Here is a 279,149-nt window from a genome sequence, read left to right as displayed (position 1 = left end):
GATGATCAGGTTTGCTCATACACTGCTTTCGGACTGGTTGGAATATGACTGACATTTTCACGAGAACTAAATTTAACATCAAGTAGACGGGAATTCGGTCGACCTTGAGGATGCAGTATAGTCAGATTCAGATTTGTGTAGTAAGGACAGAAGGCCTACGGCCTATGTTATTCCTTTTCTAGTATGCTTCTGTGAGTGTCCAGTCTTCTCTTGAAAGAGTTAATTGAAGGTGCGAACACCACTGCTCCAGGCAGCAGGTTCCAAGTATTGATGGCTCGGTGTGAAAACCTGTATGCCACGGGTATTTTGTTCGTTCTTGGCTTTTCTACTCGCCTGCTATGTCCTCTGAGGTGTCCCGATCTAGTGGGAAGAAAGAGAGAGAATAAGTTAGGTCCGAAATCATTTCTCAGTATTCTGTACATCAATATTAGATCTCCCCTTAGTCTGCGATAGGACAGAGTAAAGAGGTTCAGTTTTTCAAGCCGCTCTTTATATGATAAACCCCGGAGTTCCGGAATTACACGCGTAGCTGCCCTCTGTACCTTTTCTAGTATGTCTGAGTCACCTTTTAAACAGGGGCTTGCAGCCTGAACACAGTTCTCTAACTTAGTTCTCACTAAGGATGTGTATAATGTGGTGAACATGGTAGTATCAAGCTTAGTGAATGTCCTTTTTAAAGCTCAAAAGGTTCGAAACCCCTTAAGTGCGACCTCCCGGCAATGGGCCGTCGTCTTAAGATCATTGCTCACTGTCACCCCTAGGTCCTTATGAGACCGGACTACGGGTAATGACACATCCCCTATGTTGTACGTATTAACCTTTGAATCCCCCAAGTGCATGTAGACACACTTTTCCGAGTTGATAGGCATTAGCCACTCTTTAGACCAGTTTATCATATTACTTAAGTCCGCCTGAAGAGTAAATGCGTCTTTGTCTCCAGTTATTACTCGCCAAATTTTTACATCGTCAGCGTATAATAACATTGGAGACTGTACTATACTTGTAAGATCATTAACGTACATTATAAAAAGTAAAGGACCTAAGACGGAACCTTGGGGTACTCCACTAAGTACTGGTCTCCAGATGGAGCACTTGGAATTTATTCTTACCTTTTGCCTACGACCTACTAGGAAATCCTTAATCCATTTTGAAAGAGGTCCGGCAATACCAAGGTTTGCCAACTTCAATAGCAGTCTATTAGTTGGCACTTTGTCAAAAGCCTTACTGAAGTCTATGTAGACAACATCCACTGAGTTTCCGTTGTCTAGTGCATTAATCCAGAGCTCCCTAGCTATAAGGAGGTTCGTTGTACAGGATAGACCTTTTCTAAAACCATGTTGTGCCATGTTCAGCAAGTTATTGGTTTCCATAAATGCTGTTATGGTCCGTTTGATTATTCTTTCCAGTATTTTAATTACAACACTGGTGAGGCTTACGGGTCTGTAATTTGATGGAACTTGTCGTAGACCTGTTTTATGTATGGGAGTGACGATTGCGTCCTTCCAGTCCATAGGTAACACACCTTGGTCAAGTGACATTTTGAATATCACAGTCAGTGGAGCTACGATATATTCGGCAATATGTCTCAAGATTTTAGGGTGTAGTTCATCTGGTCCTGTTGACTTCTCCATGTTTAGGGTGCTAAGAGCCTTAAGCACATCGTTTTGGTCGAAGTCCACGGTGAGCAGCTGGTTTGTTGACTCTGTAATTGGGTCTGGTTCTTTCTCCAGAGGAGGTTCCTGAGTGAAAACTGCCCCAAAGTAGTCAGCCATAACCTCAGCTTTTTCCTGATCTTCCTCTATCATTTCAGATTCACTTCCTACTTTAATTAGGTTGGGAATCCAATGATGAATCCTTGTTCTGTAGTTTATGTACGAGAATATCCTCTTGGGCTGCTTGAGTGCAGATTGTGCCAGCTGCATTTCATATTTTAATTGAGCTTCCCGAATTTTCGTTATACACTCGTTTCTTATCGATCTGTAGCGTTCCATCGTACCTGCTGTGCCAAGGCGGATGGCAACATCCCAGCATTTCTTCTTTTGTCTTAGTAAGCGCCGAATATCCCGCCCTATCCAGGGATGTCCGTGCTTCTTTCTCTTTGGGACAGTCCAGGGTATGTATGGTTGAGTTACCTGATTGTATAACTGCCTGAATAGAGTCCATGCCTCTTGTACTGATGCCTTTGAGTCAATTTCCCAGTTCTCAGCCGATGCTGCGGAGTTAATTGCCTGCATATCTGCCTTCCATATGTTAGGACGGGCCGGCGCAATTGTTTGACAAGCAATCTCATCCATGAATTTGAATAAGATGACTGCATGGTCACTTCTCCCAAGTGGTGGGAGAAAAGCTGTTTGGCCAACGTCATCACCGTGTGTGAAGACTAAATCTAAAAGAGAAGAGTTTCCTAAGTCGTATCCTGTGATATCTCTAATGTGTTGGAATAATGCTAGTCCAATCGAGGTTTCTAACAGTTTGGAGTCGAACGACGATATGGATGACCCTACTTCTAAGTTAACCGAGTTTATATATGGTCATTAAAGTCGCCTACTACAAGGCTTTTACCGTTGTTACACCAGGACTTAAGTTTACTAAGGAGAAAATCGTCTGCTACACATTCTGGACTGCGATAAACTACAACTACTTCAATATCTTGCCTTCGGCATTTCAACTTACATCTCACCAGTTCACATGTCCCTGAAACATGTGCTACTGTCTCAGCTAATCTTATGGTTAGGGTACTTTTCGTGTACACAATAACCCGGCTTCCCCTTCGGTTTAATCTATCAGCCCTACTGGTTATGAAACCAGTCAACTGGATTTCACTATCTAATACTTCTGACGTTAACCAAGTTTCCGAGACAGCGATAACGTCCGGTTTTTCTTTATCCACCACTGACTTCAGCTCCGCCATTTTATTTAGTAGGCTGCGAGCATTTGTGTAGCACACTTTTAAGTCTGTGGAGAGCTTTCCCTTGCCACCCAGAGTGGCTTGGGGATCGTTTTGCTCCGAACTTTTACAATTTGAAAACCCTTAAGAACGAGGTTTCTTTCACCGTTTCGGCGACGCTCGTTTATTTCCCCTTCTGCAGCTCTTCTCTTAATACGATCAGCTAGGCTGAGGTCCTCACGGACATATATTCCGGACCCAATCAGTTTACGTGAATTACTTAGAACCAGGTTCCTTTCTTCCACCGTGTTGAATGTAACCTTTAGGAGGCGGTTTTTCTGAGGACTTTCGGAATCCGCCTTTTTTCCAATTCTATAAAGCTTACAAATACTGACTCCTGAAACTGTATCTGGGAGTAGTTTACTTAATGATGTCTTAATATGATTGAGATCATGTTCAAATCTTGCCTTTGGTTCAGTATCTGAAGATTCTCTTATCTTATGAAAAATGAATGATCTCTCAGAGAGATCCGTCTTTTCACGCGGTGAGGATTTTTCTTCTGATAACATTCCTTCCAATGTTTTGCTGACAAGCTACGTTTTGCCTAGAGCCTTTTTCCTCTTATTTTTTTCCTTCTTACCGAAGTCCATTTGTCACCACTCAGAACAGCCACACCTGGACTATGTGGAACGGTGACAGTTTTATCTGGATCTTCTATTTCGACTAGAGGTGTATGACTGCCGATGTCAATATCAAGCGACATTCCATTTCTCGTTAAAGTCAATGGAGATTTCACATTCCCGTCAACCGCAGTCAGGTGTTTAATGGGTCCTGTAGCAGCACTTACTACACTGACACATTCTTCATCGTCAGTGCTCCTGTTATCAGTGCTTCCGCCATCGTTTTTCTTGCAGGCCAAAGCCAATAGGCCCATAGCCTCCTGTATTACTACCTTTTTATCCGTACAGCAGAACATACAAAGCCAATGCGAGTTAGGCTTCGAGCATCTTTTGTAAGCCGTCGGACTTAGTCGTGTACACATTTTGTGATACCACTTTTTACAGTCGTCACACTGCATTCCCTCCTCAACGGAGAACAAACAATTTGGTTGCCCACATTTGTGAGTCTTACCAACCATTGTAATTCGGTTTAAAAGGTTTAAAAACAAAAAAATGATAACAATGTGAACACAAGTGTTAGTCAAGGACTAAAAACAGATACTCAGGACAAAATGTAGCAAAAAATTTCAAATTTTAACCAAAGAACTCTTAGTTAAAGTAGACCAAGAATGCTTTTTAGTGCAATAAGTACCAAAAGCAAGTATAATCACAACAACTACAAAATTCATTTCCGTCCGTAATAAAAATAATAGTAGGCCAGATGACCTGTGTTAATCCTGGGTGTATGCTTACCAGTGAAGATTCAGTTTTCCTGGTAGACTCCTTCATATCCGTGTATGTTTTCTAATTTTGGTCCGAGTGTAGATTGTTATTATTGTTGCTGTTGCTGTTGTTGTTGTTGTCACTTTGACCAAGGCACCTCTGGATGTGTCCGATGCTGTGAGAGTATTTTCGTGGGGTGTTTCTCAACTCATTGGCATCGGCCACACTGTTTTGGCAGTTTCTGTCGAGGTGAGAAAGTCCATCTATCAGTACAGTTATCCGCGCGATTTTGAACAAGTGAGTGAGGCTATCGACCATCTACGGGAATTATAATTCAGAGTATGAGCAATCGGATGATAGTGGTTGTTGATTGAACTGACCATTCAGTTGATAGCGGACACGTGTAACAAGTGGAAGCTAATGAAGTAAGTGATTTTAATTTTAGTTCTGTTTTGTGTTTAACTAAATTTTTTAATGGTGTAGATAATTGTGAACTTGAGACAGGTAGTTGCAATTTGGACACCGATGATTCCCTGAATAATGATGACTCTGTAGATAAATGCTGATTTCAGATAAGAGAAGAAAGCGAGAATGAGAATTTTGGACAATTGAGAGGATCTGACAATTACAATTACAATGAACTAAGAGCACGTTATAGACACGTGGACAGACAAACAGTCTGTGTCAGTTGTGGTAATCGGACAATATAATTACTGTACAGTTAAATGTTTTGTGTTGTCTTTTAATCTGTCATAATTATCCAATACAGTTTTGTTGTGACTACTTGGAATTGGACTTCTTGATTGGGTGTTGTGGAAGTTCTAGACTATTTGAGATTGTTGGTAATTCGTTAGACCATTTCGAATCCACAGACAATCATGTTGGTAATGAAAGTGAATGAAGGCGAAATATTTATTGAATTCCAGTCGAAATAACTAAAGTTTGATGAATATTTATCCGTGTCACGTTCGAATTTGTTGGTTTAGCAGAGGGCATGAATTAGTTTTTATGTGGATGTAGGATTTCACCTGTTCTTACTTGACTAATTGACATCCAGTGTCGGATACTGGATCAACTGAGTACGCTAACCCCTACGTCTTTAAATAATCAAAGCTGAGACAAAGCTAAACTGTTGGATATAGCTCACCAATTCCTTAATCGTGGACCAAAGCAGAGAAGCATATTAACTATTCAGTATTTTAAATCACTAAAATAAGTACGAACAAACCCTGATATTGTCTTGTTAAAGCCTGATAAAAGATCAGGCGTGGTTGTCAAGAACAAATGTGAATGTAAAAGTAAGACATTATCCATTCTCAGTGATGAAAGTAAATTTATGCCTGATGGTGAATTTGCAGGTATTAGCAAAGTAGAGGGAAGAATAAATTCAAACCTAGTGAAACTGTTACACATGAATATTATTGGTAGGGAGGAATTTAATTTCCTAAAGCCTATTGGTTCTGAGTATCGTCATTTACATGGATTACCTGAAATTCACAAACCAAACATTTGTTTACGCCCAATTTTATCAGTGCGTCGATCACCTACACATAACCGAGCTAAATTACTGGATCCTGTTGGAACACGTTTATATAAGTATTCTGTGAAGGATTCTTTTGAGTTGGTCAATCATTTAAGTGATATTAATATCAAGAGAAACACAATATGTTCATTTGACGTGAATTCCCTGCTCACAAATATACCACTGAAAACGACTATTGATATATTATGTGACCACATATCTTTGAACAGCCTTAAAAAATTACCTGTTCCTTTAAAAATCCTCAAAGATTTAGCACTACTATGTATTGACAACGTCCAGTTCATGTTTGAAGGTGAATAGTTTTGCCAGGTCGACTGGTTGCTATGGTTGGTCCATTAGACCATTATTAGCAGACGTGTTCATAACACACGTTGCAAATCTAGCTGAAGACCTAGTCGTAAACATGTCTGTTTGTAAGAGATATGAAGATGACATCTTAGTTATCTGGGAAAGAAATAACGATATGAATTGTTTATTGAGTAGACTTAGCACTCTGCAAAATCACATCAGCCTTTCATGTGAAGAGAAGAAGAATGATCGGCTTCTCTTCTTAGATATGCTAATAAGTAGACGAGAAGATGGTTCAAGCAAACGATCCATCTTTCGAAAACCAACATTGACGGGCCAATACCTTGGTCACAATAGTTACTACCCGGTGCAATACAAATGAGGTTCGATGAGCGGTCTGTTTAATAGAATTAATCGTGTTCGCACAAACGACGCTATTGATGGGGACGTTAGGTTGTTAAACAGAACACTAGTGGAAACTGGCTATCCCTTAAAATTCATAAATAGATGGAAAGGTCACGGTATACTGAGGCCTACTATAACCTTGGCAGAAAGAAACCTGTCTACATCATTTTTCGATTTAGAGGTGATTCAAATAGCTTTTTACTGAAACAGAGGCTTAAATAAGTTGTTAACAGGACGTATTATGCAGCAAAGGTCTTTATGAAAGAGAAAACAATGTCCATGTCTCAGCAAAAACGCAAAAGACATGGAAACGATTGCGTCACATGCCACTGTGTTTGTCGATTTGAATGTGTGTTTGGCCACATATACATGTGGAGGAGTAATCGTGATCTCCAAATTAGGGTGTGCGAACATGTACCTAAGTGGTTGCAGAAACAAATAAAATCAAGTGATCCAATAAGAGTAGATGATGAACATCCATTCATGGAGGAAATTCACTGACTAACGTTAATATTCGTAATAATAACAATAATAGTAATAATAATACCACTACTACTACCACTACTGCTGCTATTCGAACTACTGCTATTTCAAAAACTACTAATACTACTACTACTACTACTACTATTTCTACTATTACTGCTCCTGTCTATCCAAAATTAAATACTGTCGTGAACGCTCAGTACTCGAGATTCCTTAGAATCTGTGCTCTGACATGGTCGAATTCCTGGAATTTATTATTCATGAGAATTATATGCGATTTACATTCATCCCACAGTAACACGTACGATACCCCATACACTATTGACCAGTGAAACAATCAAAAACACAAATGTGAATAGTTAGAAAATTTATTTTCATTTTTTATATTACAAAATGGACATGACGTCCAGGCTTTTTGATTGCTTGGCCTGGACGTTTTAAACATGTCCGGGTTTTGCATAGCTTTAAATCGTTGTTTGGCATTTTTCTGCCTGATGGTGTGCATCTTCCATGTAAAGCCGTGTTTTTTTCTTTTATTTGTTCGTCATAATCACTAGGTTCTTTTGTAGAATAGTGATAATAATAATTACAACAGTTGCAGTAACAGTAATAGTGATAATTGTAGTAATAGTAGTAGTAATCACATTTGTAGTATTGGTAGCAGTAGTAGTAGTAGTTGCAGTAGAAATAATGGTAATAACAATCATTAAGACAGTTTTGTCCACAATCCATATGACTGTCCATAGATATAATCACTTATTTGCGAGCGTTATATGATTAGACCGCTCAGCAAATGAGTTTTTACAAACTGATTATCATCGCTCTAGACTGATATTATATAGACTTGACATATGTTTAGAGTATTTCCATTCAAATTTGAATAGAAAAAGTCAATCGAGTCACGTGACTGTAAATCAATCAAGAATGCTTGTTCGAAATCAATGTCATTTATGAGAACGATGATGAGAGTAAGGAGTAAAATGACGGAAAACCTTAGTCAGTCAGCCACTTACGTTAGTCATGAAGGCTGATTTGGTGAGCATAATCTCATTCTGGAATAAGAATGAAAAACGTGAGTTTAGATTAAGCAAATGGTCAGAGTAGAGGTGGACATTGTACAAGCATCTTAGGATAAGAAGGATGATCAGGTTTGTTCATACACTGCTTTCGGACTGGTTGGAATATGACTGACATTTTCACGAGAACTAAATTTAACATCAAGTAGACGGGAATTCGGTCGACCTTGAGGATGCAGTATAGTCAGTTTCGGTTTCAGTTTCAGTTTGGGTAGGACAGGAGGCTCGTTGGCCTATGTTAGTCCTGGCAATGGTGGTCTCTCATCTGGTCCAACTTTCTTTTGAAAGAGTCGACGGATGGAGCCTCAACCACGTGCTGAGGTAGTGAATTCCACTCGTTGATAATTCGATGGGAAAGTCGATAGTCAGCTGACAAGTAATTTGTTCTCGGCTTGTGAACTTGTTTGGAGTGTCCTCGTAAATTCTCTGTTTTGGAAGACAAGAAAAATGAGGGCATGTTAGGTGCAAATTTATCACTAAGCAATTTGTAGACTGTAATCAAGTCGCCTCTAGTTCTGCGATATGACAACGGGGAAAGGTTCAGCTTGGCTAGTCGAGATTCATACGAAAGCTTCGCTATTCCGGGAACCAGCTTAATCGCCGTTCTCTGAACCTTTTCCAGAAGCTCACTGTCTTTTTTAAAGCAGGGGCTAGCCGCTTGTATGCAGTACTCAAGTTTAGGACGAACGAACACTGTATACAAAGTCAAAAACGTCTTAGCGTCGACATGACTAAAAGCCCTACGTATTGACCATAACGCTCTAAAACTTTTGGCGGCTATTGCACAGCAGTGTGCAGTAGTCTTTAAGTCTTGACTAACGATAACTCCTAAGTCATTATATGTCTGGACGACAGGTAGCTCAGTGTTATTCATCGTGTATGTATCTGTGCCTTGATGACCGATATGCATCACAACACACTTGGAAGTATTTATCGGCAACTGCCATGTTTGAGACCATTCAGATAACTTCTTCAGGTCATTTTGAAGTTCTAAGCTATCACCCTCACATCGTATCGTTCTCCATATCTTGACATCGTCAGCATATAGCAAGACCGATGATGATAGGAGACAAGGAAGGTCATTTACATACAAGAGGAATAGCACTGGCCCCAAAACTGTACCCTGGGGCACTCCACTAAGCACAGTTTCCCAGCTAGATAACTTTGAGTTCACCCGAACTCTTTGTTGACGCCCAACTAAGAAGTCTTTTATCCTTTACTTACCTTACTTACACCTGTTACTCCTCGTGAAGGAGCATAGGTCGCTCACCAGCATTCTCCATCCAACCCTGTCCTGGGCAATCCTTTCCAGCTCCTTCCAGTTGTAATTCATCCTTTTCATATCTGCTTCTATTATCCGACGTAATGTGTTCTTTGGCCTTCCTCTTTTCCGCTTCCCTTCGGGATTCCAAGTTAGAGCTTGCCTCGTGATGCAGTTTGACGATTTGCGTAATGTATGTCCTATCCATTTCCATCGTCTTTTCCTAATTTCCTCTTCAGCTGGAAGTTGGTTTGTTCTCTCCCACAGAAGGCTATTGCTGATGGTATCCGGCCAATGGATGTTGAGTATCTTGCGTAGACAGCTATTTATAAATACTTGTACCTACTTGATGGTGGTTGTTGTAGTTCTCCAAGTTTCAGCTCCATACAGTAGAATTGCCTTGACGTTCGTATTGAAGATTCTCACTTTGATATTGGTTGAAAGTTGTTTTGAGTTCCATATGTTCTTCAATTGTAGGAATGCGGCCCTTGCTTTGCCAATCCTCGCCTTTACGTCTGCATCTGAACCTCCATGTCTATCGACGATGCTTCCCAGATATGTGAAGGATTCTACATCTTCCAGAGTTTCGCCATCAAGGGTGATTGGATTGCTGTTCTCCGCTTTGAATTTGAGGACCTTGGTTTTCCCTTTGTGTATGCTGAGGCCTACTGATGCAGAGACTGCTGCTACATTGGCTGTCTTTATCTGAATCTGTTCACGTGTACGTGATAGGAGGGCTAGGTCATCTGCGAAGTCCAAATCGTCTAATTGGTTCTGAGCTGTCCATTGTATTCCGTGTTTTCCTTCAGATGTCGAGGTCTTCATAATCCAGTCGACCACCAGAAGAAAGAGGAAGGGAGAGAGTAAACAGCCTTGTCTGACTCCGGTCCTTACTTGAAATGCATCTGTCAGCTGTCCTCCATGCACTACTTTGCACTGTAGTCCGTCGTATGAGTTCCAGATAATGTTGACAATCTTCTCAGGAACTCCGTAGTGTCGAAGAAGTTTCCATAATGTCCTCCTATCTACACTGTCGAATGCCTTTTCATAATCAATGAAGTTGATGTATAGTGACGAGTTCCACTCAACTGATTGTTCGACGATGATCCGTAGTGTTGCAATTTGGTCTGTGCACGACCGATCCTTTCGGAATCCAGCTTGTTGATCTCGAAGTTGGGCATCTACTGCATCCTTCATCCGGTTCAGCAACACTCTGTTGAAGACTTTCCCTGGTATTGACAGTAGTGTAATGCCTCTGTAGTTTTCACATTTGCTCAGATCTCCTTTCTTTGGAATCTTGATGAGGTGTCCTTCTTTCCAGTCCATTGGCACTTGTTCCTCCTCCCAAATCTTTTTGAATAGAGGGTAAAGCATGCTTGTGGTTACTTCGACGTCTGATTTCAGTGCTTCAGCTGGTATGTTGTCGGGTCCTGCTGCTTTCCCGTTCTTGATTTGTCTGACGGCCATTCTAATTTCTTCCGTCGTTGGTGGGTTGACATCTATAGGAAGATCTGTGTGTGCTGCTTCGATGTTCGGTGGATTCATTGGAGCCGGCCTATTCAGGAGTTCCTCGAAGTATTCTACCCATCTGTTTCGCTGTTGTTGAATTTCAGTGATTGGCTTGCCTTCTTTGTCTTTGACCGGCCTCTCTGGTTTACTGTATTTCCCTGATAGTTTCTTCGTTGTATCGTAGAGCTGTTTCATATTTCCTTCTCTAGCAGCTTTTTCTGCCGTCGTTGCTAATTCTTCCACGTATTTCTTCCTGTCGGCTCTAATGCTCCTCTTCACTTGCTTGTTTGCTTCTATGTATTCAGCTTGTGCTTGGACTTTCTCTGCTCGTGTTCGGCTGTTGTTAATTGCTGTCTTCTTGTTCTTCCTTTCTTTGATCTTGTCCAGTGTTTCTATAGAGATCCATTCCTTATGATGGTGTTTCTTTAGGCCCAGAACCTCTTGACACGTTGAAGTCAATGTTTCTTTGATGCCTTTCCGTTTGTCCTCCATGGTAGTTTCTTCTTCCTTCAGTAGATCTTGAAAGGCTTGGAATCTGTTGTTGAGAGCTATCTTGAATTCATTGAGTTTGTCAGTATCTCGAAGGAAGGCTGTATTGAACCTTTGTATTGCTGTTTGTCCACTTGTCCAGTTCTTTTTTAGCTTCAGTTTTAAATTGGCTACAACTAGGTGATGATCTGAAGCTACGTCAGCTCCTCTCCTGGTTCTCACATCTTCCATTGTCCTTCGGAATTTTTTTATGCAAATATGGTCTATCTGGTTCTCTGTAGTGTGGTCCGGTGAGATCCATGTAGCCTTGTGTATACGTTTGTGTGGAAATATTGTGCCTCCTATGACTAATTTGTTGAATGCACACAAATTTGCAAATCTTTCTCCATTTTCGTTCCTCTCTCCCAGTCCATGTCGTCCCATAATATCTTCATATCCAGTGTTGTCTATTCCGACCTTGGCATTTAGATCTCCCATCAGAATGGTGAGGTCCTTTTCTTGAGCATTTCTCTATGATTGACTGCAGCCGCTCGTAGAATTGATCTTTAATGTCGTCGTTGCTATCATTGGTGGGTGCATAACATTGGATAATATTCATTAAGATCCCCTCCTTCTTTGTTTTGAATGATGCTTTGATGATTCTGGATCCGTGGGATTCCCATCCTACAAGTGCATTTCGTGCTACTTTGGACAGCATTAGAGCAACTCCCTGTGTGTGTGGAGCATTTTCCTCTTCGTGACCGGAGTATAGCAGCATCTCTCCCGTAGCTAGCCTTTTCTGTCCAGCTTGGGTCCAGTGGGTTTCGCTGATTCCCAGTACTGCCAAGTTGTATCTCCTCATTTCCGTTGCTATTTGGCTGGTCTTCCCGGTTTCCCACATTGTTCTAACGTTCCATGTACCTATAAAAATTTTTGCTCTGGTTGTTAGAAGGGGCATCGGCCTCGTGGCTTCCGAAGGAATTCGGCTTTCACCATGAAGCGTCATAATTCTTCTAAATGAAGACCTTCTAACTCTCAGGGCAGAGTTAAAATGGTTTGAATTATTTTTTCTGGTAAGCGTTTTTTAGCGAGTTAGTTTTCTACGGGATGGGGACGCTAACCCCATGCCCAACCCTCCTCCTTTACCCGGGCTTGGGACCGGCAGTAACTCTAGAAGAGCTACAGGCGGAGTTAAGTCTTTTATCCACATCAATAGATTGCCTCCAATCCCGACTTTTCTTAGCTTATATAACAGCCGGTTGTGCGGAACTTTATCAAAAGCTTTACTGAAATCAATGAAGGCGACGTCTACAGGTAGCTATTGGTCCTTAAGAGCACACCAGCTTTCACGAGCCACTAATAAGTTAGTGAGACAAGAGTAACCTATTCTGAAGCCGTGCTGCTTCTCCGAGAGGATCCGGTTTTTATCGAGATACTTAAACAGCTCCCTCCGAATAATCTTTTCTAATATTTTAACAACCACACTAGTTAGGCTAACGGGGCGGTAGTTCTCAGGTTTGTGTTTCGTACCTGTTTCGAAGACACGACTTACTATGGCATTTTTCCAGTCTTTTGGTAAACGACCCTGCGTAACGGATAGGTTAAAGCATGTACTTAAAGGGCTTGCAACGAAGTTAGATAATTCCTTCGGTAGCCTAGGATGTAATTCATCGGGCCCCGTGGATTTGCCTATGTCAAGCTTATTTAGCAGACCAAAGACATCGAGTTCTCTGATGGTCACGCTATCCAGTGTATGTATGGGGGATCTGTATACACTGACGGGAAGGGCGCTTCTATGGTATACACGTTGCTAAAGTAGTTCGAGAACACTTGAGCCTTACCAAAGTCGTCTTCCACTAACGATGAAGAAGTACTGTCTCCCCATAGAGCAAGAATATTTCCTTTTCTCCTTGTCCTTTGGTTTATATAAGAATACAAGCGTTTAGGACATTCTATGGATTCCTTAACAAGTTTTTCTTCGTACAATTTTCTAGACTTACGGAGGGTCGAGGCACAAGTGTTCCGAGCCTTTCGATACTGAGATTTTGACTCATCAGTCCCCAGTAACCTAAATCTATCCCACATTTTCCTTTTCTTACGGAGAAGGATACGGACCTCCCTACTGAACCATGGTGGTGAGTTTTTCGGCCCCTTTGGTATAGTCCAAGGGATGTGAGGTGTGGTAACTTTTAAGTATGAATTTCGAAATGCGTCCCAGGCCGTTTCAATGGAGGACTCTGGGTCTATTGTCCAATCTATTAACGATGCTGAGTGCATGATGTCTGGTGTGTTTGCTTTCCAGACGCTGGGTCTGGACTGGACTGACGCGTCCTCATGACTGGCAGTTATATGGAAGTCGAAAGTTAAAACTGCGTGGTCACTTTTACTTAAGGGTGGCATATGATGGAGGTTCGCAACATCATCCTCATAGTGAGTCAGTATAAGATCTAATAAGGATGATTCAGTGTCCGGATCGTACCTTGTCGCTTCTTTCACATGTTGCACTAGAGCACATGTGATAACCCCATCAACTAGTTCCTGCTCGAAAGAATTCTCCGACGATTTAGTTCGCAGATTTTCCCAGTCTACCATAGGTGCATTAAAGTCCCCTAGGATTAGACATCGACCACTTTGGGACCAAGTATTGAGACTGCTTAACAGGATCTCATTTGCCTCACAGCTTGGACTACGATAGACCAAACCAACCAGCAGCTCTTGTCCCTTGCATTTTAGGCGGAGACTAACTAATTCACACGTCCCACCCTCATGGGATACACTATCGGTAATGTCAAATGGGATAGCATTCCTAATGAATAGAGCTACTCTCCCCTTTGCGCTTTTGTGTTCTGTCGGCCCTTACTAACGTAAAGCCCTCGAAATCAAGTTCTATACTATCTATAGCCTGTGTCAGCCAGGTTTCTGTTACTGCGATTATATCTGGCTTTGTAGAGTCAATCTGTACACCTAGTTCCGATCGCTTATTAAGTAAGCTTCGTGCATTGGTGTAACAGATCCGAAGCCTGTTTAAGTGCCTTCGTGCTTCACCCAGAGTGGCTTCGGCATCATTCTCTGTCGAAGTCTTACAACCCGAAAATTTACAATTTTCAGGTCCTTTTCGCCAGCGTCTAACCTATGTTGTAGTTCTTTCTCGGCTTCCCGTCTTTTAACACGGTCTGCCAACGGTAGGTCATTTCGGATAAAGACTCCTGAACCCTTTAATTTGTGTCCATTTTGTAAAATTAGGTCACGTTCGTTCGAAGAGCCGAATACTACTTTAAGCAGTCTGGAATGATTTGGTTTCGAGTCCGCTAGACTCCCTAGTCTGTACACCTTTAGCAAGGTGACCCCAGTCATATTTTGAGGCATGAGTTGATTAAGCAGCTGCCTAATCAGTACAATGTCATGCTCAAAACGAGCTTTAGGTTCAGAGCTCTCGCTCTCCTTGATTCTATGAAAAATAGCTGATCTGTCGCTATGATCAGCTTTCGATTTTTCAACCACTTTTACGGGGGCAGGTTTCCCTTTTATATCAATACTTTTCTTCCTTACAACCTTTACCCATTCGTCAACGGTGCTGGTAGAAGCAATAACAGTTGCGTCAAACCTAGTGTTGGGTTTTGGGGGGTTGTCGACGACCTGAGAGGTCAGGTTATGTTTACCATTTGAAACCGATCGAGCCTTGCGATTGCGGCTCCTAGGTGTTTCCTGTTGAATCCCATCTGGGAGACGGGGAACAGAAGACCCTACTTTTCTTGAGCTTTTTTTAAGGCAGGCCTCTTTGGAGACTGCTTTTCCTTCTTTGACGGACGTGAGTCATCTATCACCGGACTAACCTTAGTTTCCTTCACGTTGATTTGCGTGTCGACAGATCGAGTGCTGTTTGACGCGTTCCGACTATGCTTGCTAAAACACTTCTTTGCAGCATCAACCAGTGAGATGGCCTCGGTTAGCAAACTGTTTGCATCCGAGCAGCACTGTTGACAAAGCCACACACAACCCTTCTTACTGAACCGTTTGAAAGCAGCAGGCGTTAAGTTCGTGCAAACTTCGTGGTACCAGCCTTTGCACTCGTCGCACTGCATGCCGCTTTCAACAGGATAACGACAACTCGGACGTTGACACCTGCTTTTTTTACACTGTCCGGTCATTTAGGAGGGGTTCTTTTTTAAACTGTGACGATACTCAGAACAAAAAAAATTTATCAATGACCAAAAGTGAAGGGCTGTAGATTGCTAGGACCAAAAGTACTAACAGATACAGTTGAAAAAGAGGTACTCAAGAGTACCAACGACAAAACAGCAAAAACGATACTTTAGTCGAATACTTTAACTGAAATAAATTCAATTAAAGTGAAAAACAGTAGTCTTGATACGTAATAAACGATCAAAACAAAGAAATTTACTCAGCGAGGAAAAATACCACTGTCCTTAATAAGAATAATAGTAGGTCAGATGACCTGTGTTAATCCTGGGTGTATGCTTACCAGTGAAGATTCAGTTTTCCTGGTAGACTCCTACATATCCGTGTATGTTTTCTAATTTTGGTCCGAGTGTAGATTGTTATTATTGTTGCTGTTGCTGTTGTTGTTGTTGTCACTTTGACCAAGGCACCTCTGGATGTGTCCGATGCTGTGAGAGTATTTTCGTGGGGTGTTTCTCAACTCATTGGCATCGGCCACACTGTTTTGGCAGTTTCTGTCGAGGTGAGAAAGTCCATCTATCAGTACAGTTATCCGCGCGATTTTGAACAAGTGAGTGAGGCTATCGACCATCTACGGGAATTATAATTCAGAGTATGAGCAATCGGATGATAGTGGTTGTTGATTGAACTGACCATTCAGTTGATAGCGGACACGTGTAACAAGTGGAAGCTAATGAAGTAAGTGATTTTAATTTTAGTTCTGTTTTGTGTTTAACTAAATTTTTTAATGGTGTAGATAATTGTGAACTTGAGACAGGTAGTTGCAATTTGGACACCGATGATTCCCTGAATAATGATGACTCTGTAGATAAATGCTGATTTCAGATAAGAGAAGAAAGCGAGAATGAGAATTTTGGACAATTGAGAGGATCTGACAATTACAATTACAATGAACTAAGAGCACGTTATAGACACGTGGACAGACAAACAGTCTGTGTCAGTTGTGGTAATCGGACAATATAATTACTGTACAGTTAAATGTTTTGTGTTGTCTTTTAATCTGTCATAATTATCCAATACAGTTTTGTTGTGACTACTTGGAATTGGACTTCTTGATTGGGTGTTGTGGAAGTTCTAGACTATTTGAGATTGTTGGTAATTCGTTAGACCATTTCGAATCCACAGACAATCATGTTGGTAATGAAAGTGAATGAAGGCGAAATATTTATTGAATTCCAGTCGAAATAACTAAAGTTTGATGAATATTTATCCGTGTCACGTTCGAATTTGTTGGTTTAGCAGAGGGCATGAACTAGTTTTTATGTGGATGTAGGATTTCACCTGTTCTTACTTGACTAATTGACATCCAGTGTCGGATACTGGATCAACTGAGTACGCTAACCCCTACGTCTTTAAATAATCAAAGCTGAGACAAAGCTAAACTGTTGGATATAGCTCACCAATTCCTTAATCGTGGACCAAAGCAGAGAAGCATATTAACTATTCAGTATTTTAAATCACTAAAATAAGTACGAACAAACCCTGATATTGTCTTGTTAAAGCCTGATAAAAGATCAGGCGTGGTTGTCAAGAACAAATGTGAATGTAAAAGTAAGACATTATCCATTCTCAGTGATGAAAGTAAATTTATGCCTGATGGTGAATTTGCAGGTATTAGCAAAGTAGAGGGAAGAATAAATTCAAACCTAGTGAAACTGTTACACATGAATATTATTGGTAGGGAGGAATTTAATTTCCTAAAGCCTATTGGTTCTGAGTATCGTCATTTACATGGATTACCTGAAATTCACAAACCAAACATTTGTTTACGCCCAATTTTATCAGTGCGTCGATCACCTACACATAACCGAGCTAAATTACTGGATCCTGTTGGAACACGTTTATATAAGTATTCTGTGAAGGATTCTTTTGAGTTGGTCAATCATTTAAGTGATATTAATATCAAGAGAAACACAATATGTTCATTTGACGTGAATTCCCTGCTCACAAATATACCACTGAAAACGACTATTGATATATTATGTGACCACATATCTTTGAACAGCCTTAAAAAATTACCTGTTCCTTTAAAAATCCTCAAAGATTTAGCACTACTATGTATTGACAACGTCCAGTTCATGTTTGAAGGTGAATAGTTTTGCCAGGTCGACTGGTTGCTATGGTTGGTCCATTAGACCATTATTAGCAGACGTGTTCATAACACACGTTGCAAATCTAGCTGAAGACCTAGTCGTAAACATGTCTGTTTGTAAGAGATATGAAGATGACATCTTAGTTATCTGGGAAAGAAATAACGATATGAATTGTTTATTGAGTAGACTTAGCACTCTGCAAAATCACATCAGCCTTTCATGTGAAGAGAAGAAGAATGATCGGCTTCTCTTCTTAGATATGCTAATAAGTAGACGAGAAGATGGTTCAAGCAAACGATCCATCTTTCGAAAACCAACATTGACGGGCCAATACCTTGGTCACAATAGTTACTACCCGGTGCAATACAAATGAGGTTCGATGAGCGGTCTGTTTAATAGAATTAATCGTGTTCGCACAAACGACGCTATTGATGGGGACGTTAGGTTGTTAAACAGAACACTAGTGGAAACTGGCTATCCCTTAAAATTCATAAATAGATGGAAAGGTCACGGTATACTGAGGCCTACTATAACCTTAGCAGAAAGAAACCTGTCTACATCATTTTTCGATTTAGAGGTGATTCAAATAGCTTTTTACTGAAACAGAGGCTTAAATAAGTTGTTAACAGGACGTATTATGCAGCAAAGGTCTTTATGAAAGAGAAAACAATGTCCATGTCTCAGCAAAAACGCAAAAGACATGGAAACGATTGCGTCACATGCCACTGTGTTTGTCGATTTGAATGTGTGTTTGGCCACATATACATGTGGAGGAGTAATCGTGATCTCCAAATTAGGGTGTGCGAACATGTACCTAAGTGGTTGCAGAAACAAATAAAATCAAGTGATCCAATAAGAGTAGATGATGAACATCCATTCATGGAGGAAATTCACTGACTAACGTTAATATTCGTAATAATAACAATAATAGTAATAATAATACCACTACTACTACCACTACTGCTGCTATTCGAACTACTGCTATTTCAAAAACTACTAATACTACTACTACTACTACTACTATTTCTACTATTACTGCTCCTGTCTATCCAAAATTAAATACTGTCGTGAACGCTCAGTACTCGAGATTCCTTAGAATCTGTGCTCTGACATGGTCGAATTCCTGGAATTTATTATTCATGAGAATTATATGCGATTTACATTCATCCCACAGTAACACGTACGATACCCCATACACTATTGACCAGTGAAACAATCAAAAACACAAATGTGAATAGTTAGAAAATTTATTTTCATTTTTTATATTACAAAATGGACATGACGTCCAGGCTTTTTGATTGCTTGGCCTGGACGTTTTAAACATGTCCGGGTTTTGCATAGCTTTAAATCGTTGTTTGGCATTTTTCTGCCTGATGGTGTGCATCTTCCATGTAAAGCCGTGTTTTTTTCTTTTATTTGTTCGTCATAATCACTAGGTTCTTTTGTAGAATAGTGATAATAATAATTACAACAGTTGCAGTAACAGTAATAGTGATAATTGTAGTAATAGTAGTAGTAATCACATTTGTAGTATTGGTAGCAGTAGTAGTAGTGTGGCGATAGGTCTGGCAACCTTATTTTTTAAATACTTTTAAATATTATTGGTGTTTTTCTTGTCAATTTCTCACTACATATACATTTATGATTAATTGATTGTACCTGTTGTTTTAGTAAGTGGTCGTGACAACTTTTTCCGTTGTGATACTTACGTAGTGTGACACATTTTTGTTGTTCGCAAATACACTATTACACACACACGCTCCTTTTTCTATTCTCACGCGTTATCGAGCTGATCGCATTCTAAATCAAATATTATCCACATTTTAGACTGCTGTGCCATTTCTATTACACCCTACGTCAAAGAAACTTACTGGAGTCATATTTACCTCATTGGAATTATTACTCATTTATAATTGTGGATTTTTGGGACCAAAACTCAACAGAATACGCAACAACTAGCTGATTTAAGTAACGTCCCTGAACTTTTAATTTGTCTTACTAATTTATAAATTGTTATTGTCGCATTAACTTTTGGACGTAATAACTTTATCGCTAATTTTTGGTTATTATACTTTTTGGTCCACCACAATTATTTGGTGAGCCTCGATTATTTTTTATAGACATTTACTATATATATCTACGTTTTTTAAATAATTATTATCACTTGACACGACACCATATTTTTTATTTTTGCCATCATGAACTCTTCTGGTATACTCATAGATATAGATAGTCCACTGACCAATCCCTTTAACGCTTCACAAGCAGAAGATAATTCTTTAAACTCGATCAACGCAATTTCAGAGTTAAGATTACCAACATAAGGTGTAAATAATCCCAGAATCTGGTTTGCACAAGTCGACGCATTATTTATGGCACGAGGCATACGATCACAGGCAACAAAGTATGCATATGTAGTTGGCGCACTCCCCATAGAGATTGCTGCTGAAGTAGGAGACTTGATCGACCATGTACCAGAATCAGAACCTTATGATAAAATAAAGACAGCCGTAATCCAACGCACCTCGGTTTCAGACGAGAGGAGACTGCATCAGTTGCTAACGTCTTGTGAATTGGGGGACAAGAGACCCTCGCAATTACTCCGGCATATGAAACATTTAGCAGGGTCATATAAGGTAGACGACGCATTACTTAAACAGATGTGGTTTCAACGTTTACCACAGAACGTCACCCAAATTCTCAGCGTATCAGGAACCTCCGTCAATCTCGACGATCTAGCTGATATGGCAGACAAGATGATGGAGATTTATTCCGACAGTCGGTGTTTGAATGCACTACAAACCTCTAGTAGAGACACGATGAACCCCCTCTGGACATTCAGCAGCAAATAGCACACTTAACTCAGCAATTAGCATCGTTGCAGGCGAGCATTGCCACGATCCACTCTCGTCCCAGCAGATCGATCTCGAGAAACCGATCAAGCACTAGGTCATCCAAACGGGCAGCTGACATTTGTTGGTATCACTCGAATTATGGAGAGAAAGCACGTCGTTGCACTAAACCGTGCAACTTCACGACAAACAAGCCAGATTATCAGGGAAACGAGCCGGCCAGACAGTAATGGCGGCGTCTGTTACTGGCCAACAAGTTAGCCGTCTCTTTTACATCAGGGATTGCATTTCTGGCTCGGATTTTTTAGTCGATACAGGAGCAGAAATTAGCATTATCCCACTTCACCTCTCCCGAAGACAACAAACACTAAGCTGTCTCTCATTGCGGCTAACGAATCAATTATCAAAACTTACGGAGAGCGACCTCTTATATTAGACCTCGGACTCCGAAGACGATTCACATGGGTTTTTATAGTTGCCCAAGTCAAACGACCCATCCTCGAAGCTGATTTCCTCAGTGCCTACAATTTGTTAGTAGATATGACCAAGAAGAGATTAATCGACGCAAATACACGTTTACAAGTAGATGGTACACCTTCCAACGACTATGAAATCCATGGAGTACGGATAATGAAACCTGCGAACAACGTTTTCAACGACATTCTGTCAGAATACGAATGCATCACGAGATCAGATTATCAAAGGGAATGTAATCCACATCAGGTGCAACACCACATCATTACCACCGGTCCACCTATTAGCGCCAGGGTGAGGAGACTACCGCCAAGCAAGTTGCAAGTAGCTAAAAGAGAATTCGAACATATGATGCAACTTGGTATTATCAGACCATCCAACAGCCCTTGGGCCTCGCCGTTACACATGGTACCAAAGAAAGACCAAGATTGGCGTCCGTGTGGTGACTATCGCCGTATGAATAATCAAACCATCCCTGATAGGTCCCCTATCCCTCATATACATGACTTCTCGTTAAATTTACATGGTAAATGCATCTTCTCGAAACTTGACCTCGTGTGCGCATACCATCAAATTCCGATGGCACCAGAAGACATCGAGAAAACAGCCATAATCACACCTTTTGGTTTGTTTGAGTTTCTAAGGATGCCATTCGGACTGAAAAACGCTGCGCAGACATTCCAACGCTTCATGGATGACGTAACAAGAGGCCTTGATTTCGTGTTTGCCTACATCGACGATGTTCTGATTGCAAGCTCATCTTTAGAAGAGCACATCCAACATGTCCAGATCCTTTTTGATCGTTTTAAAAACATGGTGTTGTCATCAATCCTTCGAAATGCATATCCGCAGTCCCAGCCTTAGAGTTTTTGGGACATTACATCGACTCACAAGGGATCAAACCACTTCGGACGAAAGTTGAAGATATTACTAACTACCCCGAACCAACCTCGGTGAAGTCATCACGACGCTTCCTCGGTATGTGTAATTTTTATCGCCGCTTCTTACCACGTTGTGCTGAAGTATTACGGCCATTAACCGATCTGCTGAAAGCCGACAAAAAAGGTACGAAGAGAGAGAAGAGTCAGACATTCAACCTACCCCCTGACGCCAAAACAGCATTCGAGAAAGCAAAGTTGATGATATCCAATGCTACCATGCTACAGCACCTAAACACCGATCCCACAACAAACCTCATCCTCTGCACTGACGCCTCCCAAAAAGCAGTAGGAGCAGTATTACAGTAACGCGTTAACGGCAAGATTACTCCTATAACGTTCTTCTCCAAACGATTATCATCAACTCAAGAGCGTTATAGCACCTTCGGACGCGAACTTCTGGCTATGTACTTAGCTGTAAAACACTTCAACTTCCTCCCTCAGGGACGCGATTTCACCATTATGACTGATCATAAACCACTTTGCTTTTCCTTCAACACGACCTACGACAAACATTCTCCACGGGAAGCCAGACAACTGGATTACATTTCTCAATTCACTACGGACATCCAGTTCATCAAAGGCTCCTCCAACATTGTCGCTGACGCTCTATCTAGAAAGGATATCAACATGATGGTACACAACCACAACATCAGTCTTGAAGCTTTAGCTAAACTACAAGTGGACGATGTAGATTTGAAGATCTCAGCTAGATAGTTCTGATTTATTGTTTTGAGGATAGTATAGGGTATTGAAGTTATCGATATTATTAAATAATTTATAGTATACAAACAGTTTACTACAATATACAGTATAATCAGATTGGTTGAAAAACATGACTTCTTATATTGTCAGTTTAACCAAACCAATGAACTGTATGATCTTTACATCGTAGCTTGTCTCTGGGTTATCCACACGAAATTCTTGATTGTCAAGCTGAAGCGTAATTTTTTTCATTTTGAAATGTTTAAGCTAAGATTATTGAGCTACTTATAAATTTTGAGTAGGATAAACTGAATCTCAAAAAAGAAGGGTTGGAGTTCATTGAACCTAGGAACTAGTGATGTAAATTAAAAATCAGACAGTGTCCACTTACCTCTTATACTAAAAATAATCGTGTGACTTAAAGATGAAATATTAGGATTTCAGTTGAGAAGCTGTAATAGATGGATCACAAGGATCAATAGGGGATGAGAAAGGAATCCACAAAGGCCACACAATATCGCGAATTCACTGGTGTTAAAAATGCAAACCACTAACCGCTTATTCAGTGATTTTAAATTCAGGGATTCACTACCGAACGTGATGACCATGATTGTGAAAGCTTATTTATTATTGGATTCGTAAAAATTGAGAACCATACATTAAATAAATTATTTGCACATCTTCCTTTAGTTGCTCCTTACAAGTTTCATGGTTCTTCCAATTCTGTTATTACAACTGCTTTCTATTACCCTTCTTGTTCTCTTGAATTCAATCTTCTGATGGTAGGAATTCTACTTCCGATTGGTGCTACTTACTGCTGATATCTATCAGCAAAAGTAGCACACATCACAGAATCAGTTCACAATGTAACACTTCTAATTCAGTCATCTCCTATGCTAACTCGGCAGAATTATTCAAATAATTACAGTTGGTTTGAAAGTTTCACAATCTCAATATTTTTATGGTTTGTTATTCTTAACAAGTAGTATAACCATTTTACGGCTTACCTATTGCTACATGTGATATTTAGTTATTTCAACGAACTAATTATTTTATCTGTTTATGCGTTCATTTCAATATCTCGGCTAATTCTTCTATTTAGAATTGTCCTTTTTTCAGTACACACTACTATTTAGAATCATATTTAACTCAGACTATTTCACTACCTCAGAGATGCAGAGCTAAAATTAATCTCGTTGTTTGATATTTGTGTTAATTATAAACGTGTGTTGTCTTTGATTTATAATATTTTTCAATCTATCTATATTTATGATGTGCTTTAAGTGTTTTTGAAAGTAAAGTAGACATTTAGACACAGAACCTTTTGATTGACTTGTTAGTTCTCAGTGTTTATTTAATTTTCTACTACGGCGTTGTACTGCTGAGCAAATCAAGTATATAGGCTAAACACTAGCAGTCTACTTACTGCAGAAAGAAGACAAGAATGAATACTAACGAAAGTAATGATACATCTAGAACCAAACTCTCACTTTTTTCATTATTTCTAACTTTTGATATAACGTGGCACCAGCACATCAAGTCGTTGATCAATAATTTATTCATCCTGGTAGATACAGACTATTTAGCTGACTTCGCTATAACAGAAGTTAGTGTTGGGTGATTTGGCTTGCAATCGGTCACAATGGGGCAGATGTATTTACTCTTCATCTTACCCTACACTTTAGGTTTCGGTATTCTCTGGATACATATCTCATTCTGTTCTCATAAATCATATACTTCTCGATTATTACTGCTATCAAAATGATTTGAACCTCTTGCTATTTATTTTATTATTTTCATTTTGTTGTAATAGTATGAAAAATTGAAAAAATCCATGTTTATGCAAAGTTCTACGTTGATTATGACTAATTGATAACTTGTTGCATATTTTCACTCTTCTACTACTAATTATTTACAACTGATTGACCACTGAGTAGTGACCAATGAGATGTATGTCAAGTTCTTCTTGATCTGAGTCTAATTCTATCGATCAAGTTACAATATGATCATTAGTCTAAGTGATTCGACATCATGTGCACTGCGTTGAGATGTAAGGTGGTGTCTAGAGGTAGTCGACAGGAAATCCTGGGCCTAGGTTTTGTATTATTTCGCACTCATCAGTAAGGTGTACCTGTAATCTTGAGGGAAATGATACTACCTGTCGGATTGATCACTGAGTTGTGAACAATGTCATGTATATCAGGTGCTTACTTCTGACTGTGAAGCTGGGTGACAAGTGGTCGAATCCGACAGGGAGTATCATTTCCTTCAAGATCACAGGTACACCTTGCTGACGAGTGAGAAATAACACAAAAGTTCAGGGTTTCCTGTCGATTACCTCCTACCACCAACTTAATATTTAACATCATTCACAATCAACTCTACATGAAGTTATAAATGGATCATTTGACAGCCATGTAGTTCTTACAAAATATTTTACTTTTGTTCCTTTCACTATGGCAACGGCTAGACGTTTCATCAGCTTTTAATTGACTGTCAATTGACAAATAAATGATCAGTCATTAAGTAGTGACCAAGATCATATTTATCTAGCCGTTTAGCAGTAAGTGAATTCTATCAAACAAGTGGTAATGAGGACATTAGTCTATGTGAATCGACATTACGTATATTGTAACAAGACATCAGCTAGTTGGTAACATCATAAACTGTGGAGCTAAGTGGCACAAGTTCGAATCCCATGAGGAGCATCAATTCCCTGAAGATCGCACGTACGCCTTGTTGACGAGTGTCAACTAGTGAAAAACCCACACACACAGTTTCTTGCAAATTACCGTCAATCAACTAACACTAGAAATGTTTAATTGTGTTAGCATCAACGGGATTCTATCGAGCAAGCTTGAATGTAACTGCGCAAAGAAACTAACTGGTATTTAATACTGGATGATCGATGGATGGACATGAAAAATTCAGATTAGAATTTGGGAGAACACAAAGAGTGGATGCACCCCCACTATTGCAAATGATTTTCAGCCATGTCATTCAACGTCTCTAACCATCGGTTGCTACCATATCGCGGATCCCAACCACGCAATCTACACCTACCAACATGACTCACTCCACTTATCAGTGATTTCATGGATTTGTGCCACGTTTTGGTTTGACCACCCCTAGTTTTCCCCGACCTACTCCAAGTCCTACACCACAAAACATAGCACGTCGGGACAGTCGGTGGTTCGGCATATGTAACACGTGTCCAAGCCATCTCAACTGACGAAGTTGCACTACTTCATCAATCGGTTTGCCGTCCTTACCCAGTACCCGTATTCTAACAACTGCATTACATACTCCGTGGTCCCAGGATATACGAGCAATTTTTCCAAGACACCTATGATCGAATACTAGTAGCCTACGAATATCCTCTACTCTTACCGGCCATGTTTCACTGCCATAAAGAAGGACGGAACGAACTGATGCGCAGTACACTCGTCCTTTGGTCGGTAGACGGATATCTAGCCTACGCTATAAATGACACAAGTTGGAAGTGAAAGCGATTATTCTTTAATACAACTTTCAAACCTAGTTTAGTTACCATTATCAGGACGTATTGGAAAAAAATCTGAGGAACTACAGATTTGTTTTAAAACTAAAACTAGAATTGTTGAATATGGCTGGAGATGCTGATGTTATATCTCTATATAAGTTAACAAATACATAACTCAATAAAAAAGCAATTGTTCTATCCAAAAATCAAATTTATCAAAATATTGAAGAAAACCTCTCTTTTGGTTACATTTTTGTTTTGTTTACAAATCATAAAAAATATTATGTGAAATTATTTATTATTAAGATTAACCTTATTATTTTCATCAGCGTGAACTTTTCCATCGGGTATGCCTAACACATGTAGACAAACTAATACAGCTGCTTGTTCAGCATACCTTTTTGATTTACATCTGTTAAAAGAAAGAAAGTATTTTTTTAAGATAGAATAAATAAACAATTACAATAAACTGAACATAGAAGCTTCGGTTTATACAATATACGGTTAACAGTGGAATCTAGAAAATGTGTTCTGGACTAAGTGAAACTCATTAGTTGAATGTACGCCTGCTTTAATGTTGATGTTTACACACTGGGAATAAAATCAACACCTTTCTCTTTACTATGATCATCATCATTAAGATGTTGGTACATAAACTGACGAGTCCCTATTAGTTCGATATGTGTGTTCTGAATTTTGCTGCTTTGAGTTATATTACAAAAAGGTATTTAATTACCGAGTGCAATCGAAAAATGGAACAATCCACATTCGATTTTGACCAGAAGTTAGTAAATTTTGAGAATGACACCTTGCATGAATGATATATTATCGTCATCGCTTATACTATGAATTTATTTACAGAAGTTATACAACATAGTGACTTTTGCAATTGCGGAATTGAAAGGAAAGAGATCAATAAATGAAATTTAAAACTTTTAAAGACATTGTTATAGGTTGCTAGCTAATTTAAACAACTAATCAGTTGATTATCATATAGAGCATATAACATGGTATGAATATGCATTAGACTAAGTTGCCATAACTTATAGAAGTACAGAAAGATGGGAAGTAAACGAGACAAATCATTTTCAACTGTGTAAAGGAAATCTAGACATCTAAAGATTCCAAGTTCTAAAAGAACAAATGAGATCAAAGAATGAAGGGTTATAAATGACATTTAAATAAAGATAAAAAATGAATGAATACAACTGGGACACAGTGACACAATTTAGACTATACAACAGAAAGCTTTAAAATATACGTTACGATCATTAAGAAAAATACAAACAAAAGACTTTACAACACCTATCGAAGTGGATTAGATCAACATTCAAAGGACTTATGTTTCAAATAATCAAGTAGACTATCACAACATATTACAACAACCAGTTGAATATTTTTAACAAAAACCGCGAAACCCCATAAACTGTAAGATCAAAAATGTAGTAGTTTACCATTTTACAGATAAACTGTCATATGATTATGCAACTTTATTCGGTCATTTAAAAAAAAGAGATCTACACAAAAAAATATGGATAGATAACAACATTATACATACTAATTACTACATATTACTTACGCACTGGTATTTCGATAACGTTTACCATTCACTAAAACAGTGCTGAAAAATGATCTTTTGTTACGATCTTCAATCTACAAATTTTACAGAGACACAAACACACATTTGGAATGACAATAACAGATAAGTTTAGCGATTATTATAACATACAATAATTTTATAAAAACGGTATGACTTCTCGTATCTTTCAAATGACTAATAATCGTGGTAATGTAATTCGATGTAAATCTAATGTAGAGTTAATTTCATTGGGTATAAAGTGGTTTATGTGTAAAAATGTGTTTCATTTTATTGTTAATACTCCCAGTCAATCAGATACAACGTAGGACTAGGCACATATATGCATCGGTCCAAGTTGCCACACCTTATATTAGCACAACAAGATGAACATCAAATTCATAGTAGTTACTTCAATGGTAGTAATATATATAAAAGATTGCATATAAGGATATGATACAGGGAGAATAAATTAGTTCGTAGAAAGAAAGGTATAGAGTAGTTTTAATCTCACAGTTTAAGGGAAGACGGAGAGTGTATACACCGACGCCATTGTGATCGATTCTGAAACATGTCACACAGAGTTTCCAACCATTGGTTACGATAGTCATGCAGACCCCAACCAAGTAGTCTGCATCTACCAACATGGCTCAGATAGGAAGTTAGTGACTTTACGGACTGATGCTACGTTTTGGCTTGGCCACCTCTAACTTTCTTCCAACCGTCTCCAACACTAGTCAGCATTGCTCAGTATACTACGGGATGAGTTTGAATGGGTGAAAATAAGGTTCTATTACTAAGAGAGTAACTAAAAACATTTCTAGCTACTAATGGTAAGGTAAGAGTCTATAGCACAAACTAACCACCAACACTATTAAAGTGTACAGACGTGAATTTGTTTGAAGGTAATTTGCATGATAGTGACATGAAGGGAAGAAGTTCGTGGTCATCCGTTGATTTTTAGACCGTTATTCTAATCTGTGCTAATAATTCCTTGCTGTTCAACAAGTCAGTAATAAATATATTTCTTGCTATATCTCAATGAGTACAAAAATGGCATTTTTAACGTTTCGTGACTTAATGTAAACTAATTCTTTAAAGGAAATAAATCTTATTATTAACTTTCTACTCAATACTCATTTTATTTGAAACCATCAAATCCAGTGATACCTACAAACTCATTGTTTAAGTCGTTATGAATTCAGACTTCTTTATTGCACGCTTAACCGGCTCACTTGATAATAGAACCTGCTAATTGTAAGTTCGCTCACGTTAATCAGAACAACGACCTTCTCTTTAACCAATAACACAAATGACCATGAATCCTAACTCTTCATATTTTGCAAAGCTCCTTCTTTCTATTCTTTAGTGTCCAATCAAAAGGCGAATACAGGAAGATTTGTCTTCTTTTAGTGCATCATTATCCTGATTTGAATTAGCTTGATTTAATATTTTGCGTGTAAATGAAAGCTTTAGTAATCAGTAAGGTGTCTGATATGAAAAATATAACAGAGACTAAAGTAAACAAGAGAAAAATCACTATTATACTTAGTATACAATCTCATTTTAAGAGTATTAAAATAAGATATAATTAAAACTATAAATAATATCAAAATGTCTCAGTGTTACCATTGACAAGCTCTACTCAAAAAGTATACAGAGTAATTAAAGTTTCTGGTGAAACTCGGTGAAAAACTGTCAAGACTGCAAGGATGATCCAAGATCAAAATGAATGTTGACCACTAGTGTTGATGAAAACGTTGAACGTGTACCATCTTGAGTGCTTTTCGGCTACAGACTAACTGTTTACATAATTACTGATAAACTGAATTTGTTCAAAAAATTGCTTGAGTATAAGACTTCAGAAAAACATGAAATTTCTGAAAAAAATTCGGATTGTAGAGATAAATAAATTTTAAAATGTATATCCTAGACAATAAGACTTACAGTTTCGTATTTAGGTGAATCCCATTTTAATAATTTACAGTGTTCACGAAGTATTTGTTTTGGACTAGTTCCATGATCAGGCCAAAATCTACGTTCATATGGAATAGAGAGTACAATTTCCTCGAAATTATTTATTTTTACCCCAGGCACATTATTATCATTCACTAATACTGTTGTAGTATTTGATAAATGTTCTTCTACACGAGGTCGTTTCTCTGGAACTGAGAGAGAGTCAGAAGAAACTGATAGTGAAGGAGATGAAATTATTTCTTGATTACAATTAACTGTTGAATTGTTTAATGTAAGTTGATGATTCTTTAAACGTTCTAGTCGATTAGACATTTCATGATCGTAAACATCTAACATATTCCATATGGCACTAGATGAACACAATAGTAATAATAAGTATTTGATTTATTAAGAAAGGGAATAAACGGAATAAAGTATGTACAACAATTTTCGAAATAAATAAATAAGGAAGTAAGCAAATTCAGTTAGTCTGTTGCAACGTAGAACGTGATTTGTATGTATATCGGTTCAAGTTGCCATATTCTATCAGTACAGGGAAATAAAATTGTCAAGTTAAATCCAAGAATGGTGGAGGTATTCACAGTATTAGTGGTAATAGAAAAGATTAGGCATCAAAGATACTAGTCGAAAATAAAATATAATTTAACGAAATAAAAATACGAAAAACGTTATAAGGAATCCAAAATCTCAGAATTTTAGAGGAGACAAAGAATAGATGAGCCTGCGCTACTGCAAACGATTTTCAGGCAAATCATTTAAAGTCTCTAACCATTAGTTACAATAAGTAAATTAATTTGAGCTTGATACTGAAACCTAGTAGATTAATAATGTTAGGAATAGAAATGTGCTAGATGAACGATTGATGAATAAGTTGCTAGGAATACTTCGAATTATCTAGTTTTTTTAAAACTTCTGTTCATATAAATGATTGTTCTGACGTGTCAGGAAAGCCGTGGCTTTTTTCTTCCTATTTAAACACCTCCGCTAATCTTTGTCGTGGTCTGATAAGTTGTTCTAGCTCTTATTTAGATAATTCTACATTTCAAAGTCATGTCTGTTGCTATGATTGTATGGAAGACTACTAAGGGTGAAGTATTGTAGTGCACCATTCATACTTAGTTTCAATAGATCTAATTTCGTACTAGAAGAATCCCCCAATCGTTTGTTATTCAAAATCGCTCTACGCCACAATCAACATAACATTAATTATTTGTAAATTTGCAAGATTTGTAGTAGAACTTTCTTTGAGTAAACCTTTTTAACTACTACACAGATTTTTAATAGGATAAAAATTATAGTTTATCCCTAAAATAAAGAAATTGTTAGGGGTAAATGAAAAAAGGAGAACTATAAAACTTCAACGAATTAATTCATGCTTTGTATTGGTTGTTTGAATCACACGTCAACTCTGGGATGCAGGTATACCCAGCTGACGAGTCCCAAATAGAACGAAACGCATGTCATGGGTTCCATTGCTAGCCACCATCCATTTCTGATTAAATAAATTAGTTCGTCCATTTTTCAATAAGTATTCTTTGATCAAACCGTTGATTTTACGGTGATATTTCTATATGAAAATATTTATTTACAGTAAGCTATCTTAGAAATCATTATGATTATTATTACATCATTCGCTAAGTAGAAATAACAATCAGTTAGCTATAAATACATAAACAAAATTATCCAATTTTGGTGGTAAAAATAGTTTAGTTATTCACTTAAGTATAAGTAGATAGATTAAGCATCACTAAGCTTCGCACATGCACATAAACACAAAAATGTGCCTTAATAGTTACATAGAGATCTGTATATATTTAGTTACTGAGTGGTAAATGCATCCCACAACTTGGAAGTTAACATTTTACACGTAGATAACGAAAAAATCGAGTTAATGAGTTTATAGATAAGTGTTAATATTTGACTTGATTGATTACTATGGGATTTTTTTCACTCTGTTAACTAGTTTGATTACAATCATAGATTGAAAGAGGCGTTAATTAGACATATCCAAAAACAATAATTTAAAATTCTACAGATGATTTCCAAATATGTGGCTGACAAGTTTATAAAGATTGGTTTAATTAATATGTCGTGCTTTACTGAAAAGTGATTGATGCTAGAAATGTAAACCATTGAATTACGATTTCTTGACTTGAAAACGTGACGCACCCTGCAAGAGACTTGAAGGTTTTGGATTTGAGCCCTGATGAAGCCATCAGTACGTACTACTGTGTATATTAAGTACAACTTTAAGAAATCTATCCAATTATGAGTTGCAATAAACAGATATGTAGATAGACAAACAAAATCTTATGTTAATTAATAAATCTGAACTGAAATCAAATTATAAATACCATAGATCACGTAGTTCATTCGAGGCTAATACATCTTCATATATCGGCGTACCACCGAAATCGTGTAACATCCGTAAAACACAATACTTTGCACCAGCTATATGATGATCATAACGAACAGACTAGAAATACAATAATATACAAACAGCATAGAAGATGAATTTAATGTTGGTTAACTTTGTAAAGAGATATTATACATATATGTATATTCAGACAATACAAAAAGAGGTGACGTTAGAGTCTCAAAGAGCTTTAATTAAAAATGTAAAGCACTAAGCTACAAGCAACCACGAAACAATTAATTTAAAAGGAATGCAGCATGATATATGAAAGTATTTATGGCTTGAACGGTTGGTAGAAGAAAAAACCAATCTGTAACACATTTTCACTTCTATTTAAAACATGATGGCCTACAAATATATAAGTTTTATTTCATAATGTCTGGCTTACAGTAAAGTATTCTTAAAACTAACTATGTAGAATAACAACAAAATTACCGTTTCTGCAAACATTCAACTCGTGAATATTTAAAAACTATGCATAGAAAGGTTTGCTTTTTTTTTAAAAAACTGTGATTTGTTCTCTGAAGAAGTGTCTTACACTGAGTCACAAAATGTCAGAAAATTTAATCTTCTATTCAATAGGTTATTACAAGTACATCATTATTTTTATTATTAAAAATTTTCACAGTTGAATTCGTGAAGCAATCTAAGCTAGACCACCAGTGAAAACCTAGAAGCACTGGACGGCCGTTTCGTCCTAGTATAGGACTCTCCAGTAGTGCGCACCAACGATCTCATATGCGGGGTTCGAACCCAGGATTATCGGTCTCGTAAGCGGATGCTTAATTATTAGACCACTGAGCCAGCATCTACTCGTGAGTTCAGCTGTGAAAATGCAACAATCTCGACAAATCCCCATGCTGATATTAACAGTTTGCCCAATTCATTTGAAAAACTAATTAACTGTCATTTATATTTATCCATGATTGTTTACAATTAGTCTTGTGCCTATGGAATTGTTTTTCTTTTTCATTGTATAAAATACTTAATCGATGAATTCTAAAGTAATTGTATCTGATTTCTCGATCGAAAACATAAAGAGAAAATCATAAGAATAACTGTGGTAATTGTTGGTGAATTTCGCAGTATCTCAATTTGCTACAGATTGTAAGCATCTTATGAATCCACGTGAGTACATGCGGTTTACAAATGAAATTGATCAACTAAAACAATTCTACGACGGGAATATTGAAGCTAGTAAGTTTACATTTAGAAATATTTTGCCGTCAGTAGTTTAAGCAAATCATCAATTATGATGGATGCCCATTAGGAATGAAAGCTGATGGGTTATTGGTTATAGTGTGGTGTGTGCTACTTATATTGACATAAGTAGTAAATGATGTTAGTCGTAAACAGAATGTCTGGAAGCAGAGAGACAAGAGGATCGAACAGTAAAGAATGGAAACAAAATGAAATTTGTATGAAAATGAAAGAACAATGAAGTCTGAGTCATTTTGAGACAATCGATGGACATTTTGCAAATTAACTATTTACTTTATGATTGTTAGATTTTATTAATAACTCCTGTAATTTTGTGTTAAATACATTTGATTGTCCCCACTGGTGTTCTCGTTCACTACAATAGTATTCGACAACCAATCATTTAATAGTAAGTTAAAATAGTGCTCGGGCAGAAAGATATTTGTTACAAATCTTCCCATAAAAACCTTTTCTCTAAATCTGAAAATACAAATTTGTACTAAAAGATGGATAAATTGAATTTATTCCAAAATGCTCAGTAGATGGACAAAACCAAAAGTAAACAATTCAGTTGATGATAACAGAGCTGAACACTTGAGAAAAGATGAAAATGGACATCTGAAGCAACCATTAGGAAACGGACGTAATATAAATCAAAGTACTGAGAGAGGTGATGGGATTTTACGAGAGAACATTGTAACAAACACTTTTGAACAAATGCTGGTTCAATGGTCTTTCGGTAATGGCTGTTAGCCAACTTTAATTAATAGTGGGAGTGTGGTGCGTGCTACTTATATTGATATAAGTAGTATATAACGTGAGTCAAAAGAACGTTACGTCTGGCAGCAGAAGATGGAGAAGATCAAGAAAAGAAGAGCGAGAAAACAATGGAATTCGTAAGAAATCGCATGAACAATGAAATGCGAGACAATGGATTGATGTTTGCAAAAGCAACAGTCCGGTTTGATATGATAGAATAATATTTTGCAAATTAACGAATTACTATATGGTTTTTCTATTTTACCAAGTAATTCTGTAATTTGTCCTAAATACAATTTGGTTGTCCTCACCCGTGTTCTCCTTCACTACAGGAGGTGTCGCTGCCTCTACTAAGGATGAAGATTCCATGGCCGAAGGAGTTTGAGGCCGTGGCGGAGCTGGTGGGAGTGAAGGAGCCGAAGGCGGAGCTGGTGGTGCTGGGGACGCTTCTGAGAGGCAGGGCGAAGGCTGTGTATGACAGCTTGGACGGTGCTGGCGGGAAGACGACATGGGAGACAGTCACGGAGCGGTTGGCGGCGGAGTTTGACAGCCCGGTGGACAGGGAGGACGCGCTGCAGAAGTTCCGGCTGGCGAGGTTGCCGGTCGATGGTGACCCACTGGTGCTGGCTGTGGAGCTTACCAGATTGTTACGCCGTGCGCTGCCGAGTCTGGATGAGGAGTCGGAGGCACAGTTGTTGGCGTCACAGTTTATCGAGAGTGTGCCTGCCACCGTCTCCCAACAGCTGAAACTGGTGAATGCAGCGCAACCGATGGATATCAGTGAACTGGCGAAGGTGACTCGTCAGCTGATGACGCGAACAGTAGCTCCGGTCGGGTGCGAAAAACAGGAGATGAGTAATGTCGAGAAGAAGATTGAGGAGCTGGAGCGTGAGATTGCAGCAATACGAGTGAACAATAAAAGGAACGATAAATGTTACGCTTGTGGAGGGACAGGACATTGGAAGATAAACTGTCCAACAAGACGAAGACGCAGATATGTTAGACGTTACAACGAGTGTTCTTTCTATCCTAGGAATCTGGGGATTGTTGCGTTAGTAGACAGAGGGGCAGTATATACGAGAGTGAACATAAATGAGCGAGATTTAGTTTGTCTGATCGATACAGGTGCAGCAGTATCGTTAATAGGCAAAGAGCAATGTAAGAGAATCAAGCCGTGTACATTAGCTGTCCACACGATAGGGGGCCATATGTTAGAGGTGTTTGGCGTATCTAACAGTATCGTAAAATTGGGGGATGCTGAGATAAATTTTCCGTTCGTCGTAACCACAAGCTTATCGAGACCGATGTTAGGAGCAGATCTCCTAAGAGAAGTAAAAGCGATAGTTGACTTAAGAAGCGGTAAGGTGGTCACGAAATATGGTTCATTGACAATACACGAAAGTAGCTAAGTGGCTGATTTAAGAGTTGCAGCGGATGTCTCGTCAAAGAAACCAAACATTCACGAGTTATGCAAAAAGTATGCGAAACTATTCACTGGAGATGGGGAGCCGTATGGATTTTGTGACAGAGTAAAGCACGAAATACCGATAAAGAACAGTCGAGTAAATATATTTGCAACACGTCGTGTCCCGGTGCATTTAGAGGCCGAGGTAAATCGTCAGGTCCAGGAAATGCTAAAAGAAGGTATAATTGAGGAAGCGGACAGCCCATATAGCTCGCCGGTACTCTTGGTAAAGAAACCAAATGGAAAGTATAGATTTTGTGTCGACTTCAGAGAATTGAATAATATAACAGACCTGAAGCCTTGTGCAATGCCAACAGTGGTGGGAACATTAGATCGGCTACAGAATGCCACGGTGTTTACAGTGCTGGATTTACGGTCAGGTTATTGGCAACTGCCTATAAAACAGAGTGATCGAAGCAAGACAGCGTTTACTGTACGTGATAAACAGTATCAATTTAAACGAATGCCGTTCGGGTTGGCGGGTGCACCGTTCACGTTCAGAAGATTAATGACACTACTGCTCAAGAATCTAGATAATGTCGAGGTATATGGCGACGATGTAGTTGTGTACAGTCAAACAGAAACAGATCACATCAAGCATGTGGAAGCGGTCTTAAAGCGAATTGACGAATTTGGACTTCGGATTAATAAGGACAAGTCGCAGATAGCGAAAAGTAGCGTCACATTGTTGGGACATAAAGTGGGAAATGGAGAAATAAAACCATTGCCGGAGAAAATTCTTACCATAAAGAATATTGCAGTACCTAATTCGAAAAGGAAGTTGAGACAGTTCCTGGGAAGAGCGGCGTTCTACAGTCGGTTTGTCAAGAATTTCAACGAAATAGCAGCACCCTTATATAAGTTATTGAGCAGCACCAAGTTTACGTGGACTGAGACTGCCGAACAAACGTTCAACCGAATCAAAAACATGCTAGACGATCGCCAGATGACGCTCAGACTGCCTGAACCGGGAAGACTGTTTACAGTGGCCACAGATGCGAGTGATCATGGTATAGGTGCTGTGTTGAGTCAGGCTGATAGAGTGGTGGAATATGCGAGTCGCGTCCTCACACCCGCTGAACAGAAGTATTCAACCATCGAAAAGGAGTGTTTAGCGATCGTGTGGGCAGTGGAAAAATGGAGACCATACCTCTTAGGTAGACGATTTCACATTGAGACCGACCATAAACCCCTGCAGTGGTTGAAAACAGCAAGAGACCCCCGAGGGAAGTTGGCGCGATGGATGATACGCCTGCAAGAATACGATTTCAGTATCGGCCATGTTCCAGGAAAAGAAAACGTAATGGCGGATTACTTGTCAAGACCAGACATGGAAGCCGACCTGCCATTAACAGCATACGCGGTGAATAGTTTAGAGGGAGACCCATTAGAACTCGTCCGGCAGCAGAAAGCTGACCCTAACCTTCGAGAGGTAATCAGAGTGATAAAAGAGGGAGCAGACGTAGATAAACGAACAATGGACAAGGAGGTAATAACGCTGCTTCGGCAAAAGGAACGACTGAGAGTGAACTCATATGGAGTCCTGACCTGGCAGGACGATGATGAGAATTGGGTGGCGGTGATCCCGAAAGACTGGCGGCGTAAAGTGATACACGAGTGTCACCAGGTAGCACATACAGGCATCGCAAGAACGACGGACTTACTACGACAAAGTGCATACTGGCCGAGCATGAGAGACGATGTGGCTGAATACGTGTTAACCTGCCAGCAGTGTCAGCTAATGAAAAGCGATCGATACAGACAACCGCCATTACAGTCAATCCCAGTAACCGCAGTCGGTGATCTATGGTCGGTGTATGTGATGGGACCGTTTCCACAGACAGCGAGCGGTAACCAGTACCTGTTAGTGATGACGGAACATGCTACACGTTGGGTAGATGCCGTACCCATTGCAGACCAGCGGGCAAGGACAGTGACCGAGGTGGTAATCCGGCATATTGTAGCGTGTCACGGAATACCGAAGATGATATTAACTGACCAGGGTCCCTGTTTTGAAAGTGACGAGTTTAAAGCCCGTTTAAAGCAGTTTGGCATCAAGAGAATACGAACTACACCGTATCATCCTCAGACAAACGGGCTTACAGAGAGAAACAATCGAACGTTAAAGGAATGGTTAGCATCAAAAGGAGGAAATTGGGAGAGAGAGTTACCATTGATTTTGCTGGCACATCGTTCCTCCACACAAGGAACAACCAAGAAGTCACCTTTCTTGCTCATGTATGGCAGACAACCACGACTTCCAATGCATAATAAGACCTGGCCACAACAACAGAAGTGGACGACAACAAGATTAAGAAAAGAGAGGAGAGAGGCAATAAGGAACGTGGAAAAGAAACAAATATCAGACACAAAGAAGGCAGAACAACAGAGGAGAACGTGGAAACCCTTTGCAGTGGGGGACCTAGTAAAGTGTAGAGAACGAAAAAGTGACATAGCAGGGGGAGCAGGGTCGGGGAAGCTGGCCCCAAAATGGGGAGGACCGTATGTTATCACGGAAAGACGCGGCTCGGTCTACACGATCCGGAGAGAAGACAAGCAGAAGCGCGTAAATGCTAGTCAACTACAGAGATGGTTTCAAGATCATCATGGGTGTGAATCACGAAAAGCACCAAAGAACACAGCGGTACGGAGATCAGAAAGACTACGACAGCAACTTGTTAAAAGGGGGGACGAGTGTGGTGCGTGCTACTTATATTGATATAAGTAGTATATAACGTGAGTCAAAAGAACGTTACGTCTGGCAGCAGAAGATGGAGAAGATCAAGAAAAGAAGAGCGAGAAAACAATGGAATTCGTAAGAAATCGCATGAACAATGAAATGCGAGACAATGGATTGATGTTTGCAAAAGCAACAGTCCGGTTTGATATGATAGAATAATATTTTGCAAATTAACGAATTACTATATGGTTTTTCTATTTTACCAAGTAATTCTGTAATTTGTCCTAAATACAATTTGGTTGTCCTCACCCGTGTTCTCCTTCACTACAGGAGGTGTATTAATAAGTAGGATTCATATATTGGCCAATATCGTGCGCTCAACATCTGATGAATGGTTGGCTGGACAACTGCATCGGTATACTAGTGATGAGAAGGATAGTCTCAACATATTGCACCAAACAAAAAAACATCATGAAAGATATATGTATATGCCAGGTTAACACAACATGAAAATAAGCTTGTTCAGTACTGTTAAGTAATACACAACAAAAAACCATATACAAAAAAGAAACATTGTTTACCAGAGTTAAATATCTACAAATAATTTCCTCAAGTTTAGGTAACGGTTCATCAACTTGAAGTGATTTGAATATGGCAGGATTCCACATAGCAGCTCTGGCTATAACAACACCGGTTGCACTAGTTAATTGTCGAAAATATTCAATATCTTCATGATTTCTAATTATATCACGAGAACCACCACTTAAATAGAAATAAAAGAAAAATACACAACAGAGGATAATTTTATTCAAGCAAGCAGAAAAAGCAATTTTAACACATAATAACTATGTAAATAGCTAATTATTCCCAAAGAGTAGCATAACAGATTATTAGTCAGTTAATCATTACGACAAAGGTTTATACTTATTCTACTAAATTAGCACTGTATTGCTACAAAGATACATAATGCATGGAGGTAGAATACATGTGCAGGCTATACGTTCTTCATTATAGGTATCCTTGAATCATTACTCGTGTTTCATGGAAAAATCAAATGAGTAATGTTGAGTTTAGTTATACAGTAATACAAAAAGATTGCAAATCGGTTGATGAGGTAGTATGTTCCAAATGATAGAGATAGTCAGGGCGTTTATTACGTATGCCATAATACTGTCTCAATAGGGAAATCCTTAGTCCTGACTACAATATATACCAATCATTTTTACTAAAATTTGATCAATCGGATCGGTAATATGTGTACAAATATAATCGTTTAAAAGTCTCCATTATATTTAAACTAATAAGAGAATAGTGTCTTTGACAGAGGTGTAAATAATGGCCATATGATGTGCAGGGTTTTAATGGGAAAATACTGCGAGTTCCACACAATCAAACTACTTACAACTGATTATTGATATGTTAGATGGTTGGAGGTAGTCAGTAGGAAACCCTGTATAAGAACCTAGATTTCGTGTTATTTAGCACTCGTCAACAAGAGGTGGTTGAATTCATGGGGGAATTGATGTCCTCTATGGTATTCAGACCTAAATCACTCAACTTCGCAGCCTGAAGCATTACCGCTGAGCTATTTGGATCGCAACAGACCGCCTGAAGGACTGAAATATTTTCAATTGGTTAATTATTGAGTAATAACCAGTATTATATTTGCCTAGTCCTCACCATCAGTTACCATAGGATTACAATTGTGTTATTTCTAACACTCCACTCTCCAAACTAACTTGACAATTCTGAACTGTGTTTCTCAAATTTAGATTCCCACTTCCTTTTCACTCCATCAATTACTAATTTTCTGTCTCGCAGTCCAGATGTGAAGTGTGGCCATTGGAACTGACACATCACCATGCCGAATTCTACTTTGTTGATTACGCCTGATTCATTGACCAACGCAAAGATACTGAATGGTGAACTGATAACATTTCATTAGTAGAAATTCTACTACGTACCCCAATTTTCCTGAAGAAAAGGCCGTTCGACAACTTTTTAAAACTGTATTTGACCTCATACTCCAAGAATTGAATACTAACAAGCTATAATTATGATACAAACACAAATATATATAACTCAAAATTTATTCACAGTGTCATCTATCTGCTTACTTTGCTAAAACAGGTATACCTACTGAATGAGCTATTGCTTGAATAACTTCATTACGATTCCGATGCATTGAACGTTCATTGATCGTTCTACCGTGTACTGTGATCGCTGCAACACCTGTCGATTCAATTAGCTTAGCCAAAGCAATTGTTTTTTCTAACTATAATAAATTTAAAGAAAAAATGTAATTTATACTATTTCATATTCACTGGATGTTTGAATTTTCCATTTGTTTTAATAAATAACTTAATTATTTTAATTCAGTAATCGAAGACGGATACACCCAGCTAAATATACCGCCAATTTCAGTCAAATGGTTAAGTTGAAATACTAATGGATAGATTTAAGCGAAAGAACGATAATTAAAAGTCTCGATAATTTCCTGTTATTCTACCGGACAACACTAAATCGATTACCACTGAACCAATTGTCTACATCAGAAATCATGATTAACCAGAAGCTTGAAATGGCTCTCAACGCAATAAAACCTAAGCTATCAAGAAACGGAAGAAACAAGAAAATTGAAATTCAATTCAATCGTCACCATAAGCGTAGTCTCGAATATGTGGAATCAACTAGGTGTATGTTTGTAACTTCTGACACTCACTTTTACAGTGTACCATTGGGGGAGTACTTAAGAGACAAGGAGACGTAATGTAAACGGCAGAAGTAGAAAATCAAAAGTGGATATGACGTACTGATGATATATATATATATATATATATATATAGCTGACATGCATCCTTGCAACAAATGAATTCATATCGACCTAATTGCCTACCATATTTACCATTTGTAATTTAATTCAAACTATTTTAATTACTCAATTAAAGCATAGCATGATAACATATCATCATCACATACTTCAGGTAAAATCCTCATTTTACAAGTAACTGGAATTCGGAGATTTGTAGTCAAAGTAGTAAGAATCTACAAACAAAAAATAATGAGTGTTTAGCTCAAGGGACTCTAAAGAGATTACTTTGACTTGCATATAGTATTCGTCACGGATTTCTTAAGTTTGGGATACGAATGAAGAGCAGGAAGAATTGGGCAACTGTTTTATCCTTAAAAATGAGCACTCACAATCCTTCCAGGGATCGAATCAGGAATCTCTAAACCGTCGTCCAATCGCACAATTCCAACTTTAGTTCCTGGTAGGTTCGTTGGTACGCACTGCTAAAACGTCATAACACTAGAATAAAACAACCCTTCAATCCTCCCTGATTTTCAGTGGTATGCAACATAAGATCAATCTGTGACGAATATAATTACCTACAAATACTGTGAATGATAAATATTCAGGTACATGAAATACTACTTATATTAGATATAAAATTCTATTTGTAAAATATCTCACCGATGGAAATTAAATAAATTTTAACATATTTCATTCAAAAGTCTCATCTGGACTTCTTCAGGAAAATAAGCAGAATCATCAAGTGTATTGAAGATTTACTTGAATATGCCCACCATCAAGTCACAAAATAATTCAGTGAAGACGTTTTTCAATGAGTTCATTTAAAATATATGTCAAATTACGTTTTCTGTCTTCTGCTTACATGGTACTTATTTTACGTAAAACTAAACTCATTTCAAACTTGATGAAAATCCATATAAATACTACTTATATATAAACTATAATGGGGATATTGGCAGTTTGAAATATAAACATCGATTTACGAACAGTAGTCATCATGTACCAATAGAATTGGGTGTTGTAATTCTTCAATTTTGTAACCATATCTAACAGTGAAATCCAGGAGGCGCATTTCATTTAATTTGGGACTTATCAGCTGAATATATCTGTATCCCAACATCAGTCAGTAACAACGTAGGACTTCGTACGGGCGGACATCAGTTCGAGTTGCCATACCACATTAGCACAGGGATGCAGTTGTCGATTCAAATCCCATAGTGCTAGAGGTAGTAAGAGTCTAAGCAGTAATCAGAAACATTAGGGTTTGAAGATATTATTCAAGGAGTATAATCCAGTGAAATAAATTTCGAAAGAGGAAAAAGAGACAAGGAGGAATCAGGAGATTAAAATTTGGGCGAACACAAAGAGTGGATGCACCTCCACTATTGCAAACGATTTTCAGCCATGTCACTCAACGTCTCTAACCATCCGTTGCTATCATCTCACCGATCCCAACCAGATAGTCTACACCTATCAACATGACTCAGTCCACTTATCAGTGACTTCATGGACTTGTGCCATGTTTTGGTCTGGCCACTCCTAGCTTTCTTCCAACCTACTCCTACTCCTACACCACAAAACACCTCACGTCAGAGCAGTCGGTGGTAGGGCATACGTAACACGTGTCCAAGACATCTCAACTGATGAATTTGCAGTACTTCATTATTTGGTGTACCATCCTTACCCAGTACCCGATTTCTAACAACTGAATTACTTACTCCGTAGTCGCAGGATGTACGAGCAATGTTTCTAAGACACGTATGGTCGAATTCTAGTAACCTACGAATATCCTCTACTCTTACGGCCATGTTTCACTGTCGTAAAATAGGACGGAACGAACTGATGCGCAGTAAACACGTCCTTTGGTTGGTAGACGGATATCTCGCCTACTCCATAAATGATGCAAGTTGGCAAAAGCTAGTCGAGCCTTCTATATCCGTGCTGAGATTTCGTCACACACTAGACCACAAGGGTTGATGAAACTCCTAAGATAAGTTAAGCGGTTGACACGCTCAACTACTACACTCCCTATCATTAGTTCAGGTGTCGATGCAACCCAATCATGAAGCAAGATTTTACATTTCGAGGGGGAGAATCGCATCCCAAACATGACCGCATTGTTGCTTAGAGTGGTCAGGAGACTCTGCATTTTGTCAGCGTCTTCACCAAATACAAATATGTCATCGGTATATCCGAAGTCAACAAGTGAATCTCCTGGTAGAAGTTCAACCCTTGAAAATTTGGATCAGGAAAATGTTATCTCTAAAAGCATGTCTACGATAAACTTAAACAAGAATGGAGAGAGTGGGCAGCCCTGACGAACACCACTTGATGTAATCAATTCTGATGACAGTTCGCCATAAGCTCTCACTCGACCAGTTGTGTTCGAGTAGAGAGCCTTTATAAGGTTAATGTACTTCTTTGGTACTCCTTTCAGTGACAAACACTGCCACAGTACCTCACGATCAACCGAGTCAAATGCCGCCTTAAGATCGAGAAATACTACGATTGTGGGGCGTCCGAACGTGTGTCTATGTTCTAGGACCTGACGTAGTGTGAATATCTGGTTTATACAACCTCGTCCATGTCGTAAACCAGCCTGGTTTTCTCTAGTCTGCTCTTCACGAGCTTTGCTTAAGCGTCGAAGTATTATTGAAGTTAATATTTTAGACACTATATTAGTTAAACTGACTGACACAATCAGTGATTTAGACCAGTCAAATGGGATTACGTCCAGTTCCCAAATTCTACCTAAGACCTCGGTTAATCTCATTGCTAATACTGGACCACCATCCTTAAAAATCTCAGGAGTAAACCTGTCAGGGCCTGCTGCTCTCCCTCGCTTCAGATTTCCTATAGCTTTTTCAACTTCATAAAGAGTCGGAGCACCTAAATTAACTTGCCATTCAGGTCGACTGGAGATCGTGAGAAACCAAAGTGCGGCTGAAGGCCAGTTGAACTGATCCATAAGGTGTTCTGTCCATCGATCAAATCCCTTGGATTGAAAATGAATAATATGTACATCTTTTTCTGAGATACTTTCCCAACAGTTGGGGTTCCTAATGCCGGTTTCCTTAACGAGTCTGAACAGTTGTCTGCTGTTACCTACTGCCGCTATCTTTTCCATCTCTCTTGCTTTCGCTACCCACCACTGTTTGCGATCTTTGCATAGGCTTCTTATCAGCCTGTGCTTAAGCTGACTCCGCTCTTCGTTATGTTCAGAGCCAGATGGAAGGAGTTTCCAGCCATCCATCAGTGCGGTTGATGCTGGTGAGATTCAGTGTTTCTCCCTAACCTTATGGTTTGATGTACTAGCATATATCACCACAATATTTCGGATGTCATTCCACGCTGTCTTGTGGTGGGCATCACTTACATGACTGCCTAACTGTTTTTCTAGTTGTTCCTGAAATAAATTCTTAGCTTGGTGATCATTAAGTAGGACCCTAAGAGGTTTCCTTGCAGCGTCTTTCTTACGTCCATCAAAACGCAGACAAATACGCGCTTGCACTAGAGCATAGATGTTTATGGTAAGACTTGAAATCATGAATAATTGATTCAAATATTAGAGTTATATTCAATGTGTTAGCGTAGTAGAATTCGATGTTGTTGTTAAAGCAACAGTAAAAATGAAAGACCAATAGAAAAACAACACTTCAGCCTTGTATAAAATTATGGCAATTAATCAGTATACATTCTAAACGTAATTTAAGTACGTTAAAAAGTGAAACATCTTAACTATACTGAAATTGATTTTCAGCTGACAAGATAAATTACTGCGAAAATTATTAGAAGCAACTAATATTAGTTAAAATCAAGTCAGAAAAAATATTGGTGCAGAATAATATGAATTCATTGGAAGAACTGAGAGAAGAGTACATGTTCGCATTTCTGAGCACGTTCCAAAGAAATTGAGGTTGCGAGGGACTAGGGCTCTCAACAGTGCAAAAGCTCGGCATTTACATGACATCGGGCATACCATTGACATTCCTCATGTTTTTAAAATTATTAGCAGACAAAGAAGTACGGCTGCTCTCCGTTTTGCTGAAGAGATCGCGATAACAAAACTTAAACCGGATTTATGTATTCAAAAAGAGACAGTGATAAACTTATTACTACCTTGGTAATCCAATTTTTTTAGTTGTTTTTTTGTTTTTGGTTATTAGTGTTATTTTATTTACTTATTTTTTTTAGAATATTTAGTTTGTGTTATATTTCTCTTCCATTACTGAATTCTTAAACCACCCTTTCATTCACACATTTCCGCTCACTTGATCTTCTTAAATTATGTGAACTCTTCAAATTCTATTCAATTATTACGTAACCCATCTTATCAGTTTTTTAAATCCATGGATCCTTCATTACCCATCCTTAATGTTTCCTTGATTCTAACAGTAAATAACTTCTGACCTGTTCTTGCATTCCTATTATATATATGGTTATTATTGTTAACCTTGGTCATTCCAATTCTTTACATTCAGTTATGTCAATTGTTTTCTAGTATTTCTTACCTCAATGTTAAACTCTAATACATATTTGGTTGTAAGCAGCTGACGAGAAACCTCGAAATATAATGAATTCATATTATTCTGCACCAATATTTGTTCTGGCTTTATTTAAATTCATAAAGGGAACTAACTGCATAATACTAGTCCACTTTTTACCAAAATTTATGATAATCTAAAATATCACTATATTGATGTGTTCCGATGTAGCTAGCAGTGGTATTAAGTTGATTTTCGTCCTATTTTAGACTCATCAGCTGGACGTCCCTGCACCCCAATGTTGATATTAACACCGAGACCTGGCCCCAGTGGCTTTCTGTTTAAACCCCAACGCGTTATTTACTTTAATTCCACTTCCTTACAAGTGAAATTGAATTTTATTCCCTTTTCACATGCCAGGGTCTAAGTGAATAATGCTTCGAAAGTTTCGAGTGGCAGTAACTACGTTCAAGTCTCAGAGCGAACATCAACATTATTGAGCAAGTACGCCCAGCTGATGAGTCCCGAATAGGGCTAGACTACGTTGAAACACTTTGGATGAAAATATTTTTGAGTTAATGGTACTATCTGAGTAATCTGCTCAAAATACCTATATGCCGGAAGATGTCGATCAGTTGCAGCACATAACATCAACAACCGGATAATCCCAACACTTGTAAGTGATATGTTTATAAATTGGTTCGTTTTCATTGTTGTTTTCGTAAATTAATATATGACATACTATACAATCGTTATAAGATATAGACTTTTTGAGTACAGATAAACTTCTGACATCATTATCGTCATAAAGATAAACAACTTACGTCTTTGACAATTTCTGGTTTTGTCAGTAAGGCTGCTCCCATCCCACCCTTGAAGCAAACAAGAAAAGTTAAAAGACAAACTGGGTTGTACAAATTATAAGGCTAATATCAAGCGTAACTGTGTTAATTAACATGTTGACAAAATTTCATGGATATTTACTACATATAGAAGTGGTTTGTATCAAAATCTAAGATAACTTAATGTAGGAAGTCTGCTAAAACGTTTGAGAAAACTATTTTCCATCTGTGTACGTAATGTAATAATCCTTCGTTTTTTAATTTCTTTGAACTGAATAATTAACGTTGTTGGCCGTGGGTACTTACGCGTTATCTCAAAAGGCTTACATATCATTACAATACAAAATACTAGGAAACAAACAGAAACACTACAGTTCTTGATACATTCTATATGAATATTAAACTATTTCACTCTAAAGTGTTTTGTTGACTAATGTAGAGGATTAAGGATATCCCGACCACAATATGGTAGCAGTCCAAAATACTGCTGAGTTTTAGGCAGTTGTCGACTGTGAATTTCTTGGACGAATTTTGTGATGAAACAGGTCAAATAGCACTTCTTAATATCAACTTCAATAGTGGAAATAAAATGTATCCCACTTTGCTCTGAATTTTAGATATCTAGTTACTTTTGTGTGTACTTATTGTTTTGTCCATGAAATTTTCTTTTACAGCTCATTTTAATTTACCTCATTTTTCCTATTTCTATGTTACATATAGAGTGATGGCTTGATGGTCAAAACACTCGGCTATTAAGACTGTCCCATCTAGATGGTATAACTAGCCCACACAACAGTAACTCGATTCACTGTTTCATGTCTCCTTTCTGGTGTCCTTTTAACTGATGAACAAAAACAATCTGCTAAGTAATAGTCTCATAATAATGTATGAACAAGTGATATCACAATAAAATCAATGATAGTCATATATATACTAACCTTTATAGAATATGCTTTAGGACAGCCCATATTCACATCAATACCCATAACATCATTTTCCCTGTTTGGCTCAGATTAAGTGGAACAGAGAAAACTTACAGCATTTTGGCGGCTTGTAATGCTGTCCCAGGCTCTGGAGTTCCCTGAAAATGATTATAAACGATATTATATAACAAACATGATGAACGACATACTAATTGGACAATAACGCGGTTTTTCTCTTCCGCCGATGTACGAAATGTCACTGAACCACCGGGTAGAACGAAATCAATGGTATTCAATTCAGCTAATGAAAACATAGAGAACAAATCAAAGAAATCATCAGATTAATGCTTACCATTTACTATCCTTGAAGAGCGGATAATTCTTTGGTCGATCAATTCCTGAAAACATTAAGTGTTGGAGTTATACATAAACATTTATCAATAAACTCTATACATCTCAATAGAATTAATGGGTCACCTGTCGAGAGAATATACTACAATTTGATAAACACTATCGAGCTTGAAAATGAGAAAGGTGGTTCATATTTCAAACTGGTAAACTAAGCCTTGTGGGTTACACCTTTAGGTCAAAGGCTCGGGGTGTGGCCCCCTAAGATAACCACCTGCTTCGGTCTGGGCACCCGGGCAGTATCACAGCCCACACGCAAATGATGAACTCCCTATATCTATGGAAACTACTTTTCTCGCTTCGAATAACAATCAAATGATTCAAATGATTGTTATTACTATTATTATTATTTACCACATTATTCACCCTCTTTTATACTTATACAGCGGCTCGTCTTTGGTGGAAATTCGACTCTATCTAAACGTTCTCGAGTCACTGTCCGGTTGAAAATTGTATGTTACCACTGAATATAAGTACTGAAGCAGTTTTTCTGAAACCACGAGCACCATTCAAACTGGCTGCCTTCAACGTTCGCACACTTATGCAGGTTGGACAACAGATAGGGTTGGCTATATCTTTGGAAAGTCTTAATATTGATGTTTGTTGTCTATCCGAGACCCGTATTCAAGACTCTGGTGAAGTACTACAAATTCGCTCTCCATCTCTCACTTCAAAAAGCTTGTTTTACATGCGCTTAACCAGGGACCCTGTGGCATCTTCATCTGGTCTTGATGGCGTTGGTGTCGCACTAAGCGCTAGAGCTGAGGCAGCACTAATCGATTGGATCCCCATTAACAGTCGGTTATGTGCTGTTAGATTAGAAATTTCCATCAAAGTGAGGAGAAATCGGCGTGAGAAACGATGTCTTTTCGTCATCTTCGTCTATGCCCCGACAGATTGCAGCCCGGATGCAATCAAGGATGAGTTTTACCACCAGTTATCTGTTCTTCTCCAGAAAGTGCGTTCGACAGATATTGTACTACTAGCCGGAGACTTGAATGCTTGGATCGGGCGTCTAGGCACAGGAGAGAGTCGTTTAGGTGGCCGATGGGGACTCGTTGGTCGCAGAACAGATAACGGGGACCGTCTACTGCAACTTTGCACAGACCACAACCTGTTTCTGGCTAGCACCAACTTTCAGCACAGTCATCGCCGATGTGCCACCTGGCGTCCTCCCTCTGCATCCCAAGCCTGGACTCAGATTGATCACATTGCGATCAGCTACCGCTGGCATGGTTGTGTACAAGACTGCCGCTCCTTTTGGAGTACCTATCTGGACTCTGACCATGCCTTGGTCTGCGCCAATCTTACCTTACTTTTCAGTGGACAACGAAGTGACCGCCACCAACGGATTGATGTTAGCAAGCTGGTTGCAACTTCTGTTGCTAGTAAGTATCGAACCGAGCTAGTTTCTAGGTTAGCTACCATTCCACCGAAAATTATAGATGAGCATTGGTTGCAATTACGTGACGCCATGGAAATGGCGAGTAAAGCCGCTTGCGACTTCGCGAAACGTCCCGCTTATAAGCAGAATTCTTCGAAGGGCAGTTCAACTGGCCTGCTGCTCCGGCAACATCGGCCAGACTGTCCTGTCCTCCATGGCCGGTGACGACTGATCCACCAAATGAGGCGGAAGTCCCCAAGGAACTCCAACTCTTGAAGCGCTACAAATCACCTGGCCCAGATGACTTACCTCCGGCTCTTTTTAAAGATGGTGGTGACTTTCTGACTAAGGATTTGACGACGTTGTTTACAAAGGTTTGGGAACTAAAGAGTGTACCAACGTCATGAAATGAGTCGATAGTTGTCCCTATCTTCAAAAGCGGTTCACGTCGTTCCTGTACCAACTATCGGGGGATAAGTCTACTTCCGATTGCGTCCAAGCTATTGGCTTCCGTCATACTTCGTAGGTTGTTCAAAACCCGAGAAAGATTGACTCGCGAGGAGCAGGCTGGGTTTCGTTCTGGTCGAGGATCTATTGATCATATCTTCACCCTCCGAAAAATGTTAGAACACCGCCATACTTATCAAAGGCCAACAATCGTAGTGTTTCTTGACATCAGGGCTGCCTTCGATTCGTTGGACATGACTGTTCTCTGGGATTCTCTACTGAAGAAGAGCGTGCCTAAGAAGTTCATTAACATCCTAAAAGCCCTACATACAAACACCTCAGGCAGAGTGAGGGCATACAACCACCTCTCTCCATTGTTCCATTCGAGCAGTGGGGTTAGGCAGGGTTGCCCAATCTCACCATTCCTCTTCAACTTTGCCATCGATGACATTCTGGAAACAGCTCTGATGGATGTAAGTAATGGTGGTGTGGATCTGTTGCCTGGAGGAAGACTTCTCGACCTTGAGTATGCGGACGATATTGTCTTACTGTGCGATAATGCCCAGGCCATGCAATCAGCACCTAATCAGTTGGCAATCAGTGTCCGTAGGTATGGTATGTGCTTTGCACCTTCGAAGTGCAAAGTACTTCTACAAGACTGGCAAGATTCCAATCCTGTACTATCCCCGGATGGTGAGCAGATAGAAGTAGTCGAGGAGTTCGTGTATCTGGGTAGCTGCATAAGTGCTGGTGAGGGTGTGAGTGATGAGATCAATGCACGTATAGTGAAAGCCAGAGCAGCTTATGCCAATCTGAGCCATCTTTGGCGCCTTCGTGATGTTAGTCTGGCTGTAAAAGGTCGGATTTACAACTCGTCGGTGAGAGCAGTTTTGCTATATGCTTGTGAAACCTGGCCTCTCCGAGTTGGGGACGTTAGACAACTCTCTGTGTTCGATTATCGCCGTCTCCGAAGGATTGCTGACATCCAGTGGCAACACCGTGCTAGTAATGCGGAGGTTCGGCACCGTGTGTTCGAGCACAGAGATGATAATGCAATCGATGTCACCATCTTGAAACACCGACTTCGGTGGCTTGGACATGTTCTACGAATGTCGTCTCAGAGAATTCCACGTCGTGCATTGTTTGCCGACTCTGGGACTGGTTGGAAGAAGCGGAGAGGTGGTCAGTGCATGACATGGTGTCGTGGCATGAAAGAAAGCTGCAAAGGACTGGCTTCTGTTGGTCCTTCACGACTCCCTGGTTGTGGTGCGAGAGATGGTGCTACACAGTGGCTAGAGATGTTATCAGATATGGCTCAGAATAGAAGCCAGTGGCGATCCCGCTGTAACCTTCTTTTACTTTCTTCATAAAAAGTGGTTGTATCTCCCTTACCTGAAAGATTTCTTCCGATTGTACCTTTCCGTTCCCTCATTTCTACCATACTACCTTACACCAATCTCCTCGTTATTGTTCTCTTTTTTTTGCGCTCCTTAGCTTTTTTTTCTATTTCTCTTCGAATTCTCATTGTTTTGTGTGGCGCATATATATTGGCGCTCTCTTGTACCAATATTTATGTGTTCAAATAAATAAATAAATAAAGGCTCTAACCACAGAGAAATTAACTAAGTTAGAACTGTAGACTACTATTTACTCTGTTGGTTACCACATTTTTGGGAGCATCAAATAGGACAATCTGCTTTCATACATAACTTATGTTGTTTCAGCACCATAATATAATTTGGATTCGATCGCTCAAGGCAACCAGCGCAAATCCACTATCATAAAACGTTTAAATCCAACCAATAAACTCCCATGTACCAAACATCTTGACTAAAAACTCAATATGCATCGGAAGCCACAGTACTGGTTTGATTACCTTTTGGAAAACAATTCGAATAAGCTATCGTTTGAGAAAATATATACTTGTGGTAAAGAAACGCAGTCTATAATGTTGAAGTTATAGAAAACAAACCCGAATAGTATGTGAGATTAGGATTACAACAATGAAAGGTAGAATAAACAGCCTCATCATTTAAAACAAAAGTATTTCTTAGAATTCTTAATTAAAACCACGTACTCAACTGTGTAGATGGATTTGCACTCAAATCTAATAACTAAAAAAGCTCTGAAACAACGAAATACAACGATGCCTCAATAACAAATACAGTCCTTAGTAATATTAATCAGTGAATTTATACGAAACAACCCAACATACTTCAGAAATCACATAATCTGCACCATATTCCAGACACAGAAGACGCATGGGATGTGTTGAAACACGTACCATAGGTGCCAGAAAAGTCTTGCGTGTTGCATCCAAAGTAGGGTGGCTCTGAAATTATTCGTAAATAATAGGCTCATTACACATAGTGATGGAGATTTCAAAGACAAGACGCAAACAATTTATATATAAATTGTTTTCCTTATTGAAATACGGCAAGACCGTTGTATTCTATTGTCATCGCCCGTTAACATATATATGACATACACTAAGAAGGGTTAGAAAAAGGTTTTACTAATGTTTCTCAGTAAGTATTAGTACCTGTTACGAGAGAAACTATGATAACCTTCACTCAGCATGAAACAGACATCTAGACAATTACAAATCATGGACTCTCTCGATTAGTATATACTTGACTAGCACCATAGTTATAATATTTATAAATTCAATGACAAAAAAATCAGTGGTGTTTAGTGGTTCCGAAAAGCCAACTATGCTCGAAAAGACATTGCTGATATATATGATAAAGGGCTACTAACTTGTAGATGTATATGGGCTACAAAGATCATTTTCATATGTACAATATGTACAATCCGAATATCTGAACATTCAATAGTGTACTGAAAACAAACGTAAGCTCAACACCTAGGTGTTGAGTAAATTCAATATTATTATGTTTAGGATGCACTGGAGATAAAGTGATGACTCTGTCTTGCCCGCAACTGGTGTGTTAACTAAATAGGCATGATCATTTTTTTATCCAGGCCGAAATTTCGCAGGTTTTCAGCGGGATAATTAAAATTACCGATAGTAAGTCAGTGAAGCAATCGAAACAGTAGTTGGAAGATTTTTTCAATAAAGGATAGACACTTAGGACATTATGAGAAATAAAATGATTACAACCTGATCGACGGTCATCTTTCCAAGGTTGGGCGTCAAGGCCACGATGTAACCTTTGAAGCGAATTATCCGCCTTTGTTTTTGCATCTTTCCAGATCTGAACGCAATGAGTGCCAAGTCATAACTGTCAACGGTTTAACACCTTGGGGCTTCTAAGTTGAAGCCCAGGAATCTGTGTTTGTAACTTCGCTAAATTTATCGAACTGCTTTGAGGTACAAAACGAATAGAAATAACACATTTATTACTCAATAGTTTTCTGCTGTTCTTCAACCGATTTGAAGTGGTGTGGATGACTGTCCAACAAACTACAAACGTGCTGTTACTACTAACCACACAAATGTTAATTATAGTAGTAACACAGACCTAGCTTTACTTACTTACTTATTTACGCCTGTTACTCCTCGTGAAGGAGCATAGGCCGCTCACCAGCATTCGCCATCCAACCCTTTCCTGGGCAATCCTTTCCAGCTCCAGTTGTTATTCATCCTTTTCATATCTGCTTCTATTTCCCGACGTTATGTGTTCTTTGGTCTTCCTCTTTTCCGCTTCCTTTCGAATTCCAAGTTAGAGCTTGCCTCGTGATGCAGTTTGACGATTTGCGTAATGTATGTCCTATCCATTTCCATCGTCTTTTCCTAATTTCTTCTTCATCTGGAAGCTGGTTTGTTCTCTCCCACAAAAGGCTGTTGCTGATGGTATCCGGCCAATGAATGTTGAGTATCTTGCGTCGATAGCTATTTATAAATACTTGTACTTTCTTGATTGTGGTTGTAGTAGTTCTCCACGTTTCAGATCCGTACAGTAGAACTCACTGCGTTGACGTTCGTATTGAAGATTGTGACGTTGATCTTGATTGACAGGTGTTTTGAGTTCCATATGTTCTTCAATTGTGGGAATGCAGCCCTTGCTTTGCCAATCCTCGCCTTTAAGTCTGCATCTGAACCTCCTTGTTAATCGATGATGCTTCCCAGGTATGTGAAGGATTCTACATCTTCCAGAGTTTCGCCATCAAGAATGATTGGATTGCTGTTCTCCGCTCTGAGTTTGAGGACCTTGGTTTTCTCCTTGCGTATGCTGAGGCCTACTGATGCAGAGGTTGCTGCTACACTGGCCGTCTTTATCTGCATTTGTTCATGTGTATGCGATAGTAGGGCCAGGTCATCTGCGAAGTCCAAATCGTCTAATTGATTCTGAGCTGTCCATTGTATTCCGCGTTTTCTCTCAGATGTCGTGGTCTTCATAATCCAGTTGACCACCAGAAGAAAGAGGAAGGGAGAGAGTAAACAGCCTTGTCTGACTCCGGTCCTTACTTGAAATGCATCTGTCAGCTGTCCTCCATGCACTACTTTGCACTGTAGTCCGTCGTATGAGTTCCAGATAATGTTGACAATCTTCTCAGGAACTCCGTAGTGTCGAAGAAGTTTCCATAATGTCCTCCTATCTACACTGTCGAATGCCTTTTCATAATCAATGAAGTTGATGTATAGTGACGAGTTCCACTCAACTGATTGTTTGACGATGATCCGACAGACCTGGATTTGGTTATTCGTTATTCTTACTATATGAACATTATGAGTCGTGTGGGAAGTTTGCAATTCATCTGCTGGACATGTAGACTTGTGTCGACGATAGTGATTTAGTCAGATGAACGGAATGACGTGACTTCCTAACTCACTTTGAAGTCATACCTCATGGTAAGTAACTAACGTGAGCATTACATTTATTATTATCCAGGTCCTGTGATTACTTTGATAATCGTATATAAAAAACATGATGGTATTGATGAAGTGCATTTTAAGAATACTTTGAATTAACAGGGTGCCATCAATGTTGCACGGGCCAGTACATGGTGTGCAAGTGATCGATCCACAATGGGTCATCCTTGACGTTAACAATCTTTGACAATCTATATAACCTTTAGTGATCAGTCGTCTATTGCAAAATCTTTTCAACCTGACGTATGATTTGTCTAGGACCCAGTGTTATTACGATGGTCCCACAAGTAAATAAAAAATCATAAATGTTCTTCAGATAGGTCAGTTTTTTATCCAACGTTTCGGACTGACATTTATTTGACTTCTAGCCTGGTCATATATCATAGGGTTAATGATAAGCTATAGACATATATAATAGTTTTGAGGTAATCCTAATCATTTTGTGGCAGTTTATGACATTATGGGACTATGAATCCGTCTAGGTAATTCACCTGAGCAGGATTCATGTCAACATAGGTCTACCACCAATATTTCATTTAATGCTATTTTGTATTGATACATAGATCAGTACCGGATAAAGGGATGAATTAAGGCCTGTAAACAGTAAGATGCGTTACTTTTTCATTCTGTACTGGTCCTGACATCAGATGTTGCTGTTTTCGCAATCCTTATGACAGACCAGCTGAAAGCGAAGAAATGATTTTCGACGGTGTCCTCATGTAACGCGTTAGAAAAGATATTTTGGGTGAAAATCTTTAAGAAAATGACTAATATTTCTGAGGAGCTTTATTTACTTTGCATCTAATGCTTACCAACGTGTGATTTACAGAACTTGTGAGATTTGGGTAAGACTGTTTAAATGAATTTGTTTATGGCCATAGAATAATAGACCCTATCCAATGTAGTGGACTTGCCATGATGTGATTATCCAACCTAAAAGCTCTTACGTTGAATTCACACGATCTTCTATATTGGCACATCGTGTTGTGACAGCCAGTGATATTTGTAGTAAATTTTTAGGGGCACATTTGGACCAAACATAATATAGTTTATTTTATATAAGTGCCAAGAAGCTACATAGAGTGACCACGGTTGTATAGCCGAGCAACTGAGTCACTATTGATCGTTTCAGCGTTCGTCTTTCTTGACCTTTTCCATTTGTCCAAAGTCTAAAGTAAGTCTTCTCAGCCATTGTATGTCCAGCTTCAGAGATCGTGTGTTTAAAAACGATTGCCATTAGGAACCTTTCATCAGTGTGTAGAGAGGAATTACATTAACAAGATAGTAGTTATAAAGCAACCGTAGATATCAGCTCTTTATTAAGTTAGATAATTAAGCATCATTCAAAAATACGCAGGTTGAGGATGTCTGAAAATCACTTGTCTTAGTGCACAACGTATTTCATGGATATTCAGCAGATTCAACAAATTAATATCTCATTGGGCCGATAAAAATAGTTCATGATAATATATGTCTTTCATCTCATCTTCACGAACCTTATCTCCAGTGTTCTTTTCCACTATCATTGCTAATACAGTTATTTGTGGTTGTGTTAGTGTAGTGTGAATGTTCCTCACTTGTGCAAGTCATATGGTAAGCAAAACTGACTGGTTGCATAGTTGGTAATGTATGTCCGTGAGTAGTGTAACAAGTAGAGTATACCTACACTGAATTATACATATTTACTAATGATCGTTCTTGTATAGATACACCTTCTGTACATTAGGACGCTTTGTGTAGATTTGACAGTGGACTTCTATGATCGATGGTGTCACAAAAACCTATGGTACCTACATCAGTAAAGATTATACTATGCCGTACGTGACCAATTAAAGGAGTTCAATTAGTGTGGACGTAATTCTAGACCTACATGATTTAGTTTGCGATCGTTAATATTCATTGTTTATTAGCAGTAAGAGTAAAAAGCGACCTGTCACCGGAGACTATCGGTTTACTTAACATGAATCTATGTTAATAGATAAGTAGGGATCACTACTACGGTGAATAAATCACGTCCTCCGTGAGTGTGGACAACTGAGGATCACCATGAAGTAGTTCATTACGCAACATCGACAGCTTGCAGCGTCAATAATTAGAACTCACAGTTAAAAATACTAACAGAGAATGAATACGTGACAAAATGCCACCTTTGTAGAACATTTGATATCAAAAGTTTCACACTAGTTGAAATTACCTCAACAAAAACTTCAGAAAACTAGATTATCCATTTGTTAGAACGAAGATTTAGAAATTCATAAAAGAGATTGATTGGATTTATATGCACTCTGAAGATGAACCTCAGCCGAGTTGATAAACAGAACGTAATTATAGAGGGCGTCACAAATGCATCACAATGATTGCATACTTAAATAATCATAACTACAGCACTATGAAAAATAAGCGATGATAACAGAGAACGAGGGGTGTCATACATACTGGGTCACGAAAATGGCTGAAATAACAAACCCCATCATCGATAGTCGACACGGATTGGTCGTTAATTTCGACGGTAAAAACTTTCAAGATTATGAGAAAGTAACTCTAGACTACAGACCCTACAGGAATTTTAAATCTTTTTTGCTGCCACTAATTAATGCAGCTACATCAAAAAAGAAATAAGTAGGATATTTTGGAAAACCCCGATGACTATTGGGTTATGTATATTTATATACTTTAAGGATTGTGGTTTATAAGTGACGATAGTTATTACAATTACTGTGAACAATAATCTTCTAAACAATTTATTACTTCCTGGAATTTGTCCGGCTAAATATGTAGCAATGTTGTAATGAGTCGTCATCAGAAAGTGTGGAAAAGCGTGCAGACAACTGGTTGAGACCACTTCGAAGATAATAATATAATACAGGGGAAAGAAATGTGTGTGAATATGTATATACTACATGTGGGTTTTCGCCATTTGAAACGCGAAAAATCCAAATCCTGCTAAGACAGTCGCTGCTAATGTCCATTTCCACGCATGATCCGTTTGCGCTAATTCAAATCCACGGTAATGCCTAAAAGTAGACATTTTCCAACAAAAAATAAGCATCAATATAGTAAAGCATATACATTTATTGTATTAAATTTGAGAACTACACTTGTATAGACAATACTACGTCTTACAGTACTGGTAACTGTTAAAGTTAACCAATGAATAAGCAAATTCATGTGATAATTCTTTGTTTTCACTTAGGTTGCTCGCAAACTTTTGACCTTATTTTGTTAGCTATCATTAAACGTCGGAGTAGACGGAGTTTAGATATGCGTAATATATTCCAAAGAAATTCTTAGGTTCAGTATCATGTACTAGATAAATATGACAAAACGGTTGACGTGAATGTTTATTGACTGAAGTAGCTGCAACGAATTATATGCATAATTGATTGATCACTGGGTGGTGATCAATGTCGTGTTTCAAGTCCTTCTTAGTGCAGATCGAGTGTTATCGACCAAGTTGCAATATGGACATTAGTCTAGGTGACTCGACACTGCGTGCACTATGTTGAAATAAGATGTTTGTAGGTAGTCAACAAGAAAACCTGGACCCGGGTTTCGTGCTACTTGGCACTCGTCAGCATGGTGTACCTGTAATCTTGAGGGAACTGGTGCTCCCTGACTTGGTCGGTAGCATTCGATCTGCACTAATAAGGACTTGACACACATGACATTGGTCACCACCCAGTGATCACTCAATTGTGATTACATATCAGTCCTACAGGAGGTAGGACGCTGCCCGGATAGACCAGTAGTAACATCCCTGACTTTGAAGTTGGGTGACACGGGATCGAATCCGTCAGGGAGCACCAGTTCTCTTAAGATCACAGGTACACACGTAGCACGAAACCCGGGTCCAGGGTTCCCTTCTGACTACTTCCAACCACCATCTTACGAATTATATGCGCCTGACCATCATTTAGCTTTGCGAGTAATCATGATTAACATAAGAGATTGGAACAAACCTAAAAGCAAACAGACCAAGACATGCCATCAGTTAATGAATTCATTGGTTGTTGATCTGGGTCATGTCAGGAGATATGAACTTATTAGTCAATATTTTATGAACACAGGGAATTGTGAATAGCATTAAACATCTATTTTGTATCATGTAACATTGGTGCGATAATATCAAGAAACATATAATACGCATTTGTATCTACTAAACTAATCAACTTACGGATAATTTGCCATTGTACACAACAATATGTATACAGAACAAAAATCTGGTTCAGTCTGACTGTTTAAATTACGATTAGTACTATTATATAAATCAGAACGTGAATGATGTCTGCTACGTGATCCATTCGTAACCAAATGTGAACTATCACAAACACCATTCAATGAATTTTCTAACGACGTTGAGTCATGTGAATTAAGCAGTGATCGATTGAAATTATTTGTTAATGTATTACCAGTGATTGAAGATCTAGAAATAGGATCGGCTGAACCAGCACGTCTTCGTGTCGACAGTGTAGCAGTATTAGTACCATCAGGTTCATTACCACTACTAGTATTAGTAGTTGCAGCAGTAGTAGCATCAGGTAGATGATTGAATGAATTATTTAGTGGTGAGTAATTTTTACGTTTTGGTAATAAATAAACACTAGAAAATGATTCAATTGGTGGTAAGTGATATTTAGTTATCATTTCACTAGGATCAATTTGATAATTTTGAATGACATGTGATTGGTCAGATTTGGCAGCAACAAAAAGACATGGTACTCGGGTCCCACGATAAAAATTCTAAAGAAAAAAAGAAATAGAAAGTTTGTTGAATAACACTGTCAAAAATTATGACAATAAACTATTGTGTTGTATGGTGTCTAATTTTGATACTAATACACGATCTTCCTATACACAACCGGAACCAGTTATTTGGATCAGAACGAAATTACTTGGATAAATCGATTCAGGAATATATGTACAATTATATATATACCTTGGGAAGTGAAGTTATCAGTGGTGTATGTCTCATCCCATTGAAGTGCAAGCCGTTTATTGACCAGTCGCATGCATTTATTCATTTGGTGGGCATATAATTGTCTCAATATACCGCAAACTTCATTAACAATTAGTCTGTAAAATAACAATTGACGGCTGCAGTACACGTAATATGAAATTGATAGACCCCGGTTACTTCTTACTCGAACGAGATTATTTACGGTATGACATTTATTGTTAGCAACTCACTGAAGGATGTTGTATGTTATAGTTTTTACATATATTTGATTTTACGTATATTTCGCATTACATTGACAACTAACTAAGACTTGCAATACATCATTCTGGGTGTAACAACATTAGCTCAGCTTACTTGATGGTTAAACAAGATGTAGATGGTATTTCAAGGATAAAAGTAGTCATAAACCTGAATATTGGGAGAGAATGCTACTGAGCACGAAGCTGAACTTTAGAAAGAACAACATCTTTTAGACCAAAAATGATCGTGAAATGTGGTGAGAAAAAAGATCAAATTTATTCTGTTCAGATTGATAATCGTAACAATTCAAATACCGGACACAATGATTTTAATCGTATTCATACATTTCTGACTCATTTTTATAACGTGACAACTAAAAATTTGATAGACGCCAATCTCATTCAGAACCAATAACTTGAAAGTCATTCAAAACGTAGTCTGTAAAACCTATAGTTGTAAAGTCTGTTGTTAAGAATTGTTTATTAGTCATCTATACACTTGTTTATTAAATGACAATTAAGTCAAAAACAAAGTAATAAACTTACGATCAGAAAAATTACATCTAAACTGTACTATGTTATCAAGTAATTTTTAGTGGATGGGTTCGAGTCCCGGTGTAAATACTCTGGGATATGGGTACATCCACAGCTGGAGAGTTTTAAATGCGAAGGAACGCGCGTATTGGATTTCACTGCTAGCCGCATTCCACCTGCTGTATATTAACTTGTGTCATAATACCTATATTGAGTGAATTCGCACAGAATTCACAAATATTTCAACCAGCAATAATCAAATCTAAGTCAAAATATCAATAACCAGATAATTTGAACCATTATAAATTAAACTTAACTGATAAGTCTTCTAACTGAACGCTCGGTTCGATTACCTAGCCACTTGTAATAACCCCAGGCTAAATCAATACAGGAGCTTGGACGCAAGAGAAAAGGAAACGCGGTACCTGAAGGTTTGTTTCTGTACGGAAAAACAAGAGTATTTAAAATATTCCAAACGGCTTCAGGCTTCTAGGAGTTTCTGGAACTATACTAAATATAGTAGCGGCATAGGTAATTATTAAATCAAAAACGTGACTCTTCACTTTCCAGATATTCCAGAGAAGCTTCTATTCAACGCTGATTGTATAAAATGTTTCCCAGCGTTTTCTAGGTGCCTATGGACTTTACCGAGGAATATCTTGGATCTCCCCAAACATTAATGAATTATGTTTTTTTGTTAACACATGAAAAAATATTTATAAACAGAAAACTTACAAGGAATATATTTGCTACATAACGAAATGACTCTGCATCTGAAACATCATACACCAAACAGGCAACATCTACTGCTAATGCTTCATTGGCTGACATTTGTTCACCCGCACTAGCACTGATCTCATGCATTAATAAAGTTCTTGACTGACCATAGACAGGAACACCTGATGCAGCTACCCAATTTGATGTACGGCCAGTTATACCACCGATACCGGTACCACCAGAACCGCATAAACTACGGCCAAGTAGGCCTTGCATTAAACATGTCTGCAATGGAAAAAATGCACAACTGAACTAATACATATAGTCATTATTACTGAGAATGAAACATGATTATACAATATCGTGAATTGATTGGAATTAGAAATGAAAACAATTGGATACAGATTCCGTGATCTACAGATCAAGTGCTCTTGTCGCGAAACTTGAAAGAATCTAGGTTTGATCACCAGTGGGGTCGTGGATACGCCCTGCTAACGAGTCTCATACTACGATAAAACAGCTGTTCGGTGTCTCCTAGTTGTCTAACGAAGACCAACCTGTGGCGTGAACTGCAGAAAACGATCCAGTTATTGTCAAGTGTTAAATAATTTGTATTACTCGTGGCAATATCATGAATTTATTGTCGACCGATAATTTAGCCTATAGGTTGAATAATTTAACCGTGACAATTCTAAATATAATGTCAAGGAACAACTTTAATGCTACTAAGACTAATTACATATTCATTTTACAGTCCACCATAGTCTTACATTTGATACAGACAGAAGAATATATTGGATTAGTGATTCACCCCTTTCTGAAATGAATTATATCTGTCATTACCTTCTTTTTCTTCTAAATACAAACATCTAACTAATTACAACTGATAATCAGTTGTTTATAGTGAAAGAACAGTAAAAACACTTTATCTTATTAATCAATACATTTATTGGAAATTTCTAAAATTTCAGCGTTGAACAGTTTTTATGTCAGCATCACTTATAAATCTTCATTACACACACACAAACACCAAACAGTTTCTAAACATTTATGATATGTATCTATGTAATAAGTTCAGATTATATTACAAGAGAAAATTATCCTAAGCAGAACTCATTTAATTCTCTATGTGAAAATTATTAATTAAATATCAGTTTATGAAATAATTCAATTACAGATTATGTTGAAATTTCTCATGAACAATAAAGATCATCTCTATGATCATTCAGATCAAAACGTTCTATAGGTTTTAGATTTAATATTAAGTTATCAGTTAGTCAATCGTAATAAACGAGATACAATTTGCCAAAAATATATGCATAGGTGGCCCAAGTTGCAACAGTTCACATTATCATCATTATTATTAACGTAGTAAGAGAGGAATATAATCAAGATGAACAGAAAAAGGGGTTCAAATAATAACAATAACTATGGGAACAGAATACAGAAAAATATATACTGATAAGTTAATATTTGAAAAAAGATCAAGCATGAAAATATCTGCATTATTATAGGTTACACCCAATGATTGAATTCGAATATGAAGCTAAATTCACTATTTAATTTTCCATAGATCTTGAATTCCAGTACACATTTAGAAATACCTTTCCAATCGTTCTTTTTAAACTGTATTGCTTAATATATGATCTTTCTCGCTATCACCGCTACTATTTTTTCACTCAATTTTGCCAATTTTATCGCGTTGTACTAATTCAGTAACAGAACTTGAGCTAAAGCACATTTGCACTAGGTTCTAAAGTGATTGACTAACTGACTGACAGAATATGTGGTTGACTGGTTCCAAGTTGAATGTTTAGACGAGCGATAGACATTTTTAAGAAGAAATCAGTTCAGGAAAGCAGTGACAGCTTACAGATACATGCACTATATGATCAGTTAGTAACAATCAATGTTATGTTGTATGGTTATATGTGTTAATCGAGTTCGATCAACTACGGTGAAATGCATGAAATAAACTAGGTGGCGTGATACCGTGACGCCTTTATTCGACGATAGATAATTGGAAGCAATCAACAGGAAGCTCCATACTTAGGTTTTCCCGCTACCTAAAACTTATTAACGAGGTTCATTAACAATGGTGAGGGAAATGATACTATTTGTTGGATTGCGAACACATGATAACTAATATTAAAACAAGATATATCGCCAATAAGATGTTCGATTACTTTCAAGAGGGGAGAAAATCAGACTGAAATTTCTCAATGTCTTACAAAACGTTTTCTTCTAAAAATAACTCGTTAGTGAGATTACAGTACAAATTAATCTCAAGAAGGAAAAAAGTTATTCTAAAAGTTTAGTGTAAAACATAAATACACTAACAATGATACTTACTTTTCCCACTTTACGAGCTCCATAAACCCGACAATAGAATACAGTACGCTGTGTTGAACGACGTATAGCATCTATACGTCTATCATTAGTAATTATAATTGCTCTTAATAATGCTTCATTTGCAACAGTCATACTACCTGATGTTTTACTTAAGTCAGAACGATGTGAAGCAAGTAGTTGTGATCCAGTTAAACCAGACGTCTTGTGTATTACTGATGACGATGTTAATGATGACATATTTGTATTTGTTTGTTTATTTCCAGTTGGCATAACGCTATCATAATGATTATAATCACCATTTACAACGGATGGCCATAATGATCCAGACTCATAATACGTGAAGCCTAAATAAGCGAAATATTCAAGCAGTCGATTTGGTTCGAGATAAGCTGTCAGCCTATTACATAATGGATAGAAAAACAAACAAAAAACTATATGCAACATGTTGAAACGAGAATTCAGAACCATTTCCAGTGGAAAAATATTGGTACACCACTTTTGTAGGAAGACAAATATAACTTTATAGTTTGCATCACAGATTGATATGATTTAAAAAACCATTGAAAACTAGGAAGCGCTGGGTAGATCTTTCACCCAAGTACGAGACTCATCAACAAGGTGCATCAATGACTTCATACAGAATCAAACCCAAGACATTCAAATCCTACAAAGAACGTTTAATCTCTAGACAGCTGGGGCAATATCCCATTTTTTACAGGTTTAGCTTTCCTAAACTCACGAATTACCTAACCATTTTCTAATATCACTAGTGAGTAACGGCCCCGTACCCGATATGACTGAACTCCACTGGTCATGGTTTCTTACCAGAACTCCAGGAATCATCATTCAAAACCAGTCACCCGTGAGCATATGATTATTGTTAGTGTAGGAATTATGCGCTTCCTAGTTTTTAATGTTTGTCTAACAAAGACCAATCAATGTTGTACACTATAAAATCCAACTATCTCCACAAATCCTCTGCAATAAAACAAAAAGAAATAATCAATAGTGAGCGTCAAAAAATCCACAGACCAGGATTTTTTATTCTGTTATCTAATATTAATGATGTAGAGAGATTATGTGAAAGAATTTCTCACCGAAAAAAAAATCAATAGATAACCACTGTGATACCTTTCCTCAACGTTCCTAGGACCATTAGCTGACAACCAATACGTTTATTATGAATACAATCATAGTGACTGGATATGAACTTTATTCTATATGATCAGGGTGTGTACTCTCGTTCAATGTGACAATTATATTCCCTGTATTAATTCAGGTGAACTAAATTTAATTTTGTTTTTTTACAGTATTTCCCCTAATGTGATATCATTAAGTGTATATGAAAATTAGTCTATAAATGATTAGATTTCCGTCTAATGACAATATGATTTTGGGACTTATTTGGAGACGTCTTGTTTGTTGAGTCTGTAAATCTTCATTGTACCAGTTTTTCGTGTGGAGTTTTGAGATGAAAAACTAATTGAAAAGAAATATTTCTTTATTCAGCTTGTGTTTTTAACTTTTTAATACACTGAAATAGCAATGTGTTTAGTCGGTTAACTGTGCAGTGAAGAGGGATTTAGACAAGTAATAAAACAGTAAAAGAGATAATCATACTGAAAACCTATGATTAGTCGCAGTTATTGATTTAATAAATTTACCAAAGCATGGTCATGATCTTATAAAACTGAAGAAGTAATGATAAGGCAGTGAAGGAAACAAATGATTTTTATCTTTATTATGTAGTTTACATAATCAGATTTAAGACAGCCTTTATGTTGGAAGGTCAATAGTGTCTATCACTCGACTGTACAGAACAAAGTGAGATGGAACTATTGAAAATGACAATCAATTTGATTGGGATTTGTGTTTTGAGCACTAAGCGCCGTCGTACTATCTTCGTTGAAGTAAAGTTCCATTAGTTTACAATGTTTGCTCGTTGCCAAATAAAGCCAAAAGACAAAACAAAATTACCGGAGGACTGTATTGTGGGTTCATAATCGAGTAATGAAAAAACACGATACCGTGTTGTCATGTTTTTTAAACAAAACAGAACAATATAATATTTGAAATCTGGTAGCTGAAACTTCAGACGTCACTAATCTATTGTTTAATAATGGGTCTTTTGATTGACGATTCAATTAATCTAATGAAATAACACCTCGGATTTCCACGGAAAGAAGTACACACCGAACATGCTTGCATTGTTGCTGAAAAAGATCAGAAGACACTGGATTTTTTTCATCAAAGACGACTACGTTGTCCGCGTATTTAAGTAAATAAATGGACCTCTTTTAAGAGTTCAATCGCTGAAGAGTTAGATGAACACAAGGCGGTCTTTAGGACGATATCTGCGACATTAAATAGGAAACCCTGATAGACAAAACTTCACGTTGGCAATTCTGGTGATAGTTCGGGGTAAGCTCTAACTAAAACCAATAGTTATTTGGTAGACAGAGCTCACAAAGTTTGTGTACTTATTTGATATACCCTTTAGTGACAAAATCACTGTCAAAGAACCTCTCGATCAACAAACCGAGGTGATGAATTTGTTCATGAAACTAAACAGATATTCCACAACCGAACCCCACAAAATGAGTATGCCAATGCATCTATTTAGAATTCAAAAATGTGATTTAAGTGAAAAGTATTCAGTTAAAATAACATTACTATATGTTACCTATCAGTTAACAGATCAATAATCAAGGATGGGAACGAAGGTCATTTAATTATTCTCATTCCAACCGATCACAAAAAGTGCCATAAAAATAAAACCCAGGACAATATAAATTAATTATTTAGTAAATAACACCCACAGCCATTTATTATAAATTGTACTTTAGTTAAACAAGTGAATTATTTTATTAGTTTCTCTAGTTTATATAGAGGTACAAAAATGGTTTTTTTTGGAAAATGCTCATTATTCTTGAACAAAAGACTTTGTCCCGAAGTATTCATGCATACCTAAGGATATATGAAACAAATATGAATAGAATACTTAAAAATAAAGTACACGGACAATTCCTAATAACCAAACTTTTAGTTTATGACATTAGTATGTATGTACAGAAACCAACAAAGTAGGCTTCCTCAAACGAATCTTAATGTCATCAGTGCCTACTTCAAGTAGAAGTGAATTTAAAAAATATAGTTCATCAGCGAATGAATTAGTTCTAGTTTATTTGATATGCAATTAAAAGAGCAGTCCAGGAAGTGCGTTTCGTCTTATTTAGGACTCGTCAGCTGTGAACGTATGTACCTACTCGCATCCCTATGTTCATGTTAATGTTCACACTGGGACTCGAGCCTAGAACCCTTCAATTCAAACGCTTGATGCGTTCTTTACTGGTCCTGAGTCGAAATAACAACTTTTTGAACGAATATGAAAGCATTAGCAAAGGCGTGTATGATGTGAACAGAGAAACAAGAAGCCTTGACAAACTACGGAAGCTATTTTTCGGGACGTTATCTCAGTTAATTTAAAGCTAGTAAAACATTAACATTTATTTTTGTTCCTGGTTTATTCTACAGAACATAAGCTTTCGTTTGATGTATGATTCAGTGCCATAGCCCTTTTTGTTCCAAAGCTATTGTAATTTAAACGTATTATTCTGTACTCTATTTTCTACGTTAATCCCCAGTTTTGGACATAGTTGTATTTTCCTAATTATTGTACGTTGTGGTCAGGTTAGCAATCTATTTATTAATGTGCCTTTTTACACGAATCTGAAATCGGGAAATTGGGAACCAGATCGGAATTGAAAATAAATCGAGTAGTGTTCCAGTTATCTTGTCTTCTCTCACTCGCGTGCTTGCCAGCCAATCAGGTGTTAGAATAGCTTTCTTCTCTCTACCCCACTTCGAACTCACGCGTACTAGCCTCAAGGTTAAGCCAGTCTCGATATAACGTTATATTAAAAAGAGTTCATCCTTATGATATTGTCCAGAATGACAATAAACTCTTTTCAATTAAACTAAAAAACAGAAAGAACTCAATATGATACCCACAATATCCATCTAAACTACAATTATTCTCTATGGTTATAAACATTGATTCAAATCAAATTTTAATTTGTTTACACATTCTTTTAAAAAAAATATGAAGTTTAATATTGTTTCATTACAACTTATTAACAGGTTTGGGAATATCTATAACCTAAAGGAAAGACTTGTACTTAGTCCCAGTTTCACGCTTGCTGTAGATCACGAATGAATTATAATTATCTATTCACATATAACTTGGAACAAATAAATACTTCAATATATTTGCATTCAACATTGAATTATGAAATTTATAGAAGTTATTTATTGATTAACCCATTTCTTTGATGCACAATTGACTAATTATTCGCAACTAAACTTAATGTAAATGAATTATACATGAAATATAAATCAGAAGGAAAACTATAACTCATTTGTATTAATCACATTTAATAACTTAAATACAACTTACTCACTTGAATCCCCATGTAATAACGGCGGTTAAATGTAATTGCATATTAAACACACACACAACATTTAAGAAAGATGATCCCGATGGTTTTAACGAGAAAAAAAGTAAATCAAGGGTACTCAATATCTCTCTATTCAGTGTACAACTTACATCCAAAATGCCATAAATCCTTGACGTGTAGCCCAACCCATAGAATTTGTTGCTACATATAAACTCATATCAGTTACATGGTTTAATTGATCTTCTGGACAAGTAGCAAGTAATTCACTTAATTCTGCTGTAGACAAGCATCCATCTCTATCCTATATGAGAAATAAAAAAATATGTATATATGGAGATGAAATCAATCATACAACAAATAAACGAGGTTATTTTTTATATTACTGTTAATCAAGATGAGGTTAGTGGAGTCAACTAAGAACTATACTGTTTTGTGTATGTATATATGTATAGAAGTCATGGGTTAGGATTACTATCTGGTTACTAGTTATGTCGAAATCGGTTTAAAGTTGAATGACTTAACCATCAATTAATTCATAGGCTACTTCAAAAATACAACAAATAGTTTTCTAAGCGAATTAGAACCTTGGCATAAAAATAAACAAATCATTTTCCTTTAAGATATTTTATTTTCTGTAAACTGGATGATAATGGTTTATTCATTAGGTGTTCACTATCTTTCTCGATGAATAAAAAACATAATTGCTTTACTATGTATGTATCGGTGATGTTGTTTATAAAGAACGCTTCACGATTAAACCATTCAGTCCACAGAATATAACATCTTTAAAGTAAAATATTTTGTCTGAAATCTCAAGGAATAAATGTATCACAGTAAGTATTAAATATTTGACTTTCTTTTAAGTGAGGGTCTGACAGATATATCACAAAATCGACTTTCTTAAAGCCAGACCATATGCTTTTCATTTATGCAAGAGACGACAAGTTGATAATATTTGATTCCAATGCTCAATGACACAAAGTATTAGGTAGATATGGTTTTATATAAACTTACCATAAACTCTATAAGTGAATTATTTTACTAGACTAATAACCATTCATTAAAATGAAAATATCAATCGTTTATATATTTTTATAATGAATCAACTTTAAAATAATATTGTACTTCCGAGAGCTATAAATTTCTTTGAAGTTGTAGTGTCAGTTATTATGCCAAGCCCATATACCTTATTCGAGCTTTCGGACATCCCATTTTATTCATTCTACTCGAGCCATACTTTGACCTTGTTATTTATTCGCTTATCAATCTAGACTGTTTTTATATGAGCGTATATGTGTGTGCCCTTCTTATCCTATTAATCACATGTCTGTAGCTTTATTTTGTCTGACTATAAATATTGAGTAACGCTTGACTAAAATGGAGTTGGCTTCCCAGCCATCTTCCATACGTGTCATTTTCGCTTTGCTATGTTTCATTCGCTTCATGTACGAAATATATGTATTCTCAAGTCAATTCTCGTTATTCGACTTATTTAATTCCGTTATTGGATAACGCGATTTAAGTCGACGATGATATACGAGAAAAGGCGATAACAAACATCCATACAATCTAAACAGGAGTCAGATCCGCGGGCCACTAAAAAGTTAAATATTATGAACTATCTTATTACAATCAGAATTCTTAATATAGTCAACATAAGTATAAAATCCCATAAAGGAATATTACAGCCAATCATTCAAATGATACATACAATAATACATTTATAGATATCTAGCTTGTGAGATTATTATTAGCCAACTTTTTTTCTCTGGACGCTACCATTATGATGTGTACTACTTATATGAGCTGATATAAGCAGTATATATCAAGAATTGAAGGTAAGATTCTTACTGACAGAAGAACATGAGAAGAGAATGAAATATGGAAGCAGTCTAAGTAGCAAGAGAAATGGAAGAATGACGGAGTTTGTGAAAGGCGATTCAAGGAAGATGTGTGAATGTTCTGTTCAATATATTATTTCCATATTTTACAAATGCAGTGTGTGATTTCGATTAACACTATAAAATGATTTACTCTTTCAAAGACTTCGCTGATTACAGCATAATCATTGTCAGCTCATCTACTATCAATACTACTAGAAATCTAGTTTTCGATTTGTTATCTTCTATATATGTGCACTATCGAAGTATTGAGATTTAGGTGGTGTTTGGAGGTAGTCAACAGAAAACCCTGGGCCCGGGTTTCGTGCTACTTGGCACTCGTCAGCAAGGTGTACCTGTAATCTTGAGGGAACTGGTGCTCCCTGGTGGATTCGATGATCGATAGCATTCGATCTGCACTAATAAGGACTAGACAAGCATGACGTTGATCACCACCCAGTGATCAATCAATTGTGACTATCGAAGTATGATTGAATAAACTAATGTATAAAGTTGTGTTTGGTGCAGTTTCGTTCTCTCAGATGCATGGTTTGGTCGTGGAGCTTCCATCATTCTTCTGAACAACATCATCAGTACAAACTTCGGGCAGAAGTCTCGAGCATTCGAATTTCTTCACATATGACTCATATTCTCACCTGTCGACCTCCATCTTGATTGGTTATTGTTGACCACTAACCTGGTACTTTATTTCAATTGTATCTCCTTTGATTTGATGCTTGGTTCCAAATTTGCTTGTGAGCTTTCTGAGCGGTCTATAGGTTGGATCGATTTCGATCACTGGTTCATGATATCAACAAAAATTCATCAATCTCTAAAACCCTATGCTGATAATTATCATATGACTAGCTTCGACAGGCGAGTCACGGAGTTCTAGTGAGAAACTGTGACAAAAGGAGTTCAACCATGGCGAGTGTAAAGGAGTTACCTACCGAAGACAATGGAAGATGGTCGCGCAACATCATGGATTAGTTTAAGTTAGACATTAAAATCGGATGCTGACTCAACGGTCTACAGGTTAAGTGTTCGGATGCAAGACCGAAATTCCTGTGTTTGGGCCTTGCTTACAGGATCGTGGATATACACTATTGGGTAGTCCCATACTAATACAAAACAACCGTCCAGTGCTTCCAGGCTTTCAACGGTGATCCAAAATTGATCGGTTCATGATCTTAGTGAAACCTAACTATCTCTACAACCCTATACCGATAACAGACAATGATTTTGTGGACTGATAATATGTCTTGGCTTATACGCCCTATAGCCTTTTTCCAATTTCATCCATTGCCAGCAAACATCTAGAGTTATGCGTTTTCTGAGTTACCTAATTACGTACTGATGTCTTTCCCGACTGTAGCTGCTACCTTAATGTGGTAGTCGAACCTGCCTGTTGTGATGACTTAACCAAGATATATTGAATGGAATACATGTTTCTTTAAGTCTTAACATGTCAGGTAGGACGGTAAGACTAGAAACAGAAACTTAAGGCCCGCGGGCGAAGGCTTACTGCCGACTATAAAAGGGCGTGATACAAGTAAGATGCTTTCCTCGGACAACTAGAATCTGGAGCGATATGTCTTTTTAAAAACTGAAGTAAGGGGTTAGAAAAGGTCGGGCCTAAGAATGCTGCACATCAACTTACTCCACGGATTTCTGTCTCCGGCGGTAAGGCCCTCCAAAAAACAGAGCTAACACACCAAAATCTTCCCACAAAAATACCGTGCGTGACCATCATCAAACAGTTGTCCCTCAGGCCTCACGGTCACGTTTCCAGGTCGTGACGATCACTATTTATCCAGTTTTCTTTTCAGGTTCTTCAGAAACACATATCCTTTCGAGTTATGGGCAGCCGTGAAGCGACAACCGCCCTTATACCTACAACGGCAACCGAGATCATCTGACTGATGTATTTCGTGTTGAATACATATTTTCTTAGCGTAGAATTTTATTCCCTTTTACTGCTAACCAATAAAATGTTATGATTATTATTGGTTTTTAAGAAAAATGAATGCCCGGATTACATAAAACATATTTAGAGACTTTTTTGAGTAAAAAGAAAAATAATTTGTTAGCTAATTTTCGGCTCTGAAAAACCAATTGATAAACATGTTTTTAGTTAATCAGTTAGGTTATACAGTTTCGAATCAGTTTCAATGTAATTTGGCCTAGATAGTTGGATAGGTGTACATAGACACTACAGCTGTATTTCATACAATCGACTGATTAGAATGCTGTAACGCATTAATAAGCAAAAATTATTTGTTTTTAAAAATTTATTATTAAGAATGAAGTATTTCAAACACGAACTACTCCAAGAAGTCTTGCACTGAAATGATTACTATTGAATAATTCTTTAGATAGATTAAAATATAAACTAAATTAATTCTATGTAATAAGTAGTATAAGAACATTTTAAGTGTTTTATCGACACACATAAATCCCTTTAGCATTTTAATATGCAGTGTTTTCTTGTTAGCCAGAGTAATTACGAGATTATATAACTCTGGTACCAAATAAAACGGGTTTGGATCTTACAAAATGTCTTACTTCACCTAACCACCAAGTCACAGATCCGAACTTTGCCCCATCTACTTCTGTTTGGGCAGCCGAGTAGTATTACTAGCATTCACAACGAAATTTGTGCGTGCATGTGTACGTAACACGAATTAAATTAATTATACAAAAGATTGATTAGCCATTTTAAATATGACTATGAAAAGTGGTTAAATGAAGAAAACATTAAAAATCTTGAAAATATATACGTACAACAAATAGCGCTTATGAAATAGTAACTGTGCTTAGTAAAATTAACAGATAAACGATGCCGACGTCAAACATTATGTAATAATACTACACCACGTTAATAAGGTTACATCAGTAGTTACACGAATATGGGAATATACCGTAATAAATTGGATACTGTGTTATTTATATTGTAATGTTCCTATCTATCATCATATGGATGGATGAATTAAAAGCTAGGAAATTGGCCGGATATTACGATAGACAAAAATGAATAAAGCAATAATTGTTGATTAATAAATTCACTGTAATGATTAGATATAATCGTGTAACAAAATATACAGCTAATTTTCAGTATTTGTTTGATAAATGAAACAACATAAGACGATATTAAACGGTATAAAATGAACTAAATACCTATTGTAATAGTATGAATACTGAGGATTCTGTAAATCGTGGGAGCAATCATGCGAAAAATTATAACAATAAATTTTTAACAAATGTTTGGATTATTGTATTTTAATATTCTCTTAATTGTGATCTTTCATTTGAAGTAGAAACTACTGTTGTATATTTTACGTTACTTAATAACAATCCTATCTCCTAACGTTGTCCCACTACCTTATGGATTAGATCTCTAGATCAAAGGCTCAGGGAATAAACCCTTAAGAAAACCACCCGCTTCGGTTTGGGCGTATGGGTAGTATTCCAGACCTCACACAAATTGAATGGCGAAGTGTCGAGCAGATATTTTTGGTGTCTCCTTGTACCAACGTTTATGTGTTTAAATCAGTAAATAAATGGTGTAGTGATTATGATATTGTGGATGTTTGATTAGGAAATTGACCTGTATTGTTGTATGAATTGAGTTTTATAATGAACTGCACAATAGAGAACATATCAGTTTGCTAACTTAGTCTTCTGACTGGATACTAGGTTGAAAGAAACTCAAAGCACTGAGGTTTCTGTCTTTATTTATTGGTCGCTGTGTTCATTAGTAAATTAGAAAATTGTACAATCAATATAGATGAGATATTCTATAAGACGACACCGTAGTTATCTACTTCAAAATAAAAAGTAACCCGATCAAGCAGGGATAAAGCAAACAATATTTCTAGTTGAAGATATAACAATAACATTTGGTTCTATATAATAATATTATTAATAATCGAAAATAATTTATTTAACTAAATATCAGCATTTAAAATTATAGGCTGATGAAACAAAAGTTTTTTCATTGCATGATTCAACGTAATCGGGTTATTCTCATTGGATAGTTCATACACTTATATTCTTGAACTAATTATTTAACCAGATACTCCTTTGTAATTTTAGTGTGGTTAGAAAGGTGTAGAAGTAGGTGTACCTTGATTGAATAATCATAAGACAACCTTGTTATCTTTTATTTATCTAGGAATTAATTGTAACAAAAAATAATAAAGCAAGGTACTAACTGTATTTGTCATTTAATTATATCGTTCAATATAACCATTTTATTTATTCTCGTATTGGTTCACTTGATTATTTGTATTCTTTTTCAATTGTTTGTATTTGTTAGAATCACTTTGAATATCAAGCTTACTAGTATTACATTATCTATATTGAATATGAGGATGACCGTCTATTCAGTAAAACTGCTGCATCTCAGTCAGTCAGTCAGTAACAACATACAACTTCGTACGTACGTACATCAGTTCAAGTTGCCACACCACATTAGCACAGAGATGCAGTGGTCGATTCAAATCCCGTAGTGCTAGATGTAGTAAAATTATAAGCTGTAATCAGAAACATTAGGGTTTGAAAATATTATTCAAGGATTATAATACTGTGAAATAAATTTGTAAAGAGAAAAACGAAAGGGACATGAAAAATTCAGAAGATTAGAATTTGGGAGAACACAAAGATGATTATGAACCATGTCATTCAACGTCTTCAACCATCCGTTGCTATCATCTCGCCGAACCCAACCAGGCAGTCTACACCTATCAACATGACTCAGTCCACTTGGCAGTGATTTCATGGATTTGTGCAATGTTTTGGTCTGGCCACCCCTAGCTTTCCCTCAACCTACTCCTAGTCCTACACCACAAAACATTGCACGTCGGGGCAGTCGGTGGTTGGGCATACGTAACACGTGTCCAAGCCATCTCAACTGATGAAGTTGCACTACTTCATCAATCGGTTTGCCATCCTTACCCAGTACCCGATTTCTAACAACTGAATTACTTACTCCGTGGTCGCAGGATGTACGAGCAATGTTTCGAAGACACGTATGGTCGAATACTAGTAACCTATGAATATCCTCTACTCTTACCGGCCATGTTTCACTGCCATAAAGAAGGACGGAACGAACTGATGCGCAGTAAACACGTCCTTTGGTTGGTAGACGGATATCTCGCCTACTCCATAAATGATGCAAGTTGGCAAAAGCTAGTCGAGCCTTCTATATCCGTGCTGAGATCTCGTCACACACCAGACCATAAGGGCTGATGAGACTTCCAAGATAAGTGATGCGGTCGACACGCTCAACTACTACACTCCCTATCATTAGTTTGGGTGTCAATGCAACCCAATCCTGAAGCAACACTTTGCATTTCGAGGGGGAGAATCGCATACTGCTGCATCTAGCCTTTTTGAGAAGTTCGACGTCCACTTTGTGGATCAATGTCGCATATAAAAGTGTAATTATCTGTGGAAATTTCATTTAAAGTATCTTAATCTATCTACATGTGTTTTCTTTGAATGGAAAACTGTAGTACATCCCAAATTAACAAATGAAAGAAGCAAGCAAAGTGAAAGTTACAGCTAGGAATGAAATCCTCAGTCTAAATCATACTGTTACATGCAGCATTCACTAATTAAATAACCGGGAAAAGTTTAGATATTGAACAAACATTAAACATAAATTACAAACATGTATCCTATCTCCATATCGAGGTTCATACTGGTTCATTTTCATACCAAATTATATCATAATTAATAGGGTAATAGCACAATTTGTTTGGGTAATTCCCTCCTGCTTGTAGCTTAAAATAAGTTATCTCTTCTAATACACTATTGTAATTCGTATTTTAGGGTCATGGGAACAATGAAGAATTAATGTTGTCTAAATGATATCCATTTTTCCATTTATTTCTCACACATTACGAAATATTCCTAAAGAATAAATCTCGGCAGATTCGATCGCATGTTCTAGCATGGACACCCAGGTTGTATAATCCTCACCCATAAGTTTTAACACAATTTCGACTAATAGTTTTATAATATACACTGTGTGTACTTTATCATGTTGCTGTTTCCAATTTCGCTGTCTCAGCTGGGTGGTTTGGCTATGAAGCTTTTATTGCCTGTCTGGACAATATCATCAAAACATACGTCTCTTTAAACTATATGCTGATAAAGTTGTCTAGAAAGATGATGAAAGCTTCACAGTTAAACCATCCAGCTCGAAGAACACAACACCGCCAAAATCTACATTCTGAATTACAAATATTCTGTATCATCTCATTTCGAATTTATAAAAAAAACTGGTGAAATGTTTCACAACCATTACTTATGTGTAGATTTCGATAAGTTTTGTATAAATAATAATTGAAGTTTGTTAAGAATTAGACACCAAAAGGCGTAACAATAACAAGGAGTGAATTATATAACAGCAGAACTTACCAAGTCATATTTATTAAATAATGTGTTTAAAAACTGTATCCCTACAGGTGATATTTCTGTACTGCATCCGGAAGCAATGGAAAATCTAGTAGAAATAATAAATAATTAATTGAAATTAGAGAGATACAAACATACTAATTAATTTATTCGTTAAAAAATAGAAAAGATTTCCTTGAATTTATTGAGTGATTATCTCTCGGTAAACAGAAATCTATTTATATGAATGACATGATAGTTTTGTAGATAGTAAATGGACAGTAAGTGATTATCAGTGGAGTAAAAAAAGGATTGTTTTGTGTTGTGTGGGACTTGTCATCGGTCATAGGTTATATGTTGAAGATATAACAGTAAATAACTTTCTTACAAGAAACGTGAAAACGTTATTGTTATATCTAGAGCTTGTATTCTTGCTGTACCGTGTACAATCTGAGCACTTAAACGCCAGAACCCTCCAAGTAACATGCTAGAAGACAGAAGAACAGTAGGAAGGAATATTATTCCAAACAGTGTCAAATATGGTACAAAACACTCAGGTATTTATAGTTTTTAGTAAAAATAAAATCATCATTACAGTCATCCAATCCACATGCAGTGATTTTTAGCAACTGTCCAAACGGGAAGCTACACATCGAGATTCTGGAATGTTCTTCCAAAAGATGACTGGATGGAATGTCTTTGGCTCTTTCAGAGATTCTTAGAGCTTCCTTGAGTTCGCTGTGGGCCGTCCCTACAATTTTATAAACCGCTTTATTTTTTTGTTATTCACATTTGAAGTAATGTAACCGACGAATCGATATGATGATAAAGACGGAATCACATTGATAACATAAGAATTGACAGCAAGTACAGTTATTTGTCCCTGCAGCACACTACCCCAAACCGAAAAGTTTATATTTCTACTTTGGTCGTAGAAATATCAGAAGTCAATACATGGCCTACGAAAAAACAAACTAATGTCTGTCAAAAATAAAACTCTTCAACCACTTCTCTATTGATCTAAAATTACATCAGAATACTAAGTAAACTATATTTTACATCCAATGGAGTGATTCAATATCTATAAACTCTTAGTTACAGCATCCCCGACTCTTTTTCATTAGTGAAACAATCTCATATCAAATCTCTCCATATGAATTACTTTACCAGCAAATTTTTCGAAACTCTGGAATAATTTACCACGATCTGTCTGAAATACAATCACTGGCATCATTTATTCGCTGCATCGATGCTTACTTCTCCTCTGAAAATGCCTTAGATGTGCTTACACCTGTATGTATATCTCATTCCACAGATGAGATTATAAGAACTTTAAACGTTTAATCGTTCTTATTACTGACTTCACTAAGTAAACCTACCTACTGATACTTTAAACAAACATCATCCTTGATTATCTTAGCTGATTTGGATAACATCTAGCTCGATCGTATAATAAACCTGGTACATATATTATGGTAGATCTGACTGACCTATCGTAGTGAATATTGCTTTTGTTGTTCCATGCTCTCTATTTTCACTAGTTGTAGAAGAGTATGATCTTTTATTTTATTTATTATTTATTTGAACACATAAATATTGATACAAGGGGGCACCAAATATATATGCGCCACACAAAACAATGAGAATGGGGAGAAAAAAAGGTAAGGAGTGTAAAAAAAAGAAGGGGAACAATAACGACAAGATTAATGTAAGGAAGTGTAATAATAATAATAATAATAATAATAATAATAATAATAATAATGGGGGAAACGGAAAGGTATAACCAGAAGAAATCTTTCAGTTAAGGAAGACATAACCACTTTTTATGAAGAAAGTAAAAGAAGGTTACAGCGGGATCGCCACTGGCTTCTATTCTGAGCCATATCTGATAACGTCTCTAGCCATTGTGTCGCACCATCTCTCGGATCCTGAAGAGTATTATCAATCCGTTATGGCACTGTAACTGACCTTAAATACATCGTTCATATATCAATAGGATAGCCATTTAAAAAGAACTAATAGTTCCAGGCAAACGCCTTGCATTGTTGTAATACATGTGAAAAATGTACTACCTAAACAATATTTGAACTAGACTACTTCACACAATTTAATATCACATATGTCCCCCGCGTTTATTATTGCTATTTCTATCAAGCTGATTATGCCTGTATTTGGCATGAACTCTGTTATTATTCTTTTCAGAATATACATATTAGTATATAAAAAATATTTGAATGATACATGATGATTGGTCTAACAATAGTGTAAATTAGGATAAAATTATTCAGGCCATGTAACAACAGGATAAATCAAAAAGAAGCTTCAACCTTATTGCTTAACACATGTAAATGTTCTTTAACCCCTTCTTATAAAAAAAACCACGAGTTATTGCATAAGTGAATACATTCAGTTTGTTTTCAATTACGAATAACAATTCGACGAAAGCAAACATAAACATTAGTTCAATGTATCTTACTAGTCGAGTACAGATTCATACACTTAACTTTTAGAATGAGACATTTTTTATAAACATTAATAATAATACTATCCATTTACTGGAATTAAAGTAGATTGACGAAATATTGGAATTTTTGTAGTCAACCATGGTAAACAATCAACACCCGTTTGAAGTCACTGCCAAATGTATTTACGAATTTACATGTACTTGTGAAAGGAAGGATTGAAAGAAGGCTATTCTACAAGATTTTCGGGACATATTCCTAATAAATTGTACTTAACAGCAATTAGTGTTTTCACAAGCGCGATCACTAAATATTCAATGAGTAATGGAAATGAAGCGGGCATTTTGAAAGTATTCAAAATAATTAGCAAGCAACGCACACCACCTTTACTCCACTTTACAAGGACTATTATCATCGATGACTTCCAACTTGACCTTTGTATACAGAAAGAAAGTGTGGTAAACCTATCATTGTCATGGTAAGAGAGTTATATTATTTTAACACTATTCAGTTACATTATGACTGATGAAAAAAATCCCACTAAACTTCATTATTCAAGACGTTAATTTTAATTTTATGTTAAATAGATTCCTTGCTTATCACTAATTTAACAATTTGTTTTTATTTATCGTCTCTTTTTTTATCATTTATAACTTCATTCCCTTCTTTACATCACTTCATCTTCAATATCTAAAATACCAATCAATCTTAACTATCACATCACATATGTTGTTTTCTCTTCATGTTTCGTATATCGTTTCGAAATAAATTTGATTGATTACGGTGCATATAAATATTAATTAAGTAACTTTAGGTCGTAATGACAGATATTCGGCTGTTCTGAAACATAGTGAATTCATGTAATTCCGTAGATCCTACTCACTTCGCTTTATTTAAACATACATTTATGATCAGTATAGCGTGAAACAGATTGTCCTGAATTCGAGTCTCGTGTATGGAATCGTGAATACGCACTGCTGCGAAGTCCCATACTAGAACGAGACGGCCGTTCAGTACTTCCAGGTTTTCAATGATGATTTACCATTGATCGACTTATGAATTCAACTACAAACATACATTTAAGTTTTCAGTTTTAGATTTTAAACACAGATGATATTTATTGGATTTTAATGTATATTTTTCGTTGAATCATATAATTTGGGATTAATTAATTAAATAAAAAAACATGCACATTTTCACTGATTGAAATTATCCACACGTTTTTTTGCATTAGAATTTGTGTTTAGTCATATATCAGTAGTGAATGTTTTTAGAGAGAAAAAAATGCGAAAAACTTTAATCATGATTAAAAAAATAAGAAAAGATCAAGAACTTTTCAAAAAAAATTTTGTAATTTATTAATGTTATATCCCGATGAGAATTAGGAATGGTAACTAATGGGAACTATTTATAGACCAATATGATACATATATTTTTATTATATAATTGTTAGATAGGTAAGCTACACATATTCATGTTCCTATTATTAAAAGCTTTATTTTGATCCATAGATTATTATTATGCGAATTACCGTTCTTGAGTTCTGCCTAGTCTATTAATTACAGTCTCTTACATTTACAGCCACTTTTGGTTAGACCTTATGCAAATGTTATATTTTATTTTGTAGTGCGATGTGGTCTGTTTGGTTTATATATATAAACCTAGTATGTTTGAAATACATGATTCATATAGCAGAGGCTGAGATAAGTGTTTTGGACTTAACAAGCAGGGCTAGACAGGAAAAAAGACCGATAAAGACTATAGACTGATCGTACGGGTTTATGCGTCATTGGTTCGGTCGACAGATCACTGTTTTCTAATTGGCGGTATCATTACGCTATATATTAATGGGGCACAAGTTATTAGGTTGAAACATATGGTTTTCAATGAGTGAGTTTCAAGTTCAAATCTGACAGTTTTTTTAAGGTGTCATTTACTGTAAGCTGGACAACTTAGTTGTGATGTTTTTACTGTCATTTATCATTATCTCAAACTTATATTTTAAAAAAATTGGACTAAACAATTAATTTAACTCTTTATACGGTACAGAATCGTGTATTCAACTTTGAGCTATACTCATGACGTGAACGGTAACATGTTGCCCACATCAAAATGGAACACGGCCCGAACACACAGCTTAGTGGACAAAAGGTAAATGTCTTAATTATTGACGCATCCTTCTACAATTAACCAACAAGTAGGTAATAGAACATGTTAAAAGTCGAGTACATAAACCTCTACATGATTATTAGCTGCTACTACTAGTAGTAGTAGGTCACAGCACGGTGTCGAAAAGTAGCCGGTGAATGCTTAATTTCTTTTTTAAGAAAAATAGAAAACAACATACTTTGGATAGATAAATTGTTCAGATAATCTCATGTGATTACTATAGCCAAATCTACGTAGTACAGTCCATGTAGTCTCATGACGTCCTTTTTGTATAAACATTAAATGCAGGAAAAGAAATCCTAAAACATATATTTAATAAATAAGAAAAAAAAAGAAAAACACTTATAGTAGTAACAAGTACAATGAATAGCAAATGACCACTACTTGTATGCATTAGATAAAGAACAGAGCTGAAATCATCTGCTATACACCTCTTGTAAATAGTTAAACAGTAATTCAAAGAATTAAAGTCGGTTAGCAACTAGCAGTGGACTTTAAGATATTCATTTCATCCTGTTTGAGGCTCGCCTGCTTGATTTGCCTGTACCCCAGTACTGATGGTTACATTAAAACCCGGACATAATAATCTTTTGCCTCCACTGTCAGTGCATTATCTCCTGAGCTAATAATTTAAGATAGCTACTAGTTTGTGCATTGATTATAAGTTTCATTTATAAGGGTTTGTATATAATAGTAACTCAGATCAACAAATCAACGTGTGAACTTTAACTAATAAATGATTTTCGTGAAGCTCGTCAGCTTATTAACCGATAGACGAACAAAAACATCAATTACAGTTATTGAATGAAATGGATACTTAAGATAATGGGAACAAACAAAGCGTTGTCAATTCAGCAAATGTTTAAGACACAACCAAGAGAGTCTTTTGAACGAATGCTTTACGCATGCTTCAAAGAGACAAACAGAAGTCGATTAGGATTTTTTGAATTTTGCACCATTACTATTTTCACGGCCAAATTAATCAACCACCGCTGTCGACATTTAAGTTCTTTGAGTAGATACCTTGATATTATTACCTATGGTTTTTTCTAGATTGAACTCAATCAAACTGATGAGAATTCCAGAGAGGATGAAACCGTTATCTTAAAATTCTTCTGGTAATTTTTAATCCAAGAGGCTCAATTCTTACAAGTGATTGATCACTTGATAGTGACCAAAAACATATTTGTCTAGTCGTCTTAATGCTGATCAAATTTATCGATGTAGTTGCAATCTGGCTACTATTCCAAATAACTCAAGATCGCCCGTACTATGTTGAGACGTTAGGTAGTTGGAGGAAGTCAGGAAAAAACCCTGGACCGAAGTTTCATGCCAATTAGAATGTATCAGTAAGGAGTACCTGGAATCGTTATGGAACTGATGCTCTCAGCAAGAATCGAATGGGTCATCTATTTTCACAGTTTGGGACGTTGCTACTAAACGGGCTTGAGTCCAACAGAAGCTTTAATCCCGTTAATGTTGCAGGTACAAAATGCTGGTAAGTGGCGACCTGTACAAAACTATGTCTAGGACGTCCCAGAGATTACTTCCAATCAACTAACAAGGTATATTTTAGTATGATTTCCAAATAATTACTCGGAGAATCTTTAGTGCTTCGAACCATACAAATTGTACATACGACTACATAAAAGACTGATATCCTAAAAAAACAAGAACATTCTTTTCTATACATTTAAATAAAAGTAATTAAATACACAAGTAGTGGTGACAAGTGTACTTTTAAATAAAAAGATGCATTTATTAACTAACCTTTTTGAGTTAATCCATTCACAGTAACACCACCGGGACATGATTGTTTAACCAATTGTTTTACATCATGTAATGATTGTGCTGTTAATGGAATAGAGAAGCAACGTGTCTGAAACGCTTCCAATTCACGGTCGGATAAATAACCATCATTGTCCGTATCACATATTCGAAATATTCTTGTTAAAGCACGTATACACTCTGGTGTAAGCTAACAATAATAATAATAAATGAGAATATTTATATTTGAATAAATACAGCGGCACATCAACCATTCGAAAAAGTAATCATGAGACAATAAAACATGTGATACACTCTTAACAATTATTATTATTGTACATAAAAAAAGCGTTTAAGGTCAGTGAGATAATTACAAGGTCTTTTACGTTTTATAAGATAAAGAAAAAAACTGAAAATACCACTAACGACGATAGTTCATTGATTTATTTAAACACGTAAACATTGGTACAAGGACACACCAAAAATATCTGCTCCACACTTCTCCATTCAATTTGTGTGAGGGCTGGAATACTGCCAATACGTCCAAACCGAAGCAGGTGGTTTTCTTAAGGGTTTATTCCCTGAGCCTTTGACTTAGAGCTCTAATCCAAAAGGCAGTAATACAACGGTAGATGAAGTCCCATGGTAGCCGGTGACTAATAATAGGTTCAAACGCCATTTGTTCCTCTGGATCCTGGAGCCCATGTGCACCGTTGGTTTGAAATCAGAGTTTCCCAACTCCCTCAGTGAACTCTCCGTGTCCACCAACCCGGTTGCAGCGCCGGATATTCGCTTTTCATTTTCTCAGTTTGATAAAAAACACCCCCTTCGCGAGGATCCATTGAGTAGGACTTCCGTGGCAGTGGCTGTATATGTGTGGCCATGTGAGAGCAGACTTTCTCAATATTTGGCCGTACCAGGGAATCCGGAGGCAACGACGTTAGAATCATGTACAAAAGTACAATGTTTCAATGTGTTAAAATTTACATTTACACATTATAAACACTGAGGTAATCGAAATAAAAACCTATTGGTATAACCAAGTACGACACGGATAGAGAGAGAAATATATAAATGAATAATATTCTACTTCCTCCAAACAGCTCAAATAAAAAATTTGGCGATTTCAGAAAGCAATATCACCATATCATTTGGTTTAAAAACCTTCCAAACTTTTATAACATATACATACATCAAACAATACTGTATTTCGAAATAAATTAGTGATTGAGTGAGTGTTGTACAAAGTCCTATCCTAATACTGATAACATAAGCTTCCTATACGCACATTCAAACCAGCTACTGAATCGAAAGACCAAAAATAGATAAAAGAAGCATTTAATTGGTTCACCAAATCGATAAATGGCTGTAGACTCGTCCTTCAGAAATTTAAGGCACAATTTACCACAAACGAAAGGGGCTGGGGATAGACTCCATGTTGTCAGCTGTGAGTGCATCGTAGTCGTTAATTACGGTTGTTTTTGCTTATTTGGTCACTCAGTTGTAGATATTCTGGAATAATTTTCGTGATAGGATTAATTGGAAGTATGACTTTTGCTATATTGTACTTTTTCATCTATCTTGACTGACTGCGCTACACTTCACACGTCCGTAGAATGGTGGAGTGGCATTATCGTCGTAGAAAACTTTACACTTTTCATGCGTGCCAGCTAAAACGATAAAGAACTGAACAAGCCCTCCATGATGAATTGCGATAGCGTAAATAATAATTCCCACCCATTTTGGTTGGTTGCAAGGTGCAAGGTCAAAATTGCGAACGAGAGTAGAGTTTATTCCCAGTCATGGAAAATATCTCAATAGTTTGAAAATGAAGTCATATTTCCGTCAATCGCGTAGGCTTGATAATTGGACAATGTCTGATTGACCTATTGTGTCACTTTTCTATGTAGGCCTATATTACCTCAACAAATAACAACACAGAAATTTACAATGTGACGATGGATCAGTGATTGAACAGTTCGACTTTCAACCACCCAAAGCAGGTTTAAATCCCACACTTCACCTACTTTCAATTCGAACAGCTGGATAGTAGTATAATTAACGTTCACACATAGTGTGGCTTAAAACCGACTTTTCAGGTTTATATATAGTGAGTTAAACAATTCGATTTCCTTATTGAATAAGAAGGAATGGGAAATTGTCTTCTGCAAAGCATTTCTCAACACTAACGAGAATCGACATTAATAGAATCGTTGCTTAGCATTGATACAATGAAATTATCCTAAATCATTCACAAAAAGAAGAACGATCGTCGCTTGAAAAAACATTTCCAGTATTTATCAATTGATAACGGTAATTTTTTTTTCAAAAATGTAGTTTTAATTTAGTCTCACTAAATAGAGAAATAAGTTCAATATCTATAAACCACTGGTTAGTTATCAAGTGTATAAATCACTGAGAATACAACATTCTTTTTTAATAACTGACTTACACTATTAATTTATATACAAGAAACAATTTATATCAGAATCTCAATATAGAAGTGTTTAGATACGTGAAAGAATAAACTTCCCGATAATAATTCATCGCTTGTTGAGGAGAGTGGAAAAAAACCAACTTTTTTTATGCATTGGTTCAAATAGTCATTATTCAAATAATGTATAATGAATGATAGACCTAAAAAATTCGACCTAAGGCCTCCTTGCGGCGCTGCTGGATAGTAGGAACAACCTTGCTAACCAACTGAAGTAGCGACGGAGGTCGAACTGACCACCCACTCTGTTGTATCCTTGGTCAACTCGGGTTCCAACTCGAGGCTCACTTCACCGCATCGGGTCACCCGATATGTATGCTTATGTATAAGAATTGCAGAAGTCCTCGGGCCTATGTGGTTCGTGTATGTAATTGTATGCACAGGGTGTGCAGCGTTAGCTGAAATACTGTCTACTCTGTGTATAATAAAATCGGCAGTCTAATCTCTCAGGTCGAAGACATAAAAAAACATGACAGCAAATACTAGGAAGAGGCAACCAACAACATCCCCTGAGAAAATGCTTATGCTTATGTGTGTTAGGAAGCACTAAGGCATTAGCCATGAGCTGAATGATATGCATGTAATGTGGAAGAGACAGTCTGTTACAGAAAATACGTTTCAATGGGAGCGGTGAATATCCACCTATATGTATGTTATGGGATGAATGGAATAAAACCTGTGTGTTACCTGTGTGCATGTAACGTATATCTGTTCACAGAATAGGTATATCTGTATGTATACCAAGGAATACGTGGATGAAAGTCCGTGTGTTACCTAATATGCATGTAGACTATATCTATCCAGGGTTAGTAAAAACTTCAAAAATCCTTTACTTGCTCTTCTTACGACACCGAGAAACACAAACAGACCAGCGGGGCCACGGTCCCCCACAAAACCACATCCACGCGGTGGGGTTGTGAGCCTTGAAAACATAGTGTTTTTCCGGAAGGGCCTACATAAGCGTCCCCAGAAAAAGATTCACCAACTAATGTAGCTGGAACACAACCACCGCCTCAAAGCCCATTTTCATCCATTAAGATCATTTGACATTCTCACTGGTGTTCTGATTAGAAATTTGAGTTAAGAACTTGTGTGGTCTGTCGACTGGAGTTAATGTGGACAACATAAGAAAGTTACACTAAACGCTGAGGTAATCAGTTCACATATCATTAGTTTAGGTTTCACAAAGAAAAGCGGAACAATGTATGAAGATAGCCAAGACGTTAAAAAAGAACATGATGGAGAAGATTTGAAGTTCAGTCGACTCCTTTTGGTACCGTTGGGTTCTCAACACGAGATAATCTAATTGCAAAGCTTTTATTGTCGCTTTGGACACCATAAAAGTTTACCCCAAGTATAAATGAGTTTTTAGCTATTCTATAAGTGTTCAATCAGCTCGACCTGATGGTCTTGTTTGTGATTGGTTGTTTTCGTTGGTTTCATTGTCTTCAATTGCTTTTGTTCAGTTAACCATTGTGTTATGAACGGGGAATTAAGAAGCCCAGACAATTACGAAAGCTATTTTCTTGGGACATTATTGCATTTCATTCAAAACCTGTAAAACACTTATATTTATTTTTGTCCCTATCTTATTCTACATAACACGAGCTTTCGTTCTATGTATCATTCACTAGCATACCCTTTTTGTTCCAAAATATTGTAATTTAAACATTATATTTTGCACTATAATTTCTACCCTAATTCCCTGTTCGGGCATAACTGTATTTTTCCAAATTATCCTACGTCGTGGTCAAGATATGCACTTATTTATTCATGTACATTTTTGTAGTAATCCGAATTCAGAGAATCCAGAGTTTAGTGTTCCAACTGTCTTGTCTTCTTTCACGTGTGTGCTTGCCAACCAATCAGGATTTAGAATAGTTCTCTCTACCCCAATCGAACTCACGCGTATTAGACTCAAGGTTAAGCCACTCAGCCTAACGCGTCAAGGTCATAATTTAGACTACACAGACCAAGGTCAAGTCATAACAAGTATCACGGGGTAAAAGCGATCCAAGGTCATAACAACTGGCGACGGAGAATTTTTTTCTTTCCTATATTGATTGATCCAGTACAAAATGCCTGTTTCATTGGATGACCTTAAAACTATTCTTCAAATGCAGCAAGCACAAAATGAGGCAAATCAGACGAAGCTTTTGGATGCATTCGCACGAATGTTCTCATTACAGTCGTCCTCAGCTTGTCAATCAGATAAGCATGAAAGCATCATAAATTCTATTTCTGAATTCCAGTATGATCCTGAAGCTAATGTCATTTTCAGTTCGTGGTTTCACCGCTGTGAAGATATTTTCCGCGTTGAATGCTCGCATCTTGATGACGCAGCAAAAGTCCGCTTACTCTTAAGAAGACTGGGAACACAGGAATATAATAAATATGTGAATTTTATCTTGCCGCAAAATCCACGAGATGTATCATTCAAAGATACAGTCCAGATTTTATCTGATATTTTCGATGAACAGTCCTCATTATTTAATACTCGCTATAAATGCTTCCAAATAACGAAATCTCCAGAGGACGATTATCTCACGTATGCCGGGAAGGTAAATCGACAGTGCGAACGCTTCAAAATAAACGAAATCACAGCGGACCAATTTAAATGCTTGATTTTCATATGTGGTCTAAAGAATGAAGAAGATGCAGATGTCCGTACCAGAATGTTGGTACGCATTGAACAAGAACCAAATATGACATTACAAATGGTCACAACCGAATGTCAGCGGTTACTTAATCTCAAGCATGACACTGCGATGGTGCAACAGAAGGGTAAACCTTCCGGTTCTGATTCAATTAATGCGCTCCGATCCATAAAATCATCGAAACAAAACTGTACAAGCATGAAAAAACCTGCCAACCCCCCATCACCATGCTGGTTCTGCGGAGCATGGCATTTTGCAAAATTCTGTCCGTTTAAGAATCATAAATGCCGCAAATGTCATCGCATTGGCCACAAAGAAGGTCATTGTTCGTTAAATAAACGCAAGACTAAACATCGTAGTGAAAATTCAAAGCAACAATCAAATAGTCAGATTAAAACCACGTTTGCAACCTTTAAAGTTGGATTTAAAAATAGGCGGAAATTTGTAAATTTATTAGTAAATGAAAAACTTATACGACTTCAGTTGGACACTGCTTCTGATGTCACGTTGATTTCAAAGAACACATGGCACAAGTTAGGATGCCCATCCATCCGACCGACAGAACATGTCGCCCGAAATGCGTCAGGAGACATAGTAAAGTTGACAGGAGAGGTCCTATGCAATGTTCAACTTATGGGAAGTAAATTTACAGATGTTTGTTATCTAACAAATCGACACGATTTAGATCTATTGGGATTAGATTGGATTGCACATGTTGATACTTTGAACAAATTATTAGATGAGGTATGTTCTCAAAATGTTTCCTATGATTCTATCCAAATCCCTAATGATATTTCTAAATCAAATGCCTCCGACGAATCATCCTCTCTGGATATTAACGAATTAAATGCTTCTGATGAAACATGTTCTTATGATCTTTCTGAATCAAACAATTCAAATGTTATGTGTTCTCACCATGTCAAATCAAATACCGCCGATTCATTGCCTTCTCATAAAATTTCCAAATCGAATACTTCAGACAAAGTATGCGCTGGTGAAACTTCGGAATCTCATGTACTTCTTTCTAATGTTATGTCTACATCAAAGTCTTCTGCTTCCTCTCAATTGTCGTCCGTATCTTACATAAACCATCTTCGACAAATTCTTCCAGTGACAGCTGCTCGAATCGCTGAACACACTCGCCGCGATCCTATCTTAAGACGATTATCTACATTTATCCAGCGTGGTTGGCCCCCACGTATAACATCTCATGAACTGAAACAGTATTATCAACGACGCCAATCTTTATCCATCGTCAATGACTGTATAATGGTTGCTGATCGCGTAGTGGTTCCGTATAACTTACGCTCACTCGTCCTGAAACAACTGCATACAGCCCATCCAGGTACTGGAAGAATGAAAGCTATTGCTCGAAGTTATGTATATTGGCCTAATATCGATGAACACATCGAAGATTTCGTGCGTGCGTGCAGAAAATGTGCTGAGGTTTCTAAGTGTCCACGAAAAGCTGAACTACATTCCTGGCCATCTCCAGAAGAACCTTGGTCGCGTATACATGTTGATTTTGCTGGCCCATTCCAGGGTACGTACTTCCTCGTTTGTGTTGATGCTTATTCAAAATGGCCGGAGATTTTTCCTATAAATCAAATCACTTCGCAACAGACTATCATGAAGCTACGGCAGTTATTCTCCCGTTTTGGAGTTCCAGATGTTCTCGTGACAGATAACGGCACTCAGTTTATTTCTTCCATCTTCTCAGATTTCTGCAAGAGGTTTGGAGTCAAACATGTCCGTTCACCTCCGTACCATCCACAATCGAATGGTCAGGCCGAAAGGTTTGTAGATACCTTCAAAAGAGCGCTACTGAAGGCAAAAGGGGAGGGAAAGATAGAGGAGATTCTTGATGACTTTCTCTTGGTCTGTAGAACAACTCCAAACCCATCAACACCAAATCAAATGTCCCCAGCAGAAATTATGTTTGGTAGAAAAGTAAGAACTGCCCTCGATGCCATGAAACCACAGCAAATAGACATCGGAAAAAGAAACAGAAAGATGGAAAACCAATTTGATCGCCATCATGGGGCGAAACGCAGAATTTTCCAGAAAAATCAAAAAGTATACGTCCGCGATTTCCGATATTCACCTCCACAATGGACCAGTGGACGCATACTTAAGAGACAAGGGAACGTAATGTATGTGGTGGAAGTTGAAGGACAGAAGTGGACACGCCATGTCAACCACATACTGGAAAATGCTGGCACTTCACAGAAAACCGAGAAATTAGACTCAATGTGGAGAATCATTCTGGACAGTTTTGACATAAAATGCTCAGCGACTCAGAAGACCACGCAACCTGAACAAAGTCCTATTAGGAAAGCATCACGGAAACGCAGAAGACCAGATATTCTACAGGTAGACCCAAAGAGGAGAACATACGTTTCCGAAGGAAGATATCAATGATGATATCTCAGCACTTACCTGTATATAGTAACTAACCATTTTTTTTTTTTTTTTAAAGGGGAAGGTGTTATGAACGGGGAATTAAGAAGCCCAGACAATTACGAAAGCTATTTTCTTGGGACATTATTGCATTTCATTCAAAACCTGTAAAACACTTATATTTATTTTTGTCCCTATCTTATTCTACATAACACGAGCTTTCGTTCTATGTATCATTCACTAGCATACCCTTTTTTGTTCCAAAAATATTGTAATTTAAACATTATATTTTGCACTATAATTTCTACCCTAATTCCCTGTTCGGGCATAACTGTATTTTTCCAAATTATCCTACGTCGTGGTCAAGATATGCACTTATTTATTCATGTACATTTTTGTAGTAATCCGAATTCAGAGAATCCAGAGTTTAGTGTTCCAACTGTCTTGTCTTCTTTCACGTGTGTGCTTGCCAACCAATCAGGATTTAGAATAGTTCTCTCTACCCCAATCGAACTCACGCGTATTAGACTCAAGGTTAAGCCACTCAGCCTAACGCGTCAAGGTCATAATTTAGACTACACAGACCAAGGTCAAGTCATAACAAGTATCACGGGGTAAAAGCGATCCAAGGTCATAACACATTGATTATGTGGTTGATTGATTTTTTCCGTATAGGTTGATAGATCAACTTCGGCTATTGGGATGAAGTGATTCAACACTTGTGGTATAACTATAAAGCATGCTCGTACATGAAATAAGCCCTGATGATGTTGGACAAGACGGCAATGAAAGCTCCACATTTAGGCCATCTAGCTTACAAAGTTCAAACAAATATCAATGAAAAACATTTACTTACTTCTTTCTTTTCAGCATTATACAAAGGAGCAGTCGGATAAAGAACAGCTTTTTGAGCAAACCAAAATGTTTCACTTAAATTTAACATAGTTTTAGCTGAACACTAAAAAACGAGTATTTTTTTGTAGAAAGAAAAAAAATTATAAATAAGAGACTGGAAAGTGAATGAAAAATTGACAAGAGAATTATAAAATATATGGGAAATTCAAATTGAATATCAAATATCTTGAATATTTTGATACTAGTTTAAGTAACATGACTTATATGTGCCTGGTCCTGTGTATTGTAGATGACTGACCGACTGACATGACTTAGAACTGATCGCAATGCTACAAATCCATTGACTTTAAGTTTCCGATTAGATTTCGAATTCAAAATTATCCTGTATATACGTTTTTTATTCTGCGAATTCATTTTTAAATTACAGCTTGCATTTTATGTAAATTGTGATTTAATTTGCTTGACAAATGTTCTAATCTCAACAAGAATTAAAATAAAAAGGAATTCTAAAAAATTAAGGGAGTATGTACATACAAGTGCATTATTATTATTATTATTATTATTATTATTATTATTATTATTATTATTATTATTATTATTATTATTATTATTATTATTATTATTATTATTATTATTATTATTATTATTATACTGTACTACCTCGACTGGTGATGTTGTCTGGTATAGAAGTAGGTTGGGAGAAAACTAGAGGTGGCCAAATCAAGACGTGGTACTAGTCCACGAAGTTATTAACAATTGGATAGAGTCATGTAAATAGATATAGAACGCCCGGTTAGGGTCCGCGGGATTATCTTAACCAAATTGGTTAGGGACTTTGGGTGACATGGCTCAGAATCCTTTGCAATGACATAGGTGCATTCACCTCTTGTCGTCTTTTAGAAGCTGAGTTCTGTATTCTATTTAAACCTTCTTATTTTATTTTCGTGTACCTAATTTTTTCCACTACTACTGTGGTGTGTGCTATTGATGTTGACAGATACCAGTAGTATGTATCACCAACCGAAAATGGAATGCCTGGTGGCGGAAGACTGAAGGGAAGAGAACACAGAGTGATTAGTATGGAAATGAAGAAACAATAAAGTCTGAGACAATTGATGGACATTTTGAAAATGAAGTATATAGTGTATGGTTCTTAGATTTTACTAAGAGACTCTGTAATTTTGTATTTAAATATATTTGGTTGTCCCCACTTGTGTTCTCGTTGACCTCACTACTACTGTTTTTACTCCGAAAACTCTGGGATTTTTCTTGATATGGTTTTTTCATATTCACACGAATAAATCCATCGGTGTCTCATATAGAATCACCTTGACCAAAAAATTCACGTAACGTTAACATTATCAAATCTATATGTATTTCCATTGAACTAAATATTTTCCCTTGTTCTTGTATACTACTTAAACTTGTGTTAGTTTGATTATTTAATTATTTATTTACCCTGAAGAAACAGCTTACATTAAATTACGAAATGTTAAAAATCCAAATGTCTACTTATTGAAATATCACAAATATATCATTATTTCATAATAAACTGTCAATGGTTCTCTCCAACTGACACTACCCCATAACAAAAACTGTGATTATTTAATTCTTATAGTTTTAAAGGCTATCAACAATGTACAAAGAAATAAAACGACAACCCGTTTCCCCATCATTACCTCCTCAAACTGTACACATACCTCAATGCATGTTTCCACTTCACAGTATTCAGACATTAACGGGAGCATTTTCTGTATTTAAAACAAGTTTAAATGATAATAACAACAAAATAAGTTCTGAAGTAAAACTGTATCACTAAAGAGAATGTTTAATGATAACTTCCTAGTTAATGTCAATTATTAATTGAATCTCAATCACAAGTGATGATAGGGTTTCAGCTATGATACGTGTCTTAGAAATAAGAGCTACAAAGCTGAAAATCAGAATCTAGTTTGACTGGACTTCAAATTCTTAAACTGATATTTAAAAGTTAAGTTGCTTACATTAAAATTTCAATTATTCCCTATGTTCCAGATAAAAGAGAGCTACTTATTAGTGAACTTGATTTTTTTTAAATAGCTATTATCTGAAAAATTCAATGCTTTCTTCAGAACTGGAGAACAATGAATAATCTGAACAAGCAAGATAGAATTGCACCTAACTTCCATGCTGTAACCAATTTTCCAGTCGATCCATTTATTATTACTATTATCCTTATTATTACTACTACTCGGATCCAAATTCTAACAGACCCAACGAGATCTACTACTGATTTCCGCTGCTTCATATTACTTACGGCTTTATCAATTTCGCTGATACCTGAAAATTTTTGATGTCAGTCTTTCATTTAAATTGATTATAGACACAGCGTGCAACCATTAAGTCGAGTTAAAACACCAGCCAAGCTATTCCTCTAGGTGCTATTCCTGTACTTCCAGTCACTAGTTTATACGCTTAATAGACCGCTGAAACAATTTTCTTTGCGATAAATGCACTAAATATCGTATTCGCAAATAATTAATATTGTCTATTGCCGTATCTTTGGTTCATTTTGATTCCATTATTCACAACTAATCATAGTTATGGCTAGATATTTTGGGAATAACGGTTTAAAGCTATCTTAGATCTTGATCACGCTCATAGACTACGATCAAGAAGAGCTAGCGAGCGATGTGAACCGAATATCAACGTTTTTGGCTGCTGATTGATAAGATGAAAGTTTAAATTCATATTGCAATATATTCTGAATAATCTTACCGAATAATTTATTCTTTTGTTGAAACAACGTAGATTTCCCAAACAGTTTGGCATGGTTATTTTATCCCGGTTAAGAAACTAAGTAAATTTTGATTTTCAGAAATATGATAGCAATCATTCGCTGTCGCAGATAGTTTAAGGTAGTGGTTCCGGCACTCGACTTTCAACCACTACGTATTTATTGAATTCAACACGTGAACAATGGCACAAAGAGGCACCAAATATATATGAGCCACACAAATGATTAAATTTGTGTGTGGGCTGGGATACTGGCCGGGTGCCTATACTAAAACAAGTAGTTTTCTTAAGGGGTTTATCCCTGAACCTTTGATCCAGAGGTCTAACCCACAAGACGGTGGAGAAATATCAGGAGATGTAGTTTCATGGTAGCCGGCGACCAACAATCGGTTGATACTCCATTTGTTTCCTTAGGATCCTGTAGCTCATGTGTATCACTGGTTTAAAATCAAGGTTTTCCAACTCCCTTATTCAAATCCTCCGTACGCATCAACCCAGTTTAAGCGCTGGACATTCGCTCTTCGTCCTCTCAATTTCGTAAACAACACCACTGATAGAAGGTAGTGGACAGGACTTATCTGACAGTGGCTATATACCTGCGGCCATACAAGCATTTGGATAGGTTGAGCGAACTCTATGAACCGTCAGCCGTACCAGGTTCGAACCCTGCACTACTTACTTCGGTTTGAGTAGCTGGAGACTTGAATAGGAACCACACTATAATAGTGAGTGCTAATAATGCTACTTCATTGTGGAGAGCAGCTCGAGCCATTGGTTTTTTTTTTGTTTTGCTAACTTATTTCACTAACATTAAACGACGATCGGCTATTTTTCTATCGAAACACAAATCGAACATACGCCTATCTTCTTTACCCACTTTTTCCACTGGCTCAGTAGATAATATAAGCATCCAGCAAGTACCCTTTTCTATTTACTAAAAATACTTTAAAAAGAATAATGTATAAATATAAAATAAAATAATTCTGCTTACATTTAATTTACTTTCATGATTTATGTCTAATTTATTACCAACAATTACAATGGGAATATGTGTATCAGCATCAGTGCTGACATGTCGAATTAAAGGTAACCAATAGGATGATATCTAAGAAGAATAAATAAATAAACACTTCTTAAAAGCATAGTATGAGTTAAATGTATTGACAGGTAGATTCCTAGTGAGATTGTGAGTGTGTGAAATAGTTAAGGTCATTTACTATTAATCTTAATTATTTTAAAAGCATACAGATGACAGTAATCAGTGGCTGGAAGTGTTGGATGACAAAGCTCAGAATTGGTCACAGTGGCATAGGCGCATTTAATCTATATCATTTTATACTAGATACTGAGTATTCTAGTAATCCATCAAACACACCATTACATTATACATTTTTGTATCATATTTTCAACATTCAATATTTTTATTATTGTTGCTACTCAGTCAGTTCAGTTAGCCAAACGCAACGTAGAACCTGTCCAAATTGACATACCTCATTAGCACAGCAAGATGAAATTGTCAGGACAAAACCCACAGTAGTAGAGGTAGTAACAGTATTAATGATAATTAAAAATATTAGGCATTCAAGATACAAATCCAATATATGTACCAACCATCTCAGTTAACTACTTCATTGCCTATCATCAATGCCAGCGTATTATTTCTGTCACTTTTGTTATTCACCTTGTCGTCGTTCCAATGACGTATGATGACTTGGGCCAAAGTAAATATGCGAGTCTTGACGTTGATTATTAACTAACATCGTTAAGGTGTTTCACATTGGAAAGAGACACTTGTTTCAGTGAGCTCCTTGATTTTCAGTGGTATGCGAAACTGATTTTAATATGTAACAAGTAAGACCACCTTTAAAATGAACTAGTCTCTACAAAAATTACCTCTAACACAAAATTGATCTAAGAATGCACAACTTTTAGCTCAACAGATCACTAATGAAATAGTAACTGTTAAGAGATAAATAAGACCGAATAATGAGACTAACTGTTATGTCTCGACAAGAATAATGAATGTTAACTTTTGAGGTCCATTTATGGACCAATACTAAACGTATATTTCTATTGTAACTAAAATAAGCATATTCATATTTCTCTTATTATAAGCTTTATTTTGACCCACAAACTATTATTATACGTTTTACCACTCTTGAGTTATACCCAGTATATTAATTACTACCTCCCTCATTCACAGCCACATCTGGCTAATTCTTGTACAAATGTTGTTTCACATTTTATTGGTACGATGTGGTCTCTTTGATTGGTATATAAACTCAGTATGTTTGAAATATAATGATTCATATCTCAAAGGCTCGAATTGGTGTTCTGGACTTAACTGGCTGAGCTAGGCGGGAAGCAGAGGCGATCAAGACTCTAGACTGCTCGCACGTGTTTTACGCGTCGTTGGTCCGATCGACAAGTCACTGCCCTCTAATCGGTGGTCACAAGTTATAACACTAATTTCATTGATAGTTGGTTGAGTGATTTGTTTCTTACAATTGCTTTATTGCCTTACATAACCTTAATCATATTTATAATTATTTATTTGTTGAATGATTATTAATTGGGTTTGTCAGAAAATTAATCTATTTAGCTAACCAATTTAACTATAGTATTACGTTTGATATCAGTTCATTGGAAAGTTTTACAGTTGATCACTTCCACATTTAATATGGAATATTATCTTTTATAGAATTTACGAGGTAAGTACTCAGTAAATAGAGAGATGAAAGCGTAAGCCAACAATGTAATGGATATCTCATTCGTTGATATTATTTCTGTTATGTATTAAGATTTCATAATGTTATGAATGAATTTCCAATCGTCATATTAAACGATTAAAATGTTGGTCGGCAAATTATCTCTACTGACATAATGAAGTTGAGTGATGACCGCACGAGACCGAATCATTCAAAGAAGTCCTAAAATGAACCGATTTCAGAAGGCAGGACAGCTGACCAATAGAATAGGTTTTTGCGTAATAAAATAACATGCTTATCAGCAAAATTGTTCGTATAAAAATAACACGATTAGATTATATATACGAGTGGAGGGAATCAACTTTGTGGGTCACTCGTACTTCGATCAATTAAAACTTTGCATATTACATCGATTCCAATGCTCAAATAATTAGAGGAATAACATTCTTAAAATAAACTATTTTGTTCACTATAGTTTAAACAAGTTTTCAACCCAACAGTTTTATATAAATTATCACACGTGATCCCTTTTATCGTTAATAATCGATCAAGAATCATTATGCTTAAATTCAGTATGTTATGTGCGAGGATAATCATCTTGTTTTACTGATTTATGAAAGTGCTATATCTAGCATTTTGACGTTCATTTAGTGGGCCAGTACCACATATAAGAGTGTAATTTTTAATGGAGATTTCTTTTCAATCATCTTAGGCTATCTGTATATGTCTTCTTTGAATAGACTACTGTAACATATCCCAACTTGCCGGATAGAAAAAATAAAATGAAATTTACAGCTTGAAGTGAAATGTTCAGTCAAAATTATGCTCTAATATGCAGCACCCACTTATTGGATGAACGGAAAAATGCTAGATATTGCAGAAATATTGACCTTTGGAGGACAGATATGCTACAATATCACGGACACGTATCTGATCTCATTCATATCGCAATATTGCACACTATCTCCCTCTCCTTTTCTCTGAAACATAACTCGTATATGCATCATTCACATTTGCATCGGAAATAAAATAGGCTTGCGAAACCAGAAAATATATACTTTTTGTTGTCATAACGGAGAAATCATTCATCCAATCAGGGACAGCTATCTCATTCAATTTTACAGACAGACAATCTATGGGTAGTAAACTTTGAGATAAAGGATATTTCAAAACAAATAATAATAAATTGCCAGCAACTGAATTATCGAAATCAGTTTCGATTTAGATAAATTAATTTGCCTTTCGCCCCCAAATGCCCTGGTACGGCCGAGAGTGGGGAGAGTCCACTCTCCCTATCAAAATGCTCTCATATGGCCACGCGTATATAGCCTCTGCCAGGGAATTCCTACTCATTGCCTTCTCGTGGCGGGGGTATTGTTTACGAAGTTGAGAGGACGAAAAGCGAATGTCTGGCGCTTTAACAGGGTTGATGGACACAGAGAGTCCACCTAGGAAAGTTGGAAAACCCTGACCCCAAACCAATGGTGCACATGGGCTCAAGTATCCTGAAGGAACAAATGGCATATGAACCAATCGTTGGTCACTGGTACCAGGGGACTGCATCTCCTTACAATGCTCCACTGTCTTGTGGATCAGACCTTCAGGTTGAAGGCTCCGGGTGTGGCCCCCTAAGAAAACCACCTGCTTCGGTTTGGGCACCCGGGCAGTATCACAGCATTCATACATATCAAGTGAGGTTTGTGTGGTGCATATGTATTTGGTGCCTCCTTGTACCAATATCTATGTGTTAAAATAAATAAATAAATAATTTGCCTTTCAGATATCGGTTCCCGATACCAATAGTGTCTCTGAAAAACTAAGAAGTTGATAGTTCTCTGTGGGACTGATAATAGTAATAATAGTGGACAGACTATAATTTACGGACGACCTTAAGGCGATACCAAAACGACCTAGAGAAACTTGAACCGCTTACTAGATTTAATATAGGGTTGCACACTAGTGAGAGGAACTAGGGACAATAGTTACAGTTAGAAGTTAGGGTCAGAGGATTAGAGTTAGGGTTTTATCACTAACTGACATCAGCTGCGATGCCGAAAATGTTGTTGGTTCACATGAATGAATAAATTTCGCGCCAAAATCCAAATATCTCTATCTTAAATCTGATCGGTTCATCCATAAATTATAGTCCCACCGATTGTGTAGTGTGTATAAACAATTATATTCCTTATTATTATTATTATTATTATTATTATTATTATTGTCTTGTCTGTAAATCTGTATATATTTAAAGTAAAAATACAGTCTTGAAGTGATATTTTAACTCAGTCAACTCTACCTTTTTCTCAATTGTTTGCTGGACAGAAATCGAGTGTAAAGCGTTCGAGACGAAATCTAACGTCTTTACTAAGCTGACTTGACATAGCGGGATAATGTAAAAAATGTCGAACAATTGAAAGTGTGAGGAAACTGCTCTTCACAGGTTTTGGGATCAATGAATATCTACAACTCAGTCTTTATCATCCAACTTTTAATAACTAACCCAGCATGACACTTAGTCAGCAAAGATTTTTTTCGGCGTTTTAGACATCCGTTACTGTTATGAGGCAAACACGCATGTAAATCAAGGCTTTAGCTGCTAAACAACTTCCGCTGATAATTCAATATTAAAGTGATAAATAATTAAAATGTTTATTAAACAAGAAATTTATGGATCCATTATTCACATAAAATTAATACTAACCTGTTTAAAAGAATTTTCATCATCTAATGCATGTACTAAACAGATTACATTCGCCCGTTTAATCTCTGCACATAAATGTTCATGGGATTGAGTTTGTGCAGAATAATCTACAATCTGTGTAGGGATATGTTCAGGCGTTACATCCTCAGGAATGGTAATCTCTTCTGCATGTGCAGGTACCTGGATCAAATATAGACAAAAAGAAACAGATCAATCGGCATAGATTTTAATAACAATATAATCCAGCTATTTATTTCATACAAAAATAATTTTGGTTTAAAGAATGCAACCTGGTGTGCTAGGAATCAAGCTACAGTGATCAAAATTACGGTAGAATCCAAGTTCACTTTTCTCATCGAATATTTTACTAGCCTGGAAGATGCATAGCCAACTACTATAGTTATATGTAGTGGTTATTTAGTCAGGTTTACTCATTCCAAATTCAGGTTGATTTAAACTATGAAAAGTGAGCGCTCCACTAAACTAAGGGATTCAAGTACTTTTAATTTAGTCATTTATAAATATAATATTTAGTTTAAGAACTAGGGCGATTTTACTCACGGTTAGTCAGTTGTCTAGTGAGTGATTTATCAGCTCATCATAAACATAGATTGATACCGCTTCAAGATCTAAACTGAGAACCAGAGTGGACTGAATTTTAGTTATATTTTAGTCAAGATTTTTGAAATACATCCTGATGTACACTGACCATTCACAATTAACATTAGTCTGATTTAAAATATCATCCAGTGAATAATTACTTACTTGTCGAGCACTTTTAAAAATTATAATCTAACGATTTAAGCAATCGAATTTTATTATTGGAATTACTAAGTAACGTCCCAAATTTCCCTGAATCCCGTCTAAGTGGTTAGATAGATAACGTTAACATAGTCATACAAAAGTCTTCGTTCATACCATACAACTCATAAATCTATATACATGATTACCGACGAGTAAAAAATAACATATTGAAATAAGTCGAATATTGAAAACACTCACAGAAGTACTTATCGTGAATTCGTCTCAGTTTACAAAATAATGAAAATTTTCTCGTACAATCTGGCAGTTTAGTAAATACGACAAACGTAAAGAACGATTTTTCAAGATGAAGTTATTACAATTAGACGATTATTAATAAAACTAATAAACATAGTTTGTTCTGATTTAAAACCCGACAATAAAAATGTGTATATAATAGTAACCAAACCTGTTGAAGTCTAGAATCATCCATAAAACAACGTTAATTAAAATAACCCATAGTGTCATTGAATAAGAAAAAAAGAATTCAGCGAAGAAAAAAGTTTCTTTTCAACGAAATCATTTACTTAAGCTGTACATTCGTATATATAGCTATCTGTAAAATATGTCTATAGGAGGATAGAAAAGATTGCATCACAAAATCGATTCGAGACTAAATAACAAATGAGGTTACGTACTAATCAAGGGGCAAGGAAGAAAATAGTTTATGGGTCAGTTAATAGTCCAATTGTTTGTCGTTTTTCTTCTGGATACATAAACTAAAGTTATAGGTTCGGGTCCCTATAGCTTCTGCTATATGTAGGAGACAGGATTAAACCCCAGTGGAAGATGACGAAGGTATAAGATGGATCAACCGGAATGACTTGGTCTTATATACCATATGACTACTGTCAACCAGGTGTGCCAAGATAAAGATATGTATTGTCTTAGTTTGGCCCTTTTCCAAACCATGCAAGTAGATACTTACTCATTCTTTCCATAAGTTCCCTGGTAGTAGGCCTAATATAGCTACTGAATTTGTGAACGCATAAAAAAAAGTGAACTCGAGTAACTTATCCTTTGTTTGAGTAGATATCGCTAGTCGACTGTAAAACGCTAATGCAAGATTAACTGTACAGAATGTTCTTTTAACTACCTTCACTAAGTGATCATCCAGGAAATCGCTAGTTACAACCCAATGAGCTGTGGTTTTAGGAAAAGGACTTCATTATGAGCCGTCTATACCTCCACCTTCCTTTTTTCTGTATACATGTAATCCTTCAAAAAGCTTTGCAAGTAACTTTCCTGGACTCGATTCCTAGATACGGAGTTGCGGATACGAACTGTTGAGGAGTCCCACGCTGGGACAGAATGGCCATCCAGTGGTTTTATTTTTTCAATGGTGGCCTAACTAGGATCAGTTTGCGGGTCAAACTGAAAATGCCACGATTCCCACAAAACCCTAGAATATCTATTTATTCAAGCTCAACCTACTTCCTATGTTGAACTATCTTTATCACTACTACTAATGCACCTGTCTTCTTACTTTTAATTTGTATATTTTAGCTATAATGTGTAGCTATGTAATCTATTTCATTATGATCACTGACTAATAAGTTGCCTTAATTGGTTTAATATTTCCGTAAACCCATTTAAATATTCGTGTTTATTAGAGCAAAGCCTGATGATGTTCGCTTATATGTGTTGTTTTACTTTTCACAATAGGTATCTTTATTGATTGGAAAGCTACAAACGAATACGAAATAACACTTCATCAACCACCTCATTTGTCAATATGAAGTTTCAACAAATAAATACCTAAACCTTTAGTTCATTATTTAATGCAACTCATTAAATGCCGGTGTTTATGTAATCGGCTCCAAAGCTACATTGTATGTGAAAGGGTTTGAAACTATAATACACACTAGTTGAGAGCTAAGTGCTTTAAACTATCAGTACCATTAGCGTCACTGAGTAGTGATCAATGTTGTGTTTATACAGTCCTTTATTGTTCATTGAACTCTACTGACCAAGTTGAAATATAATCACTAGTTTACGTGAATCGACATAATATACATTAATTTGAAGAGCTAGGTATTAGAGGAAGTTGATAGGAAACCCTGTTTGAGAGAACTGATGTTCCCAGAAGTATTTGAAACTGTATCACCCAGTCTCACAGTCTGACAAATTACCACTGAACTATTCGAGGTTTCTTGTAGACTATCATCTTCAACTACATACATCATCCAGAATGTACATTTAAAAAGTTGTTTTCTCTAACTGTTCGGCTTCAAGAAAAAAAACTCAAGCATTTAGTTATAAAAATGCAATTTGCAATTGATAGCTTTACTGGTAAATAGCAGAGTTCAAATAATCTAGACAAGCAAACGAGAAAAAAAAGGCTGAATAAACAATATCATCATATCTATACGAACATATTACAGTAATAAACAGGATCTATGAAATACTTTTAATATGTAGTAAGTGAAGGAAAACATACATTATAATTACTCCGTACGGGCAGTGAATAATCTATCATTTAGATTAGGAATATAACCACTGTACTTGTAGCGAAATTACGATTATCTATTAATCTTTAAAATATTTGTTAATTTAACAAGACAAATATGCTAGTACACAAGTGAATTTCGATATGTTGTATAAAATTTATTCAATTTAGCCAGTTATATGCAACGTGGAACCTGGCACATATTTGTATCGGTTCAGGTTGTCACATTATAACAGCACAGCCAGATCAAATTATTAAGACGTGTCAGAGTAGTAAAAGTAGTAATAAAGTCAGTGGTATTAAAAGACTAGGCTTATGAAATACGATTTGAGAAGAATAACTCCGTGGAATATAGTATATATAGAGAGAATAATTTTAAAAATCAACGTCTAGAGAAAGATAAAGAGTGGATGCACCTGGGCCATTGAGACTGACTTTGAGCCAAATCACCCGTCATCTCCAAACATTAGTTAAAATAATTGCGCAGACCTCAACCTGGTAGTCTGCACATAACAACAGGCTTATAGCTTTATTTCAAAAGACAGAAATCCAAAACAAAACTTTCCCTTCAAGTACATTGTAAAACATCTTAGACAAACGAATTCATCCAACACAAGGAACTTTTTCTAAATATGGATAGTCAATGTATTATATCCTAAAACCTTATAAATTGTGGCCAAACATTCCCGATTTTAGTCTTTTTTTATTAATCTCAGTCCAAGATTGACAAGGAAAATTAATGAGAAATGCTTTGCTTCAATTAGGTGGTAATTTTAATATAACTCAGTAACCAAGTACCGATTTGAGTACTATGCACATTAAGCAAAATAAAGTTTTTAATACAAAACAGTAGTTTAGTGGTGAATGAAGGCTTGGCTTCCAACCTTTGGATTGCAAGTTTGGAACCTTCCGACAAGATATAGCTCTGACCTCTGTTGTTTGGGTTATTTGAATATGGATGTTATTCACTTTCTATCCGTGTTCTGATTTTACGAAATATCAAAAGTCCAAAAAATATAAAACAGAACAAGAACACAGCAGAATTCCATTCTACCCATTTCTACTTAAGCAGCCTAGTAATCTTAGTAACCATCACACAAATAATATGGCTAAGTGACGATTTTATGAACCTACGAACTTGGCAAATAACTAACAATGATATTTCGCAACTGAATTTCAAATAGATTGAACCGATCAAAGAAAAGACTAAGGGAATAAATTCTGAGATTCATAACGCAACTTAGCAAACGACATGAATAAAGTCAGTTCACATGAGAATATGAATCCCATTTCGTGTGTAAATCAGGAACCTATCCAACGCACTTACATGTGACGAAATGATCCACACCAACAACCATGAATTAAAACCTAGCATACACAGAATTCTACCTGGCAACTAAATCGTAATCCGAAGCACGGATCTTTGATATAAACTCATTATTGGATCTTGGCCATTTAATTTGAATCAATTTATTACCTCAGTTATCATAATGTAATTGATTCTATATCTATCTGCGTGTTAAACTGAGAGATTATAAACTTGTAATCGCCAACAAGTACCTTGCCTGCCATTTATAATACTCACGTGGCAGCCGATTTACTCCAATTTTAAAAATTCTCCACGGTTTAATGACAAAATCTGAACAAAAATAGCACTATTGACAATTTGGAAATCCACTAGTACTATTATTATATCGTTTGGAAACAAAATTAATGTAATTGATTTTATAAATATAGTTTTTATGCGCTTAACTTTAAGCTGGTAACTCCACTGAGACGGAATTAGACAGAAGGCTTGGGATTATTTTATATTTGCTCATATTAAGTGAGTCAACTATATATGTTGATTGGTTCAATAACAAAAGTTAAGCAACAATTGTTTGACTTTTGACTAACCTTAGGCGAAAATTCCTCGCTTACTAATGAAAGAATGAGGGTTGTTTTGCCAACACGAGCTGAAAATTATAAAAAATTACGTACATATGAAATAACAGAGAAACGATACAGAACTGAGAATAAAATAAATTATTTGCCTAATCACTAGTACAAAAGAAAAATGGAAAAGTCAGAATATATTAAGAGTATTCATGTAAAACGATAAAGAGGGTAGATGAAATGTTTTTTGGCTGTTATGTAAATTGATCAGTAATCTACAACTTAAAAGAAATAAATAAGCTATGTGAGAGTATTACATATTTGTAAGCCATGTTGCTAACATCAAAAAACTATTAGTGAATGACGTCACATAGACAAAATTTTGGAAGATCATACAAAGACGAGGTTATTGCTAATTTCTTTGGTGAATGTTAACAAAGTGTAGGTTTACTAAAAGAACTACTATTGAGTGACCAAGAGGAATAAAATTCACACAAAAATAATCGGTGATTGTTAAAGTGATGTGAATAGAGAAATGAAGAAGCCATAACGATCAACGGAAGCTGTTTTTTGGAGCATTATTCTACTTAATTCAAAGTTTGTAAAATACTAACATTTAGTTTTGTCTCTGGTTTACTCTATAAACCATAGGTTCTCATTCGATGCAGGATTCACTGACATACCCTTTTTCTATACCGAAATTATTGTAATTTAAACGCAGCAGTTAGTACTTCATTTTTCTACCCCTATGCTTAGTTTGTACATGGTCGCATTTTTTTAATTGTTTGTGTGTTGTGGGTGTTATTGATCTATCCATTCATATAACTTCTTACATTGATTTGAACTAGGAATAAATCGAGTAGTGTTCCGAATGACTTCTCTTTATCGCCTATCAACCACAATCCGAACTCACGCATTACCAGCCTCAAGGTTGAACAAGTTGACCTGTCACGTCAGAATCTTAGACTACATAGAGATAAGTTTCCTCCTGTATATTATTAGGCAGGCGGATCAAGGATGTATCATAGTTTACCAGGAAGTTGAGTACTAGACAGATATATGAATGAATCGGAAATGCATTTTCCAAGGTGAACAACTCTGATAATCAGTAAGGAGCCAAAAAGTAGTTGTTTAAAAATAATTAAACCTGAAAAACTGGTAATCGAGTTTACACATTTAGACATCTCACTAGTTTAAGTTATCCATTTGAATATTAGGGAATGTTTTAATCTTATTACGTGAGGTTGTGCGCCGAATTTAACAAAACCATTTGCCAATGACTAACTAATCTTGCCTAAAAACGACTAGACGATCTTGGAGATACTTGATGAGAACGTTGGAAATCATTATGGATGTGTTTGACGTCAATTGGAACATCGATTTTCAACTAGGTCAAACACCACATTATAATACACAGCTAAACTTCCATATTTCCTTCTTCCCTATCTATTTTGCAGGCTAAAATATCTGACATCAACAGTCAAAAACTTAATCTTACACCTATTATTTAAGTTCATCCTAAGCTGAACAAGCAGCGCGAAATGTGAAGCTTCAAGTTACTTACTGAATTAAATAATGTCCACAAACATTACTGATAGACTAAAACATGACGAACTGAATTAGACAGAATGAAGTCTCTTGAACCGCATTCATTGATCTATCAAATAGGGAAGTCAAATAAACCACAATTAAAATGTAGACTGAAAAGATTTCTTCCGAAACATTAATACCTTTAACTTCTTACTTGTAGCACATGTGGAAAGTGATAATACTACCTGACTGCACAAATAACAAACGTACAGCTGATTTTTAATCCAATATCTAGTTATTGAAGTTGGAGTCCACGAAAACAGAGCTCAATAAGTGGTGTGCAATCTCTTTTCTCTTCCCTAGAGTAATGAGGTCTATGTCCTACTTTGCCCACACAATTTTGCTTATCTAATGTCGATAGGTAAGGTCTTTCAGACTAGTAATGTAGTCATTAATTTCTCATCTACCTAGACGCACAATGTTGGAATAAGAGGTTAACAGATAGAAACAGCCAAAGCAAGACGTGACATCGGTTGATGAAATCAATGGCTATTAGATTGAAGCTTGTCGAGATGCATGCTACCTGAATCAGGTACATGTAGCAACCACAACTGGTGGTTGGAGATGGTTCAAAACTGGTCACAGAGGTGAAGATTCACCCACTCTTGATTTTCCTTTCCATCGTGAGCTTTAGTACTAATTCATACATCTGTTTTTTCGAATTATGTTTTCAACCTATAGCCTTCGCCAGTATCATTGTTGATACTATCATTTCGACTTCCCTGCAACTCATCTTTTTAGTTTCATACAGGTGCTAATCCGGTATGATTTAATCAAAACATTTGTACGTACAACTTAACCATCAGTTGTAGACAAAATCACAATATACATAAAAACTACGAACTTAGGCAGGTAATTACCGATGCAAACGAAACAACAAACAACACAATGAATTTATAAGTTTCAAGCGTAAAGTATAGTCAACGTTTAAATTTTATAGATTATGGAGTTTATCTGCGTAAACGATCCCTGCTACTCTCAAACTGAATACAAACTATATGAAGCGCTATTCAGGTTCTAATGAGAATTATGATAAAAAAAAAGTAGTGAATAACAACGTTGGAATTAAGGGGACAACTTTTATGATACAAATAAATGATGAAGGGGAATTGAAAGTATGCTTTTGACCGACGCTATCTCTAGCGATAAGCATAAAGATTGGTAAAATAACAGATTCACATCGAAACAACCGTTCATGAAATTGTGAAATGGACTTTATCATTGCTCCCTACGTCCTAAAATCAATATTCATGTCTCATATCATTTCAGTATTTAGACAGAATTCTAAGTATGTCATGTACAACAGACAAGGCTTCAAGATCACATACTAATAATCTGTTCGAGATACTTACGTTCCCCAAGCAACAAAATTCTTACTGCTGAAACACCTTGTGACATTAACAAACTAAGCCCCCAGAAGAGTAACGTTAGTCCAAGTAGCGTTAAGTACGAAAACACGCTTTTGTCATGCGAAGTCCAATAGCTTTCAGATTACAGATTCAGACATGTGTTGTGAGGACAAGAAGCCTACGGCCTATGTCAGCCCTTTGCTATTCAACTTCCATGACCGTTTAGTTTTCTCTTGAATGAGTTAGTGTAATATGTGGACACCACTGCTTCGAATAACAGGATCCGAGAATTCATTACTCGGTATGAAAAGCCGTATGCTATGGGTACTTTCCTCGTTCTTGACGTTTCTACTCACCTGCCATGTCCTCCAGGATGTCTCAATCTATTAAGTAGAGAAGGAGAGGATTTATTAGATCGAAAATCACTTCTTACTATTCTATACATCAAAATCAGATTCCCTCTTAATCTGCTATAGGAGAGAGCAAAGAGGTTTAGCTTTTCGAGCCGATCTTTGCACAGTGAACCCCGGGGTTCTGAAATCGCACGCGCGGCTGCCTTCTGTAATTTTTCGGAGATATTCGAGTCATCTTCAAAACAGGGGCTTGCAGACTAAACGCAGTTACCAAGCTTAGTTCTCATTAAAGTTGTGTATGCCATGGTTCACATAATAATATCTAAATTGGTGAATGTCCATCGTTAAGTTCATACGGTTCTGAACCTCTTGAATGAAACCTCACAACAGTGAGTCGTGTCCTCAAGATCATGACTCACTGTCAACCTAAGATCCTTATGAGACCATACCGCGGATACAGGCATTTCCTCTTTGCCGTACCTACTCACCTTTGTCTCCCCAAAGTGCATGTAGACAAACTTGGTCTAGTTGATAGGTATCAGCCATTTTCATACCAGATAGTCAGAATATTTAAGTTTGCCTGAAGTACGCATTCATCTGTGTCTCCTATTATTTTTCACAAAACTATAACATCAGAGTATAGTAGCATTGGGGACCCAACAATACGACGTACTCACTCGTGATCTAGTGCGAACGCATGACCAAACGCTTCCTGACATATCAATAGCTTTCCAAATATATCTTCGGACCCCTCCATTTCTGACTTTTGATTTGACTGGGTTGGTATACTTCGATTATAAGGGTGTTATGGGTAATAAGAGGCTCTAAAACCTGCAGCATCTTTAGTGATGATCATAACACGATCTGGTACATTAAACAATAGACCGTGTGTTTGCTCACCGTTGCAACGTTATATATTATTTTTTAGTCACTATTTTTACATATAGTGACACTATTTTTGTGTTTTTTTGGATTTTTTACTCATTTGTATATTTTATCTTTATTACGACGGAACAGAGATCTAAACTTTTAAGGATCAAGACTATTGAACTTCCCATCTTTAAATCCATTCCATTCTGGCCCAACAATATAAAAGCCTGGTCTTGATACACAGAAGTTGACTTCCGCGAGCACAGCGAGACAGACCCACGTGCACAATTATTCGCAACAGTGTGGCACTACCGTGCGATTTTAACAGGCACTTCTCATATAGTATGTTTACTAGTGATGATTCTGAATCTTATGAAAATTTAAAAATGGTTATATCTGAACATGGGAACCAAACCGAACGACAAAGGTTAGACCAGCTTTTCCATAACATCGAGTTGCAACATGGCATTGCTGGTTGCACACAATAATATTTCCCGTTTTTGAAAAGTTCGGGGTTTTTGTCGAGAATTATTTGGAAGCGGGGACCGATTTTATGTTCAATCGTGACTGGGCATAATCTAAAACCGGAAAATGAGGTTTCACAAACACATAATCTATTATTCCCGTCTACTGATATCTGTTTGCAATTGTCAGATTACGGTGTTATTGCAGGCCTGTACCAATGACTGGCATAGGGACGTCTTCAACAACGGAAATACAATGGATAGGTTTGCGTAAACCCACGACATGATAAACTGACCGCTTACCGTGTATAGAGATAGGTTTTCCACTTGCCGCTTATAAGATGAAGACCGGTTCATGCAGATGATCTTTAGTATTTGCGTGAAGAAGGCTTGCTTCTGCGCCAGTGATGACGAAACCACAAAATTTCACTGTCCCAGTGATTCGTCAAGCAGCGATCCAGAATCTCTCAAACTTAGTTTATTCGTGTATAAAAATTTTGTATTGGGTTTTTAGCTCATCACACAGATACTGGACATTGGGTTTGATGCCCATGTTCCTTTGGAACTAGAGATTTATGTTATTCATAAACATTTGGCGAATGCCTCTCTTATTATGTTTGGACTGAATTTCTGTCGTTTCTTTGTGGCCTTTTCAACACTGTAATCTTAATTTGTCCTTAAGAGCAGTCAAATTCTAGTATCCGCTACCGGCTGAGCTAGTCCAAGTGACTTTCCAGGAGTATTTTGAGGGAAGACTTGACATTGTTTCCTAGGCTACTGAAGGAATTATCTAACTTCGTTGCGAAACCTTTAAGTATATGCCTTAATCTATCCGTAACGCAGGGTCGTTTACCAAAAGACTGGAAGGACGCCATAGTATGTCCTGTCTTCAAAACAGGCACGAAACACAAACCTGAGAATTACCGCCCCGTTAGCCCAACTAGTGTGGTTGTTAAAATCTTAGAAAAGATTATTCGGAAGGAGCTGTTTAAGTATCTCGATGAAAACTGAGTCCTTTCAGAGAAACAGTAAGGTTTCAGAATTGGTTGTTCTTGTCTCACTAACTTATTAGTGGCTCGTGAAAGCTGGTGAGCTCTTAAGGACCAAAAGTTACCTGTAGACGTAGCCTTCATTGATTTCAGCAAAGCTTTCGACAAAGTTCCGCACAACCGGCTGTTACATAAGCTAAGAAATGTCAGAATTGGAGGCAATCTATTTATGTGGATAAAAGACTTCCTAGTTGGGCACCAACAAAGAGTACAGGTGAACTCAAAGTTATCCATCTAGGAAACTGTGCTTAGTGAAGTACGTCACGGCACAGTTTTGGGGCCAGTGCTATTCCTCTTGTATGTAAATAGCCCTCCTCGTCTCCTATCATCTTCGGTCTTGCTATGTGCTGACGATGTCAAGATATAGAGAACGATACGATGTAAGGATGATAGCTTAGAACTCCAAAATGACCTGAAGAAATTATCTGAATAGTCTCAAGCCTCGCAGTTGCCAATAAATACTTCCAAGTATGTTGTGATGCATATCGATCATCAAGGTACAGATACATACACGATGAATAACACTGAGCTACCTGTCGTCCAGACATATAATGACTTAGAAGTTATCGTTAGTCAAGACTTAAAGACTACTGCACACTGCCGTGCAATAGCCGCCAAAAGTTTTAGAACGTTATGGTCAATACGTAGGGCTTTTAGTCATGTCGACGCTAAGACGTTTTTGACTTTGTATACAGTGTTCGTTCGTCCTAAACTTGAGTACTGCATACAAGCGGCTAGCCCCTGCTTTAAAAAAGACAGTGAGCTTCTGGAAAAGGTTCAGAGAACAGCAAATGAGCTGATTACCGGAATAGCGAAGCTTCCGTGTGATGCTCGACTAGCCAAGGTAAACCTTTTCCCGTTGTCATGTCTAAGAACTAGGGGCGACTTGATTATAGATTTCTAATTGCTTAGTGGTAAATTTGCACCTGATATGCCCTCCTTTTTCTAGTCTTTCGAAACAAAGAACTTACAAGGACACTCCAAAAAAGTTCACAAGCCCAGAACAAATTACTTGTCAGCTGACTATCAACTTTCCCATCGAATCATCAACGAGTGGAATTCATTACCTCAGCACGTGGTTGAGGCTCCATCCGTCGACTCTTTCAAAAGAAAGTTGGATCACCTGAGAGACCACCATTGCCAGGACTAACACAGGCCATCAAGCCTCTTGTCCTTTCCAAACTGAAACTGACATTCTGAAGGACTAAGGATAGTATCTTACTATGAGTTACCAATTTCTTTTTCCCTTATTATCGACAATATACTTGGGTTCCTGTCTGGACGTGTTGGTGATCCGCTGCTACTAGATACGGAAGCCCATTAAGCAAAAGCTTTTTCTATTCCATCTAAAAACCACTTGAACTATTTGAGGATAGTCTTTCAGCGGATATTCAACTACAGAGTTACTGTTCACATAAATCACATCCTCAAGATTTGGGTGAGTGTACGGGATTTTTGGGGAGACAAGGTTTTTCCCACAAAAGACTGGAAATATTACACACGAATATCAGCTACAGCCATTACATTATCAGTTTTTATGTCGTCAGTAATCTGGACACAATATTAATATTGAAATTTCAATCTTTGGATGTCAGGGGAGATTTTTTATCAGTTTTGGGAAAATTTCGTGAAAGGCACTACATAATATTTTAAGTAAATGCGACAAAAACCCAGGATATTTTCCTAGTTTTGGGATTTTCTAAAATTTCGAGTTATTTTGCGAAATCCTCAAAAGCTTTGGGGAAAATCTGAGTTTTCCCCAATATCGAATTTCATACACTTGTATAAAATTCCTCCCAATCAGAAATCGTATGTGATTGGATTCCTGTCATTTCGAAAGTCCCAATGAAAAACTTCTAGTCACGTGTTTTTTTTGCAAATAAATCCAATCTCCCAATTGCATGAAAATTATTAGGAATTGCGGGTTTTCCCTCAAACTCATGAAAATTCGTATTTTCGAGTTTGTTGCATTTCCTAAAAATTTTCTATTGTGGCTTCCCCAAAACTGACGAAATTTTCCCAATAATTGGGAGATTGTAAATAAATGTGTTCTGACTTCACAAAATACACTAACTGACGCCAAAGCACTTTACTTACTTCACATCTGTTAACAGTGCACTTAAAGGAAACAGGTTCAGAACTGATGTCAAGCTGTTGATCCATGTTCGTCAAAAAAGATGGCATTACTGCGACTTTTTCAAGGAATGTTTCTGCTTCATATCATTGTGTTCATCTTCATGTGAGTCTTGTTTTTGGACCAAAGTACATTACTTATTTGTTCACTCACTAGTTCAAACCAAAAAAGTTGGTTGCATCATATACTGTTGAGCCCCAACTATGATTACAGATAAGCGGTCGAACCAACATTATCTTAAAGATCGCTGCTCTAGTTGTCCACCTATATGCATTCGTGATTATTAGTCACTTAAATTTTGAATGAAGTGTATTTAACATCCTTTTAGACAAGCGGTATGTATAGTTTTGGACAGTGAGGATAGTCTTCATATTTTCCACAAATATAGTTCAGAGTTTGACAATGGAAACTATGTGACTTTCACTATCCTGTGACTTGATATTTATTCCTGTTTATATGAACCAACTTATTTATTGTCCTTTATGTTATCCTAATATTCTTATACACATCCGTTTACTTTTAGGAAAGGCTGATGCGCTTGAATTTGTGTTCATGTTATTTTCGTTTGTTTCGCAGTTCATGTGTACAACCCCATAGACTACTTAGTGTAAGCTATATTGACTGTAGTAATGTTAAAAGTACTTATTATTTTGTACATATATTCTTTTCGAACCATATTCATATATTTCGAATCTCTCGTCGTTAATGAGTGTTTCCGTAAACTAAGTTTCCATTACAAGACATTACTAATAGATTGACCACCAGACATCACAGAAGTTTATTCATTTTTTTTGTAGCTGTCATTTTGCACAGATTTTTGTCTATCACGCCAATATAGTGAAGCTACATTATTGGAAATTCGGTCGCTTAAAGTGTGATATGCACTAGGTTGAATATTATTTACTAATTTATTTGAACACATAAATAGTGGTACGAAAGGGCACCAGATACATATGCACCACATACTAGGTTGAATGCAGAAGCACCTTAGTGTGCCGGGAACTTCATGTATGGTGTTGCCTAAGATAACATGTCAACGAATGGAAGTGACGTCTCCCATATTTTCGGGTACTATCTATTTGTTATGATGTCTAAATAATCGAGCCATATCCCAACTAAAGCCACATTCTTTAAAATGGGATCATTCAGAGTAAGATTTTGTTTATCACCACAAGGAAAACTCGGTACAATAGTGGACTAAGAAATGTGTCACAAAAAATCGATATTGTGTGAATATTTAGCGGAAAAAATATCATATAGTTAGTTCGTAAATCCAGAAAAAAAGCGATATAAAGCTTAGTGGAGAGTTTATAAACGACCAATGCAACCTTATAGTCTCCACGCCAAGTTGAATGTCCTTTACAGTTCAGACTCTCAGGGGTATGTCGGGAGTGAATATTTTATTAGTATTATTAATGGCTTTGAATATAAGCTTATACTCCAGTAATTATGATGTGTTTTACGTAGTTCACTTTTGTGTACAATAATCCTCACTAAAGCGATGAAGCATCTCTTAGATTACAAGTCCTTTCAATCAGTCCGTTCACTTTTCTAACCAGAAATTAAGGGGGTCTTGTGGGTTGGCTGACATGTTTTAAAAGTAGTCACCAGCCAAAATGTATAAGATGATTTGGTTGAAGTTACCGTGACAATGTAACAGTTGAGTAGTCTTTCAAAGTACTCTGTGACTTTAGTCGAAATCATTGCCTTGAAATCTGTTGGTATGGTGAAGGGAGAGGGAAATCCTCTCTCTGCTTCGAAAATCCCCTACACATCCAAAGTAGGTGAGCCAGAACTCAAACTTTTGCCCTACTTGGTAAAGCTGAATGCTTTAATCACTAAACTACCCCCCACGTTGTTATTGTTAAGTAAGTATAGATTATCAATGTAATGCCTCGAATTTAAGTCTTCTTAAACTTTGGTACTGGTCACTAAAGCTCGTTAAGATCAATCTTAACTTTAGCTACGTGATATCGTCCTCACAAAATAGCGAATTCAAGCTCTTTTCACTTTTCATTCAATCAAGCAATCAAAACACGACAGTACTAACGTTGATTGTCTTTGGCTAGACTAACAATGTTCACCCATCACTTTCTAAAATCATATATTTCTACAACAATTGTGTAAGTGTAAAGTTTTACTTCCTACTTTAATCATTACTGTACTTTTCCTAATAGACTAAACAAAGTTTACAACCAACTGCTGAAAATCCAACCTCTAGTTGGGTTTCTATTGGTGGACATTCTACTGTCAAAGATTCTTGGTATAACTTAACTCCCCATATGATTGAACTTACAAAAAGGTCACTGCATAACCAACAACATCATCCTTTAAATTTGATTAAACAACGTATCGTGGACTTCATGTTTAAGGTAAGTATAATGTTCTATGTTGAAAATTGCTACATATGTTGTCTCCAGTAATATATATATATATATATATATATATATATATATATATATATAAAGCGCCAGACACTCGCTTTTCGTCCTCTCAATTTCGTAAACAATACCCTCGCCGCGAGAAGACAGTGAGTAGGACGTCCCTGGCAGTGGTTGTATGCACGTGGCCACGTAAGAGCATTTCAAGAGAGAAAGAGAGCTGACTCTCCCCACTCTCGGCTTTACTAGGGCATTTGTGGGGCAGTATACATTTTAGAGTAAGTTTATCAAAATAAATCTTTTACTACTACTGTATATCTTCGAGAAATAGCATACCGGATTCATACCTACAGCCATTATCGGTTGATTTGCATCATTATACGTTGTTTTTCAGAAACCTGTGTAGTTTTTACTCGTATTTTAGTTCAATATACCTTCCCCCAATTGTTCGCTACAATTTTCTATTGGGCACTCCAAGTTTATATGTCAATCTACTTGTAGGATACACCGTTTATCGTAGCTACTGCCACAAAACCTGCTGATCACTTGCGTCAAATACGGTTCTAAAGTCAAGAGGTACAACCTTAGTTGAGTGTCAGTAATTATCATTGTATTTAAAAACCCGACAAACAATGAACATTTAATCTACAGATCACATCCAGGTCTGAAACTAGCATGGTTTTACCTGCGTTTGTTACTTACGAGCTCCAACCAAGCGTCGATTGACTGTGAATGGTAATATTTTAGACAATATTACTCCGACACATTTCTCCATGGTTTTCACAAAAGAATTTCCAACCCTTCTAATTAACTAGCCAGTTTTTGCAGCCAATCTTATGGAATTACATTTAGCTCCCATATTCTTGCTTTTTGTCTCTCTTCAAATTAACTAGATAATTTTTGGTTTTAAATCATGCTTACTGTCAAACCGTTTGAACTATAGTTCTCAATCGTTGTACATAGCCTATTATAATGTGGTGTACATTTTAAAAACCTTTCAACAACTACACCTATCATTTTACTTAAAATACTTAGGTTCATCAAGTAGAATAGGGACAGTAGTAGGTCATAAGTAAGGTTGGTGAGCCAAAATTACATCACTTCATCAAGTCGTCAATTGTTACCCTTAGATATATATGTGTAGACTTCCTGCCAAAGGTAGGTCCATATGACTATCGTATTTGGCATCTGAAAAACGGGTTACATGGTTCAAAAACGACCACAGTGCCACGAATGTGTTTTCTTCCAAATCGATAGGTCTAATCTTATCCCACACTTTTTATTCCTTCTTTTCTAACTACACGCTTTATATCTGATTACCCTCAATAATATCACCATCGGTCCAGTTTCTTTGTTAGAATTTATACTAGTTTAGTATGGTAAGCTAGGTTAGTGCTTATTTGTTCATAGGTCCTACGCTCTCGATAACCAACTACTTCAACGGGTAATACGTGCTAGTGCAAAAGTAGGTTGTAAGAAAGTTGGGGCAACCAAACAAAGAGGTATCACCAGTCCACTAAGTCCTTGACTATTGGACTGCGCCATGTAGGTAGATGCAGACTACCTTGTTGAGGTCCACGTAACATATGTTGTCATTGCTCATATAAGTAGAATAATATAGAATGTACTTATACGAAGACAATGAAAAATTTATTTTGTTTAAGTTTTCCCTTCTTACAACAGTACCGAAGCAGAGATTTAACAAGATTTCGAAAAAAAGTAAACTGAACAAGTAAAGTAATTTGAATAAAATAAACTATAAACAGGCGTAGAAATGTGATGTTTTAATTGGCTTCAATTGATTCTATCTATCTCTTTCCAGCTTTTTAGACTCTATTGTTAACAGTCAATGGCTTCACAATTTTTTTGGTCATACCCTAGTCTGATCAATCTTAGTTTTTTCCTGACTATCTATTTACACTAAATAAATGATTCAGTTGTGCAGTCAGTTTTTTGTTAAGTTTGCCTAACATATACACTTGTCTTCTTTTTCTCCTTCGTCATTTTTGATCAACTAGCGTCATGTTCGTCATGTGTGCAATAATAATCAAGGTGGTACACCACTATTCAGCCTATATGATCATCTATCACCAGTGGTAACAGTACGAAAAAACTTCGACAGTTTATTTATTCCACCAGATCATCCAAGTCGATTGCGTACAGATACATATTATTTAAATGAAACAACTGTATTACGTAGTCATACATCAGCGCATCAATTAGATTTAATCAATTCCGGTTTAAATGCTTTTCTTGTTGCTGGTGATGTTTATCGACGTGACGATATTGATTCACTGCATTATCCTGTCTTTCATCAGTTAGAAGGTGTTCGACTGTTTACATCGGATGAAGTAAGGGTTTTTCCTCAATGCCTTCATTTTGTGACATCTCATGAAAATAGTTAATTGTTAGTGTAACTAGCTTCCAGTCACACTTTTGATATGAAGGTTAGTGATACTAGTTGGCCACGATAAATAGCTGTGGTGAGGTTTTAATCTGGAACTTATGGTTGAAAGTCGTTTGTTTCAACAATTAAACTACCCCACTACTCGGTATTTGTCACTGATTAATGTTTCAATTAGCCAAAGCCTCTTAATTAAGTCTAACTCATCCTCTAGTGATAAAATGACAATAAAAGCTTCTCAACTATAAACTGTCCAGCTCAGGAAATATAACATTACCAAAATCTTCTCCTTGGTAAAACTTAATGATATGTTAATGCACTAACTTGCTGTTTCTTAAGTCTAACTTCAACACGGTGAACGAGATTATTCCTATTCTCTTTTCACGTAACCCACTAACCAGAGTGAGAATTCCAGTTGCCGTACAAAGTTTTGTCAGCCAAGACCCAGTAAGATTCAAAGTTTATTTAAGATAATCAGTTATCCATCGATTAAAATGAACAGTATTTACACTGAGTAAATTAATGTAACGGAAATTTGTCTTAAAGTGATATTGGTTTTCTTACCCTGAGTTACACATGAGGATCCAGCATCCTCAAAACTTAAGTGATTTAAGAGATTCTAAACAACACGTTAGGACTGTGCACTTGTTTATATAATGGGCTCAGCCTACATCTCACCTGTGTGTAGTATTTGCTGGCAGTTGTCGGAGGTCATTATAACAGGTTATTATCCTAATAGATTACATTTTTTTCTAAAACCTATGGATAACTGAATCCTATTTCATTTAGAACACCAGTGCACACACAAGATCTGTCAAAAGCAAACATCCCCCATGATTCGGCTAGTTCAATGGTGAAATCGATCTAATAAACAGTAGCATATTTTGAACTTTGAGAAACTATAGGCCTTTACTTTATTGAAACTTTAAGGAAGTAAGAATTTGTAAATTCTAAAAACCGAAAAACAATTTTCCCTTTCACACAGTGTATTTCTTACAAACTATTTCACCACTATAGAACAGAAGAATTTTTGTTAGTAGTGAAATTCAGGAGGAGTATTCCGTTAGCTGGGATAATTCAAATCCTTGTTAATAATGATGTAAATATCATACTTATTGAACAAATAGGTGGTTTTCTGTACTCAATAGGTCAGTGCGTATGAAATGAAAAGTACCGAATTCGAGTCCGAGTATAAACATCAATACCGGGGACACAGGTAAATCCAGATAATAAGTCCCAAGTAAAATGAAATGTACGTTATCGATCCAGTCCAGTTATTCTATAAAACATTCTAATAAAATAACTATATTTCACGAAAGACCGATCAAAATTTAGACTTGAATATTAACAATGAGACAATTCACATTCTTACAAATAATAATGTATTACATTATAGTTGAGTAGATAGTTGCATTCATTCATTCTATAGTAAACGAAGACTTAGTAGGGAAAACCAATTTATTGTTTAGTGTAGAATTACAGTGCTTTCGTAAAATATGGAAACCATACGTTAAATACATTATTTGCGCATCTTCCTTCAGCTGTCTTGTACGTGATTCATGATTCTTATTACAATTGCTCTCCAGTTCCCTTCCTGTTCTCTTCAATTTAATCTTCTGCTGGTAGGCATTTTATTTCCAATTGGTGCTACATACTACTTATATATGTCGGCATAAGTAGCATACACCACAATACCATCTTCACTGTCTTTATGTATTTGCATCATTTTGCCATGTTTACTCAAATCATATGTTATTAGTTAAATTAAATGATCGATGTCATGAATCAATCAATTTTAGACCACCGTTGAAAACCTGGAAGCACTAGACGGCTATTTCGTCCTAGCATGGGACTCTTCAGCAGTGAAATAGTTCAGTAGCTGTTCGACTGTTATGCTATACTGTTTGGACAGGCAGTTTTTACCACTAAAGATTTTAAATAATTAACTGTCGTTATCCTGGTTTGGAACTCTGTTTAATTAGCCAACCCACAAAATGAAGAGACCAACTCGATTTCAGCATATTTTCAGTTGTCAAGTTGTGTTTACTTTTCACCGTATTATTCAGACAAGCGTTCCAATCTCAATCAATATTGACTAAGATTAGGAGTAACCAATTGATGTTAAGGAACTTCCTGTGTTTGATCATCGTTGTCTCCTGGGGGTTATTAACATTCAATAGAAAACCCATGTTAGTAATACGAAGTTTCGGTAACGCGTGTCCAGTCACATTGACGATTATTAAATTGGTGTCATTATGTCAAAACACTGACTTCGGCGGCTTGAACATGTGCCAAGAATGTTGTCTGAGTGAACCTCATATCGTACATTATTTGTTGAGGATGGAACTAGTTGGAAAAAGTGAAGTGGTGACGGAATGTGAAAGAACGACATACTAGATTGTCAAGTCTATCATTGACCACTCTCTGGCTAGGATCAAAGTCGTTTGTTTCTCATATAATTCACAACTAGGGGCATCAATTATTGATTGAGATCGATTCAGTATTTAGTTTTTACATCTTAACTGTAAGAATTTTTTAATTAGTAATTCGAAATCATGTGTATTATGTAGTTATATTATTCCTTTTTGTAGTTATTTAGAAATGCTACTGATCCTTTTCAATGTTTTCGGCTGTTTGAAGACATCCCATCGTCTTCACCATATAGTGAACCAGATGTTCATCCATTCAAGGTTTTTCCATCATATATGCTTCCGCCTGACAGACAAATTAGTCATACGACAGAGACTAAAATGCTACTAGAATTTGAATTGAAAACCCTCCTACAGGAAATGGCTAAATTTTTGTTTGGCCCAGGTATTATTATAATTCTATCTATTTACTATTTGTATTTTGGTGCATAATGCTAACAATTGTTACTGTTTATGAGTTTATTTCCCACTTTATATTTCTTCTCGTCCATTATTAAAGGATACATATGAAGGGGGCAGGTCAAGAGGACCACCCAGTTTTTTATCAATAGCTACTGGGAATATTGTTCTGACTCAAAACCTCACCGTCTCCGATGAATTACTAGCCGATACAGAAATTCCATTTGACTCTCACCAAACTAAAGCACTTTTGAGGCAAGTTCCCATCAGAGAGGAAAAGTATACTGGGCAGCAGTCATTTCTGTACTGACGTTTGACCGTAAAATCTGGTCATACTTGTCTTTGAAGCATTACTTACATATGATGGGACCACATAGTTATTAGGTTTGAGGTACTAGACAAAACTGATGGTAAATTATTGCATACAACTGTAAGTCTTTATTTACTGAAATTGTTTAAATATATGTTTTTCATGCCTAACCATCCTTTACTGTAACTCAATACTGTCTAGCATAGAACTAATCCGTGATAAAGATAATCTCAACCAAATTAAAATATGACATCAGTTTATGAAATTATTGGCCAGTGGTGTCAGCTGTATGGTAGAGACTCAGACTCCCTAGTTAAGGCACACGCCATAGTTGCAATGCATTGCTCGAGCTATTGAAAGAAATGGATCAAAATTTGCTACATTTGCATTCATTCTTTGTCCTTCTTTGATTCTTGAGATTGTTACCATCCCATTCTTTCCGTTATACCTTTTAAACTATATTTATCGTGTTTAGCTTTACATTACACTTGGTATTATTTCTCCTCTGATGTTCATTTTGTTAATTTGCTCTCTCGCCAATATAAGATATATTGACTTTAAAACGCTACAGTTTCTCTCTAGGTCCTTCGTCGTCCACAACCTTTTTCTGAAAAGTTTTCATGGTTTATCACTGGTATTAAAAATAGTTGAGGAAAATGGAAGTGCTTTATTTTCAAGCCAGATGTTCTTCCAATCCGAATTCATTGATAAGAAGGGAGCACCTCTGTATATTCTGGTTATCCATGAGGGCGACATTTTACTCTTATCTCACTCCAGTAAAGTTAACAAATAAATTTCTCTATCCAACCTTAAATTTGTTGCTTTTGGTTTTTATTGCTATCCAACCCACCTGCTTGACGTGTTAGGTCTTCAAGAAATAAATTTCTTTACCATTATAGCCTTATTGGGTTTTCTCAATATACAAGCTCCATCCAGAGCGTCAACAAATTGTGACTCTTCGATTTAGTAATATATAGTGGCGGTGATTATAATCTCTTGATCGTCATATCATATTCTATGAAGCCATTGTTAATTTGTTCGTATGTTAATCTTTATGCTTCTTCGTTCAGTGAAATGCTCCATTTAGTAATGTTCATTAGTTATGAGTTTTCATAATAATACAGATTTATGAGCAATTCTCTTCCCCAGTTTCAGTATTTTCTTATTGGTGTTGCCTGATTATTAATCACAGACATACAACTACGTTGGGTTAGTGCTTACTTCCCATTTACCCATCCATCATGGGAATTAGAAATCAAAACAAATTCTGGCTACTCTAACTATGATGACGATTCTGATAGTGAAAAGCCTGAAGAATGGACTGAAATGTTGGGATGTGGTATAATGCGACAAGAATTACTAGAACGTTGTAAGTGTTTGTTCATTAAATTACTGGATCATAGTATTTTTTTAAATCAGGTATTATATTCTTTGAGCTAGTTGGTTTAATTATGAAGCTTTCATTATTGTGTAAACTCAACTAAAAATATCCTTTTTAAAAAATGCTGATTTTTATTATATCAATAATCCATCCTAGTTTAATACTTCATTATGTTCTTCTGTGTTACTCATTTAAAAATGTAAAGATCGGAAAATAAACTACAAATTATGCTGACCTAATTGGATAGCAATTTAATCATTATTAAAACATTCAATTAATCAGAAATGAAAGATTAGTTTTGCTTTATAACCAAACTGGATAAGTAGTTTTTAAATTGATCATCTAAGATTTAGGACAAAATGATATTAAAATCTAAGTGAATCAACGAAACAAAAGTAAATGTCATTATAGAGAGTGGCGAGATTTTAGCTCTCGCAGCTAAGAAATCAGTTCAAACTTCATCTCATTGCACAAGCAAGTGACTATCAGGACTCAATAGCTAAGTGGATAACGCGATGGTGTTTGAAGCGAATGGCACTAAGTTCAAATCCCAGAGTGAACATCAACTTTGAGATGCAGGCACATCCAGCTGACGAGTCCCCATTAGGACGAAATGCGCGTCCTGGATTTCACTGCTGGCCACTATCCGTCTTTGCTTAGAATGTTTGTGAATTAAGGCAATATCAAGGCAATATATACAGTATGCATATATGCCGATAAGAGACTGATCAATTGCAATCCTAAACATCAATGGGACGATTCAAGTAAACAATACCAATTGGATTTAAACTCAGCAAGATTTAAAGGGTTTTTTTACAACCGACTCATTTCCATGTATTTTGTGCATGCTTTGTCTGTAAAAAAGAGACAAATGACACCAATGGATCACAAACGACTGATTATTGTGAAAAAAAGTAACCCACTTAATCCAATTTGTAATGGTTTTTGAATTATCCCGTTGTTGATATTTTGACTGAATTTTAACTGGTCTTTATTGGAGTATGTTCATTCTGTGCTGATTGCCTCGATATAGCCAGTATGACAAGTTTATACTAAAATAGATGGGGCATGGCTAACAATGGAATCCAGGATGCCCATTTTCTCCTTTTTGGGTCTTTCAGCCGAACTTATATGCATCTCAGAGTTGATATCCACTCCGGGATTCGAACCCAGTATCTTTTGGTTCAAATGGCAGTGGGTTATTTACTTGGCTACTCATTTATGCAATGAATATGAATTTTAGTTTAATTTACGATTGGATAAAATACACTTTCTAGATTCCACTACTAGCCACATTGCATCTGTTCTAAATATAAGATAACGCATATATAACACGAAATGCTGGTGTCGAATACTACATTTTTATTGTTTCCTGTTCGACAGTTTGTTGATCTTTATTTGTCTTTTTTTCTTATTCGAAAGCTGGAATACCTAATAAAGTTGGTTATGCTTTTGGTCTTGGTTTAGAACGTTGGGCTATGCAGTTATACGAAATACCAGATATTCGATTATTTTGGTCAAAAGATGAAGGATTTTTGAATCAGTTTATAACTGATGATATTCATGCACCAATCAAATATAAGGTAGATAGTCGCTTTTCTAAAGTTTTTAATGTAGTTGTTTGGCTTATTAAGTTTAATTATTGAGCAGTTTTGTGGAGATTAATTTAATTGGTAAATAAAATTTGTCATGGATTATTAACCTAGATTCGTGAGAGACTAAAAATAATTGGGTTATCATATCCGTTTCTTCTGGACACATCTGATGACATGTGTTTAAATATAATTCTTATGCGAGTAGCTTTAAAACCTTGAACATACGTTTCATACTATTCGGGACTCATCTACTGGATGTACCTACATCTCTTTATTGGTGTTTACAATGAGACTTGAACCCAAAACCTTTCGTTTCAAACGTGTTGTCTAAATGGGATGAAATTCGCTTCCTGTATTCAACTTCTAGATACATATCAAATATAATGAAATTTGTGACAGAACACTATATGAAACCAATCCACTTAGGATACATTTTATAGCAACAGAAACTGATCAATTATAATCCTAAATAACAATGACATGAAGTTATAAATCTTTACTAATGACATGTGTGTTTTGATTGCGTTTTTTTTCTCTTCATAGTCTTCAAGTCACTGAGTAGAAGTGGGAATTAAAGACTTAATCTTAAGAACTATTTATTATGTGTATAGTTTTGTTTATCTCATAATACTACAAAATGGTTTTTATTGTAGTAGAGTATTAAGGAAGTTAAAACTATTTTACAGACTATTATTATTCATACTTTTATCATATTGAGATAACTGGATTATTGTGTTTCTGTATTTCCTGTATTGTGAGCTTCCATCGGATCAATTAACTATTGTTGTATAGTTTATTGTTCTCTTATTATTACGAATTAATTATTCATTTTTTCTAACCCTGTTCTCTACCGCTGATGACATGATTATTTGTATAAAGTATAATTCCTTATTTGAGGGTGCGTTGTGTGCTTTCATAATTCATGTATACAAACTAATGAGTGTTTAAAATAAAAATAACATGTGCCTGAAATACAATAATATAAGTTTATTTGTTGTATTCTCTTATCTCAACTCGAAACTGAAGATTGAAGAAGGCGTGTGCATCTCCAGGCCATTAGATGTTAAGATTATTTAGACCTCAAGTCTAGGTTAATCCTACTGCTCGACAAGTATCATTGATCAAACTTTAGAATACTAGGCTAGCTTCATTACAATTGGTTCTTTAGGCTATTTATTGTTAGATGATGAGTATCGTTGTAATGATACTTCAAAAATTCATTCAGTTATTTTTTTCGGTCAGATTATGTAAAGTTTAACCTGTTAATAATAGTAAGTGAAGTATGACAAGCACCAGTATTGTTTACTTTAAAAGTTGTAATAGTCTATAGTCGAAAGTTATACTGAAGAGAAATCGACCTAAAATAGCAACATGAATAAAATATTGTAAGCTTTTTCTATCAAAATCAAAAAAGCCAAAAATCAATCGTATAAGAGAAACTCAATCGTTTTCGTTCCCAAATCTGTAATATCATTGGACGTACTGAACCCCAGTAACAAGACACAACCTATACTATTATTCGAATATTAAGCGAATGTTTACATCAATTGTCGGAAACATGTTATACAATCGACATGCATCACGATTCATTGTGTTTATCATTTAAAAATGTTTTGTATATTTGTTATAACGCTCGGTTTTAATTTGTCTAATGTTATAACGGTTGGGTCTCCACGTTTACACGTATGGGACGTTAATTTACCTTAGACAAATATATACACTAGATTCCCTCCCAGTATCTATTCTACAGGACTTCAACACAACTCAGATCAAGAACACGTGATTAGCCTGACTAGAACGTAAATATATTTCCACACCAAAAACCCGACACAATCCAACTATAATGAACAATCAATAATAAGTGAGTAATAATAATAAGGATGGGGGATATATATAACTCATCTGATACCTATCAGACCATCTACATGTCTGACTAAGCAGACAACCAATCATTATCATTCTTGCTCTTACATCAATATTAGTAATATTTTTCATCAGACTAATTATCTGGCTAAAAATTTACGGGACAAAGTATCTTTGAAAATAACAAAATAGTCTTGTGATCGGTAGTTTATTTCTTAAGGTCTATTTGCATTTTAACCACTGAATCTTAGATTCCAATCCAGTTCATATTCTTCGGTTCAGGTAGTAAGTATTTGAGTGGTAATATTAATATTATTAACTATCATTCAGAAACTGTATCCTAATTCTGACCTACGCAAACTTATATTTGACTTCAGCGTTGATTTTTAACTCCTGTAAAATATGAATATGATAGAATATGATTTTGACCTCTTGGTATGAACAAATTTTCATATTTATGACGAAAAAATAAAGTTTTTCAGTACTTATTATCAATGTGTCATTTTTGTTTGTTCTTGTATATTATATCAGCCAGTCAGTATATTTCCTCCATGTGTATTGGATCTTTCATTTTGGTTAAACAACTCTCAATCAATATCATCATCTTTGTCTTCCAATTCTGATGGATTAGATAGAATAAAGATAGTTGAACGGGATATTTTCGATATTGTACGTTCCGAAGCTGGTGATCTCATAGAACAGGTAAAGATGAATCACTTTTCCTACAAATCACTTAAACAGTTTTACAAATAAAAATTATAGCTCTGGCTGTACAGATTAAACCCATAATGACAACATTCCTAGCCTACTAGTTAAATTTGTCGTAGAATTTATACTACTGACATTGTAAGTGAGTAGCTAGATTCCTAATTATTAATATTTCATCAGAATTATTTTCATTTTCCACTTACATGTAGATTCGTTTGGTCGATTCATACAATGATCTTAAAACCGGACAACAAAGTCTTTGCTATCGTTTTATCTATCGAGATCAACATAAAACTTTGACAGTGGATGACGTTCGGCCATTACATGAGAATATTGCTCAAGTTTTAGCTGAAAAATTAAATCTTTCTATTCGATAATATTTTTCTTGCTAAATATCAAACCGTTATTAACATGAATACACTATTTCCAAACATCATTTCCTACTTGATATCTTTGTGTACATATTCTTCATCTTGTTACATGCATATTTATATCGTTTGTTCTTCCATAAAATCAACTTTTCAAATGATAGATTTTGTTTTTTGTTCAATATTTTTTCTTTGTCGAAGAAAAAAAATAATTAAATGCATTGATCACCGACTGACCAATGTTGTGTTCACTCTTATTGGTGATGAATCTCTGTTGACCGCGTTGCAATACGGCTACTAGTGTAAGTAACTCGACATCAGAAGCAATATGTTTTCATCAGTATCGATATTTCAGTCTCACGGAAGATCGGTCGCGCCTTGAAAAGCTCAGTGATAATGTCTCATCATGAGACAAAGTGATACGAGTTCGAATGGTACAGACATATGATCCCCATTCATTTCTTACGCGTTCCAACTCACCTTACCTACAGGTAACAAATTTGTTATGAGGCTTGAAAGCCTTAAGCTTAAGTGTTGGACTTGAAATACATGAAACCAAAGCATTTCATTATTGACGTTTGGATAGAACCGTACAGCCTTCACATCCCAGTATGAACATCCGCATGGTACTTTCCCAGAATGTGTTTGATGTTCATATAAAATTGAATCATTAACCTGTTAATATGAAACTGTAGTTTAATGGTTAAGAAATATCGATTTTCAGCCAGTATGTCGTCTGCTCAAAGCCCATTACACCGACTTCAGTCTAGATAATCATGCTATATCATTAACTTTTACACTAAATTTGTAACTCAAAGTTGAGTACACAAAGTATATTTGGTAGATAACGTGTAATTTTTTATTTATTATCGTAATAAATACCTTGAAACATTGGATCTCATCGGGAAATAAATGAGATACTTATTTGTGAGACATTGAAGTTGTTAGTTATTTTGTCAATTTGTCCTTGTTTATTATTAAAATACAATAATTAATTTATAAATATACATTTTTATTTGAAGCTCATTTCCTACTGTATTATTTTCAGTTAAGCAAAGCAAATAAATTATAAACAGGTACATCGTGTTGACGAGTTTTAAATAAGACGAAACGCGCGTCTTGGATTCCCCCACTAGCTATCATTCAATTTTGTTTAAATGCCTGTAAATTAGTGGCAATATCGATGTAGTCTTCACAGAGTGTACTGATCAATTATTGTTCGTAACATTAACGAGGAGAATCTAATAACCAATATAAAAGAATGGAATAAATTATATCTTCAAGAGATTTGTTTTACCTTGTTTACGACTTGCCAATTAAGTGTATCTTATGTGTTTATTTAAAGACATAAACATTGGTACAAGGAGGCACTAAATATATATGCGCCCCAAAAATCATTTGATTTGTGTGAGGGCTGGGATACTGCCTGGATGCCCTAACCGAAGCAGGTGGTTTTTTTAGGGACCCATACCAATAGGTAGATCTACATACATGTATTGATACTCATAGTCAGATTAAAAATCAGTGCCGATTGTTTCAAAAACATAAACTCATTATTTAATAGGCTACTAAGTTCTATTAAACACTAATATATAACATTATATCATACTCTTTTAGCAATAACTAATCCTTAGTAATAACTACGTCATTTATAGTTATTTACTGATTATCAGTACTTATTAACGTACGGTGTTCTAGTTTTCGAATGATCAGGAAAGTAACCATTTTTGATTATTTCAGATCATAAAATGAGTATCATAATACTCATGATTATTTTACAAAATAGATTATATCAACTTAACATTTCTTTAACTAACAATTGGTTTCGTAATTCAATGTTACAAAGGCTATTGTTCTTGTGTTAACTATAAATTAAGCGCATAAACATAGATTGAGATAGTTAATTGTGAAGTTTTAAAAATATTCTCAACATAAAGCTAACCTTAATAAATTTATTTCAACGAAGGAATCATCGTGTAGCGAAGGCGAACACGGGTGGGGACAATCGAATTGTATGTAGTACACAAATTACAGAGCTACTCGGTAAAATAGAAAAACCAAATAGTAAATCGTTAGTTTGCAAAATATTCCATCATATCAAACCGGACTGTTGCTGTTACAATCATCAATCCATTGTCTCACATTTCATGGCTCACGCGTTTCCTTACAAATTACATTGCGTTCCCGCTCTTCCTTTGTTGATCTTTCCTCATATTTTGCTGCCAGACATTACGTTCTTTAACTCGCGTACTAAACTACTTATATCAATATAAGTAGCACACACCACGACTGTAATTTATGAAATATTAAATAATTGCTTTGTTATACTCTAAAACTTGGTATTTTACATTCACTATTCTACCTTTGATAGACTGAACTCAGAGATTACACGTCTAGTAACAATCACAATACTTTGAGATGATTAAATTAAACATTCACTAGAATCCTAAGTAGTTTCATATTAAGTTGTTTGGAAATTACATTTTAAACTTTTCCTACAGGCCACTGCACTGATCATGATACAACAGATCACATAGTAATATATATTTCAAACTAGTAAATACTTGTAATACATTGAACCCAAGAAAAAAAAATGATTTTCTCTATTGGCGAAACAATCATAGATTGATTGAAGTTAAATATTAACATCGTTGGATGCCAATTCAGTGGTCTAGAGGTTAAGCAACTTCAAGGAAGATCGAACGTGCTGAGTACGTTTCCAACGCTCGGGACGGTGGTTACACATTGCTGAGAAGTCTCATACTAGAACGAAGTGGGCGTCCAGTGCTCCCAGATTTTAATGGTGATCTAACATTGATTGGTTCGTGATTTCAATGCAAAGTAGTAATTAGTTGATTCACAGTTGGAGATCAAATACACAGTGAAAAAGACAACAACATACATAATAACTTATGGGTTTATTTGTTTCCAATGCAATTTTTTTAATTTCTAAGGAGATTCATTATGTCTAGGTGTTCTTTAGAGAGAGAGAGAGAGAAAGGACAACAACAGATTTATTGACTGTCGTTTATTATTTTGTCAGTTTTCGCGTTGTTGATGTTGTTGTTATCGTTACATTATTATTTTTAAAAAATTAGTTTTCATCCTGTTTTTTCCAATCAGATAATCACATAAATAGTTTCCACATGGAAATCATAAATTTCATTGCATAATCAGTGTTTGAGTGTCCACATTATACACTACGATCTTGATTTATTCTGGTTTTTCAATGTATATGAATAAAATATTTATTTTCATAGTTTAAATCACACACTGATTTTAACTAGACCACTACTGAAAACATAGATGTAGTGAACGGCTATTTTGTTCAAGTATGGAACTAGACTCTCTACAAATCCTCCTTCTACTTCTAAATATTTTATTTATTTCCATTTTTTACACTAAACATTTCTTGCAATTATCAAATCATAATTAATTTAGTTACTGAGAGATTTATTAATGCATATATTGTTAATTATTATTTCACTTATATATTTTTTGTATTGACGAGTTGAAGTAAATAATTTTGTTTGCGGGTGGAGGGTCGGTAACAAGCTAAGCCTTACCGAAAACACCATATTGGGTGGTTAAACTTGAAAAAATGTTTGCATAAAATTTGTATTGATCACTTGAATCAAGCCAATAATGTTTGTGACTACAATTGACCAGTTGTTGTTTTTTTGGCTTATGTGAATCTTGTGAGAATTACCTCGATATTACCATTAGGTTATAAGCATTATAGAAAGGGATAAATGGTGTCTAGCAGTAAAATCCAGGACTCACTTTTTGTCCTATTTAAGACTCGTCAACTGGTGAACATCAACTTTGAAATTCAGTTACCTACGATTAACGAGTCCAAAATGGGAGGAAACATGCATCCTGGATTCCACTGCTAACCACAATCCATCTCTGTTTAGTATATATATAAATGTTAAGAAACGTTCAAATTAAAAATTAAATGGTCAATTTTGAAGTGATTTCTTTTATTAAGCTTGCAACAATTTTGATTTAATTTTTTTAATGAGCTATGTGAAACATGAAGATCATTGAACTAATGTTCAGTCAAATTTTTCACCTTTACAAAAGTATGTATGTACTTGTGATCTGTAACGGGATAAAATGTCAATAGTGAGTTAGTTTAGCATTGATTATGACCGATTAGAATCAGCTATAATTTTATGAATGCAGATAATTGAATTTCAGTTCAATAGTGCCGCGGTATAATAATAACAGGGAATTCTGAAGATTCAGTATATCGATACCGTGTCTGGTTATGGATGTCGGTCGACGAGGTTAGATTAACAAAAAGACGAACGGAATGAAGGAATATTCCTTTCAATTAGTTTTTCATCATGGATCTCTATCTCTCTTTATATATATATAAAAAAATTTACAACAATAAAGCGATAATAGCTAAGTAGTAGTATTGAGTGATTATGAAAATAATGTAAAGTGATTAATTGAGTAATTGAAAGAGGAAGAATAAAATGATTATACTGACTGGAAAAATTATTTGTAAAATTTGGAAACACACAGAACAAGAACTGCCAGATTTCATAATATACAATCAATGAATTGGATTGATGGCTTGGTGCGATCTAACTTAACCTCTCTCTCTCCCTTTCTCACACTCAGTTCCTGTTTCTCAGAGTCTTCGTCTCTAATTCAGGCCTAGATTTAACTCCATTTAGTGTATCCTAACTGATCATCATTCTCTTCCAGAACCAATCTAAAAGAAAGATAAAGAGTGAATATTCATCTGTGCAGTTGGAATTGAATCTAAATCACTGACCATATTCTAAATTAGATAAATTACTTTACAACAATCGAACAATGAACAGCTGACTTATGATGATCTTTAAAAAGTATATATATATTTTCTAATATTTAATTTCTAGCAAACATTTATTCATACGATTGAATTACGACGTAATGTAAAAAGTAAATATAGGGAAGATTATGAAAATTATCGAAGTTTGTTATGTAGTGAACAAAACACCAGCGAGGGCAATCGAATGTATTTGACACTAAATTACAGAGCATCTGACTAAAATCTGAGAACCACATAGTAAATCGTTAATTTGCAGAATATCAATCCATCATATCAAACTTGACTGTTCCGGTTGCAAACATTCATCCATTGTCTCAGATTTGGTTGTTCATGCGTTTTCATACCGATTGCGTTTCCTTCCCTTTCTTTCCTCATTGACCTTATACTGAAATACATTCTATACTTGACCACTGTTATATACTACCTATGTGGAAATAAGTAACCCACACCACAGCCATCCCCCACTTGAAGCATTCATTCTTGCGGTGGTTCTGCTCGCCGTGCCACTTTCTTCTTCTTTGCAGTCTTTGCAACGCTCTCAATCAAAATATTGAGTCTGTGGCGCGCTGACCTCCACAGCTCTGTCGACCTTCCGGGGCATCAAAATCCGACATCCTCCCGGCACCTGGGACGTTCAACGCCTGCGCTCCAGCGGCCTGCTGAGGCATCTACATTCGATGTCCGCCCAGCATAGTTTGATTCTCGCCAAAGAATCATTGCATAAATAACTGTTCACTGTACTTAATAATGTACCTATTAGTGTTTATCTAACTAAAGTCAATATGTGGTGTAAAATTATAAGATGTAGTAAAATATTTCATAGCTAAAAAATGTTTATATCTAACAGTATAGAGTGTTTATTGAACTTATATTTTAATTATGATACTCAGCCAAGCTCAAAGTGATTTTGGAATAGTAAAATTAACTTTTAGCTAGGCAGAACCCTATATTTTCTAGCGATATAGATGAACAATTAATTAGTTAATTTCCTTCACATTGAAAACTTTCAAGTTACCTTTCGAAATTCATAAATTATGGTCCAAACTGTTTAGTCTTTCAATGTTTATCAATTTCAGGCATTTTTATAACCGAACATTAATAGGATTTATTTAGCTTTTAATAAAAACAAGCTAAGTGAATAGAGTGATGGTGTTTGAAGCGAATGGTACTGGGTTCGAGTCTCAGAGTGAACATCAACTCAGATGCAGGTACATCTAACTGATAGGTCCCAAATAGAACGGAACGCGCGTCCTATATTCCAATGTTAGTTACCATCGATCATTACCTATCTGCCATTCCGTGCAAAAAGTTCAATGAACCTTATTTTAAATCTGATAATTTCGTCAGACTCTTTTACCATTATGTACGTTAAGTTCAATTCAATTATATAAACTGTATTCACATAATTATTATTTCAATCAATAGTGTATTATGATTTAAAAACGATTCACATTATACATTAATTTCCAAAGGGTACATTATTGAAAATTATGTTAGGCAGCTATTTCTTTTCATAATGTTGTATTTTTCAACAGTTTACATAGGTTTATATCAGTAAATCGATTATAGTTGAAATAATTACCAAATTAGTTCATTTTTGTAATGGTGATTTGAATCTTCCCATCGATGTTTAGGACTGTAATTTGTAAGTTTCTTATCGGTATATGTACATGCTGTTCGAATTGCATCTATATTCCCTTCAATCACAAACATTATAAGCAGAGATGGATGGTGGCTAGCAGTGGAATACAGTTCCAGATTGAAATGCTAACCACCATCATTTCTGCTTGTAACCAATTTATTTCAGTTTTTTCATGAAATTATGGTCACCAGAAAGATTGAAAATCTTTTCGATTTATTGTAAGGTTGACTGGTATTGAAAAACTTCAAACCAACATGAAGCAGGTATTTAATGAAAACTGTATGTTTAGTTATAGTCAAGCAGGTTCAATACAAAATAAACGTTAATAAAATCAATTCCATAACAGTTAGATTTGGATTCACATTTAAAAATTCGTAGTTATATTTAGCAGTGCAACCAATATATTTCCTGTTGAAATAAAAAGTACTTTTAAGACAGACTAAGAGGCCAGCAGAATCTTCAATAGGGTAAACTCATCCTAGTGTTTAAATGTCCCATTCATTCTAATGATCCACTTATGTCAATTAAAAGTCGAAAACATTGTGAGATGAATGTTTTAAATCAATCGATTCCTGATAAGATTTTTAGTGTTATTTTCTCCATCAGATGTTGATTTTCCTAACGACTCGTTTTTTTTTTCTAATAACATTTCACGGGACATCCATCTGACGAATCCCAAATAGGATGAAACACGAGTCCTAGATTTCACTACTAGCCATCATCCACTTTTTGCTTATAGTGGTAATCCAAAAATTCGAGAAAATCTCCATTCCTCCCCCCCCACATTTTCAGTGTTACATAATCTTGAATGTTTCTTCAATGAATATTGATTTTATCATGAAATGGAATATCAAATTTTAACTGTTCATTTGATTATTGTAGATGTATATAATTTTCATTAATCAATCGACTTAGTAAAACAATATAGGCGGAAACATATATGTGGAAATCACTAAACTATTTCCAAAAAGAAACCATGACTGACTAAAAAAAAGTTTTTCTTTTCAGTTTACATTTTATTTACTAATGGGATTAAATATGATTGATGGTATAATGATTTGTTTTTTTTCTTGTTTTTTTGTTCTTTTCAAATGTGTACATATCAATATTGAATAACAACAATATTGATGACTAGATAGAAATCATTTTGTGATTAATGATACCATGTTAAAAGACTAGTGATTTACTTTCGTTGGAATTTGCCTCATCAGATATGTATGTATGTATGTGTGTGTATGGGAGAGTGTATGTCTATCTATCCATCCCTCCCCTTTTCCAATATTAACTTATCTGGTTATTGTTGATGTTGTTGTTGTTTTAATTTAAATGCAAGAGGATAGAATTTATTATGCCTAGGAAATTAATTTACTCCATTATTCCTTTAATAAATTTTAAAAATAATTTCTATAAAAGAATGATTATTATTTCCGGCAACCAGAAATTTTATTTCATACATTTGTTCTTACTGATTTTTCTGTTTAAGTTATGAAAAAAATTAATAATTTTATTTAATAGTAGTAATAGTAATGGTAGTAGTAGTAGTAGTAATAGTAGTAGTGGTGGCAGAACTTGTGTTTTTTTTTTATTTCAACGGTTTGGAACTATTGAATATTTTTGTATTTTGTGTTTGTTTGTTCGTTTGTTTTTTTCTCATTTCCTGTTTAAGTAGTCTGTTGATGAATTGAATTATTTCTAAATATTTTCATATAAGATTTAATTCAAAAGTACTTGTGAATAAAATACGAGTATGTAGAGTATTATCAACTTATCCGTATACATAGATGTGTCCACGTACAAGTATTCTGATACTCAAATATCAATATAATAACTAGAATATATAACAAAAATACAAACATCTACTCTATACATATTTGAATATATATATACATAGAGAATTGGAAAATTTCCTGATTTATTGTCTAAAATCGTTCAGTTAGCGTTTTGAGAAGAGAATTCTTATTAAACTGGCTTAGTCTTATTTTACTACAGGTATAATATTACTACTACTCCTACAGAATTGCACTATAAGCAGTTAAACAGTTATCAAGTGTACTACTACTACTACTACTACTACTAATAATAATAATAATAATAATAATAATAATAATGCGTTTTCACCTTATTTTATTAGCTATTTGTGCTTGTGCGATAGATATGGACAATTGAAGACAAACCATCGTACTGTTGGGAACATACATCAATTCTTCTATGAATAAATGTGCTTTAGAGTGTAGTTTCACAGGAATTATTTTAAAAACAGGAAATCTCTTATATTATATATATATATATATATATATATATATATATATATATATAATCCGTTCATTCATAGTTCTACATTCATTCCTATAAATTTAATAGTTAAATAAATTCAACTTTTCTCCTCTTTGAAGTTATTCCCCACTACCAACTTGAATGATCGACCATCTTATTTCCGGTTGTTTAAAAGTGTCTCTATTTAAATTTTGTACTCATTTACACAAAAAATTTCAATATATATATATGCCAAAATCATTCCAGTGTTCTGTTGATTGTTTAATTTTTTTTCCAAAGAAAACAGACAGAAATGAATTAACATACGTGTTTTGTGAAAATAGGATGGTCGATAGTAGTAGTCTAAGTATATCATTTCCGAATAAATACTTTTATATGAATTTCATTCGAGTATTCACGGGGTAATGGATAACAATCCAATGGTTTTAATGATGATTCGTTTGTCTATCTTTCCTACTTCCAATGATATATTAACTGAGATCAATGCTTGGGGAAAATCACATACATATATAATACATGGTGGAATGTAGTTGATAAGAAACTCTAAGCATGAGTTTCATATTAATTGGTACACATTGCTGCTAACTAGAATCAAACCGGCGTCAGCCAGCGTCATAGTCCGAGACGTTACCATTGAGCTACATGAATCGTGACTGACGTCCTCTAAGAACGACATGTTTACAACTCATTAATCACTGAGTAGTAGTCAGTATCCTTTTTTTCTGGTCTTTAGTACCGATATATTCATGTGTATTGTGATTTAACGTGAATTCATTTGAGATCTAACTGATGTTCTGTAAAACCAAATAAGCTGTTACTAGCAAGATTAGTAAATACTAGTCATTTTTTGGTTGAATACATTTTTATTTACACAGATGATTGAAATTCTCATCCTACTATCATTTACATGACTATCAACAACTGTAAGAGACAATAGAAAATAAGTTTCTTTTTCGTTCGTTTGTTGATAACTATTAAACTAGTAAAAAGTGAATAGATTGTTTATATCGTTAAATATATGTATAGAACTTAAAGTCTTTCATCGTAATCTATTTGTAAATCTCAATATCAATCGTGCTCTTTATCATTTCAAGCGTGTAACTAACTTAATGCTCTAAATATAAAACTTGGACTTGCTCAGTTACAATAATCTCAACCAGCGTTTGTAACGAAACAAAGATTCCGAGGTAACTGAAACTCTAGTTTTAAGTAACCAAAACTATTGGATAAATTACATCTTAGAATATGTCAAAGATTAAAGCCCTGACTTTAACACTAGAGCTCTTATTTCTGAATTTCACAGAGTGTATCAGATTCCTTAGAAGTACAGATACATCTTGTTTACAAGTGTAAACTATCATTAAACTTCAACCAAATGAAGTTGCCCTTCAACTGTCTCAAAATGTTAAAAATTCATACACATTCACTACTGGAGTTATAATGTTACAATTACCAAATAGATTAACACTATTATTACATTTTCTTCTTAAGGTTTAAAAGTAATTTCGTTATTCGTCTTGTATTTCTTTTGTTGTCATCCTCTCCTGATTACATCTCCCTCTTTCGTTCTCAAATATGCATTCTCTTTCTGATCGTTTTTTCAGTTCTTCTATACAAGGAAAAAAACAAATGAAGGGAAGACATATATTCATTATGGACAGATAAATTTTTCTGTGACCATTCACAATCTCGTCGTATCATTGCTCTTGGCCAGACTTCATTTAGTATAGAACGATAAATCGGTGAGTGAGTGAGTGAATAAGTGTATGGATACCTTAGTAGGTGAGATAAGCATAAATAGAGAAAACTAACAAATCATAATAAAATTTCGAAAAAAATTATGTTTATTCTTCAGATTTAACAAAAGAAATAAAATGAATGTACTCTACTCTGTTGTACCCTACCCTAACCCCGGACTATTCCTTTTTATTATCATTAGTATCAGTAAAGATAGTAGTAAATAAATTTTGTGTAAATCATTGAGATGTTACTAGCACTTATACTGTCATTGTTTTCATCATCCTTATTATTATCTATATGTTTGTTTGAAATAGACTTCACTTGTCCAAAATAGAAGAGAATACATCTTTCGTTCACCTTGTTTATGACTCAGGTAAGTTCCGGTTGTCGTTAAGGTAGGTATATATATACATACATACTTAGTTATTCCTTCTATTCATATGTTGTGCATGTGTGTGTTACTGTGTTTTTATCTATGCATTTATAGATTTGTTTAAAGGTATTTCAAAATCTATAGAATTTCAATGTACTAATTCCTGATTTTGTTACTGAAACATTTTTGAGTATCTTATCAACTAATCATTTTTATATAATTTAGAACATATGAAATCCATGTATATATATACACATGTGTACAGAGATTACTATGTATACACACTAACATTATCCATTTCCGGATACATATAGTTTACATTTCTACTTCCCTTTATTTAATAAATTTCTTTAACATTATATATATAAACAGTCATGCTACTCAATCTCTCTTTCTGCCTTTTATTATATACACACATACTTACATAGTTATGCATGTACATAACATCTACGGACGTATGTATATACAGATAGATATACACATTCCTATTGTTCTCCTCATTGTTTCAATCTCTTATACATTGATCTATTACCAATTGAAAAGTCATATTGTTTTAAACTATCACCATGATCTTTTACATCATTTTCTGTTTAGTGATTAACTTTTTTTCTTTTTTTTTGAAAGAAAAAAAATTATATTTACTATAAGCGAGAGGTTTACTAGGGTCATTTAAATTGAAGAAAACTTATTGTTGCGTGTACATATATTTTCCTCTGGATTTTCTTTTCTTCTAAAAAGCGTTATTCCGTTTTTATTAAATATCTATGTTAAACAAGAAGGAGAAAAAATATGATAAAGAAAATGGAAAAGAAACATGCCAATTGAGTGTATTAAAATAAAGGGTTTTATTGATTATTTCGTTATTATTATTATTATTATTATTATTATTATTATTTAATATGTTTCTAGTTGATAAAAGATTCATTCATCTGTAAACCAAGAGGTCGAGGTGATAATGCAGTGTAGATGAATGAGGTCAGTAGTTGTTGATGTACATAGAAATTAAAATGATATTTTCTGAAATGTCGATTCAGATAGAAATAGATTAGAATTAATTACAAGATTTTAATTTCATTCGAATTATTGATTACGTCTTTATTTTGTGAATGAGAGATTGTGAAATGTGATTATGCTAGAAACAAACGAGATCGACTATGACTACAATAGATATTTCTATTTATACTTAAATGAAAGGTCATTCTGTATCCTATGAATCTCTTGAGTGTATATATATATATATGGTGTGTGCTACTTATGTCGGTATAAGTAGTACATGACACTAGTCAGAAGTGGAATGGCTGGTAGTAGAAGGTTGGAAAAATCAAATCGAAGAGAACGGAAACAGTGAGTAATTCTTATGGCAATGAAGGAACGATAAAATTTCAAACAATTGATGAGGGATTTGCAAATAATGTATTGAATGTTTGGTTTTCAGATTTGTTGAAGTAACTCTGTAATTTTGTATTAAAACAGATTGATTGTTTTTGATTGAGATCATGAACCGATTGATGTTAAATCACCATCGAAAACCTGGAAGCACTGGACGGCCGTTTCCTCCTATTTTGGGGCTCCTCAGTAGTGCACATCCACGATCCCGCCTGCGGTATTCGAACCCAAGACCATCAGTCTCGTGCGTGAACGCTTAACCTACTGTACCACTGAGCCGGCATCCAATGGTGTTAATGTCTAACCTCAATCAATCCATGAAATTGCAGGACCATCTTCCATTGTACCGAGGTAGATACCTGTCTCTACCCGACACGGACTGATTGTTCCCTATTGTGTTCTTATTCACATGTTGTTCATCGTGTTTTCTTCCATATCAAGGCATTCACTAATGAAGGAATTTTAAAAAATACCCTGATAACAGCTCCGATAGAAATAAAATATACTTACTATCAATGTATTCATGACTTGGTCACTAAATAAATTTCTTTTCTTTTGTTTTCTCATAAATTTTTTTTATGAATTTACATTTCTGAATTAAATCTATTTTATGTATTATATAAGACATTTTGCTATTGAAGAGTATTTTCTTAATTGAACGAATTATACTAAATGATCTAATTATTAAAATTTATATTATTTTACTAAATAATACTGTTAATATGTGAAGTGTATAGAGAAGGGAGTCGTTAGATTTATCTTTATAAATAAATTATAGTATACATAGTGTCAATAATGAATTTAATTGATTCTTACCATGACTAGACACTTAACGTTTATATTGTACAGGTTACATTTATGTATGTATTTATTTTAAATTAACCTTCTATTTGAAATTCACTTAAATTGAATGCTTATAAATGGTAAATGTATTCATGTACTTCCACATAAAGTTTTCAGGCGAGACTCTGATTGATGGACGGCCTTTGAACGAATCTTTAGCGAACTTAGGAAATATTAGCCAATCAGCAAGCGGTAACTATAGAGTAAAAAGATGTTATACAAAATCAAGGAAATATAGTGGATATACTTCTTATACCTGGTTCAAAATCTTGTCAAGGTTAGAAAGAGGTTCACAGGTTCTAAAATCGTAATGCATGCAATAGAGGAAATCGTCCATACGGCTACAGAATAGTCGACCTCTGGAGCCATGACAAAGTCTCAAAAGCTCTTTCAGCCTCGACCACATAGCTTCAACATTGTTTATGTGCACTCTGGTTGTTGAGTGCACAAAATGCTGCTTGTGGATAACGACACGATGCACACAACCAAGCCTATGTAGGAGTCTGTAGGCTCTTCAAACATCCGTATATATTGTAGTACCTGGCTGCAGCCAGTGTTACTGGTGCTTTTATTATACAGTTCGCAATAATTGTCATAATTTGCTTTAGTTAGAAATTATATATGGGGTTTTCATCACGAACTGACATCAGCTATAATGCCAGAAATTTATTTAGCCAAATGGATGAAAGGCTTTCGCGTTAAAATCCGGGATCTATTATCTTATACCTGATTGATTCGTCTATAAATTATAGTCTCGCCGTTTTATTTGTTATAGCCGCTCAATTATCACGTTTTGTACAAAATTCCCTGCGCACCGATCGTACGTTAGTATTAAGCACTGAAGTTGGTGCCGCAACCTTGAAATCTCTAAAACGCCTCTGATTGGCTCGTCCGTAAATTAGAGTCTCGCCAGTTTTCACTCTATTCATTTTACCGTTAAATAATGAAGGATTCAGTCAGAAAAGCGAATTATTGGGTTATGTATTCTATGCTTTGAAGAAATAAGAACGGAGTACATTGGAATTCATTTATTCATCGTTATATGATAGACGGAAAAAAATAGTTGTAGCAGTAAATCTCATAGAAAGACTTCGTAATTGAGAATAGGTAGCAGATACTGACTATTGGAAAAATCTTCACATGGTTTAAATCTTGAATTAATGTTAGTTAGACCACTATTATAAATATGGTAGCACTGAACGGGCGTTTCGTTCCAATATGAAACCTCAGTAATGCATACTAAACCCAAACTATTCGTTCCCTCGAGCAAACGCTCAAACTCCAGACCACTGATTTGGCACCGAATGTTATGCACGCTTAACCGCAAACAATTTACAACATTACGTGACCGTTTTCCGTTGTCTCAGATGTAAAACTGCCTAACACTGGACATGTACACCGTTGGTGTTAGCTCAGTGGTTTAGAGATTAGGCACTTTTGCGAGAGACCGACCGTTTTGAGTTCGATAGTTGGATACAGGGTGGTGAATATGCAATGTTGAGGAGTCAAGGACGAAACGGCTTTCCAGTGAAATATCCGTTTCCAGATAATTACAATTTAAATGTGTCTAAATTGAATTTCATCATATTATTGCACAATCGATGACGAGATTTTCTTACTGCAACAGTGTTTACAATACTGAATAAGAAAATTGCCGTTATTATAAAAAGGTTGTCTTCTTTTTGTCTACTTTATAATGAAACCACCCCTTATTCAAGGAATTCAACTTCGTTAGAACTATTTTTATAAATAGTCAACATCATCTTAAAATCATATCTTGTTTGTTTTAAGGTAGTTTGCTGATAGGACATTTTATATTGTTCAGAAGTAAACCTATGTGGTTCGTCTGATCATCTCAATCGAAAATTTAAGACGATAGGTTACGTCACTTAGAATCAATCATATCTGTATAGATGTATTCAATATCTGCCTTATTTATATATCCTTAGTTTCGAAACCACTTTATTCTTTTTTTCTGGCAGATTTATTCGTTCTTCTAGAATCATATCAATTATCCCTAGCTCTATTTTACTAGCAATGATACTGTTACTACTTCCATTATTACTGTAGGAAATTTGTCTCGATAATTTCATTTCGCTGTAATAATGTGGTGTGCCACTTTGAACTGATAGACATATTTGTCGAATTCCACGTTGGTGATTACCAACTAACTGACTGATCGACAAAGTATAATTAACTCAGTTGGGAAAATATGAAAATCTAAAATGTTTTTGTTTTTTTTATAATCACATAAACAATAATCAAATTAAAGTGATTAGTTTGTTGAAATATGTCCAGTTTTCGACATTTTTATCGAGACATATAAAGAGCTTTGAAAAAAATTATTTTATGTAAACACACTAAGTAACCTCAAGAGTTAAGTGTACCACTGAAATTCTTTTAAAACCGTATGCTTTTTATCAAGTTGATAGTTACACGTACTGATAGTCAGTCAGTCAGTAACAATGTAGAACTTCGAACGTACGTACATCAGTTCGAGTTGCCATACCACGTACACGTACTGATAAGACCTAGTAAATATGAATTATAAACGAGTTTTATCTATAGTGATTACATTGTATCTTTTTTACAGTGAGCAGACTTCAGTTACCGCCTAGAAGTTCTTAAGTACACTAGTCTTAATCTTAAAAATCATCATATCAACAAGCGAAATTAGACATATCCCTTTAAACATTCATACATGTGACTATCTAATGAAATTTTAAATATTTGATTTATGCTTTATAACACCAGGGACTTTAATCAATTAATAACAAATCATATTTTAATTATTGAAATTTTAATGAAACAATGACAAAGAATTACCATAAACCGTCTACATATTGTAATCAGTTAATTTATTCGATTATAATTGTCAAACAGTAATGTAATATCAGGAAGGGGTTTTTATAGATATTATAGTAATTTTATAGTTGAGATCATGAGTCACTTCTAGCATGACCTCCATGCAAAATCTGGAAGCACTGGACGGCTGTTTCGTCTTATCTTGAAGTTCTAGTGAGAAGCGGTCACCAGTGGAGTTCAACCGGGTCTGTTGTGAGATAGTAAGTCGCTGAAGACAATTGTGGACGTGTGACTCAATTTCGTGGACTGGTTGAAGTCATACATTAATACCGTTGGATGCCGGTCGACTCAGTCGTCTAGGGTTTAAGCGTTTGTGCAAGAGACCGATAAGTCCAGCTTTCGATTGCCGCGTGGCGGGATCATGGATGAACACTGCCGAGGAGATACATAATAGCACGAAACGGCCATTCAATGCTTACAGGTTTTCCATGGTGGTTTAGCTTCAATTAACTCATGATTTCAACCATTAAAGCAATATAATATTTAAACAATTTAATACTGAAATTAATTATTTTAATCTTATAGTAAGCAATACCAATATTTATAATTCGTAACTTTACATTTGAATCTTACAATGAAATTAAAAACATATATCACAGCAGGTATGAAGGTATTCGGCGCTAAAGCCACTAAATCTATCATGAGTTAAAAAATTTTCAATGACAATTCATTTCTTTACATGGTGACATGTTATTTACTGTTCAAGGTTGTGATGTTTTTTGGCTTAAACGTTACCTTAAATTATATGTTATCTTTTAATTCTAACGAAAGTTTCATCCCATTTTAGATGTACTTGCTAACTGTAAACTAATTTTAATAAGAACTTGTGACTAAATAGGCTGTTCATTTAGGATGGATGTATCTCAATAGAGATTAATCGGTTGTAACATCCATAATACTAACAATGAGAAAATACAAATATAACCAAACTTTTAATTCATTTTTGTATTGTTTGTTTGAATCTTCTCATTGATGTTTAGGACTGAAATTGATCAGTCTTTTGTTAGTATTAGGTTCGAGTTCCTGAGTGAAAATCATCTTTGGAGTGCAGGTACATCCAGCTGATTAGTTCAAAATAGGACGAATTGCGCATCCTGCATTTCACTGCTAGCCACCATCCATCTTTGCTTATAATCAAACTTCTTTTTATGTTAAATTAATAGAAATAAACATGATGTAAACAATTAACAATGTTTATATTTTAAAATATTTATATCAATATAACATTTATTGGTTGATATAGTTAGATTTTGGTTCGCTATTTGAATACATCACTGTTGGAAGATAAACGGAAGGTTCTATGTGAGTAACAAAATATGCGCATAAACTCTGAAATAGAGAAGAACGTAGAAACAGAGAAAAAATAGTGAACAACTTTCAAAGTAGGCAGAATGCATCGAAAATCAATATCCATAATAATAAGTAATTAGTATGCATAAATATGAATTCTAGACAACTCAATGATTAAGACGGAGAAAGTAGATTTTTCTGGAATGATGTCATGATATCCTGCATTTTTAATGGCTTATTACAATTTAATCAATGAAATTTGATTGGTACAAAAGATCAAACAAGTATAGCACTGGTTACTTCTAACAAGTCATCAGTTTATGTTTAAACGTCGTGATTCTGTTTGAGGTCATACATGGTCTAAACAACGTTATTGTTATATTTCTGATCCTTAAAGTTGATGGAACGGGTTTGACTTCAATGTTAGTTATTAGTTCCAAACAAAGTTGAATCTACACTTTGCTGATGAACGTTTATTATGATGATATCTAGGTCAACCAGGGCTTCCTGTCGATTGTCTTCAACTGCTGAATAAAAACTCACATTGAAATGGATATAGTATATCTATTTTATTACAATTTAAATGAATAATAAGTTCGAGTGACCTTTTATTATCACTACAAAACTGATGTATTTGTGTACATAGAAATATACAAAACATTGAAGATATATTGGACAAGACAGGATTGAACAATACTAGGTTACAAGTGTCTTCCAACTCTTTCCCTCGATGACAAACAAGGGAGAAGTCGATGATAGTTATCATGAAAAAATATATTTAATTCTAGGCAGATTTAGTGGAATATCAAACATTTAAACTGCTTATCTAAAGAAAAAGACGAGTTTCATGTTTGATTTTGCTATGGTTTGGTGGTGATAATTAACCGAATGCCTCTGGCTTTTAGTTTTTATTAAAACTACCAAGGTTAGTATCAATATCGAGCATTTACACAACCATCTATTTTAGAGTTATCTACCACTACAATTGTATTAATCATCCGTATGATTATTATTTAGTACTTCTCTAAGATTAAAAGTTTTAATCAATAGAAATATGCCATTCTACCAATCAAATGAGAATGAGGAGTAACTAGTTATCTAATGTACTTGACATCATGTGCACTGTATTCAAATACAAGTTATTTGTAGGTAGTCAACTGTGAAGTTGCATAGCTTGAGATCTAACCATAAGGTATACCGATTCTGTTAAGATTACAAATGTACTTTACTGACGAACAACAAAGAATTACAAAACGAAACACTGATCGATCAAGATTTCCTATCGACTATTCTCAACTATTTAATATCTATCTTTTTTTTCTTTCCATATTTTCTTAAAATTAAAATCATATTCTTGATGTATCAGACATTACTGAATACTTTTCATAAAGTATGTTTTTAAAAATTACTTGTGATTATTAATTTATGTCATAATATCACGAAATCTTATATCTTACTTCCGTAACTAAACAAAAAAATTTTTTTCTGCAAAGATATTTCATTCTTTAGTTACTATACCTAAATATGTTGCCATGGCAACAAATTTATTTAATAAATATTTAATGAAACAATTTCTAATTATGAATACATTAAATTAATTAAAATATGATTTTTTTTCTGTCTCAAGTAGTTGATAAGAGTTATATTACTGTTGAGTAATAGAATGATTTTAAATCATTATGAAGAAAACCCTATTACTGTAAAAAAAGAAAAACAAATCACCTAGAATTATTTTTTATGTTTCATATTGTATAGTTTGGTTCGAGTTTATCCTTCTTCAAAGAAATTATTAGAAATCATTTTCAATAGATGAGTTTTGTGGAAATTAGCTTATTCTGTAGATGTTATTCATTAAAGATTGATCTCATTTATGTTAAACTTGAAAACCAAATATATTAAACGAATATCTTGTTTTAGTATGGGATTCTTCAACAATGGAGATCTAATAAACTACTAGAGATCTAAACCAAAACTTCCATTTCTCGTAGCTAGTGCTTTATCATCAAACTACCGAATTGTTATCTAAAGGTACATATTTTTAACTTGAATCAAATCGCAATATAGTGCATTGAAAATTCAATGGTTTTAGTGTCTATTGTTTTGCATCTGATTTGTCTGGACTTTACTAAAATTCTAATGAATAAGCACTCGCTGAGAGAATTAAAGGTTCTAGGTTTGATTAGAAATGGGTTTGTAGATATGCACTTCTCAGAAATCACAGATCAAAATGAAAGATTTGTCCAATTTTATTTGATTTCATATGAGCACACTAAATCGGGCATAATTTCATTACTAAGTACCGATATCAATCAAGAGAAAAAAAGAATTACTTGATTGTATAATAGATAACGTACCCATATCGATGGTTGATACTATTCTAAATAGAACATTACAGAGTAGCAAACACTGGACAACTCCAAGCCACTAAATGGACATACAGTGCTTTATATTTCTAACATCATTCATTTCACCGGATAACTACATAAGTTCTGCTAAGAAGACGTAGTTAGTGGAGTTCAACAACCTTCAGGGTTAGAAAAGTCAGTCCTCCGAAGGTCAGGCATTTGCCATGAAGTGTTCCACTTTTAATCCCTAGAAAGGCTGTCCTATCGGACAAAATAGCTGTTCAGTCAATGCTGCTCATCATTGCTTGTATAACCGAATTCAGTACTTGATGTTAGAGCTTGGTATCAGCTATTTTCATAACATCCAAAAGTTACACATCATATTTTATCGTATCAAGATATTTTGGAGCGCAATCCATAAGTGACCCAAAACACTTTTCAGCATAAGGTTGCAGAGGTTGTTGGGTTTTGTTGAGAACACGAACCCATCAAATTTAGGCAACCAGTGACAAACCTAGAAGTATTAGATGACTGCTTCATCCTAGTACGCGACTCCTCAGCAGTGCACATACATGATCCTTCAGGCAGGAATCATACCTAAAATTTTAGGACTCATATGTCGTGATAAGTGGAGTTCATTCATGTCGGATAGGAGGAGAGTATCCTCTGAAAACAATGGAAGATCGTCACGCAACATCGCAAATCGACTGAAGTTATACATGCACACGATTGGATACCGATCCAGTGATCTAGAGGTTAGGTATTTGTGCATGACACCGAAGGTCCTGGGTTTAATTCCTGTATGCGCGGTCGCGGACACGCTGCTGAGAAGTCCCTATCAGGATGAAGCGGTCAACCAGGACTTCCACGCTCTCACTAATCATCTAACTTAAGTAGTTCATGATTTCAATGAAAAATACTTTTGTTATACGTTTTACACTGAAACCATAACATAACTTGACAAATTCAATTAGATTTATCGGATTTTACAATAAATATTAATCTATTGACTTTTTTGTAAAAAGACAAATAATAATGTTTCTATTCAACATCTTATCATCAATGAGAACTTCCACCATCTATTAATTCAATGCTGTCAAATCTCTAATGGTTCCCTTTAATGAAATTAGTTTTGCGTTGATAATTACTACTGTGTCTGACATCTTCACAACTTTTTCATTCGTGAATAATTTCACGATTGATTTTACGATACTCTTTACGCGGGAGATACAATCTGTGTTATCAGTTAATAGATTTGAGTATGAAATAATAACAACTCAACAGTGGATCTGATTACCGGTGTTTTATGAAAAACTGACTTGATTAAGCAGTCAAATGGTAAATAATTAAACGAAAGCTTTGAATATTATGAAACAGTTCAAACTATGGTGAAACAGTTGTCCAATGTTATATAATTTTCGATACTCCTGAAGTTCATGTCACGTCATAATGAATTTTACTTTCAATTAATGCTGACAGGAAAAAACAATTGACTTGAAAATATTTTCACTTTACATGGTTATACAGCCATCAAATAGTGCAGGTCATTTAGCTTCATTGTAATATATGATTCTCCGGCAGTGTAATTCTCCGAAGTCGAGAAAATGGTAGTGTTGAGTAATTATATATATAAATATATATATATATATATATATATATATATATATATATATATAGAGAGAGAGAGAGAGGGAGAGAGAAAGACCGTGTTGAGTATCAGAAGCTACCCACGGATGACAATGGTATATATTTGCTCAATATCGTGGGTCGATTGAAGTTAGACTTGTACACCACTGGATACCAGCTCAACATATTATTACTGGTACGAAGATAAAAACGTTTTGAAACTTAAGATTTCAGTTATCTCAACAAACTCGCTTATACTTATATATCTAATTACCTAACATTATCAACTATGTGAGATAATATTACTTCAGTCTATCCAGAAAGTGGAGATTATATGAGATTTTAAACTTTTGCTTTACAACATCTCAGAAACATTTTTAAAAATTATAATTTAGTGCCTGTTTTATTGACAACTGTCGATAGGTCTTTAAAAAAGTCTTTAGAAACTAGAAATAATAGATCAGTGTGTAGTTTTCAACGTGATATTGTTTAATACTTACTACTGATAGAATTCTATCAATTAGATTTATAGTGTGATCACTAGGCTTTAGTAACCCAATACAATACAGTGCATATTATTTGGTAGAAGTATCCAACAGAAAACTGTAAATTAAAGTGTGTTTTTTTCGTAGGAATTGAAATTTCCAATGGGAAATACCAGTTGTCTCAGTGTTACGAACACGTTTTTGCCCATAAAACAAGTCTTTTTCAGGTGTGCTCTTTTAATGTATAAACATATAACCGTTTGATCATTGTCAGAAATCAATTTAAAATTATTAGATTTTACAAGAAATACCCGAGGTTGTAAACTATTTTAAGAAATACCATTTAGTTGCTGAGTAAGACTTATGATAAAGCTACCAGTAACGGGTTAGGGAGTTCGTTGAATTTTATTGAAATCATGAACTGATCAATGGTAGATCCCTTTATGGATTTGAAAAAAGCTTTATTCCAATGTTAGGTCACCACTGGAAACCTGGAAGCGCTGGACGATCGCTTCAGCCTGGTATAGAATTCCTTGGCAGTGCACTTCTACGACTATACACACCAGAATCGAACAAAGGACCCTTAGTCTCGCGCAAAAACATCCAACCTCTAAACCACAGAGTCGGTATCCGATATGATTGCATTTTACTGGTCAAAGTATCTCTAATTTCCTTCCGAAACTAATGACTAGTGAGCACATTATAAGATGGTGGTTGCAGATAGTCAACAGGAAACCATGAACCCGAGTTTCGTGCTACTTGGCATTCGTCAGCAAGGTGTACCTGTAATCTTGAGGGAGTTGATGCTCCTTGACGGATTTGATATCATGTCACCCAGCCTCACAGTCAGAGACATAACCACTGGGCTATCCGGGCCGCGACCGGCCTCCTGTAGGACTGACACACAAGACATTGATCAACACCTAGTGATCAATCAATCGTGATTATATCTCATGTTCTATGACAGTCTATTTACTTCGATATTACTGATCACCAAATATAAATAATGCATTTATTCATCAACTTAAACTATCATTATTTACATGAAAGAATAAAATAACTCAAAACTCAATTATTTAATCGATATTATAATCCATTTACTTCTAAAATAAACTGGATATTTTGTCTCAGCACTTAAGCAAATAACACTTTCCATTGTAGTCATTGTACACTGAATAATAATGTGACCAGGAAAGTGTGAATTAACTGTGTATTAAGAGTATCGTAAAGTTTACAACATCTCCAGATCTTCATTTTCTATTGATTATAGACTGTTGTGAAGATTTTTTAATTATAAATTTCAAAATACGAATAGAATGTAGTTATGGAACTACTGAGGAATAGTAAACACTAGACAACTATTTCCTACTAGTATAGAGCTCATCAACTATATGCACTCACGACTAGAACTGTCCGCCTTTTTGATGAGCACATAAACTCCGGAATATTCAGTTGATACCCAAATGTTTGTATTTCCGATTTCATTTGATTCGTTACTAGCTTTGTGACTACCTTACAGAGATAATTTCCTAAGTCATGGTGAAAAACCATGCTAGGTGTTGCTCAAATAAGCCATGCATCGAACAGATGTTATCGGTAAAAATCAACAGTGGTCACATAATATAACTAATTAACGGAAATTAGGAATGCGAACTATTGGATAGTAACTCATTGTCCTGAAGGTTAATCGTTTTCACGAGGCCTGGAAGTCTTGGTTTCGATTTCTGATTAATTTATTGATGAATACCTCTGGATAGTATCATTCTATGACGAAAAAGCTATCCATTTCTTCTTTGTCTTCAGTGATTGTCTAACGATATTCAGTCTGTATTGTGTGACTTCTTGATCCTACTTGAAGAGATTTTTTCTACCACAAAATGATGTCAGCTGGAAAATTACCTTAAGAATTGAAGAACACCGATTGGTTGCCTGATCCTAGCTTTACACTATACAAAAATGTTCCCATACATGAGTCATTGGGAGATCAGAACCACAAATTGAAATTCTTACTATGAATACAATTTGAATTTAATTTTGTTTAAGGCTTCAATAATTCATAAACATAACTTCAGAATTTTAACTACGAATCGTGACTATTAATGGTTTTTTGTAGAAGCTTATCAACACTAAAAGATCGGACGAACACGACAGTGATCTCAACTCAATAAACACTCACTAATTACTATATCAGCTCTGCACGAAGTCAACCGAATCCTGAATATCTTAGTGATGATGTGTTAGCCTGTGAAAACGATTAATGTAGGTTCGAATCCAATAGTCAATATAAAATTTATAGCTGTGCATTACTAAAGTGTGTCTACTAAGCAAATTTTCCAGTTAACTGTCCTATTGACTGTCTAAATATCGACATGGAATATACACTAATACTGATCCTTTACAATTTACAATTCAAAAGCTTATCCCTACCTAGACTTGTATAAATCAATATCAGATCCATAATAGTCTTACCCGTTCTAAACTGTAGTCACCTGATATCATGTTTTTACTTGATAGTGATTGATTATAAAGAAGAATTTCGGGTAACTACAATGTACAATTAAACAATGGTTGTGGAGAATCGACTACACATTAGTAATAACGATAACAATGGTAATAATATTAATAATAGTACTCGCTGTATTCACTATCGTTTGACTTAATACATTAAAGTAAGTTCAGTAAAAGAATATGTGAAGATATTACACAATCGACGTGATAGGCATGTATTTTCCTTCTCGTTTGTTCTTTAGAGAAACGAGATATAACTATTATAGTATAATTATTTACTCAAATACACCATACGATAAAAAGGGTATCATAGTAACAGGATTGATCGTAAACAGTTGCTACTGAATATCAATTTCAACAAATCACTTTAAAAAGCATTTTAAATATATTTTGTTTATAATACTCACAAGTTCAATGTTTCTAGTAAGAGAATATTGTTGTATATCATATGCTGAGAATACCTTACTGCATTCAAATGCACAGCATTAGATTAATCGAGTATTACTATTATTAGTATTATAATTAGTAGTAGTATACAACTCAGTTCATAAAATATAAATTGCTTACTTGTTATTAAACATAGATATAATGCAATTGACATATACACATGTTCTCCTTCTTAGGAAATCTTCATTTGTTTCCACTTCATAGCTTTTCATTATGAAAATATTTCATTTGATTACGTTATTTTCGTCATACGATCTAGAGGAAAGAATCAAGATCAATTAATCTCATGTTTATAAGTTTACAAATGATTGCATAAATTTTTTTCCAGGCGATTTTTATTATAAGTTGAAATCATTTGGAGTATTGTTCGAAACTGGGGACCATTAGTAACTATTTCATTCTCATATGAAACTCTTCATTAATGCTCACTTACAACTCTTTGAGGTATCATATTCAAAGGTTACATGTATCGCAGTGAGCACTTTAACTTTAAACCACTTAGTTGGAATTCAATGGTATATATATCTAAATTCAATTAATTTCTCAGTAATTCTTTGTTTTATTTAAACAAACATAAGATATTAATCATAGTTTTAAAAAACTATCAAAACGATAGATCATTAATAATAATAATAATAAACTATTAATTTCTTAGGGAGCTTTTTGTTAATCTACCTCTTAAGTAGCCAGAATCACGAGAAAAGCATTTCTTCTCTATTGTCTATTGAACTACATATTGTGAATGAATGAATGAGTTATTGAATGAATAGATAGATGGATAAATCAAAGACAGGCTATAGACTGATTATACCACCACCTACCATTTATATACAGTTAATACTATATGGAAGGATTTTTCCCGACAACAACAACAACAATAAAAAAAGAATCAATAATAATATCATTGATTAAATTCATTATATTTATTTCAACTTATAAACAGATAACAAGTACAAATGTATATGAATGTATTAATAAAGAGAGTAAAACTGTCAAATGAATACTAACTAAATATATAGAAATATATAAGAAAACAAGCATTCACTCTCCTTTTTAAATAATTTGTATTGGTCATAATCAGACATACTTTTTTCCTGTATAAAACTCATTCTTCTCAGGTTTATTACATTGAAGAGGTAATAAAACATAATTTTAATCAATTTTTATATTAAGGGATATAAGGTAACTAACTATCATAAGAAGGTGGTAAGAGATAATAGGAATCACATTGAAAAATCACTTTTATTTGATTGGTTAAATAAACTAGGCATTAATATTCACTAAAAACAAAATAAAAACGGAAGTGATATGAATTTTAAGTCTATTAGTTAGTTGATTAACCAATAGATGAATAAATTGAATTTCTTCTACTGTAACCTATGGGAAAGGGGAGTTACCATAGTTTCTATTAAATTACGAAGAAAAAAAACGAAAATCAGAATCAAGGCGAATTTTAGCCATTTTTTCCCTAAAGAGATTATTTTATCTAGAGGGAAAAATAGTCTTTGATATATGCGTGTGTGTGTGTGTTTTGAGATGCATGGAACAGTGATGTGTACGTGTGTATAATTAAGACAGATGGAATATTTTTACTAGGGATATATTTGTTCACATTATTTCTGGTAGACTAAAGTTTATGAGTATTCATGCATTTTATCCAATCGCACTTAGATGATTAGGGCGGAAACAGAAAGTTCCACTTCTGTAATCACAAAAGCTTATAATATTATATGTTAGAAATTAACTGTCTTTGTTGGACGGAAGGAAGTTGATAGATTGTGCATACAGAACAGATTCTTGATCTTTCTGAGGGTAATAATAATAATAATATAGTGCTTATTATTATTACTATTACTATGATTATTATTAGTATGTGTGTGTATTGAACGAAAAATGTTATCAAATTAATGTTAACTAACGGAAGGAAATTTGTGTTAAACTTCTCTTCAATATATTCAATGAAGCACCGTCTAGACTTGGATTCCTGTTCCGTTCTACTTCTTAACAGGAAAAAAGTGTATCTATCTATCTAAGAGAATATATAAAAATATCTATTGGATAATTACAATCTTCCTTTCTACTCATTCATACCTCAAAGATCCGGATTTATATTTATGTTTTTTAAATATGTATTGTACTACTACACGAATAAAACTAGGATTCGTTCCGCCCGATTTGATTAGTGTATTGTAACGATCTACATCCGGTCACCGAATGAAATAAACAAGATTACATCTGACTATTACTATTACTTATAATAATAATAATAATGCAATGTGTGTAAATGCAATATTAAAACCACATATACATAGTAGTAATAAAATTTGCATATATTATTTATTTATTATTGTGTGCGTATGTAATTATGTTCACTTACAATTTCTTTTTTCTTGATTTTTTTTTCGGATATTGTATTACAATAACGACAACAACTGATATCTTTGACGATTTCCGCTTCAACGCTTACTTTCTTTACCATCGATGTGATATAATTAGCCGTAAATAATATTGAAAATCACGTGAAGGAATAGGAAATAAACGAATAACGTAAGTTACTATATTTATATGGGTACATATTATATATTTGTTTATTTATGAGTGTTATTGACGATTGATAGATAGTTAACACTGATACATTTATATATATATATATATATATATATATATATATTGTGCATATTGGTGTGTATGTAAGTATGTATGTAGATGACAGTTTTTCATTTATATACGCGGAAGTGGATAAATAATCCGGTAGAAATTTTTCTCGTAAAAACTTAAAAATGTATTTCATTGACTCCAGAGAAATGATGATCATTATCTGATTGCTAGAATTACCTTTGATTTCCTCGGATGTATGAGCAATACGTAGTATTAGTGGTACGTTGATGCTTAGAACCACTGAACAGGTCATTAAATAATTTTTCCTTTAAACAGACAAGTATATGATAACTGTAAATTTTCAAGTTTTTAATATTTGTCAGTTTCAACTAAACTGGCCTTTACTTTTCTTTTTAATTGATGATCAAACACAATTATTGAACATTAAATAAATAAGTCGTTTACCATTTAGGTGTCTTTTTAAGCAACATTAAGTTAAATGATATAAACGACCATCTTTTCTCACATGGGGTGAAGTAAAACAACACGACCACCAACAACAACACAGGATTGAATGATAACCGATACTTATTCAGGTTATTCAGATGGAGTGGGTATACACTGTTTTAATACTTGAACAAATGGATTCCTTTTCGTTATCATAGTAACTACTTAAGTTTAATAGGGCGAAAGGGTTTTTGGTTTTAGATCTATAATTTATTTAACATTTTTAATCATCAATTACTCTTATCAATTATTTAACATTCGATAGCTTAAAACTTCATGAAACATGATAAATTTGACAAAATGATTATCATTTCGAAAACAAACAAACATATTGATTTTTCTCTTGGAAAGTAATTTACTACTTACTTTTACTTACTTACGCTTGTTACTCCTAATGGAGCATAGGCCACCGATCAGCATTCTCCAACACACTCTGTCCTGGGCCTTCTTTTCTAATTCCATCCAATTCTTGTTCATTTTTCTCATGTCTATTTCCATTTCCCGGCGTAATGTGTTCTTTGGTCTTCCTTTTTTGCTTTGGCTTTGAGGATTCCATGTGAGGGCTTGTCATGTGACGCAGTTGGGTGCTTTCCTCAATATGTGTCTTATCCACTTCCAGCGCTTCTTCCTAATTTCTTCCTCAGCTGGGATCTGGTTTGTTATCTCCCACAGTAGGTTGTTGCTAATAGTGTCCGGCCAACGGATCCGAAGTATTTTGCGTAGACAATTGTTAATAAACACCTGTATTTTCTGGATGATGGCTTTCGTAGTTCTCCAATTTACTACTTACTTGTTAATAATCTTTTGAGCTATGAATTAATAAATTACATAATCACTACAAAGAATTTAAGAGTTAATATCTTTGGACAGATGAATTTGTTTTAATAACTCATTAATGAATATACAATAATATAATGTAAGAAATTTGTAGCTCAATTATAACTTGTGAATGAAAACGTTTATCATAGATTTAGCTGAATTAAAATAGCATAGAATATCTATGAATGGAAGCATTATCGTAACTGACCTTCATTACATTTAGATATTTTCGAAACAATTATTCTAAAAGTTACTGAAGTGCTTTTTTTCTCAGTTCAATCACTGTTCTAATTTCATATCCTCATTTCTAAGATTGATATATTTTTCAGCATAAACTCATTAAATGTTTCTATTGTGATATTAAAAATACAAATGAAGCAAAGAATAATCTCATATACATAGTTTCATTTATCATCTTGATGAAAGCAAGAATAAACATTCTAGCAGAATAGCATGAATTCATCCTCGTCAGCTAATTATAACATGAAGGAAATTAGTCGGAATTTATTTTGAAGACACATCAATATAGTATAGTAGGGTATTTATTTACACCCTTGCTAAACTATACTGATGTATCATTAAAATAACTTCCAACTAAAACGAGATGAAACGAAGATTAATCAATACATTTCTCTTTAAACATACACGTGTCCCGATAATCGCTAACTTGTGTGATTGGTATAAATTTTTTTATTCGTAAAGCTTTATATTTTTCTGTTGTCGGCTATTACAAATTGATATTTTGTTTTTTCGTCTTCTGAACTCTGAACGTTGTCTACTTCTGCTTTTATGCCCTAATCTCTACACATATCACATAAATGATTAGTTATTGGTTGGTGGTATATTGCAGAGTTCATCTGTCATATTGATTGATCAATGCTAATTGTCGATATCACTCACAATTAGGAAATTTATAAGATGATTGATTGTATTTCCATACATTACACCATTACATTATGAGTTACTCAAGGTCATGGATCAATTGAGTTTAGACATTAATACCGTTTGATGCTAGCTTAGTAGTCTGGAGATTAAGCGTTCTCACGCCAGACCGAAGACCTTGGGTTCGAGTTCCATGTGCTGCGTCGTGGATGTGCTCTGCTGAGAAATCTCACACCAGGACGAAACTTCTGTCCAGTACTTCCAAGTTTAGATTACAAGAGTGGTTCGATTTATATAACTCTCCATTATATACTAATGGATTAAATATTTTGAGTTTTTTATGACCGTTGTAGATCTGGCCAATAGAGTTTTAAGGTTAACTTTCACACCTAACGGTGTGTTGCTCAAAATTAAAGATACACTCATTTAAACAATATTATTTCGAACAAGTTCACTTGAAAACTTTGTTCGTACAACACTACTACTATCATTTATAAGTAGTTTGATTATTTAGAAACTGTAGGTTGGCGAAACTAATATCGTGAAATATTTGTGACAATTCAATATTAATGTTTAATACTTAAATTAAGATATTGGTTAGAAGATGTCTTATCATGAATATATTTATAACTTTGTTTTCTAGTATCGAAATCCTGTTATTATGTTTATCAGTGTATATCTGTGGGATATTTAATTGATCTGTTCTTAGTACTGCAACCCAGAATCAGACGACGTGTAATGTGAAACATAAAAATTATTGATTTGGATTTACCTGGCATTGGAAATAAATCGAAACTGTATTTGAATACATTGCTTATCATATAATTCACTTACAGTCAGATTAGTATAAATAATTTACGATATAAGCACATATTTACCAGATCATACAGTTAAATATTTATAACCAATAGATATAACTAATTGACTAGGTCATGTAATTATTCCTCCTAAAAATGTCACAGAGAATCAGTTACATAATTCCATCGCAATCGAATCGATTAAGTAAATGTTCAACATAACACCTGTCACAAAATATAAACAGTTGTCTTAGTGAACATACATTTCATCACGAATTGATGTTATGTGTTGAACCACTGAAAATCAGATAACATTTAGAAACATTTTCATTATGAATTGTATATTCAATCAAGTTGAAATTGCATTATTACATGATGATCGTTGACTAAAGTAGTAGATATAAACTGTTTAAAATCGACCAGTGTAATGGATCTAGTCCTGTATAGAGGTATTATAGATACACGCTACACAGAAATAAAAAAATTAGGACAAAGCAGCTGCTATTTTATACATATAATGCGCATAACTGTTATTAGATCACTTGTTAAAAGTGGATCAATCAATTTACCTTCCTGTAAGTGTATTACTCCCATATAACATTTTAATCGAATAATTTCCAATCATCAAAATTATATTTGAATACTAAAATCAGTTTTACTTTATTTCTTTTTGTCAAGGCAAACAATTTATGAGCACAGGTATCATAGAATAGACGTTTTTATGTTTTCCTTCGCTGACTTCTAAAATTTTCATATTTTCAGTTCATTTTTAATATCGATATATGGATTCAAAATGGGGATTCTGAGAACTGAGCAATATTTCTGATACATAATAGGACATAACGTGTTTAGATAGATCAAACTGTTAAAACACAACGATACTTCAACGATGATAACCGCACTCAAGTAAAAACAGATAAGATGGGACTTTTTTAGAGCGTTTTTAAGTTTGCAGAAAACTTACTAAATTAAGTAAATATCATAGAATATCATGAAGCTAGTGGGAATTTGGGTCAACTATGTGACATTGACATATCATAATTTTGAAGCTGAAAGTGATTAAAATAATCGATGTTGTAATTTCAACCCTGATATGTAATAATAATGAATTTGATTGGGGTCAATCTCAACACTTGTCTCATAGATCTCATCACAATAACGGTTCTAATCTCATCCGATTTATTGATTTATAGGTATTCCGTGTTTAATCTTAAAGGATAACTCTATCTATAATCACAGAATGTTTTTGTTATTCAGTATAATCTAGGATGAAGCTAAGAGATTATTGTCTCTCTATCACACACACACATACACTCGTTATTTTGTAACGATTAACATTTTTAAATATTTTGTTAGAAACAGTTTAATCACTAACCAAAAATATCTAGTCGACTGTTGTAATGCAGTTAATGGAGTGACTCGAAAAGAATATATATTTATAAACTTTAGTTTTGACAATATTATTAGTATGTATTACTGATTTATTGATATCTCTAAATAAATGTTGTCAGCTGTTTTAAAAGTAACACAGATACTTATTCAAAGCATTGGAATAATGATCCTTCAAAATAATAGTTCAATATATTATTGTAGAACAGAATTTTAGATTACTCACAACTAACAGAAAACTGAATAATGGTAGTGTGGTGTGTGCTACTAATGTTGACAAATGTAAGTAGTAAGTACCAGCAATCGAAACTGGGATGCATGGAGGTAGAATGTTGAGAAAATAGAAGAGAAAAGAACGAGAACGGAGAGTGATTGGTATGGAAACGATGGAACAACAAAGTCTGAGACAATTGATGGATATTTTGCAAACGAAGTATTTACTATATGGTTCTCAGATTTTATCAAGATATTCTGTAATGTTGGATTGAAGTGCATTTGGTTGTATTGCTTGTGTTCTAGTTCACTACAGTAGTAGTAGTATTTATCTAGTCAATAAACTTGACTATTGATCGGCTAGTTGATTAACAAGTTGAAATAGAATTCAAGTATGGTGAAAGGCAATTGAATAAAAATTAGTAGATATCCTACAGTGTCTATCTGTAGTCCCCAATTGTTAAATCATACAATATTACTAATTCTTCTCTGATATTGTTAACCGTAATATTCTTTATTGTGCAATGTTCTGATTTATGCCAACTAAGTCTCAAATCTATGATTCCCTCTGTTTGAAAGTCTCTAAATAGAACAAAACGAATTTTAATGACTCTTCGATTGAAATTACTCATTCTATATATATATATATATATATATATATATATATATATATATATATATATATCATCCAGAGACCTTGGGATACCCGCAATGGAACCCATCAGAAGCAACAAAATTGCTCTAAATACTTTAACGAAATAGCAATCCTTAGAAACGTTCAAGTGAATTCTAGAAAGCAATGAATCATGTTTTCATTATCCTGATTGGACAATTACCGATTTCATGATTTATTTTACAGAAAATATAATGACCACACAATCCTTTGAATCCTGTTACGTCATATATATAACTGAATCTTTAAAGTAAACTGTTTTGCACGTTTTTCGTTTGAAATTGAAAGAATAAAAGATATATCTCATTACTAGGAAGTCACTATTTAAAATGTTTAACCGCAAATAACGCTATTTCATATTGATTTTATCCATCATTTCAATGAATTTCTAGAAACATTTTTTTGAAAATTATGCTGTAAAATGAATTATTTTCACCATTTTTTCTCTTCATATAAACACTAGTTTAAAAAAAGATGAATATATCTGATACACAACTATTCCATTCACGTCAACCAACAAATTGGTCAATGATGTTTCCATTCAATAATAATAATACTGTGGATGCATATGAGAAATCACGTATCAATAATAATAATAGTAACGCTAATAATGGTTTGACCAATCATCAACTACAAACGTCCCCATCTTTTTCTCCTCCACCACCAGCGCTATTACCATCATCTGCAACGTTACCACATCCGCCTTTCCCTCCTCCTCTACATCACAATCCACTTTCACGTCAAAACGATCTACAATCACAACAACAACGGGAGGATCAACAACACCAACAATTGTTGCCGCCAGATGTGAGTACATTGCAGGAATTTATGAATTATGGATTATTACCAATTTCATCGAATCAAACTAGTCAATATAATGCAACTGTCAACAATAATAGTAATAATAATAGTGCCAGTCAACTGGATTCATTTTACATATCTTCAAGTGTTACTGTGGTACAGAATGATGTGAATACAATTCCTACATCTGATTCCCAATTAAAATTGACCACAGAGCCTACAAACAACATGTTTAGCAACATTCTACCATATACACATAATGAAGGATTATCAGACATTAGTTCTTCCTATAGAGATATGGTTTTTCCACAAACTTCCAGCAATACTACATTTAATGGAAACAGTAGTATGATGAGTGGATCTGATGTCTCAAGGTCGTTTCAACAATTGGATCCATGGACATGGATGAATATAAATCATCCAACCAATTATCCAGTGACATCACTTAAAACTAATACTTTTCCAGCCATTACTACATCACTATCACCTTTGTCCACTTCGTTAACATCTACACGATCATTATCATCTACGTCAGCCACGTTATCATCGATTCCCGAAAGTCAAGATGTAACTATGGCTTTAGAATTAGCTAATAAAGCTCATCGTCTTAATAACAGTACTTCTATCTCAAGAGAGAATGACTTTATTTCATTGCCGAAATTTATGGGAATGACGTCGTCATCGCCTAAAAAATACACTAAAGGTCTTCTTTCTCTTCAAAGACCTCATCATCATGAACATCATCCCCAACAACAACGACAACAATCGTTACAAACACAACAACAGTACAAATTTGAAGATTTTCTACCGAGTGCATTTAATGTTGAACAGAATGGTTATAAAACAAGTATATCTGATTTTAATAGTAAACATAATAATATTAACAATACAGATGGAATTCATAAAGAATTTCCAGATAAAAGTATTTCACCTACTTCTACATCAGGATTATTTCGTCTACCATCTATTAGTCTGTGTGATACGAATATCTATTCACGAACAATGAATGCTGTGATTACTATGAAACCGGAGGTTTTATCAACAGATGTATATAATCGGATAGATGGGAATTATCGTGGAGAAAGTAAGCATACCATTACTGCTGGGACGGCCACCGCTGCTGTTATTAGTAACAACAATAATAATAACAACAACAAATTACATCGTTCCAACAGATCTTATATATCATCCACAGCAGCTGATGAATATGATTTAAAGTATAAGCCTCGTTTATCAGTTCATCATAATAAACAGTCCAATAATAACAGTAATAATAGTAATTTAAAAGAATTAATTTCATCACAAAGGCGAAAACGCTCCACATTCAATACTACTACTGCTATAACTACTACTGCTAATAATAATAATACTACTACTACAAAGAATGATAATAACAATAATATCAACACTACTGTTCATCATTCTATAAATAACAATATAACTGGATCTAACTTGATACCAAATGTTACAATGGATGTCAACACTTCCGTTTCAATAACAAGTTTAAACAAAACTAATTTTTTCCCAAATAACAATAACTCAGAACTAAGTAATATCTTTACTTCAAGTGGTAGTTTATCAAATAATATTGATATAACTCATCGTTTAGGCAAATCACATTTTAATGATACATTAAATCAGTATAGTAATGAACATGAAGAGAATAAAAATCATCTGAAATCCATGAATAATACTAATCAGAATACAATGAATAATCATAGTTTAGATGAGCCATTTGTAAAATATGGTACAAAATTAATGAAAATTGCTTCAGATAATGAAACTGGCTTATCTACACATATAAATGATTATGATTATACAAATTTGTCATTGTATACAAAACAAACTAATTCCTCACTTGGTACAAATCAATGGAGACCACAATGTAAGTATTTTAATTTTTTTATTATTATGGAATAATCATTGATGATATTTTGTTGTTGTTTTTATTGATGATTTTCCTCTGCTACTTTTGTTCATCACAACTTTCATTATTGAAATGAATGAATATAAGTTTATGGATGATTTTAGTTGTTATATCTTTGAAAATTATGAAGCAAAGGACAGTTCTTTCATCCTAGTATCGAATTGCAGAGTAGCACTGAACCAGAACTCCGCTAGTGACCAAAACCAGTATCATGAACTGTTACTGGAACTGTTTAGTGATTAGAACAACTGGTTGGCACCTATCGGTACGCATCTCCAAATCTAAGCAACTCATGATATGATGTGGGTAATACTCAGTGTGATTATTGATGACTGTTTCACTCTAAATCATTTTGAACTCCACATGTCAAGATTTTCAGTTATATTACAATTTGGTTAGATTTTAGGAAACATTCTAGTGATCGAATGGTTCGACACTCGCAACGATACTTAAAGGTCATGGTTTTAATCTGCTGTTGAGTCGCGCGTAAGCACTATTATAAAGTCTCTAATTAGAGTGAAATGGCAATTTTTTACTGAGTGCTTCTTATTTGTACAGTAACTGACATTAATAAACTTCCACAAGCTAAGAAATGAATTATATGAAGATAATTAACATGCCATTTGAATTTATAGAGATTATTTAGTTGTTGTTTTTCAGATCAACAACTTTAGACATGGAAACCAGTTCAGTATTTTAAGTCCTCACAATGACCATAAAATACGCCTTTAGGCCATCAAGTTAAACTTCACGTATCATCATCATCATCATCATCATCATCATCATCATCATCATCATCATCATCATCATCATCATCATCATCATCATCATCATCATCATCATCATCATCATCATCATCATCATCGACAGTTTCATTGAATTTTTGTATATGACTGATTGATTTTTCCAATCAATGTAATCAATAAATTGATTATTTTGTCTATCAATATTTTCATTATTTTTTTCTTTGTATCCATTTAATTAATTTGTTTCTTTCTCCTTTTGTTTTGAGTTACAACAAGTGAAAACATCAAGAATAGTATGAATAAATTTTTTTTAGGAATTCTAAAATTTTCATTTCTTTTTTTTCTTTTTTTAACTCTATTTAGGCAGATAAAAATGCGGGTAATACTTATTCATACTATCTATCAGTAGAAAGCCAAATTTGTGTAGATATTTTTTTTGAGAATTTTCTTTTTTTAGAGGGTTAGGGTCACAAACCCGGATGTTTTTCATGTACACATACATTTACATAGGTGTAGTCGGAGAATTTCTATCATGCCTAACATTCTCGATTCAAGTAAATTTCCTCTCTCTACTCCTTCACTTCACTTTATTTACTCCTATATTTGTTTACGCTGAAGGTAGTTTTGCCTTAGTTTCTCTAAACTGAAGCAGTTAGAGTTTATTTTTATTACTAAGAAATCCACACCCGTATTTTGAAAATAAAATAAAAATTACAATCACAGAAATTCTTATATATGGAATATATATATATTCTAGTTTAAGTTGTAGATACCTGCTTATCTATTTATCTATCAACCCTCCTATACATATGTGCACACGAGTACATTTGTTCTCAATGTTATATATAGGACAACTATTGTTAGTTCCTGTTTAAGTATTGTTTAATCAAACATAAATTAATGTAGCAAATTAAAGAATTATTATTGAAACAATATGCAAAGTTTGTGTTGTGAAAAATTTCTCACCTATATATATTTGTTTTACTGTATGGTGTAACATTGGAGGTGCATTAAACATTGAATAAAACAATGATGTAACAATATGAATTATATGAAAATTAGTTGTTTCTTTTTTTTAAAAATATGTGCAAACAAATAAACAATTTAAGGTGATATGGTATATTTCTACCTTTAAATAGTTAGAGTCTACAAATTTCAGTAGTTGAATTCATGAGTCAATTGAAGCTAGATCACCATGAAAAACCTGGAAGCACTGGATGGCTGTTTCGTCCCAGTATGGGACTCCTCATCAGTGCATATCCACGATCCCGCCTCGAGAGATTCGAACCTAGGACCTGTTAGTCTCGTGCGCGAACACTTAACCATTCGATCACTGAGCTGACATCCAACAGTGTTCATGTCTAACTTCAACAAATAATTTTAAATAAATCGTATAGACTACTAATTTGATACTAAACAGTATTCTAATAAATTCCTGTTATTGTTAGATATAACACTTACAATGTATTAAATTATCTATTTAGAAGATAATTAAGAAATAGAATAATTGGTAGACACTTTTTTTATTCTGAAGGTAGATTTTATTACCGATTGACATCATTACCTAGATCAATGAAAATCCGAGGATGAGTAAAAGCCAACTTTTTCATTTATCTTTGATACCATTCAATAACACTACTAAGTCCCAGAAAATATATCATTAATTATTAATATGGTCAGTATCATCGAAGGATTTAATGGTAACATCATGTAAATAAAAATGTAGTTTAATAATGAGTTTTAAAGTACATTGATGAAAATTCAGTTAGTGTCACTAGCTTGAAACATCGGTTATGATAGCTTGGATATGTTTTTTTAGAATTTAACTTTGTAAGATTCTATGGTGGTCATTTATTTTCAATACTGAGATTCGGTAATAAAAAAAGAAATGAAGTTTTGGAGAGGAAAGTACTTTAATGGAACTGACTACTGTTGATCCACCATGACTTGTTGAGTGAATTTCTGAAGATTTTGTGCTTTAGTTGTTTGATGATCTATGAGTGATGTAGTTGAAATGAAACTTGGAATCCTTGGGTTCTTTCTTTATTATATCTGCAGTAGTGTTTGCATACTAATCGAGAGTTAATAGCTAGAAAAACACCAACTGTCTAATGGTTCTGAGTTTGAAGTGCTTTTTATGCGGTCTGACAAAACAACTTTCACAAAAATGAAAGACAAACAAAACGAATAAAGGATTGATTTCGGAATGAAGCTTTTAACCCCCAGTTCCGACTTACCACATTTCGTTCTCAGGTACCTTCGATCAGGTATGTAGCGTAACAGTTGTTACCGATAGTCGTTGTGATAAGTTGTAAACTGATTGAAGTAGAAATTCTACCATTTAACACAGACTCAGTGGTTTTAGTGGTCAAGCTTTCGCCGTAAAAAAACTGATGGTCTCGAGATTGGTTCATTTTAAGGTTGTGATTACTCACTGTTGATGACTCTCGTACTATAACAGAACATATGCACAATCCCGCCTAGTTTCCACTGGTATCTAAACCGAGATCAACCTATAATGAACACGACTCGAAAATCAAGCCAATCCACTAAATCTATTCAACAAAACTCTTAATAGCTAATTCATCTAAAAACAGACCAAGACCTCTGATTATTACTACTATTGCTATTATCATCATCATTTGAAAACTGCGGTTTTGAGTGTTTAAAAAGCACCAAATTGTCATTGCAATTTCATCATTATTGTTGTTGTTAGGAGTCTTTAGTGATATCGATTTTTCTTTTCTTTTTCATAATATTAGGCTCTGGACAAATACAATTATGGCAATTCTTATTGGAACTATTATCGGATTCTAAAAATTTAGCTTGTATCACATGGGAAGGAACTAATGGTGAATTTAAATTAGTCGATCCTGATGAAGTAGCACGAAGATGGGGTGAACGTAAATCAAAACCGAATATGAATTATGATAAATTAAGTCGTGCGCTACGTTATTACTATGATAAGAATATTATGAGTAAAGTAAGTCTGTGAAATTGTTTTGTGTGTATAAACGATTTTCCAAGATTTTCAAGTAAAGCTAGATTGTTTCTAGCAGCAAAATCCAGTATGAGCGCATTTCGTCCCAACTGGGACTCATCAGCTGGATTTACCTAGATCTCAGTGTCGATAATCGCACTGGGATTTGGTATGCACTAATATCTTTCGAAACGTTTACAGATTATCAACTGAACTACTGTATCTGGTTAGGCAAAAACTTGTTCAACGTATTTACTTTAAGTGAGTAGTTTGTAATTTGGAATTATTTGTATTTGCGTCTGTAAGAGCATTTGTAACCAAATGAGAACTTTCAGGTATTCCACTTAGTATGCATTTATGCCAACTAAGTGGCTGGTCACTTGTAATCCTCGATGTCAATAAAAGAAAAATCTAAAGCCCTACAAAGCCTTATTCAAAGGTAGAGATACTTTTCCTAACAGTCCCTTATAATAATGTTTATAAGACTGACTATTTTATTTAAAAACTAAATAACGTTAATTTACAAAATAAATTAGTGCACCTAAGTCCGTTGATGATTTTCTACAAACATTGGTCTCAACATATTCAGTGTCATTAAACGATAACTAATCAAGTACATTCATCAATCATTTTACTGACAAACAGAATATCATTATGACTTTGTGCAGGTTGTCGAGTTTCATTGAAATCATGAGTCGATCAACGTAAGACCACCCTTGAAAACCTGGAAGTACTGAACGGCCGTTTCCTCCTAGTACGGAACTCCTCGGCAGTGCACACCTACGGTCCAGCATGTGAGAACTTCGGTTTCTTGAGAGAACGCTTAACCTCTAGACCACTGAGCTGGCGTTTAACGATGTAAACGTCTAACTTCAATCCATCAGAGATGGTAAGCGATCATTTTCCATTCCCTCCTGTGGTTAACTGCCCCGCACCTAACATGTTCATGGGTGCGCACTGCCTAGGAGTTCTATACTAAAGTAAAATGTTCATATAGTGCTTTCAGGTTTTCAATAGTAGTCTAAGATTAGTCCATAATTTTAACAAGCAGAATTGTTGTACTTTAACTGTTTTCAACATTCTCCTCAAAACTTACTCAGTAATGTTAAACTGAGTTGAAGTTTAGTTTTCAGTAAATACTGTTTAAAAAAAACTATGAAAGGTTACTTTTTTTAATCTGAGTTTCATCTCCAGAGGACAATGGTTATTAGAATTTTATTCTGGTTAATTTATGTACATATTGAGATTTGTAAGTTATCATGAGTTGCGGTCTGAATAAGTCATGCATTAAAAGAATATTAAAGATATTTTAAAGCATTTATTCTGATTAAAGATTTGGGAATCTCTGAATATTAGTGGGTTATTGATCATATGACAAGTACGGTATATCATTCTATATGATGCAAGATTATTTCTGTATTAGGTATGATTACATTTTGGACATAATCTGTGAGTTATTTTGCTGATAATAGTAGAAAGATGATTCATATAATGGAACTTGTTGTTTGAATAGTATATAAATTATTATACTAGTAATCAGTTCTGAAGTTAAGATTTAAAGCTTTATTTATTATATTACAATTTGACAATTTACATTTAATAATCATTTGATCAACATACAATGCATAAAATCAAAGTTATTAGATGAATATGTTTTCAATCTAAATCATTATTATAAAGCTGACTATCTATTACTTATAATGTCAGTCAATCTTTACTACTACTCCTTTTAGTAGCTAGAATTTCACAAGATAATTTCAAACGAAATCGTTTATAGATCTTATGAATAATAAACTCAACAATAAAAGGTCATTTCGAAACATATCCAACTACATTTTATAAGTATAGTTAAATAGTGACTAACAGTGTAATCCAGTATGTAAATCTCGTTCCATATTGAACTTGTCAGCTGAGTGTACCTGCTCTGCAATCTGGATGGTTACTTCGGGACTCAAACCCAGGTCCATTCTCTTTAAATGTCTAGTGCATTATTCACTTAGCGATGGAGTCCTAATATCCACTGGTTTGTACAATGAAGTGGATTCTAATTTATTTTTATTGATTGTTTAGACCTTCCCAAATTATAAAACAGGATATACATACTCCACATGAGACTGATTATTTGTAGTTTACAACATTAACGATACGATTTAAACAACCAATACAAATGAATATCTAACTATATTTCTGCATAAAATTACTAATTCATATTAATTAATTGTATATATTTTCAAAATTTTAACTTCAGATAAATGGTAAACGTTATGCATATAAGTTTGATTTTAGTGGATTAGCTCAAGCAATGCAACCGCCAACATGTGGTAATTCACCAAGTCCTGATACAATGAACACTAGTTCACAAATGTTATCTTCATTATTATTACCAAGTGTATGTCATGGATTAGGCATAATGAATCCATCAACACAAGTAAATTTAAATCATAATTTAGCACCAACTGCCGGTACACATTATTCTAATTTATTAGTGTCCACCCAACTATCACAAAATCCTAATTTAAATAATAATAATCATACTACTAATGAGGCATCAATAAGTAATAACAGTAATAATAATGACAATAGTAATAATAATATTAATCGTAATGATTTTAATACTCGATTTTCTTCTCGTCCAACAAATCCCATATCAGCAGATTTATTTCCTTATACAACAAACGTTTCTAATTACTTTAACACAACATATTCATGTTCTTCACCATCCTATATTTCAAGATTAGGATCACATCCTATCGATTTTCGATCGAATCACCGACAATTACATACTAATACTTCAGAGACTATGAACGATAATGGTAGTTTGAACAGAACAGAATACCCCACTGATTCATTTTACTATGGTAATTTTGCACAGAATAAATCCAATAATCCTACTTATTCACTTTCTAACGGTTCCTATACTCAAGATGTATTACACTCTGCACGTATGGCCGCGGCTGCAGCGGCGTGTTGTTTAATATCACCACTTAATAATAGTTATAATAATAATATGTCATCTTTAAACAATTATTTAGTGGATGATGACAGAACTAATATGATTATGACGAATACAGATTCGTTATTTACAAGTAAATTTCATTCACTGGATGATTTTGATTCATCACGTCTTCATCAGTCGCATTTACTTCAACAACAACAACACCAGCAGCATCAACATCATCACCATCATCCTCACTCTCCCCATGGACAACAACACCAGGAGCATGACTTACATCAGAATAGTATACACGTTGATCAGCATAAATCATCAACACATTTATCCACATTTAATCAAATGTCAAATAAAAACTTTTTTGGAAAAAGTTCCAAACAAAATTTTTCTAATGCGAATGAATACATTTCAAATGGGATTCTAGACAACATGGAATTAAGTAATAATAGTAATAATAATAATGAAAACAATAATGATAATAACACTACTATTATGAATAATAACAATAGTAATGATGAATTGAGTACATCAAATATGTTCAATTCTACTACTCATCTAATTCGAGATACTACACATAATAATCTATCACTTTTTCATGGGATGAGAATACTTCCTGACATGGAAGACAATAATAATAATAATAATAATAATAACAGTGTTAACTCACTACTTACAAACTCAACTAGTTCAACTCTAACTACTTCACCTAATATTGATCAGAATAATTTAAATTCAAATTTTATATCTAAATCAATAAATCCATTAATGGAGACATCGAATTTGATTGGATCATGTTTTCCAATAATGACTCAAACATCAACTAGTCCAATGAATAGAATAAATTCATGGTTTACAACAGTAACAGAAGATGGACAATCATCGTCATCGTCATCATCATCCTCAACAACATCATCATCTTTAACTACAACATTCAGTTATTCAGATTCGAATGAATTGCAAAAGACAATCAATTTATCAATAAGCTAAATATATATTTTTAATTTCTATATGTTTATTGTTTCCAATGCATAGACTGAATATATTGGATACTCACAATGTATTTATTGATTTTTATTTACCTTGTTTTGTAATTTAATACATTGATTTCATCTAATATATACATATATATTTGATTTACATATGAAATAAAATGTGTAAAATACTGTTGAATCTTTTTTCCATAACTCATGGAACCTATAAGTTTATAGTCATCAGGATACTTGACAAATTTCAATCATTGTGAACCATATATATATATTTCTGGTTAGCGTTTTTTAGCGAGTTAGTTTTCTACGGAACGGGGTCGCTAACCCCATGCCCAACCCTTCTCCTTTATCTGGGCTTGGGACCGGCAGTAGTCCCCGAAGGGACTCCAGGCGGAGTTTATATATACATATATGTGAAAAACAAACAATGCCTCAACAAAATATACCATGTAATTGGTCTAGCTTCAATTGACTAATGTTATTAACCATTGAAATTACCATAATATCCACAAAACCCATCTGATATTAATTGTTAAAAGACTCAAATAAACCTTTAGAAATCATATGAAAAGTATAGGATGTAGTTGCGTACTCAATAAACACTATTGTGACCCTTGAGATTTTTTATAAGCTCCTTAATCGATAGACCGAGTATACCCCCTTTGTTTATATGTTAACCGCCTATGTTTCGACTAATTTCAAACTGTGACTGGCAATGAAACCATGAGCTATGGAAGAGACCATTTTAACTCTTACTGGTTCATAATGCAACTTCTCCGTCTAGCACAGTTTTCAGCTCGAAGGAAAAAGACACAATGACTGGTAAGCTTTGTTCCTTAATCAGCCAATATAACTCAAATACTTATAGGTTTGTACACAGATCTGTCAAATCACAATACATTCTAAATTACCGATCATATTGTTGTGCGTGCCACTTATATTGATATAAGTAGTATATGACGCGAGTCAGGAATGTAATGTCTGGCAGCAGAAGATGGGGGAAGATCAAGAAAGCAAGAGCGGGAATAGAATGCAATTTGTATGAAAATGCAAGTACAACGAAGTCTGAGGCACTTTGAAACAACAGGTGGACGATTTGCAAATTAACGATTTGATATATGGTTCTCAGATTTTATTGAGATGCTCTGTAATTCTGTGTTTAATACATTCGATTGACCCCACTCGTGTACTTGTTCGTTACAATATTATTTACACAATCACATAATAATTGACAGAGAATGAGGTAACAATTTATATGCAATAACTGAGGAATAATAAGATGTATAGCGGTAGCTAGTGAATCTAACGACAGCTTACAAGACTAGGAATATAGAAATATAATCTAACTATAAAACAATTTGATAGTTGAGATCGGGATCGTGGTTGCGCACTGCTGAGGAATCCTACAATAGGAAGAAACGGCCGTCCAGTGCTTCGAGGTTTTCAGTGGTGGTCTAACATTGATCCATTCACAGTATTGATTCTTTTAAGGAGAAATGTAAAATGTTATTAGTATAAATAAAAACAAGTGTTTTTGCTACTGAGAGTACTATGGTCTGAACAGTTGACGTATAACTGTTTGAACGGATATTTAATTTTGGGATAACAGGCGAACTTCGGGTAAAGTGAATTAGTGACGCCTTACTGTGACATGAATTAAACTTACTTCTTTTTAGCTTCAAACTAAGTGAATTAAACTCGTCTGAACAATCAGTAGGGAGGATATAATTGGGTGTATTTCGTAATTACGTCAGCATTGGTATCCAAAATGCATCATAGAAATGATCTACATACTATTTGGAAGACTCATCTCCAAATTTTATACAATGTACTAGAGTCAATAGTATCAATAGTCATTTAGTCACTTGTAAACAATATACAAGTCTAGTACAAATATGCATCATTTTAACTTTTCACAATTTGTACAAATGTAATGAAAGAGAGGAGATGGAAATCAAATGAGTACTAGTAAGAATTAAACATGGAAAATTTAATTTCTTTAAAAAAGGAATTAGTTTATGAAATAAAATCTATGAAGTTATATTATAATTTTAGATATAAATGAAGGCAAATAATAAATGTAATTGTGTTAATTAGATCTAGTTTGATATATCATCCAACCAAACTAAACAGAAGAAAAGTTACAATCATTTAGCTAACTTGAGTCAAGAGATTTGTACTTATTAAATTTCAACAGTTGAGATCATGATTCAATTGAAGCTAGACCATCATGGAAAACCTGGAAGCACTGGAAGGCCGTGTCGTCCCATTGTGGGACTCCCCAGCAGTGCGCATCCACGACCCCGCCTCGCGGGATTCGAGCCCAGGACCCATTAGTCTCCCGCCAGGCGCCCAACCAACTAGACCACTGAGCCGGCATCCAACAGTGTTAATATCTAACTTCAACTAATCCACGAAATTGAGTGACACATCCACCAGTGTCATTAGTGAGTTACTATCTCACAATTGACCCGGTTGAACTCCACTCATGATTTCAACTGTTGAAATTACTACAATCTTCACAAAACCCCTTCTGATACTGATTAAATTGGTTCACTGCCAGGGATTTAAAAGATGGTTGCTAAAAACATTGCCTTAACAACTGAGAAAGAGAGCTAAGGATAGAATTGATTAGAGACTAGTGTTTGGCAGTTTATACTCCAAGGGGGTTAACAGTCATAAGTTAAAATCTAATAACTTGGACTGATAGTATTTAACATATTTTCAACCGACTGATATGTTTGGCAAATTATACATCGAAGTTAGATTCGGATAAGTTTGTATAACGTATGTCCTTGTAATCGAATGTCGATTTTTTTTAAAGGTAGAAAAACAGAATTAAATAACTATGTAAATGTTATGTATGGATGAAGAATAAGTGAATAGTAACCACTAGGATCTATTTGTGGACTTTTATTACACGTATTCTTATTGTAAATCTAGTGACTATATTATATGTATATACATATTCCTCTTATTATAAGCTTTTTTTATCCTATTGACTATTATTATACGATTTGCTATTCTTAAGTTATTCTCAAGTTATTAGTATTAGTCTCTCACAATCACAGACACTTTTTAGCTTGATCTAGTATAATTGTTATTTTCTATTTTATGGTATGATGTAGTTTGGTTTGCTCGTATATAAACCCAGTATGTTTGAAATATATGATTCGTATCACAGAGGCTGATATTGCCGTTCTGGACTGAACCGGTTGGGTTAGTAGAAAAGCTACTATTTCAGCAAACCATTAAGAACTCTAAGCTACTCGCACAGGTTTATGCTTCATTAGTCTGGTTGTATAAGTCACTGTCTCTAATTGGCGGTCGTATCACGTGATATAATTAATCGGGCGTAAAGATAAAACAGTAAATATCTTTAAAGTTGGTCTAACTATTTATCGTAAAAGCTAACGTCCCTACTGAAACGTTGAAATATGGTAAGTTATGCTTGATTGGAAAATCAAATTTTCGTCCCTGGTTAAATATCTATCAATGAAGCTACACTGATTGTAAGAAAGTAAACTTTGAAAAAAAGGTTCTGTTTGTTTTATAGAAGGCCTTATGTAAACCTGTACTACATTTGATCTAACATTAAACACTTTATCTCCATTCATTTTTTTCTGAAATTCGTTTTCATCCTAACATAGTGTTTGGGCGAAATAGCTATTAAGAAAGAACTAATTCACTGAATATTATTACAGGATAGTCTATTGAACTAAGTCGATTTAATTACCAGTTATTAGTTATTAGAATGAACCATGTAAAGAAGTAGAAATTTCTGAATGAATATTTTTGAGACAAACATAATCTGTATTTAATTATAATCATTATCCTAACTACGGACAATATCGAAGCAATTATTTAAAAATCCATGCACATCAAGCTGTCCTATCCTAAATAGGATAAGAAAATTGTTATATATTCCATTGAAGAGTTACAAATCAAAAATATATCAAATGGATAGGTTGAATGCAACGAGAATATTTGGACTTCGCAGACGACCTAGCTCTTCTATCCCCTACACATCGACAAATGTAGGTCAAGACAGACAGTGTAGCAGAAGTATTTCAGCAGTAGGCCTCAACAAACACAAGGGAATAAATAACATCCTGAAATACAAAACAGAGTACACCAACACAATCACACTTGGTGGCAAAACTCTGGAAGAAATGGAAACACTCATCATCGATGAACTTGAAGGATCTGATGCGGACATAAAGGCGAAGATTGGCAAAACAAGGGCCGCATTTCTACAATTGAAGAAGATATGGAACTCAAAACAACTGTCAATCAATATCAAAGTCACAATCTTCAATACGAACGTCAACTCAGTGAGTTCTACTGTACGGAACTGAAACTTCAAGAACTACTACAACAGTCATCAAAATCTGTAAGTACTCATAAATAATTATCTACGTAAGATACTGAGTGTCCGGTGGTCGGATACCATCAGCAACATCTTACTGTGGAAGAGAAGAAGCAAGCTTCCAGCTCAAACGGAAATTACAAAAAGACTCTAGAGATGTATAGGACATACATTGAGGAAATCATCAAACTGCATAACAAGGCGAGTGCTAACTTGAAATCGTGAAGGGATACAGAAAAGAGGAATACCAATGAACACACTGAGTCGGGAATTGGAAGCAGACATAAATAGGACGAATAGCAACTGGAAAGAATTGGAATGGATTGACTAGAACAGAGTTGGATGAAGAACGCTGGTGATCGGCCTATGCTACTGAACGAAGGGTAACAGGTATAAGTAAGTACATATAACCTAATATAATATCAAAGCATCTTCTGATTGAGCTTATTAACCAATAGGGAATAATCAGCTCGGCGAGACTCTGATTTATGGACGAGCCAATCAGAAGCGTTTGGGGAAATTCAAGGTCACAGCGCCAATTTCAATACTTGATGCTCACGTACGATCGGTTTACAGCGGATTTTAGAGAAGAGGTGGTTATTGAGCGAGTACAAGAGATGGGACTACTAAGACGTTCCTTTACCTGTGACTGCGGTAATCAAATGACTGCAGTGCCGTGTGCAGACTATCTTGATGACATTGTGTTTCGATGTTCTTTATGTTGGAGAAAGAAGTCTGCTCGAACGGGGACTTTCTTCACTCGATCGCGACTGAGACTGAGAAAAATCATGATAATAGTTGCAAATTGGATTATAAAAGCACCAGTAACACTGGCTGCAGGATTTGCAGATGTTACTGGAACTCCAGCCGTCCAGTGGTATGAGTATTATCGTAGCACATATGCAATTAAAATGGCACGTTTACACGAGTCATTCGGAGGAGTCGGGAGTATTGTGGAAATAGATAAAATAGTAGTACGAAAGCTAAAATACAACAGGGGACGTAGTATTAAGGAAGATTGTGTAAGTAGCACTTCTGTAAATATACCTGCCAGTTACTTGGAACTTATGATCGATCAACCCAAAAAGGAAATTTTCAGGGGGTCAGAAACCGGCAAGCAAGCACAATAATACCAATTATACAGGAATACGTGCAGCCGGGCACTATGGTATATGCAGATGGTTGGAGAGCATATAAATGCCTTCATAGAATTGGGTATGTGCATCATGTCGTAGTGCACAAGCGCCATTTCTTCGACCCTAAAACCGGCGTTCATACTAATAATATAGAAGCCATGTGGTTCAGATTGAAGGAGATTTTAAGACCGTATCACGGCTGCAGAGGTCGACTATTATGGAGCCATATGGATGAGATTCTATGTCGTATTTACTATGGTTTCAGAACCTCTGAACCTCTATCAAACCTTAATAAGTTTTTGAATCATATAAAAGAAGAATATCTACTTTAATTCTTTAGTTTTTTATAATATATTTTTACTTTATACTGTCTTCTGATTGTATAATAATAGTCAAGGTCACTTTAGATTCGTTCAAAGATCGTCCGTAAATTAGTCTTGCCAACAGACCTAATCTACAATATATAGGATATATAGGACATTGTAAATAATCGTGTTTATTTAACAAAATGTATCATTTGAATCTATACGTAATAATATTATTTTCAGAAAGGGGGTTTTTGTGGATATTATAGTAATTTATTAGTTGAAATCATGAGTTCACTGAAGCTAGATCATCACTATGGAAAACCTGGAACGACTGGACAGCCGTTTCGTCCTATTGTGGGACTACTCAGTAGTGCACATCCACGATACCGCCTCGCTGGATTCGAACCCAAGACCTATCAGTCTCACGTGCGAAGACTTAACCTTCAAACCATTGAGCCGGTATCCAATGCTCTTAATATTTAACTTCAACCAATCCATGAAATTTTAATATATTAAAAACATTATATCATTTAAAAATTGTGGTGCGTGCTACTTATATTGATATAAGTAGTATATGACGCAAGTCAGGAATGTAATGTCTGGCAGCAGAAGATGGGGAAGATCAAGAACGAAAGAACAAGAATAGAAAGCAATTAGTATGGAGATGCATGAACAATGATGTTCTAGACAATTATTGAACATTTTGCAAATTAAGTATTATAGTATGATTTTTCTATTTTACCAAGTAACTCTGTAATTGTGTATTCTAAATATAATTCGGTTGTCCTCACCTGTGTTCTCCTTCACTACAAAATCACTTTATATTCATTGATCAATGTGATTAGTTCTACATTAACATTTCTAAATGTTCTAGACTTTATAATCATAAACTCAAAAGTTAAATCAAACAACATTGTTAAAGGCCATGAAAATTACTTTATTTCTCTTTTCTTTTCTTTTATGATTATATAAAGGGGAAAATAATACTTTAATACTAAATTATTTCATTCTTTTAATCATTTTGAGAGAAAAAAAAGAAGCAGAAAAATAGATAAATAAATAAAAAGAAAGAAGAAAAAAACACGGTTACAATTAACTTTGATCAATGTTCACGTGTTGTAATCATTGTAATCATAATAATAATTGATTAAAACAATACATTAGTAAAAAAAAATAGATGAGTCATTTATAATTGGTAAATTTGATTTCATTTAGTAAAACAAAAGGATAGAAACATACATACACAGAGAGAGAGAGAGAGAAAGCGAGAGAGAGAGGGAGGGAGAGTAAAAGAGAGAGGTGAATAACCATAGCATTACATCATCCTATATAAGTTTATCTTTCTCTTTTTTTTAAAAAAAAAGATGAGATTTGAAAGCAAATGTTATTTTTTTCATTTCCGTTTCCTTTTTTTTATTTGTTCATATTCATATTATGACCTTATAAGTCATGATAACCGTTTGTAATCTCCATCAATATATATATATATATATATATATATATATATATATATATATATATATATGCATATTGTAAATCATGTTTATTATATGTTATATGTACTCTATCTTGTTTGTATTCATGATATTCGTTGAATTTCATTGTTAAATTTTATCTTGTTTAAGAGAATATTGTTTTTCTTTTTATTCATTTCTTTACTGTATTTTTAGATTTCATTCTTTATTTTAGACATTGAAATAATCGTTAATCAATCAAATAATCTGTCACCCCCCTTTTTCTCTCTCTCCCCCTTCCCCCTCTTTCTCTCTCTCTCTCGGTTAGAGACATTGAACAATAAATATTGAAATAATATGAATTAAAAAAAATTAAAACTTTCACTAATGCAACGTTTATTATCAGAGATCAGAATATTCGAGAGAAAAGGAAGAAAAGAAAAGAAAACAATTTAATAGTATACACTCAGTAATGTCTGTTATATTTAAGTCTGTGACTGATTTCTTATGATGGAACATTGATTTAAGTCTTTATTATTCTCTTATCATGGCTAGTACAACTATCATCACACTATCAATTTATACATTTTATTGATAATATTTGGTGATATGAACTAATTCATTGTTATCACTAACTCGTAAACTGTTTTGTTTGGTTTAATGCTTGATCAGGATCTAATTGCATACGTTCATCTGAGTAAATTTAAATATAGTTTAATTCTTTTGTGATCTTTACCAGTATATCTTCCTTCTCTTCTCATTATTTCAGTTGTCGGAATGATCATCGTTGAAGTGTTTTGTAATCCTCTGGTCTATCCAGTTGACATAGATCCCCTTTTAAATTAAAAAGGAATCTAAATTCTTTATAATTCAGAAATATTAAACACAAAAGTAGTATAATAATAATAATAAGCAAGATTTAATGAATGAATCTCGATGTATATAAAATCGTAATTATTACTTAAACGAACAGATGAACAACATATATGATGGTGTTCACTTTTAGTATTACTGCTATCTTCATGAATGTCATTGTCATCATCATTATCATCATATACATATATGGACACGCTCAAACAGACTATCTGTATCCAAATTCATTCTGTTGCTTGGTTTACACGCTTGCTCGTGACCGAATTATCTCAACGACAACAACAACAACAAAAAATGAATCAATAACCCTAATTCATTATGCTTAGATTCTTTCTACATTATCTTACATTTTGATTTTCTTTTTTCAGTTCTATACAACGACTAAAAAAAATAACTCTGTAGACTATATATACACATGCATTATTCCTCGTTATGCTACAATTTCCGGCTTGAGTAATAATATGTTTTCTCCGTTATACTGATTTAAAAAAATGAAACAATAACGTATTTCATGTTTTTTTGTCTTCTCCCTCTTTCTTTCTGTTTTAAACACAAACACGCACATGATTCTGTGATTTTTCATCCTACAATGTAAATGTTATGAATTATGTGCCTAAAAACGACATGAGTATATTTGTGATTGTCTCTGTTTATCACCCTTTCTCTATCTCATTTTTCTTATAGAGAATAGGGAATAAAAAATCCATGACATAAATAGACAATATTTTCCCATGTACATGAGGGTATGTGTGTTAGTGTGTACATGTTAGCTGATACACACCGAAATATCGTACATTTATACGTTTATTGTATTTGCTATTATTATTATTATTATTATTATTATTATTATTATTATTACTCTAATGATGATGATTGAAAAATCCATAACCATGTTCCCGGAAATAAAGATAGAAATTGAACAGAATCACAAATTATTCTCTACAGGAATTGCTTTTTTTTCTTTGAGCATAAAAGAAGTGAGCTGGTGTGTGCGTGTGTGTGTACATACACACATTCTTCATAATTGCATCATGTCTATGATTGAACGTGTATTAACAATATTTAAACGTCTAGGTTTTCAAAATATCTGTTTATTCCTTCTGTTTACTATCAAATAGAATATGTTGAGGACAGCATCTCCAAGACACATACATAAAATACAATTTAGCTGTCCATTTAAATAACGAAACAGGATAGATGAATACAGTGGGGATGTGTATTTATTAAACTATCATGCATGAATCCGGTTTACATTTCTTTTATTTATTTTCATTCATTGTATCTCAATAAACTAGATTTTTATCTTCTCTGAATATCGTCAATCATATTATATATAATGTTTATTTCCTAATGTACAATATCAATAATATTCTAACATATTAAGAACAATCTGCGAATGAATGGTTGTACAGATAAATGATGCCTTACAGTAGATCTCTCGCCACAGAATATTAAGTCACATGCCCTTTACCATGTCGATCATAGACTTTTCATGGATTTTACATCAGAGACTAGTCCTATCTAGACAACTTTTGAAGGCCAGGAAGTACTGTATGGCTGGTTTTTCTAGCATGGGACCTCCAGAGGTTAGTATTCTCAATCTCGCCACATTGAATTGGACCCTGGATCTTTCGTCTCAGGTACGAACAGTTGGGATATCCATCTAAAAAGGACAATCGGTTATTACTTTCTTTCTCATAGGTCAGTGCGATATCGTTCTGTACGCTATTTAGTTTATCTTCTATACAGAGTTACCTCACTGATGTGCTTACTTGTTATATTTTCAATATATGACATAAATACATCAGCTAAGAGAAATCGCAAAGGGCTTCCCATAGCAATATCATCAACTTGTAAAAGATGATCACCTTCAAACGTGAATTGAGCTTTTGCAGTATAGAAGTAATTCTTTCAACAGTGACGTATTTATGTCATATATTAAAAATATGATGAGTGAGCTCATCAGTGATGTAACTCTGTATAGAAGATACATGGATGATATATTAGTTATATATGATAAAGATTTTGAGGTTTCTCAGTTATTAAATAAACTAAACAGCGTACAGAATGATATCGTATTGACCTATGAGAAAGAAAGTAATAACCGATTGCCCTTTTCAGTCGAGAGGAAGATGGAACTATAAGACGTTTAGTTTATAAGAAGCCAATCTGAACGGGTTAAAATTTAAATTTCTTCAGTTTCTGTCCATTGCAACTCAACTGAGGCTTGATCAAGGGTCTCTTTAATAGGATTTAAAGAATATGCACCACAGATACCGTTGAAGAAGATGCAAAACTACTGACTGACACACTGATATCAAATAGTTATCCACTAAAATTTATAAATAGGTGAAAAAATCATTCAACTGTTTTTATCTCTCTACTATTTAGAGGTGAATCTAAGGCAGAAACTAAAGGCAGTCATCGAAAAAAACCTATTACACTGCTAAACAGGTTGTGATTAAAAGGACTAAGCTCATGATTACAAATAGACCTAGAAAATCCACAAACGTTTACTTCACAACCAAGAGCATTTACCAATTTACATGTTTGTGTGGACACATATAAATAGAGAGATATAATCGAACAATGAAATCATGGGTTATGGAACATATGCCTTGTTAGCTTCAAAATCAGTTAATCTCATGTGTTCCGATCAACATGAAAAATAGTAAACCACGTTCATCGATAGCCCATAAATTAACATTAATACAACATTTAAAACATTGTATAGAAATTGTCAAGGACAAAAAATCAGGTTAATAAAAGCTTTAACAATTCATAAATTTAAACACCCCTTATATATATATATATATATATATATATATACAAAAATAATTTGTCTAAACCTTGAATTTACCCTAGTAATCCTTAAGACATTTTATGGCCTATGATAATACGACGATTTCCTATTTTTTAAAATTTCTATACGATGTTCGTTTTTTATCCTCTCTCCCCCCTTTCTCCTTTATTTACAAATAATATTTTCCACAGTTGAGATCATGATTCAATTGAAGCTAGACCACCATGGAAAACCTGGAAGCACTGGAAGGCCGTTTCGTTCTAGTGTGGGACTTTACAGAAGTGCGCATCCACGACCTCGCCCCCACCATCGAGATTCGAACCCAGGACCTATCAGTCTCGCGCCAGGCGCCTAACCAACTAGACCACTGAGCCGGCATCCAACAGTGTTAATATCTAACTTCAACTAATCCACGAAATTGAGTGACACATCCACCAGTGTCATTAGTGAGTTACTATCTCACAATTGACCCGGTTGAACTCCACTGGTCACTACTTCCATGGTGGTCTAGCTTCAATTGACTCATGATCTCAACTGTTGAAATTACTACAATCTCCACAAGACCCCTTCTGATATTAATTATTATTCTACTTATTTGAACTTTCATTTAATACTTTGACAAGTCTATACGTAATCAGATTGCTTAATGCATAATGCAAATACATTACACTAATTTTTTTTATAGATCAACTCTATCTTTTCATTATTCAATCGAAATTGATAAAAGGGATTAATTACTTGAAAGTTAGTTTTAATTTATTATATTATAGAATTCAAACAGAAAAGTATAATGCTATTTATCATTCATCATTATGATTGTTTTTTTTTTATGGAAAATACTATTTACAAATAATGATTTATGAAACCAAATACTCTAAATAACTATCACCGGAAACTATAAGCCAAAACAATTAATAATTAAATCATTATATACTCAAAAGATACAAGCCAGTTAAAGGCAATAAAAATGTACTGTTATTATGAATAATTCGGAGGTATTGAACAAATATAAGTTAGAAGGGTTTCTATGAATATTATAGTATTTTTAATAGTTGAGATCATAAGTCAATTAAAGCTAGATTACCATGGAAAAATCGAGAGCATAGGACGGCCGTTTCGTTCTAGTGTGGGACTCCTCTGCTGTGCACATCAACGATCCCGCCCCCCTCGCGAGATTCGAACCCAGGACCTATCATTTCCGTGCGCAACCGCTTAACCACTAAACCACTGAGCCGACCGGCATCCAACGGTGTTAATGTTTAATTTCAATCAGTCCACGGAATTGAACGACACATCCCCCACCGTTTTCAATGAGTTACTATCTCACAGCAGTTAATCATACTAAACAACTGATTAATTCTGTTAATAGGTTCCATTTCAAATTCGAACTCACAAAACTTGCATTTACATATACCACTCATATCACGAATGGATAATACTATGATGTAATCGGTTATCCCTTGATCTACTAATCCAGGTAGACACGAACTTGTTTATTCAGTGTGGTGTTGATTTCTATTATTATTATTATTATTATTATTATTATTATCATTATTATTATAAGCTTTGTTCAATATTATATTTTTGGTACAATATAGAATTCTCAGCACAAAGTATTTAAGCAAGTTTCCGTTTCTTTCTTCTTGGTCGATCCTGACGATAAATATTGAGTGATAGCCAGTTAGATGTTAGCAGTCCAGTAAATAAACATCTGAATAATGTATATTCTTTTCTCTGCATATTGCCAGCGACCACATTATCTCTTATTGAGCTTTTTGTAACTTTGACAACGAAAGGTTGTAAACTTTTCAGAAATGCACTAGGATGGGTTATGCGATTAATATACATAATGATATATTAAAACAAACAAAAATAGATAACTTGTTGAAATATTTAGATGACAGGAACAGGTAGCCCAGATGCTCAAGCAGGCCGCCCAATTATAATAATAAAGGTTTGAATGGCCTCGTTTTAAAGATTGCTGACTGAATTTTTATCGCTTTTTGTTAGTATACGTGTATCCTTAAACTTAAGGAATTTGTTTTCATACTGGTCAGTTTTCCTTTCAGTGCGTTGATTTCTTGTCTTATACTCAAGGTCATTTTGTCCGTCAATTAGTACGCATGCGTTGATAGCCCCAATCGCTTTTGTTTTGAATGTGGACAACCGATAAGCGGAATGACATATATTGGACTTTTCTGAAAGCTCTTAATATTTTATTGCGAAAAGTGATACTTTTTTCGATTACGATCGCTGGTTAACATACAGGGTATAAATTTATACAATAGATCTATACTACTAAGAAGTAGTTAAAATATATTCACACATGTTTTGCTTCATAACAAATCACGAAGGATTATCGGTGTCAGTAAACCTTATTTATGTATGATATTTGACAGGGAGGGTAGGTATCTCCGAACTTTAATTAAGTGTAGACACCATTTTCCAACTTTAAAATAGATATTTCGACCAGTGAAATCGTAATGTGCGATTACGAAATGGTTTAAATTACGAACTAATATCAGCTAGTCCACCATTGAAAATACTCGATTCATCCTAGTATAGGACTTCTCAGAAGCATGCAACTACGATCGCGCATCCAGAGATGGAAATGAGGACTTTCAGTTTGGCGTGCGACTACCTTACCTCCAGATTACTGAGCTGGCGTCCAACAGTGTTAGTATCAAACTTCAATCAATTCCTAATATCACAATGCCATCTTTAGTTGTCTTCGCTAGGTAACTGCCCCATACAGGAAGCCACTGCACGCCACTAGTCACGTCTGTCTGCAATAACTAAGGTAATTACCCCTAGCAATTAGGCACTTCTGAGTATAGATTGTTGAATTTTTTTTAGATTACGAACCCATCTAAGAAAGACATGCAATTAAAATGAAGAATCATTGGTTAGCTCTGTCATCACAGTGTGAGACTCTTCAGGTTACGCAGCAGCTATGGACTTTTCGATAGCTCCAAAAACGCTGTCTTGTGCCTTTTTGTTGTCAATATTTGTCTTTCATCGTTTAGTAAAATCTATAACAAACAACAACCTCCATAAAACAGCGTATACTAAAAGATCATCTTTACTCGTAGTACTGTAGTGAACAAGAACATCAATGGGGACAATCGAATGTATTTAACACAAAATTACAGGACTTGTTAATAAAACCTAACAATCCTAAAGTATATGCTTAATTTGCAAAATGTCCATCGATTGTCTCATAATGAATCAGACTTCATTGTTCCTGCATTTTCATACAAATTGTATTTGGTTTCCATTCTTTACTGTTCGATCCTCTTGTCTCTTTGCTGCCCGACCTTCTGTTCACGACTATCATCGTATACTACTTATTTCAATATAAGTAGCACACACCACAGTACTACTACCAAACGAAAAGATTTAGTTAGCGTGGAATTATTAATATATGAGCAGTTATTTATTGATGTTTGCCTCAAAAAGTTTTGAAGAACTAAGATAGTAATATCTGACGTGTGGACAACAATAAAATTCTCAATGAAAAGAATTCATGTATTTTTAGAAGTGTCGGGTGGTACCAACATCAATTTCTTTTTACTTCCAAGTTAAGGTTCAGAGATTTGGTCAGAAAAAAAAGGGATATTTGCAGAATAATAACTGAAGTGCAATAGCTGTCACGTGATACATGCTTCACTACAAAATTACAATGTTTCAAAGTTTAATTAAAGCTGAATATTACCATACTCAAGTTAATTTATCTTTCATATAGCTCACAAACACCTACACACAGACAATATTACATTGCTTTGGTTATAAAAATACATTGTCTTCCAGGTACTAACTTATAATCAATATTGTATTATAATACCATAGGTATTTTTTATCACATTCAAACTGACAGATATTATAAGTCGAAATTGATGATATAATACTATAAACGCAATGATTATACCGTTACAACTTTGATTATGGAGCTCTGTTGAATAAATATCCCAGTCAGAAGTTACAGATCAATGTCCGTTTACCCTATTCCATCAGCAACAACCTAATATAAGAGAGAACAAACCAGCTTCCAGCTCAAGAGGAAGTTATGAATAGACTCTAGAGGTGGATAAGATATACATTGAGGAAATCATCAAACTGAATCACGAGGGGATCGCTAACTTGGAATCGTGAAGGGATACAGAAAAGAGGAATATTAAAGAACACACTAAGTCGGGAATTGAAAGCAAACATGAACAGGAAGAATAGCAACTGGAAAGAATTGGAATGGATTGACTAGAACAGAGTTGGATGAAGAACGCTGGTGATCGGCCTATGCTACTGAACGAAGGGTAACAGGTATAAGTAAGTACATATAACCTAATATAATATCAAAGCATCTTCTGATTGAGCTTATTAACCAATAGGGAATAATCAGATCTGATCTACAATGTATTGGACACTATAAATATTCGTAATTATTTAACAAAACGTATCATTTGAATTTATACGCAATATTATTTTCAGGAATGGGGTTTTGTAGACTTTATAGTAATTTAATAGTTGAGATCATGAGTCAATTATAGCTAGACCACCATAGAAAACCTGGAATCACTGGACAGCCGTTTAATTCTAGTATGAGACTTCTCAACAGTGCACATCCACGATCCAGCCTCGAGAGATCCAAACCCAAGACCAATCAGTCTCGCGTGCGATACTTTACCTCCAAACCACTGACCTGGCATCCAACGGTGTTCATGCCTAACTTCAACCGATTCATAAAATATCATTTTAATAAAACAAATTTTAATTTTTTCCTTAAATAATATCTTTCTGTAATGTTACTATAGAAACCAAATTCAAAAAAATGTAGAACAATGGTCATGGTCCAAAGTGGGTTTTTTTTAATAAAAAACACACACACACAATTTATTCAGTATTTGAATATCAAAAAGAACAAACAATTCGAAATATTATACAGTACAATGATAATATATAGGCACTTAGTCGATTATCATTCTAAACATTATCCCATAATTGAATCCGACAAAAATCAATATTTTTTACTACACTATGGGATTCATTCAAATTCTTTTTTATTTTTGTTTTTCTCTTCGTTTTTCTTTTTTTACTCTTTTTGTATATAAATTTGCGTTTAAATTATTCATTAAGAATATGCTAATTGAAAACGTAATAAACATTGTGTTAACCAATTGGTATAGTATAAATGAGCAATTGGTAAGATGATATGCTAAAAGAGAAGAAACATAGAAATAATGATGAAAGAAAAAGAAGAGAAGATACAACCATTGATTAGTAAAGCATATTACTTATAATAAGTAATATATATTTCCCCCAAATGTCCTGGTATGGCCGAGAGTGGGGTGGGCTCGCCCTCCATTTCGAAATACTCTCACACGGCCACGCGTATGAAGCCTCTACCAGGGAAGTCCTACTCACTGCCTTCTCGTGCGCGGGGGTGTTGTTTACGAAAATGAGAGGACGAAAAGCGAATGTCCGGCGCTTTAACAGGATCCTAAACCAATGGTGCACATGGGCTCCAGTATCCTGCGGGAAAAAATGGCGTAATAACCAATCGTTGGTGACCGGCTACCATGGGACTGCATCTCCTCACGGTGCTCCACTGCCTTGTGGGTCAAACCTTTAGGTCAAAGGCTAGGGGTGTGGCCCTCTAAGAAAACCACCGGCTTCGGTCTGGGCACCCGGGCAATATCACAGCCCACACACACACACGCATATGGTGTGGCGCATATATATTTGATGCCCTCTTGTACCAATATTTATATGTTGAAATAAATAAATAAATAAAAGCAAAGCATATTATAAGGATGAGGTAATCGGAATTCAGATATCATGTATCATAAGCAGTGAAATATATTTATATAGTATTCAGAACTATTATAGAATATAAATAATAGGGTTAAATGTATCAAATACTTCATTCTGTCATATTCGATTGTATATACCAGGTAAATCGATATTAACCTTATATTCTTACCCTAAACTTTATATCCGGAAACAAATCTTAACTCTATTTCATTATAGACTAATTAAATTCTAATTGAATCTTTATCAGAGTTCGGGAGAAAGTTGAAGATCTATATCCATTTAAACATAATTGTATTGTAATTGTTTCCTTTTTTCGATATATAAGTAGAGTAACCTGTTTACACATTATAATACTGTTGTTTTCCTCCCTATTAATGATTCATTTAAAAAAGCTGTTCTTTAATCAACTAATAATTGGTTTAAAAACATACATCAAGATTAAAAAAACTAAAAGGATCTTAGATTTTTCCAGAAGGGATACCGTAACTCTTGTTTTCTTTGTACGAACGACAGGGATGATTCTATGATGTATCCTTCATCGCCCTCTGTTGTATAAGTATGTCAATATCTATAATAACGTTGAATTTCAAATATTTTAGGTTGTAAGCAGCTGATGAGAACCTAACGAAATAAAATGAATTCATATTATTCTGCACCAACCTTTGTTCTTACTCTCTTTAAAATAATAAAGGGAACTATGTGTATGATTGACATGTATTAATTCTAGATACTCAGATCAGATAATTAATCTCCCAAACGCTAAATAAACTCAGATCAAGATATAAGTTATCAGTGTGACTAACACACATATATTACAACTCTTTGACCCTAAATGTCCCAGTATGGTTGAAGATGCGGAGAGCACGCACTCCCTCTCCAAATGCTCTCACATGGCCACGCGTATACTGCCACTGTCCTACTCATTGCCTTCTCGTGGCTGGGATGTTGTTTACGAAACTGAGTGGACTAAAAGCGAATTTTCAGAGCTTTAACCGGGTTGGTGGATATGGAGGATCCACCTAGAGGAGTTGGAAAACCAGGATTCCAAACCACTGGTGCACATGAGTATCAGGATTCTGAGGGAACAAATAGAGTATGAACTTATTGTTGGTCACCGGCTACCATGGGACTGCATCTCCTAACGATGATTCACTTTTGAGATTAGATGGTGGTTGGAGGTAGTCAACAGTCCTTAATAGTGCACTTATCCCTCAAGATTACAGGTACACCTTGCTGACGAGTGCCAAGTAGCACGAAACCCGGGTCCAGGGTTTCCTGTTGACTACCTCCAACCACCATCTAATCTCAATACATAGTGCCCGCAGTGTCGAGTCACCTAGACTGGTGGCCACATTGCAACATGATCGATAGCATTCGGTCTGCACTAATAAGGACTAGACAAGCATGAGATTGATCACCACCCAGTGATCAATCAATTGTGATGATTCACTATCTTATGGATTGAACTTTTAGGTCAAAGGCTCAGATTGTGGCTTCCTAAGAAAACTACCTGCTTCGGTTTGAGCATCCGGGCAGTATCATAACCCTCACAAAAACCAAATGATGATTACTAACGGAAAGATTACTTTTGCTTAAACTCACTTCCAGGCAAACCCCACTTACAATCATTTGATAAAATTCGTTTTTCCTTATTTTATACTACGTCACTTATGGCGCCTCTGTGGCGCGATGGGTCGTATGGCGCATATGTATTCAATGCCTACTTGTACCAATGTTTATGTGTTCAAATAATAATACAACTCTTAACAAGAAGTTACAAAATGTACATAATTATCTGTCTGCATTCATTAACCAATCGCAGATCACTATGATCGGATGTAAACATCAGGAACAATCGTACGGCTATTCCGTTACTGTGTGAAAAATAAAAAGAAGTAAGATCTTAAGATTCACTTCAGTCCAGTCATCAAGCTTTAATAGCCAGCTCAAACTAAGTAACCAGACTTTTAATAGAATTACGTCGGGTTTCTATCCCTTTTATAGTTCATAAACCAAGTAATGTAACCGTTTTCTAAAAACAAATGTATGTTAAGCAAAGATGGATAGTGGCTAGCAGTGGAATCCAGGACGCGCGTTTCGTCCTATTTGGGACTAGTCAGCTGGATGTACCTGCATCTCAGAGTTGATGTTCACTCTGTGACCGAACCCAGTACCGTTCACTTCAAACGCCATCGCGTTATTCATCTCTGCTTATAATGCTCGTAAATTAAAGCAATATCAAGGCAATACGCACAGTATGCACATATGCCAATAAAAGACTGATCAATTTCAGTCCTAAAAACATCAACGGGAAGATTCAAGTAAAACAATATCAAGTGAAATGTATGTTAAATTAAGGAATTTATCTTAATTTACTCACTGGGATACAGATATTTAACTTTCTGTAAATTTTCTGCTTCATCCAAATAAGTTCACTTTTAAGCAGTGAGATTCGATGAGCGAAATTGTACTCAAGCAAACATTTGCTTCATTTTCAGTGAATTTGCTCATTTTTTTAAACAACTCATGTTTTATCCTTTGGTAGTTGACTACTTATATATGTATCAGTAGTTAGATTTTACATGTAGTAATACAATCTCAGCCAGTGAATATTCGTGTAGTTCACAAAACCTAACTGAATTAAGACTGACAGACAACCAAATTCAGTATTCTTTAGATTTATTTGATTTTCCGGTTAATAATTACCGCATTTAGTATATAGACTTACAACAATGTGAGTTCGGATCTGCAGCAGCGTATGAATCTTTTTGAGATATAGAATCGATCATTTGATTATAAACATTACAACAAACATGTAGTAGAAGTTTTCTACTTCGAGAGTTACTCATGTATCAGCCCGAAAGAGAATGAATCATAAAGGATGCAAAGATCAAATTAACAATACGTTCTTCAGTCTTTTTAATACAGTAAATTAGATTAAACTGGTGAGAATGATTCAAAATATGTGACAGGAATAAGACCACATTTAAATAAATTACAAACACCCGCAATGTAAACAAAATCACTGTGCATATCTAGTAAAATGATCATATTATTAAATGACTATAATGAGGGCGAATATAATCGAACTTATTCCTTAATGTGTTGAATACTGTTCATATTAGTAACCAGGCTCGCATATGATTGAATGCAACACTCTGAACTACAGTTAACGTTTGAAGCCTAGAAATATTGACCACATATCTAGAGTGAAATATGTACAACCTTTAGTTAGAACTCCAGATCTATATGTTGACAAATCGTCGAACAATTATTATTAAATGAAATATTACTGTGAGGACAATTTTCTATAGTTGATGTAAAGTGGCTAAGGAACTAACACTATAGAATTGGGATGCAGCACATACCCAAGACATTTTATTTCTTGAAGTTTGACTACTTAAATAAATACTAGTAGTTACATTATTCACGTAAAAGTTTGAAGCCAAGATCGTATGACTTACTTTATAAAACATGTTATTTTTATTTGAGCTGATGGTTAATTTCATCCTGGATTTTTCTTGGTCAATAGAGGTGAAAGAAAAATCAAATCTTGTCTCTAACCAGTCGTCTAGGATAAAGGTGAAGCTGGTATTTGGCTCAATAGATAATATTTGTGCAACATAGGACATAGTACCTGTAACGACGAATTTAGAAAGTAAGTTTTTCATTTGTAAATTTCAATAAATAAACATACTCTGTTATACACTAACTTGTTTGCATAGTAGGAAGTGAATTTTTATTGGGCAAAACTTATCACAATGATGTATAATTTATGTTTAGCAACGTGGCCGACAAATAGAAATACATTGTACAAAGTATATAACCTACTGACTGGTCAATGATGAGGCATCTCTCTTCACTGACAGACATAATAAAAACACCACAAATGTATTACTTATCTGAATAGACAAACGTGCTGTGACGAATTTTCTACTATCTAATCTTAACTAAAGAAACATTCTTAGCTATTCACATCGCGCAATAATTTAATATCAATCTTTAAGTATGATTAAATTTTCTCGTTACATCTCAAGGAGATGATGATAGTCCTTGCTTATAAACTGATAAACGACGTAGACAAAATTCATGTTCACCGAGTGACTGGACGGTACAGAGATATATGTTTTGATTGAACGGTATTTGATTTATTGAGGTGGGTGTTTGAATACGTCATTCATTCTGTTTAGTTAAGTGAAACAATTACCACTGAATTCATTTGGTAACATTAGACAACTGCAACGGATACCTACCTAAAATTAGTAACACCTCGTATAATATTTCTTCCAAGATATTGACTACTTAATAAAAATCGAAATAAGTGGAAATTTTTGGTTAAATTCAATTGGAACACTTGATATCTTAACTTGGTCTCAACTTACAGAGATGGGTCGGAACTTTTTGACCACTGTGTAGTTCAACCAGTACATTCTGAAATAAATATTTATTTCTGTAATATCAGGCAGCAAGCCTTTTAGGTCCTGTTAAGCTGAACAAGGAGCGAAAACAGTCCTTTCTCAGCCATTAAAAACAGCCATGCTAGTAGTGGTAATTAGCAACTTTTTCAAGAACTAACACATTCATAAGGTAATTTGTTTCTATGATGTATACAAATGGGTATTGCATGGAGATAAGCAGTTTACAGAAACGGAAGAGAAATTTTAAACATAATGTAATTCCAACTAAACATTCTTCAAAAATCAAGATTACAAAAGTCAGAATGTATTCAATTCGTGTACTAAATGGTGACACTGACGGAAATATCTCCAAAACCATTAAAAATAGTCAGTAGACAGATAGAATTGAGTTTTTTGTGCTTTTTGAAGTCATTAAAAGGTTGAAATTAAAATTCGTATATTCAAAATAACGATATTGTTAATATTAAATTGCTTTATTGACCACACATTTAAATACTTTCCCATGTAGCATGTAAATTCAGGCAGTTTCTGAAAAAACTCCGTTTTTGTTCTGCTTCCTTTCTCAACTCTGTTTATCTAACTCTATTTGTTCATTTTGGTTTTCTCTGCTGGAAGATGAAATCTTGTCATCTATAGGATAATCCCTCCATTATTAAAATTTCTTTTGCTGCATTCAATTCCATCTCCTTCCTTAGCGTGTTCATTGATTTAATAAACGATCTTATGAATGATGTTTACAAACTTATGTACATCTAAAGTTTTTTATTAATTTACATAGATGTCACTTCGTATGACAACACGTTCTCGTGGATATGACATTAATTTTTAGCCTTTACATTTGATGCTACTGTTCTGAGTTATAAGTAGTTGAAGATAAAGTACAAAATAAGTGAATATGTGTCATGGGGCTTTGGGTGTTGTTCTCGACTGATAGAAAATTATTTAAGGTAGAAATTGTATCAAACCATGCATACAATGAAAGTAATGGTTTAATGATTGTTTTATGACACTCATAAATATATCTTACCTAAAAATCCATAATCAACCACCATAACAAATTCTTCACCAATAGCAAGATGAAGTGATTTCGTCAAATTTTCTATGGACAAAACGGAAGGTATCCACTGTAAGACAGAATAAGGAAAAACAAATAGATAAAATGGAACAATTCCACTCATTCAAAATCACATTATTCAAAGTGTCTATTGACGGTTTATTAATGAACGGGATTAGAATGATGAAAATGATTCTGAGTATAAATATTTCGAGTAGTTCTTTTGAAAGTTTTTCTATTTAGTAAGTAATATCTTTCATTAAAAGCTGATTTCATGTGGAGAACCAGTAAAAACCAAAAGAAAAGAGGAACATTTGCTTTGTTTCGGTTTAATACTCTGTGAAATTTTGAAGACACAACCCTACATAGGATCAAATGCAAGACTTACACATATCAAAGCAGGTATGATCATTCAGTCATAGTCTACACAGGATCTGATACAAATAGTCATTGGATCAAGGAGACCCCCACTTTGGACCAGCATATCACAAAAAAGAATTAATAGGAGGCAAAATATTGTCATGGACTACAGAAGAAATGTAGATATCGGAAGTATAGTTCACAAGAAATGATTGGAGAATGAAAAGTAGGAAATGATTTCATACAATATTTTCCTGTTGATAAATTTGATCATAGCAGGCACGATAAACGTAACAGAGTGACGTGAATTCAATCCTATTTCGTAGTTTCTCAATGACTATTTACAACCTAAACATAGTAGTATTTATTCTTTAAATTCAGTGTATAGCATTATATAAGGAAGGTTTTTATCAGTGAGAATGAATGAAAAGACCAATAAGTATTGAAAAATTACAAGTGTCTTGTTTTACAAATATTTATCGGTTGAATATGTACATATACTGGCATAAAAACTAAGAGCATAGAAACAGAATTATTTAGACATGAAATAGCAATGTCATAGTTATGTAATTATTAAAGCGAAATAGAATTGATGAATTGAGAGCAGATAAAATGTATGAATGAAAAATTTTGTTTTAAGTCTTTTTGTGGCGACTAATTCAGTGAGATATAGTAAATTCGACATTATTTGTTTACCAACTATATTGACAGACTTTGAAACATCGATTCCATGACCACTACCAAGCAACTGACATTCAATTGAACTGCTAAGAACGTACTTTTCTTTACACCCAATCTTCTGTAGAATGTAGTCAGAGATGCGAACACTAACCCTCCTCTCTGTCCTATATATATGTATATAAACTGGTTGATATGAATAGAAGTAACGTCAAGTAGAAATTCGTTCACACTTGACTTTTACAGTGAGCGGTTTCTTTGGTCCAAAAGTATCAGCTTGTCAGCTGGATACATCTTGATTATTATGGATTCCAAGCTAAAATCAATCTTATCAGCTATTCCATCATCCTTGAGGCTGAGTCCTTGGAAGGCGAATTTCTTCTCAATCATAACATGAAGGGAAATTATTTTAAAAATTAAAAGATAGAATTACTATGCTGATAATTATCATGTGCTCGCTAGCAAAAACTTCGACAGGTAATTCTCGGAGTTCTGGTGAGAAGCTGTGACCAGTGGAATTCAACCGTATCGAGAGTAAGACAGTTAACCACAGAACAAAATGGAAGATGGTCACACAATATCGTGGATTGGTTGAAATTGGAGATTAACACCGTATGATTTCTGCTCAATGGTCTGGAGGTTAAGTATTTGCTTACGAGACCGAAGGTCATGGGTTTGAATGCTGCATGTGGGATCTTGGATCTGCACTGTCGAGGAGTCCCATACTAGGACGAAATGATCGTCCAGTATTTTTAGGTTCTCAATGGTGGTCTAACGTTGATCGGTTCATGATCTCAATTAATATTATCGTCAGTTAAGAATGACTTTTTTCATCAAAAGAGAATCTAAAAAACAAATTATTATTTGAACAATAACGAACGAACTAATTCGCTGATTTGAGTGGTTCTGTAGAGGTTCGTCACGAGACCAAATAGGCTTGGACTCGATCCAACACCAGTTCATGAAGTTACTGAGTATTAGTTGTAATCATCCTTAATTATTTATTATTAGTTTATTTAAGCGAATAAACATTATTACAAAAGGGCACCGAGTACATTTACACCACACAAGTCTCTTCATTTGTGTGTGGGCTTTGATAATACCCGAGTGTCCAGATACAAGTAGGTGGTCTTCTTAGGTGACCGCACCCGGAGACTTACACCTAAAGGTCTGATCCAAAAGGTGGTGGAGCAACGTCGGAAGATTCAGTCCCATGGTAACCGGTTACCAACGATTGGTTCATACGCCATTTGTTCCTTCAGAATCCTGTAGCCCATATGCACCAGTGGTTTGGAATCAGGGTTTTCCAACTCCCCTAATTGGATCCTCCATATCCATCAACCCGGTTAAAGTGCTGGAAATCCGCTTTCGGTCCTCTCAATTTCGTAAACAACACCCCCGCCGCGAGAAGGTAGTGAGTAAAACTTCCGTGACAGTGGCTGTATACGCGTGGTCATGTGAGAGGGGGCCGACTGTTCCCGCTCTCGGCTGTACCAGGGCATTTAGGGTCTTGAATCACTCTAGTAGATGCAAACTACCTGATTGGGCATCGAAGTGATCAGTGGTTCAAGGAGTTGGGCGAAATGGTTTAAAATAAGTCGAAATAACATATATATGTTTATCATTCGCCTTACTCTAGATCTTGAATCCCAGCACTTCTTCAAATTTACCGTTCCTCTTTACCTTTTTAAATCATATTAACAATGCTAAATCATTCTCATTATCACTCGTAGTACAATATTTCTACTCCTTTATTTTATTTATCTTGTTAAATTCAAATAGTTAGGACATTGTGGTAATATCAAATTAAGACAACTCATGTTTGCGTCATGATCTTCATTGATCATAAGTGACCAACTGACATGATTAGTCGGTACATTTGGCATGATAGGAAATAGGATCAAACAGTTTTTCAAGTACTTTGTAAATTTTATTGATTCTTCAATGAACGTCAGTTTTCTAGCAAAGGTGATCACTGAAATTAGGATAAAATCAATATAATCAAATTGAATGATATTTTGTTTAAATAAATATTTAACTTACACGAGGATACGTATACAGATTTGTGACATGACGATAACATTCATGAATAGGTATTGAAACAACAACTTCTTTTTGACCAATTTTCCCATTATGAATAACAACAAATCGACTTATTGATGCAAGTAAAAGTAAAAGTGCTGCTAAAATGAATTTCATTTTTGTATATGTATACTTCTCACACTAGAAAAAAGAACGGAATACGGTTTCCAAGTTATTTTCAGATAACTTATATATGTAAATAGAAATGAAAAGAGAAGAGAGAAAGAGAGAGAGAGAGAATATAATGAACAGCTTATATTTTATTGGTCAGCTGATTTACAACCAATCAAAATGACATTCATTTATCGATCATTCTTATTCACTTCTATGACTACTATTGAAGTATTATTCCCATAGTGAAGAAAGGAGAAAACATATCGTCAACTTAATGTTTTCTCATAACAATACATTTGTTAAGTATATATGATAACCTTTTGTATACATTTATGAATGACGAAAAATACTGAGACAATATGTTAGCTAATGTCCATATATTGTATAACATGGGAGTTTATTTCAGGTCTCTCCAATGTAGAAAGATTTCCACGAAGGAAATGTTTGAGACGCGTTGCTATTCCTTTAAATGTAAGTTGTTGCTTCAGGACTGGCCTGCGTCAACAACTGAACTAAGGATAGAGAGTGAAGTAGTCGGACACGTCGACAACTTCACCACCTCGGAAGTCTCATCAGCCCTATTGGGTTGGTGTTTGACGAAATCTCTGCACGGATTCAAAAAGCTCGTTTGGCTTTTGCCAACTTGTCTCACCTATGGCGAAGGCGAGATACTCGTCTATCAATTAAGGGACGAGTATACAGTGCGGCAGTTTGCTCTGTTCTACTTTTTGGCTGCAAAACGTGGTCTTTAAGACTAGAAGATACTCGATCACAGATGTCTTAGAAATAGTGCTCGCATCTGGTGGGATCACCGGGTAAGTAATAGTGAGGTTAGACGCAGGGTATTAGGGAATGATGGTAAATCAGTTGATAAGGTTGTAAAACTTCATCGACTGTGTTGCGTATGCCTGAACACCAATTACCACGACGTGCAATGCTGACTAGTGTTGAAAACGAGTGGAAGAATGTTAGGGGCGGCCAAACAAAAACGTGGCATCAGTCCATAAAGTCACTAACCTCTGATATGAGCCATGTTGGTAGATGCAGACTACTTGGTTGAGGTCTGCGTGACTATCGTAACCAATGGTTGGAGACTTTATGTGACATGGCTCAGAATCGATCACAATGACGTCAGTGTATACTCTCTTTGTTCTCCCTTAAACCGCGAGATTAAAATCGCTTCATATATTTTTTTCTACGAACTAACTATCTCTTCCTGCACTATATCCTTATGCACAATCTTTCTTTTATAATATAACTGCTACTGAAGTAACTACGCCTATGAATCCGGTGTTCATCTTGTTGTAGTAATGATGTGTGGCAACTTGGACCAGTACGCATGTATGCCTGGTCCTACGTTGCAGCTGACTGACTGACAGTGTAAAGAAGACTAATGAAACATTAAATTCTTGATAATTCAAACACTTTTTTCCAACAATTAAACTTTTTGTAACTTTATACAACTCAAAGCGGAGATAAATATTTGTCCAAATTACGTGACATATTAGTGAAATACATTTTGAAAAATCTGATCACATATTTACATGTTAAAATATTTGTGTAATCTGGTGAGACTATGATTTATGGATGGACCAATGATATTAAGGATAGTGAGTTTTGGTTTTTTTCATGAAATTCACTCATCTATTTAGTCAAAGATTATTTTGAGATTATAGCTGATGTTAGTTCGTGATGAAAATTCTTAATTAAATGACTAACCCTAAGTCACAATCCTAATTCTTCATACTAATTCATAACCATCTTAGATCCTAATAAATGAGTTATCCCAAGGTCACGTGGGCGTCGCTCTGAGGTCATCCACAAACTATAATCTCTCTGTATCTCGTCCTATTATGAGACTTTACAACAATATACATCCATGACCCCAACGTGGATCGAACCCAGGACTTTCAGGTTTCTAGGCTGGCGCCTGACCTTTATATGTGAAAAATGAAGATCAACTAGATAAGTTGGAAGATAAGAATGAATCACACTACTATGGATGATAAATCAACATTACCAAGGCGGGTTTAGGAGGTAAAAAAGCTGGCCTTGCATGCAAAGAAATGGTGTGATTTTTCGTAAGTCTAAGGCCTCAATAAACTTTAGTATTCGCCCCTGGAAACGTTTACACAACACCACAAAGGCTGATTTGATATATACCCCTGTGACCGACTTCGACTAAATACTTAGAAATGGAGTTAAGTGTTTGTTTATCATATCTTCTTATTAGACTATTGGAACTCATTTGTTTTTGTGAACATTCAGATATGTGTTTAACCACCCTCATACTTAGACCACGATTGCCTCCTTATAAATATATATATATATATATATATATATATATATATATATATATATATATATATATATATATCCCTTTACATATACTCTTTCCAAACGTTTCTTTAACAGATTATTTGCATTTTCAGATTTGTCACATAGGACTATAGTATCATCCACATACCGTTTTGATATGTTTATGAACTAAAATTGTATTCAAAATATTGAGTAAAATAAATAAAACAACACAGAATATGAATAAACAGAAACTCTGTACAAGATAAAATTTAGCTAGTTTTGCCTCTTAAATATAAATGTAGAAGTTACATTGATCTTAAATCAATAATGTCGTTGTAGCCCACAAACTAAGTTCACAAGCATGTACATAACTCTGAACCGGAGGTTTTATGTCAGATAGGTAATACTAACTGGTTGCAAGAATTGACGTTAGAATATGTTTGAATTTGCAGGAATATGATTGAATATTGTGTACGTTAACTGGTAGTCCATCACTTTACTTCTGGTACCATTATAGGCAAAAATTAAGTAATTTACTCTTTGCTTATCAACAAATAAGAGGTATGATAGATAATCCCTGTTTTATTCACTAAGTAAAAGCCAGAATCCCTAATAATTGACTTTTTTCGAGACACTAATTCAAATTCATTACTTGGTTTGGAAATTAGAAAACTGACAACCAATTTGTGTAAAATTTTATTGCACCGCAACACTGAATCGTCCGATCGATCCAAATCGACAGATCGCTTCTTATGTGAAAAAATATTGTTAATTTAGCTACAAAAACATTTACATAGTTACACCTTATTTTGCATCTGATATACTTAAATACTATTCACTCGACTGCAACGAGCTTTCCGTTTACTGCAAAATCTCTCGTTTTATGATTGAGAATCATTGTGTTTTATAGATGATCACTTGGAATCGCATGTGTGAAGTGCCATAAATTGAAAGGATAAAATTTGTACTTGACTTCCAGTCTTCAGTGCTAATTACTTGGAAATTACCTATGAGACTGAGAAACAACCTGAGAGTCCAATTAATACAAAAACTCGTTCCTGTTAGGAGAGATAACTAGTTTGTTAAGAGTGAATTTCCCATGTGAATGGTTTGAAAATATCCACATTTATATGAAATTACTTATGCAGTCGGATTATATGTATATTATGGCTGCGCATACCGAGGTGCTTGAAGTCGAATTTCAAGCTGAATACTTCATACAATGTCCCTTTATCCATTAACTATCTGATACCGTACGCGTATACCCTGTAAGATTTATGATTACATGTTATAATTACACTGACAAGCAATTATTGTGTATCTGAATACACAAAAACGCAAAGAGTTCTTAAAATGAAATATATGAATAGATGCAAGTAAACAGGAACAAATAGAAATAAGCCGCTGATGTGGTAACGAAGGATCAAAGCAATTCACAAGCAACAACTTAAATCTGTATCTATGCCTTCAATCATTTGGTGTAATTAATTCAGAAGTGATTTTTCAAGGTGAACAAGAATAATGCTGATTAAAAGAGATGATTTCTGAATAATCGACTTAGTAAGATGCATATATACCTGTAACTTTTAGTGGCCCGAGATCTGACTCCATTTAGATCGCATGAGTGATTGTTATTGAAATAAGTATGTCGGCTATCCTCGTACGTAATAATTTACTTAATCCGCGTCAGTGAATAACGGAAGTAAATAAGTCAAATACGAGAATGGATTTTGAATATGCATATCGCATGCACCCATTGATTAAAGCAGGCAATCAGGGAGAAGCGAAGATAAATGACGCGCAGTGGAGAAGGCGTATGAACTAATTCAGTTTAATCAAGCGCTAATCGATATTTATAGTCAGGCAGAAATAAGTTACAGATATACGATGAGCAAGAAAAGAAATGCACAAACATACGCTTATATAAAAACAGTCAGAGTTGACAAGCGAATAATTAACAAGGTCAAGACGTAACCCTAGAAGAATGGATAAACTGGCCTGTCCAGAAGCTAGAATAAGTTATGTGGGCTTAGCATAGTAACCGACACGACAAGCCTATAAATTCATCGGCTGGAAATACTTACAAACTCGAGGAGTCTCGTAGGACTTAAGTATTCTATTACTAACGAGTAACATACCGACCGTTGTTGCTGCCTCGACGTAGTGGTCGGGCTTGTCTATCGTAATGAACCAATCGAGCTATACTGACTGGAACTGTCGTTCCTGAAGGTCCTACCATGCCAGACAGGTCGGTTGAAGAACGGCAAAACTAAAGGCAGTAAACCCAAGGTTCGAAGGCGAAGTCGTACTGCTGACTGTACAGAGGTGTGACGATAGTAAGGTGTTTCTGATATGATGGAAAGAAAGGTCGATTTCCGATTGATTTAATAATTATTGGTTTTGTTCAATATTACTTCCGTTTTGATTCAATGTAATGATTACTCAATCTAATATTTGTTTTGTTTTCTCGTATGATATTTTATTCTGTCTAATATGCGATATTCTTGTATTCCATTGACATAAACTATGCTCAACATGTGATTTGTGATAACTGAGTATTTTTATGTATGTGATTTCATCCTAATTATTAATCAATGTGTGTGTACAATCAATATATAAATGAGTGTGCTTTCGACTAGATCTTTGTCGTCGTGTTTAGGGGTCAATAAATCTTCACTTATACCAGACTTTGTGTTCTTATTTTCGAGTTGTGGGAATTCCAGATGTCCCTCGTCCCGAGTATAAGTGATAAGCGTTTCCGAAATAACAATCAGCGACGACAGGATATAACAAGAAGTATTCAAACAACAAGATATAACAATTGGCGACGGGGATTTCGGAAAACATTGACAAGCTAAAACAGTTTCCTTCAGGCAACCAGCATAACAGCGATGCTGCCTTACCACAAGGAGTGGTGTGGTTAGAAAAAGTCGACCACAAAAATGCACACCTCGCCTTATCCCACAGATATCCGTCTCCAGCGGCAAGGTCTCGACAAGTACGGAGCTAACACGAAAATTATCCATAAAAAGGTCGTATGTAACCGACCTCAAGCAGTTGTCTCTTGGGCACTATGGTCGTGCTCTCAGGTCACTAAGACCACATCTAATCCAATTTCCTTCCCAGATAATTCTAGAAGAACCCTCCCACGGTGTGGGCAAGCGGGAAGTGATAACTGCCCTCATACCTCTAACAGCACTCAATACCACTGACTGAACGAGTAACATATAATACCTAAGATTTCATATTTAAATAAATACTTAGAATACAGTACACTCTCCAATGTTAGTAGACAGTGCCTGAAACAAGAATTCCGTAGCCAATACTCACTAATACATTCAGTTTAACCTTATCGGTGAAATAAACTCATTAACTCACTTTACTCCATTATACGATGATCGTAAGAACAATATCTAGAGAGCAACCATTGTTCAAAATTCTCAATAGTCACCTTTCATGATATTTGTATTACTGCAGTATGTTAAGATTTGTGTGAAGTTATTGCATTCCACTGAACAGTCACATTCTTTTTTCTAGATTGCCATTATTATCACCAAACATAAACGAGTAAGTGATATAAAGAGGTCGTCATGTACTGTAACCCTTCAAATGTTTATTAGGAAGCTTAGAATTTTACAAACGGTACGGTAAAAATGGTTTTGGAAGAAAACAGAATACTAGTAATATTTTAAATTTATTTAAGCACATAAACATTAGTACAAAGGGGAACCGAGTACATTTACACCACACAAGTCTCTTCATTTGTGTGTGGGCTTTGATAATACCCGAGTGTCCAGATACAAGTAGGTGGTCTTCTTAGGTGACCGCACCCGGAGACTTACACCTAAAGGTCTGATCCAAAAGGTGGTGGAGCAACGTCGGAAGATTCAGTCCCATGGTAACCGGTTACCAACGATTGGTTCATACGCCATTTGTTCCTTCAGAATCCTGTAGCCCATATGCACCAGTGGTTTGGAATCAGGGTTTTCCAACTCCCCTAATTGGATCCTCCATATCCATCAACCCGGTTAAAGTGCTGGAAATCCGCTTTCGGTCCTCTCAATTTCGTAAACAACACCCCCGCCGCGAGAAGGTAGTGAGTAAAACTTCCGTGACAGTGGCTGTACACGCGTGGCTATGCAAGAGCATTTTGACCGGGAGAGCGCACTCTCCCCACCGTCAGTTGTACCGGGGTATTTAGAGGCAATATTTCAAATACAGGAAAACTATCTACATATGAGGCATTGTCCATATATACACTTAAATAAATCTAGTTTGCTGTAAAGCAGTTTGAAATTAGATGTAACAGCAATATAGAAGACCAGAATCCAGTCTTACTGAAATAAAACTATATGCAATTGAATATTTCTTCACTGAAATAAAATCATCGTTGTTTGGGGAGAATACTTAAGTTTTTCGCAGTCTTAGCCATACGTATTTTAAACCCTACCACTTTAATTGTTCAGGTTGTATTGCACTAAGATAATAACATAGTTTGACAAACCTCGTCTACTCGTTGCAATACACAAGCTTGTCAGAGGTAAACTGTTTTAAAAAACTAATATCACTAGTACTGTGGAATATAAATTATTAAGAATATTTGGATGGAAGACTCACTAGTAATTTGAACAGCTACTGATAACGAACGAGTAATAATTAGAAAATAATTTATCGATTAACCAGTTATTAACGCATTAACTTGAAATCTCACTAATTTTACCAATATGTATTCTTGACTGATGTACTCGAGACCTAAGCTAAACATATCGACATGTTTCATGGGTTTTAATAGAATATATAATTTGGAATGTCTAGTTTGTACCTAATGGAAACAAATTATGGATATTCCCGTGAATAATCACTTCTGGCCACGTGTACAACGCAAGCAGTTAGCAGCGCTACTTTTATGCGTGTGAACTTGAGGCAGACTCATGTAGAAGCTGATGGTAAGGTAAAAATATACTCACCTAATGTATCAAACAGGAATTCAAGAAATTTTCACCATTTGATACGGTGAGATCGAATTTTTGGCTAATGAAGAGCATAGAGAAGTCTTAAAAATATCATTGAAGTGAGAGACACGACTGTGTGGTCCCAATAGTGTCGTTGAAAACTGAATGAGGTAACTAAAGGTTAGAGGAATATTATTGAGGCAATATTAACACAGGTCAATATATCCATTACTACCATTAGTGAAAATAACCGAGGAAAACCGTGCAGAGATCTAGTAACGTAGTTAAATAACAAAATTTCTACAGAACTTTAGAATTTAGACTGGTTTATTCCAGATACGCACGTAAGGTATTACATAATTGAAGTAAATCAACGATATTTTGTTGCAGATTCTGGTGAATATAAATCTATATCTACCATAGACAATCGCGAACTGGAGCACTCAAGTACAAGGATTTGAGCAGAGCTTTCAGTTAGAAAATAATACTAAACGTAGGATAATTTACAGTTTTATTTATAAATTGCCTAGGTATCAAGTAGAAGTTTAGCAAATCAATGTTAGTGAAGTATTTATGCACTTCCATTTCCTTTCTCTCGAAGACACTGCTGCTTTAATATTTTGGTATTGCTCTCCTTCATTCCCATATTCCTAGCATGCTTTTCTTGAGTTTCTTTCATTTCTCCAACTAATTGGATTATTTTGTTCTACATGATAAGATGCCGCGTCAACACAAGATCAATGGCTTACAGACACTTCGTATTGCTGAATAGCTCGTCGCCTTTGTCCTTGGCTTGTAAATTGAGGATTAGCCTTTCCTGAATATTACGTTAGTCAATTCAGCTACAAACCTATGACAATGTAGTCAGGTAAATCGGTTAAAGGTCCCCACTCGTTGTTACTGGGAGGCAACCGACGTCTTTCAGTTAAAATTTTATGCAATTTTGTACAAACCTAGCCCTAAATAATCCCCCAACTTGAAGATCAGCCGTCCGGTGAATTTGTCTGACAGTGATAAATCTTAATACACGCGCCATACTTCGACCCAAGTGACCTACATATCAAATGGTACAAATGGTCAGGGGAGGAATAGAAGAAGCTCTCCCTTAACACTTAGCAGCAGTAGATCAATGATGCCTACAGGTAGGCGCTTAGGTATATTAAACGATGAAAAGGGAAATGGCAAATTATAGTGTAATGCTGTCCTGATTCTTCAGGAATATATCACGTTTCGGTAGTGTTTAGGAAGCTATGAGTCACTAAAAAGTTGCCTATAGGACTCCAGCACTATAATGATTTAAGATTCAGCTATTTGAGAAGCTCTTCAAGAGGCTTGAATTTGAGTCCTCAAACTGGTTTCATGGTTTGGCGTTGGATACCATCCAGTATATCCTTAACCCTTTAGAGTGAAGTGGAAACCCTATATTTTCATCCTCTAGATGAGGCATCTTTAGAGTGGAGTTCCACAATTTGTGTGCGTAGTCTGCAACACGTTTTAAAGGAACAACTTTACACTTCGAAGTGTTGAAAGTAATTCCGTTGTTGTCCGCCCAACTTTGAAGCCGAGTTAGATATTCCTGAATTGTCCGACTTCTCCATCCTTAGGTATTTCTCCGCGTTAAATATTGAACATCTATTTTCCTGATGATCTCATGTTTAGCTTTGAGGATTATATGGTCATGGTTCAATGCCACTACACATCTATGAGTATGACCAGTAGAGCTATACTATGAAGTGTGATTGGTCCATCACTGTTTTCCCTTCTCATCACTGACGTGTGCTCACTCTTCCAACACAGGAAATCTCAACTTTATGTCGATGATCTAAGAGTGATTCATTCGTTCTCGTCTCTTTCCAAAAATTATTCCAGCGGTTATCTAAGAAGACAAAAGCAAGTTATACGAAAGAACTGTGTCGTGGAATCCATCAATGAGTGCTCAAAAGGGTGAATTTATTCACATTAGTAGCATGCCTGATCTAAAACTGGTTATTCACAAAAATATACCGAAACCCCTCATTACTGTTCTTGACTCGGGTTTGAGGTTTAGCAACGGCTTGAACTTTTCCGAGCACATTGCATCACAAGTATCCAAAGCAAAAAAGCTCATTGGATTCGTAATGATAAAGTTCAGTAATTTTGAATCGATATTATTAATGCATAAATATGTATCATATCCATTATTAAATATAATGTTCTAGTGTACAGTAATTGCAGACATAATGACTTGATGAAATTAATGTTCAAATATAATACATTAGAGCGGTTTTGGGGTACTCTGCGCTCAACTTCTCGTACAACCACTAGCCAACTTAGATCAGTCACTTCTTGTTATTTCGATATCCTACCAAATATATTTTTGAGCCTCTTCGTATGTGATTCTGATTTCACTGGGTTGTCACGTCTCGATTACAAGAGGTGTTATTTGTTAAGGTGTTGCCGAACTCCAAATGCTTGTGGTATCTTTATGTATTTCTTAATTTACGACGTCCATCCCTTCGTACCCTATTATAACATCCTACAATCTGCGCAGTAAAGAAAATATTCTATCGATTTCGGCAAGCCACACAAACTTACTCTAAAATTTCTTCGTTATTCGCTATTCATTCATGTGAAACAGATTCCCAGTAAACCTCGGTTGTACTGAAACTATGTTCATATTTATTATTATTATTATTATTATCATGGTTGATCCCTTAGAACGCTAGTCATTCCTTTTGTTCGCTTTTCTTCCCCTCTCTTTTACTGCGATACAAATTTCACTACTAAGCATCCAAATTTCATGAATGAATACACATTATTTTGTATTACACTTAAATGAATCAAATTTTCCAATTCATTTTATCTTCATCACACGATTTTGACTCATACAGATTATTATTTGATGATTAGTTTTTGTAAGATCTTTCTAAAGTACTACTGGACAAACTCTTACTCTACCGTCAAATCTTACTGCATTACCAATTTATTTTCTTATTTATTTTTGGGTTTATTCGGTTTTAAAAATTTTACCTTTTATTCTTATCCTGTCTTCACTAAAGAACTTACCAAATTATTTACACATTTCATGTTTCCTTCTGTCATCTTTTCCCTTGTTCATTTATGTAACTTCAGATCAATATCCTTCCATATTCTACGGAACCTGTTTAAATATGGCAAGTATGATGCAAATATTGCTGAAACTTGCGCATAAACGCGTTTCTGAAGAAACTCGAAATGATTTCTTCACAAAACTTACGTACCACCAAGATGTTTGTGAATAATATTTCAGGTTTGATTGAGTGAATTTTCTTATTTCATCAGGGGCAAACTGCATCTTACTTAAATGGCGTTGGGTAGAACATTCACATAACTTCCACAGACATCTTGCTTATTCTACTGAGAATATCACGGATACTCAGGATTTGCGGACACTACTGTTGGAAACTATATATACAAGGATCACAGAGTCAACCAAAAGGAAATCGAAAACGAAGTTATGCGAAGATATATTCGGACAGTGGTCGATGAGTTAAAGTGTTTAAAGTCTTACCTAACTAGTTATAGGGCAAATGGCACAGGTATTCAGTGTTTGATAACGCTTTTACCAGCAACACCTAATATATGGCGTACCCACCATGAGAAATCAAAAGACAGAGTCGAGGAGATCGGAAGAGTGTATTTGGCGATTACCAATATATCGGAATTCTCAGATCTAATCTGGCTAGCGATTGCGGAAGAGGTTGAGCACAGCGTTACCACACGTGATCTGGTGCGGATGCATGACCGAGTGCCTTCAGCTAGATGAGTCCACTAAAGCATATGGTCAGCATCCAATGTCGAAAACTTACAGAGCTATTTATTTTGGGGATTTATTTACCACTACAATAGTAAAAGGTGGGCAGCACGACGTACTCGAGTGTAATCTGATGCGGATTCTTGACCAAGTTGAAATGGTTGTGGACAGAATGGAAGAAGCTTTCGCTTAACAGGCTCCGGTGTATAGTAGCAGGGGATGACTAATACCTCCAGGCAGGAACCTAGATATATTAACTATAACAGACTATAAAAAAAAGAAATTGGTAACTCATAACAAGATGTTATCCTTAGTCCTCAAGCATAGGTCAAGTTTCCTCTTAAAGGACTCTTGGGAGGTCGCTTGGACTAGTTCAGTCGGCAGCGAATTCCAGCATTTGACAACTCATAAGGAGTAGAGGTTGTGTCTACGGTCCGTTCTGCTATGTTGTATCTCCGACTTCTGAGTGTTACCGTTTAGGTTTGTATTGGGGCCAAGCTTAAGTAGGTGTTTAAGGGAATGTCTAGAATTGTTAAGGATAATGTATGCCATCAGGTCGCCTCTATGATTCCTTGGTCTAGATTAGTGTTAAGTAAAATCAGAAGAGTTACCATTAATTTTAGAAACCAATAAAACTGAAATAAAAGCGAAACGGTTTGCTTTCATAATTACTCATCAGGACATTTGGTATATATAATACCTTAAGATGTCATTTTAGTGAAGATCTTTTAAATAATTCTTCACTTTTTTAAGGACCTGTACAAACCTCTTCGTTTTCTGTCATTAGTGCTTAGAACTGTTGGCACTGAGAAGTAAGCACCTATGTTGACTGGTTGTAAAGATATGAAATTTTGCATATGGGACACAAAAAGTCCTTGAAATCGCTAAATGAGCGGTAATTTCTGGCGCTCCCGTTGTAGCGGGTTGGATTGTCTGGTTTTAGTCCGGGTTTTAAGATCATTTGAGTCTGAGGCTTTTGTTATTACAGATTATTGTCGATTGCTTCACTTGTTAAGTGTAAGTTCACCCTGTGCTCTTGCTAGGTTGTCGACTTATCTTATTAGTTTATCTCTTTCCCAGCCCTCTAACGCTACTCTTATTTACTTATTTACTTAAACACATAAACATTAGTACAAGAAGGCACCAAATATATATGCGTCACATAGACCATTGAATTTGTGTGAGGGCCAGGGCACTATCCAGTGCACGCTACTCTGCGTGCAACAGCAGTAAATAAAATGTTGTAAGCTACTCTATTGGCTTAGTTAGTGTCCATTTTTGCAAGTTTATATTATGCCAACCCACGTTTACCTTATTATTTTCCAAATTCTCAAGTCGCCTAGATAAGCCGTAGTAAGTCAGTTTTGTACCTAAAATCTGGCGTAAGTCAGTAATTGCTACTGTCATTATATATAGTTCTACTCGACGACGAAGGACGAATTTATTTGCTTTACACAGTGCTATCACCTATTGTTCGACTTATCTGGGTACTCAGATCGTCATATTGGTCGAATGTGGATCTATTTGTTGCAACTAACTGATCAATTCTTATTCGATACTAACTTCACTATTTCGTTACTTTTGCAATTGTCACTTGCGTCATGTATCCAGTACCTTATCTCATAATCAATAGTCCCTAAAGAAATACCGTACTGGATTAATTAAATTTTTGTATTTTAAATACGGAGAGTGATATCTTAAGTGTGATTGTATGATTAAGGTAGAGAGCATTTCCATTAAATAGTCACAAAAAGCCCTCTTTTCTGCTTGTGAGCTTATTGACGACCCTTTTTATCATTTTCTTCCTAGCTGGTACTGATGTCACACTCCTCTGAAGCAGAGTATTACAAGTCATTTGCATTCCAATGTTATTAGAATAACACTAGGGTAGAGACTTTAATTACAGTTAAAACAGATTTGTGAGAAAAACGTTTTTCAAGTTTTCACACTCTAGCTCGAACGCGATCAATAATGAGTTTACTGTCAACTGGACAACATTAATACATCTCATAAAGCATAAGTTGTTCCCCCAACAACAGGTTGAATGCCTCGGGGTGTTCAGGTACAGAGCACATTCGCCTAGGTGGTTAGCTGAGATTCATTGACCGTAAACTCAATTAAAAAGAGCATTTGAAGCTTTGTGGAGATACCAAATCATTTGTGGGAAGACTCAACTAATAACACTCATCATCGATTCAGTGCTTGATATCCGTTGTCAACAAATGATTCGTGGATCTAAATCATAATCCATTGAGCCGTGGATATAAAATCAGTCAGTCAGCTGCAACGTAGGACCAGGCATACATGCGTACTGGTCCAAGTTGCCACACATCATTACTACAACAAGATGAACACCGGATTCATAGGCGTAGTTACTTCAGTAGCAGTTATATTATAAAAGAAAGATTGTGCATAAGGATATAGTGCAGGAAGAGATAGTTAGTTCGTAGAAAAAAATATATGAAGCGATTTTAATCTCGCGGTTTAAGGGAGAACAAAGAGAGTATACACTGACGTCATTGTGATCGATTCTGAGCCATGTCACATAAAGTCTCCAACCATTGGTTACGATAGTCACGCAGACCTCAACCAAGTAGTCTGCATCTACCAACATGGCTCATATCAGAGGTTAGTGACTTTATGGACTGATGCCACGTTTTTGTTTGGCCGCCCCTAACATTCTTCCACTCGTTTTCAACACTAGTCAGCATTGCACGTCGTGGTAATTGGTGTTCAGGCATACGCAACACAGTCGATGAAGTTTTACAACCTTATCAACTGATTTACCATCATTCCCTAATACCCTGCGTCTAACCTCACTATTACTTACCCGGTGATCCCACCAGATGCGAGCACTATTTCTAAGACATCTGTGATCGAGTATCTTCTAGTCTTAAAGACCACGTTTTGCAGCCAAAAAGTAGAACAGAGCAAACTGCCGCACTGTATACTCGTCCCTTAATTGATAGACGAGTATCTCGCCTTCGCCATAGGTGAGACAAGTTGGCAAAAGCCAAACGAGCTTTTTGAATCCGTGCAGAGATTTCGTCAAACACCAACCCAATAGGGCTGATGAGACTTCCGAGGTGGTGAAGTTGTCGACGTGTCCGACTACTTCACTCTCTATCCTTAGTTCAGTTGTTGACGCAGGCCAGTCCTGAAGCAACAACTTGGATTTAGAGGGGTGAGAAGCGCATCCCAAAAATCCTGGTGTTGTTGCTCAGTGTTACCAAATGACTGCATTTTATCAGCGTCTTCACCAAACAGAACTACGTCATCTGGATATTCGAAGTCGATAAGCTTATCTCTTTGTAGGATACCGATTCCTGGAAATTCAGTCGACGAGAACGTTATCTTCAGCAGTAAATCTGTGATGAGGTTGAACAAAACATAAAATAGTATTTTATTGTTCAGTGTGTTATTAACTCTCATTGGGCAAACTTCTGGGTGGTTTAGGTGGACCTCATTAAAACATGCTGTGATAAAAACAATAGACGAACTTCAGCTCTTAATTTATTTCTGTATGTTGTTATCAACTGTTTAGGACGAAATGTGTTTGAGTACGACAGGTTTTTCTCACGACTAAAAACTTAGCAAGTTCCAAAAGTATGAGCTCACATTCAAAGGTTTTAAACTAAATAAAGCCCAGCACTATCCTAGAATCTTTTAATTTAAAGATATCTCGTATTTGTGACAACTGTTATGACTTAATCGAATCCACAATTTCTCTTAGTTCCTGGAATTCATTTCCTAAATTAAGGGTTCTAATTGAAAGCCTTACTAAATGTAATTCTATCATCATAGTCGTTTATCTTCATTATCATGGGTTACACTTGTGATTCACAACTCATTATTCTAACACCGTAATGATTTAAATATGTCCATTATTGTGTTCATTGTGTTAAATATCACAGTTCATCCTGTTTTAAATGTGACTTCTAATTCACATGGGTGAGGATAGCAGTTAGTTTAATCGAGATATACTAGACCTATGATGCTTGAGAGTTAGGCAATAAAAAATCATGGAGTTTTCATCTGTCTATTACAGTTTTTGTGTCTTTTACCTTTCAGATTACCCATTTCTGTTTAAAATGTCTCTTCTAAATATCTGCTAATAATCTAACACCAACACGAGCGTGCTCTCGCACTGCTAGTTTTCAAATGTTTTGTGAATGAATTAACCCCTTCTTTAACCTAATAATCAATAAGCTAATTACCTCGCATCCTAATGTGCTCCGGCAAAGCCTCAGAATTAAAAAATACGAGGCAGTTACTTGATTACTTGAAGGAACTATTTCTGGATCGCATGAAACTCTTAGCCACTCCTGGCTTATACATTCATATTGAAAAACTTTTGGGGGAAGGTACTAATTGTATTCTAGTTTATCTCTTTTAAAAGAAATACTGCGTGTTCAGAGCGAATTGTTTTCAACATCCGGTATCTGTCCAATAAAAGAAAGGGAATTGCCAAAACCCGATGGCCCTAAGGTTAATCTACAAGCTAAAATATATATGCCGATGGACTCTACCAACAATGTAAGTGATAAGCAATGTATTTTTCATATTATTTTTCTTTAAATTTATTGTGTATGCTCCTATTTGGAATTGTACCCTATAATAATTTAAATAGGCAATCAAACATAATCCTCCGTAAATAATATTCCACTTATTATTTGGTAAAGTTATTTAACTGTGAGGTAGATACTCACTCGTCGGTTTTCAATCCCCCTTTATTTGGGTTACTTCAATCAAGTCTGATATCAACTGTTTGAACCACAAATACGACTATTTATTAAATAATATATGCGGCTTTGTACTTCTCATTTGATTCTCATCACACTGCAGATGTTTGTGTTTCAGTTTTTTTCTATTGTTCTAAATTTCGTTCCTAGAAATCTTATTTTATGTGTTTGAATTTTCATCTTGTATTCCTTCTACTGTATTTTGTTCTTTTTTGTAGTATAGCAAATAAAATTTCAGGTGTTTTTTATACATGACATTCATTAACCAACCAAGTAAAAAACAATACACGTTATTTGCAGAGCTAATGTAGCCTGTCGGACTGGTCTCTGGTGCTTTTAGTGGCATAGAGATAGCTACTTAATTGCTTTCATATAGGCAACTAGTTTGTGAATGCCTCTCTTCACCATCTGTATGCCTACGCTTTTGTTGTTCACTCAACTTACTACTGGCAGTTAATGAGTACTTCTGTTGAATCATTTGTTAAATTCCGATGTCTAAGAGGCGAGACATCATCATACTCATATTCTGTAGTTCTGTTTTTTGGTGGATATTATTAAAAAGACAAATCATAGATGAAAATCTTATCATAAAAATGCACGAAACAGTACCTTGTTTTTGTTTTAAAGCTGCTCCGTGACAAAACTTACAACTTGAAACATATGTGTAGGAAAATGAGTATCCGACAATAATAACATGTCAAGCATAATACAGTGCAAATGCACTTGAGTTTTGTCACTCACATTTAAAGGTGATCAAATTCCCTAAACAATTAACTACAAAATAGGTAGGCGGTAGGAACAGATTCATATTTCTGATAACCATTTAAAAAGCTGTGACTTAAAGGTGTCGAAATTTTTTATAATGAGATTGTACAATCGTTACTTAATGGCTGGTTTATTGTGTACGTTTTGAAGTCATTTTAAATAACTAATTAACAAGGGAGTGCGATTTTGTAGCATTTTGCTGAGGTACTTGTTATCAAAGTACTCAAAGCTAACCTATACATTTGGTAGGGATTAGCTATCAGTTTATCAATCATATTAATTTGGATGTTTCTAACATCAGTCATTAGATAATTTATCCACTCATTTATTTGTTGCCACACAAAATTTATCCTTGTCGTGATAGTGTATTTCGTACTTTACTATATCTCCAAATTTGTTTAGATTCCTTGAATATTTTTACAATTACTGCGTAACCTGTGCTTTCAATACTCTTTATTTATTTAAATATAAACATTGGTACAAGGGGGCACCAAATAGATATGCGCCACATAAATCATTCAATTTGTGTGAGGGCTGGGATACCACCCGGGTGCCTAAACTCGAGCTCTCGATAATCGATCTCCTTTTAGTCCTTATAGAGTATTCGTCTAATGGTAGTATATTTCAACAGACTGAATGAAAACCATCATCCCATTTGTTTACGTTTATCAAACTGATTATTCAATGCTTTCTGATCAAAATTGTAAACCGTTAACATGACCTTAGAAAATAAAAAGACTTCATATTATTCTGTTTCTATATGTAATATACTCGAATTCTGCGACCTAGTTTGTGATTGGTTTAGCAAATAAAATGTTTTCTGTAGACATTAGAAGCAACTTTAAGTCAGGCTTGCAATACCAGGATATGGTTAGCTTGTTGGAGTGCTTGTTTTGTATTTAGTCATGTACTAATGTTTTGCTATAAAGAGTAGTAACAACGCAGGCAGCGATAGTCATAGTGTGAATTTTATGGTAACGGTAGTCCAGTATTACTAACTAAACGTATCGAGGTATAATTTTTCTCTTGGGTTGATTACTTGGTGGTTAAAACACTTGGATTTCAAATAATTAGTTACGGGTTTGAATACCTCACTGTGTACTTTGATTTGGGCAACCAAGTGGCATCAGTAGTTCCCACACAAAATCATGGGACTCAAAGCCGAGTTGATAAATCTGTAGTTTACGGATGAGTCACATAATTATTGGTAGATGAAAATCGTCTTACGGTAAGTTATATTGACCTAATTAGGTTAACACCATTGACTTAACTACTCCTATGAATCCGATGTTCATCTTGCTGTGCTAATGCGGTATGGCAACTTGGACCGATGCATATATGTGCCTCGTCCTACGTTGTAGCTGAGTGACTGACTGAAGCCTTAAAATTTGTAGTTCATCGCCTACCTACACGAAATCCCATATGAATCATGTTGAGTGATGGCTTATGTAGAGTTGCCAATTGACAAAATGACAAGTAGCGCTTATTAGAAAGATTGACCTTCATTATCTTGATGTAAAATTATCATACTGACAAACATAAATTGAATGCATTGACACTATTTTAATGTCATTCTGGCATGAGTTAAGTTGGATTGGAAAAAACTCCAGTATGGTCACCTAACGAGCTAATAAATTAAGAGAAAACATCGTCAATTTAATGTTTTCTCATAACAATACATTTGTTAAGTATATATGATAACCTTTTGTATACATTTATGAATGACGAAAAATACTGAGACAATATGTTAGCTAATGTCCATATATTGTATAACATGGGAGTTTATTTCAGGTCTCTCCAATGTAGAAAGATTTCCACGAAGGAAATGTTTGAGACGCGTTGCTATTCCTTTAAATGTAAGTTGTTGCTTCAGGACTGGCCTGCGTCAACAACTGAACTAAGGATAGAGAGTGAAGTAGTCGGACACGTCGACAACTTCACCACCTCGGAAGTCTCATCAGCCCTATTGGGTTGGTGTTTGACGAAATCTCTGCACGGATTCAAAAAGCTCGTTTGGCTTTTGCCAACTTGTCTCACCTATGGCGAAGGCGAGATACTCGTCTATCAATTAAGGGACGAGTATACAGTGCGGCAGTTTGCTCTGTTCTACTTTTTGGCTGCAAAACGTGGTCTTTAAGACTAGAAGATACTCGATCACAGATGTCTTAGAAATAGTGCTCGCATCTGGTGGGATCACCGGGTAAGTAATAGTGAGGTTAGACGCAGGGTATTAGGGAATGATGGTAAATCAGTTGATAAGGTTGTAAAACTTCATCGACTGTGTTGCGTATGCCTGAACACCAATTACCACGACGTGCAATGCTGACTAGTGTTGAAAACGAGTGGAAGAATGTTAGGGGCGGCCAAACAAAAACGTGGCATCAGTCCATAAAGTCACTAACCTCTGATATGAGCCATGTTGGTAGATGCAGACTACTTGGTTGAGGTCTGCGTGACTATCGTAACCAATGGTTGGAGACTTTATGTGACATGGCTCAGAATCGATCACAATGACGTCAGTGTATACTCTCTTTGTTCTCCCTTAAACCGCGAGATTAGAATCGCTTCATATCTTTCTTTCTACGAACTAATTCTCTCTTCCTGCACTATATCCTTATGCACAATCTTTCTTTTATAATATAACTACTACTGAAGTAACTATTTCTATGAATTCAGTTTTGTTTAGATTTAATCAACGATTTGTTACCATAATTAGTATCATTTTATGGAGACATTCAACTTTCTTTTACGGAAAAAATGTTTGCTGTTATTGGGGTTTTGCTTTGTGTAAGATAGTTTGTTAAGTGTAATGAAAATTTTAAGAGGAGACAAACTTTACTATTTTTTGTGATTTGTGACGAGTGAGAGAGAAAAATATATATATATGCTGCCTTTATAGGATCATTTGTTTTGTTATCGTTTTTAACAGTTGCTTTTTATTTGAGTGGAATTTTAAGAGGTATATTTGCATATACCTAGCATGATATTGTACACTATAATGGTTTATGTGTTCTATGTCTATCTGTACGATTTTCGTACCGCGTAAAAATTGTAGGTTACACCTGTTCCAAGTGAATAATATGGAAAAATGACAATTAACGTTTTTCTTGTTAAAACTTAAGAATACCAACGTTTAAATGGTACTGATTTGCATGGTTAGTCACCTTTTTTTCTTGGTCGTTGTCGTGAAAGATAACAAACGCCTTAAATGTTAGACTGAAAGATTTACGAACGTTCTACAATTTTACTAAAGCTCTAAACAGTTATTACTCAATCTGGTAAATTCAAAGTAAATCACTTTTGTCTTTTTTCTTGTTTTCGACTGTAAAAGTAATAATTCCGTAGTTTGTTTAAATAATCAACAATTAGATTGTATGTTTGAATCCCGCTTTATCTCTATTGGTATCGTTTTCATCAATTTGCACTATCTTTATTTGTGTTTATTTTTCATTTCCAAACGATATTTCCCTGTCTTCATAAACGTGCATAATATTATGTAGTACAACTTTGTTGGACGAATTCTTGGTCCTCACGGATCCACTGCTAAATGTTTACAACAATTTTTAGGAGTAAGAATTATGATTCGTGGTCGTGGATCTATGCGAGATCAAACAAAAGTGAGTTGTGATTGAATCTTGTTTTTCTAAAGTGAGGGTTCTTGTTTTTTAATGAAATTTATTTAACATTTATGTGTTATTATTTTTATTTGAATAGTACATTTTGTGAAATTGCGTATTCATTCAGCGATTTTGTTAACAGGTCATATATTGGAAATAACCCATGTCTTATACAGGATGATATCGGGGTGCGCTGATTGCCCCATTTTTAGCCAATCAGCTCTAGGAGATATATAAAGAAGACTCTAAAATATTCTTGTGTATAAATTATAAGTTTACTAACAGTTCGCCTTATGACTATTACTCTCAGTCAACTTGGTTTATTTAAAGTCTAATTTTGTCCCTGTTCAAACGTGTTCTGATTTCGGGGACTAGTCGAGTAATGTATCCGAAAAATACTAAGCAATAAGAGTAGCGGGATCGTATAGAGGTCTTAAAATATTCTTTCTAAGAATCTATCAGAATGAACGTGGTTATTTGTTTGATAACTAACGTTATTTTAATCGTTAATACTGAATTATGAATAATTATGGTAGTGTATTATTAGTATGTTACAATTTCTAACTGTTCACTAACAAGAGTGAGGACAGTTACAAGCTCCTAATAGTCTTGTAAAAGTACTTTAAAATTAATAGGTCCAAAGCACATGTCGTACTTAAGGGCACTGATCACATGCGGATTGCTTGGCTTGAGTATCATTACACAGTAAAACATCATCCGCATAAATCGATAAATTATGTATATATTGAAGTAGACTTTCATTAATTTCAGTACGTCTCCATTGTGCGCAATATTTGATTTCATGGAAGGTAGAGAATGCTTGCAATTTTGGTAATATCACTAAATTTGCCCTATTTCACTCAATGTTGTCTCAAGCTAAAAAGTTTACATCTTCTAGCACCAATCAAACCAGCAGCCAATGATTTTATGGACTAATGTCATTCTCTTGATTTACCTACTCTTATCTTTTTTCAACTTACTCCTAAGCGTCATTCTACACGTTAGAGTAAGTAGTAGTGGAGGTATACGTAAAAATTGTTCCGTTCATGTTTGTACAAAATTATTTTCGTAGGGTTAGAATTCATTTAAACATTCGAATACCAATGTTCTTATTTGTCCAATGTAAGGTCACTGCAAATAGCTGAACGTATTTACACTCCTAAATTCGTTTTATTTTTTTTTAGAAAAAAATGTAACTGTAGATTATGTGAGGGTTTCACAACTTCCTGTTATATGTCTTTGTAAGGAGCGTATTTCTTCAAAATACGATATAGTTTTGCACAGATAGTCTTCTACGTATTTGGATTCAAGTTCGTTATAAATATCACACTGAGTTTTAATGTTAATATGATGCACTTCTACATTATTTTATTCAGGAAAAAATCTCCCAAAGTATCTGTCACATACTTAGGGGTATAATGTACACATTCTAAGTCAAAACGGTATATATGCAGAAGTTGTAGCGAAAGTAATTTTGTACTCCGATAGTAAATAATGATTTTGAATTACCAATACTAACATTTTAAATTAGAGGTAGTCTAAAAATTAAATCTCAGAAGCCACTCGACTAGTTACGGTTTCTATTTATATAAACACTGAAAATGCACATGTAGATCCTGTGTGTGTTTATTTTAGCAAAATAAATTTCATCGAGTACACAGGTAACTAGAATGAAATAATTTCCCGGGCATTCATTCATATATCGACAACTTCTATTCCAACAATGCATGTTACTTTTGCTGGAAGAGTGAAAATCAAATTTATGGTTTAAAATGGAAAGACAAACAAACATTGTATATATGTGTGTGTACGTGTACTTGGATTTGGGCCCGATAGAGTGGTGAGAGGAAAAAAGAAATTATGGTATGTGTTTAGACAGCGGTTTAACAATCTTTCTAGATTACAGAATCATAATATCACAAACCAAATGCATAGTTTGACTATCCCAGTAATACATAAAAATTTATTGTCTAAGGTCGAAAAAATCTAAAATAATACTGTAATTAATATACACAACTTTCTGACTAGTCGAGAGAACTGGCATAAAACTCAGTCAACTATTTATTTAGTCTGGAACCTGACTTGGACATACAGTGGTATTCAACATCAGATAGCCTGGCGTCAGATAAGGGGGTGATCGTTCAGTCCTGAAAAATATCGTTATGAGTTATCTGCAGGCGTTTATTTGGCAAACGGGTTCGAAGGGAAGAGTTATTAAGAGGTTTATGTACTTCTTTAATATCCCTTTCAATAGAAAATGATAATATAAACCTGACCAATCAATGGAATCGTATAAGGCAGGTTAAGAAATACAGCGACGGTAAGTGTCGGTAAGTATGTCTATGCTTCAGAACTTGAAGATCGAAATTTAGGTGACTGCATCCATTTCCTGATTAAAGAATGGTCTGGATTTTTCAAGTTTACTGTTTCAAAGTCCTACCTAAGTATCAGATAACTCTAAATGCCATTATTTTAAAAACTGTATTAGTTGAATTAGTCCTTCTGTTCTTTCTTATAAGCCCGGACACAATCAGTGATCTCACTCAGTTTCACGAAGCTTCCCCAAACTTCTAATTTCAACTAAATTCTGGCGCCTAATTTAGTTGTAAATTTATACTGTTAATTAATAGGCAAGTGGAAAGTAGATGGAGGTTATTTGAACTCTTTACCAAAGTCCTTCACCTACTTAGGCACCATGGGGCAACTCTCTGAATCTCAACCAGCTTATAGATTGAAAACCATCTCACTATGTGAGTGTATTCTTGACATAGATCACTGTTCATCAATACATTGTTATTTCATAATATTTATATATTCATAGCTGAAATCATGAGTCAATCTAAGCTAGACCACCATTGAAAACCTGGAAGCACTGGACGGCCGTTTCTTCATAGTATGGGACTCCCCAGTAATGCGCATCTACGATCTCGCACGCGGGACTCGAACCCATGACCTTCGGTCTCGCGCGCAAACACTTAACCTCTACACCACTAAGCCGGAACCCTACGGTGTTAATCTCTAATTTCAATTAACCCATGATCTTGCTCAACTCTCCATCCGTTGGATGAGGTAGACATCTGATTGAAATCCACTGGTCACAGCTTTTCTTTATTATTTATCAATTGAGTGTTATCAAAGAAATTCTACTCCAGAAGTATCTATTTTTTTTAAATGTCAGCGAAAAAACAAAACCATTTTCTACTTTAAATTAGTTTATCATCGACTTTGTTTTTCCATCTCACACCACATTGAAAATGAACAAAATTTAGATTAATGACCATCATGACAGTAGAAATAATTGAAATATACATTAGGAAAGTCAACAAAACGACATTCTTATTGAATCAACTTTAATTCATTGTTTCATAATTCATTGTTTAAATAATCGAAATCAGTACATCTTTCTGACTAGGCTGCATCATAATATTTAAGTGGCGATTAAAATTATGTTCAACACGACTTGATTTATTCAGCTATTTTACTCTTTTTACTATTCCTTGTGAGTGGTGGTTGTTAAGCCAGTCAAATAGGAAGTAATCCATCAATACACAAGTCAGTACATGTGTAGAAAAACATTATCTTCCCATCAAAATTGAAGTGTGGACTCATTATTCATGAGATAGTTCTGTTGTATTCGATTTCAAGTTTGTCATTGATAATAAATTATTCACATTTGTAGGTAAAGATAACAAACTGACTGATGAGGTAATGATTCATCTACTGAAGTGGTCCAGACATGTATTGTTACAAATATCCAACAATTGCCTATTTCGACGTGCGATATTCACTGGGGTAGCAATAGGTTGGAATAAAGTTATCTATATAGGCAAATCAAAACATGATATCAGTCAATGAAGTAATTGACTTTTGAGTCAGATCATGTTGGCAGATACAAACTACCTGGTTGAAGATGTATGACATGACTCATATGCATTCAATTCTTGTCTCCCCTCAAATATTAATTTTTAAAAGTACCGTACATATTTTATTCTGCGGATTCATTTCTTTAAAAATCATAATGTTCATGCCTGGTCTATCTAATTAACACTGACATTATTACTACTTGTACTAATACTCTAACATTTGTCTTCACAATCACATCTCGATTTGTTGATGTAATCTGGAAACTGAAACCAATCTAAATATTTACCAGATTCTACCGTTGCTAACTGATTATTCTAACACCACTGAAAACTTGGAAGCACTAGGCGACCTCTTCGTTCTAGCACGGGGCTCCTCAGCAGTGCGTATCTACGATCGGCTATTCATTCAAATTTTTGTATTTCTGTCATTGTTCATATTATTTACAAAAAACACTTATTTTCTATTCTCCATGGTATTTGAATTTAGGTTGGAGCAAATTTTGTTCGGCCAAACTCGGAGCATCATTTAAATGACAATTTGCATGTTCTAATTACTGTTGAAGATTACGAAAATCGTGCTAAAGTTAGACTTGAAAAAGCCAGCGAATATATTAGTATGTTTCTACAGGAAAGTGTAAAAGTAGTAAGTACAATAAATCGCATTTTAGTCTTATTTTTCTTCTTGTGTGAGACATATTTCAGTCTTTATGCATGTGTGTGTGCTCAGAATAAATGCATTTTTATAGCGTGTTGAAACTTGTGACTTCAAATTTCTTAGGTAATGTCAGACAATAATCTTGAATAAAATCTGAATGATAAAGCTGATTATGATATATAATTTTGTAACAATTGTTATTAACTTGAAAATAGAAAAGTAACTAGTGACTGGACATCATCGTGTCAAATAATAATTATTGTTGTCATATCGATCAAAAGATATATACAAAAAAGAGGACTAGTGACTTAATGGTTAAAATACTCGACATTTATCTACAGTGTCACTGATTTGAATTCCGTACCACCAACTCGACGTAGTTTTGTACATTTAGTTTTTCACATAGAATCGGGACTCAAAGCACTTGTTTACTGAGTTACGTTAGATGAATTTAAACTTAAGTGCATTTCTATTTTCTTATAAGCTAGTATTAAGAAATTTGTCTCAGAAAAGAACATGCTTAGTGAATGTAAAATAGGTATTACAACCAGCGTACATGTCATTACTAATATTTATACATCTTTCTATTTCTATGGTCATATTAATGAGATTTAAACTCATTTTAAGTTTTCATTGATTGCCTGATTTTATTACCATAAATTGCTTTCTTCTCTCTCTTGGTAAGCGAAAGTGTTGTTTTCCCCACAATCATTTGTGTACAATGCATTACCACGTGTTGTATTGTCAGCATTAACGTCAAAATGATCTATTTTCGTGAATATATATTGTCATTTTTATTACTTTTCAAACTACCTATATGGTTCTGTATTTATTTATTTATTCATTTCTATTTTTCAATCTCGTGATATAATAACACATACATGCAGATGATAGTTACTACTTACTATCACTACTACTACTACTACTACTACTACTACTACTACTACTAATACTACTAATAATAATAATAATAATAATAATAATAATAATAATAATAACGATGATAGTGATAGTAATTAGTTTTAACTGTGTACACAGTATACCTTAATTTAAAGTGATTTATTCTACTCTTTAGAATAGTTATGCCGTTGTTTGTATCCAAACTGCCACTATTCATCTTGTCATTTCCATTTCACTTGTTTCACTCAGTGATAATAATGTTGAATATCTAGTGATGAGAATTTATCAGTTACGTTCATAGTAAGGTTGAGAAACTTGCAAATAAATATGTAGATAAATGAATAGAGAAGTAGGTAGGCAGTTATAATTTGCTTCACAGATTGGTCTTAATTAGAGAGAGCTATTGGAAACTAGGAAGCATTGTACAACCGTTTTACGTTAGTGTGAAGGACTCATCAACTGCGCGTATTCACGACCTTCACCACAGAGTATCGAATGCGAGGCCTTCAGGCCTCAGGATGAGCATTTAGGCTTTACACCATTAGGCCGGAACTTCATAGTTTATATGTCTAAATAACTTCAGTCAATCCGTGTTATTGTGCGACCATCTTAATACCATTCGTGGATAAATGCTCAACATGCGGTATGATCATAGTTTCTCACTAGTGTTGTAACAAGATGAAAAGTTTATTAAAACACATGAACATTAGTACAAGCAGGCACCAAATGTGTGTGTGCTACACTTCATTTGATTTGTGTGAGGGTTGGAATACTGCCCGGACGCCCAAACCGAAGCAGATGGTTTCTTAGAGGATCACACCTCAAGCATTTAGCCTAGAGATTTAATTCATAAGACAGTGGGGCAACGTTGAGAGATGCAATCCCATGGTAGCCGGTGACCATCGATTGGTTCATACACCATTCGTTCCCTCAGAATCCTGGAGCTCTTGTGCACCAGTGGTTTGGAATCAGGACTTTCCAATCCCTCTATATGGATCCTCCATATCTACTAACCCAGTTGAAGCACCAGACATTCGCTTTTCGTCCTCTCAATTTCGTAAACAATACCCCTACTACGAGAAGACAGTTAGCAGGACATCCCTAGAAGTGGCTGTATACGCGTAGCCATGTGAGAGCATTTCAAGAGGGAGAGCTGACTCTCTCCTCCCTTTACCGTACCATGGCATTTAGAAGCACGAATTCGTGGGGCATTTGGAACTTTTGGAACCATCTTTTGAATTATTATTGTTTATATTTTTGTTGTATGGTTTGTTGTATGGTAAACATGTAATTATTAGTTAGGTAGATCTACATTTGCTATGTGCGAAGAATTACATGATATGTTAGGATAGAAATCTCTCTAATTGATTGATTTATAATTCGTTGGTTTTTCATCATAATTTAAGTACTGTTGTCATTCGACCGAATTATTTATACATAGTTTTTCGTTGTGGATTATTGATTTTATATGTAGGGCTGTCATCTAAAATACTTATGTATTCAAGCTGTTTTATGTAAAGAACAATAGCCTTCTAGGTACTGATGGCAATACTATGTTCTGCCAGATATTTAGTTTTATGATGAAGCTAATATTATCATGTCATTGAGGAATCCTAGTTAGTGAAAACCTTTAGAGGAAATAATCTTGTAAATTAGTTTTACTAAAGACATTCAGTCACAATGACTACAAATTGCATTATATGTATGAAGTATTGTTCAAAATAACTGAACTTTTTATCTGTAAAACGTTCTTTCAAAAAAAAAAGATTCATCTATTTTCGACTTTTTAAATCAGTTTCTCATTATCAGAAACGATGTGTGTTTGTTTTAGAAGGTGATTTTTCCTGGGCATCAATTTATTTCCCTCAGGTTGTTTGACTTCCTTTATACCACTCCGCATAACTACCACCTATTTGATTGCACAGGTTTTACTAGGTTGATTAAAAGGTGTTATCGAAAAACAATCTATAAATGGATAACATTTGTATACCTATCTAATATCCAATGAGGATTACTAACAATATGATTTGTTTAAGAGTTAATTTTGAACAAACATCAGACCTTATCGATTTACTCTGCTAACACAATTAGCATTTAGAAATGTAAGCAAGGATTTCATGTTTTTTTCCATTCATACGAAATCGTTTGCACTTCATATGATAGCCAAATAGACTATTTATTTGTCGACGATCAATAGCTAACATTGCAGTTCAAACTTCGCTCTTAAACCTAAAAGCTGATTGATTTGATAGTATACTTCTCCCTTAATGTATATCGTAATGGTTTTTTACAGTAGAGATAAATTGTTTTAAGTGAAATACAATCTTTATCGTTGTTAAACACATTATACACGACCTATGGTATTTATTATTTTAATACCAAATCATTCGAAGAAGCAAAATAGTTTAGGATTTAATCCATAAATTAGAGTTTTCGGAGTTTGTTCATGAACGATTTAAACCCGTTTTGTCTTTACACAGTTAAAATCACGAGTCGATCTATGCTTGACCACTGTTAAAGACCTGAAAGCACTGGACAGCCATTTCGACCTAGTATGAGACTCAGCAGTACACGTCTATGATTCCGCACTCGACACTTAAACCCCAGGATCTTCAGTCATCGTGATCAGAATTGGAAGTATTCCAATGTACCTTATATTTTCATAGGTACTATCTATCATGTGTATATGTACATATATCTTCTCATGTCTTGTGTAATAACTTTCCTTGTTCTCTCTCCCTCTGTCTCCACACACTCATACACACAAAAAACAGTCGGATAAGGAAGACAAAGTGAAAATGATGCAATTAATGGAATTGTCCATCCTTCGTAAAGGTATAGTAGATGATCCATTGACTTTTATGTTAACAGCTTGCTGTTATTATTGTTGTAGTCTAATCACAGCACACTGCCAACGATAATAAATAGTCTCATAACACTAATCGAACGGTATTAATGCATTAAAAATAGGTATTTTATAAATAACACTAACCAATTTTGTGTAAATATAACCCATACATTAATTCGTTTTGTTTGTTTACCTCGTTCTGTGTGATCGAACAGATTTTCTTTAATTGTAAACTAATCTCGTGTGTATGTGTGTGTTTCTTTAACATTTTTATTTCGAAGGAAAGTTTTTTCAGCTTCCGGTTACAATGATGAAGGATGTAATCTGTTGTGCAATTCGATGATTTTTTGGCGGAGTTTTGTTTTCTGAACTGGATGGTTTAATCATGAAGCCTTCATTGTTCTTCTGAGCAACATTATCAGTATAAAGTTCAGGTAGAAGTGAACTACTTTAATTGGCAGCTTGTGCTGTTGACTTTGGTTTTGATTGGTTATTACTGATCTGATGCTTCTGCTGATGTTCTTTGGAAGAACAATAAAAGCGTGGTGATGAAAGAACTAACTGTGAGAACTAAACTTCCATCAAAGTCATCCAGTGAAATACAGATCTTCACCATCTGAATTTGACAAGTGAACTGGTGATGTACTCTTAACACATCAACTTCTCTGAGTAATTCATTTACTGAAGAATCTTTCATTTTACCTTTTTTACCTTGTACTTGCTGGATGAATAAAATCTGAACTGTTCAAGAGTGGTTCACATGTTATGATGTACAGTTAGGCCACTAAGTTCTAGGTTCGAGTCGCGCCGAATATATTTCTGCTTGGGCAACGTTTTAGTAACACTAACTTCTGAACTTGAAGTGTGGGTCAATGCCAAGTAATGATACACCCGATATAATTGACTATAAATAGCATGATAATTCATCATGTTATATATGAACGCACATTTCAATAAATTTTACTAGTTGTGTTAGTAAAGGGTTGTTGAGAATGTCGAATTCGATTAAAAATCACTAGCCACCATTAAAAACCTGGAAACACTGGACGACCGTTTCGTCCTAACATGGACTCCTCCACAATGCGCATCCGCGACCACGCACATGGGACTTTCAGTCGCACAGACGAACACTTAATCTCTAGACAATTGGGTCGGTATCCATTAGTGTTAATTTATAATTCTAACAACCTACGATATTTCATGACCATCTTCCATTGTGTTCGGTGCTTATCTACCTCACACCTGACACAGTTGAAATCCACTGATCGCGACTTCTCACTGGAACTCTAGAAATTTCCTCTCAAAACTAGTCACTGGGCCAAAGGTCGTCATTGTAAACTTTTTATTCTTCTGTTTGTACTGTCATGTTTTCTCGTTGTTGTTTTTTTCAATTAAATAGTATTTATACTTTATTCTGTCTATTCAGTTAAACGGTTTTCTAAACTTTTGTACGTGAGAAAAGCCTGATAGAATTACTTTGCTGAGTTTATATTCGAGTAGTTTTTTTCTTTCAAATATTCAACTTAACGAAAAAGTTCCATTTTTCAAGTAGTGTGTATCAGTATTCTTTTTATTAATATGTGTAACTAAATGACCGTCATGTGATTGGTTTTATCATTATCATCTTAAGACTGTCTATATTTTCTGATTTGGTATAGTGTGTTCTAATAATTTTTCGAAAGAAACAAACATTGGAAAGCAGCTCGAATAAACTATTCAGTTCAGAAAGTCTAGCATCGTTAACTTCGTCCTGCTGAGCAGTTGTAGCATCTTCATTATTTTATACATTCACACCAATTGTTATTAACCGATGTGATAATCTTTATAGGTTTTATATAGTTTAACTGAATCTTTCTTCATTTTATACATTAAAATTGGACAGTAGAGACTTAGCTTACTGGATGATAAGTGATAATACATGATTAATATATATATATGAATGTGGACCTTTTTCATTCATTTAAAAAACTATCCATGTGGAATAATTGATTGTTTTTGTAAATGGATATTCGGTCTTGTTTTGGTTTGACCACTCCTCTAGGTTTCTTATTAATTTAATTTAATAGCCTAATGATGGGTAAATTATGCACATTTAGCTAAAAAAATTCTTTACCTCAGACAAAGGTTAACTGTTTAGCAATAATACCCCTATTAAAAAGTTTTTATTAATAACTTTTTAGGCCTATTTAAAAAAATATTTCTAAATATAGAAAGTTATTAGTTGAGGTTTTATGTTTCCTTGTGCGGTTACTTGTGTCTACTTAACTAACTCATTGTCGTGTTACTGTTTTAATTGTGTGGTTGATTGAACTTTCATCCCACCGTCGTGTGATATATATATCCCAAGTTGTTTACATTGATATTCGACCTTTATCAGAGAGATCTTCCTATTGTAATTGGTCGGTGATGTGATGGGATTAACAAGTGAATTGTTTTTTAGAGAGCCAATGAATCTTCATTGCACCAGCCTTTCGTGTTCCTGTTTATGTCGTTGGAATTACCGTGGTTCTTGTTTCGAATTGTGAGCAGTAGGATCAAGGAATTAGAGTGGTTTCCAACTGTCGAGTATAAGCAATATGACTGCGGATCCAACATAGTCTGTACGCCAGATAAAATATTTGGTTAAAGTTGTAGGCATCATTCAGTGTGACTAATTAGAGCTTTTCATTAACGTGTGTTATAATTGCGTCATTGAGAAAAAAAAAATTTGTTTTAAGGTAACCTCTAAACATTGTAATTTAGTGCTGTCTATTTATTAAGATAAAATTCGTACTGCGGTGGTTTTAATTTAACCTTCACATCTATTCCAATATTAATTAATAAAAATTCATAGTTTAAATCACGAACTATTTTAAGCTAGTGTACATGTCGGGTGTAAAATAGTTGTACATTATTGGATGTTGGCTCAGTAGTCTAAAGGTTAAGGGTTGCGCACGAAACAAATGGTCCTAAGTCCGATTCTCAGACCCAGGATCGTGGGTGCGCACTCGTCAGGATTTCCATACTAAGTCGAAACGGCCGTCGGGTGCTGTTTCCAAATAAAGGTTTGTAACTTTTCGTTGGTGATATCCACAACTGAGATTGATTATCAGTCTCAGTAGATATATGTGTGCACCTTGAGCGGATTACCTATATATTATTTGATCTCACAAGTTTTAGTTAACTTTGTGTTTAAATATCAATGAAATGCAAGTTTCGCGTGTCGTCGTATTTGAGAGTCATCAACTGAAGGTGCCTAGATCTCGGTGTTGGTGTTGAGACTGATCATTTACAGTCCTGAGTATCAACAAAAGGAAACTACAAACGCTTACTGATATCTCCACACCCTTTGAGCACTTTAGAAGCTGTCCTTGGATCCAGTAGCTTAGTGAATAACACGTGTATTTGAAAGAAAATGTGGCGAGTTCGAGCTTCAATACCAACGTTAGAATGCGGGTCCATAAGTCTAATGAGTCCAAAATGGGATGGAACGAGTATCAGGAATTCCACTGCTAAGTACATACCAAGTATACTAAAAGTATTTTATACTTTTCGATAAACAAAGTATTTGGAACCGACGCAAAAAGAATCATACAAAACTTCAGTAAATCGTTTTTTGGTTGATATAGAATTCTAGAATTTAATGACTAGTTGGTATTATGACCTCATGATTTTAACTGTTGTAACAAATTTGACAGTTTACGGAAAATAATTAAAAGTATTGTTTTTGCTTACGTAACTCTTCATCTGTTGTGTTATGCTCTTGGTAATACTGACAATTTTTCTGTATTGTACACGGTTTTATCTGCTTTTTTTCTTTCTACTGAATCTCGTTCCACAGCTTGGCCAATAAATTTCACCAAATTATCGAAATTTAATTTCCAATCAAAAAGAAATACACTTTTTGATAAATCAATCACTATAGGTCATACCAGTGGATACATATCTGGACCGTATACATCACCAGCTTTACAACATGGTCAACATTTTCTACCTTTTCCAAATCCACACCTTCAAGATCATCCTCAAGAAAGTCATCAACAACGGCAACAACAACAGTCTGTTGATATTCCTACTGGTCAGTCACGTTATGATCCCGGTGGATTTTCACAATATCATTATCAAAATAATTTTGTATTTCCATCGCCCGGTTCATGTGATCTTGATGCTACAATGTATTTACATAATGACTCTGGTCGACGTGGTTTTACAGGATATTTCGGATCGAATTGTCAACATATACAAAAGCAAACACTATCGACCACACCAAGTATACCTATGGCACCCTTAGCCGTCAGTTATTGGTCATGCACATATCCTAGTTTACCATCTCCAGATTATCCTTTTCAACACTCAGAAATGAATCGTAACCCTACTACTGTCAACACAAACAGTCGACAACCATGTCATATTCATGAACATTGTCCTTCGGACAATGTAATATCTCATAGTTTTATAAATAGTTTACCACAATCAAATTATACAACACCGTTGATGATTCATTCACCGCGACAACAATGTCCTCAGAGTAATCAATATTTACCATTCCATGGAAAACAACTTGTTACATCGAATAAGTTGACAAGTCAAGTGCGTATTAACTGTGTTAGTAACTCTCATAACACTAATCAAACGCGTCGCCGTCATCATCATCAAAATGGTAGCACTTATAGTGGTGGGTCGGTTGAAGAGTTTCATAAAAGGTTACAAAAGCATTCATCAGGCGATGAAAGTGTTCTTCACCATCATAAATCAGAAGAATTTATTCACAATAGTGTAATTATTGATGGTAACAAAAATAATATTAATGATAATAATAATAATAATGATAGTAATAATAATCATTCACTTTCTATCGGTGCGTTAAAACGAAACCCTACCAATGGAATAAAGAAATTTCATTCTGATAAGTGTAAAACTATAATTACTACTAGTAGTAGTAGTAACACTCACAATACTACTGCTTCTACTAATCATATAGGTCATCATCAACAGCGATTCAATGGTCAAGCAAGTACCAATGAAAATGTTGTCATTACCTCTCGTAGCAGTCATAATTCGATTCATGCTCTTAACCCTACTGATATTGCTAAAGTAAATAATGATAATAATATCCGTAAAAGTACTAAGAATTGTTTAAATGAACAGGAACAACAGTACCAACACGAGTATTATGATGGTTATACAACTGGGATGGAAAAAGTTAACAGTATGCCTCGTAATGAGTATAAAAAGAACAGTTTCAAGTCTAGGACTAATCATACTAATACCACTACCAATACTAATACTTGTATTAGTCATAATAATGCTATCATTACATCAACTATTAACTCTGTTACAAGTAGAATTAAAACAATCAATCAAGATAAAAAGTATTTTATTAAAAATACTGAGGTTAATATAATAAAAAGTACTCCGTCTAACAGAAAATTATCTGATTCAAGCTTAAAACCTATTGGATTAGTTACAGATGAAACAGAGTGGCCAAGACTTGGGACTAGTGTGAATTCACTTCAAGTAAGTTAATATTACTAAGATAAATTTTACTGTTTTGCTTTTGTTATTTTGTATGTACATTGAACAATTTTAGTTAGTTTTAATACTTATAAAATCTGATATAAATGGTAATTAAAAATCGAATAACATTGTGGTGAAATCATGGATATATATATATATATATATATATATATATATATATATATATGAACATCCGAACTAGAGCAGTTAGTCTTCTTAAGAGGTCGGTCCCCGGCCCTTTCACTTTGAGATATAATACAAAAGGTAGTGGGGCAATATCAAGCGATACCGTTCCATGATAGCCGATGATCAGGATGAATTCATACTCCATTCGCTTCCCCAAGATCCTGCAGTCCATGTACACCATCGGTTTAGAATCAGGACTTCCTGAAGCTCTAGCTTTGTATAACCGCGACTAATGTTCATACACATCGGAGGCAAATTATTTGTTGCCAACACCATTGGTTGATCATCGCGTTGTATGATAAATGGGCTGAAATTGGAAATGTGTAAGTCAGTCATTTGCAACGCAAAACCCTGTACATATGTGCATCGGTTTAAGCTACCACTCGATTTTCTAATAATTAAGAACTCCTTGTAAGACCTCGAGCCAAATAGTCCTATCTATATCGAGGTCTTTATTATTTCGAATGGATCCTTAATTGAGACCATTTTATTACCAAGGCCATATAATGTGATAATCTCGAATACATACTGGCTCTAAATTCGCCTATGTATAGAATTTAACTTATAGATTATCAATGGCCTTGGTACATTAGACTTCTGTTTACAACCTTGTAACAGCTTGTATGGATTCGGCTATGAGTATTTTGACCTTATAACCTGACTATCCCAAAAGCTGATTAAGTAATCTTTTGTTGACTCTGATTGTCTGCTTTGACACTTCCTTTTTCGCAAGCCAATAATGAAAAAAGGAAATATTTAGACAAATTTCAGCAAAAGTCTAGTGTAAGCATGGAATCAAAACAACCACGGTAAATTTTCAGATAGTTTATAGCCAATCAAAAAACAGGTTTTGTATGTGGATAGTTTATGGAAAAGAAAATAACAATATTGCAAAGTATGAACAGATTTATATAATTAATAAATCTATTCTCGTCTTCTGCATGTTACTCTGTTTCTAAATAAAAAACAACAAAATTATGAATATAGTTTGTCCGTCTTTTGGAACTTATAAATGCCAAATGAACTTTTACGAGTCTTCACATTGTCCTTAATTATGATTGAGGTTTTAGAGTTAGTTTTCATCAGGCAAGGTTTAAACATTAGGTCCTTTCGAAATGTGCCCGCCCTTTCGTTTCAACGACCCTGAACGGCTTGACTAGAGGCGGTCATTCCGTATTTCAATTGCCGTGGGTTGGTTGGATTGCATGAGTATCAAGTTTTTTCATATATAAGTCATCTTATGCTACATAAAAAAGCACGAAATAAATACCAAAACCATTAATTTAGCGTTCTCTGTTTTGTAGTGTACACTTTGGCTCTGTTGTTGCTTTGTAATTTGATCTTTGATCCCAACAACTGTAGTAAAGCTCAACGAAATGTCAAGTCACAGGTAAATCCTAAGTATTTGTAGTATTTCCTTGGGTTATTATTGTTGCAAGGAATAACTTTTTAATAATTAGTCATGTCTGTTTTTAGTGCTTCATGCTCAAGTGACATTTCAGTCGACCTAACCGATGCCTTTCGAAGTATGATACTGAACAAGCGTTTCGTGTTGTGGGATGATTTTGAAAGCGCCTTAAAAGAGTTCCAAAAAGTATGGAATTATAATTTTATCGCTTCTCAGACTACTTATACTCGTTACATCCACACAGAAAGCAGACTGCTGAAGGATGTCAGGTTCAAATACCTGTTTGTATCGTTTAATTGTACGTTTGGTCATAAACGGAAATCGGAAGGTTTGAAAGTGAGGCAAAAATCGTAAGATCTTTAACTAATATCTTATGTTTAAGGTCTAAATTCCGTAATTGTCAATCTAAATTCCGTGTAAGACTAGAGGAGCAAGGATATGTCATCAAATCCTACAACATGCTCCACAATCATCCATGTAGTAATTCATGGATGGTATGTGATCCATGGACAAGGAGATTATCGTCAGAAGAAAAAGAGAACTTGAAGCCCGTAATACTTCACTGTGAGTCAGCAGATGAAGTTATCGAAAGTATTAAGGAGAGAACTGGTAAGCAAGTAACTGCTGCCGATGTCAAAGGTATGAAAGCTACACTCTCCACTGGTAAGTGTATATAAATATATTTCAGGTTGTTTTACTCGGAACCAGGTAATGGATATGCTTAGACAGAAAGGCGAAGTGAAGGAACATTTAGAAAATGGATATGCCACTAGAATATGTTTCAGTAGTTATAACCAAATACAACTGTACAGGAAATATCCAGAAGTTGTGTGCATTGATTCTACGTATAATACTAATAATAAAAAGTGAATATGTTTATCGTTGTATTTTACTATGTAGATATTCCTTATTCCAGTTAGTGGTGACGGATAATTGCGGTCGAGGTCGAACTGTAATGTTTGCGTGGACTCGAAGGGAAAAGCGTGCCGATGTGATATGGATTTTAGATCAATTCAAAGAGATAATGGGTGACACAATGTTGACTGAAACATTTGTGATGGATTGCGCACGATGTGAAAGCGCGGCTGTCTGTATAACACACGGACATGCAAACATAATTTTGTGCGCCTTTCATGTAATTCGCGCTTTCCGGAAAAAGGTACACCAATGGTTACTTATATAAAATTGCCCTTAGACAAACGACAAAATAATGAAAACGTACTTAACTCGATTGGTAACTGCGGAGACGGTTGGAAGGTAATTTTTGTAATGTGTTTATTCACTAGATTTAATCAATATTACAGAATAATAAATCGGCGGGACAGATTGATAGGTCAGTACCTGTCACGTTTTGGATGGCACGTAAGACAATGTGGGCGCGTGCCTTTTACGGTCATGTTTTAACATTGGGTAACAGCACGAATAATCGTGTTGAATCACTAAATAGGCAAATAAAACGATATGTACGAAAAAGTGATAGTCTGTACAAATGTATGTACAAGGCTTTACAATGGAGTGAATTGACGTCAACTAGAAGAAGTATCGAAGATCAAGTGATAGCCGGAAGATCTTATAAATATAATGCTCCACAGCGTCTTATACCCCTGCTAAACATTTTGACCCCATTCGCAAGATCTAAATTGTTATACGAACTTAAACAAATGCGTTTCGTCTACGTGGAATATGAAGGCGGCGACTGGTTGTTTATGGTTGACCGCGGACAACCTTATGAAGTGGATATAAGCATTTGTCAATGCAATTGTAACACATTTATGATGTGTCGATATCCCTGCCGTCACATGCTATTTGCCTACATTAAAAGACGAAATCTTACAGGTAAGCTATATCAACTATGAAATACTAACTGCATAGCTCATCAACTTCTTAGGTATTGTAGCAGATGGAAGTTACATAATACCCAGAACTTCCAAAATTATACATTAACTGCATTACCACGACGGAGTGAAGTGCATATAAGTATTCAACGAAGCCAAAGAATCCATAAGCATCGCATCATTGAGAAGTATGGTGAACGTTTCGCAACGGAAGTTGAGAAGAAAGTGGACAATTATTACTTAAGAATTCTTAATACCAACTTGTAAACTTGATTTTCTGCTTTAGCAGCAATGATTATTCAATAAACTTTCATAATTTTAATTTCCATCTTATTCCTACTTTCATGGGAATGAATAGCAATGATGTTCATGTGTAACTGTTTGTAATAATTAAGAATGATTAAGAAACCCTACATCCACGTACAGTCTTGCAGATTAGGCACCCACATATCATATTCACCTTCGTCGGATTACGTTTATCATTAAAATCGTATCAGTAGCTAAGTATATTTTAATTTCATGTGATTAGTTCCGCTTATGAATTAAAATGAAACCAGGAGAAATGTTGATTAACAGTGGTATGCATTCATTATAACTAAATATGCATTAGGATTTAACAGTGATGTGGGAAACAGTTGACATACTTGACTATGAATAATTGAAATGAAGTAGGTTATCAATAATGACTACTTCATTTCAATTATTCATAGTCAAGTATGTCAACTGTTTCCACATCACTGTTAAATCCTAATGCATATTTAGTTATAATGAATGCATACCACTGTTAATCAACATTTCTCCTGGTTTCATTTCAATTCATAAGCGGAACTAATCACATGAAATTAAAATATACTTAGCTACTGATACGATTTTAATGATAAACGTAATCCGACGAAGGTGAATATGATATGTGGGTGCCTAATCTGCAAGACTGTACGTGGATGTAGGGTTTCTTAATCATTCTTAATTATTACAAACAGTTACACATGAACATCATTGCTATTCATTCCCATGAAAGTAGGAATAAGATGGAAATTAAAATTATGAAAGTTTATTGAATAATCATTGCTGCTAAAGCAGAAAATCAAGTTTACAAGTTGGTATTAAGAATTCTTAAGTAATAATTGTCCACTTTCTTCTCAACTTCCGTTGCGAAACGTTCACCATACTTCTCAATGATGCGATGCTTATGGATTCTTTGGCTTCGTTGAATACTTATATGCACTTCACTCCGTCGTGGTAATGCAGTTAATGTATAATTTTGGAAGTTCTGGGTATTATGTAACTTCCATCTGCTACAATACCTAAGAAGTTGATGAGCTATGCAGTTAGTATTTCATAGTTGATATAGCTTACCTGTAAGATTTCGTCTTTTAATGTAGGCAAATAGCATGTGACGGCAGGGATATCGACACATCATAAATGTGTTACAATTGCATTGACAAATGCTTATATCCACTTCATAAGGTTGTCCGCGGTCAACCATAAACAACCAGTCGCCGCCTTCATATTCCACGTAGACGAAACGCATTTGTTTAAGTTCGTATAACAATTTAGATCTTGCGAATGGGGTCAAAATGTTTAGCAGGGGTATAAGACGCTGTGGAGCATTATATTTATAAGATCTTCCGGCTATCACTTGATCTTCGATACTTCTTCTAGTTGACGTCAATTCACTCCATTGTAAAGCCTTGTACATACATTTGTACAGACTATCACTTTTTCGTACATATCGTTTTATTTGCCTATTTAGTGATTCAACACGATTATTCGTGCTGTTACCCAATGTTAAAACATGACCGTAAAAGGCACGCGCCCACATTGTCTTACGTGCCATCCAAAACGTGACAGGTACTGACCTATCAATCTGTCCCGCCGATTTATTATTCTGTAATATTGATTAAATCTAGTGAATAAACACATTACAAAAATTACCTTCCAACCGTCTCCGCAGTTACCAATCGAGTTAAGTACGTTTTCATTATTTTGTCGTTTGTCTAAGGGCAATTTTATATAAGTAACCATTGGTGTACCTTTTTCCGGAAAGCGCGAATTACATGAAAGGCGCACAAAATTATGTTTGCATGTCCGTGTGTTATACAGACAGCCGCGCTTTCACATCGTGCGCAATCCATCACAAATGTTTCAGTCAACATTGTGTCACCCATTATCTCTTTGAATTGATCTAAAATCCATATCACATCGGCACGCTTTTCCCTCGAGTCCACGCAAACATTACAGTTCGACCTCGACCGCAATTATCCGTCACCACTAACTGGAATAAGGAATATCTACATAGTAAAATACAACGATAAACATATTCACTTTTATTATTAGTATTATACGTAGAATCAATGCACACAACTTCTGGATATTTCCTGTACAGTTGTATTTGGTTATAACTACTGAAACATATTCTAGTGGCATATCCATTTTCTAAATGTTCCTTCACTTCGCCTTTCTGTCTAAGCATATCCATTACCTGGTTCCGAGTAAAACAACCTGAAATATATTTATATACACTTACCAGTGGAGAGTGTAGCTTTCATACCTTTGACATCGGCAGCAGTTACTTGCTTACCAGTTCTCTCCTTAATACTTTCGATAACTTCATCTGCTGACTCACAGTGAAGTATTACGGGCTTCAAGTTCTCTTTTCTTCTGACGATAATCTCCTTGTCCATGGATCACATACCATCCATGAATTACTACATGGATGATTGTGGAGCATGTTGTAGGATTTGATGACATATCCTTGCTCCTCTAGTCTTACACGGAATTTAGATTGACAATTACGGAATTTAGACCTTAAACATAAGATATTAGTTAAAGATCTTACGATTTTTGCCTCACTTTCAAACCTTCCGATTTCCGTTTATGACCAAACGTACAATTAAACGATACAAACAGGTATTTGAACCTGACATCCTTCAGCAGTCTGCTTTCTGTGTGGATGTAACGAGTATAAGTAGTCTGAGAAGCGATAAAATTATAATTCCATACTTTTTGGAACTCTTTTAAGGCGCTTTCAAAATCATCCCACAACACGAAACGCTTGTTCAGTATCATACTTCGAAAGGCATCGGTTAGGTCGACTGAAATGTCACTTGAGCATGAAGCACTAAAAACAGACATGACTAATTATTAAAAAGTTATTCCTTGCAACAATAATAACCCAAGGAAATACTACAAATACTTAGGATTTACCTGTGACTTGACATTTCGTTGAGCTTTACTACAGTTGTTGGGATCAAAGATCAAATTACAAAGCAACAACAGAGCCAAAGTGTACACTACAAAACAGAGAACGCTAAATTAATGGTTTTGGTATTTATTTCGTGCTTTTTTATGTAGCATAAGATGACTTATATATGAAAAAACTTGATACTCATGCAATCCAACCAACCCACGGCAATTGAAATACGGAATGACCGCCTCTAGTCAAGCCGTTCAGGGTCGTTGAAACGAAAGGGCGGGCACATTTCGAAAGGACCTAACGTTTAAACCTTGCCTTTTCATCATGAATTGACATCAGCTAAGGTGTAAAAATGCTATGTAAGGTTGATGAATTTTTTTAAAAATCGAAGTAGCGCTGTCTGATTAGTTTGCTGATAAAATCTAGTACCAACAATTTACGTTTCGTCTCAGTGTCAGGATTTTATGATAGTGCCAATTTGCCTGTCATACACAATCTGAAGATGAAGAATCAAGGATTCAATACATTTAACATTTTCATCTTTGCCTGCTGATGTCAAAATATAGTTTTTTTTAGTATTATGGAAAGGTATTTGTATTTCTAGTTATACATGTTAGTTGAATTTCGTCCATGAACATAGAAGTCGCACTCTCGATTTTCACTGGTTTGTTTCTATACTATACTTTTACCCAGATTTCTGTATTTGAAAAGTCTCCTTGTCTCAACCAAACTACTCATTAAAGTTATTCTCATTGAAATCACGAACCGATCAATGTTAGACCACTATCGAAAACCTGGAAACTGTGGACGACCGTTTTGTCCTTGTATGGGACTCTTCAAAGTTGCGCATCCATGACCACGTACACAGGAACTATAGCCTGGACTTTGGGGCGAACGCTTAGTCTCTGGACCATTGAGCTGGCATCCAACAATGTTGATGTGTAGCTTCGGTCGCAGCTGACACATTTGAAATTCACTGATCATGGCTTCACATCATAACTCCAACAACTTGCTCTTGAAGCTATTTACTTGTGAGCACATGATGAATGTAAGTGGGAAACGGCCGTTCAGTTTTTCCATGTTTTCACTGGTGGCCTAGCATTGATCTGTTCATTATTTCTATGTAACTCCATTATCCCATACTTACAGTTTCTTGTGTATAAAGATAACACACTGAAGACAGGTATAAACATGTCCAATTTATGATTTAGCATGTAAATAATATACATGTAGATATGTATTTGCATGAATCAACTGTGTATAAGTGTGACAATTTCCAATGATATTCCGTCACGTTATCAATCAGATTTTGATATTATCTTTATCTTTTAACGATAGATAGTGATAACAACCGTTTTATCCGATAATCCATTTCTCAACACACTTTTTTTCTTAACATCTGACCACAATTCCCATAGACATCAACTGTCAATAATTCTCAACGGTCGTCATCTAAATTAAATGTTGTTTTGAATGATGATGTTGGTGATAATAATAATGATGATAATAATGCTCAATCGATAACATTATCACATAATTCCAAGTCTAATTCACTTGATATTGATGATAATAATAAAGTTGAGATAAATCATCAATCATCATTGTCAACATTCAAATCGACCGGGTGAAAAATGTTCCCGTATAATTAATGTTGAAATAAGGTTGAATCTCCATGAAATTCATTGAGAAAACCCATTTTTTTTAAAATATTGTAAAACAGCTTGTTTTCTTATTCATTGTTCAATTTGTTTTATTTTGTTTGTTGAAATTAGGGATTTTTATTCTTTTTAAAAAAAATATTTTTCATGATTCGTTGTTTATTCCATTATTTTGTTGATTTCTATGTTTGCTGCTTTTTACCTTCATTTCGTTTTCTTTTATCTTTTAGTGTTTTCCTTAATGGTTAACCCTTTTTCTTGTTGTTGATTAAAACTGTTATGAAGAAGGAAATAACACTGTTTTGTTCTTGTAAATTATAGTAGATTATGTTTTGAATTGAATATTGTCAGTTAGTCATTGTGATTTGGAATGTTAGGGTCTGGTACAAACTTGCGTTAGCTCAAGTTCACAGACTATATTAATATAAGATATAAACAGAAAAAAATGAATAGCGATGGAGTCACAATGAAATAATAGCAATAATAATGAGAAGTATTGAATATTGAGAATATTGTTTGAGATGTGATAGAGGGAAAGGGAATATATGAGGGGTTATTCGCATTCAAGACCTACTCTATTTTGACCGATCCTGCTCTTTATCGTTCATGATCTCTTACCTCTGATAGCTATTATTGCATTGATTCTTATCAAATAGTCTTTATATACCAACATTACTTAGGACAGTTAATAGCTACTTGGTAGACTGATATCACATCTACGTCTGGTTATCCGTATCCTTCTTCAAAATTCTATATTAGCTAACATCATCTGATGAGCTAGTTAGGCGGCTGTCGAACATACGTGACGCATCTCTCAACCATCTCACTTGACAATGATTCATAACATGAACGAGTTTTTTATATGAATTTTATAATGAATAAGGATTGACATGTATGTTTGTTGGTGTTGGATTGTTCCTGAGCCGTGAAAAGAACTACTTATTAGACGGTTATTTATGTAGAATCTGAGTTTTTGTTTTATTAAATTATAGTTTTCATTATTATTTTTTGCATAAGTACATTCACAGTTTGAAATAATAAACTCACAAGAAAACGTTAGGAGCTCGGTCCACTTGTTACTCAGAGTCGAACTACACCATGAAACAAGAATTACTAAGAAAATTTAGCTATTCCAACCTGTGTGTTCAGTTGAAACCAACCACATCCATATGACCGTAATCCGTCAATTAAATTTGCGAAATTCTTATAAAGCTAACTGATTGGAATTTCAATGTTTAACAATTGTGAGAGCAATTATCAATAAAATTTTAATCTGAGTTTTATATATTTCTATTAGAGCTTGTTAGTCAGATGTGTATTACAAGAAGTATTCATATCGGTAGTATTTCATAATAACTGTTATCTAACCCTGGATAATAAGATTAGTTTATTCATAAATAAATCACATATATACCAATTATTCAAAAACAAAGATTATTTGAGCGAACAGTTACTTTCAATAACTTTATCATTAAGCTCTACATTTATAACTCCATAATTATTGTGATATTTTATTAAGATCAAAATAAGGCATGCATTAATGGATTTGATGATGTTATCTGTTAAGAATTGATGAACGTTTTTCATCTGTTATGACATAAATACTTCAGAATTGTGTTATTTGTTAATAAGGAAGGTCATTTAATAAAGGTCAAAATGATTAGTAGTAAAGTGTCACGTTATAATCAATATAATAGTAATATACTGAATCGTATCAGAAGGGGGTTTTGCGGAGATTATAGTAATTTCAACAGTTGAAGCTAGACCATCATGGAAAACCTAAGCGGCCGTTTCGTCCTATTGTGGCACTTCCCAGGAGTGCGCATCCACGATCCCACTTCGTGAGATTCGAACTCAGGACCTATCAGTCTCACGCCAGGCGCATAACCAACTAGACCACTGAGGCGGCATCCAACGGTGTTAATGTCTAACTCCAATTAATCCACGGAATTGAGCGACACATCCACCGTTGTGATCAGTGAGTTACTACTTCACAACTGACCCGGTTGAACTCACTGGCCACTGCTTCTCACTAGAACTCCAGGATATATCCCTTGAAGCCAGTAGTCTAGTTGGTCAAGCGCCTGGCACGAGACTGGTAGGTCCTGGGTCCGAATCCCGCGAGACGGGGGCGTGGATGCGCACTGCTGAGGAGTCCCACAATAGGACAAAACGGCCGTTCAGTGCTTCCAGGTTTTCCATGGTGATCTAGCTTCAATTGACTCATGACCCCAACTGTTGAGATATTGAATCGTGTTGATAAAATTTATGGTAGGAGAATTTCGTCTTGTTAATCGAGATGATAATAATAACGTATGAATATAATATGTAATAAGAGATGTGTTGTTAAAGTAATTATGATTTTTAAAAAATCCATGTGGATTAGAAAAGACGGATGTGCATATTAAGAACGATAAATGTAAAAGGGATTGGGAGGGGGATAAAAGGTTTAAAATATATAGTGATCCATTTGCGGACCTAGGTAAATATAGAGGCTGGATATACTTCTTCTGGATACATAAGTTCTGGAATTGATCTAGATAGCCTCAGTTATGTAAGGGTGTCGTGATCTGGCTCATTTAGCAGATTATTAGGAACTTGATATAAAACAGAAAGCTTCTATTTTAATATGACGTTCACTATCGATCAAATGAGAAAGAGTGGCGCTGTTAATAGATTTATTAACCATATTCACGAGCACTCAATTATAATAATATCTGAGTACGGCCTATGTAACTAGTTCCACAAGATCAGTTGAATCGGTATAAACACATATAGGAGCCCATTATCAGTAACCTATCCCTGATTTGTTGTGTAAGTATTGGTTTGGTTAATAAAAATATATGTAACATGGCGGCGTGAAATATCCTTTCACCAGATCCTTTAAGTCAAAGTATCCAAATGTCGTGTTTATTTTGCATTAAAGGGGTGTAAAGATATGAAAATCGTATACTGACTCGTCCGAGTATTCTCTCTAAATACGTTTCTTTGTGTAAGACCGTTACATTTCTAGAAAGTAGGACATCAAGGAAAACTATAATATTACCGTTCTTTTCTTTGCTGGTGAAATTAATAACCGGATGAACGCTATTGTGACTGTTCAACAACTATTGTTTGTCGATAGTTTCGTCACACACTATTAGTGTATCATCTAATGTATGGACAGTAATAATCTAGCTTATTTAGGATGCCGATCAACGGTCCATTTTCCAGTTTGGCTAGAAAAAAATATAAGCCAGAATCAGCTGAGTGGTGTCCCTATTGCTATTCCTTTGTAAAAAAATAACAATAATTATGGAGTTATAACTGTGGAGATTGATGATGAAGTAATTGTAACCAATTGTTCGTTTAAATATTCTTTGATTTTTAGTATTGTATAGGGATCTTCAAACTGCTGTAATATACAAATTGATTTACAAAATCTTTCTTAAATGAATACCGTGCACTGATAAAACCATAATAAAAGAGAAATTAGTATATTGAGAAATTATAAACGGAATAAACTAATAGATAGACAGATACTAATTGAATGTTATCCTGGCGGATCAGTGTTAGAATACGACAATTCTTCACTTATCATTTAAAAAGCAATATAATCTTGACATTAGTGACTTTCTTTTCAATGATTTAACTTTATTCTACATAGTATTCTGATAGAAAATGTGGGTTATGTCTACATGGAAATTTTGTACCTAATTTATGATGGAAGTGCTTTTACTTGATTCATTTAACGTAATTTTTGAGAAGTATGTCTTGAGTAATTACTTTTAATCATTCTATGCTTTTGTGTATAACTTAAGTAATTGTGAACATGAAAAATGGGTTCTTGTCATTTCGTTCTGATGTGTAACAGTATTAAATGTCAAAATTGTGAAAACATTATATTTAATGAATTGAAGACTATTAGGATTTCGTGGAAACTTTATCAGTTTACTCATCATGTACAATTAGGATTACACTGCTTTGATGTACAATATCCCAGAGTTAATACTGATACACACCACTTCTATACAGAAGCACTGCTACGAGAGAGAAGATACAAAATATAAGAAAGGAAATTTACTTGATTTAACTGAATCATATAATTGTGTACTCATTTTTATATATATGTATATAATTATCTTAAGAAATCTAGCTTGTCATGGGTTTATTAATAATCCTTTGCATATGAAAGCTATTTCCTTACCAATCATGTGAACTTGTCATTTAGTGATTTCTGATTATCCTAATCTATCATAAACAACCCACAGATACACATTTTCTAACAGGGTCAGAGATACAACTCGGCTGTCCAAGCCAAAGTATCGGTTGGGAGGAGTTCGAATAGGAAACTTTATGGTAAGCAATATCCTAATGAAGTGCAAATGAAAATGATTCCTTTCAACCGTCTATGACAAACAATCATATCTTAATTAGTTAAATATAAATATTGCACACAATCTTTTTATAAGGTCGGAATTGCTTATCATATTTCAGTTTTTATAAAAATGACCTTAATACAACACTTTATTTTTGTATGACTCCATTCTTGAATCTCATTATGCTCACAATGAAATCAATACATTTTTGACTTTTATATGGAATTTAACTGATCTTGTTTCTGTGAACACCCCTTTGCACTTCATAATTTAACTATGCTATTCTGTCTTTATTCACAAAGATTAAATATACTCTACGATGATGATATTAAGCAAACTAATGGAGGTTGGGAAACAACAGCCCAACTAAATTATTTTAATGTGTAAATAAAACATAAGGAATTATGATTAATAATATGATATAATGAGCTAGAACTTAATTGTTTGAAGTGTACACGGCCTATGATATTGATTTTCCCCAATCATTTGTATTATGTAATCACAACTTAAGAAGGAGTAGTTTCATAATATTGAAAAATTAGTTATGCTCATTGGTTTTGACTGTCTAATTTTATGATGCTGTAAATTTCTGTCCATAAAGTAAGTTATTAATTAATTAATGTAAAGCACTACTGATTTTAGTAAATACGAATTCGACCACTACTAAGATTTGAGATATTAATAAATAATCCAACTACGTCATAAAGCAGGCCCTCACTTGGAATCCTCAAGGTCAAAGTGGAAGAGAAAGACCAAAGAGCACATTTCTCCGAGAAATGGAGGTAGACATTAGAAGAATGAACGACAATTGGATAGAACTAGGAAGGAAGGCCCAGGACAAAGTGGTTTGGAGAATGCTGATCGGCGGCCTATGCTCCACTGGGAGTAACAGGCGTATGCAAGTAAGTACTAATAAATAAACATATTCTATAATAATAAAAATTACTGAGAATCCAAATGAATTTTGCTGTTTACTAATAAAATTTGTCTTCACTGAATGACCATAAATATTATCCAATTATCAATATGTAAATTGATATTCGTTCCTAAACTGAGCGAATGACATTCTTTTGATAAGGTTGATTAGTAAAGAATGATTTTGCTTAAATACCAGTCTATTTTTTCTTACAAATGAGAGAGCTATCTAATATATTCAACACAAATAAATGTTTCTGATCACAGTCTTGAGTGCTGTTAGAGGTATTTTTATCATAACCTCGAGAACTACAGAATTCAGCGGCTCATTATCTCCTTTCTTATGTATTGGATGTTAAAATAAAGCTTATTGGAAAAAAAACTTATATATATCTTGGAACAGTGAATCATGTGCGTTTGTTTATTTGAACATAGTTAATCAGATTATACAGATATGCATAGAATAAAAATAAGTTTCTCTCCATTTGATTAGTTATTCGAAAGAGAGATACATCAAAAGCAAAGTTATGAATATTAAAAACAATATGGAGGGAACAAATGAGATATGATACTTATGAACAGGAGTCGACTAGTCAAATACAATGTATGCATTGATCCAAGTTACCGGATTACAACAGCATAGTGAGATGAAATTCACAGTAGTGAAATTAACAACACTGTTAGTAATAATGGAAAAGACTAGATATATAGAATGGGATTTGAAAGGAAAATATGAGTTTGTGTAACTGAAAAGAAGTATAAAATAATTTTAAAACCCAATATCTCAGAGATGATAAAAAGTGAATGCATCTGAGCTATTTTGACTGATTCTCAGCCATTTAATTTAACATCTTCAATCATTGATGATGGTAATCTCACAGAGACTAACATATGAAAGCAATGTATATGAAATAAATTATTTCGTTCACTAAAATCGATAAGAAATAGTTTAAAGATATCCAGTCATGTAATATGATGAGATAGCCATGATGAATAAAGATTATTGTTATGGAAATAGAAAAAAAATGGGTAAAATCTTTCAACGATTTGATGAAGTTTTCCCATCTGATATTGCTCTCGGTTGTTGATTATGATGATGGTGTATTCGACTACTGCTAGATGATATTGGATGAAGAGGAAGATAAAGTTTATAGTCTCTTGGTAATTCATCTTCTGAATAAATACGATCACAAAAGTAAACACGACGCAATCGACAATTTGCATGAATCTAAATGAAAAAAAAAGATACAAAAATACCGAGGGTCTTTTTAATTTATTTCAATAAGAATGTTTATAAATCGAAAATATGGAAAACATTCGTTCAATTATCTATTTCTGATTGAATTTAAATTAGGCTATGAAAGTTAAATATTCCGTAGCATTATACTTAATGGACGATCTAAAACTGACTGAAAAATTTTAACCACTTATTGGGCTAGACAGGAATTAGGATGAATGGTTAGGTTGCGAAATTAAGAGCAGGGTTAGCACCATTAACTGACATTAGCTATGAGGCAAGAATGTTTTGTAGCTTTATAGATGAGTGAATTTCTCGCAAAATATCCAAGAGACCCTGTTATAAATCTGATTGATTAGTCTATCAAGTATAGTGCTTCTGTATATTCATTTATTATGATAAGATGTAAAGATAGACGAATAAGTCGTTTAGACAACGATGAAATATAACATAGAGTTGACCAGTTATTGATTCTTGTAATTCAGGTGATAATTTTGTCGCTCATTAATTTGGAATAAGTACCTGAACGTTCACCTACAATTTTCAATTTATTGCTTTTTTCACTATTGTACTAGTCAAGTAAAATTCGGAAAGTGAAATTCGTCCGTTCAAATGCTTTAAAGATAATTGTCTGTATGATTGATTGAGCAGTCAATTAATATTCGATTTTATTGGTTCAATAATTACAATCATTCTACACTCTACAATTATATTAGTATATGTAAATAGGACTGTCAGAGTTTATAGTCAATACATACTTTATTCAAGGAATATGTTAAAGGAATTCATAAGGACAAAACAGTACAAATAATTCGATTTGTGACAGCCTACTTATTCAATACCACTCTCTAATTATTCAAAAAATATATATAGAAGTCCTCGGACTTGAGGCACGATATCAAGAATGAAAATTAGTTATTACTGATGGCCATTTTATGAAAACTCTAAGTTCTATCAAAGTTTTGATACTCGGTAGGTTTTAAACTTTTTCTTGGATGGCAAAAGATTTTGAGACGATGTTCACAAATATTTCGAATAACCCGAAACGTTTCTCTACAATTGTTTGACTATAAAATTCCCAAAAAAAGACAAAAGATCAACGCTCATTTGCAGAGCCAGTTGACGGTAGAAAAGCACAAGAGATTGCAGAAGTCCGATGATTTCATCAACAAAGAAGGTTGATAGTCAACTCTGACTAAAAACTTTAGAAAGGCAGGTTTTGAATCCATTGCTTAAACTACGTAAAAACCCATCGAATTACTTTATTTCGGTTTAAGGACTAATTATTAAGATTTAATAGTTTGTGGATTTTGTACAATTCGAGTTCGTTTCAAACATTGGTTACAATAATCAAGTGGATCTGAGACAGATAGTCTTTATTTATCTACAAGATACTGTTCAATAGTCAAAAGTCTCATTGACTGATGCGATATGTTTTCCCATTTCTAGCCTTCTCACAACGAAGTCCTACAACAACTAATACCGAGTGTAAAGATTTGTATTTGTTGGGCAAACGTAATATCAAACACCTCAGTCAATGAATAATTACTGCTTCATCAAATAACTTGCCATATCTAACTGCTTTAACCTTACCATTGCTTACTCAGTAGTCCCGAGATCTTTTTTTCTTTTTATTACTGAAATTATTCATTACATTTTTAAAACTGTGAGACTTTAATTCGTCTGAGTCTGTTAGAGAATAGAGAGGAATATTTGAGAATTTTCAGGAACGTGGATGTAACACTTGACTTGTCTGCAGTGAAAAAATAAATAATGTATTCTTTTCATAATGGTTGTTTCAAACTGATCAATTGCAGTCCTAAATATCAATGAGGAAATTCACACGATTGCACAAAATAGTGGCTATCTGGACTTAGTAGCTAGATGAGTAACGCGATGGCGTTTGAAGCCAACGGTTCTAGGTTCGAGTTTCGGAGAGAACATCAACTCTGGTGCGGTTACGTCCAGCTGACGAGTCCCAAATAAGAAGAAAAGTGTGTTTTGAATTCTACTGCTGGCTATCATCCATCTCTGGTTATAATGTATGTAACTTAAGGCAATATCAAGACAATCCGCACAAGACGTACATATGCTAATAAGAGACTGATTAATTGGAGTTCTAAATGTCAATGGGAAGATTCAAATTGATTTACATTTTATATGGGCAGGAATCATAACTCAACTATCCCGCATTAAATCAGTTTTTAATGTATCTAGTTATAACTGAATCAAGCTGTTTAGTCTACCTTTTGTAATATCTATAAATAACCAATATTCTTTCAGACTTTCATTAAATCTGGAAATAATTGTTAATACTTTATCTAAGTATTTGTAATATTGTGGTGTGTGCCACTTATACTGACATAAGTAGTATATGACGTTACTCGTGAACAGAAGGTCTGGCAGCAGAGATACTAGAGGATCGAACAGTAAAGAATGGGAACAGAATGAAATTTGTATGAAAATGCGGGAACAATAAAGTCGGAGTCATTTTGATGGAAATTTTGCAAATTAAGCATTTACTTTATGATTGTTAGATTTTATTAACAAGTCCTGTAATTTTGTGTTAAATACATTCGATTGTCCCCACTGGTGTTCTTGTTCACCACAATATCAGCAATTAAAGTGAAAAGTAATGCAGAAACATAAAATCTTAGTAAAGAACCATTTCACCATTAACTGCATTCGAAAAATCATGTTCACATAAAAAAATATAATATTAATTTAAGTAGTATCAATATAGTTCAATTGAAGGTCAAATAAAACATCTTGCTAATGTGTATAAGTAGTTCAAGATTATCACTATAGGGTTGTGGAGATTGTTAAGTTTTTGATTGAGATCATGAACGGATTGAGGTTAGACCACTATTGAAAACCTGGAAGCACTGGACGGCCGTTCCGTCCTATTGTGGGACTCCTCAGCAGCGCGCACCCACGATCCTGCTCGCGGGGTTCGAACTCAGGACCTTCAGTCTCGCGTGCGAACGCTTTAACCTACTTGACCATTGAGCCGGCATCCATTGGTGTTAATGTCTAACCTCAATCAATCCATGAAATTGCGCGACCATCTTTCATTTTACTGAGGTAGATACCTGTCTCTACCCGACACAGAATAACTCCACTGGTCACGGCTCCTCACTAGAACTCCGAGAATTCCTTCACGAAGTTAGTCACTAGTGAGCACATGGTAATTATCAGTATAGGGTTGTGGAGATCAATTAGTTATTGATTGAGCACTTGAACCGATTGATGCTAGAACACCATTGAAAACATGGAAGCATTCAGTTAGTGTTTAACCTATAACCATTTGATATAATCTTAAAATAAGACTCTGTTTCAACTGCGATCATTATCATTGTACACGAACTGGTTTATTATCTTAGTTCTGATCAGTAATATGCAATGATGAGACTTTACAATCATATTCCGCCTAACTACTTCATTCTGATTTCAATCTTGTCTCTCAACAATCTGTTTCATTTGAATTAAACTTATTTTAACCCTTTTAACTGTATGGTGCAATTTAGTTCACTTATCTACGATCCTAAATAAATATTAATGATATGAATGGTAATTAAACATTGAAAAATGTTGTGAATAATTATCAACTACTCATATTAGTAATATTTATCATTAAAATTTATTTTATTAATTACTTATATATAAACTAGAGAAATTATATTTAACTATTTCATTATATAGTTCAATGTACTTTTCAAATAGATGACTTTTCTTTCCCTTTAATTTATATTTAAGAATTTAGAAAAAAGAATTAATAAGATTATTGTTGATAATCTTAAGATTAAACGAGTGTCATTTACTATGTAACTATAGCGATAGAAGCTTAAACAACTTAAAAGGATTATCATAACAATCAGAATAAGAATTAAAGGTCTTATTGTTAAGATAGTTAAAGGATTAATTTCCAAGAAAGTGATCATTTTCATCTCACCATTACACACTCTATTGTATGTTAAAGTTTTTGTTTTTTAAAAAAAAAGACTTGAATAGAAAAGAAATCCGTATGGAACAATTGACGACATGTTGTTTGTTTTATAAAAATCATTTACTAAACTTCTCAGGAAAACTAATTGAAGAATAAACTGGTCTAATTGAAATTTTTCTATTCTATTGATTATAAACACGCAAAACAATCAGAAAATGAAATGAAATCTGCAAACCTCTGCAGTTCACAAGTTTATTGTTTATCTTTATATACATATAATAAAGATTATGAAATGAAGACTTCTTTTGTTTAGGGGAATTTTATGTGAAACTATAAAAGTACATTGAAAACCTCATAGAATGAATGAATTGGATCCATTATGGTATTTATCATTAACGTTTAAAAGTTATTGAGTACAATTTCGTACCATATAATCAAGGTTAATTGGAAAACAAATGAATCTTGAAATTACTATATTGAACTATAAAATAAAAATTGGACGAAATGACCGTCTAGTGCTTCCAGATTTTCAATGGTGGTTTGGCTTAGATCACCTTATGAATTTAACTGTAAAAATACCATAATCTCTGTTTGTGTCATTATGACCCGCTAGTTATCACATAATCCATTAGCCAATCAAAATACGAGTTATTCCCTCTTATACTGTACTAATGTTATGACCTTGACGTCTGGCTTTTCTATCACACGATTTATCTACCAATCCGAATACGACTTATACGAATCTTCGCACTATGCCAAATCAATGACGTTCAACCGGTATGAGCAGTCTAGCGTCCTTATTGGTCCTATGTCCTCCGAGCCCTTCCACCTGAGTCCAGAACACAACACTAGCTTCCGTAATATGAATCGAATCATTTATTTCAGGCACACTTGGTTTATATATCAATCAGACAGACCGCAACGTACCATAAAATAGGAAATAATATTTGTACACAAATAAGCCAAAAAGTGGCTGTGAATGAGGGGGACAGTAACTAATAGACTGAGCGTAGCTTAAGAACCGTAAATCGTACAACAATAAATTATAGGTCAAAATAAAGCTTATCATAAAAGGAATATAAATATACATAGTATAATTGTTGAGTAGTTATACAATAAGAATATTTATAGAATATTAGTCCATGAATAGTCCTTGGAAGTTACCTGTAATTTAATCTTCACCGGGATATAACAACTAAACCAATGACGTCCGACCGGTTTGATCAGCCTAGTGTCCTATTGGTCTGTTGCTCGCCTAGCCTGTCCAGCTTATTTTAGAATACCAATAACAACCTCCACTATGCCAATCATTTATTTCAGACATACTGGATTTATATACCAAACAAACAGACCGCAACGCACCATAAAATAGGAAATAACATTCATACACAATTAAGCCAAAAAGTGGCTGTGAACGTGGTAGACTGTAACTAATAAACTGAGTATAATTAACGAACAGTAAATCGTATAACAATAATATACAGGTCAAAATACAGCTTATAATAAGGGAATATAAATATACATAATCTAATTACTGAATACCTTAATAATATATAGATAATATTAGTCAGTTAACAGGTCTCAGAAGTTACTCGTAATGTAATCTTCACTAGCATATAACGATCTCTATAAAACCACATACTGATAATAATCTAAAGACCATTAGTAACCAGCATCAAGATGGATTTCCTGGTATTCTAGTGAGAAGCCGTGAAAAGTGGAGTCCTATCCGTGTCGCATATAAGACAGTTACCCACTGAAAACAATGAATGAAGGGTTGCACAAGATCATGGATCGATTGAAATTAGACATTAAAACTGTTTGATCCTGACTTAGTTATCTAGAGTTTAAGCATTGTCGAGCGAAACTGAAAAATAGACTGTTGGTTAAATTTTAATTTTTGTCAGGAGAAGAAAATAAAATCTGTAAGGTAGTTATTGACTAGGTGGGTCAATGCACAAATGTGTATCGATCCAAATCATCATAGTCCAAATGAGAACAAAGAGAGATAGAGATAGAAAATGAGTAAACTAAGAAAAAAATGTAGATCAAAATACTAATATCAATGACCAGTCGTGGACTATGACAATTTCATGGGATACAATTGAAGAAGTTACTACTCGTAATAAGAACCAGTTTAACGGTCAAAAAATTTATTGTCTGAAGCGGTGTCCTGCTCTGAATCCATCCAACTCGTTGAAAATGTATAGTCTCATCAGTTGAGTTATTAATTTAACCTAAAACGCTAAGCTTAGCCTGGTAAGTCAAAGGTAGAAATCTACCTCAAGACATAAATTTACAGTTCAAATAAACAAAATAACTATTTACTTTTTTAATTAAATTTATTTCAGATGCTACTGATCAAACTTTTTGTCCAATGTTTACCAATGTGTCCTGCAAAACTATTCTCAAACTCATAAAATTTTCAATACTTTCTCGATGACCAAACGAATGGCTTTACTTTTAAAAAATTAATTTTCAAACTAACATGGTTTATAGTCAGTATGTGATTCACAGTAAAATGAAAAAGTTAAACTGAGCGTAAATTTTGTCACATTTAATTACAGAAATAATTGTACTATGGATGTCTGCTACTGAAGTTGACTGATATAAGTAGTATCACCGGTCGAAAGTGGGATACCTAGAGGCAGAAGGTTGAGAAAATCAATGAGAAGAGAAGGAGGACAGAAAGTGGTTGGTATGGAAACGAAGAAAAAAAACAAAGTCTGAGACAATTGATGAACATTTTGTAAATGGATTATTTACTGTATGGATCGTAGATTTTAATAGGAGATTCTGTGATTTTTGTTTCTGTTTACTATAGTACCACATGGTTGATTAAGAAAAATGAGAAAGTCTCGATTAGGTTGGACATCACTGAATTATCCCAACTTCCTAAAGTTAAGAAAATAGTTAAGTTTATTGATTTACACACTTTCCTAGATAGCAGTATCTGTAGGAAGCAATTTCCTACAGATTCAACTCTAAGCTAATCTCTAGACTGTCGAGTACAGAGTCTTGGTTTAGCCAAAGTCAGAACAAGTAAGCTATTTGGCTATATAAACTTTATCTGTTTCTAAAACATAAATTAACATCGTTAGCGTACAAACAAACAGTACGGTCTATTAATACAGAGAAAAACAGAGACAAATAACATACCGAACAGTAGCTAGAGAATAGGAAAAATGAGTCAACAAGCCAAAATTGTTTTACAATGAACATTAAACTGTGATTGGTTAATAAAGAGATACAATCGTACAAGGTCAAAAGGAGTTGATGTGGTGGTGGGCGTTTCCCTTATTATTGGTGGGTTCGTCTATCAATCACATTTTACACCCCCCGAAACGCGCACCACGTCCGTTGTCCAGGGTCGTCGTCGCCGTCAGACAGCCGGCTCCTTCTAGTAAACATAAGCGTCGTACGTCCCGAGCAGTTTCTTCGTTTGAGGTTCTCAATTTTGCCGTACGAACTCGTCCGTCAAAGCCATAGCTTACTTGTTCGACAATAGCTTTGGACCATAGACTTCTCAGTGAGCCAACATTGTTTAATAACACTAAGTCTCTCGAAGACTCATCCATCAATACCTTCTGAAACCATAGTGATCGCAGAATTCTTCTTATCGACTTTATTATGCGTCCCCATACACCGTCTCGTTGACTAGACCTCGGAAGTTTAAAGCGCCATTCGCAACCTCTCTCAAAAAGGGCATTTACTATCTTATTCTGATTCCAACTACACATGATCTAAGAATAGCATTGGATCCTACAGAACTACCAGATGTACCCTTACTCTTGTTCACAACTCGTACAAGGGCGTCTTTCTCAACACCATCCTCGATACCACGGCGAATATGTGCTACCTGCTTCTTCAGGGTCTTAGTTACTGGCTTCTTCGTTACAGTGGTCTTCGGCCTTTTCGTAGTCTTCACTCTCAGTTTGATGTCCTTCTTTTCCTTAAGCTTTCTTAGAGTTGATTTGGATTTATTAGCAGATGATGCTTCAGTTTTTGGCTTAACAACCTTATACTTAGTTAATAAAAACGAACAATGAACTTGACGAGAGACATCTTCGGGACGAGTATACTCCGCGACACCATATGCAGATTCTGATAATCCTATACGATCTTCCATAGACATCGATGATGTACGACTAAGTAGGTCTTTGAATTCAGTTGAATACGATTGTCCAAACTTATCCTCTAATTCCTCTTTAGCTGAGAGGTGATTGAGTACACGATTGCTTTTACAGGGTTCCCCATAGGAACCGAACAGCGTCCAACCTAACGGAGTCTTCACGGTGAATGGTTCATTCGGCTTTCCAGTTCTTACCTCTTTCATTTCGTGTACACTCGGTGCGTTGCACCCGATCAACAGTTCGACATTCTCTTCCTCTACTCTAGGAAAACTTATGTCTTTTAAATGCGTCCAGGATTTCATTTGAGACGTCGTTGGTACCGTCCTGCACAACATAGGTAATCTCTCGACTGTCCATACGTTTGGGATTCTAAATGACGAAGACGAGTCTAAGAATGAAACCTCTAGTTGAACCTCTTTACACTGAATTGTGGAATGGTTATCCAACGTTTTCAACGAAATCGTCTTAGGCTCTCCTTCTAAATTCAACCTTTTAGCTAGATCTTCTGTAATAAGAGAGGCATCCGACCCATTATCTAAGAAGGCGCAAGTCTGTGCTACCTTTTCTCCATTTCTTACCAGTACAGGCACTATTGCGAATGCTGCTTGTTTCTGTACACTCTCAACACTTTTCTCCGTACATAGCTGGGTGTTAATGTGTGCATCAATATTAGTATTCCTTGGTTCTTCCCGCAACTCATGTAACAGAGTATGGTGTCTCCAGCCACACCCTTCGACAGCACACGACCTCGGCGATCGACAGTTTTTTGCTACGTGGTTTGCCTTCAGGCATACATTACACAACTTGTGTCTAAGAACGAATTCCTTCCTTTCTCTAACATTCTTGTCTTTAAATTTCTGACATTAATCTAAAGAATGATTACTGGAGCACTCCAAACAAGATGAACTGCGTAAGAGAGCATTATCATCACTAGCACTCGCATAAGATATTCTTGCTGCATTGTAATCTGTACTAATTTTCCTTTTAAAACGCCAACATCTCTATTGTCACTATTACTACCGCGGTTGACGAGTAGGCCGTATCTAGTATTAGCTATATCAGCTTGCTCCTTTACAAACTCAACAAGATCGGTAAACAGAGGCTCTCTGCCTCCTCTGATAATCTTAAAAGCTACCTTTAGCCACTCTTGTTGAATGTGCGTTGGTAATTTCAGAACCATAGTTTCAATAGTTCTAGAAGAGTTCAAATCAGAAACGTAATTCATCTGTTCGAGAGTCAAACTACATGCTTGCATTTCTCGAGATAGTCTTCTCAAACCATCTGGTTGATTTCTCCTTATATTGGGAAAGTTTAACAAATTATCGATAAACGTGCGTGCTACGACGTGTTTTTGGCCAAACGTTTCTTCTAAAAGCTTTAGGGCTTGATGGTAACCTATCTCTGGTTCTAGTATAGTACAATGGAGGATAGCGGCTTTCGCTTCTCCGTCACAATATTGAATCAAGTAATTTAGCTTAGCTCTAAATCCAATATTCTCACTCCCAATGCATTCTTCGAAATTTCTAATGAAATTCCAATAATTTGTCGGTGTACCATCAAACCTTATGACTTCTCTTTTTGGTAAATACAGATTTTTTAATATTGTATTCTCACTGTTGCTTACTGATTGGCCGGAACCTTCACATCTCCGGCAGCGTAATTTTTCTAGTTCAATTTCCTTTTCTAACTGGGTTATGCGCAACCTAGCTATCTCTAGTTCTATCATGCTGTTGTTTTTGAGTTCGTTCTTTCCAAGTTGATCCTCGTCATAAACTGCTGAATGATGTGGTGATAATTCTGGAATCTCATCGGAATCGTAGTGTTTATTGGAAGTCATTTCAGTAGGTATATCGAAACTACTGTTCGAAACTTTGTAGGAAGCAATTTCCTACAGATTCAACTCTAAGCTAATCTCTAGACTGTCGAGTACAGAGTCTTGGTTTAGCCAAAGTCAGAACAAGTAAGCTATTTGGCTATATAAACTTTATCTGTTTCTAAAACATAAATTAACATCGTTAGCGTACAAACAAACAGTACGGTCTATTAATACAGAGAAAAACAGAGACAAATAACATACCGAACAGTAGCTAGAGAATAGGAAAAATGAGTCAACAAGCCAAAATTGTTTTACAATGAACATTAAACTGTGATTGGTTAATAAAGAGATACAATCGTACAAGGTCAAAAGGAGTTGATGTGGTGGTGGGCGTTTCCTTATTATTGGTGGGTTCGTCTATCAATCACATTTTACACCCCCGAAACGCGCACCACGTCCGTTGTCCAGGGTCGTCGTCGCCGTCAGACAGCCGGCTCCTTCTAGTAAACATAAGCGTCGTACGTCCCGAGCAGTTTCTTCGTTTGAGGTTCTCAATTTTGCCGTACGAACTCGTCCGTCAAAGCCATAGCTTACTTGTTCGACAATAGCTTTGGACCATAGACTTCTCAGTGAGCCAACATTGTTTAATAACACTAAGTCTCTCGAAGACTCATCCATCAATACCTTCTGAAACCATAGTGATCGCAGAATTCTTCTTATCGACTTTATTATGCGTCCCCATACACCGTCTCGTTGACTAGACCTCGGAAGTTTAAAGCGCCATTCGCAACCTCTCTCAAAAGGGCATTTACTATCTTATTCTGATTCCAACTACACATGATCTAAGAATAGCATTGGATCCTACAGAACTACCAGATGTACCCTTACTCTTGTTCACAACTCGTACAAGGGCGTCTTTCTCAACACCATCCTCGATACCACGGCGAATATGTGCTACCTGCTTCTTCAGGGTCTTAGTTACTGGCTTCTTCGTTACAGTGGTCTTCGGCCTTTTCGTAGTCTTCACTCTCAGTTTGATGTCCTCCTTTTCCTTAAGCTTTCTTAGAGTTGATTTGGATTTATTAGCAGATGATGCTTCAGTTTTTGGCTTAACAACCTTATACTTAGTTAATAAAAACGAACAATGAACTTGACGAGAGACATCTTCGGGACGAGTATACTCCGCGACACCATATGCAGATTCTGATAATCCTATACGATCTTCCATAGACATCGATGATGTACGACTAAGTAGGTCTTTGAATTCAGTTGAATACGATTGTCCAAACTTATCCTCTAATTCCTCTTTAGCTGAGAGGTGATTGAGTACACGATTGCTTTTACAGGGTTCCCCATAGGAACCGAACAGCGTCCAACCTAACGGAGTCTTCACGGTGAATGGTTCATTCGGCTTTCCAGTTCTTACCTCTTTCATTTCGTGTACACTCGGTGCGTTGCACCCGATCAACAGTTCGACATTCTCTTCCTCTACTCTAGGAAAACTTATGTCTTTTAAATGCGTCCAGGATTTCATTTGAGACGTCGTTGGTACCGTCCTGCACAACATAGGTAATCTCTCGACTGTCCATACGTTTGGGATTCTAAATGACGAAGACGAGTCTAAGAATGAAACCTCTAGTTGAACCTCTTTACACTGAATTGTGGAATGGTTATCCAACGTTTTCAACGAAATCGTCTTAGGCTCTCCTTCTAAATTCAACCTTTTAGCTAGATCTTCTGTAATAAGAGAGGCATCCGACCCATTATCTAAGAAGGCGCAAGTCTGTGCTACCTTTTCTCCATTTCTTACCAGTACAGGCACTATTGCGAATGCTGCTTGTTTCTGTACACTCTCAACACTTTTCTCCGTACATAGCTGGGTGTTAATGTGTGCATCAATATTAGTATTCCTTGGTTCTTCCCGCAACTCATGTAACAGAGTATGGTGTCTCCAGCCACACCCTTCGACAGCACACGACCTCGGCGATCGACAGTTTTTTGCTACGTGGTTTGCCTTCAGGCATACATTACACAACTTGTGTCTAAGAACGAATTCCTTCCTTTCTCTAACATTCTTGTCTTTAAATTTCTGACATTAATCTAAAGAATGATTACTGGAGCACTCCAAACAAGATGAACTGCGTAAGAGAGCATTATCATCACTAGCACTCGCATAAGATATTCTTGCTGCATTGTAATCTGTACTAATTTTCCTTTTTAAAACGCCAACATCTCTATTGTCACTATTACTACCGCGGTTGACGAGTAGGCCGTATCTAGTATTAGCTATATCAGCTTGCTCCTTTACAAACTCAACAAGATCGGTAAACAGAGGCTCTCTGCCTCCTCTGATAATCTTAAAAGCTACCTTTAGCCACTCTTGTTGAATGTGCGTTGGTAATTTCAGAACCATAGTTTCAATAGTTCTAGAAGAGTTCAAATCAGAAACGTAATTCATCTGTTCGAGAGTCAAACTACATGCTTGCATTTCTCGAGATAGTCTTCTCAAACCATCTGGTTGATTTCTCCTTATATTGGGAAAGTTTAACAAATTATCGATAAACGTGCGTGCTACGACGTGTTTTTGGCCAAACGTTTCTTCTAAAAGCTTTAGGGCTTGATGGTAACCTATCTCTGGTTCTAGTATAGTACAATGGAGGATAGCGGCTTTCGCTTCTCCGTCACAATATTGAATCAAGTAATTTAGCTTAGCTCTAAATCCAATATTCTCACTCCCAATGCATTCTTCGAAATTTCTAATGAAATTCCAATAATTTGTCGGTGTACCATCAAACCTTATGACTTCTCTTTTGGTAAATACAGATTTTTTAATATTGTATTCTCACTGTTGCTTACTGATTGGCCGGAACCTTCACATCTCCGGCAGCGTAATTTTTCTAGTTCAATTTCCTTTTCTAACTGGGTTATGCGCAACCTAGCTATCTCTAGTTCTATCATGCTGTTGTTTTTGAGTTCGTTCTTTCCAAGTTGATCCTCGTCATAAACTGCTGAATGATGTGGTGATAATTCTGGAATCTCATCGGAATCGTAGTGTTTATTGGAAGTCATTTCAGTAGGTATATCGAAACTACTGTTCGAAACTTTGTAGGAAGCAATTTCCTACAGATTCAACTCTAAGCTAATCTCTAGACTGTCGAGTACAGAGTCTTGGTTTAGCCAAAGTCAGAACAAGTAAGCTATTTGGCTATATAAACTTTATCTGTTTCTAAAACATAAATTAACATCGTTAGCGTACAAACAAACAGTACGGTCTATTAATACAGAGAAAAACAGAGACAAATAACATACCGAACAGTAGCTAGAGAATAGGAAAAATGAGTCAACAAGCCAAAATTGTTTTACAATGAACATTAAACTGTGATTGGTTAATAAAGAGATACAATCGTACAAGGTCAAAAGGAGTTGATGTGGTGGTGGGCGTTTCCCTTATTATTGGTGGGTTCGTCTATCAATCACATTTTACACCCCCGAAACGCGCACCACGTCCGTTGTCCAGGGTCGTCGTCGCCGTCAGACAGCCGGCTCCTTCTAGTAAACATAAGCGTCGTACGTCCCGAGCAGTTTCTTCGTTTGAGGTTCTCAATTTTGCCGTACGAACTCGTCCGTCAAAGCCATAGCTTACTTGTTCGACAATAGCTTTGGACCATAGACTTCTCAGTGAGCCAACATTGTTTAATAACACTAAGTCTCTCGAAGACTCATCCATCAATACCTTCTGAAACCATAGTGATCGCAGAATTCTTCTTATCGACTTTATTATGCGTCCCCATACACCGTCTCGTTGACTAGACCTCGGAAGTTTAAAGCGCCATTCGCAACCTCTCTCAAAAGGGCATTTACTATCTTATTCTGATTCCAACTACACATGATCTAAGAATAGCATTGGATCCTACAGAACTACCAGATGTACCCTTACTCTTGTTCACAACTCGTACAAGGGCGTCTTTCTCAACACCATCCTCGATACCACGGCGAATATGTGCTACCTGCTTCTTCAGGGTCTTAGTTACTGGCTTCTTCGTTACAGTGGTCTTCGGCCTTTTCGTAGTCTTCACTCTCAGTTTGATGTCCTTCTTTTCCTTAAGCTTTCTTAGAGTTGATTTGGATTTATTAGCAGATGATGCTTCAGTTTTTGGCTTAACAACCTTATACTTAGTTAATAAAAACGAACAATGAACTTGACGAGAGACATCTTCGGGACGAGTATACTCCGCGACACCATATGCAGATTCTGATAATCCTATACGATCTTCCATAGACATCGATGATGTACGACTAAGTAGGTCTTTGAATTCAGTTGAATACGATTGTCCAAACTTATCCTCTAATTCCTCTTTAGCTGAGAGGTGATTGAGTACACGATTGCTTTTACAGGGTTCCCCATAGGAACCGAACAGCGTCCAACCTAACGGAGTCTTCACGGTGAATGGTTCATTCGGCTTTCCAGTTCTTACCTCTTTCATTTCGTGTACACTCGGTGCGTTGCACCCGATCAACAGTTCGACATTCTCTTCCTCTACTCTAGGAAAACTTATGTCTTTTAAATGCGTCCAGGATTTCATTTGAGACGTCGTTGGTACCGTCCTGTGCAACATAGGTAATCTCTCGACTGTCCATACGTTTGGGATTCTAAATGACGAAGACGAGTCTAAGAATGAAACCTCTAGTTGAACCTCTTTACACTGAATTGTGGAATGGTTATCCAACGTTTTCAACGAAATCGTCTTAGGCTCTCCTTCTAAATTCAACCTTTTAGCTAGATCTTCTGTAATAAGAGAGGCATCCGACCCATTATCTAAGAAGGCGCAAGTCTGTGCTACCTTTTCTCCATTTCTTACCAGTACAGGCACTATTGCGAATGCTGCTTGTTTCTGTACACTCTCAACACTTTTCTCCGTACATAGCTGGGTGTTAATGTGTGCATCAATATTAGTATTCCTTGGTTCTTCCCGCAACTCATGTAACAGAGTATGGTGTCTCCAGCCACACCCTTCGACAGCACACGACCTCGGCGATCGACAGTTTTTTGCTACGTGGTTTGCCTTCAGGCATACATTACACAACTTGTGTCTAAGAACGAATTCCTTCCTTTCTCTAACATTCTTGTCTTTAAATTTCTGACATTAATCTAAAGAATGATTACTGGAGCACTCCAAACAAGATGAACTGCGTAAGAGAGCATTATCATCACTAGCACTCGCATAAGATATTCTTGCTGCATTGTAATCTGTACTAATTTTCCTTTTTAAAACGCCAACATCTCTATTGTCACTATTACTACCGCGGTTGACGAGTAGGCCGTATCTAGTATTAGCTATATCAGCTTGCTCCTTTACAAACTCAACAAGATCGGTAAACAGAGGCTCTCTGCCTCCTCTGATAATCTTAAAAGCTACCTTTAGCCACTCTTGTTGAATGTGCGTTGGTAATTTCAGAACCATAGTTTCAATAGTTCTAGAAGAGTTCAAATCAGAAACGTAATTCATCTGTTCGAGAGTCAAACTACATGCTTGCATTTCTCGAGATAGTCTTCTCAAACCATCTGGTTGATTTCTCCTTATATTGGGAAAGTTTAACAAATTATCGATAAACGTGCGTGCTACGACGTGTTTTTGGCCAAACGTTTCTTCTAAAAGCTTTAGGGCTTGATGGTAACCTATCTCTGGTTCTAGTATAGTACAATGGAGGATAGCGGCTTTCGCTTCTCCGTCACAATATTGAATCAAGTAATTTAGCTTAGCTCTAAATCCAATATTCTCACTCCCAATGCATTCTTCGAAATTTCTAATGAAATTCCAATAATTTGTCGGTGTACCATCAAACCTTATGACTTCTCTTTTTGGTAAATACAGATTTTTTAATATTGTATTCTCACTGTTGCTTACTGATTGGCCGGAACCTTCACATCTCCGGCAGCGTAATTTTTCTAGTTCAATTTCCTTTTCTAACTGGGTTATGCGCAACCTAGCTATCTCTAGTTCTATCATGCTGTTGTTTTTGAGTTCGTTCTTTCCAAGTTGATCCTCGTCATAAACTGCTGAATGATGTGGTGATAATTCTGGAATCTCATCGGAATCGTAGTGTTTATTGGAAGTCATTTCAGTAGGTATATCGAAACTACTGTTCGAAACTTTGTAGGAAGCAATTTCCTACAGATTCAACTCTAAGCTAATCTCTAGACTGTCGAGTACAGAGTCTTGGTTTAGCCAAAGTCAGAACAAGTAAGCTATTTGGCTATATAAACTTTATCTGTTTCTAAAACATAAATTAACATCGTTAGCGTACAAACAAACAGTACGGTCTATTAATACAGAGAAAAACAGAGACAAATAACATACCGAACAGTAGCTAGAGAATAGGAAAAATGAGTCAACAAGCCAAAATTGTTTTACAATGAACATTAAACTGTGATTGGTTAATAAAGAGATACAATCGTACAAGGTCAAAAGGAGTTGATGTGGTGGTGGGCGTTTCCCTTATTATTGGTGGGTTCGTCTATCAATCACATTTTACAGTATCTTTTGAACAAAGGAGTTCAATGTTTATGTGCGCTAAAGTATTACAGTTAATAGCATATTAATAAAATATTAAAATCAATAAGTATTAACATGAAAGTTATGTACATGGTTAACTTACACTTAATTTCACTGTTTCTATGTAAGTTGTTCCATAGGCTCTTCGAGTAAAATCGGCTAAGTCAAATTGTACTTGATTCCAACCTTCATCAAGTTTCATTGGCATCATACAAGCAAATGGTTTAACGACTGTTGTCGTTTGACAAGTACTTGCATGAAATCTTCGCTTCAAGTTTTGATCATCAAGAATCTAAACATTAGCTGTAGTCATGTAAAATGATTACTTGAACTTCGAAACTGAAATATTTATTCAGATTCTTTAAAACAATTACTAAAATTGGCATTTTAACTGCAAGGCTTTTCTTTTTAGCATTAGGACAAGTAATATATGTTGTACTAAAGAAACAAATTAGGTGACTGTTAAAATGTCTAACCTTATATTTTGACCCAGAATTTCCAACACATATGATTGAATTTCTTCATCAGTCGTTCGATAAACTCGACCATTACAAACCTGAGTTCAAGATAAGTCCGTTATATTACGAAACGGACAAGCTACATGTTTATCCCACATCTCTAGTGGTTTACTCCCAATGCTGTAGAAAACTGATAGAAATTTGTTTGTACTAACTTCCCCAATCATAATTGCAAGATATTGTCAATGTGTATATTTCAAATAGTTTCAGGAAGAAATATCCAACAGAGATCAAAGGAACAACTGAAAAATAACATAAAGAGAAAAGCATGGAAACTAATTTCGAAAATTTAAGTAAGTAATGACTGAAATGGTTAACTATTTAAACTGATTTTGATTAATTAATTTTTTGAAATATTTTTATGAAAGCGCTGCAAAAACTCAGGAATTGTCTTCTACTTATCACTTTCGGTGCAATCCCTAAATGCTGTTACAGTTCCTACACAAATCGCCTATTTCAAACAAAGATGAAAATATGATACTAAGTGTAATGAACTCTCTTTTTAATACCCAGCGTGAACTTAATATTCTAAAAAATATTTTATAAAACCAGCAGTATTGTCAAACATGACTAACGAAGATGAGAAAAATCACAAGAATCAACTAAAATGCATTTATGTCGACTGAGTAAACTTTCATAAATAATAATCAAATTCTGTACAATTTAATTGCTTAACTGCTTGCCTTAAAAGTGTAAAGGAGCAATACTAAGGAAACAATCATATGTCAATTCTTAAAATAAATTGTGATCTCTCTTCAGAAGCAGTGAGCGAAAATTCATTTGCGGCAAACCAAGTAACTGAAATATGTTAAATCATAATTTAAACACATCATTTGCACATTTTCCTTGAGTTGTCCATTACATAATAAATAGTTCTTTAAGTTCTGTTGTTATACCGATCACTTTCTGTTTTCCTCCATACTTTGTTTCTGTCAATCTTCTGCCGACAAATATTTCACTTTGAGTTTCTACTAATTACTAATAAAATCAGCCTGCATACATAGCTCACACCACACTTTTACCAGCTAAATAAAGTACATGTGTATTTAAGGCTTACATGTTCTACGTAATAAAAAGAAATTCGATCGATAAGAACCTGTACATAAACGAATACTCATAAGCATGAGGAATAATGTAATCTTGAAGGAACTCTTCTCATCAATCAACAAAGTATGTACGTGAAATAAAATGTAAAAAGATACTACAAACCTGGTCATAAACGCAGTTACAGAAACTCGGTTGACGCAGTCTGTGGACAGTAAAGCACTTGATTCTGGACGCTTCACGTTTGTAAGAACCGTAAAAATGCAGAAGCGTAAAGGAGAAGTTGCTCTATTCATTAGAAATGCCATTACATTTATCGTCATTGATAACGTATCCCACAAAAGCGGAACGTCAGAATTAATTGGTCGCCGCTTGAAATACGCAAAAAGAGCTGCTGATTTGTTTGGTCTACCGCAGTCCAAACTGCGAGGTGAATCGAGTCTCGCTAGATGGTCTCGACACCTGGTCATCAAGTAGTCGAGGTTTACTCTTAGGAGATCTAAATGCACCTACGCTAGGCTGGAAAAATCGGAGGACTCAATTTTTTGAAAATTCTGTCGAACAGTAACTTGTTGATGTGGTTATCGAATGTACCCTAGTGCGACATGTGAGAGTGGTAACTAGGTGCCACCCGGACTCCGAATCATCCTTACTAGATCTCGTAATGGCCCACTATGAAGATAATGTCGCAATCCTTTATTATACGCCACCTCTAGGCAAAAGTGACCATACAGTTCTAGTCTTTGATTTTCATATAGTTGTCGGCAATGAGAATGTGTCAGCCCAAGCAAGATCAAACGTCTAGGAAGCAAACATGCAAGATATTACACATTCAGCTTCCTTAGTAGATTGGTCAATAGAACCAGAGTCCATCGTTGAGACGGCTACACCAAGGGGTCTGACAAACTCCCCACCGTGATTCAGTAAAGAGGTTAGCACCCTTCTCCGTAAGAGGCGAAAAATGTGGGAGAGAATTAGGTTACTGGGTACTGACGAGACGAAATCTTAGTATCGGGAAGCTTCAAAGACGTCAAAACTACCGCACACTGCTGTGGGATAGCCGACAGAGGTTTTAGAACCCTATGGTCAATATGTAAGGCCTTTAGCCATGTCGATGCTAAAACACTCTTGATTTCGTATACAGTACTCGTTCGTCCTAAACTCGAGTATTGCATACAAGTGGCTAGCTCCTGCCAAAATGAGGCAGTGAGTTGTCGGAAAGGGTTCGGAGAACCGCAACTAAGCTAATTCTCGGGATGGTAAAGCTCCTGTATGATGCCCGACTGGCCAAACTGAACCTATTTCCATTGTCATATAAAAGAACGAGAGGTGACTCGACCACAGATTTTAGATTACTTAGTGGTAAATTTGCACCTGATATACCCTCACTCTTCCTGTCTTTCGGGACAGAAAACTTACGAGGACACTCTAAAGCGTTCACAATCCCAGAACAGATTACTTGTCAGCTGACTATCGACTTCCCCATCGAATCATCAACGAATGGTATGCATTAAATCAACACGTGATTGAAGCTCGATCTGTCTACGCTTTCAAAAGAAAGTTGAATCAACTGAGCGATCACCACTGCCAGGACGAAGACAGGCCACCTAGTTTACTGTCCCTCCCAAGCTGAGACTGATTCAGAGATTTTCAAACTGCAGTAGAGTGTATCTGGAGCGTATCTTATAGCTAAATATTACGAACATTTTTAAAGCGAGTTGAAATGTGAAAGGTTTGTAGCAACAAGTAACCCATAATTTCTTATGCGCTTTAATTTTAATTCAACACGCTCCGAGTTTGAGTATTCACACTATTCTTTTTTAGTTTTCTAAAGAAATACTCTATATAGACAGTCGGATACCTAGATAGGTACTCCAGATTGTGAATTTAAAGGTATAGAGGAATAAGATTTTGAAGACAATAATTTCTTCGGTAAAGTGTGTGCAGTTTTTGTTTAAATATATACATATATATCATGCAAAAAGAAAGTGAACATTATTTGGCACGTTAATGAATTCTATAGAAGCTCTATAGAGTTTTAATGAAGATTTCACAGTCAATAATATTTATGAAGGCCATTCTATACATAATCATTGCCATGAAATTATCTTTATGTGGTGTTTGTGTGAACTAATGTTTCATTTTTACTAGATGCCTGCTTGACTTCATATTCCAAGTACAATACGTTCGTTTCTAGTCACCTAGTTCTTATTGGTCTAAATTTCGCCATTGCTGTTATTTCTAGTTTGTACAACAATTCAAATACTCCAAATCATCACGCTTTCCAAACTAACCATCTGCAACAACATTCCTCAGTGATGACGGAAATAAAAAATAACTGTGCAATGCACCAGTTAAAAAGTCATCATAGTAGGTTGCTTTATTCAATATCTTGCTCAAAAGGGAAAATCACGAATATAGATGATCTATATGAATGACTGTGGTCTAATTGTGAAGCCGCCTAGGTAACATCAGAACCATATCTCTCGGCCGATACTGAATATGGATTACATTTTTTACTGTACCTAGACATTGTGGCTTTTTAATGACCATAAAAAATAAACTTGAATTCATTTCGAATGAATGTTTTACTAAAAACTGGATGGACGAACAGTGTGTGAAGACCTCCTCATGAACCTAACTATGAAATGAAATTAAGAAATATTCGTAAGTTGTATTCAACTACAACGATATGTCGATTGCTGTTAAGATTCTTTGGCACTGTATTTACTTTGCGTACTTGACAGTACAAAATTGAATACCTGAGTATAAACGTTTTGGTAGTTATTATCGCCAGGCTTTTCCGTGATATCTTTCGAAAATGTGAAGATGTATTGCGGTAAAGTGAGACGTTTTGAATTACTTAACCGAAATCGCGCAAATGTCAGCGGTTTTATAAATAAATATAGAAGAATTTTTCAAAAGTGTAATAACCCAAGCTGCCAACTTTGGGGAAATTTTGGGGAAACCATCGAAGTGAAATAGCCTTCCCCAAAGTTTGGGGACATTTTGAGGATTGCGTCTCATTTCCCCTAAATTTACTATAGCGGCTTCCCCAAAACGGACCAAATTATCTTCAAAGTTGGCAGCTTGGGAAGATTCTGAGGAAAAATAGGTAAAATATAAGGTCATTCACCAAAGTTCAAAGAAAATGTTCGGAGGAACCGAAACTCTTAGGAAAAAAACGCGTAGTCTGCCCAAATTTTGATAAATTATGTGGTTTTTCTAATCTCACAATTTCGTGGAAGCCACCAAACTTTAGTGATTTTCCCGAGATTTCATAAAATTACCCAAAAATTTTCAGATTGTGTTATAAATGAATGCGGAACGACTACAAGAAATTGTACTAAGATTCTGAGGAAATTTCGTGGTTTCAATACCGTTTCCACAAAATTTTCAATTATCGCTTCCTCAGATTCGAGAGATTGGGATATGGTAACATCGAGGTAACATACCATGTACCTTCTCATAGAATTATGTGAAAGGTTGTGTTGTAAAAAAGACAAAAAATAATTCTTTCAGAAATTGAAAAGAGTCACTTCCCAACGAAACACGATATGTGATATGAATGACTGGGCGACCTTGTTTCTATGACACTGAAATATTAAAACACTAAGGCTACATTGCACTGTGATTACTATTCATCAGCTGAAAATAAAAATGTTTAACGTTTTCAAGTTTGAATAGTGCTGGTGAATATAAGTATGCGCACAAGATGACATACGATGATGAGTAAACCAAGAATTCTTATATTTTGAAATTCTTCATTGTATTTCACAATACTGTACAAACAATTATATTCTTATTTATTTTGTATATTTAGCATTTATCGTTTGTGAACACACATCGCATGTTACACTACTTTAACATTTTGTTAGTTCAGTGAATGTCAACAAGCCCAGACAAATCGTGCATCAGACTTAAACACATCTATGTTAGACCACACATCACCGTTCTCCAAATATCCTAGAAAACATCGTCATAATAAGATGTGACTTACAAAAATTTCTTAATTTCATTTCATAGTTAGGTTCATGAGGAGGTCTTCACACACTGTTCGTCCATCCAGTTTTTAGTAAAACATTCATTCGAAATGAATTCAAGTTTATTTTTTATGGTCATTAAAAAGCCACAATGTCTAGGTACAGTAAAAAATGTAATCCATATTCAGTATCGGCCGAGAGATATGGTTCTGATGTTACCTAGGCGGCTTCACAATTAGACCACAGTCATTCATATAGATCATCTATATTCGTGATTTTCCCTTTTGAGCAAGATATTGAATAAAGCAACCTACTATGATGACTTTTTAACTGGTGCATTGCACAGTTATTTTTTATTTCCGTCATCACTGAGGAATGTTGTTGCAGATGGTTAGTTTGGAAAGCGTGATGATTTGGAGTATTTGAATTGTTGTACAAACTAGAAATAACAGCAATGGCGAAATTTAGACCAATAAGAACTAGGTGACTAGAAACGAACGTATTGTACTTGGAATATGAAGTCAAGCAGGCATCTAGTAAAAATGAAACATTAGTTCACACAAACACCACATAAAGATAATTTCATGGCAATGATTATGTATAGAATGGCCTTCATAAATATTATTGACTGTGAAATCTTCATTAAAACTCTATAGAGCTTCTATAGAATTCATTAACGTGCCAAATAATGTTCACTTTCTTTTTGCATGATATATATGTATATATTTAAACAAAAACTGCACACACTTTACCGAAGAAATTATTGTCTTCAAAATCTTATTCCTCTATACCTTTAAATTCACAATCTGGAGTACCTATCTAGGTATCCGACTGTCTATATAGAGTATTTCTTTAGAAAACTAAAAAAAAGAATAGTGTGAATACTCAAACTCGGAGCGTGTTGAATTAAAATTAAAGCGCATAAGAAATTATGGGTTACTTGTTGCTACAAACCTTTCACATTTCAACTCGCTTTAAAAATGTTCGTAATATTTAGCTATAAGATACGCTCCAGATACACTCTACTGCAGTTTGAAAATCTCTGAATCAGTCTCAGCTTGGGAGGGACAGTAAACTAGGTGGCCTGTCTTCGTCCTGGCAGTGGTGATCGCTCAGTTGATTCAACTTTCTTTTGAAAGCGTAGACAGATCGAGCTTCAATCACGTGTTGATTTAATGCATACCATTCGTTGATGATTCGATGGGGAAGTCGATAGTCAGCTGACAAGTAATCTGTTCTGGGATTGTGAACGCTTTAGAGTGTCCTCGTAAGTTTTCTGTCCCGAAAGACAGGAAGAGTGAGGGTATATCAGGTGCAAATTTACCACTAAGTAATCTAAAATCTGTGGTCGAGTCACCTCTCGTTCTTTTATATGACAATGGAAATAGGTTCAGTTTGGCCAGTCGGGCATCATACAGGAGCTTTACCATCCCGAGAATTAGCTTAGTTGCGGTTCTCCGAACCCTTTCCGACAACTCACTGCCTCATTTTGGCAGGAGCTAGCCACTTGTATGCAATACTCGAGTTTAGGACGAACGAGTACTGTATACGAAATCAAGAGTGTTTTAGCATCGACATGGCTAAAGGCCTTACATATTGACCATAGGGTTCTAAAACCTCTGTCGGCTATCCCACAGCAGTGTGCGGTAGTTTTGACGTCTTTGAAGCTTCCCGATACTAAGATTTCGTCTCGTCAGTACCCAGTAACCTAATTCTCTCCCACATTTTTCGCCTCTTACGGAGAAGGGTGCTAACCTCTTTACTGAATCACGGTGGGGAGTTTGTCAGACCCCTTGGTGTAGCCGTCTCAACGATGGACTCTGGTTCTATTGACCAATCTACTAAGGAAGCTGAATGTGTAATATCTTGCATGTTTGCTTCCTAGACGTTTGATCTTGCTTGGGCTGACACATTCTCATTGCCGACAACTATATGAAAATCAAAGACTAGAACTGTATGGTCACTTTTGCCTAGAGGTGGCGTATAATAAAGGATTGCGACATTATCTTCATAGTGGGCCATTACGAGATCTAGTAAGGATGATTCGGAGTCCGGGTGGCACCTAGTTACCACTCTCACATGTCGCACTAGGGTACATTCGATAACCACATCAACAAGTTACTGTTCGACAGAATTTTCAAAAAATTGAGTCCTCCGATTTTTCCAGCCTAGCGTAGGTGCATTTAGATCTCCTAAGAGTAAACCTCGACTACTTGATGACCAGGTGTCGAGACCATCTAGCGAGACTCGATTCACCTCGCAGTTTGGACTGCGGTAGACCAAACAAATCAGCAGCTCTTTTTGCGTATTTCAAGCGGCGACCAATTAATTCTGACGTTCCGCTTTTGTGGGATACGTTATCAATGACGATAAATGTAATGGCATTTCTAATGAATAGAGCAACTTCTCCTTTACGCTTCTGCATTTTTACGGTTCTTACAAACGTGAAGCGTCCAGAATCAAGTGCTTTACTGTGCACAGACGGTGTCTACGGAGCTTTTCTTACTGCATTAACTACCCGCACTCCGATTCTGTTTCTACAAATTACTACAAAATTTGTTTCAATGTTCGGTCTTTTCTATAAAACGTTCGACAGTATCTTAAATGTCTTGCGATGTACGGAAAGTGACTTTGGTTTCGTTATCTGATGAATTCACGCTAAGTGAAAAGTAACGTTTTTTAAGCCTTTTCGCCTGTATCTTTTATATTTTTTAATTAGTTTTATTTATTATTTACGCACATCCCTGACATTTTTCCCACCACATTAGGTCACGAAACGTGAGAAAAATGGCTTATTTTGCAATGGTGACCGAAGGAAAAAGATATATATTTTATATGAAGTTTTCAGGGCAGTTATTGGAACACTAAATTTGCCGGCTATTTGAAAGTGTTCTACTGCTCAAGTTACATATATTTCAAATGTCTGATTTTGACCCAGTTTCTGACTTTCTTGCTCGCGAACAGGAGGCTCTTGGGGATTTAGGTGATGATTTGAAGCTTAACGAAGATATTTCAAGTTAGTTGTCCACAATTTTGTTCCATTTTGCTTCGTCATCTATATTCAGACAGCTTGAACTGCTAGCTTTGTTAATAACACTGTTTCATCTCTCAACCATTGTATATGCCTATCCACATATGTGTCTCTCAAGTCGGTCCGTTACTACTTTAGAGACTCATACGTATTAAAATGTTTGACCAGAAAATAATTTTCGATGGAAAGTAAACCCTGGTGTAAATTTCAAGACATTAATCCATAGGGAGAGGTTAAGACACAACTTTCTACTGTTTTCTTTTGGCAGGGTATGACGCAGGGGTTTCTCGCGCGCTCTGCCTTTGCTCATTCCGATCTGTCCTCGGAATTGTCGCCTTTATTTCTTTTGTTTGGGATTCGAATAAACATCGATTCTAAAGCAGCGAATTTGGAAGGAGATCCACTCCACATCCTAAGTTTTTCACTCCTGAAGTCTGAAATATTGCATGGAAAAGGACGATGAAAGCAAAGCATTTGTAAGATTCTGAACTACTCTTTGAAATGCGCGATAACGGTGTTTGGTTACGAGACGATTTTTTATGTAAGGTGATAAGATTATGATCGATAAATAGTTTAACATAAATAATAAACTCTCGTTCATGAATTTACGGATATTTTTTATCACACGCATAAAAATTGACATGTAATACTTGTTTCTAGCTATGTGGATGGATGAATTTCACACTAAAACCTAATTAGTCATTTCGAAAATATTAATTTTGCTGAAAAAGCAACAGTTGTTTTAAGTGATCTTGATGATAACTCACATGCTTGCGATACCGTCGGGTGTGAGATAACTACTAAATAATCCGTTTTTTCGTTAGGACTTTTACCTTACTCCAATATTGATTCTTTTAAATTCGAGAGTAGTCATTCATTCTCTGTGTAGATACAATTACATTCACAACAATGTCCTTGTCTGTCGTTTGCTTAGAATAATAATGGAATCTGTCCACTACTTGCTCAGTAATCTTTTTTATTAATAAGGATATGTTGACCGATATTTCGGTTATTTCGCAAAATTTTCTGGCTTCCAGAATTTCTTGATTTTCTAACAATTACACTGGTCTCTTTCGAATAAACAGTCGAGGAATGTTTACGTTAAGCAAATTCAATCCTTTTAGGGGGCTTGGTGCTGTCTGATATACTGTTATTACGTTCAAAAGATTGGTCTAATGCATCTTTCGTAATGATAAAGGTGTGATCCGCATACCATAACTAGGTTTAAGTCAGGAGATCACATTTTAGGATTATGTTTATTTTCTGTGTGTACTTAAGTATTATTCAAAACAGTTGGGGAAGCTGAAAATCTCAGCTGCATTTGTTTACTTGTATAAACTTCATAATTTAAGTAGTGAGGTGCCCCCAAATGCTCTGGTACGGCCGAGAGTGGGGAGAGTCCGCTCTCCCTCTCGAAATGCTCTCACATGGCCACGCGTATATAGCCTCTGCCAGGGAAGTCCTACTCACTGCCTTCTCGTGGCGGGGGTGTTGTTTACAAAAATGAGAGGACGAAAAGCGAATGTCCGGCGCTTTAACCGGATTCCAAACCAGTTGTGCACATGGGCTCCAATATCCTGCGGGGACAAATGGCGTATGAACCAATTGTTGGTCACCGGCTTCCATGGGACTGCATCTCCTCACGATGCTCCACTGCCTTGTGGATCAGACCTTCAGGTCGGAGGCTCGGGGAGTGGCCTCCTAAGCAAACCACCTGCTTCGGTTTGGGCACCCGGGCAGTATCACAGCCCTCACACTATCGAATGAGATTTGTGTGGCGCATATGTATTTGGTGCCTCCTTGTACCAATATTTGTGTTAAAATAAGTAAATAAATAAATAGTGAGGTGTAAATATATTACGTTTTAGTAATCATAAGGTGTCAAATTCTAAATGCCTTATATGTAACAGTCTTGATAGATGTAACAGCAAGCAAGGAACAAAAATTAAAACGTGTTCTTAAATCCATGTGAATTGGATTGATGTTTTGAATTAATTTTGATTCCAAGTTTCAAATTGTAGGGTTTTAGAATCCCAGCTTAATGTTTCGCTAGATAATACGTTGGTGTTTGTTCTGCTAACGGCTAGTGCGTTTTCGGTAGTCCATAGAATCTTCAAGAATTAAGTTAAATTAATGCATGTGCTAGGTACTTGGCTGCGAACTACTTTAAGTTTGAGAGCTTATGATACCATCCATTTACATAAACTAAAGTAGGTAGATTGGTACTCAAACATGGGACTGGAATTCGGACGCTTGAAACACAAGACCACCGCTTCAAAGTCTAACCCACAAGCACTCGAGCTGTTTAAGGTAAGGTAATATTTTTATTGCATTACCCTTTCATTTGCTGTGCGTGGATCGACACTATGTTTGGTCTTTTCATATTATTCATCAAAAAGATATCCCTTAGCTTCTCTTTCATCGTACTTTATCCTTCTATTATTGAACAAATTTTCTCCTCTCTAACAAGCTCCTACTTAAAGAATGCCATAATTATCGAGGTATGTCTTCTTTTAATCAAACTTAAACCGTAAGAATTTGTAAGACCGGGCATGTCGTGGTCACACTTTCGTCATCTGCCAAATAATCAATCGTTTTGTTCTTCGACATCTACTTGTTAGATAAACTTATGCTCTTAAATAATCTGTCGAAAATATGTGCATTTGATGATTTTACTAATATCTTGGAAGATGCATCCACTCTTTATCTTAAATTCCAATATCCTCCCACGCATACCATCCCACTCTTCTTTTCAAACCGTATTCCCAAGAATAATTGTTTCTTTCTATTATTGTTGCTACTTTGCTCCAATTGTATAAATATGCTACATCAAATTTATTGTCGACAATTTTATGTTTCTTTCTCAGTTTCATCTCTGTGCCATACCAATGTTCTCTCATTATTTTTATGCGAAATTAAGTTGTGCAGCTTAATTTTTCGACTCTTGACCAGTAAGCTACAGGTTTAATCCTCGATCTACCTATTTCACTTTTAGTGTTTTGGTAGTTTCATTAGCCTATACAAAGTGTGGATCGAAGTTAAAATGTCTGTACAAGCTATTGTAGCAACAGATAAAGAGAGCTAAGTGTACTGGACTGCACGAAGTCACTGACGTGACCTAAAACATGCTGAGAAATATAGGTCTGTTTTTGTTTTATAGATGTAAGTGGGTAGGGACATGACTTACGCTTGTTACCCTTCATGAAGCATACGTCGCCGACCATGATTCTCTAACCGGCTATGTCCTGGGCAATTCTTTCCAGTTGCTATTCATCCTTTTGATATGTGCTCCCAATTCTTGGCGCGGTGTATTCTTTGACCTTCCTCTTTCCCGTTTATTTTCAGGATTTCCTCGTGGTGCAGTTTAATAATTTCCACAGTGTCCTATCCATTTCCAATGTCTTTTCTTAATTTCCTCAGCTGGCAGTTGGTTTGTTCTCTCCCACATTAGGCTGTTTCTGATGGCATCAGGCCAACGGACATTCAGTATATTAGACAATTGTTTATTTGTCCGTTTTTGATGATGGCTGTGGTAATTCTCCAAGTTACAGTTCCGTACACGAGAACTGTCTCGACGTTCGTACTGGTATGATATGACGAGAGTATAAGTTAGCTGTTTAGTTCACATCCCTATCGCATCATGTGCCTGAAAAACTAAATGCCTGTGTATTAGAAGCACAGGAATTTAAAGTTTTAACTATCGATAATTATTGCTAGTTTCAGTTAACTTTTATGTCACTATGCACTGTAGATACTTTCGTAGGTATCGGTCGTTATAAGTATACGGCTTAATATTTTAAAAATTCCGTTATCTAAAATGAATTCTTAGTGATTTTTATACTATGAGCTCCGTCACTTTTTAATACAAATTAAACTTCCCAAAATTTACTTCACACTTGATTCGTTTTGATGAATAATCCTGAGTAACCACCTTTAAATTTCATATGAGGCCAAAAATACATAACACAACGTTGATAGCTATTTTCTGTAGGTAGTCCGGTTATGATCTACAATATTAATAGCATATTATGGTAAATTTTGTAGTTGGAGTACTTTATGTCACCTTTAAAAAGGCCATTTTGTTGCCACGGATAATATTAATTGATGAGCAGATTTTAGACAGTAAAAATCAAATAAAATGCTTATCAATAGATGAAATACAACGGTACGAAGTTTGGTTGAGTGATAATTGTTCACGAGATCAAATTGTTGTCTCAAAACTCGTTATAAAATAATATTCAACAAGACGGCTAGTCAAAATAATTGGTTTTTTATTGTACATAGTAATATGATACTCGTGCATAAATTATTAATACAAAATAAACATAATTAAATGTGTCGCTCAGTTTCTTGGATTAGTTGAAGTTAGACATTAACAACGTTGGATGCTTGCTCAGTGGTCTAGTGGTTAAGCGCTCGCGCGCGAGACTGATAGGTCCTGTGTTCGAACCTCTCGAGGCGGGATCGTGGATACGCACTTCTGAGGAGTCTCACAATAGGACGAAACGGCCGTCCAGTGCTTCCGTGTTTTCCATGGTGGTCTAGCTTAAATTAACTCATGATCTCAACTATTGAAATTACTATAATATCCGCAAAACCCTTCTGATATAATTAAATGTCATAAAAACCAGAAGGAAATCGGTTTGTTGTTTAGATACAGAGTACTAGTATGGCGAATCAGTGAATTTTTATCGACTGATGTGGTTAGGACATGTATTACGTAAGCCCATCCGTCAACTACCTCTATGCGTTATGGTGGCTTATGTAAAGTAGGTCGTGAAAATTCAATGGCGTCCAAACTAAGAAATGGCATCAGTCGGAAAACACTAACTAATGGAATGAACCACGTAAGTAGGTTCAGACTACGTGGTTGGTGTCCGTGTGATAATGTTAACTAACGATTAGGGACTTCAGTAACCTGGTTTATAATCATTTGTAATTGCTTAGGTGCATTCACCCTTTGTCGTCACTCAGATTTTAAGTCTTTAAATTCCTCATCAAATTTTTTCGTTATTTCTCTAGTTTATATTTTCTCAGGTTGTATCTTAAATGTCTAATCTTTTAAATTACCATCGAAACTGTTACTTCGTGTACTACTTGGGGATCAGCCCCGATAATTTCATCTTGGTGGGCTAATGAGGTATGGAAACTCGAACAGATATAAACATGTTTATATCCTACGTTCCGTATGACTAACTGACTGGCTACGCTTCAATGGCTTAAAACCTAACTGCTCTGGATTTATTTTTCCCATCATATTAGTATTTCAAATTTTTATCATGACATTTTAACATGTCTGCTACATTGAGCAGAGTGTATAGTTTGCCCACACTTTCGATGTTTTATAAACTAATTAGTCGGTTCTCTCATCATATCTTAATTTGAGAGCTTTCTCACTGAATAATTTAGATACCGAGGTCTCTGATCCCAGTTATGTGTTTCTTAATGGACAATCTACAATGAATGGCTCTAATTTTGGACACAATTTGGCTGAACCTGATTGTAGAGCTAACATTTCTGTTCATGATTTCAACACAATTGTATCATCCGACAGTAATGTTGGTGGAACTGAGTCTTGGCGGGAGGAATTCGAGAAAAGAATTAAGGCTAAAGATGCTGAAGAAGAAAAAAAATGTGCTGAGTTGATGGAAACAGGAAAAAAGGTAATTTTTCAGATAATCGGCTTTTTTTGATAATCTGTTACATTGTGTTCTGTCCATTTTCTTTGGGTCTTAATGATATCTGATTTTCTTTTGACATTATTGAGTAGCTTGTATGCATCAACGGTAGAAAAGTGGGCCTTTTTCATTGTAGTTTCTACACGAATACCGATTACTGTTCAACTTGATAAATTTGGCTGAGATGACTACCAGCTTTGTGGATTAGATCTGCCTGTTGCAATGAAACATACCCCAAATGCCCTGGTACGACCGAGGGTAGGGAGAGTCAGCTCTCCCTCTCGAAAAGCTCTCAAGTGGCCACGTGCATACCACCACTGCCAGGGAAGTCTTACTCACTGCCTTCTCGTGGCGGGGGTGTTGTTTACGAAATTGAGTGGACGAAAGGCGAATGTCCGGAGCCTTAACCGGGTTGGTGGATATGGAGGATCCACCTAGGGAAGTTGAAAAACCCTGATTCCAAACCAATGGTGCACATGGGCTCCAGGATCCTAAAGAAACTAATCGCGTATGAACCAATCGTTGATCACCGGCTACCGTTGAACTGCATCTCCTAACGTTGCTCCACGGCCTTGTGGATCAGACCTTTAGGTCAAAGGCTCTGTGTGTGGCTCCCTAAGAAAAGCACCTGCTTCAGTTTGGGCACCCGGTTAGTACCCCAGCCCTCACATAAATCGAATGATTTATGTGGCGCATATCTGTTTGGTACTTTCTTGTACCAACGTTTATGCGTTTAAATAAATAAGTCCCAGATGCATCCTAATGATTAAAACTGTAGTATATCAAACCAGTACCAACCACTAGTGGTCATGAATGGCCTACGTTAGGCACTTCTGAATATGATTAGTTAAGGATTATCATTAAATGCGAAGATCGTTCTAAGATTTGTGTAGTCGAACCGCTATTCTAATAGTCCACGCTACTTTGTCCTTTCATTATCCTTCGTACATAAAAGGCAGTTGACAGTTGATTCTATAAATTTGCATTGGGTTATCACGTTTTCTCACGTTTTGGACTCGTACTACACATAGGCTTAATCATTTCCTTGTTTTCACTTGACGAAATAAAAAGCAAAGCTGAAGACATTTGATTTAAATCATATTCTAAAACACCATCAAAACAGGTAGTCAAATGTTTTTGCACTGGTTCATAATGAATGTTCATGTTTTTTTCATCTGGGTAGTTATTGGTATATTTTTTAAATTATTACAATTGTGTGCTTAGTGCTCAAATGTTTGCATAATTGTTAGTGCATTTTCGTATCGTGGTCAGTTTGCAAGAACTAAAGCACTAGTCTAGTGGAATCGTTAATTCATATTCGGTTACGAAAATAGGTTTTCATAAGTTAATTATCGTGTAATCAAAGCTTTCAAATGTTTTGTTACTTCTGTTTTGATTTCAGTATATATATACTGCTATTGTTCAATAATTCACCAGTCTATTGCTAAATTTTAATCTGATCTTTAAGAGAATCCATGTCACTTATCGTTTATTGCTTTTTCAATATTTCATTTGAAATATATTCATAGGAGTTAAATCATTGGTACAAAGAATATCACCAAAGATTAGAAACAAAATCCCGTGAATTGCGTGAGAAAAAACATGATTCAAATGGTCATTTCATGAATGGTGATGGTAGCAAACCATCTGTGAAAGATACAGCCGTTTGGGAGAGTATTTGCAATTTATGTGATTTTCAAGTATGCGTTTAAGATATTATTTTATTTGATTACCTAACCTGTTAAAAAAATTGTTAATTTCTTTTCATTGAAGATAAATTAGAGCTTTCATGGTTAGAAAAAATACACATTAATTAAAAGCGTTGGTCACACAAGACTCGACGTGTAATCACTGGATTTTAATTGTTTGAATCCTGCTCTATTTATTTTAGTCAGAGCAACCCCAGTTGTGTTATAGCTTAAAGCCCTTGGTACTTAGTCTCGGATTATATCCGCAATTTTACTTAATTCAGCATCTGGTCAAAATGATCAGTAAAAAAACGATTAAAAAATACCCGTCAAATAGCAGTATGAGTTTGTTTGTTTTTTAATTATGAAATACGTAAATCTCAAGGCAAGAAAGTAATTAGTACTTAGGTGTTTCCGTGTTTTAGATATATTAAGTAACTTGGCATTAAGTTGTTCTCTTATTTAATTTCATTTTAAGTCCTCGTTGACTATATTGAACACAGTTTAAATTTCTTAACTGGATTCTATTTTCATTCATTTATTTAAATATGTACTTCTAATATATCACTGTCAGATGCGGAAATATTCATGGTCTTGTTCGTACGCGTAAGTGGAACGTCGACCCAATAAATCACATTATTATAAATTATACAATCTACAGAGTTTTATGTATAAGGCTGTACATGATGGAAAACCGGAGGTACACGAATTAACCTTAAGTAATTTTCTATAGTCTTGGAGTTTTGTTTATTTGTTCACTTATTTAATTGTTGAAACTATGAAACATTACAACCGCCTAATTAGCGACATACAATTCTAGTTGGCATTCGAATTGTTCAATGGAAGACCAATGTCTGAAAGACGAAGATATGAGGCCATTCTATAAATTCTCTAATTTGTATTCATTATCCTTTGCTATCTTTAACTATTATAACGATATGGTACTATGTACTTTAATTCTAGTGAGTTAGAACAGTTGTCTCTTAAGTATCGTTTACGACTGATTAGTAGACAGTTGCTATTTTAATGACACAACGCCTCAGGAAAATTGTTATTGAGCTTGTTCTATTAATGATCTGTTGAAAAGTGAAATCTATTTCGTCAACTTCAAACAAACAGCATATGTACAGTTATAAATATCTAAATTTTCATTTTCCTCTTCCCATAAGGTTTAGGTATTCTGCGTATTTGGTCTCAGAGTACTTTAGAGATATGTCTAGCTAACAACTGAAATCCTTGTAATGTTAAGATGTGAAAGTGTGTTCTGTATAGAGATTTACTTCCAGCAATCTTCTAAGTTCCCTTAAGAATTGTACTTTGTTAAATCCAATTTACTTACTGTTAGTATTCAAAGCAGCGCTTACAGACCTTTTCGTAGATGTCACCCCACCAACAATCGAAGAAATCATCATGGCCACCAGGACCAGGCAAAATGCCAACTGAATCACTGAAGTCATACAAGGATTCGCAGCATTCTATTCAGGAAGATTTGAGAGGAAGAACAATTGCCGACAGACTGAAAAGAAGGATACCTCATCAAAATATCAAAGAAAGGAGATCTGAACAAATGTGAGAACTACAGAGGCATCACACTACTATCAGTACCAGGAAAGGTTTTCAACAGAATGTTGCTGAACCGGATAAATGACTCAGTAGACGCCCAACTTCGAGATCAACATGTTGGATTCTGTAAGAATCGGTCGTGCACAGACCGATTCGCAACACTGCGGATCATTGTTGAGCAATCATTTAAATGGAACTCGTCACTTTACATCAACTTCCTGAACTATGGGAAAGCATTTGACAGTGTGTATAGGATGGCCTTATGGGACCTTGTTCGACACTATTGTGTACCTGAGAAAATCGTCAACATCAAACAGGATTCATACGACGGACTACACTGCAAAGTGGTGCATAGAAGACATTTGACAGATGTATTCCAAATGAAGACTGGTGTCAGACAAGGCTGCCTAATCTCCTGCTTTCTCTCTCTTCTGGTAGTTGACTGGACTATGAAAACCTCCACATCTGAGGGAAAGCACGGAATACAGTGTGCAGTTTAGATGCACCTAGACGATTTGGAATTCGCATGTGATCCAGTCCTTTTATCCTATACACAGCAACAAGTGCAGATGAAGACAGCCATTGTAGCCTTAACCTCTGCATCAGTAGGCCTCAATATACACAACGGAGAAATCAAGATCCTGAAATACAACACAGCAACCACCAACCGAAGCCCAGGACAGTGTAGTTTGGAGATTGCTGGTCGGTGGCCTATTCTCCACAAGGGTTAACAGGGGTAAGTGAGTAAGTAATATCGGTAATTGTTAACAAAAGACACAACGTGGTATACATTGTTTTTTGAATAAGCCTTTTCAATGACTAATTATGTTAACTAAATATATTGTTTTTTGTCTCCATAATGTGTTCAATGAATATTTGTTACATTTACAGGGTTTTTTTCCATATTTATTTTCCACTCCCGTTTTTTTTCATTTTTCAGTCCAAGCAAAAAACTGCAATTGATACGTCAAGAATGCGTAGTATTCTACTCTCTCTTAAACCGAACAACTAATATACGCTATTCATGGAATATCAATGAAAACAATTTGTGCCTATACCCTGTTTTACTGTTTTGTCTTCTTTCAATAATATAAACAAGTGTGATTTCTACTAAATAGAGAAAAAAAGTGCCTTGTTATATGCTGTATAATGTTTGGAATTTGTATTTTCTCTCACTTAACTAATTATTGACAATTGGATAATTAATTAATTTCATCTTGGTTTTGTTCATTAAAACATGACAATATATATATATATATTTCCCCCTCTCTTTTTATCTAAATCAATTTTGATAAAAATAGCTTTGGTCTATCCTAAGTTGATAATAATTCTTTATTAGGCATATACATTACGCTATCAATGTTTGGTTGTGTCAGTTAATTCTCTTTTTTTTGTGTGGAACAAATACAAATGAATTTTGGTTTTTACAACATATATTTTTGTAAGCGAATAGTTCTACCATTTATTGGTTCGTTTCTCTGCCTTATATTAACATTCAGAATTATAGGTGTTTGCAATTATGATCTATGTCAGTGCTTGTTACTATTCTGTCGGTATGTTTGTCCGAAAAAGGCGTGTTTTTGTCTCTGGGTGTGTGAGTGTTGTGCCTTCATATATTTTTTTCTTAACAATTTATACTGTGAATAAATAAATGACATAATTGATACTTGTTGTTTTTTCTGTCTTTTATCGATGATGTTTTGAAAAGTTATACGTATATGTATGTTTGTATTTGGTGTTTGTGTGTGTGAGTGTTATTGTATTTGTAATTGGTCGGGTATCCTGGACTTCTGTCAATTCTGTAGTCAGGAGTTAAATTTTATGATTAGGTTTATATACAACAGCTTATATATATAAGTTTACCTACTAAGTACCGGTTTATGTACTCAGCTGTTAATCATATTATATTTGTAGGTGCTAGTGATATTACTCTGCTTCTCAAACCTAAATATGTGCAACGAGATTATATTATGCCACCTACTGGTTGATTTGTCGTTTGCTTTAAACACTATGCCACAATATATCTAACTGATTTATCACTGAGTAGTAATCAATACAATGTCTCATATAGTGATCTAATTCTACCCAATTTGTGTTTAAAATATTAGCCACTTGATTAATTGATTCAGTGTTACGATGGACATCATTAAAGGTGGTGGGAATTGACTATATGATCTGAGTCTAGATTTCATAATTTAGTTCACACTTAATATAATAAGGTATATCTGCAATCCTAAGGAAGTCTATGCTCTTGTTAGCGCTCACCTCCATACCAAATATTTTTTTTTCATTTGAATACATTTTTTCAGTGAGTCTATATTCAAAATTGTATAGTCGTACACATACACATTCCTCTTAAGTATATAAACGAATTATTTTTGTAAGAATGTTAGTATAGCGATTTTTTATCGTAAATTTATAACAATTTTAACTATCAAAGGCTAAATTTAGTACATTTTACGGAATAGTTAATGTAGTCGGTGCAGGTTTGTTTTGCCAAGTTATGATAGTTAGAGAGATGCTCTCGCATGCAA

The 279,149-nt window shown here is 35.2% G+C and overlaps 9 protein-coding genes across 12 annotated transcripts; 4 read left to right on the top strand and 5 right to left on the bottom strand.

Annotated features, from left to right (window-relative positions):
• Positions 1-19,740: 19,740 nt before the first annotated feature.
• Positions 19,741-52,641, bottom strand: DUS2L (tRNA-dihydrouridine(20) synthase [NAD(P)+]-like). The gene is made up of 14 exons (XM_051216912.1): positions 52,567-52,641; positions 51,658-51,774; positions 47,556-47,601; positions 47,413-47,504; positions 47,318-47,361; positions 47,219-47,279; positions 46,263-46,310; positions 41,119-41,184; positions 40,257-40,414; positions 38,721-38,901; positions 31,974-32,095; positions 29,590-29,968; positions 27,646-27,719; positions 19,741-26,478 (listed from the first exon to the last, which is right to left on the bottom strand). The coding sequence occupies exons 2-14, from the start codon at positions 51,703-51,705 to the stop codon at positions 26,358-26,360; spliced, it is 1,440 nt and encodes a 479-aa protein (XP_051065543.1). The 5' UTR covers positions 51,706-51,774; positions 52,567-52,641; the 3' UTR covers positions 19,741-26,357.
• Positions 52,642-56,906: 4,265 nt separating this feature from the next.
• RHOT2 (Mitochondrial Rho GTPase 2) lies at positions 56,907-106,984 on the bottom strand. Its single transcript, XM_051219458.1, has 14 exons — positions 106,873-106,984; positions 103,952-104,010; positions 98,806-98,985; positions 94,388-94,501; positions 92,322-92,372; positions 90,623-90,724; positions 82,219-82,426; positions 80,627-80,747; positions 75,842-75,926; positions 67,685-67,836; positions 63,079-63,475; positions 60,745-61,011; positions 58,454-59,019; positions 56,907-57,293 (listed from the first exon to the last, which is right to left on the bottom strand). The coding sequence occupies exons 1-14, from the start codon at positions 106,916-106,918 to the stop codon at positions 57,176-57,178; spliced, it is 2,466 nt and encodes an 821-aa protein (XP_051065542.1). The 5' UTR covers positions 106,919-106,984; the 3' UTR covers positions 56,907-57,175.
• A 3,896-nt stretch (positions 106,985-110,880) lies between these two features.
• Positions 110,881-126,523, top strand: FARS2_1 (Phenylalanyl-tRNA synthetase). Of its 2 annotated transcripts, XM_051216910.1 has the most exons (9): positions 110,881-111,043; positions 112,263-112,346; positions 113,917-114,111; positions 116,139-116,471; positions 119,116-119,338; positions 120,855-121,031; positions 122,466-122,626; positions 125,033-125,203; positions 125,419-126,523. In XM_051216910.1, the coding sequence occupies exons 2-9, from the start codon at positions 112,272-112,274 to the stop codon at positions 125,584-125,586; spliced, it is 1,503 nt and encodes a 500-aa protein (XP_051065541.1). In that variant the 5' UTR covers positions 110,881-111,043; positions 112,263-112,271; the 3' UTR covers positions 125,587-126,523. The 2 variants fall into 2 exon arrangements, with proteins under 2 accessions (XP_051065541.1, XP_051065540.1); XM_051216911.1 differs by lacking the exons at positions 110,881-111,043; positions 112,263-112,346; positions 113,917-114,111; ... (1 more) ...; positions 119,116-119,338; positions 120,855-121,031 and having other exon boundaries at positions 121,253-122,626; positions 125,033-125,347; positions 125,390-126,523.
• A 25,059-nt stretch (positions 126,524-151,582) lies between these two features.
• Positions 151,583-168,617, top strand: MS3_00008574 (uncharacterized protein). Its single transcript, XM_012939299.2, has 5 exons — positions 151,583-152,044; positions 152,729-152,779; positions 158,574-160,796; positions 164,347-164,567; positions 166,813-168,617. The coding sequence occupies exons 3-5, from the start codon at positions 158,585-158,587 to the stop codon at positions 168,499-168,501; spliced, it is 4,122 nt and encodes a 1,373-aa protein (XP_012794753.1). The 5' UTR covers positions 151,583-152,044; positions 152,729-152,779; positions 158,574-158,584; the 3' UTR covers positions 168,502-168,617.
• A 15,617-nt stretch (positions 168,618-184,234) lies between these two features.
• On the bottom strand, positions 184,235-202,259 carry MS3_00008573 (uncharacterized protein). Its single transcript, XM_051216909.1, has 9 exons — positions 202,164-202,259; positions 202,061-202,128; positions 201,960-202,027; positions 201,737-201,916; positions 199,637-201,697; positions 193,805-193,984; positions 190,697-190,793; positions 188,716-188,888; positions 184,235-184,652 (listed from the first exon to the last, which is right to left on the bottom strand). The coding sequence occupies exons 6-9, from the start codon at positions 193,958-193,960 to the stop codon at positions 184,569-184,571; spliced, it is 510 nt and encodes a 169-aa protein (XP_051065539.1). The 5' UTR covers positions 193,961-193,984; positions 199,637-201,697; positions 201,737-201,916; positions 201,960-202,027; positions 202,061-202,128; positions 202,164-202,259; the 3' UTR covers positions 184,235-184,568.
• Positions 202,260-205,847: 3,588 nt separating this feature from the next.
• MS3_00008572 (uncharacterized protein) lies at positions 205,848-237,592 on the top strand. Of its 3 annotated transcripts, none has more exons than XM_051216908.1 (8): positions 205,848-205,999; positions 209,054-209,346; positions 209,382-209,518; positions 213,990-214,106; positions 218,457-218,612; positions 222,654-223,041; positions 226,193-227,868; positions 235,912-237,592. In XM_051216908.1, exons 7-8 carry the CDS (start codon positions 226,525-226,527, stop codon positions 236,119-236,121), a joined length of 1,554 nt encoding a protein of 517 aa, XP_051065538.1. In that variant the 5' UTR covers positions 205,848-205,999; positions 209,054-209,346; positions 209,382-209,518; positions 213,990-214,106; positions 218,457-218,612; positions 222,654-223,041; positions 226,193-226,524; the 3' UTR covers positions 236,122-237,592. The 3 variants fall into 3 exon arrangements, with proteins under 3 accessions (XP_051065538.1, XP_035585960.2, XP_051065537.1); XM_035731603.2 differs by lacking the exon at positions 222,654-223,041 and adding an exon at positions 222,299-222,359; XM_051216907.1 differs by having other exon boundaries at positions 205,848-209,346; positions 222,654-227,868; positions 235,187-237,592.
• A 3,976-nt stretch (positions 237,593-241,568) lies between these two features.
• Positions 241,569-264,242, bottom strand: CFAP20 (Cilia- and flagella-associated protein 20). Its single transcript, XM_051216905.1, has 6 exons — positions 264,128-264,242; positions 259,712-259,870; positions 259,587-259,666; positions 259,437-259,548; positions 259,214-259,402; positions 241,569-242,652 (listed from the first exon to the last, which is right to left on the bottom strand). Exons 2-6 carry the CDS (start codon positions 259,793-259,795, stop codon positions 242,464-242,466), a joined length of 654 nt encoding a protein of 217 aa, XP_051065535.1. The 5' UTR covers positions 259,796-259,870; positions 264,128-264,242; the 3' UTR covers positions 241,569-242,463.
• TMX3_7 (Protein disulfide-isomerase tmx3) lies at positions 255,755-258,943 on the bottom strand. The gene has a single exon (XM_051216906.1). It carries the CDS (start codon positions 258,673-258,675, stop codon positions 257,701-257,703), a length of 975 nt encoding a protein of 324 aa, XP_051065536.1. The 5' UTR covers positions 258,676-258,943; the 3' UTR covers positions 255,755-257,700.
• MS3_00008569 (uncharacterized protein) lies at positions 259,897-278,773 on the top strand. Its single transcript, XM_012939303.3, has 5 exons — positions 259,897-259,921; positions 267,424-267,671; positions 273,096-273,349; positions 274,894-275,064; positions 277,556-278,773. The coding sequence occupies exons 2-5, from the start codon at positions 267,575-267,577 to the stop codon at positions 277,625-277,627; spliced, it is 594 nt and encodes a 197-aa protein (XP_012794757.1). The 5' UTR covers positions 259,897-259,921; positions 267,424-267,574; the 3' UTR covers positions 277,628-278,773.
• Positions 278,774-279,149: the final 376 nt, after the last annotated feature.

Source organism: Schistosoma haematobium, chromosome 6 (assembly GCF_000699445.3).
Source record: "Schistosoma haematobium chromosome 6, whole genome shotgun sequence".
Taxonomy (NCBI): domain Eukaryota; kingdom Metazoa; phylum Platyhelminthes; class Trematoda; order Strigeidida; family Schistosomatidae; genus Schistosoma; species Schistosoma haematobium.
Note: the sequence above shows the minus strand (reverse complement) of the source record. Positions and strands in the feature narration are given on the sequence as shown.

What these genes read in the sequence shown, in the direction of transcription:
- DUS2L (XM_051216912.1), bottom strand. Translation starts at nt 51,705, where the DNA reads ATGCGTCTTCTGTGTCTGGAATATGGTGCAGATTATGTGATTTCTGAA. An exon ending in GGTATACCTGTTTTAGCAAA is followed by an intron (nt 38,902 to 40,256) that starts GTAAGCAGATAG and finishes TTTCTATTTAAG; the next exon opens with TGGTGGTTCTCGTGATATAA. An exon ending in ATTCACCTAAATACGAAACT is followed by an intron (nt 27,720 to 29,589) that starts GTAAGTCTTATT and finishes TAAAATTTGTAG; the next exon opens with ATTGAAGATCGTAACAAAAG.
- RHOT2 (XM_051219458.1), bottom strand. Translation starts at nt 106,918, where the DNA reads ATGTCACAAGGTGTTTCAGCAGTAAGAATTTTGTTGCTTGGGGAAC. An exon ending in AATTTTGTTGCTTGGGGAAC is followed by an intron (nt 104,011 to 106,872) that starts GTAAGTATCTCG and finishes TATAATTTTCAG; the next exon opens with CTCGTGTTGGCAAAACAACC. An exon ending in GGATTTATGGCATTTTGGAT is followed by an intron (nt 63,476 to 67,684) that starts GTAAGTTGTACA and finishes ATTATGTAATAG; the next exon opens with GCTGACAGCTTATCTCGAAC.
- FARS2_1 (XM_051216910.1), top strand. Translation starts at nt 112,272, where the DNA reads ATGCGCTTGAATTTGTGTTCATGTTATTTTCGTTTGTTTCGCAGTTCA. An exon ending in AACCCCATAGACTACTTAGT is followed by an intron (nt 112,347 to 113,916) that starts GTAAGCTATATT and finishes TTTTCCTAATAG; the next exon opens with ACTAAACAAAGTTTACAACC. An exon ending in ATGCACCAATCAAATATAAG is followed by an intron (nt 122,627 to 125,032) that starts GTAGATAGTCGC and finishes ATATTATATCAG; the next exon opens with CCAGTCAGTATATTTCCTCC.
- MS3_00008574 (XM_012939299.2), top strand. Translation starts at nt 158,585, where the DNA reads ATGAATATATCTGATACACAACTATTCCATTCACGTCAACCAACAAAT. An exon ending in AAATCAATGGAGACCACAAT is followed by an intron (nt 160,797 to 164,346) that starts GTAAGTATTTTA and finishes TCATAATATTAG; the next exon opens with GCTCTGGACAAATACAATTA. An exon ending in ATAAGAATATTATGAGTAAA is followed by an intron (nt 164,568 to 166,812) that starts GTAAGTCTGTGA and finishes TTTTAACTTCAG; the next exon opens with ATAAATGGTAAACGTTATGC.
- MS3_00008573 (XM_051216909.1), bottom strand. Translation starts at nt 193,960, where the DNA reads ATGAAATTCATTTTAGCAGCACTTTTACTTTTACTTGCATCAATAAGT. An exon ending in ATCTGTATACGTATCCTCGT is followed by an intron (nt 190,794 to 193,804) that starts GTAAGTTAAATA and finishes TCTGTCTTACAG; the next exon opens with TGGATACCTTCCGTTTTGTC. An exon ending in AAAATAACATGTTTTATAAA is followed by an intron (nt 184,653 to 188,715) that starts GTAAGTCATACG and finishes CTTCTCTTTTAG; the next exon opens with CATATCATCTTACCAATTGC.
- MS3_00008572 (XM_035731603.2), top strand. Translation starts at nt 209,211, where the DNA reads ATGTGCTCCGGCAAAGCCTCAGAATTAAAAAATACGAGGCAGTTACTT. An exon ending in TGAAAAACTTTTGGGGGAAG is followed by an intron (nt 209,347 to 209,381) that starts GTACTAATTGTA and finishes CTCTTTTAAAAG; the next exon opens with AAATACTGCGTGTTCAGAGC. An exon ending in TACAGGAAAGTGTAAAAGTA is followed by an intron (nt 218,613 to 222,298) that starts GTAAGTACAATA and finishes CACAAAAAACAG; the next exon opens with TCGGATAAGGAAGACAAAGT.
- TMX3_7 (XM_051216906.1), bottom strand. Translation starts at nt 258,675, where the DNA reads ATGACTTCCAATAAACACTACGATTCCGATGAGATTCCAGAATTATCA.
- CFAP20 (XM_051216905.1), bottom strand. Translation starts at nt 259,795, where the DNA reads ATGATTGGGGAAGTTAGTACAAACAAATTTCTATCAGTTTTCTACAGC. An exon ending in TAGAGATGTGGGATAAACAT is followed by an intron (nt 259,667 to 259,711) that starts GTAGCTTGTCCG and finishes TCTTGAACTCAG; the next exon opens with GTTTGTAATGGTCGAGTTTA. An exon ending in ATTTCAGTTTCGAAGTTCAA is followed by an intron (nt 259,403 to 259,436) that starts GTAATCATTTTA and finishes GCTAATGTTTAG; the next exon opens with ATTCTTGATGATCAAAACTT.
- MS3_00008569 (XM_012939303.3), top strand. Translation starts at nt 267,575, where the DNA reads ATGTCTGATTTTGACCCAGTTTCTGACTTTCTTGCTCGCGAACAGGAG. An exon ending in GCTTAACGAAGATATTTCAA is followed by an intron (nt 267,672 to 273,095) that starts GTTAGTTGTCCA and finishes TGAATAATTTAG; the next exon opens with ATACCGAGGTCTCTGATCCC. An exon ending in TGATGGAAACAGGAAAAAAG is followed by an intron (nt 273,350 to 274,893) that starts GTAATTTTTCAG and finishes ATATATTCATAG; the next exon opens with GAGTTAAATCATTGGTACAA.